General features: G+C 42.1%; 1 protein-coding gene across 2 annotated transcripts; it reads right to left on the bottom strand.

Annotated features, from left to right (window-relative positions):
* Window positions 1–70,121: 70,121 nt before the first annotated feature.
* LOC140317691 (protocadherin-1-like) lies at window positions 70,122–279,004 on the bottom strand. 2 transcript variants are annotated; one of them, XM_072395171.1, is made up of 5 exons: window positions 278,333–279,004; window positions 264,352–265,183; window positions 257,408–259,588; window positions 172,711–172,930; window positions 70,122–73,472 (listed from the first exon to the last, which is right to left on the bottom strand). In XM_072395171.1, exons 2-5 carry the CDS (start codon window positions 265,159–265,161, stop codon window positions 73,042–73,044), a joined length of 3,642 nt encoding a protein of 1,213 aa, XP_072251272.1. In that variant the 5' UTR covers window positions 265,162–265,183; window positions 278,333–279,004; the 3' UTR covers window positions 70,122–73,041. The 2 variants fall into 2 exon arrangements, with proteins under 2 accessions (XP_072251272.1, XP_072251273.1); XM_072395172.1 differs by lacking the exon at window positions 70,122–73,472 and adding an exon at window positions 123,106–125,327.
* Window positions 279,005–288,358: the final 9,354 nt, after the last annotated feature.

Genomic DNA, 288,358 nt, shown 5'->3' with positions numbered 1-288,358 from the left:
GATGTGATCGGGATTCCAGAAAAAGAGTTTTGAACACTAATCTCCTCTGGGTGTGAAATGAATTGGAACATTGTGTCACAATCACCTGAAATCCTGAAAAATAAAGCTCTGACGAATTACCTTTCTGATTAAAGGAAGACATCATCAATCACCTGAAATTCTCTGATACCGAGCCTGAGAGTCTGAAACTAATAACAGTCGACTGGGAGGATTTCTCCCCAACACAGAATCACTTTATTACTAATGCTCACGCTCCTTCCACGGAGGCTTTTTCTGCACTTGAGAGACTTGAAGACGAGTTTCTGAGTTAGCACAGGGCTCAGGCTTCTCCTTCATATCAGGATTTATTCAAAGATATTGGCTGGTGTCTTGTGTAGCTCCTTATTACATAGTATTTTATTATTTCCAACCTGTATCAAAAGGCATCTATTCCCAAAAGTAAATGTATATCCTGCAGCAGAAAATCAGACTGTCTGGGCTTGTTGGCTGAGTACAGGCTCCATTTTCTTTTTTTCTTTAGATGTCTCGTCCAACATTTCTGTCACGACTCGGCAGGACACAGAAGCAGGGTCTTTATTATCAAGACTTAAGTCTCCAAGACAGATAAATAAATATGGCTATCAACATTATCTCTAACACACTTCCTCCAATAAATATAGAGGAAAAAAGTGTGGCTATAAAAATGATCAAAATAATAATCTCTCCACTCTAGGAGGAAAACAAAAAGAAAACTTTACCAATTATCGGATAAGCGCTGTCTCTACAGAGGCAACATTAAACAACAAAAAACACTGGAGGCACGATGAAATGTAACCCAAAAAAAACCTAAAACAGGTGGAGACAATCGGGAATCAGGGAAGACAATCAAACTGGTGACACATGAGGAAGAGCAAGTGACCTGAAACGAGAGGAGAGTTACTATTTCAAAATAAAACAGGAAATGACAAGACAAAATAAAACAAACCCAGATGACCTCACCGTGGTGTGACAATTTCTACATGTTCCTCACCAAAAATTATTAAAGAAATCATCACATACTTAAATCTGTTATAATAACAAGTACCTTTTTCATATTTTTGAATTGGTTGTGTGCTGTCCCAGGGATGTCCAGAGTCGGTCCACAAGGGCCACTGTCCTGCAGGTTTTAGATGTTTCCCTGCTTCAGTACAACTGATTCAGATCAATGCATCATCAGCAGGCTTGTGCAGAACTTAACAATCTTTTTAAGAGATCTGTTTCATCTGAATCAGGTGTGTTGAAGCAGGGAAACATCTAAAGCCTGCAGGACAGCGGCCCTCGAGGACCGACCAATGTTATGGTGCCACTCGACACCATAACATTGGAACCTCTTCACCCAAAGTCCAGAAACCAGAAAACATGATATATGTGCGGTTGTCCACATGTCGAAGAAGCTGAAGTCTCATATTCCAGGGTAAATAATAGTGAGATGACAGATTTTTAATTCGGCAGGTGTTTTTTTGTCACATGACAGAAACTGCAGAAAGTGATTATTAAACTGTAACAGTGCTTGGTTTTCTAACCCCTAACTATATTTTTTGTGACATATAAACCTAATCGTGTACACTAATTCTAACCCCAATCATGAACTTTTAACTTCTAGCCCATATGAGCGGGAGGATCACAGAACAGTGAGAAATGGTGTTCAAAAACATGAAAATAATCAAGAGTTTTACGAATCTATTATTTATGCACAGAGGAAAACTGTGAACAGGAATCTTCTACAGATTCAGTGGCTCAGACCGAATATGCGGAATTATCTGGCAGCGTAGTCGAGTCCCCAGCTGCTTTTATGGTGAAGTCCGATTGTCTGCAGATGTGCCAGCGTGGAGCCACCCCTGGACGGGTCACCGGTCCTTCACAGGGCCACACAGAGACAAACGAGATGAACAACGATCGCTCGCTCACTCTTAGGGACAATTTAGAGTCACTTATTAACCTGACATGCATGTGTTTGGACAGTGGGAGGAAGACGGAAAGACCTAAGAGCCATGAACCCTCTTTCTGTGCAGCAATAGCCACCTTTCTTCCACTTTTCTTCACCTTTCCGTCTTCCACACGTCCCTCCATCCTGAATAAAGCCAAAACCTTTCTATCTTTACATCCTTTACATATTTTACCCATGACCCTGACATCAATGCTGACCCTAATCCCTCTAGCCTAACTCCTGACCCCTCCTAACACCTTTTGGTTTGACAAAAACTCATCTTTTTGTTTTATTGGAGATGTTAAAATTCACATTCTTTTCATTTGAAACACACACGTCCATTTACCTGATGGTTTATCTTGGCTTAAAACTACCTTTGTTTTACATTTTTCAGCTTCGGGGTCATCAGTATTTTCATTGGAAGTCCACTCCCTCCCTCCTGGGCTCCTGCCACAGTAATATCCAGTATAATGAGTCTTTGCCAAGCAAACACACCTGCAACAATATTGAGAGCTTCACATTATTTCCCAGAGGAAATCGAAAATTACAAAGAGAAGAGAACTTCATTCATTTCAATCATCACCACTGACCCACATCAGCAACAAAAACAACAGCCACTGCTACCTCCAAGTCTCATAACTCCACATTAAGTTGTTGCAATCAGGCTTGAAGCCACGGCACACTGCATCCAGAGTCTGAGAAAGTCAGAGAGAATCTTCCACGAACGCAAAGACATCCCGTTTCTGGGTGGAGATGAACCATCAAGACCCCGGGCTACACATCGTGCGGCTTCTTGTCGTTTTCATTTTGTGCCGACGCTGCCGGGAGCCTCTTCAAAAATCTTGTTAATTAAGCGGCAACGTGACCTTTGGCTGCGAGGCAGCGACCTAAAACAGAGACTCAGAGAGATGCTTCTTCTTTGACATACACGAGAATATTTCCCCTAGTTTGAATCATTAATTCTAGAATGTGTCCTGCTCACAACCTGAAAGGGGAATTCTGTTAACATTCACAGGAAAAATAGATTAATGATGTCGTTACCTCAGGTTAATATTCTCCTTCCCGAGTGATGGGTGTAGTTTGGAAATTTTAAATATCTACATTTAAGAAATCAGTTGTGAGGAACTAGTTGTTTTATTAACTTCAGCCTCAAAAAGGTGTCGTTTTCTGCTTTTTTTATTCTCCATATTTGTCTCAAACCATTGATGGTTGAGATCCGTTCACTCAATGAAACATCAGTGGCAGCTGGACAGGATCCAGCCCCCCCCCCACCCTGAGGCAGATGTAGAGGATGGATGGATGGATTATTCATTAAATGGAATAAATAATATGGTACACAAACACAGATGTCAGGCACATACTGCTGGGATCAATATGCTCAGTTCTTTCAAGTGATAACAGTTTGTTCAGTGCTGACTAAGAAACTAATTTCCCAAACTTCTGCTTAGAATAAATCCATGCTGCTCAAACTGAAGCCTAACATCTTTTCTGACTGTCATCAGTTTTGATTTGGATCAAATGTAATTCAGGTGGTTGTTGTCTGACACCATAGCAGCATGTTATGAGGCTGAACTCTGCTCTGTTCTCTGTTAACATGTGAAATGTCCCATTATTACTGCTGTAAATCTCACTGACAGAGAGAAGCCCAGTGAACGACCACAGCAGTTTGTGTCATCTGACAACATGCTGCAATGTGACTCTGTGTTCCCGGCGTACGCCTCCGTACTTTGCACATACAGCTGTCACAAAGAATAAAGACACACCAGTACTTTGAGCCATGAGAAACACACTTTCACACCTGATGTTTGAGCGGAACGAAGCGCAGCATCCGAGGAGACTGACAGGCTGGGAGATGAAGGGCATCAACACGTCTCAGAGCGCTCCAGTCCAGTTTTCTGAGGCCGATCACCCATCGCATGGTGTATTCAAAGCCTTTGATTTATAATGTAACATTATCTAATGATGTGCTATTTCTAAAAACAATCTATGACAAGTATTGAAGTAACTGAAGAGAAGGTTTTATGATTTGACAGCTGCTGATTTATCTTGATTTCCATCTTTTCATTCTCTCACCGCAGCAGCCTTTTTCTTGGCTGATGAGAACAACTTGGAGCTTAAGAAAATACATTTTCTTATGATAGAAAATAAGTCTAATTTAATTAAATATAAATGAGAACAGAAGCTAACTGAGAACAACACATCAAGTTAATAATAAACTATACCGAGGCCAAGAAATTAAAGCATTTCCCTGCGGCCTACTCAGTTCTTTTATTTGTTTAAATTTAGTTGTTGTGTAGGCTGGGAGTCCCAAACCACCGGGTAGTTAGGTCTTAGTTATGGTAACCAAGATGTCCAACAGAAGGGAATAAAACAAACAAAGATGAGCGTTGAAATAAGCATGATAAAAGGTAATTGTTCTGTAATGACACTGAAGGCAGCATCCTTTTGGACCAGTGTTGTTTTCAATTGAACATTCAAATCATTCAAATAAAAACAGAATAAACGAACATCCATTTTTTATCACTTCCGGAGACGCTTGTATTTAGTCTCACTGCTTTAGGGTTTCAAAGGTAAAGGGGAACCAAAAGCCATCCCATATAAGCATGATAAATTCAAGGCTTATGTCATTTATCATCATGCAGCAAAAGGCTTTTTTACGGTTCAACACCTGAACAAACTGTGTCTGTGAAGATGTGAGGAGCAAGAAGCTGAAGTTGAGTTCCATCAACTTCCTTCTCCTGCAGCTGGACATCAGCCGCAGGAGACATCACAGAGTGAAGCAGTTTAACTCTTATTCCATATTGTCCTTCTGGGTCGATCGCTTTTCTATTGATGATGTCTGGTCTACCTGATCAGTCCAGTCTTATCAGAAAACCTGTGATGGGAAGGATTGAAGATTCTTTATTTGTCTCATGCGCTGTTTTTGCAACCTGCTGTGAAATGTAAATGATGTTTGACCACATCTCCAAACGATGGGAACATATCTGGGAACGTCTCCACAATGATTCAGCTGCACTTAAAAATGCAGCTGCGCCTAAAAGCTGCTCATCGGTCGACTTTAACGCCGTTAAGAATTTCCACCAGGTGCATGATGGGAAATATTCTCAGAAAAATCTACAAATTGTGACCCTGAGCGATCTCAAGTCTTTGTAAAATCTTTATCTGCGATTTAAAAGTCAGTGACGTGTTGAGGGTGTCAGTGTTTTAAACATCTTAGCTGTCCAGTGTACGGGAGGCGGTCGCCTGTTGTTTCATGACTCCAACTGTAACCCATGAACTGTAAAATGTGTAACGTGACGGGTCGGGTCTCTAACTCGGCTCCACATACTGGGAGAATACAGACTAACACCTCTGACTACCCCTCCTGACAAGAGTGTGTAACCAAAGCAGCAATGTTGAGTGCGTACATCGATATGTTTGAAAGTGTTGTGACATAAGTAGCAAGAAACCGAGCACCAACATCTCAAGGTGAGATGTGAGTTGTGTCAGGAGATTCGTCTGGAAAATGTGCTGCGAACTAAAGTAGCTGTTACACTGGCTGGGTGAAGAAACAGCATCCTTTTTTAACAGCTTCATGTGTGACATCATGATGATCCGTAACTATTCACAGGGATTGTGTGAAGATGAAGGGGTTTCATGAGAGGATGAGAGGTTTCACTTCCAGCACGTCGAACAGTTATCCTCCCTCCTTTCTTTTCCTGACTTATTCTTCCCTTCTTCCTCACTCTGTCTGCTCTTTTTCCTACACTCCCACTTCTTGCTTTTTCTGTCCACAGTCTATTGTTCTTCATCATTTATTGACCGTGTTGTCTTTCCATCATGATGGAGGTATGAAATACGTTGTGGTTGTCGCACTAACAGGGACATTTTCTGGCAGCCTGAGATGAACATCCTCAGGTTTCTCTCCGATGAGAAGACAAATGTCCTGAAAGCCTCCCGTTCAATCAAACTCTGCAGAACTTGGCCAGCTTTCAAACGGAGATCGATCAAAGCAGTCTGTCACTGTAATTGAACGCTCCCACAGGTCGAACCGGAAACTGTGGGCACATGAACACGTGACCCGGGATGATTCGGCCACAGAGGAGCTACAGCAGAGGGAGCACAACTGTTCAGTCCTGCAGGAACGGCAGCGCGTTCCTCCGTTAATCCCCACTTTAACTATTCAGCCTGTCAGCTTGCATGTTCCAGAGGAGATCCCCCACCTCTCACGTCTGAAAGTCTGTTCAGAGGATCCCAGCAAAGTCACTGTGCCTCCAGGAAAGCAGAGTGTCTGATAAACACTTTGTTGGCTCTGAAGCAGCTCATTTCTGCTGCTCTTCATGCAGCTGCTGAGCCTATGAATTCATTTCAAAACGCTGTCGCTTACTTCCAGGTGTTACACGGTGAAGACCTTGAATATGTTCCTGAATTTCTGCCCCCTTATGGTAATGTGAGACACAAAAAGTCCCCTCAATAAATAATGATGGTGAGAGTGAAGCCAAAAGCATGTTTTTAGGTGAGATATGTTCATGTTCTACTGGAACCTTTTATGTATCTGAGGCTGTTTGATGCCACGTGGGTTGCAGAATTGTAGAAATGGCTCTGAGATATGAGGTTAAACTCAACAGAATAACGTGATTCAAACTTGTGTAACACTGCAGTGATGCCGCATCTTTTCATCTGTAAAGTTTAAAAAGATTTTTCTTTCTGTAAAAACTTTTTCCAGCAGACTAACGATGTTTGTCTTTTATTGTACTCGAGTGTTGGAGTTGACATCTGTTCTGCTTTTGTACAGAAAACAGCTTCTTCGCTAAGAAAAGTGTCTGATTAATCAAATTAAAGGGGCTAAGTTCAGCTTAGATAACACCTTGTTGGCTGTTACAGGTTTTTTTGGAGAAGCAAATGTGTGGAGATGAATTCACACATTTGTAACATGATTTTATTAAAGATAGCTCTCTCAGAGACAGATCAACTTATTCATCCCTAAAGTAGGTCTTGCAGCCAACATTTGGCCCCGGTTTAGCCCCGGTTCAATGTCCCCCAAATTCTCAAAAGCTAATAATTCCTCTTTATTCTTCAATGCATCAGTGAGCTAAATGAGAGAACGAACCAGTAAATATGACCTGAAGAGCAGATCCTGGTTCTGTTAGGCTTTTGAACGCAGCTCTTCATCCAGCATCACTTAAGACTGAGGATCAGTTTAAACTATTCTAAGCTTTGTAATGCAGAGATTATCTGAACTCTTATTCTAATTTCAAGGTTTCATGATGACATGTGCTGTTTTTATAGTAACTGTTTCCTTTAGTTTTAAAACTTGAACCACAACCTTTTTTACTGTGTGCTAGTGCTGTTCTAAAGTCTTGAATCATCCCTAATTTCTCTCTATTTCTCTCCAAGACAGACTTTCTTCTAATCTTTTGAAGTGGTCTTGAGCAACAGCTTTCCAGACTTTCTGACTTTCAAAGTTCTTTCAGTTCAGTCCTTGTACCTGATTTTCAGCGGAATGTGTTTTTTCTTTAAGCCACTTAACTCTGACCTATGAATCATTCAAGCAGAAAAAAGGCTCCTAACTCAAGGGATGAACCAGTGTCGTGTCGACACATAACAGACAACTTAGCAAAGAAGCCATTTTAAATTGGATCTTTAGGCACTTTGTTACTAGCAGCCTGTCACAAAGACACATCATTTGTTCCCGTTTCTTTAGCTGCATCTATGAAAAACAACAAAGAAAACACAGTTTGACAGACAGAAAATAGGATTTCTGCAGCAACAAGGTGATTCCCAAAGAGCTATTAGCTGAAAACGTGGCATATCTCAGCATGGTGTGCAGTGTGTCCTTAAAACGTTTGAGGAAACTGGACAAGTGGAGGACAAAAGAAGAAGTGTCAGGCCTAAAAAACTATCTACAGCAGATGAACAGGATCTGAAAGTGATGTCCTTAAGAAAGAGGAAAAAATCCAGCAAAGACTTGACACAGGACCTGAGAGATGCATCTGGACCTTCAGCTGATCCATCTACTGTTGGCCCAAGCCTCATCAGAAATGGTCTCCATGGAAGGGTGGCTGTCAAGAAGCCGTTCTTAAGGAAGGGAAACAGGGAGAAAAGGCTGAGCTGTGCCAAATGACACAAGAAGTGGACTGAAAATCAGTGGCAACAGGTCTTATGGAGGGATGAATCCTCCCCAGAGCCCGGACCTCAACATTATTGAAGCAGTGTGGGATCATCTGACAGAGAACGGAACAAAAGGCAGCCCACATCCAAAGAAGAGCTTTGGGATGTCCTTCAAGAAGCCTGGAGAACTATTCCTGAAGACTCCTTAAAGAAATGACAGAAAGCTCATCTCAGAGGGTTCAGGCTGTGTTGGAGAATAAAGGAGCTCAGACCAGATATTCATTTTAAAGCTTGTTAGAACTGTACAAACTCTGATTCCACCTTATTTACTGCATTTGTATTTGCATGATTTAATGAATGACTGCACCTATTTCCTGTTCTCCTGAAAATGTTCTCCTGAAAAAGAAGAAATGAGGGGTGTCTGTAGATTTTTGTATGCTACGTACAGATATTTTTACTTCTGTCCTCAGGCTTCTCTTCCAAAAAGAAACAATTGTCACCTGTAACTTGAACAGGCTTTTTGAATCCAGCTGCTTTCTCATGAATGAGAAGAGCTGTACTTCCAGGAAAAATACAAAGAAAGCACTGAGTCAGCCTCCTACAAACTCAAAAAATGCAACAACTCAGATTTTTAAAGCAGAGTAATTTTCATATTGCTCTCTGTGCTGAGCTGATACGCTCATTCAGCTGGAGCCTCGCTGCTGATAAAGCCTCGTTCTGGGCTGATAGGGGGTGGCAGAGATACTGCTTCCAAATACAGTTCACGCTTTCTGCTCTGTGAGAATTAGGCGTGTTTTTAGTGTTTGCATGCATTCTGTAAACTTGCAGGGTAACAGTTTGGATTAATTAATCTTTCCATTGACCCCGCAGTTATTCATTTTCATTTAGAGGAGCACAAAGAGGCACTTCAGTGTGAAATCACAACCTATTTATCAGCGTAACCCAGAAGGAGAGATAAGCGTTCAGACCCAAACAAGGTGTGTGAAAACATATTAAAGGACCTTGCTGATAATTAATTAAAACCCCTTTGTGCAGCCTGTGGTTTCTTTAACCACAAACATCATGAGTGCTGTGCTAAAGAGCCAAATACTGATGTCCAGGAGAAGTAATCTCATCCAGCCTGTTTTTTAGGTTAATAAATATGAGAGCACACAGATGTTTGCATGTTTGACTGACGCCTGTGGTCAGAGAGCTGAATGTTTGGCATCACTGCAATGATAATTAACATAATGCTAAAAATTCATTGAGATGTACAACAGTGAACCAGAATAAGTTGGAACGCTATGATAAAAAAAAAAAATTGGGTCACTGGGCTTTTGTTTTTCTTCCAAATTCTCCAACAGTCATAACCGACCTGTGTCGTAACAGGCATAATTACACGATTTCCTGTTTTGTTGCTTTGTCAGAATGCTTTTGTTTTTCCAGAAGAGCCAAAGATCCAAACAACCTGCTCACCAAAAGCCTGCTCCACAGAGTCAGTGCTGGTTAAATCTTCCTGTAACCGTCTTCCCATCACAGAGAGGCAGAAAGCAGAACAGCATGCACACACAAGGAAAAGCTGCAGCCCTCGGTACAATCTGACTGCTGTTGTTCTGCAGATCACAGAAAGCCTCCAAGTTTGAAACTTCTTCAGGTCGTAGCTTTCTCCTTTCCTTTTAATTTTCAGAACTAAAGATCAAACATATCAGAGATATTAAATCAGGTCAATGCACATCATACAGGTTGTGAACTTCAAAGGCTTTCTTCTCTCGTTTTGGCACAGAGGACAAACTCTGTCTGCCAATACTTTGTTCAGGGATGGGAGGGAGTGATGTCAGCTGTCGCTGTCTGCAGCCAAATCTGCTCAGACCGACGCCAAGACCGGACTTTTAAATAACCCCCCCTCTCCATCACATCCCAACATGGTGCAGTTTAAGCGGCGCTTTGCGCTCTGGCTGTCGATGAGGGGAACCGCAGCCGCAGGGTCTTTTGTTTACATCATTACAGATACCAGATGCGCTCCAACATGCACAATGAAAACATCTGGAGGAAAATATTCCAGCCCTAAACACAACCTCTCCTCCCAGCAGCTTGTCATTTGGCCCTTACACTGTTCTCATGGCAGATAAGATTAGGATTAGTAAGAGCTGTGTTTAGATTGTTATATCTAATTGTGTGAGGAGCTCTACTGAGGTCATCTTGAATCCAATCAAATGAATTCAATCCCTTTGGAGGTTCTTTCCACATATTTGACCAACACAACCCTAATACCCGTTTAATCTTTGCATTCCTCTAAACATTTTAATACCAAATAACAATTCTTTGTTGTTTTTTCCAGATAAAAACATGCAGATTAAATTACAAAATGCTCCTACCACTTCGAGCAGAAAGGAACAAGGGATCAGCATTTTATACTCTTTTTCCATTTCATGGCACACGACGTGATTTAAAGCTGCAACTGTTTGGTAAAATAGTTCAAGTTGCTTTAAATATCAATGCAAAATTGATATTTCCTGCCTTGATGCAAGATGAAGAGCCATCTCTCCACTGATGGAGCATATTTCCTCAAAAGTTAAGTCACAACCGAGCGCTTCTGTGTTTGAAGAGACGCGTTTGTTCCCACAAAAGCCAAATTCATATGTTTCATACATGTGGTGAGAAAGTTATTATCTCATATTTCCCTCAGTAACGTGGAGGAAAAGAAGGAAGTCTGGACATATTTTACCATTAAAAGTGATGAACACTTGACCTGATTCAGTACTCGTGCTTATTTCTGTCTTCTCCTGCATCCAGTTCCTTTCCTTCATTCCTGTCCTCGTCGTGTCCATCGCCTCCGACTGCCTGTTTCTTCACACTCTGTGATGTGCTCATATTTGGCCGGTTGGCAGCACAGCGCCAAGCCTCACCTCTCCTTACGCTTGATTAAATAATAGCGTTAGTGGCGAGACAGGTCCCGCAGAGTCAGAGAAGAATTATTAACCTTTGCTGCCAAAGGACGCTTCTTTCTCTGCAGGCCTGCGGCGAGACGGCCGGCCAAGATGGACGCTGATGGTTCACAGCGCAGGGCCGTTGTGTGTCTGATGAAGAGGTCTGAGCTCAGATCAGAGATGAGATGTGAGACATTTAAAAACTCAACCAAAGTTTGCACCTCCGGTCAAAGCAGCTGCTCCTGAGTTTGAAGTGTTTCCACTTAAAGCCTCCGACAGCAGTGTCATTCCACATAATTCTGTCATTTTCTCAATTTAAACAGACAGCTGTTGCAGGATGAAAGCTGAGGCTATAAGAAAGATTAACAAATTCGGATGAACAACAACAACACACGGCATGATACTGTCATTATTTATTCAAGCAAATCCACCGCATGATCCAACAGCTTGTTGAACCACCTTCAGCTGCAATAACTTGAGGGAATCATTGTGGTAAAGTTTTAAATCCATTTAAATGACAAAGTACAAGTCAGGCAGATAGAGAAGTGTAATGTTTGTGCAGGTTAGGCATGTTCGGGTGGAACTGGATTCATTCGCTTCACCAGATACTGTCGATTAGATCTAACCAAACAGCACCTGAAACCAAAAGAAGCTTCTTAACATAAGGTGCTGCAGGGGTCTCCTCAATGACTGGCTTTAAAATCTCATGAACATACCTGCACAGATTTTAAGAGTGTTTTTATTTAAAATTCTCCTGAACAACCCTGAGAACAGCGAGTCTTCAGTCTGTTGTCTGACCATATTACACTTAAAGTTACATAAACAGACACTTTTTACCAGCTTATTCTGAGCTGATAGAGTAAAATCACTTTCATTCATGATTCACAGGCCATCATTAGCTTTATTGCTGCCGTTTTTGTTTCCTTGGCCTTCCTGTTGTGAGGACACATTCTGAATGGGAGGAGAATTTGTTCTGAAAGCAGCCATTGATCAACAGACAGCTATATTTACCGTCATAATAAGCTGTGGCAGTTTTCTGACTTATTTTTCTCTCTGCAAGTAAAACTAGCTGCTTCGCCTCTAATATGGATCAGACCCGACTGTTTGCACAGTTGTAATTAGCCTATTAATGGTTAACAAGCAGGTTTTTCCAGTAAAGGCCACGAAGTGAAAACATTTATACTACAACTGCTGGAACAGACTGAAATAATCCGCCCTGGTTTACCCTGATAATTGCCTGTTACGCAATAAGAGGGACAGAGTGAAGCTATTGTTTGTGACACTTTGACACACGGAGCCACAGATGAACCGACAGCCCACGCTGAAGGACGCGGTGCCAGAGATCATGTCCCTTCTTCAGGGATCCAGGTTCCCAGCAACCAATTAGATAATGAAGGAAGCCTCGGAGTCCGAATTTAACGAGACCTCGAGCACGCTCCGACAGCCTGATGACAGGCTGCTGCATAATGTGGCGGGCCTGGTGATAACAATGTGGTGCTGTGATTATCACAATCCGATTTGTGGTGCAGCCTCCTTTACTCGTATTCTTTTTCCTCAAATCTCTTTCTTCACAGAAATGATGTTGCCTGCATTAACTTTATGAAAACGTTTATGATACATGCACACATTCTCCATTTCTATACCGACTCTTTTCCCCTCAAACTTTATCCCAACATTCAGTATTTTATAGTGTTGGAGACCTTCTGCTCGCCACTACAGTTTAAAATAAAGTATTGTGAGAATGAACAATTCTTCATCTTTCAGCACAAGGTTTCAAAGCTTCTGTCTGCCTTGAATGCTGCGGAGTTCAGAGATTCAGATTTATCAACCTTTGACTGGACCACTGCAACACTTTGATTCTTTTCTTTTTCCCACATTCTGCTGTAGATCTGCTGCTGTGTTTGGGATCTTTGTCCTGTTGATGAGCCAGTTTCAGCCCAGCTTTAGCTGTGGGACAGATGGCCTCACATTTGACTCTAGAATACTTTGGTATCCAGAGGAGTTCATGGTGGACTCAATGACTGCAAGGTGCCCAGGTCCTGTGGCTGCAGAACCAGCCCAGATCATCTGCCCTCCACCACCGTGCTTGACAGCTGGTATGAGGTGTTTGTGCTGATATGCTGTGTTTGGTTTCCTCCAAACGTACTGCTGTGCATTATGAGCAAACATCTCCACTTTGGTCTGGTCTGTCCAAAGGACATTGTTCCAGAAGTCTTGTGCTTTGTTCAGATGCAGCTTTGCAAACCTAAGCTGTGCTGCCATGTTCTTTTTAGAGAGAAGAGGCTTTCTCCTGCAGCCCTTCCAAACAAGCCATCCTTGTTCAGTCTTTTTCTAACTGTGCTGTCATGAACTTTAACCTTTAACATGCTAACTGAGGCCTGTAGAGTCTGAGATTTAGCTCTGGGCTTTTTCCCCTTGGGGTGAACTTGCTGGGACGTCCACTCCTGGGAAGATTGACAGCTGTCCTGAATGTTTTCCACTTGTGAATAATCTTTCTCTCTGTAGAATGATGGACTCCAGATAGTTTGGAAATGGCCTTATAACCCTTCTGCTGTAACTGACTCTTTTACATCCGTCACAGCTAGAAAGTTGAAAGCAATGCAACAGTAGGTCAGTCCTGTGGGCTTTTTATAGTAAACAGTTAGTTACTGTTGCCAAGCAGCTTCTCCATCATTTCCATCAAGCACGTTTGAAAACCAATCCAGTCTCTGCAGATGTCCGTGAACGAATTTAATCTAGGATCATGTTATTGTTGTGAATGTGAAAGGATGTGTGTGTGTGTGTGTGTGTGTGTGTGTGTTTCACTGGAATGGAAGTGCGAGGAAGACAACTGACGATGCTGTCGAGTAAGTGTGTGAGGGTGGACTCAGGTGGCGGGCTGATGCATGATGGGAGTGACGGCAGCTCAGGTGGGACTTAATTCAGTGTCAAATGAAACAGAGAGGTAGGTGGAGAGCTGTGGGGGGGTGATGGAGTCCTGCATCAGTGCAACAGCTGAGTCCCTCTGATACTGCTGCACATAGATCACTCTGACAGATCAGACCATCTCTGTGCTGCCATAAAAAGCAAGAAAATCACAGAAATGTTGCAGGAAAACACCAAAAATTCTAAGGAATACCTAAATTATCCAAAATGTAAAGAATATGTCATGCTTTATTTGGTGCTTTATTAATCTAAGAGTTAGTTGTTACTCCACCCAACTGACAGCAGCAGCTGCTTCCAATTCTGCAAACATGGCAGCCAGGAGAAGTTCGTGTCACTCTGCTGCCTCTATAGTGAATGTTTTATCCTCTGACAAAGCACTCCTGTTCCCATAGAAAGCCTTGCCAACATTTCCCACCGCATACGGTGATCTCAGAAGACCCTTTACATCCAAAAATGAAGCTTTAGGGATGTCCTGATCATTGAAAACCAATGCAGTGAGCTCCTGACCATGTTTCAAAAGCCAAGAACTGGATATTGTGATTACCTTTTGTTTTAGCTAAGACATCTGCTTAAAAGGAAAGGAGAAAAATGGACTGCAGGGCCAAGGAAAAATGCACAAGACATAGATTTGTCTGTGACATATAACCCCTGAAGCTCTCTTTGGTGTTGGCCCAAGAGAATTAGAGCCCAACTGCCTAAAAATAGATTATTTTCCTAAATTTACAGATAGAAAAATAGATTATTCATAGACTGATGAACAATCATCTGCAGAATCTGGTTTTTAGTTAGTTAAACTAACTCAAGTATGAAACTTTTTTAAAGTAATTTATAGTTTTCAGACTTCATTATAGACCTCATCTGAAATAAAAACTTTTTATTTATGCACAAATATATTGGACTGATTGAGGCAGAATTTTAGAGGTTAGCAACTTTGTGCATCCCATCCGCTACAGAAGCAAACAGAACAAGGACCTCCTGATATCCTAAACTGAACACAGCACATGTTGTCTGCTCCTGAGCCTGTTTTACAAAACCAGCTGCAAATTAAGCAAAAGGACATTTCAGATAATCTTTAATCCATTACTGTTGTTTTTCTTTGTGAGTCCTCGCCTCTCTGAGCATCATTTAATGTCAGTCTGTACAGATCAATTCAAAATGTACTTTAAATAGTTTAAATAAGAAGCTACAGCCCTCGTAATAACAAGAGTGTTCGTATATAACAATACGTACAAATTCAATTTAATGCTTGGTTTTATCCAAGATCTATTTTCTGATTGAGGGATTATCAGAGTAATATAGTTTTTATTTCATCATAATTATACGTTTCTCCTGTCTTTTGATTTAAAAATGTATCTAATCCTCATATTACCATCAAAATAACTATAAGGATGATCAAAAACAATTTATAGTAAGGCTGTGCTTGCTTGTAAATCCTTGTTTATTGGGTCAGGTTTTAGCCCTCTTAAATGTAAAGAGGATATAAATAAGTCCCATAAAGCTCACATGTTTGAGGGCTTTCAAAGTTTCACAAACGTTCTTGAAGGCATTTTCCTACGGTGTATGGATGTTCTAAAGGTTCCTACAGGGTTGAGAAGTTTCCTTTGGAACTCCAAAATGTTCCTGAAGGTTTACAACCTAAAATATATTAAAGGTCTCTCAAATCTAGGGAATAAACATCTCCAGGCAGTTGTTTTGTGTAGTGCAGCATCCACCAGACGGAACGGAAACCTTGAACAATGAACAGCACATTCTGTAAGCCTATATTCTCCCAAACATAACCATGTATATCAACTATAACCGTTCATGAGTGAGAACGAAGGGTCTCGAACTGGGCTCTTCAGCCAGGGATCCACAGACTAACACCAGCGAGGTCAAATACGTCAAACATCTCACGAAATGAGACGTAAAGAGTTTATGGCCTGATAGGAAGCTGCGGGACATTTCGCATCAGACCTATAATCAGTCCCTCCAGTTTTTTTGCGATTCCATGAACGCGGCAATTTACGCAAATTCAACAGATCCCAGCACTTTTTCACGTGAATGCATAATTGTGCGTTTATTGCAAATTTTCCGCAAAAATAATAAAAATAATTGGCGTTACTTGACTGCTAACTCCCACCTGCAGGTGGCAGTATTTCTTAGCCTTACTTGATGTCAAGTTATAACCCGTGATCGATATGGCGGGTAACACAAAGTCACATTTACCGTCATAAATAAGCGCAAAGGACGGAGCAAAGCAGTATCCCTCTGTTCTCCATGAGAGAGGGGAAATTATTTTGGACACCTTGCAATAAGGTACTTGACCACCGAAGGAAGTCTACAATTGACGACCATTTACAGGGAATCAAACATCAGCATGCCGAACACTTTCAGAAGAAAGGAGGACAGAGGCAAACAGCAGTAACTGAATCACAAGATGAAACATTTAAAGCTGTTCAGGACATGATATCAAGCTATTTAAGTTCTTTAAGAATAAAATGTCTGCTCTGCTTTTTTCTTCTATATGTAGATTTTGGAAGTGGTTTAATGATGAAAAATATCGCAAAAATTCCTAAAGTAGTGTCACAAAATCAGTGATTTTGATTGCAAAAAATCACAAAAGTAATCGTGAAATCCTGAAGGGACTGCTATAATGAATCGTAACGATACATTGAACGCATGTCACATAGTGAGATGTAAGCTGCATGTCTGAAATTAGAAGGGGAAATCAATATTTGAATAGTGTTTGTGCCCTACCAATAACATAAAAAACAGACACTACGAAGTAGTTGTTGAGCATCTGATGGGTTTGCATTCTCCAGCATGCGTCCAAGTGCCGATATTCTGGACATGTCCGGTTCAAAGAAGGCATAGAAGAGGAATTCATATACGATTAAGATCACTTTATTGTCATGTAGTCACTGTCACACGAAATTGTTCCTCCGCATCAGGTTGGCACCTGTTGAACACACATATGCACACGCACAGGGTCACACACTCATGGAGACAGATGCCATACACTGCAGCGGTGGGCAGCCAATCACAGCCCCCGGGGAGCATGGGGGTACGGCGCCTTGCTCAAGGGAACCTCAAGAAGGTGGACTGCCACCCCTCCAGCTGTCAGTTCACCGATCTTTGTGAGCAGTGAAAGTGGGAATCGAACCGCCAACCTTCAGGTTAATGGACGACCACCGCTGAGCCACGGATGTGTCTTATTTCTACCACATAAGGAGTTAAAAATAGTTGGCAACTCTTAAATGTTAATATGTAAATTATACATTTCCAGGTACTCTACCTCCTTCTGTTTTCTCACTTTTCTTCACAGTTGGATAAAAACAATTTGAACTAACTGTTAGTTCTATTCACTGGAGAAAAAAGAAGTCTGTGCCAGCCTGCCTTATCGCCATCCAACTCGCCCACCCAGCGCCCTCTCTACACCCACTTATCATTGAAAATAAATGGAACACTACCAAGTGTGAAAGGCATGTCATATGGCTCATCAAATGTTGAAGCTCTCCCTCTCAAACAGAACAAAAGATGAATAACTGTGACAGAAATCGTTTTGTTGTGGGGTATAAGACTTCAAACGTGAGCCACTGAAGAAGCGAAGGCATCTGCGCTTCCCCAGCTGGGGTTCAGTTTCAGAGACATCTCACCACATCGGTTTACGCTGACCTCAGAGACTGTTCCTCTGTTCAGTAACACTGAGGACTTAGTTGAAAGAAAACTTTCAGATTCACAGAGCTAAAAACAAAATATCCTGGAACCTGCATCTCCCCTGACGTTGCAGCCATGGATTGCTCAGGTGTTCGTGATCCTTTTACTGTGTGATTAATCGTATGTTTGCTTTTCCCATCTGCACTTTCCCTGTTAACTCTCAGAGGGCTGCCTTAGAGAGGCCTGTAAAGCAAGTTGAAAGTGAACTATAGAGATGTATAGAGAGAAGAGAATGCGTGTGGCAGACAAACTGATGGTGCAGTCATGCAGTAAATGATGTTGGTTTAAGGCATCATGCCGCTGCAGATTGCCACCTCCTCCAGCCTTTACACACTCAGACTTAACACACAGCCGCCTCTTAATGATAATGCTCTTTAAATGACTTTATTGATTTTAATGTAGCCTACCACACATATATTCTATGAAAGTCAATACGGTAAGAGGGACACCTCCCTAATGTAAATAGCTGGTTGGAAGTCTATTGGAATGGTTATCGATGGAGAAGAGGTAATTACCTGCTGCTTCTCTCTGCTCACACACTCCTTATCCAGCCGTGTCTCAGCCTGACACTTTAAAGCCACAATGGAGCTGGATATCTGGGGGGAGCTGGCGAATATGAAATGCAAATCACTGCCCACAGAGTCCGTGTTCTTTTGATCAATACAGTGAGGCAGAGTGAAAGTTTGATCTACATGTAGTTAGTGCACAGCATCGAGCAGCGTGAGGCATCTCTTCGTACCAGGAGGTAAGAAAAGTATCTTCTATGCCCACTCTTCACCATTAATACTGCTGCCACTTCCAGAACTCATGCCCCAATTGGTGTTGCTATTGTGCGTTTAACTATTCCCACTTATCTTTTTTATGCTGACACGGTGCCTGCCACTACTGCTGCAGATACTACACTGAGCTCCTGCTGTTTCTGCAACTACAACCACAGCTGGAGTAACTCACAAGAGGCCCCTGGAGCATAACGAGCTGTGTGGTCATTCTGACTTCCTGTTTCTTAGTATTTGCCTAAACATATTTATTTAGAAATAATCTGCCTATTCCGACAGAGGCGGTGGATGTAATTTTAATTTGTGAAACTGTTGCCTGTCAAAATCCGAATGACTCATTTCACGCTGATACAGCATATACACAATGACAATTCAGTCTTTCAATCGGTGAATACTCACTGTTTTTCCAGTGGTAATGCTTTAAACCCAAAGCTCACGTAGATATGTCGAAATATAGCTCATCTTGTTCCTCCTGCTTCTGCAAAGTCGTGTTCTTTCCAAAAAGGTTGAGAGGAAGTAAAATGACAACCGCTGCTCAAGAGTTTTCAGATGTTTAACTCCAGTCTCACACAGGGCAGCAGTGCTGACATTTTCTTGCCATTTCTGGGTGAGGGGGAACATGTGAAGGTTGGGGGCCAGAGGTGCACCTTTCAATGAGATCCATTTTTTTTACCTGTGCTTGTGAGCAGGTTCTTATTTCGATCCTTACATCGGTCATTGACACATGCACACATTAAGCGCATTCCCACTGTAGGAACCTTTTGCAGTTCCTCGAACCATTTCAGGAATAGGGCCGTTTTTTCGCACACCCTCAGTTCCTGGAACCATTTTAGCTCCTTCTCCGAGGCAGGGTCTTTTCTGGGCTCCACAGGAACATGACGTAGGTGTTTGGTGGCTGGTAGCTCCGCCCCTTGTCTGAAATGTTTCCTCATACGACACGGACCCAACCGGCGCCTGTTTAATAAGTTAAACTCAGACGTCGTCTCCTTTGTCTGTGGCGCTCTGCTCTCCTTCTTTCCTCCATGAAACGAAGAAGTATCGCCCGCTGCTGGATTCTCCGTCTCCTGACTCTCGCTGTGAGCTCTTCAAGCCTCCATCTTAGACGCCTGATGTGATCGTCCATGATTAATATCCCCGTCATGCAGACCATGAACACGGTGGCCTCCTCGCTCTCCATGTTAGCTTCTTGGTGCTGTTGTTTTCTTCTCTCCTTACTTTTCCCGGGTTTTGTTTTGTTGTTGAGTGGCGCTAAAGTAACACGTCTGTCGCAGACGGCTGCATCACATCAGTCCCTGTCAAGGTCCCCGACTCATGTGCGAATGCAAAATGAAACGGTTCCCCTGGGGAAGGGCAGTTCCTATGATGAAATTCGAGGTGGACAGTTCTTAGAACTGCGTTCTTAGAACGTTTCTGTCCGAATGCGGCTATTTAGGCCAGCTTTGCATCAACACACCCCGAATCAGTCGAAAATACTTTTAGCTCCTCTTGCAGGTCATGCCGGCACATTTCCACACGACAACCATCGGACCTCCATATGAAGGTCTCATGGCCACAGTGTGTGGCTTTTTTTTAGTTCAGCAGACACAGAGACAGCTTGGGGAGCTCTTTCAGGCACCTTTATGGTTTTAACCACTAAAGTTAGCCGTCTCTCAGTGTGTTCATACAGGCAAACCAAATAGTCTTGTTTCGAAGTGATGGATGTTTGGTTTGGAGATGACGCTTAAGCTTGTTTGGGACTGTTTCATTGTTTGATAGCTTTTCCCCACCCATCAAGCATCATGTAATCGGTGCAGTCGGATTCTGGTCAAAGTAGATCCAAACAAAAGCTTTCACTGTCCTGCCTTGGACTCATACGAGGCTCTTTACCGAGTCAAAATTTTAGGGTCCAGTTTAGAGTTTAGAGTCTTCAGTTTTCACTCGATGCAGCTTATCAGTCGGTCGATCAGCTGAAAACAGTCTCATTGCTGCAGAAGCTACTCTTCAGCACCTTCGGTCTAACCTCCAAGAAAGTATTTTTATATTGTGCATTTCCAGAAACCAGATAAATGTGCGACGTTAGCATCCAGTGCAAGGACATTTCATCTTTTCCAGCATTCACACTGTGTGTCTACAAAATACCACACATAGATAAATATCTTACTTTTCTGTTTTTGAGCTCAGGTGCAAATGTTAACTTTATCCACCAACTAATAAGCGCTTTTAATGGGATCAGCGAGGTGGTGGATGGGTGTTTGATTGGCAGACCTGAGTTTAATTCTGGCAGAAAACTGCTGTTTTCCTCTTTTTTATTTTCAATGTCATTGTTTCTGTAAGTCCTGTTGTTGCTGTTTTTTCCCCTTTTTTTAAATTTGCTTTCACAGATGGTCCAAGGCCACATGGTTCTATTTCGAAAAGAAAAGTGCTGGTTACGTTGGGGGGAAGAATGAATGGTTTTGCCATTAAATAGCAAAGCAGCTGCCAGGAAACAAAGCGTGCACTACTATGCTTTTAATAAACGTTAAATACCCACGTCCAGAAAATATGCCTTGCTCATAAATCTGGTTTCCAGAGATGCAAAATGGCCACATATTTTCCTGGAGACCAAGCACCTGTCAGAACATCAATATCCTCAAAAACAGCATTGGTATTTAAGAAAGGGGAAATAAGAAAATGACTTGTGCATCTTTTTTCATGTCAGTCCTTCAACCTTCTCTTACATTCCTCCTTCTCCGCGCTCCACAACTGGGTGATGCTGCTTTTTGGCGATGACACTGAAACACGTCATGTCTTGCTCTGTCGCCTCCTCTGTATAATTAAAACAAGAGCAACACTTCATCTCCACTGCAGCAGGAGGCAGATGAGCGAGGCCAAGAGACACCAACAGACAGAACAGAGAGGATTGTATGTGTGTGGGGGGGTCCTCCTATCTTTATATACATGCTTTCACAGGATAGCTTTTATCCTATTATTTAAAACAGATATGTTATTATTACCATCTCTGTTTTTATCTTCTGCTGCAGATTTTTTTTGTTTAGCTTTTTTATTTATTTCCACTTTGATGTCTGTGTTTATGTCATTGTTGGAGCACTTTGACAACATGTGCATGAAGTGTGCCACAAACAGAGCTTAACATTTATTTATAATGTTACCATTGAAACAAGCTCAAGACAGGAATGCTGTACAGATACACACCGAGCACCTGAAAGATGAGAGGGACCGGCAGGAAACAGAACGGTTGTCGTGGCAACAGCGCAGCTGGAATGGACAACCTCTCCATCTCAGGGGGTTCTGATCAGAACCAGCAGGACCACACGGAGCTGAGAGAACCAGAGCCCTCACAGAACCTGTCAGAAACAGACAACAAACACTGCGATTGCTGTTTCTAGTGTGGTTGTAAGATAAGTATTAAAGATGAATAAACAACACATTACTCAGCTGTGACACGGAACTTTTCAACATTTCATGCTGCTGGAACAACAACAGCGCCAGCAGAGGACGTGGACACCTCTCAGAGCTGGGACAGAGAGATTTATTTACATCTTCTGGGTCTTTATTTCCTCTTTTCAGACACTTAACACAACAAACAACATTTAGATAACAGTTATCCTGGAATCTATTACCATTTACACACCTAATGTGCGAAACAGTCTCATAACCTCTATCTGCATGCCTTTGATCAGGTATGTTGGTCCACAGCGCAAAACGATGCGCTTTCACAAAAAAGACCGAAAAATTGTCCATTCTCTACACATGGATGCACCTCATGTCTGCAAGGTAATGGCGCCGAACTTTAACATCTCACTGTGTCATGATGCCAAAGCCCAACATACTGCTGCAGCACTTTGTTAAGAAGTCAATGATCACTGTCTTGCAGCGTGGTGATGTCCACACCACACCTTTAAGACCTACCCCCCACAACTTTTTCCACAGTCTTTTCACTTTTGGTTAATATTTTGAGTTATAGCGGAAAGTGGAAAGGATTAGTGTGGCTTCCCTGGTGTCATCTGGAGGAAACCGGTATATCACAACACCCCTGCTTCGAATCAGGAGGTACCCAACATTAAAGAACTCTGCAAGTGTCTGAGGCGATCGCTAACTAAGCATGTTCACATTATATGAGAGAGAACTGAACTTTTACAATCCATCCATCCATTATCTGCTGCTTATCCACGGTCGGGTCACGGAGGCAACAGGTCCAGGAGTTAAACCCAGACATCCTTCTCCTCAGCAACGCTCTCCAGCGCCTCCTGGGGGATCCAAAGGGTCAGTATTAGGTGGGGTGCTCCCTCTGGGACAGTGATGAGTCTCTGCCTCAGGAGGAGGAGTTTGAGATCTCTGGAACTTGTTCACGAGTGATGACAAGTTGGAGCAAGAGATGGGCAGGCGGATTGGGGCTTCGTCAGCACTAATGATCACTGTGCCGGTGGGGTGAAGAGGGAGGTGAGCCAAAAGGCGAAGCTTTCTATTATCTGTTTTCATCTTCATTTCAACTCTCACCTATGGTTACAGATCTGGATAATGACCGAAAGAATAAAATACAAGCAGCTGAAATGAGTTTCCTTCAGAGGGCGGCAGGGCTCAGCCTTAGAGATGGGGGGGGGGCTCCACCATCCGGAGGGAGCTCAGAGTAGAGCTGATGCTCCTCTGCATTGAAAGGAGTCAGCTGAGGTGGTTCGTCTGCTTAGGATGCCTCCTGGTCGCTTCCCTGGAGGTTTTTCAAAATTATAGCAGAGCTTGGGGCAGACCCCGGACTCACTGGAAGAATTATATGTCCCATCTCGACTGGAACCTTTCCAATACATGTAAATATATGAGCCTGGGTTTGAATTCCTGCTGCATATATAAACTCACCAGACCAGCCGTACTTACATGCATCGTGATCTCCCACAGACGGAGTCAGAAGCAGCAGGATGTCTGGAAGGTTTGCTCGTACAGTCCAAGCGTCAGATATATTTAAGTTAGTAACAAAACGAGCTGTGGCCCAGTTAAATAGCCACGTTGAGCTATAACTGTGTACCATGAACACTTCAGATACTCCTGAGTTATTGACACTGCTGGTGTTGCTGATACCATTCCTGATGCTGCCATAGTGCTAACATTGTTAGCACAATTCAGCTAATAAAGCAAATCAGCTGTCGCACTGTGAATACTGGAAGGCTGCATGTTCATTATGTGTTCACTGGTTGGTTTCTGGTGTTGTTCATTTTCTATTCTGACCTATTTGTTTACCAATAATGGGCATGATTAGAACGTTAAACGTGGATCTGTCTTGTCTGCGTGTGTGTATTTTCATAGCTGCTAACATCAGGTCATTAGAGACCAATCACTCATTTTGCCCAAGGGGCCCCTTGCAGGTTAATCCAGCCATGAATAGAATTTACAGTACAGAAGAGCTGTTGTTAAACATGTTAATGTCGCTCAGCCAGAGGTGGGAAATCCATTTAGGCACAATAGTGGGAATAAACAAGTAAACAAAGAAGAGCCTCAGCTGAGTAAATGAGTGACTAATGTGGGGCAGGGACAGTGAATTGTTCACCACCTGAGCTCCTCGTGCACAGCACACACACACACACACACACGCACACACCGTTGCACCAAACCTCACTGCTGTCTGCAGCTGTTTGACCTGCAGCTGTACCACACAAGATTTTATTCCAGCCATCACAACGATGCTTTCAGCTTTGTGTCTCTGCTCTTCATTCTGTTTTTCAGTCAAAAGTTGTGATTAAATCAGCAGGTAAACAAAATTAAAATGTGGGGACAGAATTAGAAATGACGTTTGTTCTTCCTCCTGCTGGATAATTGTTTGTTGGCCCATGATTCCCTCTAATTGCTACCCTCCAATTATGCATTTCCCTATGTTGTTTTAATATAATTGGAAATGAGCCTAATCTATCGTGTTTTTCTTGATTTATTTTCATTTGGCTTCAGTGAATTTTCTATCAACCTCTTGCTACATTTACATTGTAACAGATAACCTGATGTTTCCAACCATGGGTGCTGAAACAGTTGCCAACTCCACCCATATAAGACTGAGATGGTCCGTGTCTTTGTGAGGACGGTCGCCTACTGATCCTCCCTCTCCAACGTCTTCTCTGCAGTTACGTCACATATTGAGCCCATTACAGGTTTTAAAAGCATGACATACTGCTGCCTGGTCATGAGTCTGCAGTAAAGATCCTTTCGTGCTGTTTGACCAGAGATGCACGTTGGTGGATAAACATGAAAAAAATCTGTGTTTAAAGGTAAGATGAAGCTGCCTTCCTTTCAGTTCAGTTACCTTAGTTTGAGTCCTGACTTTAAATGCCTTTTGTTTCCATGTTCAATTCAAGACTTTATTAATCCCAGAGGGGAATTTACATTGTTGTAGTAGAAATTAATATTTAAGATATGCTGTTGTTATAGACAGATATAAACAGAATAAAACAGAAATCAGCCGACAAATGCAGAGAGGAAGCCATGTTGTCACAAACATGCAGATATTGGTCGATTCCTCAGTGTTCCTGATCTTCTTTGCACCAGTTTCCCTGATCTGCCACGTCAAGGTTTCTTAAGTCAATCAAGTCATTTTCTCAGAACTCACTTCCTTTCATTGTTTGAATATTTGACTTCAGCTTCACCTTTAGAGTCAGAAATGTCAGGATCAGGACAGCATGGTATGAGGAGGTCATCCAGAAAGAAAACGAAGGCTGAAACTGAGGAGAAATTCTCCTTCTTGACTTCAAAACCCTCCTTCTGTCTCTGTTCTCCCAGCGAATTTATGATGCCGTGCCCTCATTTCGTTAAGGAGGCGAAGGAGACTTCCTTGAATGCCTTTTTTTCCTCTCCTCTCTCCTCCTTGTGGCCTCAGTGCTGTGTTTAATGCTCTGAGTTGACTTTGATGAAGCGTGTTGAGGAAACAGTCGCCTTTACAACGCTCGATTCATGATGTGCCTATTCAGCAGAAACACGGTGGGCCTGAAGACGAGTAGTGTGGAAGCTGAACCTCTGCCATATTAAACGACTTAAAGACCTGCTCCTGGAGGAGATGATGTGTGTCTGCCAGCACTCTGTTCAGCATAACGGTAAAATTACAGCTGATTCTGTTTCCAAAGGAAAAGGCTATTTGAACATACACTTTTATTTCTGCAGCCCTACATGTTCGCTGCAATAAATACCAATTCGAGGAACAAATGTGAATCAATCTGAAGATGAAAATAGTCTTTTACTGCACTGACAAACCAGTCAGCTGGTCAGTTTTGTGATTAAAACATTGTGTTAAGATTGCATGAATCTGAACAACCTTTAGATTTTAGACCATGACAAACACCTAAAACACTAAAAACAGTTTATTCCAGTGAAATCTATGCTTTAAATTGTGTTTTTTCCTCTCATTTTCATTGCACTAAAAACCCATTTCTGAGCAGGACACGGTGAATGCATGTCCCCAGTTTGGGACCACAGTTCAGGTCAGATTATTTCATTTGTACGCGTTTTGCAGCCAGACAGAAAACATCCCAACCAATGATACAAAGGTAAAAAACAGATGAATATTTTAAAACAGTCAAATGAATGGGTCAGGTCTTTAAGCTCTGCAGAAGGCTGAGGACGACCAATTCATTTGAATCAGGTGTGCAGGAGCAGAGAAACATGGAAAACATGCCTTGAGGACCAGGATTGAGAAACACTGAGCCAGCTTTTAACACTACATGCCACATTCACCCATTCACCCACACACTCGTACTGCACATCTCTATGCATAGCTACGTGCTTCCTTCTCCAGTCACACACATTCATACACCCAAGGATGCTTCGACAAGTGACCCGGGGAACCAGCACCTTCCGACTGCTCTTCCTCCTGAGCTACAGCCGCCTTTATGAGATATAACATGATAAAAATGAAATTAAATACCTTAAAAATGTGCAGATGAGCTACAGCTTGTTCAGTTCAGTGATTGCAGCCGGAACAAAGCTGTTTTTGTAGCGTTTGTTCTGGATTTTGGACTAAAAATCTTTTATTATATTATATAAAAATCATCATTTAAAACGGATTCAGCTGAACGCTGCAGCTGTCTCTGGTAAAAGCTGCGGCTCACCAGTCAGACGACTCGAACATTTACAGTCGAGGGTAAAGACTCTTTTAAAGATGCTTGACCAAACCATGATGAGAAAGACCGAACTAATTTAAAAAAAGCACAACTTGGGCTTTATGGTGTGATCAGTGTGTGAAAGTTAAACTGTTTTTTACCATTTTCATTCATTCATCTTCACTTTGGGTTTCACTACGCATCAACATTACTTGGTTTTCGGTTTGGGCTCATATATAATATATTCACATCACAACACCATCATCATCATCATCTGTCATGGTTTCCAGCTCACTGCCTGTGCCAACCTCCCATGGCAATCAGCACAAATCATTCTCACCTGTCCTCTCCCTTTCCTGTACAGGTCTCCAGCTCTTGCCTGTTGCCAGAATTTTTTGAATTGCCAACCTCTTGCAAGTTCACTCTCCAGCATAAACATCTTATTATCTAGTGTTACCAGACCCTGGACCTTTTTTTGACCCTGATCTCTACCCAAACCCCTGATCTCTGCCCAAACCCCTGATCTCTCTCTAAGTTTTTTGACCTGTCTTGACCTTTTTTCTGCCTCTTGCATTATACCTTTTGGGTTGTATGTTTGGATATTTCTGGAACCTTTGGACCGAACCTGGATTTGATTCTCGCTTGCTCCCTGAACTTGTTAATGAATGGGTTTTTATCTTCCAAAAGTTCCTTTGCATAAAGGAACTTTGGCTCCCCAGTACCGGGACCCCCTCACCTGCCCCATCATGTACGTGCACACAGGACGGCTACATGCTGCAAATGTTTTAAACGTTGGTCATAATTCCTGCTTGAACAAGCGGCCCCTGATGTGTTTCTTGTAGGGGGGCGTCTTTACTTTATTTCTTATACAGTAAATCCTCTGGAAAATGAATAAAGAAATTGTTCTTGGAAGACATAAACAAAGGAAATTCTGGTTTCAGATAGGAGCTGCGGCATCCTTCAACATTTCTTGCTGAGCGTGATCACAAGCAGGAGGATGGAGCAAATTAGTCGTATGAAATGAGCCTGTGGAGATCCTCCCGGGTGTTACGATCACCTGCTCAGTGATGTTTAATGTAGCTCAAGACAAACGTATGAGCTGATGGTGAACAGTCACATTAGTCGTGCACGTGTTGAAGTCTTACAGGGAACTTCCTGCAGAATTTTGGCCAAAAACTGGAAATACTCAGATCTTTGTTCCCTGCTGCCATTTCATTATTCATCAGCTTGATTTCTTTTTATTTTACACTGAGTCTCTTTTGTGAAGGTGGAATGAAATGTGCTGCACAAACAAAGTTACGTCGTCCGGCTGCTGGAATGAGCTCCGGGACTCTCTTATTGCTTCTGCTTGGTATGTTTTTGTCCTTCCCTGTTATTCATTTCATCTTCTTTTGTCCTGGACACGGTGAATTTGTGGTTGCATTGTCTTGCCCCTCATTTACCGCATTTCTAATTATATCCAATTTCAGCCTTTTATTATTTTGCTGCCACAGTGACATTGTCTCCCTGCGGGGATCAATAAAGTTTCATCTAATCTGAACCTGATGAAATTGTGTCAGACTCAGCGAGGAGCTCTCGTTGCTTTATTTAGTTCAGATTTTAAATTGAGTTTGGTTCTGCGTTCCTGCTGCTTTGATATTAAGACTGATGGACTTTTACTTTTCTGTCTCTGATGTGACTTAAACTGTTTTGAAGGGAAGCATTTGTTCCTGCTACACCTTTACACCAGTTATTTTTATTACACCTCCACTTTACTTGGTGCATGCTGAGATATGTGTCACGCATTAAATCACCCGTCTGTCTCGATGCTTCTCTCTTCACAAATAGATTTTCAGCTTCTGTTGAACCAACCAGGTTTAATAAGGGACCGAACGGAATAAATATGAAACCAAAGCTTTAAAGCAGAAGCGCACAGAGGGACAGAAATGCATCAGCCGAGGGAACAAACTGGGAGCAAGAATTACTCATTTGTGGATGCGGGGCATTTTTATGCTCACATTTATGTGCTCCAATTATCAAAAAATGTGCCCACTGATACATGATCTTTGTTGGCTTTTTTTATTGTGCAGATGTTTATCGAGGCAGAAATACCACATATGATATAAAAATTGTAAATAAGGAATCAATAAGTCTCTGTTTTATGCGTTAGAACAAGTTGTAATTAGGCAAATTGCTGGATTAATTTAACATCCTGCTCCACCATCCTGACTATTCCCTGTCTCATCAAACATAAATGGAAGTGAACCTACCGGAACCATCTCTAAAGGTTGGTTTAGGTATGCAAAGCTGAAGGAAAGTGTGTGTTATAATATGTCAAAATGTCCTCCTTTTATCATAAACTATGTGGAAAAAGCATTGGTTCGGATTATTATTGCTCCAAGGAAATTAGAAAATGCAAAGAAACATTTTTCTTTAAGTTAAAGGGTTTTTGGATGAAGTGGTCCCAGTAGAGTGCCTGTGTAGAAATCCCTCCGTTAGCTCTCCAATAGCCACAAGTAGCCACATAACAGCAGCTATGAGCTAACAGAGCTATAGCACACGTTCATTCATTCATTCTTCTTAAAGTATTGGTGAAATAAAGACAGATAATGCCTTATTTAGAGGCTGCATCATCTAAGCCCCGTTCACTCCATTATATGGATGGCGAGTTATCTAAATATCTTCCGAAGGACGCCGACTTTCACCAAACTGTTCTCAGTGAGTAGTTGAACATATTTCATGCCAGAAATAAGGTCTAGGTTTAAAAATACCGGAGTTCCCCTTTATGAAGATGTTTTATAAAGACGTGCACCTAGCCTGACAACCTCTGATGCAGTGAATCCAGCGCACGTCTGAATCTCTTCAGCCTGCAGATTCAGTTTAAACCAGCGTTCAGCTGTGGCGCCAGACTTCATGTCATCACAATCTCTTCAATCTTTTTCCTCAAGCTCCTTAAATTCGAGGGGTCTAAACCTGTCAAATAAACGTGTGAAGGAAACCCTAAATTATGCACTTTGTTTTTTCATGTGACATCGTGCCACTCGGAGCTCTTACAGCATCAGAGTGCAACTTCCAACAAGCAAGGTGGGACTGATGAAGTAGGTGGTGGTGAGTGTATAATGAAGGCAGTGATGCTCATGCAGCCATAAAAAACTACATTAACGACTTCTACAGCCCAAGAACTGAGAAATAAAATCCATAATGAGGTGAAATATGATATGAAAAATAGATTAAAAGCAGCATAAATTAAGACAGAAGTGTGTGTGTGTGTGTTAGAGCACATCCATGGCAGCTCTTCACTGTGTGAAGTCCCAGAATTCCTAGCGGTGCTGGCAGCAGCAGCAGCCGATGATGGTGATATTAAGGAGGAAATGTAGTAGAGGGACTTCATTGCCACATTCCATATTTTGTGTAATAGAATGTAACTAGCATCATTATTTTTTCATCACAGCCCTCCCACAACTGTCTTCCACATCTAGGAACATCACTTTCCTCCCCGCTCCGTCCCTCGCTGCCTCTTCGTCACGCTGCGAGTCAATTAAAGAGCAGCAGATGAAATGGAAGGGAGAAAATAAAAAGAGGGGAGGCTGCCGCAGCTCGGCAGCAGCTTCCGAGAGCCGACATGTTGGATCTGGTTATGATATGAAAAAAAGAAATTAAGAAAAAGAGGACAAGAGGAGGGGAAAGAAGGAAGGCACAATGGGGTTGAAGCTACAGCTCTGGCAGGTGTCTGTGCCACGGTTTGGAGACGAGGCTCATTTCCAGGTGTGGGATAGACAACACGTTCACTTCCTGTGAGTAAAGCTCAGAGTTTCTTATGTGTTGCTCATGGCATCCACATTTTGATGTTTACACCAAATAAAAGGAGGGAAGGCCTCGGTGAACGTGTTAAAACATATTCAGATTCAGATTTTTACTTTAAAGCTAAGTCGTGAAGTCTAACAGGATGAAATGACCATCTGCTGCGTACGCACTGTTTTCAGTCGATAAACTCAAGTCCAGTCACACTTCCGCTGAGCGCAGATGGTCATCTGATCTGTTATAAGTGCTGAGTGCTTTTTAGATATGGCTCCGAACTGATTAACTCTAAGAATAAATACAGCAAAGCGCTGATTCACACCGATATGAACCTTAAAGTGTTCAACCAGCCAACAAACCGCAGTGCAGGGAATCATGTTGTGCTGCAGTAACGTTGTTAACCGCTGTTTTGTGTTGCATTGCTGTGCCTTGAAAGGAGAACAGTCTACGTTTAACACAAGCAGCGGACGCGTGCTGCACCTGCCGTGGTGGGATGCTGCTTCCTGTGAGTACCTCGTTCTTCCTCAGGCCTCGTCCACGTGAAAACAGCTTACAGTCTGCGTTCAAGAGGTTCAGACTGACTCCACATCCAGCAGCTACAAAAGCATGTTACTGAGGCTTCAGGATAATTAATGTAATGATGTCACACTGCAGATTAAATAATATATCGATGTCTTCTTTTACCACTGCTTCAGTTGTTACTCTGTTATTTGGTCCTAATTTTAACCTTTTACGTAGCAGCTGGGTGTTTTTTTTGTTAATTCACATACTCATATCTTGTATTTCCAGAGAATATGTTTCTTTAGCAGCTGGAACAGTCTTGCATCCAGTCAGATTTCTCTGATGCAAGAGCAGACTGTCTGTGAGGCGTTCAGGTGCAGTCCTGCAGGACGCTGCAGCTGACTGATGAATATGGAACGACAGTTAAAGAAAAGAAAAGTACTTAACAAACGTGGAACATAAAGACAATATAAAGTGCTTTAATCTATTTATTTGTTCATTTTTTATTTAGCAAAAACCAAAAAAGAAAACAAAAGGACTGACCAGAAATTAGATATTTAAAAACGGGAAAAGGGGGAAATAAAGTAATAAAAATTCATATAAAAAGAAAAAAAAAGATTTATCTGAAAATAAAACTGCAAAAATACACAAAGGAACAAAGAAATGTAAAAGAAATTCAAATTTATTTCATGTTGTCTTTGTATTTTTACATTTAAACAAGAACATTTGTTCAAAATGTGGTTTGGTCTGAAGTTATAGGCTAACAAAACTGACACAAAGCCTAAATATTCATAAAACCGGTGGGTTGGGACAACATCAGACCCCCCTGACGTTGTTTTTACCTTAAAAATGTGTCTGTTCTGACAGGTGAGGGTAATCCCACCCATATATGAGACCCTCGGACCTATTTTCTGCTCACTGCTCATTGTGATTGCCTTTAAAAGATCAATCAGCTCTTTGCACGGCCCCTCTGCTTTATTCTCATGGTCACATATCACATAAATAAACTCAAATTACTGGATGCGCCACTGTTTTCTGACACGTCCCCTATCCTGCCGTAAAAACTCCATTTGACCGAAGTCACATCATTTTCTCTGATACAAAAGGCCTCAATTGCGCTCCCCCGAACACCGTCATCCATTTCCAAGACAAATACTCATGTTTTCTGTATTTCTGAGGTAATAGAAGCAGAACAAAGCATTATCTGCTGCTCAGGCTGTATACAGACACCTATTAAAGCTCCAACCTTTTCTTTTTACCTCATCCACACGTCCACTTTGTCCCAAACCGCTCAGATATTACACATATCAGAAAGCAATCTCAAACATTTAGCAGGTGTAAACTGCAGTGTTTGTGCCTTAGTTTCGTCGGAGTCTTCAAGAGGAACGCAGTCCAATGCCTCAACCTTTGAAAAATAACTTCTGCAACTACTCTTGTGTAGAATAATTTAGGACATTTTTCCCCCGTTTCAGTTCAAGCTAATCTAATTAAACATGAAGTTATTTGAATATATCAAACGATCTGTTCCCTGTTTCAACTCCTTTTTGGGTGGAAAGCCAGCAGATGAGTCCTCAGATTTATTTGGCATCATCATCGTGCTCTGTGTTGCTAGTTTTCTCTGTTTTCTTAGCAACTATGTCGGTTAACACTCAGACCCACTGATGGATGGATGGGGTAATGATTTTTGAAGTCTTCCCACTTTCAAATGGATGATAGAACGATCAGATGAAGTTTGGGGAGGGAAATTAGATTTTCAGCCTCTGCTCTAAATACAAGAATAATTTCCATGGCGACATCCAGATTAATCATCCCTCTGGTTCTGGTGAACCATTTTCAGTTCTTAATGACACGACTGCAACGAAGAACCGGAAGGAAAAACGAAGAAAACCCTGCAGTGATGTTTTAGCCTAAACCGAAGAGACAAGCGAGGCATTGACCCTTTTATTTTGGGTATAAAAAGGCCTCAGTGCTGTCAGACTGTAATTGTCTAATTAGTTTGATAAAAAGCAGCTTTAAGAAGGTAATTTTCTCTGATAGATCATTAAACGCTTCTTTTTCCTTCATAACAACAACGAGCAGCTTCTGTCAACCAAACCAAACTTGTGGTTTTTCTCAAGTACAAACTGAATTTTCCATCTTTCACCGCTTTCAGAGCACTTTTATCGAGTGTTGCCTCATTACAAACATCTTGAGAATAGTTTTTTTATCTTTCACGCCTCATATCCATCAACTGACTTCAGCTGAAATCAGGTTTTTATGTCAGGATCAAGTCATGTTTTTCCGATCGAGGCCAAAAGGACGCGTGATTATGGAGATGATATTCACAGGAATGCATCCTCATCTTGTGCTGGATTCAGTCCACCGTGAGGCTTTGAGGTTTATCAGCGATTCTAAATCTTTTACCCACGGCTACTCAAACTCAGAATCATCGGTTCGTTCGGATTTACAGTCTATTCTTAGTCTGCGTTCTTTATCGACTTTCACACTCGTTATCTTGGCTCTCAGGATTTATTCCTGCAGCCGGTTTTCTGTTTCCAAAGTCGCTCTGAACTGGGGAAGAGGATGTTTAAACATGCCGCTGCTTTTCTCAGCTTGAAAACAGTCTGAAATTTAAAGAAGCTGATCTCAAAGAATGCATTTAAAAGCCCTTTCATGTGACTTAGAGGCAGATCCCGTGAGGTTTCATACGATTAAAAACCTTAAAAGTTCAATTTGATTCGACTCTGTTCAACTTTTGCCATAATTATCCACTTCGTCTCCTTTAAAAGAGAGCTTTAAGAAGATGTGATTGGGCTCTAATTGAATCATTCTAATATAATTTAAATGTTTTTCCCCTTCTATAAATCACTGTTATTCAACTATTACCACTTATTTTTCTAAAGCTGGGATTCATTTTCCTGCCTCATCCTAAATCTTAATAAACAGCATTAATTTAATTTAATTTAAGTGTAAAACTATTTTCGAGGATAAATAAATGAGTAAGTCTGTGTTTATTGGATTTACAGTAAGTGGTGCATTTGTGGTGTTCTTCTGTAACATTTAGAGTTTAGTTTCTTATCAGTAGCATTTTTAGCTTTTCCTCTTTGTTTGAACAATAAAAAGAAGCATTTTAATAAATGTCAGCTCTTGTGAAGGTGAGCAGGTTTTCTCTCGCAGCTTCAGTGTTGATACGCTGAAATGAGACTTTGAACTAAATGTTGAAATTTTAATTCAGTCCCAGTGAATCCGTGCACTTCACTAATCAACCGTCGGCCTCTTCGTCTTCATCTGCATCAGTTATCTCATCTGCTTTGACTTCTCACTCTCCTCTTTAACCTACATAAGAAAATTAAAATCCTATAATTATCTTCAATTAACAGAAAGAGGGACATGCAGTGATTAAGGAAATCAAGTTCAGGGACTATTTTCATTATCTGAGCACCCCCCACCTTGTCCTCCACATCCCCAGCTCCCCCGTCCTCCTCCCCCCTTTCTTTAACATTCACCTTTAAGCTCTGTGCACTGATTTTAATTAACTTTTTTTCTTCTTTTCGGGTCTGAACTACTTGGAAATTCGCCACCGGTCGACAAAAACAAAGTGTTGAACATAAAGACTTAAACTTTTAAGTCTTTTTAACTTGATTTGTTAAAACAATCAAAATGTTTCCAAGCAATAAGGGGAGGTTGAATCCTGAACCTTGTACAGGGTCCAAAAATGCCTTCTTTATGGCAGAAGCTTTGATTGGTTCTACCTGTAGGACAGGTACACCTGGTACAAAACCTCTGGAGCTAGCTTGGCTAAATGGAAAACAGTTGTTTTAAACTGGAAAAGGGTGGACTGAGCTCCTTCCTAAAGTGGAGGAGTTTAAGTATCTCGAGGTCTTGTTCACCAGTGAGGGACAAATGGAGCGAGAGATTGACGGGCGGATCGGTGCAGCGTCTGCAGTGATGCGGGCTCTGCATCGGCCTGTCGGGGTGAAGAAGGAGCTGAGCCAGAAGGCGAAGCTCTCGATTAACCGGCCTATCTACGTTCCCATCCTCACCTATGGCCACGAGCTGTGGGTAGTGACCGAAAGAACGAGATCGCGGATATAATGGGCCTCCAGGGTGTCTGGGCTCTCCCTTAGAGATAGGGTGAGTCACCTGGCAGTGGCTCGGAGTAGAACCGCTGCTCCTCCGCATCGAGAGGAGTCAGATGAGGTGGCATCTGGTCAGGATGCCTCCTGGACGCCTCCCTGGTGAGGTGTCCCGGGCACGTCCCACTGGGAGGAGACCCCGGGGAAGACCCAGGACACGTTGGAGAGACTTGACCTGGGCTGACCTGGGAACGCCTCGGGGTCCCCCCGGAAGAGCTGGAGGAAGTGGCCGGGGACAGGGACGTCTGGGCTACCCGACTCCCAGAGAAGCGGCAGATAATGGATGGATGGATGGATGTTATAAAGGGAAAACATTTGTTCTCACAAAACCGAAGTCCTCGGACTTTCCAAACTCGTCCCTATCATTCGCTGCCGTTTCCACTCAGTTTCACTGTCTCTGCAGACCTTCAGGTACATGTGCTCATCATCTGCGTCTTAATGATCCACCGAATGCACTAACTTAAAAATTTCTCATTTTTTACCTGCTGCAAAGCAGAAAAACTCGACTTTTAAATTTCCAGTTTCTCAGAAATGATCGTGCGGTATCTGAATTTCACACCACTGAAAATGTTTGGATCTGAGAAGAATAAAGTTGTGAAATAATGGTAAAGTCAGCTTTCAGACCAATTATAAACCGTATATAGATGTCCGTAGCTGTTATAGTTCACACGTACATGATTTTTATATGTTTGTGCCCATCGTCCACATAAAAAGGAACTCTTTGGTCCCTGAAAACTAATTAAAAACTCGAGTTGTTGCGGACTTAATTGGCTGGATCGTGCCTTTGGTCAGAACATGCACCAACCCCCCTTTGTTCACGTGACAACAGAGCTGCCAGTGAGCCAGCGCTGCTGCTAACCTTGAACAGGAATTTCTTCATGTTTGCACATGAATGTACAACTGCTTGCTGACCATATTGAGGAAAGAACGAGTCCTGATGGGAAAACTTTGAGAAGGAATTGGTTGCTGCTGCAGAATGAGGGAAAAAGGTTCTCTCTTTGAGTGACACATCTGCACTTATATCCTCTATATAATTAACTATACTGGTGACATTTACATGCACAGCAATATATATCCGTATTAATCAGCTTAAGCCTTACTTTGAATAAGACACAGCCATGTTAACAGCATTTTCAGATCACTCCAAAACGAAAAGTCAGATTCAGAGTAAGCAATAATCTGATTTTAGTGGCATTATATAAACATGCATACACTTTAAATAATTATTATAAATAATCATGCCGGACAATGACAACATGTGAAAATGTGAAAAAATTCATCTGTTGCTGAAAGCTGCTTATCAGTCAACAACATTGTTAAGAATGATCACCAGGTGCATGATGGGAAATAATTTCAGAAAAAGGACGTGGTGGTCTCGTAAACAGTGATCCTGCAGTCTGAATCCTGAACCTTGACCTTTAAAGTCTGTGACTTTAACCTCAGTGACATGTGAGAGGATGTCGGGGGTTAGTCTTTGGGCCACTTGTTTGTGACTGATCGCATAAATCTGGCTGCTTGTTTCTGTCACATTATCCGGCAACACCAGCTCCGGCAGCAGAGTTGGAGCAGAACAGGAGGGAGAAACCTGAATGATGCTCTGTGTTTTAAAAGAGGTCAACGTAATGAAGGATATGAATGGGCAAAGGTATCGGCATAAAGGGGTATCTTTCTATCTGGATAGAAGGAAAAAAATAGTCAAATATCCTTGTTTGTGTGAGCAAGGCCGTAGTATTTAAAAAAAACATTGAAGTCATGCTTTTTTTAACTGTTAAAGGTAAAAACTGAGATAGAATTCTAAGGATGTTTAAACAGCATCACCTGCCTTCATGCTGCAAATGTCAAACTTAGGACTTGAGGAATAAAATGCCATCATTTTATCAACCTCCACACTCTTTATGAATGATTTAAGAGCGAGAAAAACCATCGGTTAAAGGGTTTTGTTGTTTCTGGAGACGGTTTTAGTCAGATAATAAAAAATAAACTGGTGTTTTTGCTCCTGCTGAAGGTAAACATGGAAAAACATGACTGTGGCTTGTTTTAAATTTGACTTTGAGCTCAGCAGAAACATCTCATGAGTGACGGTACAGTGTGAAGGAGTTATTTATCTTTTTCTGACCCGTTCATGCACGTACAAAAGAGGAAACAGGAAGACACTCTCAACTGAAAACAGTTTTTAAGTCTTTGGAGGCGGTTTGGAGAAATTCCACATGAAATAAATATACTTCATACTTCAGAGCAGTTAACTGAGTATTTAAAACTTTGTATCAAAGCATGACAGTGAGCTTTGCTTTGTGGTTTGAGCTTTGAGGTGTGTTTTTATAAAACAACATGGAAACCGTTTGTAACTGGAGCTTGTGGGCTGTCACATTTACTTCCATTTCCTGTCGACTGAACATCTTATCGTTGGTGAAATGAGAGAATTTGCATCCATATTGTCTGAGCTTCCTGTTCAGAGATACAGTCTGTGTCTTCTCACTCAACACGGTAACGTGCTCAGTTGATTCCAGCGTCGGTCACAGCTCGACATTAGGGCTGGGTATAGTTAAGAATCTCACGATTCGATTCAATCGATACTCTGTACGGACCGAACCTGGCTCCAGTTCCAGTTCGTGTTGCTATTTAGTTATTTATTAGTATTTCAGAACCGCCTGGTAAAGTTTGCACAACACCTTATTTTATCACTTTCTTGTCTTCCACGTTTGACAGGGAACATGTCTGCTTTCAGGTTTGAAGGCACTGGCTTAACGCTGCTGCTACTCACTCCGGTCGCCATATTGTTCTGGTTTGGTCTAGTGTGGCCCCTGTCCACACAGTGCGAATCACAAGAGGGTGTTGCTCTCAGCCAGCGGCCTGAATCTATTCAGAAGATTGCTGAATTGATATTGAATTGCAGGGAAAAGAATCGCGATGCATTGCTGAATCGATATTTTTACCCACCCCAACTCAACATGGCCATTTGACTAACGAGCAGGAGCTGAATCCAGTTATAGTCCGACGCCGTGGACTATGTAACAAACCCCTCCAGACATCCTGCTGCCTCTAACTGCCTCTGTGGGAGATCACGGTACATGTAAGTACGGCTGAACTCACGGCACAGACGTTACTCGATTTTGTCAGATGCGGTTATAAAATCAGGATTTTATTAGAGCAGAACGACCAGCTGACGCCATCTTAACGGCTGGTTTTAACTCCCAGTTTCTGACTAAAGAAACAGGCAAAACTATGTGAATGAGAGCAGCTTTGTTGGGAATTCAGGTGGATTAATAAACACTTTACTGTTTTCACTGGAAGATGCAAAAAGATGGAACTTTGGAGCATGAGCAGAGCACTTTGGTCCTTTTGAGTCGAGCTGAGTGTTTACATGCAGGATTCGATTCCAAACTGTATCATCTGGGTGTGTTTGTCCGGGTTTGAGAGCTTGAGACTAACATGTTTCCGTGTATTGTTTCCAGTTTTGGTCGGACTAACACAATCTAACGTCGTGGAAACATGCTTACTGAGACGTATGCGATTTGATCCAAATTCAGCTCAAGAACTATTTTCAGCCCAATAAAGCTTGAAGAAGACAGAGCCGTGTAAAGTTATGCGAGATGTCTGGGAGAACCTCGGTGAACAGCAGAGCACATTTCTCCTGATTGTGATTTGTTTTACAAGTCTTGGTTACTTTTTTGAGACAGGACTTGACCTTCACAACACAGATGAAAGTATATAAAACTTGCACAGCTCTGTATCTGCTCCTGTGCTATTATGGGCATCTTGGCTCGCTCTCCAGGGGTGGTGTTGTATATTGGTAGGTAGAGCTTCTGTGGAGAAACCTGGAGGACACTGTTGAAAGAAACTGCAGCTGTGATCTAAACCGAACCAAACTCCACTGTGTGTGTGTGGCATGTGTTGGATCGCCCAGGGCAGCGCCTGCAGGCCTGCTGCTGAAGGAAGAGACAGTCTCTGCAGATCACAGATGCACACACACACCACAGCCTCACATTGTCTCATGTTACAGAGTTCAGCTCCAGTCCACTGCTCCATGTTGCAGTTACATTAACTGTTTCCTACATGCAGTTATGTGAGACATTATGAAAAATCATCTGGTTCTTACCAGGTTTCAAAATGAGTAAAATCCATCCTCAGAGTAACAACAACACATGACATATTACACTGTGTCATTATTCATTGAACAAAAACTGAGACAGAACACAGAAGCGGTGTGTGAAAAACTAAGTGAACCCTGACCCAACAGCTCGTAGAAGCAGCTTCAGCAGCAGTGAGCTGCAGTAATGGTTTCCTGTGAGACGTTATCAGTCTCTCTCATGGTTGTGGAGGAATCTCGGCCCTCTTCTCTCCAGCCTTGCTTCAGCTCATTGAGGTTTGCAGCATTGGTTTCTGCACAGCTCTCTTAAGGTCCCACCACAGCATTTCAGTCAGGCTGAGGTCTGGACTCTGACTGGACCATTGCAACACCTCGATTCTTTTCCATTACTGGGAAGATTGACAGCTGTCCTGAATGTTTTCCACTTGTGAATAATCTTTCTCTCTGTAGAATGATGGACTCCAGATAGTTTGGAAATGGCCTTATAACCCTTCCCAGACTGATGGGCAGCAACAGTTGCTTCTCTAAGATCACTGCTGATGTCTTTCCTCCTTGGCATCGTGTTAACACACACCTGGATGCTGCAGAGCAGCAAACTGACAGAACTTCTGCTTTCTTAGAGGTGCTCACACTCACTGATGATCAATTAATCAGTGCATTGATCAGCAGCTACTTACCCTGAATTTCTGTGGAAGCAGTAAGGATTCCCTAATTTTAATACATCTGATCTAAATAAAACATCAGTCAACCTGATGTCATGAGAGAACTCTTTCTAAATGGGAAATTGCAGCTCATGTCATTCAAAGTGTCTCATTGGACGTCTCAGTTTGTGATATCGACATTTGATTTGTTTTATTTGACCACAAACATGTAGAAGAAAGAAAAACAGGATGGACAGAGGATGTTCATCCATTAACTCTCATGCAAGAAACTAAAGTCAAGACCCAAGCGTACCCGTTACACGTTTTCTGACAACACTGAGTTGCTTCAGTACTTTTAGACTTTCAGATAATGTGAAAATAAAATCAAATTTAAATCTGAGGGTGAAATGTCTTAAATATTTAAACAATATAACTGTGTGTGAGCTTTTGCACCAGACAAAGTACAGTTTTTAAATCCTGTTTGTGCTTTGATTGCAAAAACATCTTTTTCCTATTTTTGTCTGTCGATTCTTCCCTTTTTATTTTTTATTTGACTTGCATGAAGTTGTGCTGCAGGTCTGTGTGTGCAGACGCCGCGCAGCCTCGACGGGTTCACTCCAGTGTTTAATCTCTTTAATCCTCTCCTAGCGGTTCCATCTTATCTTCCTGCTTCATGATGTTTGTTTGGAAATCTCCGGTTTTCTGTTCTTCTGATGACAGTGAGCACATGTGAGCTCTGCATGGACTCCACTCCAACAAATCCTCTTTACTGCTGCTATCAGGAAGTTAAATCTGATCCAGTCGTCTTCCATTTGTAATGGGGGACTGTTTGATTTTATTCATGCAGGTTTGTTTTTCCATCTAACTGATGGGAAAAATTAAATATATCTGATAAAATGGCCAAAGCTGATAAATCCAGATAATCTCTTGAGTCTGCAGATCTTGAATATCTGCCTGAATCTGTAGCCAAAAAAAAGAAAGTATTTTAGAAAAATATTTTAACCATTAAAGGTCAGAGTCACACTCTGTTTTCAATCAGCCTTGAATGCGGGTCACATAATTCAGGATTTTAAAGAAACTGATTTTTGTAAAAATGTTAAAAATCCTTCAGAATGGCACAAATAAGGGACATGAAAATGAAAATGTGATGCTTTAAATTAGGTGTAATCAGTTCTGAGCTTTAAACTCTCGAGATGCAATACCAAAAAGAACCAAAAGGAAAATGAACACAGAACACAAAAGCTTCTGGGTGTTCAGTTTCAGTGCAGTTTGATTTCCTTTCGTATTCACATTCAGTCCTTGTGTTGATAACATGAATATTTCATTTATTCTTGCACACTTTTTGTCTGTTTACATCCAGAAAAGTCTCATGGAAGTCCATGAAACTCACAGGAAACATGAGTAGGGGATCATCCAAGGAGATTTGGTGATGCTGAGCTCATTTTTCAGCACGAGGATGATGCCTCTCTCTGCAGAGCAAAGTTTTCCTCAGGAAAGACAGTTCAATGACACGACCAGCAAACACTCCGGATCTCGATCTGAGCTCAAATTTCAGAAGCTGAAAAATGCTTCCTGATAAGGCTCCAGCTGATCTGTCAGCTGCTGCACAAGTTAGAGCCCGGCTGATGGAGAATATTCTGGTGGGGCATATTGTGATGAAATTACACGAGGTGCCACAGTCAGTGACAAACCTCTCCTCAACCGACTGATTTCTCGTGAAGTTTGTCTATCAGACGAGCAAACATGGTTATCACGGTGACGATTCTCTCACCGAGGCTCTTTTAGAGGTGAACCTGTGGGCGTAGCAGAGAAATTTGACAGACTTTTAGATGATAGATAAGTAAACACAACTGAAAAACTACTTCTCTAATGATAACACATTAGGTGGACTCTGATTCTCTGCTGCTTCTTGCATGAGGGAAAGTATGCTCCTGTGGTTCTAATCACACTTAGCATCAGTCTTTTTGTCGTATCTTTTGTTGTAGTGTTGTGCAGAGCTAACATACGACGGGGCATAATTACACATTCCGGTATGTTAATAAAGGAGCGAGTGCCGATTTAGCTAAGAGGCTCAGTGTGTACTGGTTAAAGCCGAGTTTCCCTCGATTGAATATTCATCAGAGTCACACTCAGCTGAAGATGAAACAGCCTCATTGTTCATCAGCATCCGCGGCGTGCCGGCTCGTTCATGTTATGCACATATTAATGATGAGGACAATTCACTTTGAGTGATTCCTAATCTGTTGACAAGAATTCTCTGCAGGCTGTTCAGACGGTTTGATGAAGATGATGAGGGTGTTTTATCTTTGCCCCCCCCCCAAAGAAGACAAATTCGCTATCGTCTTGACAAAACAGCAAAAAGAGCATCAGCCACCAGAATAACATTACAAATCAACACTTATTATGGAGTAAAACTGGAATGATGATCTAAATATCAATTGAAAGATAAGTACAGTAAATAAATCTCAACAAGTGCATTAATATTAAAGTGCCACACCTTCATCATTTGTTACCGATTGTTTGATTATAAGCCCTGATTGTAGGAACTCCCACTGCCTCTATTAAACACTGAGAACCACAGGAAGAAGAAGATTTCAACTGAAATTTGTTCTCAAAACTTGGTGAAATACTTTTGGGATCCTGCTTCGTCTGACAGTCTAATGTGATGTTAAAATGACTTCATGATTTGCTTCATGCTGCATACAGAACAGTATATGGTGACTTCTTGTGGTTTCATGGTGATGCACTGATCCAAAAGCTTCATCCATCCATCCATTATCATCCGCTTATCCAAGGTCGTGTTGCATAGGCCACAGGTCCAGGGGAGAAACCCAGACATCCCTCCCCCCAGAGACACTCTCCAGCTCCTCCTGGGGGATCCGGATGGTGGAGCTCCTCCCCCCGGATGATGGAGCTCCTCCCCCCAGATAGTGGAGCTCCTCCCCCCGGATGGTGGAGCTCCTCCCCCCGGGACGGTGGAGTTCTTCCCCCCGGATGGTGGAGCTCCTCCCCCTATCTCCAAGGTTGAGCCCAGCCCCGCTCATTTCAGACGCTTGTATCCATGACCTCATTCTTTGGGTCAGAACCCAGATCTGTGACCACAGGTGAGGGTTGGAACAAAGATGGAGGGGTAAACTGAAAGCTTCTCCTTCCGGCTAACAGCTCCTTCTTCACCACAACGGACCGGAGCAGCGCCCTCATTACTGCTGACGAAGCCCCAATCCGTCTGTCCATCTCTAACTCCAACTCACCATCACTGAGAACAAGATCCAGAGATACTGAAACTCCTCCAGCTGAGGCAGAGAGTCATCCCCGACCCTGAGGGAGAATTCCACCTTTTTCCAGTGGAAAATAATGGCCAACCGGATCCGATCCAAAGCCAGAAGCTTCGAGAAGGAAGAAATGTGGCAGAAATGCAGAATCAGAGTTATCATTAAAAATGAGGTCCGACTGATGTGAAGATGTGGTCCCATGATCACAGCTCTGTGATGAGCATGCACTCAACCTTTGACATTAACATTTAACATCAACTGATGGGATGTTAATGCTGAAGGGAACAGATGAGCGACAGGTATGAACCTTGTAGACCTCAAACCAGGAAAGGACACGATCAGGAGAGATGTGGTCCATTAGAAATCCATTTGTGGTGTGATAAGAAGCAGGGGAGAAACTGAAACCACAAGTGTTAGCAGCGTTAGCATCCCGAGAAGAACTCAGATAATGTGGAGGTCCAGAGTTCAAATCCCACAGGTGGAGGTCATGCTTAATGTACATTTCCTGCTCAAATTAAACTGCTGCAAAACCTTCACTTCTAAACCAAAGTTAGCCTACATGTCCGCATCCTTCAGATGTCTTTTAGACGTCGTTTCAACCAAAAAAAGACTACTGACATGATTCTCACATTTCTGTGAAGTTTGCCATCACATATCAGAGTCTGACAGACTCGAGGTGTTTGTTTGATTATCGAAACGACACAAAACAGAACAGAAAAGTGCCGGAAACATCAGAGAGGAAATCATGAGAGAAACAGAGGAGTTAGAGTGTGCAGCTACCGTCTCTGCTGGCCTGCATCTCAGTGCCGATGGAACAACTCACCGTTTGATTATCATTATTATTTCTTTATTTTCTCTTCTTTTCCTCATGCCGCCACAGGCAGAACATGGCCACCCTGGAGCAATTTGTGGACCTCTCTTTTTCGCTGGTTAACCAACATCATTCAGTATCTGAAGAGAAAGTAAAATCCACGACTCTTATGTCTGTCAACAACTGAAAATATCCAAACTTGAAAAGAAGGCTGAGAGCTCACGCCGGATGGCTTTAAATAACTTCAGTTTTCTTATCTTAACACTGAGCTTTAATTTGTTTTGACTTCTCTTTAACTGAAGCACAAGCAGAAAGCAGCTCAGGGGTGTCAGAGCAGAGGCAAACTGTGATCCAGATCCAACCGTTTCCACAACTATTTTTATCGCTTGCTAATTAGCAAGGCTTTAATTTCTGCTCCGTCCTCCAGACGGACCACAGGGGGTTTAACACTCCACAACCTAACGCTCCCGACTCTCCTCTGCCTCCACCATCGTGTTGCCGGTGATGATGAGGAGCATCTTTAAGCTGCAGGTAAGCGCACGCAGACGCCATGAACGCACTCTGGTGATAATAAAGCTGTGAAATGTCAGCTTTGTGTTGCATAATTTCACACTTCTGTTTGTGTACAGTCTGCATGTGCATGGATGATGGCTGCCCTGCACATCTGTTCAAATTTCTCTTCCCTGGAGGATGTTTTTTTGCTCTGTTGATAACCAGAACACCTTTTGAGAGGCAAGCAAACATGAAAAAATAGGTCATTTTTTATTTATCTTCTTCTTCAAAAAAAGCTTTATTTCATTCGGTATTTGGGGTAAGCAACGAATGTTCTTGTAGCCAATCATATTTCATCTCTTTTACAACTTGTGCTTTCAATTAGCTCAAATCTAAAATGATAAAATCAGAAATGTATGAACAGCCAGAATCACCAATACTTAGGTTTAAACCCCTGACCTTCATTTTGTATCTATTTACAATAAAATACATGTTACACACAGATAGCTTGGCCATCTGGTCCAAAGTCATCACTTTAAACGTTGTGGATATTCCTAATGAGAGGCTGAATAGAGCTGCAGAGCTCTGAGGAAACACTCCACAGTGAGGAGAGCTGCTGCAGAGTTATTCTCATCATTTCCAGGTTTATTTCAAGATGTCAGTGGTCAGTTTGACACCCTGCTGCTAACACTGGAACCACACGGTAAAAAGAAGCACTGGTGTTAATTAATCCTTTGTTCTTTCCATCATCGCTTCTTTCAGATCTCGTTTTGGATGAAGACGTTTGTTCTTACGGTGTCTGTAGAAGTCTGCAGCTCTTAACACCAACACTCACTTCACCCCTTCGCTGGGTCCCTGCATCTTTAAGCACGGATGTAAAGATTTTATCATTGTGCCTTCAGGTGACTCGGATCTATTGATCATTTCTTCTGAATGTCCTGAGATTGAGGTCGGCACACAGCGGAGACCTGTCCTCATGGGTCCGGTCCAATAGCCACAGTTTCTCGGGTAGCTTCCAAACTGAGTGAAAGTATTTCCTCCAAATAGTAAGCAGATGAGCTCCTGTGCTTCCTTAATTATCTCATTTAGGAAAGGAAACACTGGACCATTCTTCATGAAAGTACGGCGATAATTCTGTCCCATAATTCCACTCAATTATTTTCATCCAGTCTTACTAACTGTGATTCATAAATATGGGAACGGGAGGGTGAGTGTAAGTATCCTGTGACATCACAATATTTCACTTTCTTTCATTTTTCCAGTCTATATTATCTCTAATATGAGATATATAGAAAAATATAAATATCATTTATAAAAATAATTCCTTTTGTGGAGTATTTATTTCAGAGCTGCAGAGCCACATCACAGCTGAGTTTAAGTGTGGCTGAATTCTCCATTTTATGCAGTTGTTTTTTTACTGAGACCTTACTTCAACCCCAGGAAGCCTTTGGCACTTCCTGTTTTTAACTCTTGCTTTAAACACGTTTCTTTCCTTAGCTTTTCTTCCATTTTCATTCTAATTATACAGCATATCGGTCAATGGCAGCTGTTAGAAATGGTCTTATAAATAAAATCAACTCAAACACGGCCTTGGTGTGAAAAAGGCCTCAACCCCAAAAGCTCTAACCAAAAACATTGAAGAGACTCATTTAAATGTTATAATTATGTTTGCATATTTATATAGATTTATATTTGTTTACAATAAAACATTCATCTCATAGTTAAGTGAATGTCTTTTATTTAGAAAAACAATTCTTACTTCGCAGAAAATCTCCCCAAATCCAAATTATCCAACGTTTTTTCACAGATCTCCTAAAAAGTAGTCTCAGGTAACCAAATAATATTTGGTCCTCACGAAAATAGAAGGAAAAAAAGGCCCGTGCACACTCACCCAGGCTGGTGCATTTTCTGCTCAGACGAGTCGGAGGCTTCGACAGAATTCCTCCCAGAGAATTCATCCAATAACTGTTGGAGGGGGAAAGACAAGAAATTAGTTTTCTGCTCTCTGCTGATATGAAACAATATGAGCTGCCCTGTTTTTGTGTGTGTGTGTGTGTGTGTGTGTGTGTCCTTCACCCAGGGCTCTTCATCTCTCGGCTCCCTCATCAAAGATTTCAATGCTCCAGAAATCTGTGAAGTTTCAGAGCATCTTTGAACTTCAGCAGCGAGTAAACACAACGCTCTCGCATGTTGACGCAGGAAGAATTTAAATCTGATTTCCTCGCTGTTGGTCCGTTTAGAAGCAGATCTTAATGACAGCTGTTCTCTGGCTCTGTGGTGGCGGTCAGAGGTCAAACCGGACTTCCATGTGTGGACTTATTGTCTCACTTATATGAGCATGTCCTCTTTTGACACCTTTCTCTTCTTTCTTGGAGTAGAGAAAGAGCAAAAACATGGAGGCAGCTCAATAAATGAGGGAGTTTAAAGTTGATCATGTTGATTATGAAGAATCTTTGTGATTCGACTGTCACATAAGTGTCACTCTCACTTTATGGCAGCATCCATGGCAGAGTAGGACTCCAGCAACTACACTCATTATTGAAGGAATAGTTACTAATTTAAAGAGTTTTGAAATTCTTGTAAAAATGTCATTTTACGGCACTAAAAAAACACATCTAATGGTTACGGTTTGGGTACGATATGGTGGAGGGTCTCCTCCTATCACACTTTGTACCGTCAAAATGACCGTAAATACCATGAAAGGCTTGGGTGAGGTTAAAAGGACAGGGCACCATGTCATTTCCTCAGAGTAAGTTGAGTAAAATGACCGACAAAAAAACCACAATAACAAGCCAAATGAGAGCAGGCTGGCTTGGCTGTGTGCGTAGAGACGGGGGGGGTTATGTCCCACACTGGGTCCAAACTCGGCTGTGCTTCCCCCTGCAGACTGATAAAGTCAGGTTGTTGTGTCTATGTGAGCAGGTTTGAGCCTTAAATGCTCATTTCAGACCAAATGTGTCAGCTGTGTTACGGTTTCTTCTTGTGTTTGCCGTGACATTTACCTTTTGACCCGTTTAATGCGTTCTAATATTCCTTAACCCACAATGCGACTGAGCTCTTTGACCCCGAGGCTGTGTGCGCTTGTTTTCCCTCCATTACTGCTTATTTTTATTAATTTCACAGGGACTTACTTCTCGAATGCTTTCCGGTTCACAAGACATATTCATTCTGCCGCTCATTTTTTGTGTGCGTCTTACCTGAGGGCTGAAACTCTGCAGCTGTTATTATTTATTGCTTTCACACATCGTGCTCATGTGATCTGAGCTGTGGGCCCCTGCTGAAGCTGCTCAACAGACACCTTTGTTAAGATGGTTGCTTTTTTTTAAAGATTCTGCTATAGATAAAGCTATTTTAGGGTCCTCAGATGTTTGGTGCTTTTAAGCTTTTGTTTTTCTCCTTGTGTAATAGCCCCTGATTGACACAGCAGTCAAAACTGTACAATAAGTGATGCTAAGAGACATTTGGATTGGTGAAGGAAACAAATATGGTTCCTATAAAAAATGTTGAAACATCGGTAACCTTTTTGATTCCAGGCAGTCCTTCAGACTATAGTCTGTCTCGATGCCAAAGACTGTTGGAAGTATTTTGTCTTGCGATCCAGCAGTAGGTGCTCCATTTTCAGTGTGACCTAATTCATGCCCTGGTAACCTCTTGGTAAAATAAGCTAATATCATGCTCGTTATGCCTTTGCTCACTAGTTTAAACTATCTATGTGGCAACCTAACAAAGTGAAAAGCATGCTGGGAAGTATTTTACACCATAAGCTGTTTACTAACAATCAGAAAAAAAAGGATTTTACAACTTTGTACAAAGCAGCTGTCATACTCTATGATGGCAACAAATCTGCAGACTCACCTGGAAGCTTGTTACCCAAGTGAGGCAATATGGGAACCACATGAAAGGATGTCAGGTGTTTGACATCTCCTGACTGGCTGGGATTCAGCAGTTAGCTGCAGCAGAAGTCAGTGAAACGCTATCACAGGATTGTGAGATGTATATGCTCAGATTAGCACTTTGTTTGTTCCTTATTGTTTTTTCTCATTATTTGGACATATGTATCGACCGTCTTTTATGAGTGTACAGGGAGCTAAGCAAACATCTAAGCTAAGCTTTACATTGGGTTTCTACCAGGAGAAAGGCAGAGCCCCAACTGTACGACACTTCACTGGAAAACATTAAGATGGTACTAAAGGATAAGACACTTGCAGACCAACAGATTCTACTGGTAAACGTTAACCTGACATCCGTCAGAACTGGCAACCCATTATGCTATTTTACCAGCTTCAGTGCTCACTCTAAACCACTTTCACAGAGGAAGTTGTTCAGTATTCTCTAACACATCATCCTGGAAGCTCCCCTACTTATATATTTTACTGTGAAAGCAGCACATGCGCATGTTCACTGTAACCAAAACTTAATTGGCACTCTTTTCCAGAACAACGCATCGTACTTTTGCCACTGTAGATAAAAACTAAAGGTCACAGTGAGCTCAAATGGCTCAACCAGGTGTGATGTTTTAGAAATTATTCCTTTTTTTAATGGTGCTCAACACTCAGTAACCGGCAACCAAGTGTTTTGCAACAACATGTTCTTTAAAGTTTACTGGAAATATTTCATTGACATTGAATCAGCTTGAAGGTGAAGAGGAAGAGGTCCAGTGCTCTTGATTTCTTTGATTACTATGCAGCATCTGTAAAATGAGACTTGATTTCATCCCAAAGCACGTTCATATGGCAAGTAAATCAGTGTGCCATCACATGCACACACAGTGGCATTGGACTTGGACGTGGACGTGGACGTTACTTTCCAATTCTGCACCTGCATTATTGGTCTCATTGTAGAGAGTGAATGTGTCCAAAAGGCGTGTTGTTTTAATCAGAAATGCATTAGTCAGTGGTTAGTTCTGAGTTGTAGATGCACACATTCATCATCATTAATTATTCTATTTCCTGGTGTTGCTTAAAAAAAAACACAGCCAGCTACCTCAGTGTGTAACAGCTGAGTTTCTCCAGTTTGGGAATCCCTGCTCGAATCCACCACTACAGATATTTCTGTCTGACAATGGCTAAATAATCACAAGTAAATATGAATAATCGAATAACCAGGGGAAATAACACGGGTAACCTGTAATTTGATTAATTTAGTATGAATAGACAGATGAAAAGACAAATTAACAGTTTTGCCTTTGAAAAATCTGCTGGAGAGCAGAACAAAACCTTTTGCACGTGGCCTCTGTTCAGTTCATTAGCCTTCATGGAGGAGCAGCTGAGCATACACACCAGCTCAAATTAACCACACTTATAATATGAATGCAACCAAATACTTAACCTTCTGCCTTCCTCCTTTAAAAAGCTGGGAGATGATTCATTTGTCCATCATTGCTCGACTGCAGACAAGTGGAGTGGTGCACATTTCACAGTTATCATTAATCACAGGGGCTCAGAGCTTTTTTAAAGCTGCTAATTTTCAGACTGATTTCAGTTAAATGAGCAGCAGAAGACAGCTGAATCATGAGCTTTGCATTAAGCTGATGTTACAAGCTACGTGTCTCTTACTATAGCCTATGGCTTCTCATGCCACATATTTGCATCACACTGTTGCTTGCTTCATGTACTTGTGAGTGTGTCTGAAAATCTGAGCCATGAGCTTGTTGTCCTGAGCGGTCAGGAGGACATGAAGTTTCACCGCCGCTCTGAACAGCAGCAGCAGCAGCATATTAGCGTGTCGGCTTTCGCCTGTTATGCAAAAACAGCAGAAAAAAGCCTTTAATAATGTCTGCTGGCAGAAGAGAGCAGAGGCAATAACAGAGAACACATTCAGACAGATTGCAAACATGAGGAGCAAAGTGACTGCATTCTGACGGGAGTAATATTACAGCCATTTGGCTAATAGCGCCACACAGACGAGAACAAACAGCGCGTGTGCGGAGGGATGGCGAGGCCGGATGAGGACACGGGACTTTCAGCCAGGTGAGGGCTGCAGGTGTGAGAGGAAGGCTGCACCAGCCCTGAGCCCTCCTAGGAAATGACCCACACTTTTGTGAGGAAGACTTTGTTCGATTTCCGACGAGTCGTATTTTAAACGAACTGGGGCACGTGTCACATGCACAAAAGGCGGCGGCTGCACATAAACATGCCCTCAATCACGTTGAAACACAAAACAACTGTAGCAGCTCTCTGTAAAGTTCAATCAGCTGGTCATAATCCATTATGCACTAGCACACACAGCTCAGGAGCACTTAATATGGATTTTTCTTTTCAAACTCATGGTATTCTATCCTCTGTCTACCTCCGCAGCAGAAATTAGTTCCTTCACAAGCATAAGGTGAGAGGAAAATCTACAGACTGACTGACAATTTTTGCATTGTGCTGTTCATTTATTTGATTAATTTCTTCATCTTCTGTAGCTCTGCTCAGACTTTGTTGTCTAACATATTGTAACTATACTATCTGATAAAGCAATGGGTCATTCAAAGTCTTGGCTCAGAGATCTGGTACTACTTAGAAATCTGTCTGCTGAACTTCAGCTGCAGACTGACTAAAAGAGTTTGTGTCACAAATGGTGGAGCTAGCAGAAGGTTTTATTTTAAACATCACAACAGGTGGCAGGGACATCGATTTGAAACAATGACCCGACAGAGGATAACAGAAAACTGGGAGACTATATACTGAGGAAGTGACGAGGGGATTGATAGCAGGTGAGTGTCATCAGTAACTAAACTCAGGTGTAGCAGAGAAGAGTGGAAGTGAATCTGACAAAATACACAGCGAAGAAGACTAAAATGAAACAGGAAACAAGTAGACTGAAAAACAATGACCAAAAGAAAAAACAAAAGTATAAAATAATACATGAAAAACGGAAATTAAGAATCCATACTGGAGTACAAGCAGTTAGAATAATCCAGTCTTGAGGTGATTCAGACTAACAACTGTCTTCAAGTCATTACCCGAAACGATGGATTTCACATAATCAGTCTCTAACAAATGAAAGAAAAACCTGAATATTGAATAACAGTAGCTCTAAGAGGCTTGCTAAACAGCTGAGGAAGTTTGGGGGGAACAAAAATAACCACCTCACCTCTCTATTATTTAGTCATCCAGCATTTTACTTCCTGACGACTGTTTTCGATAGACAGTTTGGATCCTGTGAGTCGACAGAATTACAGGGCAGGTAGATTTGTGCATCATCTGCATAGCAAAGGACAGAGATATTGTATTGCTTTGTATTGTATTGAATAGGGTTGTTCCCAAAACAGATCCTTAAGGAGCTTTATAAGGGGTTGTTGAGGAGGTGAATTCCCTATCTTAACATAGAAATCCTGTCTGTTTAAAAGGAGGGAAATCATTGCACAACAGTACCACGAATGCCAACCTGGCCTTTTGGACAGTTAGAAGAATGTGATGGTCAACTGTTTGAAAAGCTGTGCTTAGATCTAATAAAATATAAAATGGCACATTTACCATCGTCTAAAGACATGAGCGGGTCATAGGAGACTTTTTAGAAGAGAAGATTCTGTGCTGTGATAAGATCTGTCCATGGCATGGATGGCTTCATCTGTGTGAAGGTACCACTGATGCAGAGCTGGATGTTGGAGTTCTGGAGAGACAGATGCTGCCATCAAGGTGACGTCTTTTCCCGGGAGGTCCGTGGTTATTTCAGCAGGACGATGCCAGACCTCATTCTGCAGGACTTCCAGCAGCTTCATACACACAGAGTGTGTGAGCTGGACTGGCCTGCCTGCAGTCCACATCTGTCTCCTGCTGCAGATGTTGGAGCATCATGAAGAGGAGAACCAGACAACAACAACCAGGGACTGTTGAGCAGCTGAAATCTGGGATTCAGCAGGAATGGACACAGATTCCTCTGAAAAACTGCAACAATCAGTGTCCTCAGTTCCCAAAACCATTAAAAAGTGTCATTAAAGGAAGCTGAAGGAACACGATGGGAAACAGGACTCACTGGATTGATTTACTTACTTACCCGTTTTAAGTTTTGGATGCATTTCTTTTTTAAAATCCCAGAAATGAGGTTTTTAGAATGTGATTCCTAATCTTACTGGACAGACGCTCCCGCTCTTCAGAGGTCAGTCAGTGTGTAGCAGAGCTGGATGGTTTGTAGATCTGGGAATGGACATGTGTCTCTTTAGGGCTAATGGCAAAGAGCTTATTTAAAACAGATATGTTGCTGGCTCTGGAGTGGGTGTACGATGAGGAGTCCAGCTGCAACCTTTTTCTATCCCCCAGTCAATCATTTCTAGAGGCAGTCGTTTCTTTACCAGTTTCCAAATTGTTATGTTTTTAAGAACACAGAAACTTAAGTTTAAATCAAGAATGTTGGTGTAAAATCGATCAACACTTTGTGGCAGCTGTACAGTGTGTGTTTGTGTGATTGAGTTTTGGAGCTCTAAGGCATAGAATAAGAAGACAAAGCTTTAGATAAACACACAGTGCTAGTTAGAAGAAGAAATTCACTGCTATGAGATTTAATTACGCCGAGAAAAATGTAGAAATGTAGATTATCACCAAATACAAATGACTAACACACTGAAAACGGGCAGCAGACGTGATAAAGTCGGCAGAAACTCAATGAAATCAGTTCAGGCTGCAAATTTCAAAAGCAAGAGAAATAACTTTCAGCCACAGAGAAGGAAACTTTTTCATCACGGCAGCGAGGAAACATCTTGCCCCACAGAGTCAGCCAGTTGGATGGATGTGAGAGAATCATGACTTATTGTGATGGGAATGAATAAGGCCATGCTGCGGCATAACTCAGCTTCCAGTCTGATATTTAGAGGCAGTCGTATTGAAGCCGGTGACGTTTTTGATTGGTAAGCATAATATTTAGAGTAATATTTACTGAGCAGTGCCTCAGCAGCCAGCTTTGCTTATTAGAGCAGATTTCCAGGCTCTGCGGGCAGTGGCGGCGGGCGGCGGATTGGCAGTTGAGGCGCTCAGATGTGGATGCGAAGGTAAATTCTGCCGCCACCCTCGGCTGTCACAGGGAATTCAAATATTTCACTCCAGGAGAAAATGGCACAGATTGCAGATTCTCCTGAGTATACCGACTCAGTGTGTGTGTGTGTGTGTGTGTGTGGTTTCTCATCACACCACATTTGTGAGGTAATGCAAGCACTCACAGAGAAATCAATCCACTCCTCATGCTTTTTCCATTTATCATCCCGGTTCTTTCTTTTTCATTTTTTCATTTCTTGCCCAATATTGTCTCTGCTTTGGTTCATGTGTGTTTTCTGTTTCTCGACTGCACCACATCAGCTTCCTCCTGTAAACCGCGGCGTCTGGCATCACCTTCCAAGGAAAAAAGACATAAAGGTGCACTGGTTTGAAACTGTAAATCTCTTCCCTCCTCTACGTCAGAGATGTCTGTGCATGTTTATCTTTTACCCCACAGTAGTGCAGAGGTTAATGTATGAATCATAAAGAGGAAATATGTTTTCTTCAGGGTACTATTAGGAAAAAAAGTAGCGCTGTCATAAATATTAAATCAAGCTGAATTGTATCAGCCAGCAGTGGATGTTGTGCAGTCAAAGATGTACATGCAAGATGAGTGATGGCTTTCACCACTACGCAGCATTAAATACAGTACCTGATATCCCTGTTTCCTGGAGTAGGGTACCTGGCACTTCTTGGAAGGAAATCCTGAGCCCAGCCGGGGGCCTGAGGGTTTTCACTTTGGTCACCTTTGGTTTTCTGCTTTTAATGACCAGGACATGCTCTTTTGTGAGGTCCTATTGGCTTTATTGACTGGAGACCTCCAGCAGGCACCGAGGCATTTTCCAGTCAAGTGGGAAGCAGCTAGGGTGAGAATTAGCACCTATTGTCTGAGCCCGTCATTCTCATTCGGAAAAGGGTGGATTTCCCACTCCAGACTGGAAATGAGCCGCTGCCTCGAGTGGAGGCCAGATGGGTCTTGTTTATGAGTGGGGTAGAAAGGAGGGAGACTGACGGGCAGATCAGGGCAGCATCTACAGTGATGCAGATTTAGTACCAGTCTAATGTTGCTGTAGATGATGTTGGTTTCATCAAGCAGAGACCTCCAGCAGCCACAGGGACAGTTTCAGTAAATGTGAAGTAGACAGGGTGTGAACTCCAACCCCAAGTCTGAAGCCATCATCCTCAGTCAGAAAAGGGTGAATCAGGTTGAAAGTGAGTTGCTGCCCCAGGTGGAGGAGTTTGCTTCTCTGTGTTTTGACCGAAGTTTACTGACAGGTTGATTTGGGGCAGCATCTGCTGTTATGCACCTGCTGTACTGCTATGACATGGTGAGAAGTGAGCTTAGCTAAAAGGAGAAGCTGTCAGTTTACCAGATGATTGACATTTTTTCCATCACGTATAGTCAAGAGCTGTGGGTAGTGATCAAAAGAACGAGGCCACAGGTACTGTAGAAGCAGCCAAAATTAGATTCCTTTATGGGACAGGGTGGGGTCCATTGGGGAGCTGGGGTTAATAGCAGAGTCACTGCTCTCTGCATCAGAAGGAGCCAGTTGAAGTGGAGGAGATGGTTAGGGAAAGGGACGTTTGAGATCTCTGCTCAGACAGCTGCCTCCATGTACCAGATATGAGGCAGAAAATGAATGGAACCCAATTGGGATATTCTCACAAATTATACCAAACCACATTCTTGCATGATAACATATAATATAGAAACTTAAGGGACTTTGCTGTTTATTATAAGTAACAGATGCCAAATTTAAAAAATGAAGCTGATGATGTAAAGTTAATTATTCAATCTCCATCTGGATTTGATCTGTCAAACTGACTGATGGAGGCACAGAGCTTCAGAAACAACAGTCTTCCTCCTCCTCCTTTTCCAAGGTCAGCTACGTCCAACGCCACGCCGGCAGTTAACGAGCATCCACCCACCTCCCACCGTCCATCTGGAAGGTTAGCAGAAGAGGTCACATCTCACGTCTCTTCACCTGCTGAGGTCCAGCGAAAGATGATGCACGGCCACTGCTTGTTATGGTTTCATTAACAGGATGATGATGATGACAAACGCTCATTATGTGGGTTTCTGTATATCTGAAGTGTGAACACTGGAAAAGAAAAGAAGGAGAGAGGAAATGCAAGGATAGAAGAGGATGAGGAAAGGAAGGAGGGAGTCCCAGTGTAGCCTGAACAGCAGAAAGGAAAATGGAGGGTGGTGGGAAGTCTGTCAATGCAGGAACAGAGAAGGGAAAAAGGGGAGAACAGGCAGAAAGAAGTGGGGATGAAGAAGAGAAGCTCATCCATGTGGGGTCAGAGGGAGAGCAGCAGGGGTGAGAAGTGAGGTGAAGGAGGAGGCGTTGTACTGGGGAATATCATCCGTCAGAATCACCCTCTCCTCCCACCGAGTGATTGATACAAGCACTTCCTCTGGAAGCCCTGAGGGGAACCCCCTCCCACCTCCATTCATCCATCCATCCCTACTTCCAGTTCTTCATCCCTCCTCTGTTTTCTCTCCTCAGCGGGCTCCTCAGTGGCCTGCCCCGGGGCAGACAGTGATGGAGAGAGGCCACGAACAGCAGAGACACGAGGGAGGAGGAGGAGGGGTGATATGGTCCGAAATGCAGAAATATGCACCACCTCCAGGTTTCCATGCGTTCAACCAGAGGTTGTGATGGATGGAGGGACCGTTTCCTGTAATGAATTAAGATAACAGCTAAGTGACTGCTGGGTTAATTTCCAGGTGTTTGTTTTCTCAACATGTAGCTGCTGTAATAATACAGCGATATCATTGTGTTTATTAAATCAAATTTAGATTTTTCTCTTTTCAGATGATCAATCATAAATAAATAATCCTATGAGGCGAAATTTGAAATATCAAATTGATGATCAAATTAGATAAGTATTATATCATATATTTGTCTTTTATCACCTTTATAATCCCATAAACAAGAAGTAAACATGACTACTTCTTCTTCTTCTAGTTTTTGAACTGCAGTTTCGAAGCCTCGAGTTTGATATTCTTGGGCTCCAGAGACCAATTTGGTTGCACATGTGATCAATAATCTGCAGATTTTTCTGAATGAGTGCAGTTGCACAAGTTTGAAACCTGCCGTCTGTTTGGGATGATGGGAACCAGACATGGCTGCACCTCAACCTAAAGACTATAAGGGCAATAAGAATGTGACTGACTGGTAGACACACGCTACCAACTGGTTAGCCAAAAACATGCTAGCCACCGGCAACTTAAGATAAAGAAGTATTGATAGTGTTTTCATAAAGAAAAGTGCTGTGCAGTTTGTAACTCACATCCACACATATAACACATATCATGATACTGTGTTGGAGCATTGTGCCGCGCTGATAGCAGCCCGCTGCAGCAGCTCCAGGTGGATTGTGTGTGTTTGGGTTTAGAAAGCAGACACCATCTCTGCTGTTACAATTCCACTTTTTGATAAAGCTTATTGAAAAGCGTGGCTCAGGTGACCATCCTTCGGTTGTGCTGCTGGGCCTGAGCAGGTGTCTGAGGCCTGTTTTGTTTGGTTTTGTGCCCCGACCAGTCGAGGCAGATGGCCTCACACTCCGTGCACACTCAAGACGGGGCAACGTTTTGTGAATTGGGATTAAAAAGAACACAGTTAAAAAGAGTGATTTGAATTGAACTGGTCTTCTTTGTTAAGTGACTTTAGATGACCACTGCTGTGAATTGGTGCCGTACAAATAAAACTGAATCAGACATAAAAGCCGATCCGCTCCGATGCCTGCGCTGGTAAATGATGTCCAAACAAATAGGGGCTGGAAGATAAATGTGGTATTATGAAGCTAAAGTCCACTGGAATAAATAGTTGCCCTTTTTAGAAATGAATAACATAATTTATTCGACGATATCAACTCATTCTGAACATGCTGCTTTGTTTAATATTGTTTAATATGGTTGCCACTCATACAATCATAACATCTTGCAGATGAACTTCATAGTGTGGAGCAGATTCTATGGCGACACCCAGGAGCATGGGTCTTGTTTCAGCAGCAGCAGCCATTATTGCTTCCGACTGTGAATTTGCACAAACCAGCTGAGGTCAAGTTTGTTAGCTGTGGTTAATTCTGCCGACCAGCGCTCCACTGCCACTTCACCGCTGTGAAAAAAGGGGCTATTGTTCGCCATTTCGATGGAAAGGAGGAAAGGAAAAAAGGCACATAACTGCAGGCCCTGTGTGAAATGTTAAAATGGAGATTAGCCCGGCCACCGCAGATCTCGCTTATTATGATTAAACATCACGCCTTGAATTTCAATGGGAACACTTGTGGCTGCAAGCGCTCTGATAAGGTCCTGGTTTAATTCACACATGTGCAACAGTGAAAGAAGCAGAAAGGACATGCAGTTAGAGGCTGAAGCTGTTAGTTCAGATATTTGACCGCACAGCTGAGCGTCCTCTGACAGCCAGTGAAACCCTTCCAGGGCCTTTTAGGATGCTTATTTTAAAACAATCTCTCTCTTTATGTGGCCATGATTTACAAGCAAAGTAACTTATTTACCATCATGTGTTTGGAAAAACATCTTTTCTTTGATTATTGGTTTTTAGATAAAAAAAAAAAACAGATAAAAACTGCTCTGCAGTAATATGTAATTAATCAAACCCAGGATGCTCATTTAGGAAAAACTCTGGATGCAGTATCCATTACATGCACAGCATTAAAATGAACCTTTTGTCCAAAACTAATCTTCTTTACTCTGGAGCTGGGCAGCCTGTATTTACTACCTCTCACAAATATAATAAACACCTGCCTTCATCAGAGTGCTCATAATAAGATAAAAAGCATTAGCATTGCAGACAATGCAGATTTAAAAACTGGGAACATCTGTAAATCTCCGCCACAACGAGCTCTCATGTTTCAGCCGGTGCTCCAACTCAAACCCAAACATCTTGCTTTATGATTCAATTTAAATTATCATGATTAAATCAGACCAATTGGAGCGTTCCATAGGTTAGTGCCTCCAACAACGGGGGGGCGATGTATCACATAATTATCTAAATTCCATCTGAATAAGCCTTTTGTACCAGGAAAACCCCTCTCACACAACCTCAGGTCAGATCACAGACTGATTCTTTGTGCTGAAACCCGCTTTGTGGGTTAAGATTGTGGAGGGGTCCCCAAAGTGTTGTTTGTGGATGTGCAGGGTTCTCTGCTCAATATTAGGATGTGTCGCTACTCAAAACTCAAGTTTCTTGCAATCCAGCGATTGTTAAAGTTTATGTGTAACCAAGATGTTTTCCTAACCTTAACTGAGTACTTTTGAGGTGGAAGAAAGTGGTGAAGAAGTCGGGTCAAGGATGTTGAAATTAAGACTAAAGTTGAATACAGTCTGGTGTGTATCCTCCTCCAACCTCATTATGAGGTCTGTGTTACTTCTTCATTAACCAGTCCCTCAGGATGGCATCTTCCTGTCACTGTTCACTGTTACCAGTGCTTCACTTACCACAGCAAAGGGATTTCTGTTCAGCTGTAACACAGTTTCCTGCAGAGTCTGCACACAAGGCTCTTGACCAATGCAGTAGGTGATGAGCTAGGAATGCTGCGTCTTGATAAGTATCTTCTATCCATAAATGGGGTCAGATACGATTCAGGGACGACACATTTATGAACAGAATGACTCGGTTGGATCTAACTGCTCTAATTTATGTATAATCTGTCAACCACACTGTTGAATCATTAATCCTAAATTGAGCATATTAGATCTGCACCAAAACTCCCTTTTAAATGTAAAATCGGACCACTGACAAGTTTATTTGATCCCGGGAATCTTGCGCATTTAGTTGGACTGACTCGTACTGGTTTCATCGTTAAACCCTGACTTGATACGGTACCCACTGCTGAGAATGCTGTGCAGGGTCTGCCCCTCTGGCCTGAGGCAGCTCACTCTTCCAGGTCCAATCACATTCTGAAAACACCTTTTAAGTCTTCTTGGAAAATGCATTTGAAAATGAGGTGCTTTTAGAAAAGATAGCGGAGGTTTTATATGCTTCATGCCACTTTCAAGACAAGGTTGTAAAGTCTGAAACTAGCAACCGCCACCATTTTCAGCTGAAGGTCGCCACGATCGACCCGATTACTCAATCGCTTTGTTTACACAGAAGCTCCTCTTTCACCCATAGAAGGATGCTTCGATGTTTTCCACATTATATATTATGATGCATTGCTTTAATTTTTTTGTGCCTCAGATTGCATCATCGCATCCTAACAAGAATGATTCCAGAGGATGGTGTTGGAAGAAGCAGCAGAGCTCAGCCATCTCAGCTTTTCCTCAGTTTCTGCTCATTTCTTTAACTTCTTCCTCATTCATTCATCACCTCCCACCAGCAGCCTTCCAGACAGTCTGCCTAATACCAATTACACAAAAGTATCTGTGTCTCTCCAGCTCGCTAACCCTTTCCCTTCCAGCCAAGAAATGTATTTCCTAACCACACAACACCAGCCTTCTCTCCTTTCCATCCTCCTCTTCATCTTCCTGCTCAAATGCAACACAAGCTGGAGTCTGAAAGACTCTAAAAAGGCTGTGGGTACACACAATCTCAGTTTTATCACGTTTTTACAAATTTAAAAATGTGTGTCTGAATTTTAGAGACCTCAGCATCCTTAAAGTTACCAAATGTGTGCCAAACTTTTAAAAATCAGGTCCGTTTTTTGTCCTGTTCATAAATTCGTCTCATTGTCTCCGTATCACCTTGAAATTGCAGCTTTGGCATATTTGATTTCTCCCATTTGCTCCTTTCTTGGACTCTAATTTCTCTTCTACTCTCTGCTGCTGCTGCTGTGACCTGATTTGACCACCAGGAATCAATAAGGTTTTATCTTACGTTATTATATTATCATCAATTTCCTCTTTTAGGTTCACTTTACATCTCTACTTCCTCAGAAACCACAAACAAAGAGGAGGAGGAGTCCAGGAAGAAAAAGACAAAGCGTTGGGACAAGGATGGCAAGTGAACAAGTTCAGGTAAAGGAAGGCAGAGACTAAAGAAAGAGCTGATAGGAAGCAAAGAGGAAGGGAAACAGAGGAGGAAAAAAGGGGGATGAATGTGTAAAATGAAAGAAACTGAGAATCAAAGGAAGAAACAGCTGAGATGAAAGGGAAGGAGGGGGGAAGGGAAGAGAAAAATGAGAAGAAATAAGATCATTGAAGGAGAGGAAATGGTAAAAAGGAAGTGGCCATGGGAACAAAGGGTTAAGATTAAAGGAGAGAGGTTGTTGGGGAAGTCAAGGAAGAAGGAAAGAGGGAATATAAATGAGAGTTTAAGAAGAAAGTAACAAGATGGAGAAAACAAGGGAAGACAGAGCCTCAAAGAAGGAGTCAAAGGGAAGAGAGGAAAGGAGAGGAAAAGTAAAATGGAGGGATAGAAGGAAAGAGGCAAGAAGTGAGGATGGAACTGAGTAATGAAGAGAAAAGAAATATTTTGAAAATGAGAGGAGAAAGCAGCAATGTAAACCATCTAAAACAAAATGAGGGACTGAATGCAGGCTTCAGGGGAGGAGAGGAAGAAATAAAGAAAAGGAAGACCAAATCCAGTGAGAAAGGAGGTGGAAGGGAAGAGGTTTTGAAAGGAGATGCAAGCAGCAGAGAAAGAGAGAAGAAAGGGAATGTAAAGGCAGGAAGAGTACAAGTAAGAAATCGAGGAAATCATGCATAAGGCAGGAAGAAAGGAATAAGGAAGGATCAAACCCAGGAAATATGAAGTAAAAAGCAAAAAATCCAATCAAATTAGACGGAAAACATAAAATGCAAAGTGAAAGTGTAAACGGAGAAAGAGAAAAGAGTAGACAAACAGCCTGAATAAACCAGAAAAGATGAGAAAATGGGGTAAAGTGATGAAACCTTTGGGGAAAAGAAAGCAGAGAAAAACCGCCTGCTGCAACTGTGTCACCCTCTTCAAACAAGCTTGGATAATATTTTCATTTGTTGTTGCCTGAAATATTGTGTGGCAATGAATTTAATCACTTTACCCTGAATTTCAATTTACTGCTGTAATGCGATGCAACAGCGCTATAAGCAGAGTGTCATAAACGCCTTCCTCTGAGCACGTTTGACATTCCTCGTACACAGCCGCCGCACACAGGGTTTGTTTTCATTGAGACGTGATTGGGTGGCGTCTCACTTTAGGGGCGCGACACACTGCAACTTGAGGATTCACGAATCAATTTCCTGAAGTGGAATCCAATAAAAGTGAAGAAGCTGAGACGATTTCTGAGAAACGTCAGGACAGCAGCGCAGAGCAGACTGTAAGTCACTCCGGGGCTGCAGCCGGAAACGCTGACAGTGAAAATGCTTCAGTCTGACACACTCTGAAAACCTTGAATTGAAAATAAGATTTCACCTCGTCTGAGGACGCAGATGTCATATCATTGGGGATTTTCCAAGAAACTCTGGGGACCTTATAGATGAAAATCAACCTTTATAAGACTAAACACAAAACATGGCTTCAGCAGAGTTTATTGCCTTCAATGTTTTTAAATAGTCCAATTTGACTTTAAATTTGAAGGGTATTGGATTCAGAAATTATTGATGTCCATGGCAGACAAATTAAACAGGAAGGGGTTCACAATTTTTAGTTTGAGGGTTAACAGGAACACCTTTTCTATGTTTAACATGTTTTCACAGGGCTTTGACACCTTATGTCTGGTTTTAACTCCTGTCTTCTCAAGACTTCCCTCCCCACCTTAAAACCTCATTTTTGCTTAGGCCGATATGAAGGAGAACTTCAAATTAGCATTGTTGCCTCATATTACTGCTGAATGTCCTCAGACTTTTTATCATGTATATTCAATATGTTTTGAACACAAAAACAATTTCAAATGTTTTTTTCAATGTTTTCATAATGTTCAAACAGCCTGCTGCAGCAATAGATGCATGTCGTGTATTTCTTTGCATCTTCTTTAGATTTTTTCTGTGAAAACACTGAATCTTTAAACATTTCTCCACACTGGTTTGGATGCTGTGTTGCTTTACACCCATAGATGCATAAACAATGTACGTTTGAGCAACCGATTTAGCTTTCCAAAGCCAGAGTAATGCCTGGAAAACGAGGAGATGTCTCGGATGCAGAACAAAATGGAGAAAAACAGAGCTAACAGAGCTAACACCTCTCCACTCAGCTTTAAGTCTATACGTACAGACAGAGACTGCAGACAGAGAGGTAACAATAAAGGAGGAGCTTGTTAACAACAGCAGATGAGATGTTGCCAAGCTACACAAACAACACCCATTCATGCAAATCTCTGAAGACTTCCAGCACAACGTTCTCTGCTACACTTCAACTTTCTAAATATTTGTCAGCTGGTTTCTATTTTAGTTTGTTATCTGTGTAAAACAAAAACATACTACCTATAAAAATGAAATAGTCACCTAAACCTAATCTGTTGATTTGTTTATTGATTTATTGACACAATTTTCATTGTTTTTTCATGCTAATGAGCACAAAAGTACTCCAAAGACAAACACAGTGTCACTGTATTTCATCAAATAGTCGCTTCTTGATTGTTGCATTGCATTTACTATGCGAAAAAGTCTACATTTAGAAGTGGAACTGATTGGAAGAATGAGGAGCAAGTCCAGTACTAGTGCCTCAAAGAAACTTTACTTTGCAAACCTAAACTTGCATTCAGTCGCTGTTTCGTTGATGTTTTACACATTTTAAACTACTTGGTTAAGGTCAGGTATGAAAACAAGATGGTTAAGGTTAGGAAAACATCATAGCTTGCATCAAAACACTCTATAATAATGTATCGCGTCAAAATCCCTGGATTTCTGGATGCCAAGTCCCACCATCGCAGCAGCGATGGAGCCTATCCCAGCTTCTGTTGGGGTAGAGGTGGGAAGTCCCACCCCTTCTGCCGAATACACAAAGATTTCTGTTATGCAAGTATTTTACCTGGAACTTTTATTAGATCCTGGTGGATTAGCAGAAAGTAAACTGTGGATTCATCCACAAAGGTAACCTGTAGCTGGTCCTCTTTTTGGGAAATGTTTTTGCCTATTTTATTTCCTTTTTGACATTTACTGAGCCTTATGAGGGCATAGCTGCATTGTCAATGAACACAGGCCAAGAGTGTGATGATGTCAGCTGAAAACCAGCGAGCAACAAACATTGTCATGACTTTTTTCCCCCAACCATCACCTGTAAGACAAAGAGAGAGTGTGGGCAATCTCATTTCATTGACTGAATGTATTTTATTGTAAAGCTATAAGGAAGGAGTAATTACAAGATACCGTTTCTTTGATTTGCTCAGCAAAAATAAAAAGACCACATTTTCCAAAATTCAAACATGCGAATGCTGATAAAAGATGAGGCTCAAACAAACACATCACCCAACTTCCTCCAAGAAAATCCAAAGACCAAAAAACAGCAAAACAACTCAACAAAACACAATGTGGGCCTGGACGAACATGAGAAAACAAAAAGCGGTAAAGCCGGTGTATGATCGGAGGAAGCACGCCGCCATCCTCCTCTCTGAGCCTGACTCATCACTCCTACGTTTAATAGAGCCTACGGTACTTTCCACAATATAATCCTACAGGTTCAGGGTCAGATTTCCTTCACATCGTTTGAATATATATAGTTTTTCATCTGCATCTTTTAAAAACCTACACTTGCATGTACATAAAACTGTACAAAAAACAAGGCATCACTAGCATTTGTCCTATATAAATATAACCAACCAACATTTAGAATACAAACGTGGACTTCCTGTAAAGACAAAAAGTGATTCGGCAGCTCTGTCCTGCTGTTTTCTTTTTCTGATCTGAATAGGAAAAGAATATCCACCACTGACAAACTCATCATCGGAGATTTCTTTTTGTCTGTTATCACCGAGATCACAGCGACTTTGTCTCAAATATTTCTGAAAACCGCACGATAGTTCAGTAGCTTAAAGTGTCTTCACCAACTCCTGTGCACATTTAACTTTTACAGGCTCATAAATGATCAAATTTCACAGCTGAATTCATCGATTCATTTTACGGCGCACGCAGTAGCCCATTTAGAGCTCCATGAAATTAATCCAAAGTGACAAATATCTTCATGAAATACCTAATCATATGCTAATATATTCAGTAATATTATGATACAGAGATAATGACTTTTTTTTCCTTATCTCAAATTTTCAGGCCTCATCCTATGTTTTTGACATAATTATCACATTTTTACTTTTATATCTTTTGTTTAATAATTAAGGAGATAATACCTGTGAGATCTCTGTCAGCAAAGGCTCGAATTTATTTATCCAAAGTAGGTAAAAAGCTACTGTACAAACTGAATTATAGCAGACCGGTCTGGGTCAGATCTGGCATCAAGCCGGCACTTCTGCCCTACTGCTGGCATGGCAAGTGGTAAATGAATCGGATGTGGGCCAGATCTGTCAGTGGTGGCCCACAGCTGGCCCATTGCTGGCCCATGTGTGGACCAGCTCTGGCAAACCGGATCTGGGCCAGTAAAGGGCCATCATTATTTGCGATATGTGGTCTAAATGCAATGCATCATGTGGGCCAGAACTGGGCCAGACCAATTTTGCTATGTGGGTAGCTGTGATCTTCAGTCCATCTCATTCGGTGTGAATAGGTTCTAGTGTATGTGTTGCTCGTGACTTTTTTTAAGGCTAACTGTCTCATGCTCCCAGAATGCCAAACAGTCAATAGTTAAATCTTCAAACGAGACAAACTCTTAGCTTTTTAAACTCAGTCTGACAGTCTTGACGTTCCTATTTGGGGGTTTATCGTGTTGGGTTTGTGTTATATTTTGAGTTGTTCAGCCACGATCGAGTAATGAAAGAGAAAACACAGAGTCCAGTCCGCCTGCTCAGAAAAATGTCATAATTTACATCGCCGCGTCTGGTAAAAAACAGCAACAACCACTTATATTCATACAGTATGTCTATAGCAGTGTTGATTCCATAACATTGATAAAAACAACTGCGACAACAACAAAAATGTATAATATTTATAAAGTTGGCTTGTTTCATGCTCAGCTGGAGCCTTGTCTTCAGAGACTCCAGCCTCAGTATAATACACAACCAAAAACAGCAAACCACTCTGAATTTAACCACATGACTTCATGTAGAGCGAGTCCGCTGCCCTCATGTCATCACTTTGGTTTTAATTTAGACATTTGCACCGATGAAATTTCAGTCACATAATTAATGATGATAAATCAAGTGTTTTATAATTTGTTTTTCCTGGAAAACACACAAAAATGACTCTTTATAACTCACATGCGTTTGGGGAAGTGAAGTAACTTTCAAATCCAAAGGAAGCATTTCATTGGCTGCCGAGCTGATGCAGAAAGGTAGGCGGAGTCTGATCAGGCCACTGGAGCTGACCAATCAGAGCACACTGACCCATTCGAGGAGGAGTGGGCAGCCCCCCCAGTTTTCCTTTTCAGTAATTAAATGTTTGATCTTAAAAATGCTGTTTTGAACCTTTCTAGGAAAGAAAGAAGAAATTTAGCAGCTTAAATATATGAAACAGTTTGGAGATAATAAGAAGGCGACACCCCACCGTTAACAGAGCTCATGCAGCTGCGTTTTTCTTTAAAGTGTTCTCGTTAAATCGAAATTTTCTGTCAAAAGACAGAAAAGACTGTGAAAAGAGGAGCTTGCTGACTTGATGTTGCGCCACAGTGGCTGAGGTGGGAGAGGCGCCAAGCTGTGAGACCATTGTCCTTTTTCTGAGGTACTTTGGTGTATTATTGGAATTAGTGAACCAAATTAAAACATTAATTTAGTTGTTTGTCCACGTTCCTGGTACATAAAGTTGTCATGATATAAAAGACTTGTGACATTGGGTTAAGGGTCTGTTCACGTGACCAAGATGGTGACAGAATCCCTCTGAAACCAAGTTCTGATGTAACGAACATCAGATCTTTGAGTTGAAGCCATCTTAGCTCCGTATTAGCACTGAAACAAACTCTTTCAGACAAATGTAAGCTGTCTGGGTCGCACACCCATTCCTTATTTTAGCTTTTCATACAGCTAAAGTTGCCCTTCTTTTTCCCAGTTTAACTAGGATTGCCACTCTGCCAATTCCTTTGAGGGTTACCCCAACTTTTGAATCAAGCGTCCTCTGGCTCCTTGAAACTGAATCAATGGGGTGGAGACTGAAATATCTCCCTGTGGAGTGGGAAACCCATTCAGGTTGTCCATATGTCATCAGTTGTCTCCTTTTTCTTGTGTAAACAACCGCTGTTGTGAACTCTAATAAACAGTTTTTATTCCAAAATTTGCATTTAAGTGAGTGTTGAACTGACCCCTTTTTACAAGATGATTAAATCCTTTTCTATTTCCAGTCAAAAGGCTTCAGAGAGGCTTTAAGTTTTAAGTTATCTATTTGCTAACAGGATGGTTAAATGAAAAAAATCTGTGTAAAGCTCCTTCGAAACTGCTTCAAACTACATGTGAAACAAAGTTTTTCAGGATTTAGCTGACAGATAAAAGGTAGTTCAGAGACCTGACAGAATCGTCATTATTTCCCTTCATTTAACAGCTGCTGTGTTTTACTTCTGTGACTCAAACATCGTCATCAATGCAAATGTCTCAAATATACATAACAGTGATTACACAAGAGGCCTAAACTGGTTCCACACTAAATATCATTTGACAGAAGAGAGAGAAAAGATGAGTTCACTGAGTCGTAATGTTTCTGACAGACGTATAACATCTCTGACAGACTGCGGAGGGACAAGTGTGAACATTGTTGCACCAAAAACATTCATGTAGAAGCAGATCCACCACACGGCTGAACTCACAGATACAACTGCATGATTCATAAAGAAAGCAGAAAGCTGGATCTGAGTTGTTACAAAATGCAGCCTGCGTCTCAAATTGTACACACACTTTAGTCAGTTAAATGATCTGCAGCTGCTCAGAAGAAGATAGAAACAAAGCTGCATTCATTTCATGTCTAACGTGACCGTCTCATGTTGCATTTATCATTTACTTTCAATCTTATCTACAGAAACCTAAACTAAGATCGAGAGGCTGAGGCTGAAACTGTTATCTGACAGCTTTAAGATGCCAACAAAGTTGAGACTCTGTCTGTATTTTAGGAAACATGACTTTCCTGTTAAGTTCAGCAGTGGATGCCATACATAAATAATGCCTGTCAGTAGTAAACCAGTGTTTTCCTAAAAATAAACCAGAGCATTTCCAGGAGAGATTTCTGCATTTAAGTCATGAATCAGTAAGTCTCTAAAGTGTTTCAGGAGTGAACTACAGTCGTGCACTTTGGGTGTTAGTCATAAACCAAGGATAAACCGATGTGTGTTGGTGTGTTTTACAGTTATGAAAAGCATTTTTTAAACAGAATTTTACTGGTAAAACAGTTTTTTTGGACGTACATCAAGCTGCTCTCCTTCTCAGCTCTGACCTGTACTCATATTTCATCTGAAATATATGATTATAAATCAGGAATAAAAGCGTTTGTCGACTGCTTTGCTGCTCGTTTCACTTTGTCCATCTCACAGGTTAAACGTGTGATCTTTAAAACTGTGGTGATGTCGGAAATATATTACTCTGTCACTAGAAAGCAGCGAATGTTCATGCAGAGCGACCGGCTCAAGTCCTGACTGCAGACACACACATAGGGGCTGTCAGAGGGTGTGACAGCAGGTCTCCCAGGGGCTGATGGGTAGCTGAAGGGGGTAGGATTTCCACCAGGAAGCAGGAAGTCTTTTTCTGACTTTTTAGACCATTTTAATGTTTACAGACCTACAAAAGTCTGGACATACCTACCCGTTCAAATGAGATTTGTCCAGTTCAGATATTATGTCTATGACAGATATTCTCAGTCTGAAATATGTTGAAAAATGTTTTCAAACTAAAAACATTTATCTGCCCATTTCTTTCTCAAATGTTGATAGTTTTATTGCATGTTTACACGCTAAGCTGCTGTCAAACATGCACCTCGGGATGCTTTTCTATGACAAACTGTGACACACAAAGCAGTGCTGGTTCCTAATTTTACAGATATTCCCAGACGACCTTGTTATTACATTGATAAAGAGCAGCACTGCTCAGTCTTTAACCTTATTTGCTGCAGCACCTGAACTCTTCTGAATGCCCACTACGGTGGTCTGGGTGAGGACAGCGTTCACAGGAGAAATGAAAGATGTTTTTCTCCAGCTGATCTATGTTCGTTACTTTAAGAGCAAAAATCCCTTCAGTGGAAGTATCATCACACCACTGTGTTTAAGACACATAAAGCACACTCACATGCTGAATCCAATGCTGTAAGAAGTCTTTGACCTTATTAAATACCTTATTTTACGTACTGTCCACTCTAATGTGAAAGACATTGTCGCTCTAACAGATCTGATGATGTAGAAACTGATTTTTGTCTCTCCCGGTTTCGATTGGACGAACGTCACTCTGGATTTTAAGGGCACAATCGAGTCCGTGTTTGGCGATCACATCTGGGGGTAACCTGCAGTTACCTTTGGCAATGCATTGTACTTAAATGCCTTTAAAAAGAAAAGAATAAGCTTTGCCATGCATTTTAATGTCTGTGACAAACAAATCTTGGAGTGAATGTTTGCACAAACGCACAGACCTGCTGTGTGTGTGTTCGTGGTCTCAGGTTCTCCTTTGAGGTAAAGCTAACAGCAACGGGTCCACCAAAGGTTACCAGGGGTTAGCAGAGGTTGTTTCTCTTCTTCTGAGGTTAATTGGTGCCAAAGAGTTTAGGTTAAACTGACACCATGTGACCTCCGGCCCTCTCCTCTATCTTCGCCTTACACAGCACAACACACAGGCCACCTGGGAGTCCACCACCTGGCCAGGCAGCGGCCAGAGGAGAATAAAATGAGTCTGAAGGGTGGTGAGGGGAAAGGGAAGGAGGAGAGTGGATGAGGACCTCCATGTTGTGCCTGTAAATAATCAATCAGAGCTCTGAGCAGGGGCGTTAAATCACCAGAGGATGACGGGGAGCGCGAAGGACTGCAGCGGCGCCCATGAACTCTAAATCTCCGTCAGATGGAGGCTGAATGACGGCTGAATGATGGTTGATATATGTGCCTTACTCTTTCTGAACAGGCAGGTATGTCGACCATAAATCAAACCACCTTCACAGATGGGGGGGATTGTGTATTGAAACAAGCCAACGACCACATACAGCCACCACGTCAAGTTCCACACAAGCAAAAACTAATGCATAAACAATACGAAAAAAATAAGTCTGATGTGAAACGAGTGACTGCCGCGGGAAAATCAACAGAGGAAAGTAGAGGAGTGAAACAAACCAACAGGCTCGCCGAAGCAGATTGTTTGCTTAATAAAACGAGACGCGACCCCTCCCTGACCCGGCTCGTGGCCCCGATTTGCGGTCTGTTTACTTCTGAGGCGTTTCTGCGTGCTTTGATGTTCTCCCTGCGATTATAGAGGCTGGATGCTCACATCAGAGAACACAAATGACAAGTCAGTTACGCTCACACTCAGCCGTCAAGACTTTTCTGCCAGCATGAATGAGACAGTCCTACTTTCCAGTGTCAGGATGAGGCAGATATGGATTCCTGCTTTTATTCCATTTCACATGCACTAAATCTTATGATAGTAAACATTAACCCTGTGATTCCTATAGTGAGCCAACCTTGGAGATTCCCATCTTAATTCCACTGAATGTGTTACACTGCTTTACAACTTCCCCAGATGTTGTCTGTGTCTTGTCTCAGTCCTCCAGGTCTTCCTAATCCTACATGCTTAAAAAGAAAGGCCCAACCGCAAGGCCTCATGTCACCATCATCTGGTTCTCCAATCAGAGCTTTGGGGGCATTTCATATTCCTCCATGAGCCCTACTTCTTGATCCATAAAAGAAAAGAGGTGATAGGGCTGAAGGGAGACGTTCAGATCCACTTCTTAGTGATTGTTGAAGAGCCTCATGTCTCATCCATGAGGTCTCTACGGTTGTAACTGATTTGCGCAAAGTTTCAGAGTCATCTAGGTTGCAAAAACTCAACAAAATTGTTGCCGTTAATGTAGCACACACATAAGGAAAGCTCTTAAAACTGTTGAGCTTTCATCAAGAAACCTGGAAAAAACATAATTTTGTTTTAAGTAGATCACTTCAGACCCAGCAGCACTCAGACAAAAAAAGCTTCACCAAAAGGGGGGAAAAAGCACCCAAACACAAGCTGAGTAATGCCTGGTGCAGCAAGGAGTGCACAGACCTCTGAATAAGAGATACTCAGCAATATCCACACAAGTGCACGAGTCCAAATGCATGTCAAAGATAAGGGATACCCTACCAAGTAAAGACAGATTCTGGACAGAGATGATAGATAGTCTGAAAACAGAGTAAAGGAACCCAGCTCCTTTAAACTCAAAGATACATCTCCTCACAGAGGTGGTGGGATGGCCATCAAATATTCAACGAGGCTCGACTTCCTTTCTGGGCGGATTCACCTGAACAACTCACATGATGGGCAGAAAGTGCTGGGTCAATGACCAATGACATGTGATCTAAAGAACCCCAGAAGTTTAAATACCTGCAAACTACAGAACCCTCTTCAGTCAAGTTAAATGTTTAATAGAACCACAGAGATTTAAGATTAAAACCTACTGTAAATACTTCATCCATCCCATCCTGCATGTGTGCATCTCGGTTTTTCTCTCGATTGTAACATTGATTTCATAAACTGTAATAACTCAGCCAGTCCAGACTGAGGTGTTTAAGATGCCAGTCAGCTGGGGAAATGCTCTCTTAAGCACCTTAACAGACTCTTCAACCCAAACAGTTCAAAATGTATTTACCCACTCAACACAACTTCACTCCAGAGAACAGGGATGATCTGAGTGGAAGTGAACTCATCTCCCCTCTCTGGATGATTTCTTGCTTGAAGAGTTAAAGACCAACTGACTTGGTCAGGAGTTTATTTTTTACTCTCTTACTGAGATTTTCCTTTCATCCAACCAGCCTCAGCCAGTTTAAGTGAAATATCCCATTATCCTCAGCAGCCATTAACATGCAGCCCAGAACGAATGAACTTCCAAACCAGCATGCTTTTACGGGCGCATATTATTGCAAGTAATGTTTCGAGCCTGGGGTTGTAATTAGTTTCTGCGCTGTGTTGTGTGGAGGGGGTGTTAGTGGACCGAAGCCCGTACAGGTGTCATTAATCCTGCCGTCCTGTGCGGCTGCAGCACCGCAGGAAGTGCCGGTCGCCTCCCCCGCTGCACACAGCTAACGGCTTTAATAAATACATCTGCTAAACACAAACGACTTGGCCTCAAGCTGGCGAGGTAAAGAGGTGGGAATTAACGAGCGGCGACACTAAACAGAGAGCTCTTCTTCAAGCTCAAAAACACCGCAGGGAAGCATTCACCAAAGTCACCACAGAAGCACGAACAGTTGCAGTGAACAGAGCAGTTAGGATGTTCTGGAAACTGCCGCAGACTTTTAAAGCTGCCTGTCCATTCTGTGGCCCACTCAGGCCTTTCTCCTCCTCTGAAACCGATGTTCCTAATTTAACTCATGACTCAGTCCTTAACAATGTTTGGGATAGAAAAGCTTTAACTTCTTCCATCATCGTTGCAACAGATTTCCATGATTTTTATTGGTCAGATTCCTGCTCCCCAGCGGATGAATCGCTCAGATTTCAACGAGAACTCAAAATATTCTCTGATGTCACAGCTTTACTGAACCGGGAATAAAAATAAAGGTCATTTTCATTCATTGTTGTCTGGTTGTCTGCAGTCAAACGATGAACAAGGTTTGGTTTCAAAGTCCTCAAACTGAAACTGGAAAATGACTGAATTGATCAATCAGTTGTTGGAATTATCATTAATTAATTTATTCATCTAATTAATTGTGTGGATGGACTAGTTTCTGCTTGGAAACAAACAGTTCAGGGTGATGTTAGCAGGACTTTAAACCTTCCTTTAAACCATTTCTAACATATTTAAGTGTGGTGGTTTACTACTGACAACAGCATGGATGATCTGTCTGCTGATTCTGGTTTTGGGAATACATTTTTCGGTTCTGAGTGAAATGGTTTTGGTGCACCATCGATGTTTTCACCCCCTCGTAAACTCAAATTCCAGCGTGTTGTGAAGTCGTAGAGAAAAAAAATAAACTAAAAGTCTTTGTAACTCGGCACCGTTGGTGATGCTCAAGAGTCCAGATTCCTGCAGAGTGACGGTGAACGCTGTGATGTTGCTTCTCCGTGCACGCTTAGATTTCCAGTCCATCAAAGCGATGTCACGTGAACAGATCCCGGCTCAGAGCCACAGCAGTCTCCTCTGTTTCTGTCTGTAGTATTTACAGCTCTGTACATTGAAAAAAGACCTTTTCACAGCAAACATAAACAGAACTGAGAAGGTTAAGCTCCAGAGGTTAGAAAACAGCTGTGTTTCTGCAAACATCTCCTATTAATGATGAGCTGTTCTAGAAAAACAAGCCTGGTTGATTTGATGCAACTTGGCTTAAAAAATGTGATTCCAACTGTCTCCGGAGTCAACAGAGAAAAATTAAAACTAAGTTCAACAAAAATTGAGGATAGATAACATTACACAGTATACTTAAGTAGGATTTACAAGAAGTTCTTTCCCTTCTCCCCCTGAAGGTGTTTTTTCTTTTTGTGTTCATCACAGCAACAAAGCCTAAAGCAACGCACAAAAATTCAACTCAAATACGTGAGTAGCTAAATAGTTTCCCATGAAATCATCACAACGATGAGGTGTAGTTTACATTCCTTCCGCAGCAGCACAAACTGCGTGTTTTCTTCAATTTAATTTATTCTTTTTTACACTGGATTGGTTTCTAAAGGGTGTGGTGGCGGTGGCAGTGGGCAAGGTGGGGGTCTAAAGCCTTGTTTGGTGATGCAGTTATAAAAAGGAAGAAGGGTAGAAGAAGTCGGTGCTACGGCACAGCGAGTTATAGGCACAGGGGGCAGCTGTGAGGGGTTGGACGTGTGGCGATGAACGGTGTCAAGGATGATTGGTGGGAAATGGTTGGAGGTTTTAAGGTGGAGAACCGCACCCTCACAGGTAGATCTCCCTCTTAGCGGTCTGGCCGGTCGGGGTGGTAGCTGAGTGGTACTCCGCCGCCTGGCTCAGCGGGATCTCCTCCAGCCCACAGTCTTTACCGGATGAGTCCCCGCTCCCGGGGTAGGCACTGCTGTAGGGTGTCATGAACCTCATGTTGGCCACTTTGGAGCTGCTGCCACCAGCACCACCCCCGCCCGTTCCACGCTCCTCCGTCATCATGGGCTTTGGGCTGCCGTTTGCCATCAGCTGCTCCTGACCATCCATCTCCTGGTAAGGCACGAAGGTGGAGAGCGTCGGGGCGTTCTTGGAAACTTTGCGGTTGGGGGAAGGCTGGCCGGGCATCCAGCAGGAGTCGGAGTGGCCAAACTCGGTGCACTCGCGGGTGCAGTTACCGGTCATCGCCACGTCGGGAAGAGACCTGAGGTCTGCAGAGAAACAAACAGATAAAGAAGAGATGAGTTACCTGGACACAACGGAAGCTGTGAGACAGAGGTGGAGATGAGCTTTGTGGCCACCATGAAAGAGGCCCTTTATAACATAATCCGACCTGTCGGAGTGCAGTTTACATCCACCCAACGAATGCTCGTCCAAAAATAATCAATCTCCCTTCCTCTGGATTCGTAGAGTTCATTGACTTGTTCAACAGGATCTCAGTAACTCTGTTGTGCGATTGACTTATGTAGAGCTTTGAAGAATGAGCCTTTAATTACATTTGCAAACCTGCTGAATTAGATTTGGAGGAGCATGCTGCTGTGCAACGTGCACTTATGAAGCACGTTTTTTTATCAAAGGGGCTGAGAAAGGACTGAGAATGGGAATACTCTGTGAGTCATTTGTGATGTTCTGGACGACTTTTTACTGTATTTTACTGCACATTGAGATTCATGTCAGTTTCTGGTTCGCGTCTTTATTTCATTACACTGTTTTTCTGCTCGTTTTGTCCATGGATGTCTGCTTGGGCTGTGATTTTTATCAAATGCAGCAGAACATTTCCCTCGATATTCAACCAATAAAAGTCAAAGTTGACTGTAAATGGCACTTGACAGAAGACAGACAAAGGTTTCCCTCTCACTAAAGTTGCTGTTTGTGTGTGCAAAGATCTAATAAATGTCCTTTTGTTCCCATCAAAAACTCTAAAGTGTGTGCAGAGTCACGGCTCAAGGCTGGAGACGCTAATTAAAACTGTCATTATCCTTTCATTTACACATAGGGCTGTGTCCATTTGAAGGGAATCAATCAACGCTCACTGTTTTCAAAGTCATTAATAGTTCACAAAGTGCCAGGATCATCGCTCAATTTGTTGCTAAAAGATGAAAACCAAATCAAACACAGGGTGCTGAGCATGAAACAGGATCAGCTGCATTAAAGGAGGAAAAACAAACATGCTCAGGTTCGTTAAAACATTATCAGTGACGCACGAGCATCTAATGAAGGCAAAAATAACACAAATCCAATTGCTTTTCTCTTTACCTGCGTGAAATGGCACAATTAGAGATGACGGATAAGTAGAAATACTAGATTTCCGTATCTTATATGCAATTTTTTTGCTGTTGTAATCCATAGTTTCGGAGCGAGAGAACGGGCAGGAAAAAAAATCGCAGCTCAGAATGGAAAAAAGGTCAGAGATGAAAGCAGAAATATCAATGCATATGCAGAGAGTAACCTTTCTTCTGTGCGTGACATTAGATCGTTCTTTGGTAGTGGAGGCTGGAGCCTTGCGGGGGAGGGGGGTGGTCCTCTTGGGGAGTGGCACTTATTTCTCAAAATGCCCTCCGCTTCATGCATAATTGAAATTCATTGCCTCCTTTTTGCAAAAGGAGCTACAGTCGGCTTTTCTGTCTGTTTGCAGGTTGATGTGTACGTTCTAATCCCGGGGAGTGCTGAGTAGCTGCCGACTACTTCTCCCCCTCCTCCTTCTCCTCACTTTATTCTCACAGCTGCCGTGGATTTTGGGTTTTAAGCACTTCCCATGCAAAACCAAGGTGCTTGCAAAAATGTTAAGTCATGTGCGAGTGTCTGAGTTCAGAGCAGCTGCTTAATAAGTGCTTTGCTTGTGAAGGTGGTGTCAGCAGACGCTTACAGAGCACGTGCTCCCTCAAAGCTGCAAACTTTACTCTGCTCAGCAGTCGAGTTCAGCTGGGCCACGGCCTGCAGGACGACTAACGTGACTTTTGGAGGCTCTTCCATAATCCCATTTCTACTTCTGTCTCCAGCAGCAGTGCATCCTGCTTCGGTTTGTCAGCAGTTTGTCTACATTTACAACTACAGAACAAACAAATATTGACCTGTTTGACCCATAAGTTCTGCTCTCCATCTCTAATGTCTGGAGTTTTTGTGAGTTTAGTCTGAAATAAACTTTCAAACTGACACATGGTCTCACTCTTCAGTCTCGTTTTGTTCTCTTTACTTGGCTCATTATCTATCTTAGTTCTGTTTCTTTTTAAATCATCTTGGCTTAACATTTACAGGAAATGTGTTGCTGCACAGCTCTTAAACAGGCAATTACTTTACAGTTCCACAATCGAACTGACTGTCTTTTACAGAGTTTCTGCTGAAACTGTATTAGAACAGAGTGCGAGAGCCTCACAAATACTTGATTTTCCATTAAATTAATTCTGAATCTTCAGCGTCCCATCATAAAACCAGACAGTGCAGTCTCCTTCAGCCTGTCCTTTGGCCTAAAAAGCTGAACCTGTCTGGTCATTAAGGTAAGAACGAATCTATTGGCGATACTTTTAAGATACATCGAGTTTTGTTCTTCCAAGGACTGATGTCTGAATTTGGCACTGTACACAATGGGTTGAATAGCAGGCAGTAAATACAGAAGAGACTCGGGGCCTTTCACTATTACGGTCTTAATCTAAAAGTCCATGAACCACCTCAGTCTGAGTAAAGCGATTCCAAAGCTTTGTGTCATACCCTCTGACTTTGTATTATCTGCGTGACTTTGTGCTGACCCATCGGAGTCCAGTTACAGATGTTCCTCCTGATGCACTCACCACTTTCTCTCTTCGGGTTCGTCACTTGTGAACTTTGTGACACAGATCGCAGTCTGTCTCTGACTTCTTGGTAAGTGAGGACGTTTGGAGCAGGGAGACAGAAAAGAAAGACTTCAAGCCAAGAAACCGGTTTAACCTCTGACTGGAGAAACGATTTTGTGCTTTTGAAGACACTGTTGCAGGATTTAGTTGCATTTAGATTAAGTTAAGACTAAAAACTACTTGCTAAGGTTCAGCAACCGAAATACTCAGCCCAATAGGACACCAAGATTTAGTATTACGTATTAACAGGCTTGTAATAGCTTTAAGAACGTAATCTATCCAACTCCTTCGATAGTAAGTGTTGTCCAAAGTAAACATAACCTGGTTTTATGTGTGAATGTAAGTGGCAGCACTCTGAAAATGTAAACCTGTCTGTAGATCTAAGCACAGAGTTTACCACCAGGCTGATGGGGGCCATGTTCCTCCTAATCAAGCACACAGAATAATTGGCTTTGTGTTTGAGCTGGGGCTAATTGGTGAGTTCAGCGGGGGAAGAGTTTGGGCAGTACCGGTGGGCGGTAGCCAAGATGTGGGATCAATGATGGCTCTGGTCAGTGCGGCCTTCCTGCAGACTCCTGCAGGTGCCACCATGACTCCTTTGGCCGAGATCTTCATCAGAGATGTTAGGAGGGCTAATATGTTGCTGCTGACTCGGCTATTTTTAATGCTGCTGACCCTCATTAGTGAAAAAAGTGAAGCATGAATTTTATTATCTGAGAACATTGGCACCTCTGAAATGAAATTCTTTTGAACTGAAGTAGTCAGAAATTCTAAGAGTTTGGGACGACTTTAGCTTCAGGCTGTCTTTCTGTGTATTTGTACAGAAAGAGCAGCTGTGGTTTGTTGCACTTTGGAGCCTTCTGGAGACTAAAGCAGCTTCCCCACAAGAGAGTACTGGACATAAAACCCTTTAACAGGGTAAAAGAAAAAATATGACAAAAATAAATGTGAATCTAATTTCACATGTGAGTTGTCTTTGGGGATTTTGAGGATTATATTTTACTATGAAACGAATTAGCTCTAAATGACTGGCTCAGTGTTCATGATATTTACTTAACTCATTGTTGCTCCCCAGAGGATGAGCCACTTTTATATTTGTGGCCTCATTTCTCTCTTTAAATATTTCCATCCACAAACTCTAAATGGAGCTACATCATGAGAAGGGTTCAGCCTGCAACGGATGAGGGATGAGGGTTGTAATCAGCTCTCCGGTCTGTCACCTATCTGTGAGTAAACAGTGTGATTATATCCACATCACTGTTTGCTGCAGGGCTACTGGAAGTCAGCAGCACCATTTTGATCCCAGTTGGGTTTTTGTCTCCTAAAAATTCTTATCATGTCATTGAGAAGTAACTCCTTATTTTAAGTTAAGGTGCATTTCGACCAAAAAACACCCAGAACTTGAACGCACTGGGGCTTTGCTCAAGAAGACAAAAGATGGTTCCAGCCCTGGATCTTTCCATTTCCATTTAGGCCAAAAGTACAAAGAAGATTCCCTTAAGTGTTTCTCACGTTTTTATGATGAATTTCTTATTTTTTTCAAACACAAACAAATATTCCTCTGGTACAACGTAAAGTCAATGGATTTTCCTAGCTGTGGTGGATACTAAACGCGAGATGACATAGACAGAGAAGCGAAGTATGACACTAGGAGTACTCAACCAATCAGAAATTTTCAGTTCCTAAAGTACTAGCTTCCCACTTGTCCCGTTTCTGGAGTAAAACATCTCCTGCAGAGCTCTGTTTAGTGGACGGATCAGTGGAAAGGACCCACAAAAACTCAGGAAAAGGTTCCTGCCTGTGAAATTCCTCTTCGAGAGGAATAAATAAACGACACTTGCCCCATGCTACCGGCCTTATAACGGCCAAACCATGAATAGTGCTGAATATGTATTGGAAATTGAAATCTTTTGATCCATGTCATTACTTACTCAAATATTAGCTTTAATATTTCAAGGCGAATGTCTGAAAACCTGATGACCAAGATGGTCTGTTACGTGGAATTACCTGGGAAGTTTTCCAAAGAAACCATTTGGAAAAGTGCATGCACTTTAAATTAATACTTGTAATTAGATGAAGCATGAGGCTAATGTGAACAAACAAGTGGAGCCAGTCAGTCACTGTTGTTGAGCCTTTACTAACAGCTGCATGTAGGGGCTCTTTCTCAGTTTTAATCCATCTTGATCCTAATAAGTTGTTACTTTTGATTCCAATAAAAAGAGGTCTAATGTTTAGAAAACTTGAAAAGATATGTAGTTTTTGGTGTTAACCTCACATGAATAATCAATGATTCACATTCATCAACAGCATAATCATACCGGCAGGTAATCAAGAACACATGGCCGTGCAGAAAACAGCCTTTATCTGAAAATGGCAGCCATAAGGAGGTCCTTTCGTGATTTTTCCAGGACCTGTCTGAGGGTGTTTCCATTCCCAACCTGAGCTGCAGTACAGAATGCAGATCGGTCAAAACATTATGGTCACAAAGGGACAGTTTGGAGCCTGGCAAGATTGATTTTTTTCCCCTTCAGAAGTCTTTACAAAGTCCAAGCCTTGATGTGTTGGAGCTGTTTTAGCGGCGGGGGGGTGTAGGATCATGATGATTTTGCTGCTCACTGTATACACACAGGCTTGTGGGCGCCACGATGACAGCAGTGATTAACAATCCAACCTCCCCAGGGAGACAAACATCACAAAACTCTTTAGTTTAAAAAGTTCCCTGAAGCACAAACAGTAAAACTGCTGCAGCGACGGCTTCAGCTTTCCTGTCAAGACTTATGAGAAGTCTGAAAAGTTCTGGGGTAGCCCCTGGAGGAGAACGTGCTATCTGTCCTCCTCTCTACAGTATCCTTGGTGAGGCGAAGCTGCGGTGCTGTCACGGGGCCGTAGCGTTGAATTGGAGGTTGCCACTATTAGTCAGGGCTTTTTAAAATGGAGTAGCCCTCCTGAGTTTTTCCCCCAGTTGCCCTTATCTACACTCCTGAGTTCCAGTTAACCCCAGGGACCCTCACTCACCCCGTTGGCCCCTCTCTTTGCATAATACACTCCGCTACCTTGGTCACCATTTTCCGGTCAAACTAATTAGATTTCAAAGTCCCTGCTTGGGAAGATGTCAGTTGTATGAAATGGAAATAATTTCCAGATGAGTATCTGACATTTTACGCTGTCGACTAGAGTAAAGAGCCCAGGCGGATTGCCTCTCTCTTCCCACTTATCCCCTTCCTCCTCTTCTTCCTCCTCTTTTCCGCTCCATCACTTTAGTCGCAGAGATATGCTAAATCCTTTTTCTTCCCCTCTCGCCGCTCAGTCTGGGGTGATAAATTGAAGCAAATGTACACAAAAGAGAGGCTCTATTTTTTTCCTGCTTATGCTTGAAGTGTTAATGTGTTTAATTACTTTGAAGCTGGCTTTTTTTATGTGTGTGTGTGTGTGTGTGTGCGGGTGATTTGTGTTGTAGTGAAAGCTGCAAGAAAACCTTCAATTTTCTCTGCCTATGACAATAGCTCCAATTTATCTTACGGGAACAATAGTGGAGTGAGAGGAGGTGCAGCTCCTCTGAACACTCAAAGACGTTCAGGAGAAAGAGAAAGACGTGACACAGCTTCCCCCGCCGCAATCAGTGGCGACGCCAGCCCACACACCTTAGTTTTACCGACAGTTTACAGACTTCGACTCATTCCCCGGAGGCTCTAACCAGGATGTTGACATGAGAACAGGCTGCATTCATATTCTCTGAGGAGCTGCTTGTTGTTGTGCCAAATCAGGTGAACACAGTGGTATAACGTGACCAATTTTCAAACACGCGTGATGTGCAAAGGTGACCAACAACCGTGTTGCTCAAAGGGTCATGGGACAGTCAGGCTGTCATTTTTACAGCCTGTCACGAAACCAAAACCTAACGTTCAAACTTCCTCACAAATCTTTGCAGGTTTAAAGACCACCAGAGATGACCAGGTGAAGCTTCTCAAAGCTTTGCAGCTGTTTATCTTGAAAAAGGGGTTTAATTTCTACAGATTTATCAGAACTCAGCTGTGAGACTTTTATTGCACACATTTTAGCCTAATTGCACTGTTTTAGAATTGATCTAAATCTACGTCAAATAAAATAATCTTGTGGCATGAATAGATTATCATTGCAGCAGAGATTAGTATTAAAAGGTTTGATCAATGCCTGGAGACACGCTGGAAAACCTGCTTTTCTTATAATATCCATTTCTTAATCATCGCTATGCCTTGACTACTTATTCTGTTTTTATTCTCAGTGTTACAGGCTTTCAGTGACACTCCACCGTCTCCCTGAATAAAACCCTGAACCACGAGGGTGGAACTACCTTCCCAGCAGAACATCATTAGAATAGACTGATGTTCCTCCTATAAGACATTATTCATTGTAAGCAGATATTTTTTCCATGAATAACAATAGTAAAAGTCTTTATTTGTGTAACTTATGGAAAGACACAAAACCCAGCAGACACACACACTGCTGTAAACCTGAATCTGTATTCAGCATCACACACACTGCCTCAGTTCACTGATGCTGGTATAACACACACACACACACACTCCTGTCTTTGGTGTTCTTCCCCTTTAGAGTTTCAGCGGGATCCTGCTGTATCAGTGTGTGCTGTACTCTGTGTTCCCATAAAGATTTTACAATCATCAGCTTTTCTAGAACTCTCCTAACCTTCCCTCTCATTGCACTGATGTTAGCACTCTCTATTCATGTGGAACTCTCTTGGATAATGTGTTTCCATCTCCTACAAATGGACGCATTAGCGGACACTTTTACAATAGCTGGAATGTTTTGCTTTGTGGCCTTTTCATGAAGTTTGGGGCAGAAATCCATAATCTTCTAAGTTATTTTTGTAGCATTAGTGGCAGGTCACATCCAGCTGAAAGCAGACCAAACTGTGTTTATCAGACTGAATTTTATACTAAAATCTGTAGTTTCTTGTCATTTCTGATGCTACTTTAGTCACTTGTGTGTGTTAGGTCTGTGCAGATGTATTCAAATCAATGTAATCATGGCTGTCAGAATCTTGCTGTGCAACAAGAAGACACATATTCATCTCATGTCACTGCATGAGTTTAGCCAGATGTTCTGGTTACAGGTTAAAGGTTAACTTCACCTTAACCTATACAGACACATAACATATGAAGACGTGAAAGCAAAAATCCATCCACATCATCCCTCTGCTCTGTCTCCAGTCATCGGTCCATAACACTATACCTTGCAGTTTCAGTGTTCTTACTCAGCTTGAGTTTTGATTTGTCAATGTGTCGACTTTCCCGTCTTTTATAAGCGTTCCTGCAGCTTAATGTCCACTTTTCAAGTCTTAGTAGTGTTCACTGTGCCAGAAATGCAAACAAAGAGGAAGGAAGGGCTGGTGGAAGGTGCTAATTCATGGACCTCCGTGCAAGAGATCGCTGTTTTAAGACTTGTCCTGCTCAGAATTTTCTGTTATTACACTTTTCTACTTCCCTCTGACTCGTGATTTCTTTTATCCTTCTCTGCTCTCACCTGTAGATTGTTCAGGGTTAGCGCTCAGATGTTACAAAATACATCAGACAGTTCCTAAAATCTACACTTACAGCTTTCACAATTGACGATTTATAGCTCGTGAAATCTGGGATTTCAGTAGGAGGTTTTTTTTGTGTTGTTTTGTATATTTAGCAGACAAAGCAGGACTCGACATAGATTACCAACACCAGGTTACTTTAAGACATGCTATGATGTTTTCCGAACCCTAACTGAGTCATTTTTAACATCCAAAGTAAACCAAACAAAGGTGAAAGGCTAAGAGAAAACATTCATCATCGTTGCTTCAAGGGTGGAAACACTTCCAACTTGGCAAAACACTTAAGGGCCAAGCACCAGAGCTGCATAAAGAGTTCAGAGAACGACAGGTAATAACTTATATGCCCATTAAAAAAAGTCACATTCAGTGCTAAAAGCAACGTCAGCTCTCCACAAAAGTAGCTCTGGAAAAAAATTAAAGCTGCACTGCAATTAGAAAAGCTTGTCTTTGTGGTATTTTATTCTATTTACTGATGCATAGTTTTTATAGTTATAGTTAGATTTTCTATTAAAAGTTAGAGATTCTTTTAAAATAAAGTCAAGAATGACATTTTTTGTTTTCTCTTCTTATTTGGAAAAGTATAGAAAAGTATCGAAATACATTTTGGTACCGATATCGATACCAACATTTTGGTATCGTGACAACACTGGTGGAAATTTCCCTTCTGACGACTGTGCTTCAGAGGAAGCCATCGGGGGTCACATTTAAGGTTTATTCTTATTAAAGATTCGTTGTTTTGATTGGAGGAAATGTTGGTTTTACAACTGGACCATGTTGATGGAGCTCATAGGTGGATTTGGTCCTTTAAAGAAGAACAGACTGAATGTTATTGAAGGCGTTTTTGATTCAGTTTCCGTGTTTGGAGGATGAAGCCAGCGTGAGACGTGATGAAGTTGTGGGAACCCTGAGAGGTCGCTTCATCAAACTCTCCATATAGGCCAGATCCATTCCTGACGGCCCGGTCCACCCTCCCTCCCTGAGGCTCGGTATCTCTTCCACACTTTCACTGACCCCCCAGTCTGGCTCTGTGCGGAAACCTTGCCGGCTCTAATTAAACTTTGGGCAGATTAGAACTTTGCCTTGTCAGTCTTTATTCATGCTTAAACAAGTTATTACTTTTTGAGAAATTAAATTAGCCGGCTATTAATTAATCAACCCAGAGCTGGGAAAGAGGACGAAGAGGAGGAGGAGGGATGGAGGCAGGGAGGTGAGGGGAGATGAAAGTGGAGGGAAAGAAGACAGAAAAAAGTGGGGGTTGTGAGGTCTGGCAGAAAATGAAGGAAAAGGAGATACAGATTTATCTCTGAGATGGAGGGAAAGAAAAAAGAAGGATATTAGATATTTAAATGTCATCCGTTCTTTCACTAATTAGCAGAAGGGAGCAATGAAGATGAAAATCTTTTTTTTTCTTTCAAACATTAACATTTGATGCTTTGAAAAGCTCCCCACTCCCCCTCCCACCTTGAGTAGAAAGGTTATTAGACAGACAACCACTCCACCCCCCTCCAAAATGAATTTAGTCCTCGACTCCCTCTGAAGGCAGAACAGAAAACAAACAGGCTTAAAAAGTGGAATAAAAGATTCTGGACTTCCTCTCAGCTCTCCGGTCATCCCTTTGTTTGTTCCTGCTGTGCAGGGTTTAGTCATTTTGCCCGATGTAGCGCTGGCGCCTCATGCTCTGTGACATCGACCTATTGGTGGACGTGTTTAAAATGACTCCCCCTCCCAAACATCCCATCTGCTTCCTGTGAGCTATAAATCCAATTTTTTACTTTAAGCACGCAGCGTTTAACACGCCAACTGACCAAAATCAAATGATGATGGGGATCTGTGACGAAATAGTCTTCCTTTGCTCTCTCGTGACTTTATTTCCTTCATTGGATTTATTCAGTTTGAATTTAAATTCAGTGTGAAATTAAATAGTAACTTAAAACACCTTGACGACCTTTACATCAAAAATTAAGATATTATCTGAAAGTCTGAAGTCCTGAAACTCCATACCTGCCTCTCCTCAGAATTTCTCTTTTCCACTTTCCTTTGCATCATCTAGATTTAAACTATCATCTTATAAGAGAGTAACATCTTTCAAGCCAACATATTCAGTGCTAAATCTATTCAAATGACACAGTAAAAGTAGAAGACCCAGAAGTCTCTATCGGCAGCATTCATGGCTTTAATTTTATTCAGGCAGCCAAGGATAACCAGCAGGGTTCAATTAGTAATCAAGGGAAATGTCACTTATTAAAATATAATTAACTTTGTGTCTTCTGTACACGTTTATTCCTTTTCCACTGTCTTTGTTCCAAATCATGCAGCTTTATTTTCTTTCTTAATCAGACCTATTCTGCTTTCCTTCCTTCCTACATACTCTAAAAATATAAATCTTAAACAGTGACAGCATCATCACATGGAAACACAGATGGCTAACAAAGAAATCTCCTGAACCTTTGAGACCTGAACTGAGGGACTCTGTTGGAATGATTTCTGCTTGTTTCCTTGAAACATTTTTAGTACAATGCTTCAGCAAGGATTTTAGGTGGAGGTAAACCTTGTTGAAAAGCTCACTCCTTTCCCAATACCAGGACAAGGGGAGCTTGACAAAAACGGTCATGAAGGCCGTTTGTTCATACTCATCAATCTGACTTATAAAGCTTCCTGTAAATTACTGTCCCTACAATCCAAAGAAGGGAATTACAACTCATATGAGTGTCTGAGTGTCTCCACATCAGAGCTGACGTCCTGAGCCACAAAGTCCACATAAGGATGATAGAGTGGGGGTGGCGCTTTTGACCAGACGCCTTGGTGTTGCGAGATTATTAGCAACACGCATTCTTAGACGAACGCTTTACTAAAACACTTTTGTCACTTCCTGGTTGAATTTGGACGAAAACATTACTTTGGTCGGATTCGAGAACAATCATAGTTTGAGCTAAAATACATTCTTTTTACATTGTGGTTGCAATCGTCATGGTAATTTCACCCTTCATATGTGGATTTCACAACCCCTAAAGGTTCCAACTTCTTTGAACACAGTTATTGGTGTTATTAGAGCAAATGCTGATCATCCTACACACTGCTCTTTTCCCATGAAAGGGTCTTTGCAAATCAATCTGCTTTTGTGATCTGATGTGGATGAAACTATGATGCAAATCATTTGTTTTGGCTACCAAGCTTAAGTTTTAACAGCATGTTTAGGGTTGATTGGTTATTGCGCCAGAAAATTGTGACGTCTGTGCAAAATCTTTCAGACCGAAACCTGGGGTGCAGTTTTCCTCGTAAACAGTAGGTGTCACTACTAAGTACATCATTCATACTCAAACACAGCTGGAGTTACAGTTTTTCCATCTTTTTTTAAGTTTCAGGTGTGTCACATGTGCAGGAATGTAAGTTCTAAAAATCTTGAGTTACATGATTGATTGAAATTGTAGTTTTAGATATTGTGATGTCACAGATGGTGACCATAAACTGAACTTCCTATCTTCTCTCTTTCTATGCCTCTCCATTTCTGTTTCCTTCTGCCTCCCTCTTTTAGCCATTTTACTTTTTTCCTTCCACACACCCTCACTCACCTGAGCAGCATCGTAGCGGTTAATCAATTCAACAATAATTCCTGTTTAACTTCCCGTCTCAGCTGATCGATAAGCCGCTGCAGCATCTGCGTCATTATTGCCGCTGTGACGCCATCACTAGTGGAGGGTACAACCATAAAGGTTTTATAAGCAGTTCTGTCACATCACATAGAGAAGTTTAAGGCTTTGAAAGCTTTAAAGAACAATTCTCATTAGACTTTGGCTTTTTTGTTCAATGAAGAAAAAAGTTCTGTTAAAACATCCTTTGACAAATTATATTTTACTTTAATTTCCACTCAGCATAGGAGGAGATCATCATATACTGTATGTGTCCTTAATGCTGTACTTGTTCAAATATGGCTGCATCATCATTACATGGAAATATTTTCTCTGGCATGAATTTTTACACATTCTAAATTCAGCCTTAAATATTGCATATCTTTAGGAATTTGGGGAATTTAAAATCTGTTGAAAACTGTTGGTGTTTCAGTGGAAGCTCGTGTGATGTAATGCTGCCAACACCTCTGGAGGAAAAGTGCTCTTTGATTAATTACCATAAGACATTTCGAGGATGGAACATCCGATGGAAAGAGTTATACAGAATGATTTGGTGAGTTTCGCTGTGTATTTTAAACCAATGCCTCAAAACGAACCAAAACAACTGCGATAAAAAAGCGCCCGGAGCTAAATCGAGTACAATAACACAACAGCTTCTGCTTTCCATAAATATTTGACCACTGCACCCTGCTGAGTGTGTGCGTGAGAGGCAAACAGAGGTCATTAAAGATGCAGAGAAACATGGTTTGTGTTTGCTTTGAATGCACAAACTGACCTGAATACACAAACTGTGTCCGGGCTCTGAGCTGGCAGCTACAGCACATCTGCATCTGTTTAGAGGGAAACCCACTCGCTCTGTTTTTACAAACTGCATCTCACTTTGGTGGTTTTATGCAGGAGGTGTTCTGTTGGAAACCAGGCCTACCAACCTTCAAGCTCAGCTCGGATGGTTGGGTGAGGTTGCGATAGCCCGGAAATCCCTTAATGCCTACTTTGTACTCGCCATTCTTGACAAGGTGTGCTTGGAAAGAGGAAAAGCTGCAGGGAAAAGTGTCTTAGCAAAGGTGCAACTATTCTAAATGTTACAAAAAGATTTTTAAATGTGGGGATGTTTCATTCTCCTCAGTAGTGACACCTACTGTTGGGGAAGAAGACTGCAGCAAGTCCATCGCACCTCAAGCATCAGTATAAACACTTAAGGACTCTCAACCCTCCAAAGTATAAAAGTAAATGCTTCAATGTTATAATAAAAACATTAAGTAGCCCGAAGTGCTTAGATAATCAGATTTGGTCAAATCTAACCTCACCAGGGGCGTTGAAAAAACAGAAGCTTCGTTAAGTATCTGAACTTTCATCATTTTGTACCGTAGTATTACCGTAACTACGGTAACAAGTAACTTAAAAAAAGGACTTCAAATCAAATAACCAAACTCTGTTTCGGCCTTATTCGCTATATTTACATATTTGTTTGACCATGTTTCAGTAAAGCACTGCAACTACTCCTGTTTTCCTGGAATTATATAAAGAATTGAAAGATGGCTCACTATATTTCCACTGCATTCTCCATTATTGTCCACAGATGGACACTCAGTTAAGCCCATTCTGACACTCTATGAGCATTTGAGTCCTTTTTTTTTATCTCAGTATGAACTTGGGAGTACATTTTTGCCTTTATGATGATATATGATTCTGTTAGCTTTTGTGTGGACATTAGAGTCAGTTCTTGTCTCATTATGAACAGCTATTAGTCTATTATTGTCCCCACAAAGACACCTGGAAGATCCTAATCTTCTTTATGTTTCTTTTAACACCACGTCCCTGTACCAAGAGAATTAATCGCCCACTCTCTCCGAAAAGATGCTTGTTGTCACAAATAAGTTATCTTCTTATGGAGCCAGACGCATCAGTCTAGTTGCTATAGTTATCTGCAGTTAAATAGATTTAGAGCATAAGAACTTAAATCAGTTGTTCAGGGTCTCAGAAGTCTTGGAAGTACAAATGCTCAACAACAGTGCTGGAAAATATCTGCTTTATAACAAAGTCAGTTGATACAGAACAAGCCTATGGACACAGAAAAATCAACTCGGACTCCTGAGGTATGTTTTTTGCTGGAAACAAAAATCCATTCACAGAATTTAAAATTCACTTTCAGCAAAGATTACAGAGACCTGATAAAATATTGAGCTGTTTGGATCAATGCCAGGTCTGTTTCTGGATCAGTTTTAGAATAAGTATCTAGCCCCTGTTTTAACAAAACTTTCAGGGATTTGTTGCAGTCCTGACTCACCTCCGCCTGGCTTCCTCTGCACTGCAGTCAAGTATTTGGAAAATGTTATAACATAAAACCCTGCATTAGGTTTACTATTTCCAGGATGCCTATGTTCTTATAGAGGGAAGGTAAAGTAAATAAAAAATGTCCTTTCTTTACAGCCCTTTATCTGTAAGAACTGAACTCCTTTCATTTGATTAGTTTTCAACATGAGTACATAGCTTTCAAAAGGTTATAATAATGTAGTAATGCACAAAGCTTTTATCTGGCCCTCATTTCTTTCTGTTTCCCTCCAAGCAGCCAGACTTTCTTATAATCTTTTAAAGTGTTCCTGATCAATAGTTCTCCAGCTTTCTGAAGGTCTTAAAGTTTTTCATTTGGACAATTTCTGCTTTTTCTCTCATTTTCAGTCCTTGTACCTGACTATTTTCAGAGGAATGTGTTTTTTTCTTTGTTAAGCCACTTAACTCTGACCTATGAATCATTCAAGCAGAAAAAAGGCTCCGAACTCAAGGGATGAACCAGTGTTGTGTCGACACATAACAGACAACTTAGCAAAGAAGCCATTTTAAATTGGATCTTTAGGCTCTTTTTTACTAGCAGCCTGTCACAAAGACACATCATTTGTTCCCATTTCTTTAGCTGCATCTATGAAAAACAGCAAAGATAACACAGTTTGACAGACAGAAAATAGGATTTCTGCAACAACAAGGTGATTCCCAAAGAGCTATTAGCTGAAAACTTGGCATATCTCAGCATGGTGTGCAGTGTGTCCTTAAAACATTTGAGGAAACTGGACAAGTGGAGGACAAAAGAAGAAGTGTCAGGCCTAAAAAACTATCTACAGCAGATGAACAGGATCTGAAAGTGATGTCCTTAAGAAAGAGGAAAAAATCCAGCTGTGACCTGACAGGACCTGAGAGATGCATCTGGACCTTCAGCTGATCCATCTACTGTTGGCCCAAGCCTCATCAGAAATGGTCTCCATGGAAGGGTGGCTGTCAAGAAGCCGTTCTTAAGGAAGGGAAACAGGGAGAAAAGGCTGAGCTATGCCAAATGACACAAGAAGTGGACTGAAAATCAGTGGCAACAGGTCTTATGGAGGGATGAATCCTCCCCAGAGCCCGGACCTCAACATTATTGAAGCAGTGTGGGATCATCTGACAGAGAACGGAACAAAAGGCAGCCCACATCCAAAGAAGAGCTTTGGGATGTCCTTCAAGAAGCCTGGAGAACTATTCCTGAAGACTCCTTAAAGAAATGAGAGAAAGCTTGTCTCAGAGGGTTCAGGCTGTGTTGGAGAATAAAGGAGCTCAGACTAGATATTCACTTTAAAGAATAGTACAAACCTTATTTACTGTATCCATATTTATATTTGACCATGTTTCAGTAAATCACTGCAACTGTTTCCTGTTATAAAAAGAAAATAGGGATGCATCAGGATTTTTTGCATCCAATAATTACATAAGATTATGCTGTAGCACATGCAGTAACACCAGAGTGTATATTACATGCTATGCATTAGTTATTTATGATACATATTGTATTATGAGCTAATTTGCACATCTGATACTTAAGATGTTGTGGACTTTAGACTGTAAATCACTGATTAAAATAACATTTCCTGTAATATTTAACAGCTTGTGTTTTGCTCTTTTGGGGTTTTTCGTGTTTTCGTGAAACAACACAAACAGTTCTGTGGAGCATCGGCAGCTCTCGTGTCAAAGCGCCACACATACTCACACTGAAAGGCAGCGTTCTCACTGTGACAGAACTAAAGGATTCTGAGGTCCCATTAATAAGCCTCACCCCCACCACCCCCACTGTGCATCCTGGGAAAAGGCAGCAGCGGCTACAGCCGGGGGGCTGCGATGCTGCAAATTTATTCACTTTTGTAGGATAATTGAATTTTTCCTTCATAGTAGGCTGATTCCACAGGGGTGGGTGTGTGTGCTCCTTTTTCCTCTGGACTATTAATAATTGACTGGTTGGCGTTTGTTTCTGCGTGTGGATTCATTTCACCTCACCGCTAATTCGGTCCTCTCTCAGATGTGATCCTCAGATTTTTATTTATTTATTTCCCGGTCGGTTGATGTTATTTACAGGGCCGGGTCACTCGGATTGGTTTACTGTCTCAGCTCTGCTGTGTGATGAGCGAGCGTGTGAGTTAACTTCAAGAGACAGCCATAAACAGGAACACTTTAAACCTACAACATTAGTAATTGTTTGATGCATTGAAAACAGCGCTGACAGCTCTGTAAGTCCGCTCTGACAGCCAATTCACACAAGAGTCATGTCTCTCCGTCTCAGTGGGAACATAAAAGGAAAGAAATCAGTTTTCTTTTTACAATCGGGTTCTTAATACACTTGTTTTGTGCATCATTCCCATCAGGTATGATCACATTTTACAGCTTCTCCACAGGAGCTTTCAGCGCAGATGGATGTTTGATGAATTTTGAGCTTGTTTCTGAAAATATCAATGTCCGAGGAGATGTACAGCACTGGGGAAAGATACTGAGTTTCTTTATTTGTTCCAAAGAAAGAAGCAAATAGGTTCTCAACAAGGTTGAATTCCTCAGAAAAGCAGTGTTAGGCATGGGTGGGTGTTTTTAAAGATGAAGTCGTGGTATAAAACTCCAAGAAAGAACCACAGCTAACGTGAGCGTGACGTTACAGCGAGCTGTGGAAACTTTGCAGAGTCCAGCCTCAACCCCTCCTGTCCGTCAGCTCTCTGAGCGTTTTTCCTGTTTGTCAGCAGCAGGTTTTCATGTTTCTGAGCTGATTGCGTGTTGGGCGTAACGACCGCTCCGGGGCACTTCCTGTTTGATCCGACAGTCACGGCAGCAGTACCTGCAGCAGATTGATGTGTTCTCATATTCCAGCTAACATGGCTCGATGATGCCGCAGACAGATTGATGCTGACACGTATGACCGACCACACAAAACAACATGTGACAGGCGGGTTGAGGAGCCGGTGACAAGACGTACAGGCGGCGCCAAGTTGTGTTGCTCTGATCTCAGGGGACAGTTCTGCTCATTTATGCCACAAAAAGGCTGAGCGGACAGGATTACTCATTAGTTCTCTCACATTCATGGCACCGTTCTTTTCATTTTAAAAACATTTAAAAACTAAACTGAGGAGGCTCATCCTTCATTGCTACACTCGAGTGGAATGAGGAGCATAATGATTTGTAACTCCCCTCCGTTTTTATGTTTACTCATAAATTCAGCTGCTGCCAGAGATTTACATCAGAACTCATCCTTATTTCAACAGACTCTGCTTCTCACGCTGAAAGAAAGCAGCTCCAACGACTCGAGTCAAACTGAAAACACACCGAAACTGTGCGGAGACAATTCGACTGTTGAAAAGGAAACAGGAAGTGAGTGGCAGTTTTTTTTCTGTCCTCCTTCTCTGCGTGAAACCTGAAAGTGAACGTCCTCAAAGGGAAGCGAAGTCCGTCAGTGTGAATCGAGGCTGCAGCTCGAAGGTGCTGCTCTCTGGAGGAAAACTGCTTCACCAACTAAACTTTATGAGCAAAAAACTGGTTCAGCGCTGCAGCTGCTGAGAGAACAAGCAACTCTGCAGCTGCACAATGCAAAAACGAGGTAACCGAGTCACGTTAATTTACCATGTGCAGCACCTCTCTGCAGCTGACATGACAAAGTGCCTCACAATAAAAGACAAAGGCAAGTGAGAAAAAAGAGCCATTGAAAATAAATAAAACAGATTTATAGACATGTGTAAAGTAGGTCTTGAGCTACTTTTGAAAGTGTTGAGAGCTCCAAAGTTTACTCACAATGAAGATCTGACTTAGACTTGGTTCTTTCTTTAAACACACACTGGGATGAAAACATGAGCCAGTAAAGCCTCGTGATGAATTATATGTAAAGAGAAGCATATTTCACTGTGCAGTCAAGAGTGAATTGAGTTAATATGATTAATATGGTTTTAGTTTATGTCAGATGACTCCGCAGGTCAGGATGGTAATTTATCTTATTTAGTGACGCACACATTTGTGTTTTAGGATGTAATAAAAATAAATAATCTGGTCTGTGCCGGCTCTTTAAATGAGGTAAAACAACACGTGACATTGACATGAGTTATTATTAATTGAACAAAAACTGAGAAAAACACCACAGCATTTCAGTCAGACTGAGGTCTGGACTCTGACTGGACCATTGCAACACCTTGATTCTTTTCTTTTTCCCACATTCTGCTGTAGATCTGCTGCTGTGTTTGGGATCTTTGTCCTGTTGATGAGCCAGTTTCAGCCCAGCTTTAGCTGTGGGACAGATGGCCTCACATTTGACTCTAGAATACTTTGGTATCCAGAGGAGTTCATGGTGGACTCAATGACTGCAAGGTGCCCAGGTCCTGTGGCTGCAGAACCAGCCCAGATCATCAGCCCTCCACCACCGTGCTTGACAGCTGGTATGAGGTGTTTGTGCTGATATGCTGTGTTTGGTTTCCTCCAAACGTGCTGCTGTGCATTATGACCAAACATCTCCACTTTGGTCTGGTCTGTCCAAAGGACATTGTTCCAAAAGTCTTGAGCTTTGTTCAGATGCAGCTTTGCAAACCTAAGCTGTGCTGCCATGTTCTTTTTAGAGAGAAGAGGCTTTCTCCTGCAGTCCTTCCAAACAAGCCATCCTTGTTCAGTCTTTTTCTAACTGTGCTGTCATGACCTTTAACCTTTAACATGCTAACTGAGGCCTGTAGAGTCTGAGATGTAGCTCTTGGCTTTTTCACCTTGGGGTGAACTTGCTGGGACGTCCACTCCTGGGAAGATTGACAGCTGTCCTGAATGTTTTCCACTTGTGAATAATCTTTCTCTCTGTAGAATGATGGACTCCAGATAGTTTGGAAATGGCCTTATAACCCTTCCCAGATTGATGGGCAGCAACAGTTGCTTCTCTAAGATCATTGCTGATGTCTTTCCTCCTTGGCATCGTGTTAACACACACCTGAATGCTGCAGAGCAGCAAACTGACAAAACTTCTGCTTTAATAGAGCTGCTCACACTGACTGATGATTGATTAATCAGTGCATTGATCAGCTGCTACTTATTCTCTTAATTCCTGTGGAAGCAGTAAGGGTTCACTTAGTTTTTCACACACTGCTGCTGTTTTGTCTCAGTTTTGTTCAATAAATAGTGACACAGTGTGATATGTCATGTGTTGTTGGTCATCTCAGGCTGGATTCATTCAATTTAAGGACCTGGTAAAAACCAGATTTTTTTTTTTTTGTCCTGATTCGTGAAACTTTAGAATTAACAGAAGGTGTTTTTTCTTTTTTCACATGACTACATTTACCAAGTGACCAATTACTGCCAACAACACCTGTTTTTAGCAGGACTGACTCCTCTTCTGCACCAACACCAAATACAGTAAAGTGAAATCACATTTTGGAAGGAATTAGACTAAAATCCAAATTATTTTAGCTGTATTCATTTCAGTGTTTTCAGGGTCTTGGGATCAGCTGGTCCAGCCTTCACATCTTCCAAATTCATTCATTTTCAAAACCCACAATCTGCCAGTTGCCGCACTCCGACTCTTCATGTTAATGTAATAATTCACGAAATGACAGGAAAAAATATCACAAGCATTTGAATTTAACCTCCAAACAACATGAAACACATCTCTTTATCCTGCCGCTCTTTCACCAGCTCGTTTCTACATTCCTTCCTCCTCTCGTCCATCCCTCTTTCATCTGTTGTCCTTCCTGCTTTTTGCTCACGTCTTCCTTCTACCTGCATCTCTGTGTCTGCACGTCACTCTTTGTTCTTCCTCTCTGCAGCTTTCACACCCAGCGGGGAGGAAGAGGGACCAAACCTGCTCACATCAAAGTTCGCTTTTCCTCTATGCTTTCAAAAACACTGGCAGAGATGGGCTGAGAACGGTGGATATCGCTGGTAACATCCAGCCATGATGTGGAGGATGCAGATGGAATTAAAATAAAATGCAGGCTGCGACACGTTCCATGACAATGAAGCGGCTCAAAAGTCCTGAGATGGAAAATGAAAATTGAAAATCTGCAGCTGTGCAAAACAAACCTCAATGAAACATGTTTGGACAGAAAGAAGAACATATGCAACGGAGCCACATCTCGATCAATAACAGCCTTATCTTTTCAGACACAGAGCTCTATAAACTGTTCATGCCAGAGGAAAATAAAGAAGACATCACTGAGAGCCCACGACCACCAAATCTGAGCCTCGGTTTCTGGGCTCCTCGTTTCATTTGTTCAAATTGATCGGTTGAAGTGTGCAAAAGAAGTCATTTAAACATTTGGAGTTGTCATCGATTGCTCAGATTATAACCTGAGGGAACTCTAAACATGTGGCGAAAAAGTATATTGAACTGTTGAAAATCTTTATGTTGCGAGAACAAAAGCCGCCACATGGAAACAGCAGCAGGAAACACGATGCGTTGATGACAGTGAAGTTAATGATCCCGAGAAATCCACTTCTTACAGGTCTCCACAAGAATGCAAGAACCGAGTCTCAGATTTAGATCCATTAAATCAGATCAATTTATCCCTTTAACAACATTCAAGGTGTTAAACGTCGGCCATCAGGAGCTTTCAGAATCCCAACGTCTCTGATCTGCTGCTTTTTTCTGTCCCGAATCACAAAGAGACACAAAAACTGACAAACACATCAATTTTAGAGAGATTTTTGATGCACACCGAGAGGAAGTTTGTTCCACGCTGACTTCAGAGCAGCGAGGAGCCATGAAACAAGGAGTAAAGACGGAGGAGAGGAGCGACAATGAATGAGACTGCACAGAGGTGAGTGTGATTCTCTGCTTCGGGCTTCAGCTGACCTCCACACACACACAAATACACACCTTTCTCTTAGCATGCCTCTGATAAGTTTCCACGCTGGGGGTAAAGGTCAGCAGAACGCCCAGGGCCACACATGAACTGAATCTGACAGGTGCCTGTGTGTGTTTTAGTTTGTAAAATAAAGCTAAATCTCACCGCAGAGCACCGAGGCGTGCCTCTGCTGAAGTGTCTGTATGTGTGAGTGTTTACTTGTGTTGAAGTTGTCTGTTCTGTGTCGACACAACACTGGTTCATCCCTTGAGTTAGGAGCCTTCTTTCTGCTTGAATGATTCATAGGTCAGAGTTAAGAGGCTAATGACTTATTATAAAAGAAAAACGCTCATATACATGACAGAGGCTGACAGCTCGTCTCCTTAACACCAGCTCTAAGGTGTCCGGTACTAAAGGAAATAACAGTTTAGCTTTAGCGTCCATTTAAGAACATCACAAACCTGCAGGCTGATGGTTTTAGAAGAGAAGGAAGAGGAAGCGAGGATAGTGTTGGAGCTACTTTCTTTCTCCATCTGTACAAACAGTTTTGTGTGAGGGGTTGGCAGGAGACGAGTGTGTGTGTGTGTGTTTGTGTGTCAGGGAGGGTTGCCAGATCAATAGGCAGCAGAAGCCCCAGTGACTTATGGGATAGATCAGCACTAAGGAGCTGCTGCATGTCCTGATAACACACAAACACCACAATGACACACACACTTGTACGTGCGCTCTGTTTATGCTGCTGTAGAAGGGTCAGAGGACACACGTGAAGACATACATTACCCGTGTGTGTGTTGTAGCTCATTTGGATGCAAAGTGCTGACCTGGTCAGCGTCTTGTTGTGACCATATGTTCACTACACACACACACACACACACACACACACACACACACTCAACACTATCTCTGGTCAAAGTTTAAAGCTTCTTTCGATTCTTCCTTCTAAAACTCAGCCTGTGCGAGAGCTCCGACTTTTAGAGAAATATTCCTCCTTTAAATTTAAAATGTCTAAACACAGTTTTACTAAATAATGTAAACTCAAGATTAACGCATCATGACCTCATCCCTCTTCAGCACACACCAGCAGTGTGTGGCTCAAATAGTTGCATTAAAACGTCAGAGATCATCGACATTCTGTGTCGCTGCGTCACAAAATCTGCTCCAAACGGTTCATTTGGCTTCCAAAACATCTTGAAACCACAGCAACAAACATGTTAACTATACTGTGTATTAGATCTTTTCTACGAATTATTTAGCTGCTAAAAGTAAGAATGCATGAAAATAAGCGCATGTATTTGATAAATTATCATCGTTGAACATTAACTGCAGCTGAAAGTTCATATAGATTATGAAGGCAGCAGAAAACACTTACGTTCAGCGCACAGTTACTGGTTAGAAAGCATGAAATGGCAACGTATGTGTAACTCATGTTTAACATGTTTAAGGTTCTAACTTCAACCATAAGTGAGAGACAACAACGTAGAAAAGAGACCGAAGACAACATCACACAGCGAAATGCGAGCTGCATATTAGCTTTAAAAACTCAAAATTGCTCAATAACTGTGTTAACTTTGCTCTTTATAAATGCTAAACTGCCACATCTGCATCATCTATCAACACAGTTAGCTAAATATGTCATAAGACGCCACGACACTTCAGTCAAAATAGTGGCCTTACAGTTTAGTTTTCATGGGTTATGATGCGATTCAGGGAGGATTCGGTGCAGTTTTGGTGCAGTTTCACGGGTAATGATGCAATTCAGGGAGGATTTGGTGCAGTTTCATGGGTTGTGATGCGATTCGGGGAGGATTTGGTGCAGTTTTGGTGCAGTTTCATGGGTAATGATGCGATTCGGGGAGGACTTGGTGCAGTTTCATGGGTTGTGATGCGATTCGGGGAGGATTTGGTGCAATTTCATGGGTTATGATGCGATTCAGGGAGGATTTGGTGCAGTTTTGGTGCAGTTTCATGGGTTATGATGCAATTTGGGGAGGATTTGGTGCAGTTTTGGTGCAGTTTCATGGGTTATGATGCGATTCAGGGAGGATTCGGTGCAGTTTCTTGGGTAATGATGCAATTCAGGGAGGATTCGGTGCAGTTTCATGGGTTGTGATGCAATTCAGGGAGGATTCGGTGCAGTTTCATGGGTTGTGATGCAATTCAGGGAGGATTTGGTGCAGTTTTGGTGCAGTTTCATGGGTTATGATGCAATTCAGGGAGGATTCGGTGCAGTTTTGGTGCAGTTTCATGGGTTATGATGCGATTCAGGGAGGATTCGGTGCAGTTTCATGGGTTATGATGTGATTCAGGGAGGATTCGGTGCAGTTTCATACCCTTCTTCCATCATTTCTGTGAATGTGGAATTAATTAGCTGCCTTCAAACAGATATATTCAGTAAAGATCAGTGAGTCAAAGGGCTTTTGGTTCATCGTAGCTAAGAAAAAAATATACATTAGATGAAGATGACTATCAATAAATCAGACAGTAGAAAAGCTCTGTCGCTCGGTTGGAGAGCTCTTGTGTGTTGTTGTAGTTGTCCTAGCTGGGTTAGCCTCCAGGTGAGTGTTCAAAGCTGTCTTATCGATAACCTGCAGACTTTAGCTCAGTGTAATTCATTAATTAATTAATCTAAATAATTTCCAGGCGTTAGGTTTGGTGGTTTGTAGTGAACAATGTCATAGTTGGTTGTTGAGCTTAGAAGTAAATATACAAATCTGATGTGGACCGTCTCTGTGTCGGATCAACAGCAAAACCTCATTCAACTGGATATAATGCTAGAATGAGGCCACTGAACAGTTTATGAGTGATTATATTTCATCCAAGTTTCTAGGAACTGATGCATCTTTAATGTTGAAGCCAGGATTCATATCGGTTCATCTTTACACCCCTCATATCACATCATCCTCTTCGCTAAAGGTGGTTTTAGGAGTCAGTGAAGGATTTCAAACCTCCCGAACATCCTCCAACGGTAAGGCAGAGAGATTTTACACATAATCTGAGACAAAGCACAACACAGCACCTGCCTCTTATGTGCACTGTGGTGAGCGGACAGATGGGCAATAATCAGAGACACTTTGGCAGAAAAACTATCAAAGATCATCTAACGTAATATGAGTTATCAGTCATACCAGCATAGATAAACATCACAACATCTTGTTGGCCTGAAATCATGATAATGTTTGATTAATTGCCTGACAAAGCTGAACAAAGATATTTGTGTCACCAAGCATGTTAAAATAAATGCAAATATTTAAATGAACGTCCTAAAGGGATGTGTCTAATCCCTGGAAGCCGGGTTGGAAGATTAGAATCACTACTCTGGTGTGTGTCAACACTTTCTCCTCGCTTGATGAAGCTGAACTTCATCCCTGACTTTACTGTCACTTCTGAGGCAGGCTGGTGAGTCTCTACATGCTGCAGTGAAAATGACTTCACACTCCAGTTCATGCAATTTACATGTATTAATGTTTTTAATGATTTTAATAAATGGACTGTGAAGTGAAAGATCTTCATCAGCCCGGATTCGACTGAGAGCACCTTCAGCAGCTGTGGAAATGGTTGGCATTTATAAAAACATATGTGTGATTTATCAGGAGCAGCAGAGTGAAGAAAGGGAGCAGGAAATGTTTTATGTGTGGCGTCGTATTTACCAGAAGACACAAACGAGACCAAAAAAGACGAAATGGAACACTTTCATGGAGCATTCTGTCACATCTGCGACGACAGAGAGAAGAAGAAGAAAGAGGAGACAGAAGGAGGCGGGCGGTGGGAGTCTTCACTGACCGTCAATAAAAACAAACCCGTCCGTCGCTCAGAAAAGAAACTGACAGCAGGCACCAGGTATCTGTGCAAATATTACAGCTCAGAAAACAGGAAGTCTGTCTTCTTCCCCTGACAACATCGCATCAACATCTGGAGTAAACTGAAGGGGAAGCTTTGCTCACAAACAGCGTCGCGTCAAGGTGAGGACATGAAAAAGAGTGAAAACCTTTTTGTTCTGCAAAAGGAGCAAAAAGCGATGCAGTCACATGGCTAAACCTGAACCAGCCTCATTCACTGATGCAGACTGATAAAACTCCACTGTCCACATCATCATAGATTAATATGACCTCATCTTCATTATAACACTATGAGTCATTAAAAACTGATTCTTATTTGCAAGGACAGCTGGAAAGAACTCTTTTCCTTGTAATAAACTACAGCCACAGACAAACCAAAGACTCATAAATTAACATTTCTAACTAAATGTTACAGTAAACGAAGTGGAATGGCGTATTTCCACGTCATTATGCAATGTGCCTGATTAACGTTGCAAACAGCGAGTGAGGTTGAAAGGAATAAATTGTGGTTATTAATTGTTTCAAACTAAAGTCTCTCTATTCAAAAACCCGATCTCATTATATGAAATGCTGCAAAAGCGCCGGAATCCTCATGTAAATATTACTTGTTTTGTCTTGAGAAGCAGCTGTGCCTCTATTGGAGTCATTTTAACCAGATATATGAGATGAAAATATTCTTTTACAGGATTCTTCTGCATCATCTACGACCAACAGGCAGCTACAGAGTCCTGAATCAAACCCAATGCAGCACTAAGATGTTATTTATTTGACAGGGATGGATACATTCTACAAAGAGAAGCCTCATGCTGGTACTTCTCAGTACTTCTCAGTACCAGTGTTTGTTTTCTTGTACGATTTTTCCCTCTTGTAGACAACAGCCAAGGCTGAAGAGCATCCCCTACCCTGGCTTGTTCCTCCTAACATGCATACTTTTGGACGGCGGGATGAAGCTGGAGTACCCGGGGAGACCCACATTTACACGAGGAGAACGTGCTAACTCCACACAGAAAGGCCCCAGCTGGGAATTGGAGCTGGAACCCTCTTGCTGTGAGGTGACGGTGCTAATCACCACACCACCGTGCAGCTCAGTTTTTGCTAAATTAAATTTTACAGTCACCAGATGAATCAATTCATGCATTTATGAAGGAGCTGGGGTCCATTTCAACATTTAAAAACTAACTTCATGCAATTAAAATCAAACTTAAAATCTTATTTTTGCTCATTGCTGACTGAACCATAAGATGTTGATGGAGTCCTCTGCACACACATCTTTACTCAGCATGTAATAATGCTTTGTTAGTGAAATAAGTCTAATTTCACCAATGCTGACGTCTTCTTATTGAAGGTATCAGGTGTGTTGGACCTCAACATTTCCAGTCCTGGAGACGTGGAACACCTCAGCTCCAACGATGAGCTCATTCAGCTTCAAGCTGATTCAGTGTCAGAGAAATGTTTCCAGTTAATCCAGATAGAAGTTAGGGGTCATTAGAGGACACCCATTTCAGGTTATTCCCCCCTTCAGCTGTTAGACTTCAGCACTTTGAAACTATAAAACAAAAGGATGAAGCTCAAGGTGGCCATTACTTTTTTATGGAAGGACAAGTTGGACTTGTTCTTGAAAGGTGTGCTGATAAAGTTTTTGGTGGTAATTCCTTTGCAGCAGGGTTTGGGGCACAGCTTTTTTTGAGGTGGGGGAACTTCCAGGGAAAAACGACCGGGCTGAATGTGACTCAGCTGCTTAAATACCTGAAGATCTTAATCACAGTCAAACAGCCTGACTCCTCCTGAATAAATCACTCACTGCACTTGCTGCCAGATTTGATTATTTTGAGCTCAAGGAGACTTCCATCTCGATAATTCGGTATTAATTTTGACATTTTGCTCTGTATAAACCACACAGTAGAAAGTTGCCTCAAAGCCAAATATCATGTGGATTATTATGGTGCTTTATAATGTAACCGAAAAAAGCTCAGCCACCTTCAGAAGCATCAAACTTTGCATTTTGCTTGGATTTCTCATCTCAAAGCTGCATCACTGATTGTGCTCGTTGAAGTCTGGTTTTTTTTGGGGGGGGTGAGGCCTCAGCTTCTAAATCTCCCTTCTCTGAAGACGCTTTTCTTTTAATGAAGACATTTAGCGAAGCCTCCCTCGGATGGTTGACAGATGGCAGAGTCTAATCAGAGAATCAGCATGAAGAAGAAGACCATGATGACGTGTTGTGTTTATGCTCTTTAATATTTAACTGGAACCACTGCTTTGGTTTCTCATTCACTCAGGATTCAACCAGAGGCTCGTTTGACATCCCAACCTCGTCTCCAGGTGAGCTTTTGCTGTCCTGAAACATCTGCAGTCAGATCAGCAGCAGGAAGAAAATATTCGACTGTTGGAGGTCAGACGATGATTTGACCGTCAGGTGATGCATCGCGGCCTTCTGCTCTCACTCTCCTGGTCGAACATTCGGCCTTTTGAACGTCACATCACACCTTTCATCCCCCCCACACACACACTCCTCTGTGAACAGGTGAAACGATGCAGAAAATGGGATTCAGGTTTGTCCCTGAACCCTCCTTTCGCTCATTTGGATGCCTCAACTTCTTCTGACTTTTTTCCACTCAAATGATGCTGCTGCATTACTCCATCACACACACAGCAACACACAACATTTCCCTTCAAACCAAGATGCAAGCATTTCACGCTCTATATAGGGCGTCATTACTGGAAATGAAGAAACACCTCTACATTTAAAGATGCGGTTTGTCGCCACATCTCATTTCCACTCGGCCTCTGAGTGTGTTTTATCTTCTGCAAGATAAGCAGGATAAAGAAAGCTCTTATCTGCCAGAGCGCTAAGTGGATGAGAAGCTGCACTGTACGCCATGTGTAGTTGACTGGGTAAAGCGAACAAATAAGGCTGATAGTGGCTAAATCTAATACTGCCCCGGGGTGCATTACACTTAGAATGCAATGTGGCAGACGAGCCCTTCAGACGGAGATGCAACGCACTCTGTGTTCAAATGAAGCAGAAAGTTTGGACCAACAGAGAGACTGCGGGAGCGTGCACATTTCCTTGAACATTTTGTTGAGTGTTGTGTGTGTGAGGTGGTGGTGCTCCTGATGAAAGCCCAAACAGTAAATCACAGTGACATGCTGTCGACGCAGCAGCGGCCTCATTACAGCTCTGTTTATATGAAGAACTCAGAGAGAGTCAGGCGTCGTGATGAAAGTCTAAAGGTTCAGAGAACCTTTTTTCCAATCTTATCTAGTTTACTGAGGATCAGCTGTGTCCAATATGTTTTCACAGTTACAGTCAACACAAAGACTCAGAGACTACAGAAGCAGCTCATCAAAAAGCACCAAACAGCTAAAGTGCTGTTAGTGACACAAGAAGAAGAGCCAGGTGTTACCTTCTGGGGATCGTGACTACCTGCAGAAAAAAGACCACGTGCCATCAAGATAAAACCACGATAAAACCACTGAGAGCATGCATGAGAAACCGTCAGGCCACCATGATCAATACAGCCACATGGGCTCAGGAGGAGCTCAGAAAAGCATTTTCACTCAACACAGTCCACGGCTGCATCCAGAAATGTGAGCTGAAGCTGTATCACACAAGCAGGAAGCCATATATCAGCTCTGTGCAGAATCACGGCCCAGTTCTCTGGAACCAGCTCATCTCAGAGGGACAGAAAGACAGTGGACACGTGTTCTGTGGGCAGATGAGTCCAAGTTTCAGCTGCTTCTGGGAAAAACTGATGAGAAAGAGCATCCAGGCTGTTATCAGAGAAAGGTTTAAAGCCAGCGTCTGTGATGGTCTGGGGCTGCAGAAAGAGTCCATGGCATGGATGGCTTCATCTGTGTGAAGGCACCACTGATGCAGCCATATATCAACTGCAGTTGAAAATGTTGGAGCATCATGAAGAGGAGAACCAGACAACAACAACCAGGGACTGCTGAGCAGCTGGAATCTTGGATTCAGCTGGAATGGACACAGATTCCTCTGAAAAACTGCAACAATCAGTGTCCTCAGTTCCCAAAACCATTAAAAAGTGTCATTAAAAGGAAGCTGATGAAACATGATGGGAAACACGACTCCGGAACAACTTTTACTGAGTGCTTCAGATTCTACATTTGTTTCTATTTTATAAATACACTGAAGTTGGTCAGTGAAGATCATAAAAACAAAAAAAGCAGTGATTCATGATCAGAGCGAGGAAGGTAAATTAGCCAAACATGGACCAAACTGGTTGGAAGCAGGATTGTGTTAAATCGTAAACTTTGGTGCCGTTGAAGGAACCAAACTGAAAAACACATTTTATGTTGTAGCACATCGATGGCTTCATCACACATTTCCTCCAGTCAGACAAACGGACGCCTCCTCCATTATCGGAGTTAAGAATGGAGAAGGTGCAGGCTAAATAAAGGAAATAGAACATACTTATTAAGAATCTGTTCCAGCTGATATGAGCACAGATAAAGCTGAGGACACACTGCACAAAAAATAAAACACACTTTAAGGTGAGGAGTGAGCAAAAACTTACAACAAGCTGACTTCAACTGGGTTCTAAAATTAGATTTAGACCCATGGATGAATCCTGAGGTAATGACTGAGACACAATCCAACAGCGAGACCAGAGCCGAAGATGTACACTAATAAAACAAGATGCACATAACAGAGGCGTGTTTTTGATCTCCTCAGCAGCAGCAGCAGCTGATCGAGACTCTGATCACGAATCTGCTGGCGCTCCCGGTTAGTTCAGGCTCCGTTTGATCGGTTTGGACGGGTGCTCCGGGAGCGCCTGTGTACCTGCTGCTGCCGTGTCATTTCCTGTATCAGCTCAAACACACACAGCCTCTAATAGACCCATCAGCACGGTCAACAGTGCAGCAGATTCAAACCAGATGTTGGGACACGCAGAGTTCGCTCGGTTTCCACTTCAACTGGCTGGCGCTGACCGGAGACAGGTTGTATGAGTCACCTCCATGCTCATTAGATATGGAGATTCAGAAGAGGCGGGCAAGGAGGGAGGGAGGGGGAGACGTTTTATTTCATTTCATTCTTTTATTTTAGGGTCTCTGGGGATGAAAGTCTCTGTGGAGAGAATCCCGACCGCGAGCACAATTAAAGATGACCTGAATAAATACAAGGAAATAAAAAGAGTAAACAGCTCATTTTGAAACGTGCTTTATGCCTCACTTATTTTCCCTGCTCGTGTACTTTTATTCTCTCGTACATTATGGAGTCTTTAACCTAAAAGCATATGAAGAAGAAAGTACACCCTCGTTCAGTTCTGAGGTTTCACCTTCCAGGACCTGATTTCACCTTTAAATGAGGGGAATCCAGCCTCAGATGACATATGTGTCGTACACCGTGTCATTATTTACTGAACACTGAAGTGTGTGAAAAACTAAGTGAACCCTTACTGCGTCCACAGGAATTAAGAGGGAAAGTAGCAGGCAGGTCTCAGACGCTACAGGCCTCAGTTAGCATGTTTTTACTCTTAATATTCTCTTAATTGATTGATTATCAGTGAGTGTGAATATCTCTATAAAAGCAGACTCAGCCTCTCCCGGATGCTGCTGCATTTGGACCATGTCATGACCACATTTACAGCCCTAATTTGCCCTGGTCCCAACTTTTTCTAGAATGTGTTCCAGCCTTAAACTGAAAGAAAATGGATTCAAAGATGATAGTAATGAGGGCGCCGTGAGATCGAGCTGAAACGAAAGGCAGAGTTTTCTATTTACTGCTCCATCTTTGTTCCAACCCTCACCTGTGGTCACAGATCTGACCCAAACAAAGAGGTCATGGATACAAGCGGCTGAAATTAGTTTCCTTCAGAGGGGAGCGGGGCTCAGCCTTAGAGATAGGGGGAGGAGCTTGGAGGATGGATGGATGGATGGATGGATGGATGGATCCATACTGGGTTCATACTGAAATAAAAGTCAAAGAAAATCTAGGATTGTTGGATTTTCCAACCATCTGAACTTTTTTAAAATAAAATGACACACAAACACAGACCGTGATGTTCATCAGATGGGATGACATGACTGCACCAGCAGAGCAGCTGCTTCTCACTTAATTTAAACCCACAACAGCCTGTCAAAACTCACAGATTTTGTGACATTTCTGGCATCTAAAACCATCTGAATCATCAAAGAAATCATAAGTTTGTGTCTGATCATATGTTAGTTGAGTGATCAAATCTTAGAATCCCACCACTGTCAGCCAAAATGTTGATTATAATATACAACAGATGGTTCAGGAGAAGTTTAGCCAACATCTCTCAGATTCAGCAGTGCAGCTCAAAGCTTCCTTTCTTTCTCTTTCTTTCGACGGCAGTGTGTGCGTATGTGTGTGTGCACGTGCAGATTTGTCACTTTCCGCTGAGTCCAGTGAAGCAGCCAGAAAAGTCAGATTTCACTTTGACTGAATCTGGAACCCACTAGCTGATGATTTGGATCCTCGCCTTAAGAGAGGCGGTAAGTTCATGTTTATAGTCGCTCAAACGGAGTACTTTCTGAAATCAAAGAGCTCTGTGAAGAACTGGCAGGCGCTCACCCAGTGCATGCTGGGATTGGAGGCATCCTGAGCAGCATAAAGAGGATATAGAAAGTGAATAGATGGGTCTTTGAAATGCAAATTGACTTATGCACTTTATAAAATGTTTCTAAATGCATCAATTAAGTAATTGATTATAATGAAGAGCTGAAATGTTTCTAATTATCTCCATCCTCTGTCCTCTTGCCTTCAGAACGCTGCTTTATGGAGCTTCATGCAATTTGACGGGAGTGAAAGTGAAGAAAGACACAACGGAGGCCGTTAAAGTGAAACCTTCGCTGTCATGTGAGGGAAATGATGGGGCGGGATAATGAAGGGACTTTTATGCAAAGCGGAGGGTGTCACGGCGAAGTCCTGCGCTCGCTCATCTCTGCAAAGCTATAATGATGCATGAAGGACCCCTTCATGTTTATGACATGATTGTGAGTGATTTATTGGCACCCTGTGGTAATTAACATGAGATTATCTTCTGTGGGAAGCTGTGAGGTCTCACGTCGCTGCTGCTGCCATGGCTGGAGGTTCACTGCTGGCAGTTAACAATGCAGACAGGAGCGTCTGGAGGGCTCCATTAGCACCTAGCCATATGTTAAACAGTGGAGGCTTCAGCCTGTATCTCCTTTAACTGTTATCAACCATTATCTAACCAAGCAGCCCCATATAACTCTCAGTTTTTCACTAATATCCATCTGTCTGAAAGAGCCTTTTCGGCTCAAACTCAACCAGCAGGATTTATTTCATTAACTTTAAACTCATAAACAGCTCAAACTCCGTCTGTACTCAGCACTTGAATTGCAATCATTTAGCTGTTGCACATCATGTTGCTTCATCATCACTTAACACTCACTTAACATCACTGCAGGTACTTCTTTTGGAAACAAGAAGACAGAAAAGTTCCATCATTCACACTGCGATGACTTGAACATTAAGTTTTAAAGTATTTAATAAACATTACTGTTCAAAAATGTGGAGCTACCCCTTAATTCTTAATAAGTTTCTATGGAAACAGGAACTAGGTGCAGTGACCTGCAGTGACTTCTTGACAGCCACCCTTCCATGGAGACCATTTCTGATGAGGCTTGGGCCAACAGTAGATGGATCAGCTGAAGGTCCAGATGCATCTCTCAGGTCCTGTCAGGTCACAGCTGGATTTTTTCCTCTTTCTTAAGGACATCACTTTCAGATCCTGTTCATCTGCTGTAGATAGTTTTTTAGGCCTGACACTTCTTCTTTTGTCCTCCACTTGTCCAGTTTCCTCAAATGTTTTAAGGACACACTGCACACCATGCTGAGATATGCCAAGTTTTCAGCTAATAGCTCTTTGGGAATCACCTTGTTGCTGCAGAAATCCTATTTTCTGTCTGTCAAACTCTGTTTTCTTTGCTGTTTTTCATAGATGCAACTAAAGAAATGGGAACAAATGATGTGTCTTTGTGACAGACTGCTAGTAACAAAGTGCCTAAAGATCCAATTTAAAATGGCTTCTTTGCTAAGTTGTCTGTTCTGTGTCGACACAACACTGGTTCATCCCTTGAGTTAGGAGCCTTTTTTCTGCTTGAATGATTCATAGGTCAGAGTTAAGTTGCTTAACAAAGAAAAAAACAACAGTTTTAGAAGCTTCGACCTGGAAGAGTCTTCAACGATGTTCACAATAACTGTGACAAAACAACACTGAGTTATGGAGAAGAGATACTGAAATATATCTTTGAGGCAAAAACTGACTTTTTACTTCGAGAGCAAAGAGCAAATAACAGCTTCCAGTCAGTGACACTGACATCCCTGAAACTGCTCTGCACGATGTGTGTGTGGTACCACATCCACTTTAGTCATCACAGAACTAGGTGCCATGCCTGAAAACCTTTGAAAAATGGTGTGGACTGCATTTTATGGATGTTAAATTCATGATAGGAGGGTTTAGGGGGCAAGAGGATATAAGGGTGTGATTCTTTTTCTTCTCAGGCTTCCTGAGTCCAATTTGTTCTGTTTATGGTTCAGCACTCGTGCATGGCCATACATAGTAAGTTTAAGTTCCCATCTGGGCATAAAAATGATGCAAAACAGCTCTTCAGCAACAGAAACAGATGTTTGTAGTTCAAATGTTTTATTTTTGGAGGCAGGAGGACACCATCAGCTTGTTTCCAGTCTGAGCCAGAAGTGTCGACACCGACTGTAGTATCAAACCTCCCTGTTGTTCTGGGGCAGGTTGAGCATTAAAAATGACCTGGTTGGGAATATGGCAGCTAATTTATTCTGGATTATCACATGATGAATCTCCCTGGCTGCAAAAAGATGCTTTGAAAGTCACGTTGAATCCGTGTCCAAGAGGATAAAGACTTTCTTTTGTGTGCGACTGGGTTGGCTGGGAACCCTCCTGATCTAAAATCTAAAATCCCGGCCACAGCTCTGCTGGGAATTTTACAGCTAAGTCCTTCAAACTTGACTGATTTCACATTTTCTTCAGGAAAACAATTCTCTGGTGTCATGTTGTAAAAAGCTGATGTGTAAATACTCTCTACAGGTGAGTTTTGACTCAACTGAAGCAGTTTTTCCAGTGTTAGTTTGAATTTTAGCTAAATGGTCATGAAATGGTACTTCTGTGATTCTAGCCCATTTGCTTTTAACTGATTGCCTTGAACAACTGAATGATTGTGACTGAACTTGTCAGACATGACGAAGGAGGTGAAACAACCTCATCTAATAATAATAATAATATATTTTATTTAGAGGCGCCTTTCATGGCACTCAAGGTCAGATAAGAACAAAGAGAGTTAGAGAGAGTCGGCCTGTTTAAAAAGGTGGGTTTTCAGAAGGGATTTGAAAGTGGAGAATGAGTCAATGTTCCTGATGTTGGGGGGGTTCCAGAGACGGGGGGCAGAGCGGCTGAAGGCTCTGAATTTTAAAGACCGAGTGAAATTTGACCAGAAGCCAGCGAAGCTGTTGGAGAACAGGTGTAATGCGATTGATGGATGGAATCCCGGTGATGATGCGGGATGACTGTCTTCAGAGTTCTGGACCAATTGGATGGACTTGTGGGGGAGACCAAAGAGCAGGGAGGTGCAATAATCCAGGCAGGATGTGACCAGAGTGTGTACCAGGAGTGGAGTTGGGAGTAAGGGATGGACGGAGACGGTTGATGTTGTGTTAGATGGTAATAGACTGACCGGGTAATGTTATTGATGAGGGTATGAAATGAGAGAGTTCATTTATCTCACCAACAGGAGATCTGGACCCTGTATGCACTCAAGTGGGCCCCATTTCCCTCCACACCTACACACTTTCATCTCACTTCATCCACAGACTGTCTTCACTGGCACAGCTGTGGCACTTTGAGAGAAACTATGGTATATTTTAGGGTAAAAATGTCTAAAAGGTGGCACATTGGGGCACTCATGAGATTTCTAAAAATCCATGTTCCAAACCTTTTGGGGACCACAAATCTAACTGCAAGATGCTCGATTAGATTCATAGTATTTAAAAGAAAAACTCCTCTCTGCACCCTGAGCTGGGAGCCGCCTCCCCGCTGGTCCATCAGCTGGCGTCCCCCGCTGAGACTTCCCAGCATTCACGAGCTGTCCAGCTGCTTAGACCAGCCTCAGTCGACAGGGAAGTCTCAGGAAAAGGCTGGAGAGATCTTTGTCCTTCTTTTTCTTCTAAAGTTTCTGTTAGCCTGAAAGGAGCAGCTGGCTGAGAAGTCGGCCTCTTGACATTTAAGGTAAAGTATCGGAAATGTAAAAAGCTTTGGAGTGTGTTTGATTCATTATTCAGCTTTGCCTATTCTCACCCTCTCTGCCTTGTTCTGTGTGTAAGAGATAACAGCTCGGCTCTACGCTTTAATTCTTTTGCATCGCAGATTAGAAAAGGCAGAAAAAACACAATCCTTGAGAATATAAAATGCCTTTATTTCTCTTTCTCTCCTTTTCGTCTTTTGCTTCTTCGTCATGTTTGATTAAAAAAAAAACGTATTTTTAAATTAAAAGGTCCCGACGCGAAGCCACTCTGCTCTCTGTGATTTTGGGCCAGTTTTCATTCTTGAGTCTCTTGACATTTACAGTGGAAGCAGGAAAGCGAGGACGATGGTTAGTTATGGCCCTGAAGCTCGTCTTTCAGAAACGGGCCTTGGGCCAAGCACAAGAAAAGCAGATGAAAGGCCGCTGCTCCGACTGTAACAAAGACGAGACATGAAGAGGAATCCTCCTAACCTCGACTCGCTTCGACTGCATTTTAGCTGATATTTCTCCCCTTTTTTAGGGTGGGTGTAAACAATGGCAGAGTAAGCTGAAAAGACAAAATAAATGAAAAGAAACATGTCTCAACCACTTGCAATCCAACGCATAATTGGCTTCGTGGACTGACTTCAATCGTTGGGGGAGATCTCTGACAAAACTGTACAGAAATAAATCTATCTGCCTGTGTTTTCTGGGTCTCTGGCTGCCTGCAGAAAAAAACTCGTTATAAATGGAAATGAGATTCTCCTCCTCCTCTCCCAGTCGTCCCCCACCTCCTTACCAAACGCCTTATTGGCTCCCGCCCATGCAAATGCAGGCCGGGGCTGAGGATCCATCTACAAAGGAGATACTATGAGAGAGACAGAGAGGCATCCAGGAAAGAGACCGAAGCAAAGAATCAGAGTCAAATCGCTGTGAGGAACGATAAGAACGAGCGTGTTGGAAGTGATGGAAGAGGGCAAAGGAGGCCGAGTCAGAGAGGTGATCTGTGCACCCCTGAATAAACTCTACATGTTGTAAAAACACATCAAATCTATCAGAGCGGTGGTTGCAGAAAGAGGCGAACAGCAGACAGACTGATGCCTACCAATGCAGATTTCTTGGTTTATCAGTCAGATATTATTTCTTGGCTCTTTCACAAATATTACAAAGCAAGAAAAAGAGATACTCATCTTTAAAGTTGCTGTTGCAAACTAATGTTTAAAATTAAACGTTCAATGGTCTCTGAGCTGAATACAAAGAATTCTGCAGACTATCTGGTGACTATCTGGTAATCTATCATCTAATAATGATTTAATAATTTCCTTTAATTTACCCCCAGAATTAAAGACATTTGATTAATCTGCCAACAACACATAGTGCAGCTTCTCTGACTCTTCACAAATATCTTTAATATATAAATTAAAACAATTTTGGGTCCCAGTACTGACCCCTGTGGGACACCACAGTTGTTACGCGAGCATATTGTCTGTCATAAAAGTAGCTTTTTTATCAGTTCAAAACTCTTCCTCTCACTCAATATGGAAGTCATTTGGAAATTAATGGATTATCAAAAGGTTTTATAGAAGAAGAAGACAGAAAAAAAGTTGCCAGGTGTTTATTTTTTTATTTCCTGAGGAGTTGAAGTTTAAAGGAGCAGGTTTTTCTCATGACTTTTGAAGGATATTGGCTCAGGCGCCTTTGAGCAAGGCACTGAAGCAGCTACAGTCACAAAGATGTTTCACAAGGTAGGTCGACAGACACGGAGCAGCAGAAGGACCGCCCTCACAGGTTCCCAATGAAGGAAATGTCCCTATGGGACGGCGGCGACCAGACTGAGAACAGGACGTCGTGGGGGGGAGGCCCTCAGAGACCCCCGCCACCCAGCGCAGGAACGAGCGGACACGCAGTCCTCGTTAAGGTTACTGACTCTGCTGGAGACACACGAATGACAAGGACAATTTACCGCATGGCTGCGTCTCCTCGTCTCTGAGCAGACTGAACTCGCACTCACACACACTGTGTGCAAATTACGTTTAATAAGAGAAGATGAAACTTTCTGCTCCCTGTGGGTAAATTAGGAGGTCGCAGAGGCGGAAAAGAGCGGATACACAAAAGAAGAGGAAAATGAACCGACAGCAGCTGGGAATATTAATGCCCGGCTGGGACGATGTGCGTTCCTTAAAAGGCAAAGAAGTCTGAGAAAAGTGCAAAGTCAGAAGAATCACTACCCGGCTTTCACATATTTTCGCCTGACACCTTCAGGTCCATCCTCACCTTTTGCTCATTAAGTCATTTTGCAAACTTGGAGCAGCTGCAGCAATTCTAATACATCTGCTGCTTATTTTCTATATTCATCCATGTTTTGACTGTAACACAAAAGGAAACCGTCCATCAGAGCTTCACGCAGTGCAAAATGACACTTTCTAAACCCCAAAAGATTCCACTGATGGACGAATAAAACCATAAAAGGCACCAATTTACAAAGCTGGAAGTTGCAAATGTTTGAAAATATGACATCAAGAAAGATGTGATGATTTATAATTTATCTTTTCATCCACTTCATGCCACAGATGAGCTGTCCACTGCGGTTAAATTATATAAAAAGAACCATTACAAAAAGATTGAGTATTTCACAGTTTACGTCACTGATTGACAAGGATACATTATTTATCATGATGTTCAGACAGTTTTTAATGTTCTTTGGTACATTTTTTCTTAAACTGAAAGACATTTAAACATAATTTTAAATTGTTTTGAAAGAAAAAATCCACAGAGATACTCATCTCTAAAACTTTTAAAGCTTTATAATGAAACATTTATTGGTCTCTGAGCTACAAGACGAGGATTTTCTCTGATTATCTGGTTACACTTTACTTTTTACTCCGTACATAACTGTCAAAGTCTGTAACTCAAACAAACCTTTAATTTTAAAGTATTTCTAATGTAATAAAGAGACTGTTGGTGTCTTTCAGCTCTTTTCTGTGAAGAAAGTGATTGTTTTTTTGCTTGTTAATCAGTAAAATGTGGAAAATAGTTGACATGCGTTTGGCTTTGTTCAGAACAAACGTATTCTGAGATAACTTTGTGTGGTTTAGAGGTCAAGTTATCATCTATCATGACATCTAAATCATCTCCTTCTGGAAATAAAGGAACATTATCCTCCATTTTCGACAAGCAGCTACCAAAAATGGTCTGTTTGTTTCATCTGCCAACAGCACAAATATCTTTAAGATAGAAATTAAAGCAGTTGTGGCCCCAGCATCGACCCCTGTGGGACACCACAGGCAGTACACAAACACGTTGATTTAACTTCAGCAAAGTGGACATATTTGTTATAATCTAAGTGGCTTTTTGACCAGTGTAAAACTATTCTTATCATATCATATGAGCGTAATAATAATGGTATTTGTTTTCCTAAAATGTTCACACTAAAGGATTCACAATCGTGCTCAGTTCAGTTCATTAGAGAACACCAGAAATCCAACTAAATCACACAGATGCGAGTGTATTGAACCATAAACTGACATCATGAGCAAAATGAGAGGATGGACTGACAACAACAAGGTCTAGAAACTATGGAAACAACTGATCATCTTTGCGAAAGCTTTTGAAGCTTAAGATGCACCCTCATATAAACATGAAACGATGGACATGTGCAGCACAGTATAAACTTCACCAACTCCTCCATATGATTGACTCCATGACCTCTGAGAGAATCTCCTGAAGCTTCACTTGTACAGTGACGCTTTAAGAGGAGATAGATGGGAATCTCTCCAGAAAGTTGCTTTCGGCTGCAGTTTTATGTGCTGATTCTCTCTTTCCTGACATGTTCATCTATATGGACTTTAATGAACTCACAATGCACCCTCTTTCACCCAACTCATCAACTCTCACTATAACTCATAAATTTATGCTCTCATCATGAGGAAATGTCACACGAATGTTTATTAAATGAGATAGATATGGAAGTCTTTCTCTGGGTGTTGGCTGAATTCTGTTTTCCAGCTGATGCAAATGTAGATTTAACTCTTCACTGAGTATTTTGAGATCAGTGACGATGCAAATTAGTCCCACCTCTTCCCTGCTGATGACCTGCAGCTTGCCCGACATGATGCCAGTCAATGCACAGGAAGTTAGAATTTTGATGATTCTGAGCTTTATTTGATCATATAAATCTATTTTTACATCTCACACCTGCAGCACATTCCAGAAAAAGTTAGGATAGGGCCATTTAAGGCTAGAAATTAAGTGAAAAACAATTACTTAATTTTTAAATCGGTTCAGGAGCAAAGATGTTCAGAGGATCTCTAGTTTGTCCACAAATGTGTGAGAAAATCATTGATGTTTAAAAACAATGTTCCTCAAAGAAAGATTGGAGGGATTTGCATATTTCTCCCTCAACAGAGCAGAATATCATTAAAGCATTCAAAGAATCTGGAGGAGTTTCAGTGTGTAAAGGACAAGGGAGCAAGCCTAAGCTGGACATCCGTGAAGAAGCCTGATGTTAACCTCGTCCAGAGGCGGCGTCCACTTCTCTGGGCTCGGAGGCGTCTGGGATGGACCGTCACACGGTGGAAACGTGTTCTGTGGTCAGACCGATCAGTATTCCAGATCTTTGTTGGAAGAAATGGAGCAAAGAGCAAAAGCAGCATCCAGCCTGCTGTCAGCAACCAGTCCCTGCTGCCAGGCTCTGTGATGGTATGGGGTTGGATCAGGGCCCTCGGCAAAGCTCATTTCCACTTCTGTGATGGCAGCATTAATGCAGAAAACTGAGATTTTACAGCAACATGTGCTGCCTTCAGGAACACATCTTTTCCAGGGACGTCCGTGCATTTTCCAACAAGACAATGTGGTTCAAGTTCGTATTGATCTCACAAATGTATAGTTTCACTTGTAAAAGGCTCAGTAATTACAGGAGATAACCAGGCGCATACTTTTAATTAAATGTTCCTCCAGCAGGAGGAGATGGTGCCTTTGTTGGGTACTATTTTCAGCTGCTGATTAACACACAGCTGCTGACACTGTATGTGCAATTGTGTCAGAATAAAACAGTTTGTTCGTGTTGATGAAGGAGCATGTCCACCAGGGTGGCACTGAAGCTCAGGAGTGTGTGTTTTTTGTGACTTTATTAATGGTTTTTTTACAGCAACTGAGCTCTGTGGCACCAAGGATGAGATATCACGCTTTGGACAAATCATGATGTCATAATTATAAATATTCTTTAACAGGAAGTAGGGAAAGTAATTCACTTGTTTGTTTATTTCTTCTTTATACACAAGCGCACACTCACAAACAGACAAAACAACCCTCAGGACCTCAAGTCAGCCAGCAGGGGTCAGAGGTCAACAGGAAATGGACAGGAAGTGGACCGTGGAGGACTGTGCTGGTGTCTGACCGCTCTAACTGGAGCAGAAGAAGATGTCCCCTCTGGTCAGCACTTCCCTTCATCCAACACACACACACATATGTCCCCAAACCCTTTCCTTTGTCTTTGCTGCACATCACACAGATGCACACAAACACATTTAAATGCACTTGTGATTGTTGCCCCGTGCACAGATACAGTCATGCACATGTCCCCTAACCATCCCAAACACACTCACATACTCACACACACGCTGGAGTGATTTGATGTGATGTGAAAGCTGGCCCGTTTCCGTGCCGTTCGCAGTCCATCGCACACTTTCTCTCTCTCGGTTTTGCCTCGCAGGCTCAGCCACATCAGCGTCCACCAATCAAACACCTCAGGTTTTAGAAACTTAGCCCAAATTCCCACCAGGAGCAACCCACTCCACACAATCTGTCATGTGTGGCAGGCGTAAATCACACAAACGCAACAGCAAGTTCACACAAACTTCTGCTGTTTGGTCCAACTTGGCTTCTGCCCATCAAGCTGGATGGGATGCCATGTGTGTGTGTGTGTGTTCAGTATGAAGCCTCATAGGCATCATCAAGTGATGCTTTGTCCTCAAACTAGAGCTGCACAATTAATCTAATTTCAATCTCGATCTAGATTTTGACATCATACAATTAAACAGACGCAACCATCCGTTATCTAAAGTGCCGCCAATGCAACACAAAGCAAAACCAAACCGAGACTGATGAACAGCTTCCGTCGTGTCCTAAACTTTGTATATTTGGACTTTCCCCAGGAAACTGGACACAGTTTAAGAAGATGGTGGCCATATACAGCCAAACATAAAATAACGTCAAAGACCAAGAAAGTGAAGTTAGTTTGAGGATTACTTTCCTTTTTCATTAGGCTCACACTAAAGGAATGAGCATCATATATTTAAAGCGGTACAATTCACAGCCAGTTGTTTTTCTTTTTTCTTTACCTGCCATGAAGAGCAACTGTCACCCAAACCAAACCATGGGTCTATGTGTGACAAAATCCAGTTATTTGCCTGAAACTAGATGAATAAAGCGTTTGGACCAGTAGCGGCTGGCACAGCGGAGGGAGAAGAGCTCGTCCCTCGATCTAAAAGACTTTGGATTTAGGGCGAGGGACGTTAACGAAGAGCGGCTCATATGCTGAGAGAGCCGTAGAGTTATTGAAGCATCTGCAAACACACCACAAACAGCAGGATGACGAACCAGCACCACATCTGTTTTCTTTATTTAAACACAATGTGAAAATAAAAGGAGGGCCCCGTTGATTTATTCCGCTACGATATCGTTTATTTCTATTTTTCTTTCAAAAAGATGCTCTGAATTCTGCTGAATGAGCGTCACTGGTTTTATTTCTTTAACATGGACATGAAGAACAGTCGGTGAATACTTGTGATCTTAATAGTCACTTTGGCCACAATCCCTCCCTCACACTGAGTGTGTGTGTTGTGTATGTGTGTGTGTGTGTGTGTGTGTGTGTGTTGTGTGTGTGTGTGTGTGTGATCTGCATTCGAAGCCCTGGTAGTACTGCTGACCCATGTTCGCCTCAGTGTGTTTTTATCTCTGCTGGTGTGACCCGAATTGTAAATACAGCATCCTCTGCTAAGCTGTGTGTTTTGCCCTGTGTGTGTGTGTGTGTGTGTTTTATAGATTATGAGCCGCAGCCTCAGCCTGACCTGATGTGTGTACAGCTTGTATCTTGCATATCAATGTGAAAGTTATCTCTTCAGTACGTGCATGTGTGTTTTTGTGTGCATGTGAGCCACGCCAAGAGGTTAATTGGGGGGAGGGCCTCTAAACCGTTGCCCTGGGTAACACGCTCCCCTGCATCACCTCATTGGTTATTCAGCGCCGCGCTCCGAGCAAACAAACCGTCCGTGTATCCTTGTCTCTGAACTCCAGGACAGAGGTGGGGATGAGGGGTACCCACGGCGGGCATATGTGCCCGTCGTCAGAGCCTCCTCGCTGGGCCGCCGGGGCGGGTGCAGCCCCCTGCTCCCCGACCTGCTGGAGCTCAGACAACAAGCTAATCCTTACAGCACACAGAGGAGCCGCTAATAGGAGAGGATTAAACTGACAAATACACCCACTCCCTCTGCTGCTCCTCCTCTGGTCCTGTTTATCTTCATCGGTGTCGTTACTCCTCCTCGGCATGTTCTCCTGCTTCCTTTTGCTCCTCAACCTTCACTCCTTAATATTCTCCATCCTTCCTTCTTTTCACCCATTCTGCTCACTGTCCTCAAATCAGGACACTCCAAATCTCCCGTCCACACCTCCCTTCCTCTTGTTCCTCCTTATCACCCACCTCTCCCTGCTCTTCTTCCTCTTTATCCTCCTTCCCCTCCTTTTATCCCCTCTCCCTCCATCCTTTATGTTTAGAAATATTTTCCCTCCAGGTGACCGCTGAGTTGATTCGAGGTCTGTAAGTCAGCAGGCTGGAAAGAGCTTTAGTGTGTGTGTATTTGTGTGTGTTGTGGAGTGGATTATCCAGGTTCCAGGACTCGGCGTTCGCTTGCAGCCGTGCGGAAAGCTTTAATGAGAAGTCGCTATTTACTGTGGACAGAGTGGGACCCACACACACAGACTCATATGTACCCTCAATAATCACACAGCTCAACACACACACGATGATACACACCCTACTCGTAAACACACACTAACCAGTGCGGTAATGGGATTTGGAAGTTTTTCTCTCTAAACCAGTCTGTCCTCTGCCTCCTCATTAAATACACACAAACATGAACACACTGCTGGCTCTGCGGTGCTGCAGACTTCTGGGCTCGGTAATTATTTGGAGGCTCGGTATCTTTGTCTTTTAGTTTGTGTGCGCTTCCACGTAGGTGTGTGTGTGTGTGTGTGTGTTGCGCGCTGGCTCAGTGCTAACACTAACAGTCTGGTGGAGGTTTGGATACTTCACAGCCCAAATGGCTGCTGATCCAGAAAATGTCTCGTGGAATCTTTTTTGCTGATGGTCAGAAATATACAAACATTTGGACCCAGCCGGTTCCGAGTTGGCTTTAACGTGCAGAAACATCACTGCCAGTATCACATGATTTATTGCTGTGAAACAGCAAACACACACATCAAAAATGAGCATTAAAGCACGACGCCTGCGGGAAACCGGCGGCTCAGATCCGTGACGGAGAAACAAGCAACAACAAAGAGCTGCAGCTCTTCTTCCAGCCTCTAACGACATGTTCAAGGCTTTATTTTCTCTACATTTAGGAGGATTCGACTGTGTGATATGAAATGCTGATGGGATAGTGGTTTCCAATCTCCTGGAGGTCAGAATGTTTCATTTTAAAGGCGTCACATCGCTTTGATATTGTAAACACAGAAAATGTCCATCATAAACACCAGGGGACCCTTTATCTGTATAATGACACAGAAGCTGAACTTCATGCAGCACCCCGGTGTTTCTTTCTATTAGACTGCATGGCTTCACAGCAGAGCCTCTCTACGACATGCTAACAGTTTATGAGGCTGGAAGGCGACTAAAGTGCTCCGATTTTTCTCTTTTAGCCGTAAAAACAAAGCCAAACAAAAAGATTTGGTGATGCTGCTTTTAGTTTTCAGGCTTTAATCTGCTGCAACAACCTTCCAGAAGACACGAGAGGAGACGAAAATATTGATGTCTTCATTTATTCAGAGTAGCTTTTATCTCGAGTCTTTTAAATTTCTTACAACTTGGCTGTTTTCTGCTTGAGTTTAGGCGATACTATCACTGTTTAGGGTTTGAAGGACATTTTCTTTTAATAATACCTCTGTCATGTTTTGTTGGTTGATGCATCGACACGTTGTCACTTCCTGGTTGTGTTTGTTTACCTGTTTGGGGTTAAATAAAGGTTTTCTACTGTGCTTATGGACATCTTTTAGACATTTATACAAACAGCTGCTCTCACAACCACTACACATTGTCTTGAAAACTAATTAAACGTAATAATTCTCCACCCATCGAGTTATTTTGTGAAAGGAGGACCTTCTCCAGTGAAAAAAGAGCTTTAAAAAGAAACCACATAACTCCATTAGAGAGAAATAATCATCAATAATTAAACATTCCCGTGTTTAAAGGACATAGAGCACTTTAAAATGAAACACTGGAGCACTTGTTACACAAGTGTGTGCACAACTAAAAGCATAACTTGCTTTTCCTGACGTCTAGAAGAGAACAATCTTTCTTAAAATCACAACAGAGAGCTCAGCCGAAACAAATCCATCCAAATTTTAAGTGTTTTCAGGCAAATTGTACTTGAATGATTTCGTGTTGACTGGACAAACGTCATCTATTCAGAGTAATTTGATGAAAAGATCCAGATTATTCATTTCTACTCGACTCTTGTTCCACCGTTTAGGTTTTACATCCACATACGATTTTCCAAATGGAAAAATGAATTTGTAGTGTCAGTTTGGGTGATTAAGTTCTTCATCACTGAAATGTGGGTTAAACTACTTCCTGTCAGGAGAAATGTTCTCTCAAAGGAGAACGAAGTATATCCTGTCTTCCCCAGCCTCCCCCAGCCTCCCCCTCTTTTCTCCCAGTGCTCTCTGGGCGGCCATGTCTCTTTACACGGTCCATTTTCTGCAGCCAGAGCTCAGCTAGCCCGAGTGTGCTTAATAAACTCTTTGATTCAGAGCTGGAGCAGCAGAGCAGAGCCTCTCATTCGGGCAAGTGCTCATTTCTGTTCACAACTATCACTTAGATGATTATTATTTCATACAGAACACATTCCAGTCCGTGCACTTCAACCTCTAAAGACCAGAAACTAATCAGTCAACATGTCTTTATCCTTTTATTGATGTAGTTTTCAGTTTATCCTGCTCTTGTGCTGCCCTTTAATGGAAAAATATAGAGAGAAATGAAACACTAAAGGATACAAGAAAAGGGTTTTAGCAGAAAAGCAAAACAAGGAAGCAAACCCGACCTTTCTTGAAGCCCAATAGGTTAAACATACTTTACAGTAGAAGCATTCTTCAAGGTTTAAATAGGTCATAAGAAGTTGCTCTCTTACTAATATAATAAAATATAACATCTACATATCTTTTCATGCTTTTAACACAGCTGCAGTTTAAACTGAGGGATTTCAGGGGTAGATTTCGGTGATCAATGCTCACAATTTCTCATCAACACGTAACCGGGAGGGACATAATACATAAGAGTGAAAAAGCAGCAGAGTGTGTAACTGTGGAGAGACCCACATATCATCTGCTAACATGACTTCCCGGGGTTCCTGTTCCTTTAAGAGCAGCTAAAAGGTGGAGCGCGAGCCTGGTGGCAGACAGCACCATGCACGGACTGCACAGTAAATATGCTGAACAAGCACGACACAATGTAAATGTTGTCTCCTGGTGTTGGCCAAAGAGTTTCCTTCACCCTGCAAACTAAGTTTAATGTTTGATGAATCTACAGACATGACGATTTTTGCAGATTTTACAAACGTGTGAAGAATGTATGAAGAGCAGGTTTATAAATGCATGTTTTATGGTGAATTAACACACTTTAATGAGGGATAACTGCAAGCTGTGAAATGTGAGCAGATGCATTTACTTAAAAATCTGAATTGTCAATTCTGATTTAAATGATATATATGTATTTATATGTATATATTTTTAACACGGCTGATTAGTAGAAGATTAATTTGTGCATTCAGTGCAGCTGTTTCTGTTTAAGGGAACTTGACTTTCCCTGGTCCCTGTGATAAACAAAATTATGGATGACTGCACCTCCTTGTTCTCGCTTTTTATCACCTCTTCATGTTCTGACACGAAGGCGCTCGTCTGTCACGGTCTCTAAAAACTCCCTCCATCCCTCATCCCTCCATCCCCTCCTGTCCAGAGAGTTGGATGGTGATTAGTGTTGGGATTCTGGGACTCTGGCCTCGGTTTTCATTAACAGCCATAAACACAGTTCTGCCGCACCACCGAGACCAACCGCCGGCCGTGCATGTGTGCGTGCATATTTTCAGAAGTGTGTGTGCGTCTACGACTGGCTGAGAGTTGCTTGTGCTTTGATGACAAGAGAGAGAAGCGGGATGTTGTTTATCATGGCAGTAATTAAGCCCACAGTCGGGCTTTAATCAGAATAGAACAGCAGCACTAAGTATCGCCTGGTGTTCTCTCACACACACACAGGACATCTTTAGCTCTGTTTTTACCACAAAAGATAAGGTACAAAGCCTCAAATCTGAAACTCTTCCAGATTTAACTCTCACACACACACACACGAGGCCATTAACAGCCAAACACTTCTCACCCGATCCAAAAAGAACTCGTGACAACCCACTTGATCCACTCTGTCGAACCAGACACCCCCTGAGCTCGAGTGTTTGTCCACGCTCGCTTTGATTGGTCCATTCCAGACTCTCACTGGCTGATTTGTGTCATCATTACCGCAGTGCATTATTTCTCTGTGTGATCAGCAGCACGGGCCGATTGTGGACAAGACAAAACTCTCTCTGACGCTGCCGTGGAACACTTTGAGCATCACAAAAACCAGAGCTGGTCACCATATGGAATACAAACATACATAAAATGTTAAAGAAATTAGTTTAAATGGTGACGAATGCTACCAAATAATAATAAATAATTGAATAGAATGTGAAATGCATTTTTTCTTTGCTTTAAATTCAACCTGTAAACCTTCATTTACATAATGAAGCAGAAATACGTAGAGATATGGGGAAATAAACGTGAAGAAAACGTTAAATGGAAATAAATAAATCCATAAATAAAATTAATTACGAAAATATCAACAAAATGTGTGGCAAAATCAAAATAGAATAAAGAAATAAAGCATTTAGAGGGAATAAATGGGTCAATATGATGTAAAGAAAAGTAATACACGAGAAGTAAATGAATGCAGTTGTGATTTATTTCACATTCTGCACAATTATTTTTGCAGAAATTCATTTTTCATTTATTTTTGTGGCATTTATCATCATTTAAAGTTTTTCATGTTTTTTTTTTTAGTTATTTATATATTTTTGTGTTTGTTTTCAGGTTATGGCAGTTTCAGTCCTCCATAGAACCGTACTGCTCCAGTCAATGACTTCAAACCATGTGAAAAAAATAACACCCTCATTCAGCTCTGAGGTTTTACACATCAGAACATGAAGTGTTAATCATCAGGTCTTAAAACTCAGTAAATCCAGCCTCAGAGCAACAACAACACATGACATATCACACTGTGTTGTGATCTATCGAACAAAGACTGAGACAAAAGAGAAGCAGTGAGTGAAAAACTAAGTGAACCCCCTGATCCAGCAGCTTGTAGAAGCAGCTTCAGCAGCAGTAAGGTGCAGTAATGGTTTTTATCACATGGTAGTGGAGGAATTTTGGCCCACTCTGAGGTTTGAGGACATTTGTTTGCATTATTGTTAATATGACACTTATAAAGGAAGCCCTGTTTTAAACGGTCTGACTGCATTTACTCTGTCCTGGGGTGACACACAGAGACACGACAGTCTACAAAGAAAAGCTGGAGGAGCTTTTCTTTCTCTGTTGCACAGAGCGTGCACGTCTCAAACAAACCAGAACTGGTCTGGACCAAAGAAAGAGTCAAAGCCCTCATTGAGGCTCGGATATTTGGATCCACTGGTAGAGGACAGGCTGTATGTCTGGATTTACCTGCTGATAGAAGTATGGTCCACACTGACCGCAGCTCAGAGGTGTGTGCATGTGTGCGTTCGTGTGTGACCAGGTGTGGAGTTGTCAGTGAAGGAGAAAATTAGTCAGAAAATGACAGCAGCGTCCCTCAGTGAGCATTTGCAAACTTGAGAAAGTTTGGAGAAACACACATTTCACAGAAACTTTGCACAAACACACACACAAAGCTATTTTCACTGCAGTGCCACCCCTGTGACACTGTGATATTTAATTACGCAGATGAAAACATCATGAACACGCTTCCTTTCTGTCCTTTTCTCCATGTCGACATCATTAGCTCACTGAGCGCTCATGATTGTCGGCGACCTGTAACCTTCGACCTCCCGACACTGTGATGAATGAATGAACCGTCACAACAAAAGGGGAAAAGACCAGACCGTGCAACCGGTGAACTCTGTGTCCATATCTGGTGAGGAGGGCCCCCACAGATGGGCTGATTAGGACACAATGAGCAGTCACATAACCTCGACCACAGATCCGTCACTCAAAGTCATTCTACAGGTGAAACAGAACTTCAAAGAGCTGCTCGGGTTTGACAAGCACACCTGTTCAAATAGAGTTCGACGCCACATCAGAACACTTACAAACCAACAGTGCTGCTTTTCTGCTCTTACAGCTCTGTTTTCATTTGAATACAGGCCGACTGTCGCCATACAGGTTAATTGTGCTCCTATATCATCTGAGCAAAAGTCACTACAATAAGCTTAAAAATAAACGAGTTCATGTCTGTGATGGTATGAGGAGATCCTGACTAAACAAGTGTCAGTCGGAGGCTCTGAAAAAGGAAAGTATAGCTCTAAAAGTACAGTCCTAAACTTCAGAGACATCAGGGTGAAACGGGCTTTAAATGTTATGAAGAACGTTGTGAAGAAAAAGGAAAGTGTAGCTCTAAAAGTACAGTTCTAAACTTTAGAGACATCAGGGTGAAACGGGCTTTAAATGTTATGAAGAACGTTGTGAAGAAAAAGGAAAGTGTAGCTCTAAAAGTACAGTTCTAAACTTCAGAGACATCAGGGTGAAACGGGCTTTAAATGTTATGAAGAACGTTGTGAAGAAAAAGGAAAGTGTAGCTCTAAAAGTACAGTTCTAAACTTCAGAGGCATCAGGGTGAAACGGGCTTTAAATGTTATGAAGAACGTTGTGAAGAAAAAGGAAAGTGTAGCTCTAAAAGTACAGTTCTAAACTTCAGCGGCATCAGGGTGAAACGGGCTTTAAATGTTATGAAGAACGTTGTGAAGAAAAAGGAAAGTGTAGCTCTAAAAGTACAGTTCTAAACTTCAGAGGCATCAGGGTGAAACGGGCTTTAAATGTTATGAAGAACGTTGTGAAGAAAAAGGAAAGTGTAGCTCTAAAAGTACAGTTCTAAACTTCAGAGGCATCAGGGTGAAACGGGCTTTAAATGTTATGAAGAACGTTGTGAAGAAAAAGGAAAGTATAGCTCTAAAAGTACAGTTCTAAACTTCAGAGACATCAGGGTGAAACGGGCTTTAAATGTTATGAAGAACGTTGTGAAGAATCCGACTGCGCGCGTCTCCTCTGAGATGAGAAAAAATGCTCAAACTGCAGCACAAGGGGTGAGATATCAGCACTTGTTTATTGTAATAAAAACCTCTGGATACAAATTACATTCACAGGTACAGCAGCAGGACACTGAGCTGCTCTGTTTGATTCCTACAGCAAACCAGTGATTACTACAAATATTCAAACTCATACACCATTTTACAACTTTATATCCCATAAACATATGGTTATATTCAGAATAAACACACTGTTGTACTTACAAATAACCCAGGCTTTGCTCACTGGTGAATCTTCTCTTACTAAGCTCTGGTCCAAACCAACTAGCTGAGTCCTACACAGATTATTTTACTGGAAGATATGAGAAAGTAAAGAGCCGACTGACAGGTCAGCGAGAGCTTCGGTCCTTAGAGATTTCATTAACAGGTCAATAAGGATTTTAACTGCCCGTGTGGCTCGATTCACTGGCAGTTAAACCTTAAACGGCACCAAAAACAACCCATTTCTCTTAAAAAGCTTATTTGAGAGTAGGAGAGGAAAAAGAGGAGAGATAAAGACGGGCAGCTAATTTTGGTTCAGATATGGTGTCGCAGCAGAGTTTAGAGCCTGTATCATACCATACGTACTTCCACCATAATCAATCTGAATCCTCTTCTTAAATTCACATCTTTATCATGTCATTAATTACCTGTAGACTTTGTAGTTGTATCAATGCTGTTAGGACAGGAAGATAAGTTCAGCTTAGCACAAAAACTGGAAGCAGGAAGTTAAGAAAAACAGCTTTTGTGTTGATAAAAAAATTTTGGGGGGTTCTGTCTGAATGCCAGATAATGATATATAACAATAACTTTTTACATGCATGTAAAGATTCTGTGTGAACCCAGCAAAGGAACAGCTACCTTCCTATTATTGGGGATTTTTCCAAGGGCTTCATTTACCTGGTTTGATTTGTTGGTGACTTGACAACAATCTTTTTGCAGCTAAAACAGTGTCGATACGCTTCGGTGGTCAGGATACAGTCAGAGGCACCTTCTTAGTTTTATCTGTCAGGTGCTTGTTGAGGTTGTTTGTGCAACACTTAGCTTTTCTTTTACGAATTCCATCGGCTTAAGGTCAAGTGAAGGGGAAAACCTTCAATACTTTTCTAGTAATTCTTTAGAACAAGACTTAAGGGTGTTTTGTCCAACTGATTTTACATTAACAAATCCTCAACTCAGACTATAAGTAAAATCTTAAGGTGCTTTGTGCAAGTGGCCCCTGGTCGTATACACTTTTCAGACTTTTAAACAGCTAACTTTTAAACTTCTTTAATGATTTCCATACCAGCAGTGTCCATCAGTTTTCCACAGCTTCCAGTGTTTTAGCTAAGCTTGGTTCAACGCACACTGCATCAACTTCTATACAGAAAGGATTTTCATTTTCTCTTCAAACTCTGGTTTACAAGACGATTCCCAAAAATGTTGCCGTGCTCCTTTAACTGCAGAAGTAAAAGTTCCAATTAAAAATGGGAGAATTATTGTGGCAGGAGTGGCAATGGGGCCCAAAAAGGTTTCTACGGTCCCTGCCAGAGTTCTTATAGGCCCATGAGAGAAGGCATGTTGACTGATTATCTGCCAGTCACCCTGTCCTCCGAACCCTGACTGTCAGTTATCAACTACAGGCACCTGGGCTACCAAAAAAGAGGGGAAAAGTCTCTAAAAACAATGTGGAACTACAGTTTTCACGCAGGTAAAAAGCTGCAAAAACTGCTGCAAAAAAAAGAAGCAAGAGGAAAAACCCATAAAAGGTGGAGAGCTGATAATCCACTGCGTTCAGGACAATCCACTTAGGCTTCGTAACATCCACAAAGAGAACAGTGCGGCGAAGACAAAAAAGTAGAAATCCATCCCCAAAATGTGACCTAGCAAGGGCATGATGGGGGAAAAAAAGACCCCAGAGAACCAAAGATGATTAATTTCTTGTTACTCAGGAAAAAATGTGTTTTCTTTCATCTGTTTTTCGGGATGTGATTCTCCTCCACGGGAATTAGTACCAAGAATGTGAAACATGAAGCAAAAAAAGCAGCTCACAACCACAGGCAAGGAGGGAAGGGAGGAGAAAAAAATCTTCAGAACTGCAGCAGCGAGGAAAAAAAAGCTTGAGGACTTAATCTGTTTTCTTTTTGTAATTTGGAGGAAAAAGAAGGAAGCTTAAGATGCTCTTTGTGTCTTTAGTTTTGTCTTAAGGCAGTCTTTTTTGTCCGGCCCCCCTCTCCGGCTGGGTGCTTGACGACGCTCCACCTACAGGAGGATAGACACGAACGTCTTACACCTCATGTAACGCAACGCAGAACACATTCCATGCAAAATGTCTCATCAATGAGAAAAAAAAGTCAAAAAGGAGGATTAATTAAAAACTGGTTGAGTAAAGAAAAGAATGTTCAAAAAAAGAACAAGCTAATTTAAAGATGTTGCAGCCGCTTGCAGAGCCACTATAACGCAAAATGATCCCTTAGCTCAGTTTAAAGAAGTGTAACAATCATTAAACTGTGTGTGAACTCACATTGACACAGTTAAATGAAGCATTTGTAATATTAGAAGTATAGAAGATGACCAGATAAATAGACACATCCTGGCAAGACCTTTTTCCATCACACAAGTGGAAGAAAAACTGAAAAAATGACCAAAATGGTGCAAAGCAATTCTGAAATGATCACAAACTGAAATACAGATTAGTTTGGAATATTTTATAAAATGCATATATCCTCAACTTCATCCCCTAAAAATATCAACAAAAAAATGATATTATAAAAAATAAAATAGATCAAGCAATTAATTGAACATAAAGTTAAAGCTGCTACTTAATCAGGTAGCTAACTGTTCAGTTATGCAGTTGTGAAAGTTTGGGTTGCATAATAAGTTACCATGAGTTCAAAAACTGGAAAACATGCTGGAAGTTAATATTAGTGGCTTAAATAGTGTGTCAGGTGGTCAGCTAAAATAGCTTAGTTTGGGTCGACAAAGAGTCTACATTGGAAATCAGTGTTGATGAGCTAGCTTAGTGTGGTTAGCAGCTTAAGTTTGGTTCAGAGGACTTAATGGCTTAGTTCAGCATCGACTTGTTTGGGTCAAGTTTAACCTAGCATCTGAAATATTTAGGTTTAAGTTAGTTAATGGATCCCTTTGGTTTTGGGTGGCCAACATTTCACTAAAGGGACAGTTTTAGTTGCTGTTGCTAATGGTTGAATATACTCTGTTGGTTCAAGTTAGCTCGTGGCATTTTAGTGGCTAACATCAGTTAGCTCATGGCAATTAGGAGCTAGAAAGAAAAACTATTTTGGGCAGTCATCTTCAAAAATGCAGATTTTCAAATGGTTTAGTCAAGCAGCTGTGGGTCAAGTTAGCCAACAATTTAGAGTGGCAGTGTAAAAAAGTTTATAATGGTAACCATAGAGTTTAACATCTGAATGAGTGCTCTAGCTTTAAAGTAAGGTTAGCAGCTGCAATAGTTAATCAACTAATAAACTGAAACAGTTTAACTAAAAGTGGTGTAGTTTATTGGTGTAATTAGCTAATATAGCAGCTCAAAGTTAGCTTCAAAGGGGCTAACAGTTTTTAACTCAACATAAATTTGTTTAGTTCCAATCTCATTTAGCATTTGATGGCTAATTTTTGCACCATTTGTTTGGATTTGCTAATCCTTTAGGAAAGCAATTTAACAATTTCATCAGTCGGTTTTCGTAGGGTTAGTCAACTGCTAACATTAAACTGATCAGCTTCTACTACTGAAAATGAGCAGCTGAATCACTTTGATTAAATAACTGTGGAGACGCACAATATGCTATACTTTGAAATCCCTTCACAGAAACAATAAAATCCACAGTATGCAACCAAATAGGAAGCTCTGAAAAGAACTAATAGGTCAAGTTATTGGTTAGAAATTTTAATTTAAGCCATATATGTAGTTTGCTGGGACACCTGCAAACATAAAGTAACTGCACAGCTCCCTTAAGTCTTTATAATGTGAAAAGGATTCAACTCAACCCTGAAACTAACAAATTGACAGTCAAGGAATTAAAAAGACTCCTTCACACTGCAAATGCCTACACTTTGGCTTATTTTGAAACTCACACCAAAATCTCTTGGTGTTCTTAATTTGACATGCCTTATACAAGACTGAGGATCAGTTTTACTAATTAAGTTGAAGCAGGAACTTCGTCCCCTCTGAATGGTTAAATTTTTGGGTACATTGGGGTGAATAAACCCATATTTTACAAAAAGTCATATTTGTGTGAGAAATGTAAAGCAAATCGTCTTAATCCATCATAATACTCGGCTGTTGTTCCAGTGTTACAATATGTGTGACAAGGAGGATTACAACTCATGGGTGACCTTCAAATTATGAATCAAGCTGCACAGTGGGCCTGAAGGTACGCTCAAACACACTCACAGACAAACGCTGCTAGAGTTGTAGCTGTTGGCTGCTCTGCGTCATGATACTGCATCGCTGCACGCATGTGTGCGAGGTCGCTTTTTGACCGTGGGAAAGTGAATGTGCAAACACAAAACTGACAAACACACATTGCCGGAGGTACCACTTCAGTTTTCAGGGATTACAGTCCTCCTGTAATCCTGTTCTTATGTGTCTCGTTTATACTCTTTTTCCTAATATTTCCCTTTTCCCTCTTGTTCTTCCTCTCTGTTTTACATCTGAATACCTTGCCTTCTTCTCTTCCCTTCACCTTCTTCTGAATTGTATCGTCACTCTCTCTTCTCTCCCATTGAGCCAGCAGCTGCTCATAATGAAACACACAGCTGGACGTCGTCTCCGTTTAGCGCCTCCTCCACACTACCTGCTCCAGAGGTTACCTCCCACTGAGCACGTTTGTTAGACATCATCAGTACCTCCCAGCAACCTTCCCTACCTCCCCTTTTCCTTCCTCTCCCCCTTCCACCTCCTCCTCCTCCTCCAGATGTCATTGATCTAGGAAGTGGGTCACCACAGCGTTGAATCAAAGCCAGGTTAGACGACACTCAGAGGCAGATGCTGTGTGTAATTTTAGTTTGGGTTCAAATTTACTGGAGGAGGATATGAAATGCTATGACTGGTGTTTGGAGGTTCTGGTCATAAACTGGACAACCTTCAGATCCGGGAGATGCTGAAGATGCAGAGGGTGAGGGTCTTGGCCTTGAAGTTGAATGGATCTGTCATTAGGACTAATAATTTGGAAGAAACAGAATTGTATTAGATTTTGCTGATGTTTAAAGCCAGTAATATCTTTTAATTTGTAAATGCTTTGAAATCTTAATCAAAGCTATCAATGAATCAACTGATTTGCTTCACTAAATTACCTTCCACTTCCTCAAAACCAGCTATTTCCCAATTGCGACCTCATTTTTGTTCAGACACACAAAAACATGAGTATTTAAAGGGACTGAATCCAAACACGAAGCACATGCTGCAGAGGACCCAGAAAAAGGTGAAGTCTTGGGTTTCAACACTTAACATCCAGTATGTTTTTAATGAATAGATGAACTGAGCTGATGAACACTGTCAGAATAAGTAACAATAAAGCTTCTTAAGCAATGTTGCCTTAAAATTGGATGTTCTTTGCTTTTGGAGGACAGATTTGTATTGAAATATTCTAAACTCAAGGTTCCTCTTCAATCCCACAATCGTTTGACTATGAAGCCCGTAAAAGGCAGTTAAAGTCTGAAGGAAACTGCTGTTATCTGAACCTTGAGTTAAAAATTAAGACTTTTTTCTTTCCTCAACCCTAAGACCAGACAGCCATCATGCCAAGCGCTTCTAAAAGACACCACATTTGGCTCAGTAACACTTTTTTAACAAGTATTTATCTCAAAATCTTAAAAGATGGCGAAAGCTAAGGATGGATTCTGGTTGCAGCTGGTGCCGATGATGCTAACGAAGGCAGGTTTGTGGTCTACAGAAGAAATCTGAGTGAAAAAAGTCAAAGAATGTAATTTGATAACAGCACTCAGTCTACATCACTGTCAGTTTTTGAAAGACATTTTCATTCAGTACAAATTAAAATCTAAATCACCTTTAAGTTTAGATTAGTGTTAACTTTGCAGAGGTGCTTCTGATCCCCTGCAGAATCTAACCCCCACATTTCAGTTTAGTCTCGTTCCCTCAGGTCAGCTGATCAGGTGCTGCTCGTGATTCCCAAATCACAAAGGAAAATGAGAGGTGATCGAGCTGTGGAACGAGCTTCATTTGCACATAAAACGAGCTCCTTCAGTTGATGTTTTTAAATCTGGTTTGAAAACACCCTTTCATTCTTTGGCCTTTAAACCAGTGTGAGACTGACATTAATTTGACTGTTTATTCAGTTTTTAATCGCACTATGCTGTCTGTTTTTAGATGATTTTAATTTCTCTCTGTTTTTAGTGTTTTTATGGTTTTTATCTGTGGGCTCTTATGATGTGCAGCACCTTGGTCAACCAGGTGTGTTTGTTTTTAAAGTGCTATATAGATAAGTATATGTGATGTATATATATACAAATATATGGTACGATAAACTTACTGGGCCCCCTAGGGGACACGGGGAGGAAAAATGATGGCTGACAAAAAAAAAGTTTTGCGAGATCTCGCAAAGCTCTCTCGAGATCTTTCTCGCGATGTTTAGGTCATATTTGGTCATAGGTCATAAGGTCAGGGGAACAAAAACAAACACAGATTCAAAACATGGAGTGGGAGAAATTGATTGAATTTTATTTTGAAATGGGCCTAAAATACAGCGAGATAAAAACTGTGCTTGTGTCGTTCCCATGGGCCCAACCGACCCGGGGGTCATTGTCCTAAATATGACCTTATGACCTAACATGACCTAAACTTAGCGAGATCTCGCAAAAGTCTGTCCTTTTTTATATATATATGTTGCTAATGAGAGAGAAATCATGGAATTAGAAAAGTCAGTTTGTTTTCTTACCTCAATGAAAGGTTGTGTGAACCTACACCCGTGACAAGATCAGAGTGTAGCTAACGTAATTACTAAAATGGATTTTAATCCTGCTGCACTCTGTAAAATTAAGAGAATGGACTCTGCTCTTCTGCAGATACACTGAATCAAAGTGGTAAAACGAATGCCGAGGTTTGGATCCGAGTGAAAAGCCTGCAGCTGAGCCTTCTGCTCAAAACCCGCCTTCCTCTAAGAACAGAGCTTCAGACAGTCGCACAATCATACCTCGACTAAAGCCTGTTCAACGCTTTACCCAAAGAAAAGCTTTGGATTCTCTACTTGAAAAGAGGAATCAACCACTGAATTAACTTCCTGTAATTAGAAACATTCCCCACATTATTCTCAGAAACCCAACAACAGACAGTGCAAAGTAAAAGGTCAGATGTTTTTGCTTTGAACATAATAAAAATGCAAGTCTCGCCTTCCCGCAGCTGATGAGAAATTCATTTCACCTCCACAGTTCCTCATTTCTCTTTATTCTGCAAAAGACACCGAACAATGTCTAAATGCAAACCTACACTGTTCTAATAAAAGCTCCACCTACCTCAAGGACAGTTATGTTTTATGCTCTGAGCTGCTTTGTATGCTGTCAGAGCCAGTCTGTGTTTTTCCTCTTTCACAGATTAAGAGTTTAAGCAGAGGAGCTCGTGGGTCAGTTGCCCAGAGGAGGCGGCGGTCCGGCAATCACAGAAAATGCAAACATGAAGATGCAAATTACCTTGGGTAGAGCAGTCCAAGTGTTATTTCCACTTTGTTTCATCCATGTAAGAAAAAAATAAGTAAAACCAACAACAACTTGGCTGGGATGATTTCTACATTCCAAGAAATAGCCTGGTCCCCAGTTGTTTATACACCTGATTCCTTCCATGCACTTGAAAAACATTTTGAAAGACGAACACCTGTCACGGTCTCCCTAAAGACAAAGTAACCGAGTTTTCATAAGCTTTTATAAAGACTCTATTTGGAAAACCACAAATCTGAGATTTACTTCCCATCATGCACCTGGTGGAAAATCTTAACAACAATGAAGTTGCTGGAATTTCTTTGCACTTTCTCTCCTTCTCCCTATCTGTAGTGGTATAAAGGAGATGAAACGTCACAGTTTGCCTAAAACAAGACGAAAGACTTACAATGATATTAAACATGTTTGATTTTGCCGTGACCCCAAAATATGAGAGACTGAATTGAGTTTTATGACCACCAACTACTTTGAAACCGGCTGAAAAATCGTGTAGTTTATGGTCAATTTAAGTATTTGTAAGCACTAAACAAACAGGATATAAAGTCCTCAGTGCTTTAGAATAGTTTGCAGATGTTTTTTGTTGCTCTCGGACATGTCTGTGTGTGTTTTCCTGTTGGATTTAGTTTAATATGTGACACTGCGGGTTAAGATTGGCACGTTCCGATCCATGGCTGTAACTATGACATACCCTTCATCTTGAATGAGCGCAAACCATCATCGCTCAAGTGTGAAGAGATGAGGAATGTTGCATCTTTTGAGAGCATCTGGTGCAATGAACCCGTAAAGACTCTGTATGTGGTGACAGACACGTGAAAACTCGTTTGTTTCAACCTTGGGTTGGAGTGGCCCTCCAATCAAAGAGCTCACATGAGATTGTGGTGAAATAGCTGTACTGTAGATTGAAGTGCTAAACTCAAAGACTAAGAACACTAAGAACAAACATGTCAGCTGGCTATAGGACTTCCAAACTTCCAAGACAAGAGTCACGAGTGTCTGTTGTAGCTGCTGACCATGATCAGCCTGCCAGAAACCGTTTGTTTCAAAGTGCCATGAGGATGGCATTCAACCATGCCACAGATTTCTGATGAGCACAACTTTCTGATATAGTTCACTACTTTTGACTGTGACGAAGTGGTTAAAAGTCAAACGCTGGGCTGTGTGACTCTTTTTGTTTGAGTTTTGCTGCTATCCCATCAGTGTCAGAGTCTTTGTGTCAAATCATCTGGCTGGTAAACATGTGAGCTGTCGCCAAGTCAGATTAGTCATTCATAAAAAATTCCCCCTGAACTTGAGAGTCCGCACTTTGTTTTAGGGTGGAAACAACAAGCATTCGGGTGCCAAATTAGATGCAAAATGATTATGGAGATGAAATGAAAAGTGATGCATTGACCAGTCTGTGCACGTCACCGAGCTGTGCGTTATATCATCAAATTGAAAGCCTGTTTTTAAATATCCATGGTAGAGAATGGACAAAACACAGGAGGTGTCACTGATTTATAATTCAACATACAGCACAAATTGCTTTTATCACCTTCAACAGAAATAATTTGGAATGTGTCCCTGCTATTTGAGCAGTAGGGACATAAATCTTAATCGATACAAGTTAAAAGCAGGTTTTAACTTTAAAGATGAAAATACATTGGCATACAGATCTCTGGATCACATAAAATGTACCATAAACTAGTCATTAGCCTGATTGTACCATTAAAGTCTGTTAACTAAGAGTTTGCTGCACATCCGACCAAATCAAAAGAAGATTTTTGGCAAGTTTTCGCCTCTCTTAGATTTAGCTGTAAAAGCGTATTAACTCCGATTGTTGCCAGACAAGGTAAGACCATGTCTGACAACCAGCGCTAATGCAGTTTACAATGCACCATCAAACCTAACATCTGGAAATCATTTGCATTTTATAAGAAGGAAGGAACAGTGGACAAAGGTCTGCAGAGCATCAATTCAGCAGATCTGAGATGTCAAAAAGAGGCTTATCAAGTACATTATTCTTGTGGTATGAAGTAACAAAAATATGTGATCTTTGTTGGTCTTTAATCAAATATATCTGTCCAAAGGTAGCTTATCAATGCTAAATTTATATAAATTGCTTCTTCTCATTTTCAACGAAAAATAAACATCTGTGTTATATTATGTCATGTTATATTATGCTATGCTATGCTATATTATGCTATGCTATGTTATGTTATATTATGTTATGCTATGCTATGCTATGCTATGCTATATTATGCTATGCTATGTTATGTTATGTTATATTATGTTATGTTATGCTATGCTGTGTTATGCTGTTATGGTTATGTTTAAAATTTGAAATATTCATATTCCTCCTGGATAATATCATACCCCATGTAATTAGATACGTATAATATTGTCTTGTGAAGAACAGATACACATCCTTAATGAGTAGGGTAAAAACAGAAGTAACATTAAAGATGAGTAGGCTGTATCTAAAAATGTTAAATGTAACATACTGGCCGTTTTCCAGTGACGTTCAGGACTCAACAGTGGGATAAAAGAGATATAAACACCCCTTTCAACAGATATACACAGGCTCAGAGGCTCTGTGTGGAACCGCAGTCTGCAGTCAGCAAGCCTCAAGCATCAGCAACACAATAAGGAATATAATAGGGCAGAGGGGCTGCTGTGACCATGTACCTGCATGAAATGTGCTGTGTCGCGGCATAAAAGAAATATTCCAGTCGTGAGTAAAGTGGCAGTGAGGCTCAACACTCGTTCTATTTGTCAAGATTCCGATAATGCGGCCATCTCTTTTCCTGTAGTGTGCTCCATTCACAGCTCCATCCTTCCTTTTCAACCCATCCACAATAGAGTAAACTCACAGACACATGAAGTCTGACAACTGTTCCAGGGATCTGTCCTCTTTAAACTGTCGCTTGTCCTGCACCACATGAACTCAGCTCTGGTAGTTTGGATAAACTGCAGATGCATAAATAACCAAAGATACATCATTCCGTACTGTTGAGCTACACCTCATATCTCTATGTTTTCTATCAGAGCAGCCAGACTTTCTTGTAATCTTTTAAAGCGGTCTTGAGCAAAAGTTCTCCAGACATTTTCAGTACCTGACCTTTAAGAATAATGCATTTTTTCTTTGATAAGCCACTTAACTCTGACCTACCAAGCAGAAAAAAGGCTCCTAACTTAAGGGATGAACCAGTGTTGTGTCGACACAGAACAGACAACTTAGCCAACTTGGCATATCTCAGCATGGTGTGCAGTGTGTCCTTAAAACATTTGAGGAAACTGGACAAGTGGAGGACAGAAGAAGAAGTGTCAGGCCTAAAAAACTATCTACAGCAGATGAACAGGATCTGAAAGTGATGTCCTTAAGAAAGAGGAAAAAATCCAGCTGTGACCTGACAGGACCTGAGAGATGCATCTGGACCTTCAGCTGATCCATCTACTGTTGGCCCAAGCCTCATCAGAAATGGTCTCCATGGAAGGGTGGCTGTCAAGAAGCCATTCTTAAGGAAGGGAAACAGGGAGAAAAGGCTGAGCTATGCCAAAGGACACAAGAAGTGGACTGAAAATCAGTGGCAACAGGTCTTATGGAGGGATGAATCCTCCCCAGAGCCCGGACCTCAACATTATTGAAGCAGTGTGGGATCATCTGACAGAGAACGGAACAAAAGGCAGCCGACATACAAAGAAGAGCTTTGGGATGTCCTTCAAGAAGCCTGGAGAACTATTCCTGAAGACTTCTTAAAGAAATGACAGAAAGCTCGTCTCAGAGGGTTCAGGCTGAGTTGGAGAATAAAGGAGCTCAGACCAGATATTCACTTTAAAGCTGCTGAGAACTGAACAAACTCTGATTCTTCCTTATTTACTGTATTTATGTTTGACCACGTTTCAATCAATCATTACAACTATGTTACTGTTCTTACTGAAAATATAGAAAGAAGTTCGGGGTGGATCAAGACCGTTGCACATTATTATAAATGACAGAAATTGTATCAACATTTGAGGTGAAAAGAAAATGTTGAGTTCACTATAGGAAGGAGGTGGGTTTTAAACTGTAGCCACGAATGTTAAGAGTTTCTCAGTATCATCGATAGTGTCCGTCTGTCTGTGGCACGCTATCAGTTAGCTTATTGCTTTGTGTTTGATAACACTGTCAGCTGTACTTCAGTCTTTATTATGTCTCAGCGTGCTTGTTGGGCTGTTTTTCGTAGCTCATCCTTTGAATTCATGTCATTTTTATGTGCTGCTGTTAAACAGATTTACTGTGGAAGAGGCTGAGGAGAGCGCCTCAAATGTGACAGCTGGAAAAAAAAACCAGCTCAGACTGACAGAGAGACTCCATTTTGGAGAATTAAATCAGTTAAATGGCTGTGGGAGAGCAGAGAGAGAAGCTGGATGTGTCCACCGGGCTGAAAAGCTCTCAGGAAAGCGGCTCAGTTTCTCATGCCAAGGCTGAATCTTTTATCTTTCTCTTCACTTTATTGGTGGAGCTCTGACCTGGCGCTCCCTCTTTCTCATTTTTCAAAGTCGATTTTCTCTCTTAAGTGTTCTGCTCTCTCTCAGTTCTCCACTTTTTCTTCTCTTTTCTTTATTTTGGCCCAATCGCTTTCAGTTCCTCTGCTCCCACTTTGACTCATTTCTCCTTTTCCCAATCACTCAGTGGCAGGCCGACAGACAGACGGGCTGAGAGCAGATGAAACTGGATCATGATTTGAGGTTCATTTTATTATCCCTCCAGTGTAAAGACAGAAGAAATGAAGTCATTAACGGTGCCTGTTTGAAGAGTTTTAACATCCAGAATGAATCTTTTTCTGAATCCCACTGGAAGTAGAGTTCATTATAACAGATCCCTGCAGAGTGGGTGGCTCCTTGAAAGCAGGTGGAACAATGAAAGTGTGACTTAAAAAGGAAAAACTCTCTTTTTGTGGCTCTTTGGTTGAAAGTCTGGGTTTTCTATTGTGCTGCAGAACAAATTAGGGACCAGTCTGCGGCTTTCTTGATGGTATTGTATCCTGACTGAGAATCAGTGCTGTTGATTTCATACAGAAAATAAAGGAGGATGAAAGGGTAGAAAGGTACAAGATGTCCACCGGCTGCCATGATGTTTCCCTAAACCTAACCAGGTATCTTTTAAAGCCTAAACCTAACCAAATGTTTTTTAACGTATTTATTTGCTGTAGGAGAATAAAGAATAAAACTGAAGCGTAAAGAAATTATTGAAAATAATCATATTCAGTCATATTATGTTGTTTCTCCATTTCATTATAAATGGCTAAATGTGCTATAAGACGTCCTATTTTTTAACTAGAACAGAGTAAATGCAGTTATAATCTTGGAATATATCTCCCACTTCAACATAGAAGCATTTATTAATGTTTGACTTTAACATCTTGCATGCCTCATATTTCTGGTTCCTTGAAATGACAGTAGGCTGCACGGTGGTGTGGTGGTTAGCACCATCGCCTCACAGCAGAGGGTTCCAGGTTCAACTCCCAGCTGGTTCTTTCTGTGTGGAATCTGCATGTTCTCCCTGTGTATGCGTGGGTTCTCTCTGAGTACTCCAGCTTCCTCCCACCGTCCAAAACATGCATGTTAGCTTAACTGGTTTCTCTACCAAATTGTCGTTAGGAATGAGTCTGAACATGTGTGGTTGTTTGTCTCGTTTGTCTCTGTGTGGCCCCGTGATGGACTGGCAATCTGTCCCGATGACCACTGGGATAGGCTCCAGCCCCCCCACGGCCCGACCGACGGATTAAGCGGGTGTAGAAAATGGATGGATGGATGAAATAACAGTGTATGTCACTTACTGCCATCTAGTGGTCAAGGTGTAGATTGCAACCATCTCAAAATCCAGCAGCATCTAGCAGCAAACTGCATCGAGGCTAAATTGTCTGTGATATTTACTCTTATTTTCTGCCTTCTCATAGCATGAATTTTCTTCTTTGACAAGGCCGATTCATACACGAGCCACCATTTCTCAGACTTCTCACAAAGCAGCATCCACAAACACAGCTTCTTTCACTTTCTTCTTCTTTACCACCGTCTGAACGACACTCTTCTTCAACATGTCTTTTAATGAGGTAATATTACATATATTACTCACATTTCCAGCTATCTGTTATATCACATCAACATTTAAGCTCTAGATCTATTAGTAACTACTACCTCCTTCGTTGATACTCCTTATGTATGAAATTACCTCATAGAAATACTCCTCTCTCTGTCTAGCTTTATTGGCTTCTTAAGAATTAAGAATGATTATGAGTGTAATATAAGCAGTGTGTTCACCTGTAGTCTTAAAGCATCTGTACTTGGTGTCATAAACACATCTGCCTGGCTTCTCTCATTCACATCCAGGCTCCGTGTCAAATCAGCAGGAACAAAAACAGGAAGTTCATTGAGCAGCTTCCTCTCATGTGTGACCACGATGACAATACACCTGCCCTCCCCCATAGTACTCCAACAAACACGCTCACACACTTCATTGTCTGCTTTGTATGTGCGTTAAAGCCGAGCTCCAGAGCAGAGTGTCGTGAATTCACCAACGCCATTCAGAGAGTCTGGGAGGCTAACCGAGGCTGACCCTACGGTGCTGCCCGGCTCATATCTTGCATTGTTAGTCTTCCTATACACTTTGATTTCCCCACAATGCGTGGCTGTATATGCTGCCCCTTTTTACATCTGATCTCTCCGAGCTTTTTTAACCATTTTAAAAGGAAAGAAGAAACTGAAGAAGCCTTTTCATGACTTATAAAGAAGAAGAGACAAAATACCTCCTCTTCAGCCTCTGTTGTCCAAAGTGTGCAGGCCAGAAGAGGCCAGTTTCTATGCAATCCAAAGAAACTGTGACAGACTCGGAGCTAAAGGCTCCACAGTTATTGATGAACAGCGAGTTCATAAAAGTGAAGGAGCTTCGGACATATTAGGTTATAATGTCAGATGACAGGTTTATGGTGGTAGTTTTGTTGATTTCATCTCAAACAACAGCTACGCAAAGAGAGTGGGGTGAGAAGACATAATCAGAACTGAAAATGGATCCACCTGAAAATACAGATGCTTTGAAGGGGTTAAATGATGGAGAAATCCCTTCTTTTTGTTCCTGGGAGCATATATCAGGGTGTCTGATGTCACCAGCAGGTGTAAAACTATCCCAAAAGACAACACGTGTTCCCCTTTGTTTGAAAGTTCCTCATTTAACATACCGATCTGATATCTATTTAAAAAATAAGTCACTCCTTAATTTGACTCCACCTCCTCTGCTAAGCCCCGCCCACTCACATCCACCCTGCTGGATGGATGAAGCCAGCTTCTGGTGGAAATGTTCTGCTGTCAGCTGTACTGAGGAGCATGCATCTTCCATCTAGCAGCAGCCTCAGAGGATATAAGAGCCCAGTGGATAAACTATATCTGAGGCTAATGTTCCAGCAGAGTTAGCCACTTTTCATCCCAATGTTTTAACAACTTGGTCCAGTTCAACGCTGGACTGAAGGAACTGAGCCACAAAGAGGATCAGTTCCAACTCTCAGAGCCTGAACTTCAGAGCAGGGAAATGGAAGCATCTGAGAAATAACTCCTCATGGTTTATTTATTGATTTATCTTTTCCTTTAGCAGCAGCTAACGCTAACAGCTTAGCTAATGAAGATGACGTACACCAACTTCTAAGGAGTTATTTCTGTTACTTTCTGAAAGATGAACATTATTGTTCCCACATTACTTTGTTAGCTGAAGCTTTCTAGTTGAACGGTTCCGTTCTGTAACTCAGACAACCTGCAGCTGTGTGGATAAAGTGTGTTTCCAACACAACACCAGCCCTCTCATCACTCTCGTTGCTACGCTGAACACCGTGTACCGCTCTCAGTGTGTTAATATGACATTATCAGCATGTTTCTGATAAAGATCCCTAACAAATGGGGCATAAATTGCATAATATGTACCCCTCAATGCCAGTAAGCGGGAAGCCATTGAGAGGTGGGGCCTTTCTTTGTGTCCTCTTCAGTAAGTTTACTCAATTAATATTTTCGGTGTCTAAACCTAACCAAACAGCTTTAAAGAGCTAAATAAAGGATAATTGGAAGAATGGATCTACTAAGGCTGGACGATGTCAGTAGAAAACAATTTTTCTGTATTTTTAGACAGAATGATGGTCTGTTATTACCCTTCTGTGCATTTTTTCCACTTTCCTTGATGTTAATGGGAACTTTTTGGAGGACACGCTAATAATCCAGCACTGGAACATTGGGAACTCTTCAATAATGCTTCACAAGTGAAGGATTGCTGGATTTATATCCAATCAAAAGAAAAATAAGATAAAATGTGGATATTACATTGTCTTAAAGCCTCTTTTTCCCGGCTGTGTCCACTGAGCTGTCTTCTAAGGGAAAAATGCAGCAAAACAATCTAGAGAATGATTTAAAGAATCAGGCAGATGTCCTCTTATATGTCTCCCATTAAAGAGAAGTCGCTGATCTTTATGAGTGTGTGTTTGTGTGTGTTGTGTGGTAGGCTTGCTTTGTGCTTTAATGAGCTCTGCACTGGCTTGAGAATGCAAGAAGAAGCGACCAAACAAACTCAGCAGTCGGTTGAGTGAGCCCACAATTAGGTCAAACTCCGAGCCGCATCTCTGCTGGATTCAATTCAATGCCACGACACACACAAACATACACAGAAGAAGCAGCGAACAATAATACGATGCCTTTAGATGCTCTGATGACAGTGATGAATAGCAAAGGTTGCAGCTACTGCCGACAAAGAAAAGGTTATTTTTTTCTTCTCAGAATAGATTTCCATTGAAAGAGGACACGAGTTATCTCACAAACACAGAAAAGTAGACAATGAAGTAAACAACAATAAAGATTTAAAGATAAAAAAGCAGGAAAAAAATCAGTGATCTCCAATCAGTGATCGAGCGCTAACGAGGCATCAGATGGCCAGTCGATGCGACAGTAATGACAACCTGTGTGATGGTCTGATTGATTCTGATGAAGACAAATCAAGTCAGACTGGACCAATCGCTGCCAGAACAAACTGCAAATAGGAAATTGACTTCCTGTCAGAACGGTGAGATATCTGAGGAAACAACTACACACAAACACACAACAGTGCACGTGAAAGCAGAGGCACGCGCAGGTAAACACAAGCGCAAATCCTTACATGTCTGTGCCAACACACACTGGAAGATCTATATCTGTACACACAAAAACAAGTGAACACAAACACATACACACTGCGGTATTTCCTTCTGATCCTCTCAGGTGAGTCATGACTTCCTTTCCTGGTGGCACGTCACTGCACACGCACACACACACACACACACACACACACACACAGGGCTGTCGACTTTAAATTACAGCTGTTGTTCCCGAACATGGAGCAGCATTTCCTCCATTTCTTTTATATTCACGTCGGGTTCAAAAGAAAAAGAGAGAAAAATCACACCCCGCCACCACAACTCACATCTGTCTGAAGTCAAACCTGCAAACCGCATGTTCACTTTTGTTTCGTTAGCTTCCACGCTGGGCGTCTTACTCCATCTCTACTCTGTTGTCTGAATTTGAACAAAGACGAAAACCAACAGCATTCAAAATGAACTCGTGCCCTCGACTCTTAACAATAAAAGTCTGAAAACAGAGTCTCATAAAGGGATCAAGTAAAAGTTTTTTTGTTTGTTTTTGAACTGAAGGTGAAATATGGTTTTACCCTTCAGTTAAAACCCTTTCTGAAGGCAAATTTAGACTCACAGAGCTAGAAAGGTTGCTTTATGAGCAAAACACATGAGAATTTAAGCATAATAAAATGCCTTTAAGACAATATTCTGACGTTATCGTGATGGGTGATGCAGCGAAGGAATTCAGAGCTCAATAATGTCAGCTGTTTTCAGCCTGACCCAACATCTGCAACATCAGGACACGCATGCAGCAATTAGCTAGAATTAGCTAAGAATTGATGAGGTTCTGTCAAAGTTGTCGATTTAGATCTTCAAGAGGAAAGAACATTCCCGGATCTGTGGTCACTTTCACGAGGCTCTGCAGAGTTATTCAGCTGAAGACAACCTTTGGTTTTATTCGCTGTTTAAGCTTTAAACTCCCATCAAATTCACCCCTTTAGAGAAATGGTTAAACCTGCACTCTGCAGCCAAACTGAACCCCAGAAAAGGACCTGGTGCGTAAAGGTTGTCAAGTAGCCGCTGGATGTAGTTTGCAGACTTAAGAGGTGACTGACTGACATGTGATATACAGTATATACGGCACTGAGGTGCTACTAAAAACGCCAACATACAGTCAAAAATCAGTAAAAAACTGTGAAGAACAGAACAAAAATCCTTTCTGAGCCACGTCAGCTGGAGGACTGACATCACAGAATGACCAGGTCTGAATGAGGAGACAACCTTGATCCCACTGGTCACTGGGAAATAAAACTTTCTCCTGCACATATGAAAGATTTCCCCACACCAGCTTCATGAACTGCTCAGTTCAGGGTCCTTCTGGATGGCGCCACACAGTTCAAACTGCAGTGAGTTCAAGGTGTTGCCACACATCGTTTTTCTTTTGGCTCTGTGCTGGAGGCCATCTTGTCTCTTTCCCCACAGAGATCTTCTCAGGACTCTATAAGTGGTTCGTCCTTCATGACATCCCACTGATACTGACGCTGAAACTGTGTGACAGTAAATACACTTCACACCTGCGGTGTTCCTCCACAACAGAGAACAAACAGCGTCCTGACACAAACACCAGAGCAGCTGAGTGCAGTGGGAGACAGTGGACGCACATCTGGCAGGACAGCTGTGGTGAACGGCCAAGTCCCCCTCCAATCCCCCAGAGACACCAGCAGAGTGAGACAGAGGCGCCCGCTGCAGCTAACGAGCTTAACGGGCTTCAGCTCTGAGGAAACTATTAACAAGAAGGACAGGGACACAAGGAAGGAGAGAAGGAAAGGAAATGACAGAGGAGGCAAATGAAGGAAGGTTGTCGAGTTGTGACTTTGTCGTCCTCTGGGGGAGGAAACGTTGTTCTGCTGCAGGGGAGGTGACCGTGACATCGGGGAGAGTGGGTGTGAGAGTGTGTGTGTGAGTGTGTGCACGTGGCCCCGAGCTCTGTCCTTGCTCCCACAGTGACCTCTGACCTCCAACCTCAGGTCCTCGGTGATGCTGCAGCTGCCAGCAGGATGACGGATGCTCCTGCAGCTAACCAGCTCTGACATACACTGTGTGTGTGTGTGTGTGTGTGTTAAATTCATATAAACAGATGCACAACTCCCCTTTGAAAGTAAAAATACACATCCGAGCAGAAAACAGTGAAGCTGGGAGCAGCCTTATTGTTTTATATTCCAGTAAGACAACATCAGCGGTTTCAGGAGACGCCAAAAAACTTCCTGTTTGCACTAATGACCGCGCCATCTTATGGTCATCGGAGCGAAAGAGGAAGTGACCATTAAGGAAGGTCGCTGTGGTTGGATATGTTGACAAAACATTGGGTTTCACTGTTATTTCTTATGACCATCATCGTTCTATCACACGAACAGCTTGTTTGAACCAAAACCCTCTTCTTCTGTAAAGTGAGCCTCATAACATTTGTGTATAATAACTAAATTCCCCGAACACATTGTTCTTATTACAGTAATATCAGTTTATCAACTTTTTCAGCTCAGCTTTAACCTTTTATGACCTTTCAAATCCAATCTAAAAAACCTCATATCAACAACTTTTTAAATCTGAGAAATATCTCATGAGACATACAGAGAGATAAAGAGCCATGGTCGAGCGCCTCTGATGAGGATTTCCCTCCTCTGCACGAGAGTTTGAGTCCAATTAAACTCCAGCAACATGTGGAAATTAGACAAAATCACCAGACGTATTATTAAAACTTTAGCTGTGTGTTAGTAGGGAGCAGGCAGGGAAACATCCTGTCAGTTCGCACCAGTGGTTGAGGCTGGAGCAGCTGGACTACAGAACAAGAAGAGTGGAAAGGAAATGATCCCACTCACATCGAGTGTTGACCACACAGCTCACAACAATAGCTGCCACTTGTATGGTGATAAAAGTGACTCTTTAACTTGTATTTACCCACACACGGAGGTTACACAACAGGGAGACTGAACAGAGGGAGACGGCACTGCGTGTCCTGATGGAGGAAACGACCAGCAGATGAATCCCATCAGCCCAATCAGCATAGCAGCCTGAGAAAGACCTCCACACCCGAGGTGGAGGAGCGGTTCAGAGACGGACAGACAGACAGACAGGTGTCACCAAGCTCCACAAATGAACAGCTGAAGAGGTCCAGCTTGGGTGTTATGGTGTGTGTGTCGGAGGGGTTTTATTTTCAGGGTCAGCAGCCAAATCTCTAACAGATGGTGTGATCCAGGATGAGTCCAGCACCCCCTGCTGGCAGGCGAGCTGTGAGGAAGAGACCCAAACTCTGGATTTCCTCTCCTCCCAAGTCTCCGTCCTCATCCTCCCAGTTCTGCTCATCCTTCTTTTTGTGTCATGTTTCTACTTTGTTCTCACCTCCACCTGCTTCATCATCATCACCTTTCCATCATCCTTTCACATGACTATCACCCTCTCCTCTTTTCTTTCTGCTTCTCCCTCAGTTTTTTTCTTCCTGTTTCTTATCCATCATCATCTTCCTCTTCCTGCCTTTTCTTCTCCTCAGCTCCATCGCATTCCTCCCCCTGCCTTTCATCATTCTCCTCCATTTCTCCTTCCCTCTGGTCTTCCTCCACCACCCCCTCTCCACCGGTGGGACCTGCTACCTGAAGCTCTCTGCTGGTTCTGGGATTTTCTGGGACCGAGGCCATGAAAGCTGTGGCCTTCAGCTGAAGGCTCGCTGAGCGTGCTCAGACTCACCAAACACGGCTCTATTACTGAGGTGCTGGAAACGCTAACATGGAGCGCTGCAGTCTCTCTGCTGTCGGTCAGGAGTTCATCGGTCCTGAACGCACACATAGCCACACTCAGCTTGTGTTGAAGCAGTAAATGACCTCTGGGTTTAATGTTACTTTGTCCGCATACTTTTGGCTCCTCTGCAGAGTAACAAAGGCCTCAGCTCTGCAGCAGCTGCTCAGAGTCTCATTGTTTAGAGTCTGAAATGATGTGAGCATGCTCAGATCAGCAGGAGGAGCCACAAACAAGTTGTGCCCCAATTACCACCGAGCAAGTCTGTGCACTAATGTGTACGGTGCAGTATTGAGGCCACTTCTCCACCTCTGAGGACACTGTTCATCAACACCAGGCTTGACTGATGCCTTACGATGTTTATTCTCTATCAAACCGCTGCTTACGTCCACATCCAGCTGACACAGAGCACGGCCATCCCCCACATTCCCTCTGCTTCTAACGGCCTGCCAGCGGGCCATCAGCTGGTTTCTTCACAACTTCTCTGTGTGAACAAATGCTGTGTGTCAGATGCAACATGTTGCTGGAAAGATAAGATTCTTGTGACAGCAACAGAAACAAAAATTACAGCATCAAACAGCTCAATGAATCCTCCTGGTAAACCACTGATTTTTAACAAAGGGCCCCAACAATCCGGTTCAGGGAAACTTTTAACCATTAAAGGTATTTCTCAGCCAGCGGCTCGCCTCATCGGTCACAGCCTCACTTCTATGTCCAGTTTGTGTGTAAACTTTCCTGATGCGGTGATTTAGAGTCAGAACCAACCTTCTTAGCTTTGAATTCACATGTAAAAAAGTGCATGTATACACTCAGCCTGTGTTGATGAGCACGTAAGTGAGATTCTGACCGGGAAGAACCGTAGAGTTAGCTTACAAAACAAACCCAAAACGAGCATCTACTGCAGGTGGTTCTCTGAGTTTAGTTTGGTCCACCATGGACAGATATTTGAGGAAAATGTTACCTTATTGTGAAGGGCTACGTTGACTAAAGCTCAGAAAACGTCTGAAAAAGCTGCTGGTCGCCACCTCAAGGCTTAGACATTTCTCCCACAGGCTCCCTGGCAATCTACTCAGAACCAACGTTACAGGCAGCGAGGACCAGTTAGTGTTTTCTGTGCTCGTGGCTGGCAGTTGAACAGCCTGCTTATGAATCGACATCCCGCTGAACCATGTCACATGGCAGCAGAAAACGTGGCCTAAGTGTAAAGAGTTCAAAGACATACCTGAAATTGTCTGATAGCAATATGTTGTGATTGTTAAAGCATGATAATCATCAGATATCGTCATAAATACTTGGACACTAGGAATTATAAAACAGTTTGGTGCCAAATGAAACACTGATGCAGAACCTGACACGAAATGAAGCAGAAGTGTGTTTATTCACTGCAAACCATCAGCTGTTTCATATAAAACTGTTGAAAATGGTTCCAATAAACTAACATTTTCATTTCTAGTTGCATTTATTGGACAAGTTTATTTCTATTTAATGATTTAACTGAATGAATCTGCAGAAATGATCAAATATTCAAAGTGTCAGTAGGGTCAGACTCCAGCTCCCCCCACGACCCCCTCAGGATAAGCCGGTTTAGCCGGTGGACGGATGAGATGAAGAAGCAACAATCCTCACATTTGAAACTCTCAGACTAATGATCTGTTGGCATTTTCTTCAACAAAAGACACAAGAGCAGGGACGAAACAGTGGAGCTCTTTGATGCGCATCACAGCGGTGATCCTGTCTGCCCTGATTACCTGACCCCCCCTCCACACACACACACACACCTCACCCACGTTAATGAAAGACATGTGGTGGAGGCATAATACTATTGTCTGTCAAATCTACTTATAGAGGTGGGGGAGTGGCAGCGATCCGGCTGTTGTGTGGGTGGACAGGCAGATCATCTGCCGCGGATGATGGCTTAATCCAATCATAGCGAGCGGATCACAGGAAGCTGATCACCGTATCACTGCCGGCCGGCCGCAGAGCGGGCCGCAGAGCTGCCTGCTGCTGCAAGATCAACAGGACGCCGCATCAGTGGGGGCCATTGTGCTTATTTATGGACGACTGGGATGATGACAGGCCGATTCAAAGCATTTCACACTTCAGCTAACGTCCATTAAAGGACGTTTACAGCATTCCACTTCCTGTTTAAGCATTTCCACTCGCTTTAATGTTATTTCTGACAGTCCCCACATACCCACGGCATGATTAAAGATATTTTTACATCTATTAAGCCAAACCTCTCAGGCTCATTCGGTCCAATTCAGCTGCAAACAGCAAAGAAGAAGTCTGAAAATGTCAGTAAAGAAAACTCCATCAGTGCGAGACTGATTTCTACTTTCTCCTGTCATGGAAAACTGATCCAAATAGCTACACATTAAACTGACATTAAGAGAGCAATGCCGGTGTTTTAGCCTGCTGCAGTCTTCACAGTTTATGAGCATTTTCCGGTTCATCCAGTCAGTTCTGGCACAGATTGTTTCATTTCTGTGGAGCCAACGACTCATTTCAGCGTATGTGCAACATGAGATCATTTCCTCTCGCTCATTTTGACATTTAAAATGCAAACAAACAACATCGTTTGCAACCCATGCATGACCGCAAGAGCACTCTGCACAACTCAAATTGATCAGTCCAAGAGGGTAGTTGGCTGGTTTTTACAGGTTTTAAGACAACAATCACACAAAAGAACAAGATGGATCAGCTTTGGAGACATCAGATATATCTGTTTCTCCTGCTCATGATAATATGAAAGCAGGTTTCATGTAAGGGGATACGTTTCAGGTGACCTCCAAGCTTCTATTAGCTTGTTTAACACCAGACCTCACAGCGTAAATCAGTACAAGAAAAGACAGAAGAAGCTGAGCTGTTTGTGTTCTGGAGTCAAGGCCGCCTGAGCCGCTCGCTCTGAAGCGAAAGCAGAAATCAATATAACACAGAAACATTTCAGAGTCCAATATCCAATGGCCTAAAGGAAGAGGAGGAGGAGGAGGAAGAGGAAGAGAAGGGTTAAACAAGAGAAATAACCGATACTAATGAATAAACAGCAGTGTGGGACGTGTCATCATGCTCTCACAGACTGAAACTAATCACACACACAATCACACTTCAGTTTTACTGTATAGTTGATGCGAGCTGCTGTTTGTGGACATATCTATATCACACCGTAACAAAGGGATTCAACAACCGATCCAGACTAAATTCCAGCTGATGGTGGAGATACACCACAGTGCTGTTTGTGAATAATCTGGAAGAAATTGTCGACATCCTGCAAACACTATCAGGTGTTCCAGCAGAACTCTGCAGTATTTTCAGAAACTGCAGCTCCTGACCGGAGCGAGGTGTCTTCTCTGACATAGCTGATAACTTTATAGGGAATCTTAGCCTGTACAGTCGCTTCATGTCCAACCATTTCTGTCAGCTGCAGCTTCTTATCTGCAGAATCTCACAACTGAACGACCTCTTACACAAAAACCCACCTGATAACATCCGGTTTTTGAATGCAATGGCTAAGTGTTCCATTTCCATCCAGTCCAGTGTCAAATGGCTCCATCACAGGTTTTTATCGGCTCCGATCAGCATTTATCGGAACACGACAACATGATGCCCGCACTGGTTTTCGCGCTGCGCTCGGGGCTGCCAGAGTGAACCCAGCCCACTTCTTCTTTACGCAAAAACATGCTAACCAAACGTAACGTCTCACAAGAAGACTGAAACTGACAGCAACAACTCACGGACAAAAAGAGACGAATAAGATTAAGGGATTTTGCCAGTTTACACCCGTTGCTGCAGTTCGAGTGGACTACAAAAAGTCCAATAAAAACCAGAATCTTACCAGAATACCTCAGGATTATCAGAACTGTGGTCCGACAGGATGCAGTGTAATGTTGCCATGGTTACAGGCGTGTCCTCTGGGAGCCAGTGGTAGTTTCTGGACCTCAGAGCACTGAGCGGTTAACACACTACTACTGGAGAGGGTTTAGTAGGCTTATTTCAGCAGGTGTAACAGTGCTTTAAAAACCCATTTAAACACGGTATGTTTGACATAAAAACACCACCTCCACAAAGGAAAAAAACTACCAGTAAAGCTGCTCCCTCCTGGTCCATCTCTTTATGAACGTATCTGCTCTTTGTCATTTATAGCTCTATAATAAACAAATAATTTATAAAGCAGCTGTCATTCCAAAAGATCTGATGTTGTGTTGATATATGTGGCCTGAAAATGAATATATCAACCTCATAATGGCGCTTCAGGAGAAGATATTGATCTTTTGCACTGAATGAATGAGGATTTTGTCCCTCTGTTGGCAGTTATAGAAAGTTAACGAAGAGAACTAACATTTCATCCATCAGTTGTCTGGAAATTCCAGTTTTTGGTCCAATCAAAGCAGAGTAAAACTGCCTGCATGGCCTCAAAACTTCTCCAAGACGAACGAGTGTCTGAGACCAAAATGCCTAAAAACATTTCAATTTTTTTTTCCTTTTCTCGGTTCATTTAGTCTTCGATTCTCATCCGTCCATCCATTCAGAGGTCTGGAAACAGACTCATTTAAAGGACAGTATTGTGTCAAAAATGACATTTTCTATCTCAGAGGGCCTCTGTTCTTTTCTTCTCTGCTCCTTCTTCTTGTGCAGCAGGCCGTAAGCTGCTTGTAGCACAAATCACATTTTAATTAGCTCGATCCCGCTAACGACCTCCTCCTCCCGGATTACCTGCCAGCGTCCGTCTAATCCCTCCGTCTTCCGTCTCTTCTCCCCTCTTTCTAACCTCTTTCTTCCTCCTCCTCTCTGACCGCCTCCCTCCGCTTCTCCTTTCATTCTTCATCTTCTTCCCCGTCTGAGTCAAGCCGAGGGTTTTTCCATCAGGGTAAAGCTCTGATATTTCACATTCTGCATACATCCAGACATTTTCACCATTTTCACACTCCACAGATTTCATATCTTTTGTGCGTTTTCATATCGCACGCAGTTTTACTTCCATTTGTTCGGCTGCTGGGTTTGTCACATAAATAAAGCAGCTGTGCATTTTTCCATTTCATTCTTTCCTACTTTTTTCATCCATATATTTCTATATAACGCATCAAGCTGAAATTGTCAGCTTGCTATTTGCTTCCTCCTCTCATCTGTTTTATTCTTATTCATGTTCTGCACTCGTTTTCTTTCAGTATCTCATCTCTTTATGCTGCAGGGTTGTGTTGATGATAGAGTATTTCCGTGGCTAACAGCTCGAGAAAAGAAGCGGCTTTACATCTGTTTGGAACGTGAAAATAATTCATTTGATTTGGAGTTTCTAAACTAAATATTGACTGAGAGGAAACAGCCCAGAAACCTGCACAAAGCAAAGCTGCTTGTTGAGGAAAAGTCACGAAACATCAGCCACAACTGAAGGCCCGTCTGTCCACAGCGGCTCGGACTGACCCGATTAGAAAACAATATCTGATCACAAGATTGAATCGGAGAGACTGCAGGCCATAAACAACCCTAATTGAATAATTCAATTCTGTTGACTTTCTGAAAGAACGTCTGATGTTGTCTGCATGTTATTATCTGCTGCTCAAGTGTAAGAAAAACAGTTTCCGGGAACGACCACCACCACCGTGGTGGTTAATAATCTAATTAGACTAGTCCAACATAACATTTAAGACAGAAGACAGCTTTCTTGATGCCCACGGCGGAAACACACGACATTACCCAACAGGAGAAAAAACAGCACTGCAGCAGATATGTGACATAACTGCAAGAAGTGAGACAGAAGCTGAATGTCAACGTCTTCTTTCCTAACTGACGGCTGTTAAAAAAGTCGTAGTTTCTGAACACTGAGTACAACTTTATCCGTCTCTGTTGCACAGCTTATCTTGGACTTGGTCCTCTGAAGGTCACCGGGCCCGATGGCCTGCCTGCAGTTCTGTTTAAACGTCGTTCTAATGAACGAGCAGGTGTCCCATTTTTCAAAAGTCACTGGACACACACACGGTTTCGGAGCTCTGGCTGTTAGAATTCCTGTTCCCAGAGTGTCTCGTCCTCTGGAAAGCAAAGACTTGCTGTTGGTAATAATGGTAAACACGCTCAAACCCCAGATGGCTTCTCGCCTTTACCCCGTCCAGTTTGCAGTAAGGGAGGGGCGCAGAACACAGGATACATTTTCCTATTGACCCGTTAATAATCAGATGGTTTTATTCTCTCTTAACTAACAGGTCACAGCAGGTCAGAGTAAAGGTTTCATTGGTTAAATACTGTAACTGAACACACAAGCTGTCCTTAAGTAGGTCTGTTTTTTGTCCTTTTATGCCTTCTGTTGTTCTAATGTATTGATCTGTATGTGTTGTGGTCATGTTTAATTTATCACGTCTCTGGGAGCAGGGTGTAGTATTTTCAGTGTGTGCTTTATAGTCGTATCTCATCTCATCTCTTGCAGCGGGAGGCTGAGGCGTTCCCAGGCCAGCTCCAGGGTCTGCTTCGAGACCTCCTCAAGGTGGGACACGTCCAGAAGAAATCCAGACCAGGCGTCTGAACCACCTCTGCTCGGATGACCCAGCTCCTCAACCGGTCCCAGGCTCACAGGTGAGCCAGACACCTTTGAGAGGAAGCTCATTTTGGCTGCTTGTATTTAAGATTTATTTCTACCCACCGCTCATGACCACGATGAACTGCACATCCACAGTATCGCCTGTCACCTGCACTCTTCTTCGCAACCAGAGATCAGTACAAAGTTCCCTCCCTTCAAGCCCGGTTTGTGAATATTTGAAAAGACATTCAGTCCCTCACCACAGTGAGCAATCCACATTTTCCTGCTGACTGACCACGATTAGATTGTTTTCCAAACCTTAATTAGTCTTCATCTGATCTCACAGAACACTACATTACATTTTAAAGGACTTTGAATTACTGTCTCATAAAGCTTTCCTTTAATGACTGCAGAAGTTTCTTAATTTAAAATCCGTCTGATATCACCCTTCTATGTGAGAGTCTTATTAAGCAGAGAGCTGAAAGTGAGTTCTGAAATGGAAGTTTCTTGTTGATTACTCAATAAGAGCATCCTTTGCTGCTCCGTCTTTGTTCCAACTCTCACCGAGCAAGGTCGTGAATACGAGAGGCTGAAATGAGTTTCCTTCAGAGGGGGTCTGGGCTCAGCCTTAGAGATGGGGAGGAGCTCGGGGTAGAGCCGCTGCTCCTCTGCATAGAAAGGAGCCGGCTGAGGTGGTCCATCTGGTTAGGATGCCTCCTGGTCGCCCCCCTTTGGAGGTTTTCCGGGCACCTCCCCCCAGGAGGAGCTGGAGAGTGTCGCTGGGGAGATGAATGTCTGGGTTTCCCACCTGGACCGGTGGCCTCTGCGATCCAGCCTCGGATAAGAGGAAGATGATGGATGGGTGGACAGTTTCCTTCTTCTGCACAAAGTGTATTTTTTGGGTCTTCACACTTCCCCTGATCTGCGAAGCGACTCGCTGTTGGCGCCGTTTTCACGTCACCATCATGATACGTCATTAAAGAGGTCAGACTTAGCTGTTACAACACCAGTGGTTCTTTTCCAAAACAATTACCAACGTTGTTAATGGAGATCATTTGTGGATCTGTCGGCTCGTTTGGTGTGAATTTTGTCGAAAGAAGGACGTGTGGAACTGAACGGCTGCCAGTGGATATTACACCACAGCAGGTACACCAGAGGGAAAAACTGACTGATGATTCTAATATGAACTAAAACTCCCCCGACTGCAAATGAAATGTACTCACATAACGGTCGACTTTTCAATAAAATCCACAACAAACATCAAATAAGAACAAAATAAAAAAGAAGGCACCTTCAACATGAATCAGACAGGTTTACTACATGTTCACACTTCCAGACATCAAGCTGCATATTCTCACAGATTTATTGTTGTTGTTTTCCACGTCAGGTTGGATATCTCAGCATCCATCCAGTGAAATAAAGAAAGTTTGAAGTTCTGTAGGTGCAGGTGGTGGTGAAGAGGTTTCATAGCAAAACAAAGCAAATAAATGTTTTTTTTCTGGCTCCCCTCCATCCTCCTGCTCCTGCCCCGCTGTGACTGAGGCAGGATGGAGGAAAACCTTATTAACTTAGGAAGGATCGCTATGTTAATACCTGCCAAATAAGTGGATTAGCAGAGGGTCACCGTGGATTAGCCATCAGTTTGTCTTCAATCCTGAAGTCTTGCCTGCCTTGAAACCCGGTAATCTTAGAACAATCCTGTAAAGTAAAGGCCCGGGACCACATGGGGCCCAGACGTCATCCTGCTGTTGACCTCCTGGGCCCTGACCTCCCACGTTTGCCTTTGTTTACTCTCAACCATGCACCTTCATCACTCCTCTTCATCGTGACCCTCCTGCTCTCTTTGTCTGCAAAAAGCAGAAACATCAAAGCTATTGTTGCTGTGACAACCTCCATCCAGACCTCCTTCCATTCAGACTGAACTCCCTAATTGGCCGGATCAGCCGGGGAGGCGATAATGAATTCAGGCCCCTCGTAAATCCGCTTCTTCCTCTTCAGCTCGTGATAAGAGGTGGAGAGGACATATTGTCCAGCTCAGAAACTGATGTGGACCTCAGTACGAAGCAGACGGCAGCCCAGAGAGACGAGGTGGATGGTGGTTGGACATCAGTGGGAAGGCATCAGGAGCATAAAAATCAAACTTTAAGGGGTTAAATTAGGCTTTAACCCTGTAAGAAAACCAAGAAGCTGCTTGAAAAACAAGCAGAGAGTTGCTTGTTTAGTTTCACACATTGCTCATACTTTTTAAAACAAGACTGCTGTCCCTAAAACTAACACGATGAATTATTTAATACAGAAACAACAAATCCCAGTTTTTTCAAGACTGAATGGAAGAAAATAATGATATATAACCCTTTGAATCAAATTATTACATTAGATTATTTAAAATTTTTAAAGATTTAAATCAAATTTTCTATAAACAACAGAAGCGACAGAATGTCTCAGTTTTGAAGCAAAGAGGGGCATCTTATAGAAAATAACAAGATAAATGTTTAATTCTCCATTGATCGAATTTTATCTGCGTGTGTGTAAGAGGGGAGAAGGTTGAGGGCTGAATCGGAGTATATTTCACTATTTCAGCTCATGAAAAAACAAATAAGTGAGCTGTTTACTGAATATATTTGGGCTTCAACTGTTTGTTGACTATCTGCAGAAAAAAAGAAGGTATTTGACTGTTTTCAGAGTGAACAGAGGTGGAAAAGAGGCTCCAGTTCTGCCTCACTGGAATTTTGACCCAAAAAAAGCCGCAGATATTTCATTTCGACCTCTGGAAAACGTGTCAGCATGTGAGAGAAGTGTAGGTTATGTTTCCTTTAAAGGAAATCCTTCAGAACGACGAGCCCTCCCGCTGCCTGTAGGGCCGACTCCCCAGGAGCTCATGTTTAGGGACGCAAACAAAAAGCCTATTTGGTCGTTTTGACTTGTTGAAAACTTGAGTTTTTTCCTCAGCACATCCTCATCTGTGTCATTAATGCTTGCTGCCAGGGGAGTTTCCTTTGAAGGGGCAATTAAATGCTAGTGAAGTGAAATAATTAACTGTTTCTTAATCCCTCTTTAGCTTCAGTTACTACGCCTGTCAGCCTCTCGGCTCATGTATGGCACACACATAAATAGATTCACAGTGACATCACATTAAAAAGCCCGAGGCTGAACATTCACGGAGAAAAGAGCCCCCCCCACCACCAGCTGATAATCTATATTTACATGTATTTCCAGGATAGCGAAGTCACCCCTGCATAACAGAGCAGCACGATGAATAACAATGTAAGTAGCAGAGAAGTCGAGGAGTTGCTCGTCTGTGATTCATTTGACATTGGCCGTTCAGGGGCAGCAGGTAGAAAACAGTCTATTAATAATGGGATGATGTCCAGCGAGCAGTTTTATGAACCTCTTTACCCTTTCAGACTCCCCTGAGTCACCTTCGGCATTAATGCACGATGCGTGGACGAGCATTATTCAAACCCACAAAACTTTATTTCAAATTCTGCTCGGGACTGCAGGGTTTCCAACTGTAAGAAATATGTCAGCTTGAACAGGAGAGAACATTTCCTGCATTAAGTCTGATCCTGCTTTTTAAAAACTTCATGTATGAACACCTCAGCCAAATTTAATTCCTCAGTGGTCGAGAAGGAAAGAAATCCAGACAACGGCTCAGAGAGGCTCAGACGCCTGGATCCCTGAAGTCAGGCGTCGGGCTGAGTAGGCAGAAAAACTAACTCCTGTCGTCTTTTCCTGAAATCTTTTTTTTTCTTTCAGATATTTTTGTTGGTTTTATGGGATAGTGATAAGAAAACAATCAACATAACATATCAAAATACATCCGGTACAATCTGTAGTCTTTGGCCCTTTTCAGGAATATTGTCCTTAACAGAACAGAAAAACTTCTACGGACGTTTTCCACCTTGAACTGAGGCATACACAACACTTAAAAAACACTCGTAACAGCAAGATCTTCTTTTTTAACCTCGACGGAAAACACCGTGGGCTTTCAGGAAAGGTGGTTGGAGACTGAGTCTCAGCTGTGATGTGGGTCTGCAACACCAAAACTTCAATGTTTAATAGATATTCTTCAAAAAGTGCCTCATACACCTCATCTATTACAATCTTATCATCCTCCTGTCCTCATATCTATCCACATGAATCATAATTAGTACGACTGGGAGAAAGTGTTGCCATAGAGCCCTGCAGCCACCTGGAACCGTGGGGCAGAATTATCTCCTTTGTCTCACAAAGATAGTCCGGTGTATCCTCCTCGGCTGAAGGAAATCTTAAAGAAACCAACAGGGATCTTTTTTATCTCTTAAAACATAAAAACCCTTTTCTTTAGGAAGGTTCCGACACAAAACAGAACACTGGACCGGAGCCCAGGTTGAGACAGATTCGTGTTGTTGTTCATTTCCTCACCTTAAGGCATGCATCCTGTGTTCTTTCTGTCCTTTAATGATGGCTGCGTGTATTATGTTGTGTTCAGTGTGCTAATCTTGGCCAGGACAGTGTGAAAATTGTTCTCACATCCCAAGAGTGTGTTTATCTTAGTTAAATAAGATTAGTTTCTTAGTTCCAGTCCTCTGAATCACTTCTACTGCAGAGTCTCCCTCTAACAAGGAGATATAATCCATCCAGGTCCTGGATCAACCTCAACTGGCTCCACTCATGGTGGGGGTGGAGCAGGTTTACTCCAGGTGAACAACACTCATTTCAGCCACTCTTTCTTTCTGTCATTACCCAAAGTTCATGGCCACAGGGGAGGGTAAAGACGACAGATAATTAGGCAGCTTTACCTTTAAGAATCAGCTTCTTCATCACCACTGAGGTGGAACAGAAGCTGCTCCCATACAGATGTTTCCCCACAAGAAAAGGCCTGACGTAACCTTTCAAAAATCAGTCAGTCCAGACAAAGCTTTCATTCACCAGCTGAACCCTCACCTATGACTTTGAGCTGAGATAATGATGAAAATCATAAGATTAACAGTACAAGCAATCAAATCAGGTTCATCTGCGTGATGTCAAGAGTCATCTTCAGAGACAGGAGGAGGTCAACATCATCCGTTGCTCATTCATGATGAAATAAAGGGCCAGTTGAGATAGTCTAGAGTATCCAAACAGACAGAACTATCTCATCTGTCCCTGGAAGAGTTGGAACAGTGGTGGTCAGCCGTGTTATCCCTCTCAGGCTAAAGGAGAAGACATCCAACGCCTCTCCAGCACCTTAAATCTAACCGAACTCTGTCTGAAAGTAAACACATTAAGGAGCCGACACAGCTGACAAAAGGTCCTGGCACCTCCACCCAAATCCTGCATACAGGAGTCAAAGTCCCCGCCCCTGACTCTGACCTTCCCTGCGGCGCCACCCCGGCAGTTGGCATCAGTTGTGTTAATTCATGGTGAGTGGCGGCACTCATCAATCAGGAAACGCTCGACTATGTTCTTGGTTTCATCGTTAATGGGAAACAATATCGGTTTAGAGGAGCGGGTCCACTCTGATTTGCCTCTAAGCTGCTCATTAATTACTGAAAGAATTAATCTGTGGAGCTTAATAGACGATCAGGAGGCTGTAACGTGGAGCAGCAGCATGTGACCGGCACACACCTTAAGCCTCTTAATCTGTGAGCCGAGCGCCCGCCCCCACCTGTTTTCAGTTAGACGGCTAATCGACTGCATGAGATCACTGAGGTGGACTGTAACGGAGCACGTTTGCGCTTTTCATTAAATTTGTATTTAAACAGCCGTCTGCTTTTTTTATTAAGCAGACACGTTTCCTGTGACACGTCAGGACAGAGCGCCAGGTGTTTAACCTGCTCTCCTTTTGCTTTTTCTGCCTCTTTGTGGCATGAGCAGCATTTTGTAAAGCGGAGCCACCTTCTGGGGAGCTTAAACATTTATTAATCTAATTAAATTTTGAGGTCAACGATAAGAATGGGAAAGGTTAAAAGAGTCTTTTTCCTCCAATAAAATCATGCCAGACAGATTAGACTCAGTGCACATGTGTGTCATGCCTTTGTCTGTTTCTTTTCTTATGACGAGCAAAACGTGCAACTATATTTCAAGATTACAAGATAAGACATCTTTAAGATCGCCTTTCTAATACAGCTGCAGATTTGAGAGAATAAACTTCCTTCCATCGGTCATCTTCTTCTTATCGGAGGTCGGGTCGCAGAGGCAACATAACCTGCAGGGAAACCCAGACATCCCTCTCCCCAGCGACACTCTCCAGCTCCTCCTGGGGGATCCCCAGGCCTTCCCAGGCCAGATGGGATATATAATCCCTCCAGTGAGTTCTGGGTCTGCCCCGGGCCTCCTCCTGAAAAACCTTCAAAGGGAGGCGACCAGGAGGCATCCTAAGAAGATGAAGCCCCTCCGCTGACTCCTTTCTATGTGGAGGAGCAGCAGCTCCACTTTGAGCTCCCTCAGGATGGTGGAGCTCCTCCCCCTTTCCCTAAGGTTGAGCCCAGCCCCGCTCATTTCAGACGCTTGTATCCACGACCTCATTCTTTGGGTCAGAACCCAGATCTGTGACCACAGGTGAGGGTTGGAACAAAGATGGAGCAGGAACCTGAAAGCTTCTCCTTCCGGCTCAGGACCGGAGCAGCGCCCTCATTACTGCTGACGAAGCCCCGATCCGTCTGTCCATCTCTAACTCCAACAAGACACTTAAACTCCTCCACCTGAGGCAGAGACTCACCCCCGACCCGGAGGGAGCGCTCCACCTCTTTCCAGTCGAGTTAATTCAAACACTTGTTCCAGAACACCCAGAAGGAAGACAAATACCTGGTGTCACTTGGACATAAAGTCCCTCAAAACAGCATGAAAAGTTGGAACAATGTGGTTTGCACTTGTGCATCTTGGAAGCCTGCATGAGATTCTAAATAGATCATTTAATCTAAAGCATTTCATCTCTTATATATCTCTTTTTACTGCTGTTACTAAACCAAGTGTGTGAATCAAATTGTAAAGAAATATTTATGACACAATGTGCTTAATGTTTAGTTTAGTTCTTTTTTTAACTTGTGAAAGATAAATAAAGCCTTGCTTTGCCCTAACAGGCTTTTCTTTGTATGTTACAGTTAACTAACACGATGTCCTCATTAAATCCCAGCGCTTACATCACTGAAAGCTGATGTGGGAACTTGATTATTGTTGCCTCTAAATGATGCAACAACAATGGTGTGTGTGTGTGTGTGTGTGTGTGTGTGTGTGTGTGTGTGTGTGTGTGTGTGAATGCTCAGCAGGTAACGTGGTACTGATGGCCAGCCCTGAACACCCCTGACTGGCGCCCTGTTTCCATGGTGATCCAGCCCTGCTGAGGGTCTCGGCAGGACATCAGGAAAACACAGTTCAACACACCGGGGAGCCTGAAAAGTGTGTGCACCTGTTTCCCTGACGTACTCCCCTCCATTAACACTGTGACATTACCTCGCCACACACGTGCAACTCCAGCCAGCTTTTCCTCATTAGTTCCCATGATGCAACACTAACCTGGCAACCGGACCTGTGGCTACCTCCCCTGCTGCTTCCACGCTCTCATTGGATAAGTTCCCGTGGGTCATGGCCCTGCACTGCCCAACCTCCCCCCCGCCGGCCTGCCATCTGTCCTGGAGACGCCGCCTCGAAGCAGGCACAGCTCACCGGGAACAGCTGCCGGCGCCGACGGAGGCGGCTAACCGGAGCCAGGACACGGCGGGAGGTGGCTTTAGCTGAGCCTCTTTTAGCTCGCTTGGCGCTGAAGCAGGAGGAGCATCCTGTTCAGACTGGACGGGAGAGCCGCGACTTTGATTTCTGAGATAATCTCGCAGGAGTCAGCCTGATTTAACTGAATTCATGTGACTATTGTGTGGATTAAACTGGCTGATCTGAATGCCAGAGAGTCAAAGAACACTTCAGAATATGTGAAGCTGAAAAGCAGACACAAATTACACATCTCAGACACTGGGAGGTCAGGGGTCAAGCCGCTGTGCTGGAAAAACCTTCATGTGAGACGATTCTGGAAAGTTTTCACCATAAGAAATGGCTGCACATGCCCTTGGGAATATGCTGCCGTATGTGCATCTTCACAAGTGCTCCTTTCACTGATAAGAACTTCCTGTACGAACAAAACAAAAACCTAATTGTCTCATGTGGGCTGAAGCATAAACGACATCTCCAGTTAGTCTGAAACATTTTCAGCAGACTGATAACGTATCAGTTCGGTTTTATCAAGCCGAGAAACGGAATCTGTCCATCCGTTGGTCTTTGTCCTCCTTCACTTTGTGGGAAGGGCTCTTACATTTCAAGTGCTTTTATATTTCATGCCAATAAAGAAAACTCGGGCTGACAGAAAGGACAGTTTGACAGTTTATTCAAGCTGCAGATTAAGAGCCAAGAAACCCAAACTTTAAAGAGATTACAGAGTTCACTGTGCTGAATATTCATGATTGTAGTAGCGCACGTGACTTCTGATGTAACGGTCTGTTAAAGGTTACATGTCAGCAAAATAAATAACTAACTGGGGTAGAAGCTTGTGAGGAAAATGTGAACAGTTCACATTGAGAAGACAGAAACATATTGTGTGTTCACTGTTATCTGAGAGATAAGAACAAAGTTATGGTGCGCTGAATAAACCTGACAGAAGCAGCAAAATCACAAAGACAAATGTAAAGCTGCGAGTCTATTCAAACTGTCTTACTCACAAATACAATGTCAGATAAACTTTTATTTTCTAAATAAATAGTTTACCAAAGACCCAAGAACAAATACACTCACTGCAGCTACTTCGTCTACTTAGAAACGATCTGTCATCAGTTGGCAATTAGCTCGCTCCTTGACTCTCCTCGTTAATAATGACCATCCAGAGAGCTTTCTCTGTGAATCGGTACTGTGAGCATTCTCAAAATCCTTTTAACCCTTTCTGCCATCTCTGACCTTCTGTTTGAATTCTGTAATGTCATGAAAGACTCTTTCTGAAATGATTTAGGATCCTCCCCAATGACACTGGAGGTCTTAAAATACTCCCCGTGGCACAATGAACGTCTTGATAAACCTGTGGAAGGCAGGCGACATATGCTCGGGTAGATCAGTGACTGCAAATCAATGTTTTTAGGGCCTTTATGAACTGTTTGGTACAACATGTTGAAACCTTCATACCCTTAGAATTCTTAAAGCATTTAAAAGGTACAAAGAGATTTGTGAAAAACCCTTGAAATCTTTGAAGAGGTCTCCAAACATTGGTCCAGGGGCAGCCATAATGTTCATGATTATTACAGTTGATACTGAAGAGGTGCTACTGACCCAGGATCCTTATCGGTAACCCTTCAAATATCCTTAACTGTACCTGGAGTCCTTTTAAGTAACCCTGATACTTTTTTAAAATGGCCCTTTGACCCCTTCAGGGACATCTAGTTCTCCCTTGAAGGCCTAAATAGGTCCTGGAAACTGGCTGTTCTGTTCCCTGTAATGGCTGAAGTGGAAGCCCCTAAAATAATATTAAAGACCCACTAAAATTAATCAATTCATGACCATTTGAGCCTTTTTTAAACAGGCTGAAAGCTTTTAGAAGCTTCGAGAAATTCTTAAATTTCCTGTAAACTTCCTGGAATTTCCTGTAAACTTGCTAGAATTTCCTGGGACTTTTCCTTGCATCTCAAATGTAGTCACAGAACACACCTGAAACTTAAAGAGTCCACCTGGAGGGTAATTCAGGACCACCGGTAGGCTCTTGGAGACCCCTGAAACCTTTCAAATGACCTCTGAAACATTGTAAACTAGACCGCGATCCTCTTGGAGAAAACTTGGACTTTCTCAAGAAACTTCTCAAGAAACTTTAGAAGCTTTGAATTTGACAGAAAAAGAAAAACACTAGTTTGGCCCACAGAGTGGGAGCACACACACACAGATGCTCTATCTATATCTCAGTACAACACAATCCAATCACGGACCCACAACAGTGTCTGTGTGCTGCAGCGCTCTGCATCCTTGCTGCTGTACATCAGTCGAACCCCGATTTACAGCTGCTGCCAAATGTGAAAAACACACAAACACACACCTCCTTCTGTAGTGTGCAGCGGCCACCGCAGATAAGCTCAAATAAACAACAGACCTAGAAAAATAAATCCACCTCCCTCTGTCTCTCTGCCTCCCCCGGGGACAAGAGAGGGCATTCAAAGAACGCCGCCTGTTACTGTAAAGCTTCTTGACATCACACACACCACACACCATGCGATACAAATAAGAAACAGAGAGGGAGGTGTGGTTCCATGGGGAGGAATCACCTCTTCTATCTCTCCACACACTCCTTTTATCTACTGGCTAATGAGGAGCAGATTCACAAACACACACACACTCAAGAAACTACATGCATACACACACCTCCTTAGGACTGCAGTTTCGTCAGACCGTCTCTCAGCGAGTGTCCCACTTCTAAAAGGACCGCCGCTTACATCATTATGTAACGCTCTGAGTGAACGTGTGTGTATGTGTTGTTCGGCCCAGAAAGACTTTGAACACTCAGCCTCTTTCCTCAGCATGAAGTGCTGTAACACTACAGGCTCTAATGAGTGTGTTCATGTAGAGAAATTCTGTGTCTGTGTGACAAACAGCACTTCTATTATTAGTCAGAAAAGTGGGTTTTTGCTCAGTAAGCAGTATTCAGGGCAGTAAGTGATGCTGCAGATACGAGGTGGTCACTCACACAGATCTATGAACCTCTACTTGTAACACTTGTGTTTAGAAAGTAGGAACCAGAATATTTCCAATTAAACAGACAGCTTACTATGACATCACTGGGTATTGCAAGAACTCTTTGCAACAACCTGAAATCCTATTAGTGATCTCCAAAATCTTCTCCGAAACACTCTTGGCTTCATCTAAGACCTCTTGAACCTCTTTTCTTGCCCCGATTACTGAATACTCAATCATAGATCTAGGATAATGGACCCGTGGACCCTCAAGAACATTTTGTACAATTAAATTAATCATGAAATCCTCCCAGCTTCCAACTGACCTCTCAAACTGGGGCGGTGCACTGTGGTAACCAACTTACAGTGATCCCCGGGACCATCGGTTAGCCATGGTTAGCCAGTTAGTTACTTTGGTAATCCCAGAAAAAATTCTGACTGACTCTTAACTCAATCAAATCATGGAAGCTACTCAAAAGAAGTCCCACAGCTTCCTCAGAGATGTCTGAAACCTCGAAGGGCTTTTTATAACTGTCCCAAGTAAACTCCCTCAAAGAATACGCTGTCCAGAAGACCACCAGGAGGCTCTTTGGTCAGACCTGACATCTTCCTAAGAGCCTTCTCAGTGTGAATCAAAACTTCACCATTGAGCCAACATAACGGATCCTCTCGGTGATCCTTTAGACCCCTACCCTTACAAAGACCCTTTCAAAAACCTCTGAAACCCGTTTTATAACTCTAAAAACATCATGTTTCTATATATTTAAGACTTAGAAGAACCTGAGATGATGAATGATTGCGTTGATCTCTTCAAGCTGCTTAGGGACAATTAGGCCACCTTAGGGTATAGCCCGGGACTTCCTTAAGAACCCCTGAAGCTTAAAGCAGATCTTTACAGCATTTCAATGACCTGCAGCTTCATTTAAAACAACTTGCACTTCCTGAAATTTTCTGTAACCTCTTCAATGAGCCGTGGAAACCCCTGACTGAATCCTTAATGACTTGTATCCCATCTGTAAACTCTTGAACCCTCTCAACCTCTCACTTCACCGTAAAGCTTTTAAGGGTTACTTCAAGAGATTCCTGTGACAACTCTGTGTCTGTGACAACTTGCAGTTCACCTGAAACTTCTTTGAAAGCCTGAAAATGTCTGTTATGAAACTCCCTTTTTCGAACTCAACCTCTATGTTCTCTCATTGAGACTCGACACAATTCTTGAAACCTCTCCTGAGCGCTGTGACGTCCTCGCCCAACTATAAAGCCTCCTCAGAGATTTCCAAAACTTTAACTTAATTCTTTATGCTCCTACAACCCCCTCAGCCTCTGGGAACTCTTCAAGACACCTTGACACCTCCTAAAGAAAACATCTGGAACACCTTTAAGGAACCTGCTCAGCAGTCCGTGGAACTTCCTTCCCAAAGGGACATCTTTCATTGTCATCATACTATTTCTAATTATAATTTTGTCTTTTAGTGTAATTTCAGGTGCTCTGGGATCTATTAGTATCATCACAGTAATCTCAGTGCTTCATTAATATTGAACGTGATGACTTTATTTCTGCCAGAGAGCTGCTGCACACACAGTGCTGCTGGATATATTTGAACCCTTCGACATAAAGACTTCACAAATGTGGGAAAAACTAAAAATAATGTGCTATTTTCCAGAGGATACAGTTCTGTCCTGGGAGTTTCTGACAGGCTGGAGGAGAACTGTTGGCCTCCCATCATTACCCACTGGAGGGCTGATGGAGGAGGAAAAAGGAGGCGGCAGACAGGAAAGAAGGGATTGAGGACTCCTGAGGAGGAGTGAGGCCTCTCATAGGAGAGCAGGAGGAAGGAGGAGATGGAGACAGATGGAGGTGATCTGCTTCAGTGAGAAGAATATATGACCCTCTTCAACTCTCCTCCTCTTAAAAAGTAAACTATCCTCACAAATTCCCATTAAAAGGCTCGGTGCCTTCTCTGCTGCATCTCATCTGTTTTGTTATGTCACATTTCTCTAAAGCTTTATCAAAGGATGTTTCAGTGAGCAGTTAATTTAATGTAGGAACAGAGGAAAGTGAACTCATTTTATCAGTTCACGTGTCAAATATAGAAGCAATTTAAAGGGGAGCGCCGGTATTTTTAAACCTAGACCTTATTTCTGGCATGAAATACATTTATCTACTCACCAAGAACAGTTTGGCGAAAGTCGGCATCCTTCGGGAGCTATTTAGAAAACTCGCGATATGCGTATATACATATAACGGAGTGAACAGGGCAGGGACGATGCAGCCTCTAAATAAGGCATTATCTGTCTTTATTTCACCAATACTTTAAGGAGAATGAATGAATGAACGTGTACGCATGGCTGCAGCACAGCTCATTAATTCCGGTAAGAACGTCCATCTTACTCAAAATTGTCGTTCACATTGTCCATTTTGATAAATATTGATAAATATTTGATAAATATCCTGCCATGTTGCACAAAACTATCAGCAGCAAACTCTGTGTGAAGTTAGCCGACTGTCACAGAGCACGGAGTGAATAAACTGTGCTGCAGGGGGGCGTGTGGATGAAGTGGTCCCAGTAGAGTGCCTGTGTAGAAATCCCTCCGTTAGCTCTCCTATAGCTGCAAGTAGCCACATAACAGCAGCTATGAGCTAACAGAGCTATAGCACACGTTCATTCATTCATTCTTCTTAAAGTATTGGTGAAATAAAGACAGATAATGCCTTATTTAGAGGCTGCATCCTCTAAGCCCCGTTCACTCCGTTATATGGATCTCCAGTTATCTAAATATCTTCCGAAGGATGCCGACTTTCACCAAACTGTTCTCAGTGAGTAGATGAACGTATTTCATGCCAGAAATGAGGTCTAGGTTTAAAAATACCGGAGTTCCCCTTTAAGTTGCAGAAATGTGAAATTAAGAGTCCACATCTGGTGGAAAATACAGAAAGCAAGAAAAGAACCTTCTATCAGAAGAAGTCAGCCCTCATTTCCCAGCCTTCCTCCCTGAGTGGGAGTCTGCAACACCTTCATTGCTTCTCACTCTTCTGTTGTAAGAAATTGAGGTGGAAGGGGGGTTCAAAGTTGAAGCGTCTATGCGCCAGCAGCCGAGTGAGTCACTAAACTGAATCAAGCCGAATGTCACTCTGAACTCCAACATTTAGATTACAGGATTACTGCCATTACAAAGTAATTAGTTCCATCGCTGCTTTACTGCTACCCGCTGATGGACTGGCAGCCTGGCTGGGGTGTACTCCACCTCAGCTGATATTTCGTGTGCACTTTGGTTATAAAGTCAGACAACATTTATCTTTAAATGTATTGGCTCCTGCACCAGCCTACTCAGTTTATCTACCAGCTAATAATCGCTTTATTAATGATTATATTTACACAAAAACAGAGGACAAAGCTTATCGTGCTCGGTGCCTATAACTTAACAAGTTATAGGGATTTTATCAACGATCTTAAGGAAAGATAGCGACTCTGCATTTGCTGGGAGCATCTCCGTCACCACATAACCATCAACGTGTTCTTTCATTTCCCTCGGAGCAGCTGCTTTATTCCAGTTGAAAGCCAGCCGTTGTTGTTGTAGAGCCTGCAGGTGTTTCTTCAAATCTGAAATAGAGTTCTTCGCTGCTGACAGACACTCGTTATTACCCAAGCTCAAGATATGATTGCTCTCGGCCTTTTCACCTACTAATCTAAAGCAATGTAGACGCTGTCGTCTCTGTCGTCCTGAGCTGCACATCTGCACTGATGAGTTAAGGATTGACCGGCACAGAGGAATGTCCTTCAAGAAGCCTGGAGAACTATTCCTGAAGACTCCTTAAAGAAATGACAGAAAGCTCGTCTCAGAGGGTTCAGGCTGTGTTGGAGAATAGAGGAGCTCAGACCAGATATTCGCTTTAAAGCTCCTCAGAATTGTACAACCCCTGTTTTTTTCCTTATTTACTGTATTTGCATTCATGTTTGCACATTTTAATGAACTGCTGCTCCTGTGTAAAGAAATGAAGGGTCACTGAACTATGTTTGCCGATGAATGCTCATCATTGACTGGAATTAATGCCAGTTTTACAGGTTTTTCCCTCTGATCATGTGATGTTAAAGCAGGTGTGTCTTGTTTGAACATTCGTAAAGTCTGTGTCTCTTTGATTCAGTGTTACTGAACCTCTTTTATTGTCATTCCTTTCATTGAGAAACTGACATTATGCCACACAAACTGCTGACTGTGAACTGGTCTTTGGATGTTTACAAGCCTTCATTGCTTTTCTTGGCTTAATCAGCTTCTGGATCTTTTTCACCCTTTCATGGCACTTGGGTGGAGCCCAAAAATGACTGCACTGAGACCCCCGAAGGAAGTGGTCTTAGTCCTGCTACAAACTGATGCTGATCTGACCTCGATCTAATTCAACTGTAAGATGTCCTCTGCAAGGTAAACAGCCCAGATGAACAGGTGTGCAGTGAATTAAGCTCTGACCTGGACTCATGTTTGCTGCTTTCTGTGGACATATAGTTTCAGGATCTTGTTCCTCTGTGTACTTTCTCCCTCACGTCTTTGACACATCTAACCAGCGAGCAGAAAGAAAACAAAACCCTACACTCTGTTCGGGTCAAACAAAGCTTGAAAATCTGGCAAAAACAAGCAAATGGTTGTCTTCATATCCAGGTTTTATTCATCTGACGTGTCCACATGACTCCTTTGCATGCTGTTATGAGGAGATTAAACGTATTTGCGTTTAAATTATCCCCCAGCTGTGACATCAGACTCTTCTAACTCAGAACACGTGTCAGCAGGAGTGTAGCTGCAGCGTTTGAGCCGCTGATGTCACAATGAACGTTTTCTGAGCTCTTACAGTTTTATCTGGAAATCAAACCTGTGGCTGATTAAAAGCCGAGATAGAAAAGCTCACTGATGTTCGGTATCTCTTATCTGAGTGTGTGAGAGTGTCGTGCAGAAGTTTCTGCAGCTCTCAGACTGATGCAATTAGCAGATAAAGAGGCTGCATGAGTGTTTGCATGTGTATGCGTACACAGACACACTTCATAAGTCAACTTGTTATGCAGCAGCAGATCCTTCTTTCCTTCATCCGTTCACAATTCTTCTTCTATGGCCACAAACACTCGTGTTCAATCAATTCCCACATATTACACCTCCTCCATTTCTTCCTCTCAGTTTGTTTTTTTCTCCTCTTTCCATCTGTCCATCACAGACAGGAAGTGGGTGCATTAGCAGAGCGAAGACGGGTTGATGGAATTAGCGTCCATTATCTGACCATTTACAGGGAGCAGGATGAAAGCGTGAGGAGCAGGACTGAGGCGATAGAGATCGCTCGGCTCTGCAGAACCACCACGGCGGGTTTGTGCCGTCTGTGTGGCCGGTCTTAGTGCTTCAGTCTCTGTACTTCACTGTTCTGCCAGCCCCCTGCTTCCCACTGAAGAGGTAAATATTTGAAAGAAAGAAAAGCTCTTTGATTCTGTGAAACAACTGAGCACTTTGGTTTTTAATCAGACACGAGAGCAAGAAGTGCCGCTCGGGGATGATTTGATCCGGCAGTGAAAACCACAGAATTGGTTAAAATAATTTGATGCAGTTTATAACACAAAAGATTACAGTTTGTCTGGTTTATGATGCAGATAAACAAAATATTTGTTAGTAGAATATATTCACTCTCTGTGTGGCTCTTTCCATACGACAGAATTATAATATCATTAGACTTTTGCTGCACTTTTGTAGCTTGAATGACAGAAATTCACATTAAACAAATTAAATGAACCGGTTTTTGTTTGGAGTTCTTGTGTGTGACATTTGGGGCAATTTACAGGCAGAATAATACCCATAAATGAGTGTGCATCAATGTAGATTGCCTCAGAACAAACAGTTTCTATTTAAAGACAACCTGTTGTAACGTTAGAGAAAGGCATAAAAACAGCATAAAAAACAACTTCTTCCACTTGGAGCTCAACTAATAAAATAGGAGCAGTGGAAATAAAGAAGATCTGCTTAAATCGTCTTTAATTAAACGCTCATCAGCATCACTGATAAACAAACAGACAATCTAGGTCAAAACGACCAAACTTCAGTTTAATTTTAAGCAAAAATGTCACAGAGCAAAGTTGCAGCTCATTTAAAAGAGGGAGCCCCGTCCTTAGAAATGAAACAGCGGTTTGGTATTTCTGTCTTTTCAGTTATCCATAATGATGTGAAGATGGAATAAATATTAATGTGCGCAGCTGCATGCTGACTGAAGTTATTAAATCAACACATCAGAGTCACTTCCAGTCAGCTGCACACACACTAAGTCAGATTCATTTTACTCGGTTAATCGAATGATTAGAACAAAAATAAGTGAACTCTGTTATTTCTCTTTCTCTTGATCATTTCATGCTGAAAGGAGACTGAATACATCCTATTGTGATCGTTAACTAAGGACTCGCGTGTCAGAGGAAGCTCTGAATCCTTGTTTCTTTAAAAAAAAAAACACTAATAGCTCAAAACGTGGAGCGTGGGCTTCAAGCTCCTGACCGGACAGACAGGTAGACGAGGAGCCGAGCAGTTTTAATTGTTCCCCCCTGAGTTGTTATGGCTGAAACGGCCTTAACTCTGCAGTCTCCATCCTGGTGTTTCCAAATAAATGAGAACGAAGACTGACTCCAAAAATGATCACAAAACATTTGAAGTCTTTCGAACCATAAGAACAGTTAGTTTTATGCTGTCGACAGCAGCAGCAGCTGTTTCCTTTGTGTCTGACTGAAGGTGTCGTAGAAGAAGAAGAAGTCTCTCAGCAGAGAGACCAACGCACCTCCGATTAGTTGCTACATTTCAGTACTGACAAACGTAGTCTACAGTAGCCCAGGAAGGTCAAACCAAACACCACCTTTGGAGTCGGACTTTGTCATTTTTGTGCCTGCTGTAGTTACTTCTGAAAGGGCAGGGAGTGTTCAACATGTTTCAAGATCCTTCTAAATGCTTCCATTAGCTCATAATGCCATCCTCCAACACTAGAAGGCAGTATTTTCCACACAAAGTATACATTTATGTCGGCCTCCAAACCGTATTTGGCACCTCATTCACGTATTTTTCTTATTTTTTACTGTCGCTGGGTCTCACCGTCACCACTTCCGTCGTCTTTCACATCCTTCCAGAAACTTTTTTTCAGAAAGCACCCAGTGGAAAAAAATCTACAACGAAGCAAAGAGCTTGTGCTGCTTCATTATTGTGATGAGGAGCATTCAGGCACGTCTCAAAGTTCAGGACAGCTAATTGAAGAAGCAGATGTTGCAACGGACGTGTTCGTGGAGAGAAAATTGAGGAGAACGGCAGCTGATAAAGATGAGAATATGAATGAGAGGAAGCAATAATTTGTTCTGTTACTTCTTAGGTAATGATGCATAATGAAGGTATAACTATAAATCTACAAAACAATATAGCCAGAAATGAACCCCTTGACCTCTGGATGTTCATAATCCAGCTTTACCAGAAACTCTTCTGTTAAACTCAGTGTTACCAGCCCATGCTTTTGCCTCATCTAAGAAGTACTTGATGGCACAAGAATCTTCTGAAGTTGCATCAAATCAGTCATATAGCACCGTTAATTTGAAGCTGTAAGGTAAAAACTACAGACTGAAAGTGCTGTTGTGCTGTTAATACAATGTTGTGGTGCTCACGTTGCTAAAACAGTTGTTCTATAGTGAACATAAATCTGTGCAAGCAGCGTCACATGGCATGAGCATCCAGTTTATGCTTGGATTATGCCTGGGTTATCGTTTATGTGGATAATCCTCCAAAACAAGCAGGCAGAAAAGCAACCAGGATGCATTAAGAGGAGTCACAATCACGCAAACTACTCCAGCAAATGCAATCTAGAAACATGTGACCGAAACGCATCCATCTCCACATACAACAACCGCTGGCGTCACAAGTACAGACTTATGTGGCTGTGGCCTGCTATAGATGCAACGTAATTCTGCAGGGTGGATCCTAAAGACAGAAGGATGTTTATTCAGAAGGTCCCTCACTTTTTAACAGTAATGCATTTCTACTGCTGAGGGTTAATAAAATCCAATAAGATGGTTTACAGGAAATGCAGAAAAAGTGTTTCAATGCCAGTCGGTTTGCTCCTGCAGCTCTTCATCCCTCTGTCTGATGCACTCAGGATCTGAACAATCTGCAATCAGTCACACAACTGAATGATCAATACCGTCTGCAGCTGAAGGAAACAACAGGAAACAACTAAACTGCCTGCTAAAGAGGCAGAACAAAGTGAGCTAACCCTCCGAGTTGATCCCAGCCGAGCCACTGAAACTTAACTGTGCTGCTGTTTGGTGCGATTATAGGCCCCATCCTCAGCCCTTTCCCTACACTTTGCAAAGGTAAAGTAGCCCTTTACTTATGGGGATCAGGGAGTAGTGGTCACCTAGGTCTTCAACAGGGGTGCGTAGGGGCTTTTGGTGAATGGATGGATGACCACAACTGGACCGAGCAACAGGATGATAACCAACCAAAACTAATCCAAACCAAAAACTAGAATTGTTAGACATCTGCTCGACTGTCCACAATCAAAAGGACCCCCCCACCATACGTGACACCTAATTTCTGAGCCAAAAGAGCTTAATCTCCCTTTCAACTTTTCAGGGTTGCATTTTCAGCCTAAACAAGTGGTACGAACAGCCTCACACTGGACTAACAGTTCCTAACTGTGGTGTCCCAAGATGTAACCAAGTCTTGGTCTAAGACCATCAACCCTTCAGCCTTTTAATCTGGACTTGTTGGCTGATTGAAAAAGAACTCACTTTGCTTGTCTCCTGAGGGTTTGTTATCTGTAATCTACATTCAAACAGCAAGTAGATCCCAACATCTAAACCAAATGACCACTTTAGTGTTTCTAGAGCTTTTAGAGCAGCAGTTCTTCGTACTTTTAAGCTCTGAGACTTTTTGAAGGAACATATAACCACTTCAGGTCGCAGTTATTTGGTCTGAAATGCAGTGTAGATGTCTGGTTTGTCATAGACGGTGGCGCACGCTGCAGCGAAAAGGAGGACGTGCTTTACAGCTGCAGTCAGACAAATCAGCAATGTGGCACCTTCTTACAGGGATGTGCTGAAAGGCGGCTGGTTTTAATTGTGCTTTCAGCTGGAGATTCATTCCACCACCATTCATAATACAGCTGAATGCCATAAAACTACAGAAATCCTCCCTTATATAGTCATTTATTCAGCGAGAAACTACATCTGTAATGCTTCCACTTCTATCATTAATATGACTCTTATTACCTTTGTATTACTTGACCACTGTAACAAAGCTACTTCTTTCCAGGGATTAATAAAGTATACTTGAATTATTAGTCATTCTTTCACCCTCTGTCTTTCCCATGTGTTGGAGCAGGCATGAATGACTCAGCATTCATTTAGGGTCTGTAATAAGTAACAACTATTCCTGTGCTAAAACCAAAAGTTGGCAGGTTTTACGAACTATATGACGGAGATAACAAGGTGGAAATAAGATGTTGGAAGTACTTCTCCAGTGAGAAATGCTCAGCACCAGTCTTCTCAAAAGGATTGCCTTCCAACTTGGGTGGTTTTAGGTAAAAATATCTCTTTGGTACTCCGTTTAGCTAAAGATCCCTGTGGCGGAAAGAGAGGGAGGCATAGAAAAGAGTCTTCAAAAGTCCCCAATCCCTGGGGAAAGTTTCTGCGGTCAGCTTGAAAGGTTCAGAAATGCTGAGATTAGACATATTAGTTGGTTTGCAGAGAGATCAAATGGCAACATTTTACTCTGGAGAATAAGTCATTATTCTTTGGTTTGACAAAGCAGAGAGGAATGATCTAAGGAGGGATCTCTTTATTAGAATCAATCAGGAAACAGTGCTTGACTTGTTTTATCAAAGAGATAAAGGTTTAAGTTTCGAATCACGCTGAAAGGAAGAGCGTCGGAGTAAAGTGTATCTGTGGCGGTGTGTTAATCCTCAGAATACCAGCTGTAATCTGTCGACCTCACTGCTCACACAACACACACACAGACACACACTTCCCTGGGAAAATACCTGCAGCTCAAACATGTTTCGCCATCAGAGGAGAAGATTGAACAACATCATCCTCTCTCACGCGCAACATAACACGCTGACCTCGTTCCACCGTGTGTGGGGATGCGGCCGCTAAGTCCTGCTCTCTGTCGCTATCACACACACTCTCAGGGTGGCAGAAGCAGTGGGCATTCGAGCAGCTGTGAATAATTGTGTTTACAGATGATATGTGTGCGACCTGTGGGTTCAGAGACTGAGACGGTCGGTCTTCTCGTCCTCACAAAAGAAGACAGGCATGACATTTAAACTGAACCCCTCTCTCCTTTCATTCCTCCGCCTGTTTCAACTTGTTCACCTCAGTCAGCTTAATTGGCGTAAGTGTTAACGAGGCGTTAAGACCCATCGCAGAACAATGAACAGTGACAGAAGTAAAAAAAAGATTGGTGAGTTGCTTTCCTGTCTGTTTAATTCGCCTCCATAATGCAGGTAAATTAGGTGTTTTATTTAAACTTCAGGGATTCAGAGCTCAGGCACTTAAAGCCACTTACTATCGTGCATCGTGATCTAAATATAAAGTCATGTTTGTTTGGTACAAAATATATTTCAAAACGCAAAATCCTTTTTTACCTAATCTTTGTGCATTTTGCTGACATAATGATGTCTCACTGCTCGTAATTTGGATAAATGACGTTTTTTAGGCACAGAATGTTTTGTGCTTTAAAGATTTAAATGAGACTTTTCAAATATGCAGCAGAGATGGAAAACTGCGATGTTAAATGCATTAATCATTGTAACCGACTGGTTTTATGCGCATACAGTGGAAACTATGGTACCAACAGCCTGCAGAACATTAGTTAAGTGATAAAATCTGGTCTAAATAAATGAGAACAATCATCTTTCAATTTGAAATGAGTTCAACATTAACTTGACTGCACACAAAAACCAGATGATTCAGACTTTCTACCCCCAATGAGACCAGAACTTTGGGTCTTGGCATGTGTAAAACGTCAATTTAACTTCTCTTTGTGGCACTTTAACAGGTGCAATAGGAATGATTCACAATTATATGAGTTTCTAATGATGCTGTGAGAAATACTGCTGGCTTCAAACTCAAATTTGAAGTGAAACAAGTAAAATCTTATTCAGCGACTCTGATTGGCAACACAATTTCTCATCTGCTAACATGCAACAAACAAATAGCTACAGCAAAAGGTAAATGGTAAAGGTAAAAGGCCCGTCAAGACAGAATAAAAAAAGAGTGATAGCATTTGGAAACAAAAAGTGAAGTGTCTTCAAAAGTAAACTCTAGTTCGTTGTGTTGCACATCTGTAGCGATATTAGCATCATTAGCATCACTCACTCACTGTTTCTCAAATCTACAAACAGGCTTAAGCTAAGTGCCAAAAATATCCTATAAAGTATGATACAATACTGGATGTCTTACAGAAAAGCATAAATAAGCAAAGGCAGAAATATTAGCATGCTAGCATGATGATAAGCTCCTAAAATGCTAACTGGTGAACTCAGAGAGCAGTGTATTGTGTTAGCATGTTCGCTGCCGTCAGTGGGTGTGTAAGTGGAGCTGATGGAGGGTCGGACTCCGTATGATTTACATAATTGGGATGTTAATTTGTTAAGCCGTGGGACTCGATTATGTTGCATATTGATTGTGTTGTGCTGCTGTGAGGTCACACAACTCTTTAACGAAGGTATACGCAGCACAGGGAATTGTGGGAATTTGATTAAATGTACAATGTTTGCGGTCCTGCTGACAAGGTGTGTGTGTAATGAAAACAGTGTTAATGTGTGTGAAAGCCAGCAGTGTTGGTGTGGTTTGTTTGTGTCTGCTCCCCTCACAGTCAATGGATTGATGGAGGAGGTGATAAGGAGTACAGGGAGGGGAAACTCCACCTGGTCTTACCGTTCTCCGGGTGTTCCATCTCGCCAATGCTGCCGTCGGGGGTGGTCCTCTCATAGTGGTCCTCTGGCAGAGCCAGGGGCCCAATCCGCGGCCCCGATGATGACTTGGAGCTGGGGGTCTCCGACTCCTCCAGGCCGCTGTCGTAGTAGCTGTGCTGGGACGCATCCTGCAGATCCTGCGCCTGATTGGACGTGGAGAAGGTCACCCGGCGGTGGGGCAGCTGGGATTAGCAGACAGAGAGAAAGGGTTGGAATTAGTTTTAGCTCAAATATTCAAGGCGAATGTCAAGTTAAATTTACCACGTGAAGTGCTTTTATTAGAAATTCAACTTCAGTTTGATCTGACGCAGATTAATGAAGACATCAAGAAGAAACCAGACAGCAAAAACACCCATAGAGAAGTCATTGTGTGCTCTTTTATTAGAGGTTTTACTTTGATTCTGAAGCTCAGACCAGTCAACATTCATCTCTCTCCATTCCTAAAAGGATACAATGGGTGAAGCTAATGGACGGATGATTGATCATCTTATCTCTTGTTGGTGTTTTCATGTGCAAACCAGTCAGCCAAAGACATTGACCTCAACATCAGATGCTTTACAGCCAGTAAAATTGATCACTTTAAGGGAACAATCGATGAGCTTTCAAATGTTGCCAGTTTACTGCTATGCTTTGCTTGGTAAAGTCACATTCATTCAATATTTGCCATGAGGTTTAACACTTTTAGCAGATGTCCATTTTATTTTCAATGCTGTGCTGTTTTATCAGGTGCTCAAAGCAAATATTGCTCTGGAAAAGAAAGGGCAGTAAAACACAATATTAGGATTACTGAGAAGCCGATGGACGCTATATTCATACCAAAGCCAGCTCTAAACAACAATAAGCTGCCAATGGTAACACGACAACTCGTGCGTCTAAACTTAGCAACGCAGTGGAAGAGCAGCTGGCTAAGCTGGTCATTAGCACACAGAAAGACAAGACACTAGATGGGACTGAGAAGTCAGCTGATGTTTGCATCCTCAGTGTGCTCGTGACCAGCGAAGTAGCAGCTGATGCAGCAGCCATCTAATTTCCGACCACCAGCCGATTAGCTGTCACTGGTTAGATTAGTTGGTGGCTTTGTCAAGAACATGTCAGTTCTATTTATAAAGCAAACAGAAGTTGCACCAAAAAGCTGCATAACAAGAATAAACAAACCCAGAGTAATAAAGGAAAATATCTATAAAAACACAATAAAACAAAAGGGGTAGAATCAATAAAAGACTAAAAAGTGGTAAATGCATCCCATAAAAAGCCCAATAAAATCAAGGTGTCGAGCTCTGCTTGGATCAAAGCTTCAAATGATTTTTTTTTAAAACAACACACAGTCCAGACACGTTGTGTCAAATATTTATAAGTAAGTGTTTCTCCACTCAGGAACCTTCCCAACCATAAACCCAAACATGTCAGCATCTGTTCTGCCATCGTTTAGATGACGGCAGCGTTTCTGAGGTGAGAACAACACAGACCAGCCGCTCTAAAGAAAGTACAACTGAAATGAAGCACAGCGTGCACTTTCAAGATCAAGACAAAAACTTACAAATTATAGTATGAATGATGCAAGAAGATGTGCTCAGTAAAGAGCATAATATAGTAAAATATATGCAGAGGTACTCTAGGCACAAGCACAACCATCAGATATTTAAAAAAAGTGGCACCCTGCTGGGTTTAAAGCATCATTTAAACCCCAAAAGGAGACATTACGAACTCACATTCATGAAAAGTAATGTATCTATGAATACATTTTAATGTAAACCGGACTTTTTTAGGGTTTTCTTCTACGTAAACACACGCTTTACTGCTTCATTTGTTGTGTTTTCTGTGGGTGGAAAGTAACTGTTTGACATGTGCTTTTGATGGCTTTGTAATTAAAATACAATTAGCCTCCCTATAGCGCTGCAGGGACGCCAACACCGCTCACACAAGGGCACAAACACAAGCACACATTGTGCAAATACAGCGAGTGCTGCCAAGCGAACTGTCCTAATTCAAAGGCACACAATGCACGGTCAAACGTTTCAATTACACACACACACACCAGACCGGCCCGGGCTCATAAAGAGCAACATCCATGGCTCGGTAGATACTCCATCACCATGGCAACTGTGCACCGTCAGGGCCCTGCACCAGTAAAACCAGCAGATCTGCGCTCAGAACAGAAACACAGAGGCTGAGAGCTCCGTTTTTAAACCTTTATCTCTACGTTTTAAAGCAGCTGAAAGATTCACACCAACCAACGGGTAATCAGGCTTCATCCCAGTCACATTTCACCGTCAATAATACTTTATTTTCTTTTTCACTTCACAAACTATAAGCTGCTGCAAGATGGCGGGTCACCTAACGCTCTATCTGCTGCATTCCAAGCAGCCTGAGAGGTTCAGCTGGAAGGATTTAAAAATATCTGATTCTGTTCAGTATGCGGGGAAAAACCTGCAATATTAATGTCAGAGTGATGGAAAATGTGCAAAACTCAAAACCGCAGTGGAGCTGCCCTTTAAACTGTGTGGACACAATGTGCTGTCAAGGCATGAAAAGCCCAGATCCCTGGTGCTGCGGGCGACAGCCGCCTCTCCAGGTGAGCACTCTCAAAGACTCAGAAATAACTGGACTCGCTGCAGGAACTCTTCCCTCCCTGAAGAATCACTAAAACTGGAGGCGCTCACAGAGGTCACTGTTTGTGTTTTCATACTGGTACGAACCCAGGAGTATTATGTAACAAAGGCGTTTCATTTGAGTTTCCCTTCTCTGTTTGCTTTCCGTGTCTCTAACAAGAAGAGAATGTTCACATGAAGCTTATTAGCGAACGTTACTTCGTTTATCTAAAGAACTAAAACATGAGAAATAAAGTTTTTTTTAAAATGCAGTAGGATTTGGCCCAAAAGCAACCGTGTAAAATGAGTTTAAAGCTGCCTCGTATAGATTGAAACCGCCTGAGAGCACACGTACAAGCGTTAGCTCAGACAGAAAAACATCGGAGATGTTAGCCGAGTGTCAAACTTATAGGGGAGAAATATTTGGCTTGATCCAAATATTTACGAGGCTTTTACGAGGAATTGAGTGAATAAAAGCCTGCACAATGCACCCGTAAAATCAGTCTTTTTCCTTAAGAGCCTGGTTTTATTCCTTTTTCCTGAATAAACTCTACTGTCTTGGATTTTTTATTCAACCAATATTGCAGTAACGAGGCATTTTTGATAAATGTTGCTGAAGTCTCATGTCAAAACTGACCCTGGCTTGGATATTTTTTACACAATTGTTTAAAAAGTGCAACCGTTTATGGTCATGAGAGCAGCTACATGTGAATTATCAAAATAGCATAGATTAAAGTGACGGTAATATAGTAGAAAGGATGTATTTTCATCCAAACCATTGTGTTTTTTTAACACGTACAAAGTATTTTTGAACTCAAACTAGTGGGTGTGAATGCCCTAAATCAACCAGGAATAAAAGGATTCCAGTAAAGTGTTGTGTTGTTACTTATTACTCATGTCTCAAAGGGTTTCAAGCCATCCGCGTTCCTTCTTCCACCTAAAATAACATTTACTCCAACGAGGAAACATTCACATTCGTCGAATTTCCCTCCAGCCGCCTTGAGAGGCCCTGTGGGTCATTTGATTGGAGGATTTGTTGCTGTTAAACACCAGAATAGGTCAGCACTTACATTTCCACCGAAGCTACACAACCAAGTATATTAAAGAGCTCCAGAGCACGCTTTTTAAACTGTTATTGCTTTGCATTCATGTTTCTTTTGGTGCAGCATCTTTGGGTTTCTTGTGGCTGAGATGAGCGGTGATCTCCAACAGCAGGGAAACATCAGAAACCGAATGTAACTGGATTTTTAATCTTTTTCTGTCAGTAGAAGGCTGGCACGGCTGACAAAGAAAAACATTTAACCTCAACTAATCGCCTACATGTATCAGAACTCTGACTTACTCACAAAAGAGCCAACGACTCATCATTATTCACTGTAATTAGTTGCTCCTGTTGTGTGCTCCTGTCTCACTTCAGCTCTCGGTTATTTGTGTGCATTGAAATAATTGCTGGAAATAATTACTGGATGTCGTGCATAAGCAGTAATGCAATACTCATGTTGCAGTAAAAGCAACTTGTAGTTTATTTCCAACTAATGAATCAGTTTGCTGAGAGAGAAAACGTGTCTTTGCACGTGTTTTAGTCACGAAACCTGTCACGTCAAACTTCCGTGCTGTTCGCTTTGGAAACTGTTGAGGTGTGTTTGAAAGGTGAAAACAGGTCGGTCTGTTTACTGTGGAGAAGGTAGAAGTAAGTTTGAGCTACACAAATGTTTCCTTCTCCGAATATTCGGCTCACATCTGTACTTATAACCCAAACTATCTGATGCCTCTCCCACCTGTCCTGGCTGCTACCTCCAGGACACCCGAACACAACACAACACTTGCTCTTGTTTGGCGTCCTTTTTGTACTCGTGTTTTTTTTTCTGCTGGATATAGAAGTGCCATCTCAGCAGGTTGCTTTATGGAAAAGTGGGGCAGATCAGAGGGGAGGAAAATAAAAAACAACCAACATTCAGAACAACCTCAACTTGCTGCCATCTCGTGCCCTTACACAAAGTTCTGGTGTTATAGATTTTTGCCACATGGGCAACAAAATGACTGCTTTAATGTTCTTTGCTGCTATGTTTTCTGACCAACAACAACCCTGAAGCCCAGAGAGGCCTCCACAAACCTCCTGTGCTGCTGGAGGTGTGTTTGAGGTGCTCACCTGCAGAGAGACGGCCTTCATGAAAGGAGATTCATTGATTTTTTATTTATTACTTTTTGAAAGATGTTCAAATTCAGACAGTTTTTGTGGGATTTTAAATTTGAAAATAGAAAGGGAGGTCGACCGATACATGCAAAAACTAACTTCCAAAGATCTATCTTTTTTCCTTGTTGTCAGCAAACTGATGCATATTGTGAACTGGTCGGGGAAGCCGACAGCTCGCTTAAACTAGAGCCTCTGTGTCCCAGATAGGTGCAGAGGATGACCAGCTCCATCTTAAACAATGATTCCCTCCACTTATGTGGTGAATTTCAGCTTCTTCCCTCAGGACGGAGGTTTGCGGTCCCTAATTGCAGGACGTAGCGTGACAGAAACAGCTTTGTCCCGGCTGCAGCTGTTTATCTGGATAGGCTTTAGCAAAATGATCACACATCTCTTCCATCTATTTACTTATTTTTAATGAGAATCTTTTTTTTTTAGCGTCTTCAGCCTGAGGGTTTGAAGTCTTAGTTTTAGCGAAGCCTGGAGCTCTTTTCTTCCCATGTCTACGTGAATATTTTCAAGTGTCTGTTTTTGATGCCTGGTCTATTAACTGCGATACAAATCTACCTCAGGGTATCAATAAAGAATCTTGACTTGACTTTAAGGGTTTCAATAACGAATTACTCAAACACCATTAAGAACTCCCCAAAAAATTTCTTTATTTCATCATCAGACCAAATACGGCAGGTAAACATTTAGACAGCGAACCGGAAACTTGTCCAATACCAAAAGGAAAGTCCTTTGAGTGTAAATGAGAAACACAGACTCAAGGAACTATGCGTCCTGAGAGCTAGCGGAGAGCTGGAAAAACCTCGAGCCCTGCCATTCATCGATGTTGATGTTACTTTGGATGTGTTTCCCTTCAAGGAAACCAGTAATGTGTCCTGTCATGTTGCAAAAATGGGTTGAAATGTGCTTGGACTGGACAACATGTGTTGATTTGACCTAGAATTTTTTAGATCTCAACCTTATCGCGTGTCAATGGGATAAACGGGTCCAAACAATGGACAGCAAACCTTACGGGACTTCACGGATCTGCTGCTGACAGCTTTGTGACGGTTAACACAGAACGCCCTCTCGTGGCGTCCACATCAGGGCTGATAAAAACCTGATGGATCCTATGAATATCATCAGGTAGGTTTAATGTTACAGGGATGAAGTGGCAAATTGTTGTTTCCGGGGTTTCAGCCAACTATTTTCTATTTTCCATGTTTAAAAAGGACAAGAAGTCGATAATTCTACATTAATTAACACACTACACTAACAGGTAGAAGTGTAAATAAAATAATAAGCGCTGCGTCTCCACTGTACTGTTTCTTGTCTTTATTTATTCTCTTTTGCATCTTGGCCTCCAATTTCACGCTGTTATTATTCACCCTCTGAACATATGTAACGGACCTTAGTGAGTTCATTGTGATGAAGGTCAATAATTAAGAATTCAAGGAAAACGCTTCATTGTGGCCTTCACTTACACTAAACTGTTAATGGTGCACTTTGACCAAAGTTTCTAATAATTTCTCTTATGACGAACATTCAACGCCTGCAGGCGAAACGCACACGTGCACTTTTTATGTAAAACAAGGGGAATGGTGAACCATTTTTCCTTGAATCTGTAATAACTGACCTTCATTAGCATCGTGGGGTGAGGCAACGCCGAGGTCATAAATATGCTGTCGAATCCTTCATGCAGGGAGGCAGAATTAAAGAAGATAAGGGCGATAAGAAGGGAGGAAGAGGAGCAGAGGGAGAATAAGTAAATGGAAGCAAGAGGAGCAGGATGAAGAGGAAAAGGAGTGAACGGAGGCGAGCCGTGGGTTCAGGCTGATAAGAAGGCCAGGTCTCCTCCTCTTCCTCCCGCTGCTCAGGCTCCTGCAGGAGGTGATAGGGGAAGAGGAGGAGGCGCGTTCACTGGGCCACATTGTTCAGAGATGATTAAAAACCAGTGAGAGGAGGAACGCAGGACGCCTCGCTGGGTGTTTGTCAGCCGAGACACGGAGAGGAAGATAACCGAGTGTGTGTGTGTGTGTGTGTGTGTTTGAGAGATCCTCATTACCTCCCTCTGTGGGAGATAAGAGTGTGTGAGGCTGCATTGTGCATGCTTATAAAAGTCGGTCCTTATCAAGTATGCATGTGCACACGCTCTCAAACCAACACACACTTATCAACGCATGCTCACACACACACTCAGCCCACAAGAAGGGCGACTGCCAGCGATGATTCGACACAACCGACTTGAATCTGAGTGGAGGATGAATGAGGAGAGGAAGAACAGGTGGAGAGGGAGAGATGACCGAGGAGAGCCACAACAAAGGAGGAGGAGTGTCAACGTGTTGTAAATGTATCTGCAGGTTAAACCCGACTTTCCAGGCGTCGTGGTCATTTTCTTAAAGAATGCCCGGCCATAAAGACGAATTCACATGGTGCCTCTCAAACAGTGTAATGAATAATTCAGCACTTCATCCAAATCCATCTCAAGTGTCGGATTAACCCCCCAGGACACAAAGTTGTTGTTGAGCCCCGACTCGCCCTCACAGTACATGTCATTTTCATTATTTCCCCAAGGCACTAACAGACCAGCCACTCCTCAGCTGCGACTCGCGAAGCAGACTCTCTGTGGTACGAGCCTCTTAAATGTGAATATCCGCTGATATTTTCTCTCTGTGATGGTAAATCAAACACTGGGGGTGTTAAAATGTTGGTAAGATGACTAAAATACATTTGAATGTGTTCATTTAGGCCTCAGGAAATAAGAATCAGAGTGCAGCTGCCTGATTCTTCGAGACTTTTCTCATCTCACAACCTAAAGGCATGAATGGTAGTTCAACTCGTAATTCTAAATGACTGTAGGTACGAATGTGAGTCCTTTTTTTCTGTTTTATCCCGCTAAACAATCCACGTTAGTCCATATGTCAGAAACAGAGAACTGTCACAATACAGATCCAGAAATCATGAGATGGTAAGGAAAGCATTCAGACAAAACGATGCAAACCGTGTATTTGTTCTCATTTAACCCTATTCTTGAGATTTATTTATTCATTGCTAAGCATTTTATGCTGAATCTCCAAAACTAACCATGTGTTTTTATGCCAAACCCAAACCAGTCAAGACTGGAAGCTGTAAAACTGTTGCTCGGTGTCATAAGGGACATGAACGTTTCCCCCTCCTGATAATTTAACATAAATAACAGGAAGAAAGTCAAAAACACAATATTAAATGTGAAGGAAATGTTTTGGAGCCCAGAAAGTGTAATAATTTTACATTTTTTGAGCTTTTGTGGACCAACAAAGACTACGTTGGAAATCAACATGTATCTGATTATCTGGGATCAAATTTACACACATGAGCTTCAAGTAAGAGCCACACACACAGTAATGTGTCATCAGCACGTAAGTTAGGCACTAAGTTATCATATAAAGAAAGTCAGCTAGTAAAGACGAGTAATGATCTCTGATCTTTGGGCATGATGCATCATCAACAAAGTGCAACAGCCGAATGAGCCTCTGTGGACATTATTTTACAGAAATCTTTAAAAAAGACCAAGAGTAGTGAATAACTGTAGCAGAACAACTGAACAGCTACAGAAAGAGCAGCATGTGTGCAACGAAAAAGCACCTCCCTGCAACCAAAACAGTCATTGGTGCCTATGGAACTGGAAACCTGCACATCTGGAAAGGCTCCATCAATGCTGAAATGATTATTCAGGTCTTAGAGCAACATCTGCTCCCATCCAGACGACGTCTTCTTCAGGGAAGGCCTTGCATATTTCAGCAAGACAAAGTTAAGACCCATCCTGCATCTGTTCCAACAGAACGGCTTCGTAATAGAAGAGTCCAGCTGCTGGACTGACCTGCTGCAGTCCAGATGTTTCACCACCTGAAGACATTTAAAATCCAACTAAGAAGACCCAGGACTGCTGAGCAACTAGAATCCTCTGTCAGACAGGAATGGGACAACATTCCTCTACCAAAGGTTCAGCAGCTGGTCTCCTCAGTTCCAGATGTTGACAGATGTTGTTAAAAGAAGAGGGGATGCTACACAGTGGGAAACATGGACCTGTCCCAACTCTTTAGAGACATGTTGCTGCCATCAGATTCGTCACTTTCAGCATTTTATATGTTTTCTATGTTCCAGTGAGAATAAAATAACATAAACTACATGAAGCGTGTGAACAGTCTGTCCCAGTTTGATTGGAAATGCTTTCACACGGACCTCCGGCTGTGATCTCATCACCCAGCATCAGTGCTGGACCCCGCCTCCACCTTACAGCCATTTATGATACTCAGGAAAAGTTTGTGGATATTTATTCCACTCAAACAAAGACCTTCTTTCACCCTGCGTGGCTCTGATAAACTGGTAAAAGCTCCGGCTGATAGAGTCCGATCAGTGATAATGGACACTGATCAGAGGTAGCTACAGAGGAGGCGAAGCAGCACACAAACAGCAGCTTATGTTTCTATGTAAAGTTCCCACGTGAATCCAAATGAAGGTGCTGCAAAAGGGAAATGAGTTTCTATCACATCACAGAGAGAAGGAAGCTATGCAAAACACAGGAAATAAACCTTAAAGTTTAACTGAGGCAAAATATTTGCTTCTACAGAAGTATTTTGGGTTTTCTTTGGACTCAAAAACTCAACAGTTGCACAAACACAGCAGATTTTATTTGGCTTAAGCCTTCGGGCACCATCCTGCTGCTCCAAATACTCACAGGAGCACCAAATCTGGATTAATCCACCGGTAAAAATAGTCCCCAGAAAGAGCTCTACATCCTCCTTTTTGCTTTCTTAAATGCTCCATTGATAAAACGTCTTTGGAGACTTATCTATTAGAATAAATAAATAAAATACAGAAAGAAAGTCAGAAAGAGCCTCAAGTCTGAGAACAAATAACACCCAGCCGGTTTCAGTCTTTTCTCTGCATTTCTCTGACACTTTATTTCAATGTTATCTATAAAACATGAAACTGGAACCTCATCTTATTAAAAAAAGACTTCAAAGCTGTCTGGAACCAGCAGATGGAAGATGAGAAAACGAGATAAACAATCTGATATTTGATGCTCGTTCTGATAGTTTGTGTTACGGGCTTTTTAATTCAGCTACAAGTAGTGAAAATCAATAAGGAGCATGACAGCGGCAGATGTGGGACCGCTCTGATTATACAACCCCGAATCAGAAAAAGTTGGGACAACACGATTCCTTTGACTTTTACCTCAGTGCAGACAATGTGAACCCAAGATGTCTCGAGATGGAGATGATTCATGCCCTGGAGGAACAACTTATCTTTTGTCCATGAACACGAAAACAACCTCATAAATAAAGATAGTTTCAAAGAGTTTCACCAAACTGTCTCAAAAGGTGAAGCAGACCCTAAAAATAGATCCTGCGACAACGTTTAAATGTTAGAAATCAACGTTTTTCTGACTTAAAGGGCGACAAATCCCATCTGGAGGACTCAACAAAGCAACTTATAAGTGAGAAACACAACGAGAGGCCTTTAAAACAGTCCTTCACACCCGTATCTGAGTTACAGTCTGTCATCAGCCCTCTCTTCTTTCTCCAACTGTCATGTCTCTCTTCATATCCACATGATATCCTCATCGGTAGGTTTACACGGTCCTGAGTGCTTAGTTCATGCTCCAAAGTTGAATCTTTTTGCATATTCTTGTAAAGACGGTGTAAGTGTATATTAATCCAGCTGAATTCCCAACAAAGCTGCTCTCATTCACACATTTTTCGGTTCCTTTCGTCAGAAACTGGGACGGAGTTCTGTGCAGGCTTGAAAATGTTGTAAAACAGACGCACATGTGTGTTTGTGTAGCAGAAACAAGCTGTATCCCTGCATCTGTCAGGCAGCATCACTCCGCTTCCTATCAACACACACACACACACACACACAGAGATGAAGCAGGTCAGCCGAGTCTCTCCTCCTCATCTGGTTCCGATAGTTAACCCGCACGCCTGCATTCCTCCGCCCTGCAGGCGTGTGTCCGTTTGTGTGTGTGTGGAATCACCGAGCCGGTAAATCTACTGTTGCACATGAAGCCATAACTCTGCCACACACTCACTTCCAGCTTCACATCCTCAGGTAAACAGCCATGTTGTGACACCGGGGACGCACAGATTCAACAGACAAATAGCCCCGAAAGCTCTGCACATATGTGTGTGTGTGTGTGTGTGTGTGTGTGTGTGTGTGTGTGTGTGTGTGCTGGAGCTGCTGCATCAGTGTCTCTGTCAGCTTTGCATAAACATTTTCTTCCAGCTCATTTTTCCCCGTTTGCTGCCTCGCTGATTCAAACTCACCCACAACAGTGACGGAAACATCCACATCCAACCCTCCCCCTGACCACTTGGCATGTTTGCAGGGTTTTTGTGTGAGTGCACGTTTATGACGTGCTGACGTCTCCGATCTGTCACTCACACGAAAGCAGAAACTGTCTGCTTGTGTTTTCAGAGTCAGACGATGCTCAGAAAATGGAGAAGAAGTTTCATTTGAAGATTCGCAGACAGGCCGCCGTCACACCGAAAGCTGCTTTACTCAACAAATTTGGGTTAACTTGAACAATGACATCGTAATGGGGGGGTGGAAGCTTTCAGAAACACCGCACCATGCATTAGTTACTTCAGGATTGGACCAATGTAATTCTTTATTATTGGGCCGTCCCACAAACTCTCTGAAAAGCCTCCAGCTGATCCAAAATACTGCAGCCAGAGTTCTGATGAGAACTAACAGCAGAGATCATGTTTCTCCAGTTTTAGCTTCTCTTCATTGGCTCCCTGTTAGATTCAGAATAGAATTTAAACTTCTTCTCCTCACATATAAAGCTCTTAATGACCGAGCTCCATTATATCCCAAAGATCTAATAGCTGGATATTTTCCCAACAGAGCACTTCTCTCTCAGGCTGCAGGTTTCCTTGTGGTTCCCAGAGTTTCTAAAAGCAGAATGGGAGGCAGAGCCTTCAGTTATCAGGCCCCTAAAAGCAGAATGGGAGGCAGAGCCTTCAGTTATCAGGCCCCTAAAAGCAGAATGGGAGGCAGAGCCTTCAGTTATCAGGCCCCTAAAAGCAGAATGGGAGGCAGAGCCTTCAGTTATCAGGCCCCTAAAAGCAGAATGGGAGGCAGAGCCTTCAGTTATCAGGCCCCTCTCTGTGGAACCAGCTGCCAGTTTGGCTTCAGGAAGCAGACCCCCTCTCTACCTTTAAGATCAGGCTGAAACTTTCCTTTTTGATAAAGCTTATAGTCAGGGATGGCTCAGGTGACCCTGAAACATCCCATAAAATTAAAATGACTACATTTGAAGTGTCTTGAGATCATATTTGTTGTGATTGAAATAAAACTGAACTGAGTTGAACTGAATTGAACCTGAGGTCCAAAGCTTTTCCACAGTATAAATGTCCAACGTATCTGTAGCAACATGCATGGAGACTGCATCCCTAATGTCTTTCCCCCGGGTCCTCTTCTTGTCATACGAACACATTGCCTGCTTTGTAACGAGTGGCGGTCTTTAGCATCTGGTCGTGAGCCACATTTACCCCCTGGGCTGGAAGCCTCCGTCTGAGATGTTGAAATAAATCAGTGGTGCTGCTGCCGTTAGCTGCAATAACCTTTGAACAAACTCTGCAGTGAGCTGTGGTTTGTTCCAGGTCTGACTCTGGAAAACCAAACTAGTTCCAAACAGCAGCAGAGACTTTGCCTTTTTTGGGGTTTCCCAACATGTTTGTGTCCCTGTGGGAAGGAAATGTAAAGAAGAGGCTAACACCTGAAATCAGGAAACCCAGAGGGAGCACCAATGCTTAAAGTTAACGAGGAAGCCGAATTTTCCTTTAAAAGAAACCGTCTTAAACCAAAAAGTCAAATTAATGTATAAAAATCACATTTTTTCTGAGCCCTACATTCATCTGATCTGGCATCAGTAGCAAACCGCAGCTATATTCCAGATGTTTCCAGGTGTATTTCAGGATGTTAGTGGTCCAATTTGCTGGTACTAATGTACCATAATCTAAAAATAACACCAATTTCAAAGATCAGATGAACCCTTCATTATTTTTATTGAGATGTTTCCATGTACGGTGTCTCGGAGCGGTCAAACAGCACTAAAATAAACATTTAAGTGAAAATCAATCTAGCTTGAAAATCTTTAATGATGAATAATACTTGGAGTCTGGGCACTGATTAAACCCTGAAAACTCACCTCTGTTGATGAATATTACATATTGTGAATCTATTTTTCAGACCTTAGACCCTCTACTCTCGACACATTTAGACATTTTTTATTTTTGACAGTAAACGTTGATCCAGAAAATAAATTTCGGACACGAGAGCTCTGAAAGGTTAGTACAGAATGCAAGTTGGTGGTATTGGTTCCTGCTATTTATAATGTCTGAAACTGACACTTTTAAAATACTCAGTTGTGATGTTTCACAGCTTGTTTCATTCGTTTGTTCTGGCACATAAAAACTAAATCACCTTCCCTGCTAACGGAAGCGTTTCTCTTTAACATCTGAAAGCAGATGCACTCTTTAGATAAAGTCGGTGTGTTAGTTGTAAAAGCGTCTTTAAATAACCAAAAGAAACAAGCGTGAATATGTGAGAAAATCCACTTCTGGTAAAGGCTGTACAGACTTTTGACATCACTGTCCAACTGACAGATGGATGGAGCGCTGAAATGCACTGGCCCAGAGGTGGAGTGCAGTTTTAAACATTTGTTTTATTTACACGGACATGTGCGCTCACCTCCGCTGGAGTGAGCTCGAGGCTGATGTCTTAAACAAAACTGTGAGCGAATCTGTTCCTAAGCTTAGGCAGAAGAGAAAAAAGTGTTTCTGGGGGTATTTGTGTGTTTACGTTGGGAATGTGTGAACATACATTTCCAATTTATGCAGAGACATCTGTGCATTTATCTTTCTGTCTGCAAAGTATTCACATAATCTCCACATGTCGTTATTGTGTATTTCTGCTCGTTTCTCACTGTGTGTGCATTCCCAGCGTGCATCTATGTTTGCTCTTCTTGTGAATTACAGTCAAGATAAGTTTGAAAAGGAGCAGGGAAACTTTGGAGGGAGGGAAATGGAGCAAAAAGAGGGATGAAGTGGTTTCCAGCTGACAGCTCTGGTATGTTAATCCCTAAAAACACCTCCCACCCTCCTCCTCCTGCAGCCAGGAAAGCTGCAGCAGGTTATAATTGGCTCCAGGATGAAAGAGTGAGAGAAAGGTGGAGCGATGAAAAAAGATGGAGAGAGATGTGGTTTTGATTTACTCAGTTGTCCTCCAGCTTCGGCTCAAAGACTGCAGAAACTACGAACTCCGGTTCTTTGTTCAAACTTCCGAAATCTGCTTTTTCTTTTGAACTCTGCTTTAGACTTTAAACTGCAGCTGCAGCTTCAGAGAAGGAAAAGAAAGGCATCACCTGAAATCAGCTCAGTTCAGATATTCTAATCACAACATGAGGGAAATTGTGATTCACAATACAGATCATTTCTGAATGTTTGAGGAAATCTGAGCGAACAGCAGAGAAAACGTTGAAAGGATCTTTAATGGATTTCACATAAAAAAAAAGAAAAAAGGTTGTGTTGGTGCAGTCGTCCATACTTTCAACTACAATTCTTTACGATTTTCTTATCTTTATCAGCAGGAACACGTCTATGATGCAGGAGAGCACTTTATAATACAGGTCCCATCATTTGTTGTTAAATATCCACTCCAAGAAACTAAGAAAAACAACAAAAAGACCTTCAAATGATTACAAAAAGACGCTAAGACAGCTAAACTGAGGCTTAAAGCTATTCCGACATCCCACCATTCTGACATCCTGCTATTCCAAAATCCCGCTCTTCTGACAATGCTTTCCACATAAGGAAATGTGGGTTACTCAGCAGGTGAGTCCCTCCTTCCTGTTCATGCATTTTACATGTTTTAAGACGTGTGTACAGATGTGATACAGTCTTTAAAGCTTCTCCCCCTCTTTCTCTGCCAGTTATTCTTCAAAGCTTTTGATGTTTGAATGATATCAAATTGATACTGAGTGATAATTTAAGGGTCAAATCTACAATCAGAGGGGAGGATCGAGTGGATGTGGGCTTATTTTGGATTTTAAGAATAAAAGTAAAAGATGATGGCACTCAGGATCCATCCATAAGGGCTGTGTTGTTACTATTCACTATAAATCTGGTGTGTGCTGTAACAGCTGTCATGTAGGCGTGTCGATACCATCCGATCCTGACAATGTCATGAGTCCATGCTCCAAAAGCAAATTAATGATATTCAAATAGTTTCTTACACAAAAAGGAGCGACAAACACAGACAAACACTGTTGACTGTTGATAAAAATAATAATAATACGTTTTGGGCAGCCTAACATATGAAACTGGTTGTATTTGCAGCACAGGGACGTCCGACACAGATGAGCTGTCATTCATGTCTGTAATTGCAATTATTAATGTTGCATATGATGCCAGCGTGCAAAAGACGCATGGCAGCTGGCTGCTGTGACAGGTCACTGACACTGTATTTCTGCTTAATCTAACATGCTTCAGACTCGCCCGATTTACATTAATACCTGTGTTTCAATGTAGGAAATTTCAGGGGATTATTAAAGTTGGTTTTTGAGGTTGTGGAGTTGCTTTAAAAAAAAAAAAGGCTTTCACAAGGGCCACTTATTTCACAAAGGGATGACAGTTTTCATCAGTCTTTTGTGAGTTTCCTTTACACACTGTGAGGTTTAAAAAGGGAAAGAGCGGCGAACAGAAGGACGATTCTGTTCGTGGAAACTTCCTCCTCTCACACAGCACATCCAGGTGTGAGTGAGTGTTTCCAGCTTAAAGTTAAACGCTGCAGTTTAACATCGAAACTCTCCACTTCTGGGAGAAGTTTAAAAATTTTACGTTGGATTTCTTCTCTGTGATCATGTGATCCACGCCGGCTGCGTTCACAGTGATTTCTCTGTGTTTTTATGTTTTCTAACTACACCTCCTGTGAATGAAAGCATCCTCAGAATCAAACTGAGTGCACACTGATCATTTAAGCTGGAGTTTCTCCTTCAGATGTTCCCTCCATCCTCCACCATAATTCCTCTCTGTATCTCCATACATGGAGGTCATAAATCACGCTGACTCTGAGGTCGGCTGCCTGCAGCTCCACTATTGAAGAGGGATCTCTTACCTACTCCACATGTGCAGGTACGCCTGAGGAGGTGAAGGCCCATATGCACACATGTGTTACTATATATACGCATGTGTGCAAGAGCAGTAAAAATAGCAGAGCAGGGGGAGATGAGGCTCAGGTCGGGTCGATTGTCTGGAAACAATAGAGGGAAGCTGATGGAGCGAAGCGGCATATCGAGCATTTTGTGAGTGAGGGGTGCTTCTGCTGTGGGAACAAATGACATCTAAACAAAGACGAAGGGAGTTGAGGAGAAACAGGAAGGAGAACCTGCCGCAAAACGTTCAGCAGAGAAGAGGCATGTTTGCTGCTCCCTCAGACAGGAAACACTTGCAAAAGTTTGACACGATTCAGCCACTCGCACACAGATGATGAGAGCAGCTTTATAGTGACACAAGACAGATCTGAGCTTAAGTAGAATAAACAATACTTATATAACTCTTTAGTGAGGCGATTTAATAGATAACCAGAGGCTTCACATGAAGTCGATATAAAAAAAAAAAAAAAAGGGGGTTCTGAGTCTATACAAGGAGAAGCAACATTTAAAAAGACAGGCGTAAATGGATAAAAAGGCTTCACTCTGAGTTCTCCGAGCGAATAAAGACACTCCTGTGCTCACAGCTGTACACAACATGTCCGTATAAGGATATTTGGAAAGCATCATCAAAGAAAATACTTTGGAAAATCCAGCTGGCAAAGAAAAACATTGAATATGAAATAAATTTGCTTCTGGATTCAGTGCTCAGGGTTTTCTAAAAACAACTGGGCAACATTAGAGTGGACCAGGTAGAAAATCTACAGTATGGCATCTGCTTCATATCAGTATGCCTCCGCAACACAACAAACACTCAAACACAGGTTCCTCACCTTGAATGCAAGTCAGACCCAAAGCTTCATTTGAATAAAAGACTCTTAAATAACCAAAAATCTCTCAACTGAAACATTTTCTTTTTCTCAGGTTCTGAGGAAAATACAAACAAAAAAAACACAAGCAAAACATGTTTCTTCTACTGTAGAATATTGATTCTGCAGTTACAGTACTGGACAAAGGAGTTGATCCAGCCCTCATTTCTTTGTATTTTCCCTCCAAACAGCCAGACTTTCTTCTAATCTTTTAAAGTGGTCTTGAGCAATAGTTCTCCAGCTTTCTGAAGGTCTGTCAAAGTTTTTCTTTGTTAAGCCACTTAACTCTGACCTATGAATCATTCAAGCAGAAAAAAGGTTCCTAACTCAAGGGATGAACCAGTGTTGTGTCGACACAGAACAGACAACTTAGCAAAGAAGCCATTTTAAATTGGATCTTTAGGCTCTTTGTTACCAGCAGCCTGTCACAAAGACACATCATTTGTTCCCATTTCTTTAGTCGCATCTATGAAAAACAGCAAAAATAACACAGTTTGACAGACAGAAAATAGGATTTCTGCAGCAACAAGGTGATTCCCAAAGAGCTATTAGCTGAAAACTTGGCATATCTCAGCATGGTGTGCAGTGTGTCCTTAAAACATTTGAGGAAACTGGACAAATGGAGGACAAAAGAAGAAGTGTCAGGCCTAAAAAACTATCTACAGCAGATGAACAGGATCTGAAAGTGATGTCCTTAAGAAAGAGGAAAAAATCCAGCTGTGACCTGACAGGACCTGAGAGATGCATCTGGACCTTCAGCTGATCCATCTACTGTTGGCCCAAGCCTCATCAGAAATGGTCTCCATGGAAGGGTGGCTGTCAAGAAGCCATTCTTAAGGAAGGGAAACAGGGAGAAAAGGCTGAGCTATGCCAAATGACACAAGAAGTGGAGCTTTGGGGCTTTATATTTACCATCACTGCATCTATTTCCTGTTTTATGACAACCTATATAGAACAAGGGGTGAAAGAGGACTTGTGTGTAGGACTATATATTAGTTAAATGTATAAAGAATTTAGGGTTTGCGTGAGACTTATGAATGTATAAAACATGTTCAACTTTCAGTAAATAGTAATTATAAATGTTTTAATTATTGACTGGGGGGAACATTTACTTTCAAATACAGTCAAAGTCTGTTTAAATAAATGTAGGTGGTGTGTGCTTTTACGTAACTATCTCTGTTTACCATATTCTAGAATTTAAGAGTGATTTTTCAGTGAAAAATATAGGGCCAGTTAGCTTCCTCTAACTCTTTTTGATCTGTCTGTATGTGCCTGTTAGCCAGTTAGCCGCTGGGCTTTATAGCAGCAGACGTCTCTACAGGAATGAGGTGGACACCAGCCAGAGTTCATTAGCATCCAGTCTGGATTAGCTGCTAGCTTGCCAACACTGCTACAACTAGCCAAAAGAGACAACAGGCCCATAGGGAATGAGTGGACAGGCTAATGCTAACGGTAAAAGCCAAGTCTAATCAGCTGCAGGCAGAAGGAGACAGAAGAGGAAGGCAGCAGTTCCTCCTGAATCACAATGAAGCAGGAGAAACTCATCTTCATAAAGCCAATAAAGCTGTCAGAGTGAAACAGACCCTGAATGAACTAAACAATATGTTGTGTCCCAAAGTAAAGACATCTCCAGTAAAATGGACACCAAAATGAAATGAAAATGGGCTTCAACTCAGCAGATTTGTGCTGCAGGAAATCTGAACACAAAGAATAAACACAATCTGTGAAAGCCATCATTTACTCCACTTCACAGCTACAGTATGAGCAGCAGAAAAACACTCAAAGGCTGATTCTCCAGCAACAACTGCAGCTTTTTGTGTGGCAACCTTTCAGTAGCACAAACTAGATGCAGTGCAGTCACATTTAAAGGCAGTTTTGTTTTGTCTTGAAGCTCCTCTGTGTTCTGAAACCTGCACCTTGTCCCCCTGATGCTCCAAATTACACTCAAGTTTCCATTAGTGGCACAAGTAAGGCTCCTTATTGAATACTGAAAATTTACCCTTGAAGACTAATGAGTATATCAGACTGTGACCCATTGAAGAGTTATTTATTAAACCATATTCTTAAACCTGAGCAGGGTTTGACAAGAGCTTGGTTGGATAGTTTCATCAGAAACTTCTCAGTGTTCACTTCTCTCTGCCTTTTGGCTTTTTTAAAAAAAGGATTTTTCTTAATATTCAACAACATTTAAAAAAATAAAATAAAAAACCTTTTTAAACCATTCAGCCACCAAGCCAAACAATAAATAGATGATAAAAATTGGGGAAAATCATCAGAATATTTTACCGGGATTCACAAAGCTCATCTCAAATGAACCACACCAACAGATCAAACAGGTTTTTTAAATCAAAGCAAACAAACCTAAACTGCAGTTATTGAATATTTCATTCACTTTCCAACTGTGGAATAAGTTAGATAGTTCAATTGTGGAACTTATGTCCAGCTGAGGATTGGGTAAATTGTTTCAAGTGTACCACTTTGGGAAATCTTAAGGAAAGAAGGTAAAAAATGAGGCAGGTGTTGGTAGTGATCCTCAACTCTCAAATCATTGACTCTGGTCACTCCTAAAACTCAAATCTCTGCACCTCTGTTGGTTCTAAACAAAGTTTATCCAGATCCAGCACATACATGTAACAGACACAGTAGGATATCTGTAAGTATGTCATTCAATTCACCAAACATAGATCTGATTCTCCCTTCCGCTGTGTTGCCAGATCTGAAGTTGTGCCACATTTCAGCTTCACTCTTCACAGATGCAGTTATTGTCTTCATCTCAATGTTCATCTTTATTTAAATAGCCTGCACAAGTTCTGCAAATTCTGGCCTCCAGGGAGAGCACATCTCTGTGATGAAGGCTAATCAATTAACTAGTTATATGTCTGATGCACAACTAGTTATCATGGTTGGCCAGTTCCAGTTTAGAACATTAATGTTAGGGGTTCGGTCTGGTTTTGTTCGCCTTAAATTCCCACTCTGCTTGAGCTCCACTGTTCATCTGTTTATAAGACCAACTTAACAACTCAGTACAACATAAAGTAGTTCTGTCTTTTAACATGTTTAAGCCCAAATAAACGTTAGCTTTGTGTAATGATCATTAAACGCTGAAGTGAAACTGTCGTTAAACAGTTAAGATCATTTTATTTTCAAATTAAAACACAAGGCTGACTGACGTCTCCCTGTTTCAGCTGATCAAAATAAAACAATGACGAAATAACCGTACTGAGCACAGCGGGTGTCCTGAAAGCACATTATTATGATTTAGATTTGAAGCTGTTGCTCTTCGACTACAAATCTCAGCATCAAACTGCTCAGCTGTGGGAAAACTTTACCCTCTTATATGTTGTTCTAATGCAGAGTTGATATAATGTTGATGCTTCAGTTGGATCAAAGCAATTCATCTTTTTACCCATACATCTATTCATGTTTCATTCAGTTCTTTCAGATAAACCAGGTTTTGTGTTGTCGTGTGCATGAAGGAGACGATGTACATGGACTTCAAGGCAAGGGAACGTCTGTCTTTAGAGGCACTTTAAATCATTTCAAGGTACAAATACTCAGACTGAAGGTGTGGAGTCACTCAGATCAGGACCAGGACCTGAACCTGTATCTTAGATGCCTCCTCTTTAACCCCCAGAAATACAAAGACCTCAACAGTTTCTATGATCTCCGACACACTGAGAAGCAATCAGGCCTCGCACACACACACAAAGCTCCTTCCTGGTGCCTCATTGTTTTAAACATCGTGGGAGACTCCCAGCGCGGCCAGCGAGGAAGTTACATGTAAAAAAGGTTTTACACTGATCTAATCTGAGCGAGTGGGAGGATACAACTCTTAACTCACTGATACCAAATCGTGCTTCTTGAATTTATGAAATGTAAATCTGAGAGAAGGGAAGATAACACACCTGCATCAGTTGGTTGGACCTTAAACAAACACAACTCCTAAGAAATCATTCTCAGTGTAATTATTGGTCATCTTCTTGTATTCAGATCTTAAATCTGAAGCAACACAGTGAAAGTTGTTCGAGAGTCATGTTTGTGTTCCATCAGCTTCCTTTTAATGACACTCTGTGTGTATGAAGCTGCTGGAAGTCCTGCAGAATGAGGTCTGGCATCGTCCTGCTGAAATAACCACGGACCTCCGGGAAAAGACGTCACCTTGATGGCAGCATCTGTCTCTCCAGAACTCCAACATCCAGCTTTGCATCAGTGGTACCTTCACCCAGATGAAGCCATCCATGCCATGGACTCTGCTGCAGCCCCAGACCATCACAGACGCTGGCTTTAAACCTTTCTCTGAGAACAGCCTGGATGCTCTTTCTCATCAGTTTTTCCCAGAAGCAGCTGAAACGTGGACTCATCTGCCCACAGAACACGTGTCCACTGTCTTTCTGTCCATCTGAGATGAGCTGGTGTCCAGAGAACTGGGCCGTGGTTCTGCACAGAGCTGATATGTGGCTTCCTCCTGGTGTGATACAGCTTCAGGTCACATTTCTGGATGCAGCCGTGGACTGTGTTGAGTGAAAATGCTTTTCCCAGCTCCTCCTGAGCCCATGTGGCTGAATCTTTTCACAATATTCTGCTCTGTAGATGCTGAAAGACCAAAGTTCTTTACGATCTTACTCTGAGAAATATTTTCTGAACTTATTGATGATTCTCTGATGGAGTTTGGCACAAAGTGGTGAGCCACGACCCATCCTTGTTGGAGGGACTGAACCTTTGGTGGATGCTGCTTTTATACCCAATCCTGACACCCTCACCTGTCACCAGCTGCAGAATCCTTCACAACATTATCAGCATATTTATTCTCCCTTCTGATACAACAAAGTTGGTCAGTGGATATGTGTGTGATTAGCAGATTGAGTCAGTTTCACATGACCTGCTTCAAACAATGTTTGAGTAACAGAGAAAAACACATAATGTCGTGTTTCTCTACAATGGACTAACTGAGGGTGGTGGGTTTAACAAAGAGCCAGTTATGAGGCATAAACTGAGCTGCAAATCATTTAGACAGGAAGCAAATGAGTCATTATCATTTCTTCAATTCTTCCTAAATAGTAGATAATCTTTTAAAAACTAAATCTAATGAGCGCCGTCTACCAGCTGCACCGAGTGAGGGATTTGTTTAGTCTGTAATAACACAGATTTCTCAGAAAACAACCAAAAACTGAGAGCTGCAAACCAGAAAATTGTTCCGAAATTAGTCATAAATGAAAGGAATGGTATAATAAAGTGCCATCAAACAGAAACACAGCGATCGAGAGCAGGTTCTGCGCCTCAGATCTCATTTCTGAGCTGCTTCTTCGCTCTTCTGTGGGCTTAATTAAAGTCGGAGGTGCAGCAGCACAGCTCCACCTCCTTCATTAATTTGCTTAGGTCTGAGGTAGGAACATGTTTACCACTCCAAAACAGGAAGCTGGTTTTTTTTGTCTGCCTGTGGATGATTTAATAAGGAGTTTTTACAGACCGGAGACAACAAAAAAAAGAGAAAAAAAAAAAGAGAGAAGAATAAAGCCTACGACTCTGTGTGTTTGTTTGTCACTGCTGCGAGTCGAAGGAAATAGTTTCACAGAGGAAGAGATGACTCACGCACTTTAAAGTAGTAGAAACGGAGAGATGGATGACAGCAACAGGCTGCGATACCTGTCAATCAAACGAACACGCCAGATACGACCAAACGCGCTGAGACATGCCCGAAGCAGGAAGGCGACAGCTCGGAATATCCAGATGACTTCAGTGTGTGGGTAAACAAAGCTTCAGGAGCTCCGGAGATGAATCTCAGCTACTGTAAACAGCAACATTTCACATCCTGACAAACAGAAAGAGAAACTCAACACAAAGCCAACCTTAAGAGCTGATAAACTGATGCTACCACAGTATCCGCCTCCAGGTGGGGATTTAACGTGTTGATGAGTGTTTGTGAGACAAACTGTCAGTTTTGTGTTGCAAAACCAGCACGTTAAGAGGCTGCGAATTCATCTCTGTTTCCAGGCAAAATGGCAAAATTTAGCAGAAAGGCAACAAATGTTTTCAGCTACGCTTGACCTCAAAGGCCTAAAGGGGTCGTCTTCACTGTGATTCACCTGTTCACAAACAGTCAGCAACAAAATGTCATTATTCTGACTGTTTGGATGAGGTTTTTGTACTTTTTTTATGATTAGAGGCCTGTTTGCACTCCTAGCAATGCACGAGCAATGACTGCATTAAAGAAGCATCTTTGTTCCACTATACCTACATCTAAAACCTTCTTTTGTCCTCCACTTGTCCAGTTTCCTCAAATGTTTTAAGGACACACTGCACACCATGCTGAGATATGCCAAGTTTTCAGCTAATAGCTCTTTGGGAATCACCTTGTTGCTGCAGAAATCCTATTTTCTGTCTGTCAAACTGTGTTTTCTTTGCTGTTTTTCATAGATGCAACTAAAGAAATGGGAACAAATGATGTGTCTTTGTGATAGGCTGCTGGTAAGTAGATAGTGCCTAAAGATCCAATTTAAAATGGCTTCTTTGCTAAATTGTCTGTTCTGTGTCGACACAACACTGGTTCATCCCTTGAGTTAGGAGCCTTTTTTCTGCCTGAAGGGTTCATAGGTCAGAGTTAAGTGTCCAAATAAAAACTTTGAGAGACATTCAGAACTATTTTTCAAGACAGCTTTAAAAGATAAGAAAGTCTGGCTGCTTGTGGGGAACAGAAAGAAATGAGTGCTGGATCAGGACTGTTCTGGGTAATAACAATCAAATAAATAATCATTTAATTGATTTTTGATTGCATTCAAGGCATCACGTCTTAAAACAACATTTTGACGAACAACTCTTCTGTGTCACAATAATCATGCAGAAACCACCTCATTTTTTGTGGTATTTTAATCATGCAGCTCGCACTTAGCGGAGTCATAAAAAGCATTCGAGGCAGTAAACAGGGGGTTATCGGGGACACTGGGGTTTGAGGTTGCTCGTAAATTCTCCAGTATCATGAAACTGGATAAAAATAAATTAACAAACTCAAAACTGCATAAAACTAATAAAAACATGAACACTGTGAGCTAATCTGAAGCTGAAACCATCACAGATGTATCCAAACTCATGTAAACTTAGCAGCTGAAGTTAGCTTCCATGTTGGGACCATTTCTTTTAATGGAAACCAAATGTTGGTGAGGCCAGACGTTACTGGTCAACCACAGAGATTAAGAGTTTCTAAACCTTGTAAACAAGAGGAATATTTGAAAAGCGAGAACTCTGAAAGTCTCGTTAACGACCACAGTTAACAGCCCCTGCTGTTAGCCAGCGGAGAACAATAGCACCATCATCAGCAGAAGAAATGGATTCTGCTGCAGTTCTGTAATAATGCTGCATCGAGAGTTCAGCGTCTCCTTACAGGAAACCACTGAAGCTTATGTGCTCAGTTCTGACACGCGGAAACCAGAGAGATTTAGCCCTGTTAGAAGTGCTGATGATGTTATAGATACAGGCTGTTATGTATTATCATTATTGTTTCATGTAACTGTGTGTTTAGTGATTACTGCGAGTGAATAATGAGGCGCGTCAGAGACAGAAGAAAAACACTTGGTGATAAACAGAGAAATAAATTAAACCGATTGAGAAAGAGGCGCAGCGTCTTCTAACTTATTATCCAATTATCTTCCATCTGAGTGTGTTTGTGTGTGAGAGTGTGGTGAAACTGGTCCGTTAAAGGAGGAGCAGCTGGAGACGAGGATGTCTCTGAATCCTGAAACCGATTCCCCTCCACTGAAAAGACGAGGCTCAAAAAGGAACAGATTGCTGTCACCTATGGTCACAGATCTGGGTCAAGACCCAAAGAATGAGGGGAGGAGCTCCACCATCCGGATGGAGCTCGGAGAAGAGCCGCCTCTCCTCCACATAGAAAGGAGTCGGCTGAGGTGGTTCGTCTGGTTGGGATGCCTCCTGGTCGAGGCCCCGGGGCAGACCCAGAACTCACTGCAGGGATTCTATGATGTTTGAATCAGTTGCTTATAGATCTTAGAAAGAAAATCTGATTCCAGTTTTATCCAACAACTGTTCTGTCAAACCTTTAAAACAATCAGAATCTGCCAAAGAAAATGTCTGCCTGAGCCTCGCCTGCATATTCCAAATGTTTTCCTGCTCCAACACACCAGATTTCAGTGAAGTTACCCATCAGGCCCCTCTGCTTGTACGCCCCGACTCCTCCTCTCACATGTGAGCCAGTTGTGATGCAGAAGGAAGGGTTGAGGTAAAAGGGATTTAACTAAATGAGACACTGTTGCTTCGGAGTGTCATTTTAATCAGCTGCATCATGTATTTGTTGTAGATTACAGCTGTCCTTTGTGATCTCTGTCAGATGAGCATCAAAGGCGTTCGTAGCACACACGTTCACTTTTAATTTACCGTGTGGGATTAAAGCGTCACGTCACAGATGTTGAAGAGGCTTCTCTCCTTCACTGAGGCGTATTCTCCCCCTTATTTGATCACTCAAAGCTAACAGTTTCCCTCCGCTCCCAGTGTTTGTGCTAAGCTAAGCTAACCATGAAGAGATAAAAGGATTTCTGTTGATAAAAGTTTAAGTGTTTCTATAAAAAGTCGAGGAGTCAAACTGGAGACGTCGGCCAAAACACACACACACACACACTTTCACTGAACCGATGCTGCAGCCAAAAACATCTTGTAAGGACACTCGAATCATAAGTCACTCCACACACACACACACACACACTCTCAGTGTATGAGTGTATTAATATTCAGTGTGTACAGTAACCGTGTTTACACAGAATGAGACAGTGATGGAGGACAGCTCGCTCAGCCGCTCCTCACTCGGCCTCTCAATTACCTCCAACTGTGATTAATGCATCATGCCGCATTAGCCTCTCCATCTTTGTCCTTCCTCACTCCTCCTCCTCCTCACTTCACTCCCTCCACACTCAGTCTAACTTAAGGAGGAATGTGTTGATTGTTGTTGGCAGAACTGGAAGCAGTGGTTTAAAGGAGGTGGGGCGGAGAGGGCGGAGCCATGGGAAAGCTGTGGTTAACCAAGCGGCGGCATTTCGGAGACGCTGTAATGACAGCGAGCTGCTGGGATCCAAAACACCAAAACACACGAACTGGTGAGAGCCGTTCTTGTTTACTTCTTCCAGATTTTTCATGTTTCACTCTGACTGGAAAGTTGGAAGCTCAACACTTTATCCGATTTATTCTGATAAAACCATCAGAGGCAGTTAAAAGCAGCGAGAGGATGATAAAAAGCCCAGTCAGTGAGGTTTGTTCACACCGAATATTACAAAAAGCTTCCACCAAACAATGAAAACACAGACCGTGGTGTGGTGGCTAACATCAGGAGGCTAAAGCAGGAACAGAAAACTGCTGATTGTTGCCAACCATACCTGCAAGTCAAAAGCTGCTGTAAACATCTGTTTGGTGAATCTCCAGGTGAATAAACCGTGTCGGTGTCACGATGCCAGAGCATTTTTATTTGGGAAACTAATGCAGCACTCACAGCATGGCTCATGCTTGCTGCTCACAGGGTAATAACATATCTGTCACAGTTTCCATTTTATAAAGAGAACGTAACAGCCACATCACCTCATGTAATGACTGTGTCAAGTTAATAACCTTCAAGCCAAGCTTCCGATTGGGCTCAAGCCAATTTATTTCCGTTATATTTTCACTTTGGTGGTTAAAAACCTCATTCTTACGGTGGTTAAAAGCATTTGATGCAGAACACTCCCTTCACAAATTTCATTCTGAGCCAGAATAGCTGCTTTAGTTATGATAAACAATGTGATTAACTAAAAAGGATTTCCCGTTTACATGTGCCCCCCTTTCCCCATTAGTCTGTGCCCCAGCTTTCTGGACATGGCCCTGGATTGCTTGGTGAAATAAGTAGTGCCCCCATCACTAAAAGGGATGGATGAACTGCTGAAATGCTACGCTAAAAGTTAGGGATCAACGGTCTGAAAGAGCTGAAAGTCATGGCTCAGTACAGTAGCTCTCATGTGCACATATTTACCTTCTGATTCAGCAGGTAAAGAGAAAGAAAGACCATTTTACTCACACAGCATCCATCCATTATCTTTACCTGCTTAGGATAACCAGGGATCGCGGGGTGGCTGTCATTGGAGGAGAGGCGGGGTACACCCTGGACACACTCACTCCTCAGGACAATTTAGAGTCACCAATTAACCTGACAACCTACCAGTTCCTGGTAAAAACCCACAAGACTTGGACTAGTCGCATCCTACATGTAGTATAAACTCTTTTAACCCTTTTCCTGTAGGTGAAAGTGAAAAATCTCCCACTTTGACCAGTCTAAATGTTGTTTTTTAACTGAACCCAGTCTTAAATTGGCTAATCTGAGCATCTCAAACAGCAGAATAAAGCTTTCACTGATCACAAATGATGCATAGGTTTATACTACCTGTGGCTTTGTAGCTGGACCTGGTCTTAAAGTGCTCTTTATTCCAATACAAGCAGTTAATCGGCCCTTTTTTGCATCTTATGAAACAGAATCAAGGTTTCACTCATTACAGAGTCTATACTATCCGTTGGATAACCTTGACCAGGCTAAGTAGTATGATAAATCTCTGCCTGGTTTAAGTATTCTATGTAGCTGAAGAAAGTGATCATATTGACAATCACGTATGAGAATCAACAAGCACCATCTCAAAAACTCTTTTATACCTCATATTGAAAAGCAAACCATTTTATTTTTCTTCGGAATCAAGTCTCGACTTTCCTTTCAGTTCAAAATGAGACTCATCACTTCCATTTTTATCACTATTCTGAGTTATAGAGCGTGCTTTAGATACAGTCTGCCATGGAGCACTGTGGTTTAGTCATCAATCAATGGTTTAATGCTCAGATTTAGAGATTTTCTTCATCTGCTTCCGCCTCATCTCCTGACTGACATCAGTCAGAAACATCGGTGAGTTGCTGTCTTTGCTCCCAACCCTTTTCCTTCTAACTATCCCTAAAAAACGGACTGAAATGGGGACAAGGATGATTGAATTTGCTGCCCACGTTGTTTGGAATCAGCTGATTCTGAGTTTACTTCATCTAACAACTGGAGTTGTAACGAGCCGACCGTGTTACAGCTTACTGTTACTACTTTATATGATGTCTTTACATCAATCGTTTACCATTGACTGATATTTATCCATAAAATCAACACACTGTTGAGTGTAATCGTGTAATCGTGTAATTACTGGTGTGTAACGAGTGTGGATTGAGCTGCTGCCTGTCTTGGCAAAGACTCCCTCATATGTGGGACTTTAAATCTCAAGAGTTCAACTATTTCTGATTAAATGACGGTTAAATATAAACAAGTCATTTTCAACAAACCAGAGCAAACTGATGCCCAGCAAAACACAAGCTTGGACGATCTCACTTCTTATAACAGCATGTTCTCATGGCAGTAGGCATAAATAACACATACTGACATACAACCAAAAGGTACAGGGCATGAGGTCATTTCCTCAAAATAAGTAGCATGTAATGAGACATAAAAGTACAAAAAAAGTGTTGCAATAACAGGCCAAATGATTTGGTGTCTTTTATTGTGACCAGGATGCTTAACACTTCCAAACCAAACACAAAAAGCTTTGGTTTCAGTACTCAGACCAGCATAGTTTTCTATTTGAATGCTCAAATTCATCTGAATTCAAACATGAGCAGAGTGTCTGTGATCTGTTGGACGCACAAGAAAAAACCCAAAAACATTCGCCAACGCCTGCAGACGGCAACTCATCCAGAAACAACTGATGGTTCCCCAAACTGGAGCGACTGCAAACAGCAGAAAAGGAACTTTTAGTCTTTAGATAATCAAAGCAACCAGAGTCTGACTGCAGACCTCTGGAGGAAGTTCGTCTCAAAGGAACATCTAAAGGGGAGCTGTGTGTTTCCTCATTCTGCCTTCTCTGGGAGAGGAAACAAACCGGCACAGAGAAAGTTTAATTATCGATCAGACAGCGCTCGTGACAGCAGGCGGGTCATTCCCAGAAAGGCTCGGGGGGGACGGGATGGGGAGATCCAGTGGGAAAGTGTCATGGATGGAGCACGTTCCTCGGCTCGTCTTTCTCACAGCTTCCCGCCTGACTCTGGATGGAGTTTATCACTTATGAATGATGACAGGACTGGAACAAATAAAACAAGACCGAGGCAGCGGGAGAAAGCTCTGTGAGCTCTGTGGTGTCATACAGCATTACATCGAACTAAATCTGCGTCCATCGGCATAAATCTGCAGACACACGAGCAAAATAAAGCACCTGAGGGGGAAAAGGATGGAAGGAAGTAAGGGAAGGAGCCTTCCCTCCGTCCTCCTCTCTGAATGAACAGCAGCTCTTTGACAGGAAAGAGACGAGCGAGAGGCAGAATTAGGATTCAACGGCGGCGGTCGGCAGAGCGAGCGCTGACTTAGATAAATCACCTGCATACACAATGCACACACACACGTTTTTACTGAAGCAGTGCTGACACAAACACACACACACACACACGCAGCACACAAGCAGGATGCAGCGCTGAAAAGTGAGAAGCAGCTGAAAGCCAAAACGTGCCCGTTCGCATGTGGAAAGTCATTAAAACCTGCAGGAACACAAGCGTGTGCTGAGATTCAAAGATTCAAACCAGATTCAGAAAAGACTCATTCTCACTCTCCAAAGTACCTGTAACACCACATAAAAAGGTTTCTAACACAACTGTGAGGCGTTCAGTGTCACTTCTCCTGTTTCACAGGTTAATAAAAGCAGATTTTAATCCTTTAGGGCCGCAAACAAACCCATTTTAGCCCCATCCGGGGACTTTTTTGGCACTTATGGCTCAGGTACAACACTAGCAAGTCTTATAGTATCTCAGGAAGATTTGGACATTTTTCTTCCAAATCTCTTTTTCACTTTGCCATCTATACGGAAATCTAATTCGCCTCCATTTTCACAGCATTCACTGCTTTTATGCTGACAAAAACACATGAAAACTCTGTTAATACAAACAAATCTTTCCTCAAGGGTTACACAAGCCAACAAGTTCAAAGTTTCTGAATCTAATCAATACAAAGTAAAGCCAGTAAAGGAACGACCTAAAGAGTAATCTGGTATCCAGACTCAGGGGCAGTCGAGTGCATTTAGATCCACATGAGAAAGAAGCTAAACAAACTAAAGAATCTGAGACCAATTAAAAACGGGCACACACCCTCCCACTGCAACAAATCCCAGGTGAAGGATGAGGTGCGAATTACTACGCTGCAGAAAATAGTCCCAGACAAATGCTCCGTGAGGGCGTACCTGAAGGAATATGGTTGTCTAAATCAAATCGTTTTATCAGTGTCTGAGCGTCGCCTCCTGGTCGGCCCAGTTCTTCAAAGTCGGCATGAACACCATCTCAGAACCTTCATGTCTTTAAGCAGGCTTCCTGTTGGGATTATAGTTAACATATCGAGAATATTCACATAAAAGCTGGACTTTAGAGAGAATACATGAGCAACGAGGCTCAGCTTTGGGCTCATCGGGAAGGACAGAGGTGTGGTCTCGTGTTTCTTCCCTCGAACCTTCCTTTATGATTACAAAATGGATGCATGAACACTTTGGAAAGTTGAAGTTAAATGAAGTAAAGGACGTTTGAGGCATCAGGATGGTTTCCGTTGCAGAGACATCAAACACAAATGTGTTTCAGTCCTGGCTGAGGTGGCGTTTGATTAAAATGAAAGTTTTGACCACATTTAAGAATTTCCTTTCTTCTAGGAGTCAACAGAAAGAAGCATCCACATCCTGGAAAGAGTCTCGTCCCTCTTCAAGACACAGGAAGTGATGTCAGTATTTCCTGTGCAGTGATGCAGGCTTACAGGAAGTGTGTGGGTCGTGGTTCGGCTGTGAAAGGCATCCCTTTGGGAAAAGGCCCCCTTCCCCAACAAACATATATCCATACATATATACAGGAAGGAACTAGACAACAATGGATGAGCCACAGCAGAGAGCCGGAGGAGGAAAAAACAGTCTGAGCCTGAGCTGCTTCTGCAGGGAAATCCCTTCAACTGTGTGAGGCTGCAGCTCAGAGATCTGAGAGATCCTGTTCGGGTCATGTGACGTTTCAAGAGCATGACGGTCAGCAGATAAACGACACTGCTGGTTCACATTAAACTGATGAAATCTGCATCTTTTTCTCCGTTTCAGCCCTAATTTCAGTCTAAAACAGCATTTTGGTCAAATCTTAAAAATGCCTGCTTGGTGTTAATTGAGCTTTCACAAAACGATGACCTCGTTCGGCCCGGCGAGGGTCAGCAGCTGTGTAACCGTTAGAAACATCCTCCATTCCCCTCAAACTGTTTCTCTGACTCTGATCGTGATATTTAAATGAGAGTTTGGCCAAATAAAGAGCCGATTCGTGCAGGTTTTAACAAAGGAAATGGAGGAAGGATTCAGCACAGCCCAGCAGCTCCTGAGTGACAACACAGCAGACGTTAAATCACCGTTCAAACCCCTTCAGCAGCCAATTTCAGGAGCTAAACTCTGAAAACTATGCTAACACTAACAAAAAGTCAACAAAAAGTCATTTCTTATGACCGTAATAAGAATTAGTTTCTGTTTTGAGTTGCCAACGAGTTTCTGGAACCGATCAAAAGAAAGTAGACCAAAAGAGTAACTAAGCATCCGTTCTCAGTGACAATCGAGTGCATTTAAATTCACGAGAAACAACTGCAGCTGTGGCTAAAAGCTGCTTAAAGCTACTTCGTCGTTGTTAAGAATTCCCACCAGGTGCATGATGGGAAATAATCTCAGAAACTCTAGTTGTGGTCTCAGAAATCGTGACCCTGAAAGAGTCTTTGTAAAATCTTTAGTCTGAGACTTAAAACTAAGACTTAATCTATTGGGAGGCTACATTCTGGTGTACCTCACTGGAGTGGCACGAGGGAGGTGCAGTTTTTAAGCATTTTAGTGAAAATGTAGGTAAATCGTGGCACTTCAGCATGAAGCAGCAGGAGGCGACTCCAATAAGGTGCAAAAGAAGTTAAATTGACATTGAAGTCCCACCCAGGCTCATGTTGTAGTGTTTCTGATTGTTCTTATTGTGGGAAAAACTGCAGACAATAAAGCTAAATTCATGTAATTTGCATATTTTGTGGCGGTATGCCGATGATAAAGGAGGATATCAGTCAAACTGATTTAAACTTGTCTTAATGTTCATAAAAAGAAGTTTAAATGATGCAGTTTTCTTGATTCTGTTCCACACAGAAGCAGCTAAAGTTTGAGACTGAGCTGGAACACACTTGTTGTTTATATGTCAGCATCATGTGACCATGACATCACAGCCTAAACAGGCACAAACATGGCCGTGCTCTGTTGTTTTGTCATTTTTTCCAACCTTTTCCACCTCTCTGCGGCCATCAGGAGTTTGAATCTGACGTCACATCCCTGCTGCTCATTGCTTCCATCAAACCAGCTGCACAAACACACCAAACAGCTGGATTCTGCTGTGACTTAGAGCCGCAGCATGTTGAGATGAACCTGACCTCCGGCTTTGTTTACCGCCAAACACTCACACAAACGCACCTAACAACTGAGACAAATGGCGCTCAATAACTCCCTCCATCTTTATGGAGCTCGTTAACTTCTCTCTCCCTAATGGCTTCACCTTTTGTTGCACACACTCACACACAAAGTCTCAGATGGATTTTCCAGCTTTCAGAAATCTGAATCCGAGGACTTTTGGCTCGGAGGAAACCTCAAAAAGCTGCTCTCCTTTGTTTAACTTACGCTTTCCTTACTTTGTCTTTCCACTTTAACATTTCACTGAAGTCAGGGAGGATGCTGAACATCAGCTTTTATTGTCCGATCAGCTTCCAAAGAGGACGTGTAAAGAGAAATAATCCTCTTTGCTCCTCGTGCAGCTGCTGGAATAAACCTGTGCCGCTGCTGTCATTTAGCTTGTTTGTTGAGTTAGATGAGAGGGTTTGCACCTTCCTCATGTTTGTGTTGTAAATATTAAGCCTAAGTCAGCAGTATGGTTGCTTCATCGAGCGTGAAAACTGAAAACAGAGGAGAGCAGTTAAAAATCTGCCCACCAGCACGTCGATTCCATTTGTTTAATCAACAGAAAGCGAAGCTGACGAATGACACGTTGCTGAGCGGCTTGTTCCAACAAAGACAAAGAATATAACTTCATGTTTTTAGGATTTTTTCTCCTGTAAAACACCTGCAGTGGAAACTTGGTTTCAAAGGGCTCCAAAGCTTCATTAACTGCATTTATATTCTCATGATTATCTTCAGCATCGTCGCGAGACTTAACTTTAAGTTTAAGATACGTTTAAATCTCTTTATATGTCACAAAAATGATCAGAATATTTTCCAATAACTCCCAAATGCTCCGATATATCGAGTCGGAATATAAAACGCATGTTTGGGAGTTTATACCATACACCACTCTGTCCTGTAGGGGGCGCCAAACTTTATATCTCGAAAGCTTTTATTACGATAAAATTGGGTTGATTTATAAATGATAAAACTGAAGAAGCCACATGTAACAGACAGATTTAATGTTTACAGCACATGAACTGCAGCTTGGCAGCCATCTTAGAGAAAAGTTTTCTGACCTGAACAGGTACGAGCTCAGAAGTTTGTCATGATGCTACTTTACCCGCTCAGCTCATAGCAAACCTCTGGAGATGGAAACAAGGCCTTATGGGGGAGCATTTTTGTACCATCTAACCTCGTGGCGAACGTGGGAAGGCACAGACGACAATGATGCAAAGAAAAGTGAGAAACTGTACAAAACATGACAGCTTTATTCTGGAAGTATCTTCAGAGGCCCGTTTCTTTCAGACTGAAACACTCGTGGACTTTAAAACAGCACAATACAATTGGCTGGATGGTGTTAAAGTTTTCATTCTCAACACCAGAGGAGCAAAATCATAAGCTTGCTCCACTGATCTGGCGCCTCAAGGCCATAAACGCCACTGCACCTTCTGCTGATTAGCCTAGCTTAGCACAAACACTGGAAGCAGAGGGAAACTGCTAGCCTGAAGCTGCCACATCTCCCTGAGTTGTGTTTCCACTTGCGTGCAGCAAAATCCCAGAGCTCGCCGCGGTTGTGTGCATCTCCACAGGAGGATCATCTGTCAGACGGACAGCTTCTTCTATGTTAGTCGGCGACATCTATCTCCAATCTGTCAGTCTTATTGATGAGCCCACAGACGTGCTGCCAGCTGGCAGCTGCGGGAACGGACAGACACTGAGACGGATGGAGTGATGAAGACAGCGATAAAAAAAGGAAGGTCTTCTTGGAGCGGCGAGCCCCACCCACCAAGTAGAAGACATTAAAAGTCTCTTCTGATGCAGGTTTTATGGGTTTGATCAGGGTAATGTTCTCCCTGATGTGCTCGTCCTAAACGTTATTTATTTACCTTCCTCACACAGACGCCGTTTCAACATTTATTCCAAAACTGCTGCTGTGTGCTCACTGAATTTCTGACCTCCGCTCGAGGATGCAGTCAGAGTTTCTGTGTGAATCACCTCCATCTCTGGGGAAAATGCAGGTTACACCAAATATTCTGAGGGCACAAAGTCTGTGAGAACCCTTTTTCTGAGCCACAGGTTTAAAGATGAATGCATCCAATCAGCCACGATGTTATTTAAGTCTAATCTTTTAACTTGTTCCACTTTAATTGAATGAATTGAAGCGCTCAGCAGCATCCGAGCAACACGAGAACTTCAGCCTCCGAGGGACAGAAGGTCAGAACTGATAGCGGGTCAATACCACCTACACATTCCCCAGAGGAAAGAGTTTGATTATTAATTTGGTTTTTCAGGTCCTACTCCTCCTCTCCTGCTGATTGGTGGGCCCTTCCAGCCAATCACTGCTCAGGAGAGACCTCCGCAACTTGTCTGCTAAAACATATCTGCAGCCAAACAACAGCAGACTATGCCTGGTCTGTTTCTGCTCTTCATTCTTTACTTACTGGCTCCTCAAAACAGAAGGAAGGCTCATGACTCCTAAGAAAAAACCCTCAAAAGCTGCATTTTGTGTACCTCACTGGAGTGGCATAAGGGAGGTGTTTTTTAAGCATTTTTATGGTGTAAAAAGCTGCATTTTAGTGGTAATTTTGTGAAAATGTAGTTAAATTGTGGCACTTCAGGATGAAGCAGCAGGAGGCGACTCAAATAAGGTGCAAAGGAAGAAATTTGCATTAAAGTCCCACTTTGTTTTAGTGTTTCGGTTTGTCCTTATTGTGAGAAAGACTGCAGACTGTAAAACTAAAAGTATTTGATTTGCATATTTTGTGGCGGTATGAAAATGATAAAGGATGGAAGCCAAATTAGTTTCTTGCAACCCATTTTCTGCAGTGCGATTGTAGGTTTGTGTATTTTTGGATTAGAAGTGCTTTTTTATACATATTTAAAGGTGTTTTGTTTGCTGCTGCAGCTTTGAATCTCCCTACAGTGATAGTGTCTTCATTATTAATCACTTTTATGAACTGGCCCTGGAGCCTGATGCTGGTTTTTAGTGCACATTCTTGCCTAAACCACAGCTTATTGGAGGCTAACCATCAACACACGTCCAAATCAGCGTGAAATTATTCAGATTTTCTGTCGAAAAGCAGCATTTTACATCTAATCAATAAAGCATACGTGGCTTTAAGAGATAAGAATTAAAGCTTTATTTCTTCTAAAAGTTAGCCAGTGCCGGTTAGCATTCACTGCAGTTGTCTCATGACAACACCGCCCACATATCCCACCTGCTCAGGTGTCGGCCGATGACGATTATTAAAGCGGGGCCCGATTAATCGGTCTGCCTCTAGTTTTTGTGTTTAAAAGAATTCCCGTTAGCTGCCGTCAGGGCAGCAGCTCGTCCTCCTGGAGTCAATCTAGAAATGCTTTTACACCCACTCTGCATCCCTCCTGCTAGACCCTGCAACACATCAAAGATGCCAACAAGCAAAGAGGATTCAAATCAAAGGAAAAGTTTTCTCAGTGAGTTCATCTCGTGTAAATATAACTTTTAAGCTCATCTTGTTGGTAGACTTCGAGTCATTTCTAGAACTATGACCATGAGTCTGAGCATTTTGGCAGTGGTGTGTATGCAGTAAAATAAAAACATGCCCTCTACTTTTAACCATATGAACACTGCAAAGAGGGACGTGCTGCTTTATTCTGCACCAACCAGAGCTCATACGGGTCTCATTTTTAACCCTTTAACTTCCGCACAGTGACAAACGTGAAGGAAAAATGTCTCTTTTTAATTACCTTGGAGCGATAATAACCAGAATGTGGTAAATTACACGTGCTTTGTTTTAGCTTTACGTACCTAAAACATGTCTGAGAGATGGTTTAGGTAGGTTCACTTCCACTAATCTTTGATGAGGCAGAGTATAGTAAGTGAAAAATGGTAGAGCAGGATGTTAAAGGGTTAAACTGCTGATTATAGAACCTGAGAATTCAGGAATGAAATAAGCTCGTCTTCTGATCTGCTGACTGGACTCTGATCAGCCCCATTCTGCCAAAAGAAACCGAAGGATAGAGACAGAAACTCGTCCCTCGCCGCCTCGATCCGGACGTCCTGCATGGAGTCGGAGGACAGACGAGCAGAATTCCAAACAGCACCCACAGCCCTTCATCTCACTCACTTCAACATTCAAACAGCCCTTCTCTGCATCTGTGAACAGATGTGCAAATACAGTGCAGCTGTTTCGATATCCCTGTTTTCTCTCCATTTGTTTCCCCGCAGGTGAGTCAGTCGGGGTCAGAGGTCGCAAAGGCACTAATATTGACACGAGGCGGGAGTGTGAGGACACAAAAGCTGCAAGCTGAAACCTCTCTGTGTCTCAGAGGAGAAGGCAGCGATCCCCTTCCCACCACTCAGATTAATTGCCGGCAGGTCAGGGTTGGTTAACGAGCGCTCACCGGTCAGACGCTAACGGAGCGGCGAGAGGAGGACGGTTACAGCTCGTCTTACAGGAGGCGCAGGAAGAGAGACTTCCTCCTCAGCTCCTCTTACCTCAAATGCCAAAGACCCAGATAAGAAGAGGAGGAGGAGCAGAGTTCCTGCCAGCAGCCACACTTGACAGAAATAGATTAACACAGACGTTTCCAACAGCGGCTAAAAGTCCTTAAATGCAGAACAAACGACCAAAACATTTAACCAGAAATATCTTGAAAATATCTTCAAGCAATCTGAGAATCTTTGAGATCTTAATATTTTGCTTCATTTTTCCACCTGATGCTGTGGAGATTCACGGTGGAATAAGGACAAATGGACTTCCTCTTCTTGCTTCTTGAAGCCATTTCACCTTTAAAACCAAATTAGATGATTTTTATACATCTCATGATCTTCTAAAGTATGAGAAATAAATTCAACATCTGTGTGTTTCAATTTATTAAGAGCTCCATTTTCAGTCTTCTCCAGATGTTTGTGATTAAAAACATTTAAATGTGTGTGAAACACGCCCAAAGCTGAGGGCCGGGTGTTATCAGTTCAAATATAAACAGTGTTGAGCGCTCACATGAGCAGGAAATCAACACTCCTGCTGCCCGACTTCAACTGAACAGAGAAGCTGATGCAAAGCAAGGTGCAAACCCTCGTCTACATCAACTTATCTTTATCAAATAGTCTAAAAAAGGCAAAAGAGTTGAAGAAAAAAACGACATTTTGCAGTTTTTCCTACTTCACAGCTTCAAAGTGTGCATAAAAAAGCTTGACTGGTGTCAACAAACAGCAGTCAAGCCACTCAAAAGCTCAGAAGTGAAACAGATAACGAGAAGCAGCAGAAAGCGTCCAAACTGGGAACAACACAAACCAGTTTGGGATGTGCAGCGGCTGCAAACCGACCAGAACATCATCAGCACGAATCTACCGATCAGAGATACCACAGCGGTGAGCCGTCTGCACGGAGCCCGAACAAGTGGAGCTTAAAGCTGCTGAAACACATCCCGAGTAATATAATCTGATTGTATCATGATGATTACATTTAATGTTGAGCCTTAAACACAGATTAAATCAAGCTGGAGCTCAGTTTCTTGTATTACCTGCTTTGGTTTGGGATTTTAATCCAGTCGGGGGTGTATGTGGGTAACTTTCTTCCTGTTTTCACCAAACTGGCTGCTTGTGTCATTTAAATCCAGTGCAGATCCACACTGTTTTACTTTAAAAGTGAAGGAATGTTTTCAACTGATGGAAACACAAACTGACAACATAAAGAAGCTACAGGCGTCATGCTGGGAGCCATAAGTGGACTGTAAGTGCTGCTGTTTTCTTTGGGGGCCACTGTTGGCTTATATCTGTTTACATTTTGGAAATTTGTCCCAATTACAAGAGTTCCTGTTTGTAATGTAGCCACAGACCTCTGACACTGGATTCCTGCTTCATCAAAGCAAAAACCAAAGCGGTTCTCAGGGAGATCGACTTTATTTCTGTCATTTTTAAGCAGATTTCCCTCCGTCTCTCAGAGACTATTTCCAAGTCATTTGCTGCAATTCTAAAAATGTAAAACCTTCATCCAGGACACTTATTTAAATGACCAGAGACCAAGGGGAATATCCGCCCTCTGGCCTCCACTAATGAAAGCTTAATCCCATCCAGATCTGAACTAATATTACCATACAGGATTTTACAAGCCTCACATCTGCATGACTTTATCTCTCATCATGACATTTCTGAGCTTACGTTCTCCATTCACTGCGCTCAGACGACATTTTGCTTCGACAGTTGATCGATGCTGAAAAGGAGATGAGACAAACACAACTAGCCAATCACAGTTGCTTTCAGCTTTAATATCCAAACTCACCCCTTAACTGCTCTAAAACAGACAAGGTCTGTGATTACATGATTATTGCTGGTATCCAAGCACTCAATCCTGCAATCACGGGTCAACTAGAGGAGGAAGCTGGCCTTGGGCCTCAGGGGTCAGACCTGCTCAAAGCAAAGAAACTGCTGATTGTTAAAGATGTTGATAAAAAGCCACACCATCTGAGGCTCCGATGCCTCTTTTAAGATATTCTGGGGTTTTTTGTGTTACTTTCTAAACTATTTGTTGACAAAGGTGTCCATCAGGGAACACCATCAGGCCCATTTATCAGCACTTTAATGCCCACTCTTGTGTTCTACTTTGATCTGCACCACTGCAAACAGTGGATCATTCAGACTGCAGGCTAGTTTACTTTAAAACTCAATAAAAACTACAAATTCAGACACATTTCATTAACAGCACTGAGCTAAAGTCCAGAGCCACCCCTCCGATATTTATATTTCTATAAAAACAGGAAATAGTTGCAGTGATATACTGAAACATGTGCTAACATAACTGTAAATACAGTATATAAAGGCAGAAACAGAGCTGTTTAGGCCTGACATTTCTTCTTTTGTCCTCCACTTGTCCAGTTTCTTCAAATGTTTTAAGGACACACTGCACACCATGCTGAGATATGCCAAGTTTTCAGCTAATAGCTCTTTGGGAATCACCTTGTTGCTGCAGAAATCCTATTTTCTGTTAGGAGCCTTTTTTCTGCTTGAATGATTCATAGGTCAGAGTTAAGTGGCAGAACAAAGAAAAACACATTCCTCTGAAAATGGTCAGAAAGGACTGAAAATTTGTGAAAAAGCAGAAAATGTCCAAAGAAAAACTTTGAAAGACCTTCAGAAAGTCTGGATCCAGAGTCCTGATCCAGAGCTGTAATTCATACAGTCACCAGATTGTTTTACAAAACTCATATTTAACCTCAAATCAGATGTGATTCTTATTCATCTTGTCGGAGTTACACCAAAAGTTCAGATAATATCAGATGGATCTTTACCTGTCATCACCTCCTTAGAGGGTACCAACTGCTCTCATTGGTCAGATGTGATGATGTCACCGTATCCATCTGCAGTTTTACCTCCGCAGCATATCTTTACTCTTATTAAAAATGTCACAGAGACGGGCTTTTTTGTTCTTTTAGACAGTGGCCATGTTTAACACACAGTGAGGACTTGCTGTCTCCTGATCTGCTGACTTGCAGTTTGCCGTCCTGTCAGGCTAACGTTTCAGCTGTCAGAGGGAAACTGCTAAAATAGCATTTTTGGGACAGATCTAGTTTCTTTAAAGTCTCACTGTTTCTTCACATCTTTCTGTCCATCAGTCGGTCAGTCTCTCTGTCCTGAAACATCGTCCCGTTTGACCTTTTCGTATGCCGACTGCATGATACTCGAGAAATGGAGGATGGAGGGAAAAGCACAGAAAGCAGATCAAAAAAGGCAGCAGGAGATGAGCGGAAATTAAAGAAGAGAAGGACAGAAAGGGGGCAGGAGACCCAACCTGAGATCCAAAAAAAGATGTGCTTCTTAGTTCATCTTTGTGCCATCAGCTGATTCTCCCAGCATGCCGAGGGAGGCATCCAACAGCTTTTAGCTTCAATCCTTCACTTCACAACAGACGATGAAGAGTGAGGAGACGGAAACAGAAAGGTTTCCCGTTCACACTCTGAGGGGGTTACCTTTGGTTTTAAGGTCTCAGCTGATGCGATCACAACATCTGATCACACTCTCTGCTCCAAATGTGACCAAACGTGCACAGTCAGCTGTAAGCGACCATCGGGACATCATTTCAACAGCTTCTGACGTGACGGACTGAACGGATGCAGAAAATCTGACATGGAACGTCCAGAAGTGTCGACAGGAGGGAACCAGAGGCTCCTCTCATGAATATTAACATCTGCTTCTGTGTACATGGAGTCAATCAAAGACTCACACATGTTCTTTCCCATTATTCTGAGCACATCAGTTTAAAGACAACTTGAAGCTACAGATGTGACCATTTCAAATCAGTCGTTTTCCTCACAGTGACCGAAACTGTTGAACCTTAAAAGAATTAAACCGTAAACTCCAAACATGATAAATGTCCACTGAGACGTCCCTGATTTAAATCTGATAAACTTTTACTCTACAGAGTCCCCGTCTCCATCGCTGTTGGAGTTCTTTGTTTTACACCTCTTCCTCCGCCTGTTTGATCAGTCGAACATCATCATCCTAACGTGAAAGGTTAGAGTCCAGGTTATATTTCACTGTGATGAATAAACACATTATTCAGACCTAATCCCATCATAGCTGATATATTCCTAGTCTGACAGTCAGTCCTGGTGTGACGCTACATTAACTGAACTTTGAGATGTTTTTATTTGCCTATCAAACGATGGAAGCTGCAGCTCTCTGACAGCAGCTGTCAGATTGCAGTTTAACTCTCCAACATTGCATCTCCGTCTGTGCTCAAAATGCTCAAACACTGAACCACGTTTATTTCACGTTACACTCATTTCTAAGTCGAGGTCCGGGCTCTGGGGAGGATTCATCCCTCCATAAGACCTGTTGCCACTGATTTTCAGTCCACTTCTTGTGTCATTTGGCATAGCTCAGCCTTTTCTCCTTTTTTCCCTTCCTTAAGAATGGCTTCTTGACAGCCACCCTTCCATGGAGACCATTTCTGATGAGGCTTGGGCCAACAGTAGATGGATCAGCTGAAGGTCCAGATGCATCTCTCAGGTCCTGTCAGGTCACAGCTGGATTTTTTCCTCTTTCTTAAGGACATCACTTTCAGATCCTGTTCATCTGCTGTAGATAGTTTTTTAGGCCTGACACTTCTTCTTTTGTCCTCCACTTGTCCAGTTTCCTCAAATGTTTTAAGGACACACTGCACACCATGCTGAGATATGCCAAGTTTTCAGCTAATAGCTCTTTGGGAATCACTTTGTTGCTGCAGAAATCCTATTTTCTGTCTGTCAAACTGTGTTATTTTTTATGTTTTTCATAGATGCAACTAAAGAAATGGGAACAAATGATGTGTCTTTGTGACAGGCTGCTGGTAACAAAGTGCCTAAAGATCCAGTTTAAAATGGCTTCTTTGCCAAGTTGTTGTCTGTTATGTGTCGACACAACACTGGTTCATCCCTTGAGCTTGGAGCCTTTTTTCTGCTTTTAAGCAGAGTTAAGTATCCAAACAAAAACTTTGGCAGACCTTCAGAAAACCTGGAGAACTATTGCTCAAGACCACTTTCAGATATCACAAGAAAGTCTGGCTGCTTGCAGGGAAAATATAAAGAAATTAGGGCTGGATCAGGACTTTTGTCAGTTGCCTGCTTCACCTCATCTGTAATCCAACCACTGACATCAACGCAGTGTGAAGAAAGCTGTGATGTGGTTCCATCCAGAAGATTAAAAAAAAGAAGGTAAGATGATGACAGAATGTGATGAAGTATCAAACCGGTCTTCTGGAGCCTGAAATCTGAACCGGGCTCAGTTGCCTGCAACAGTCGTTTTTTGAGCTCCACTTCCCCCTCTGCACAGGAAGCAGAGCGGCTGGAAACACGTCGCTGGAAAGCTGATCTATCACCCAATACACCTGAAGGTGATCACAATACGCACACGTCTCCAGAGTACAGATCAACTGAAACAGCAAATTGTCTTTTTTCATACCCCAACGATTTTCTTTTGATCGCTGTTGTCATGGAGCTTTCATCTGGACACAAACACGCACACACGCAGCCTCTTAGTTGTCAGATTTCATTCTTATTTGGTATCAACTCACTTATTTTTATTATCTATTTATCACACACACATATTTAAACTCTTAACCCTGCAGTGACTCACAGTGGAAGTATGAAAATACAAAGATGCAGATAGAGAGTATTCCAGTCAGTCAACCCTCCTCACTTTCATTTCTTCATGGGAACTGGCTCCAGCTCCAGATCTGTGCACAAATATCTTTAGACCAACAAAAAAGTGCAGCCGCTCGCTCACAGATATTCCTGCAGCTCCAGTGGAATCAGAAGCTGCTGAGGAAGAAACACTGGGGATGGAGGCGAGTGAAATCACAGGATTAATCAGGTGCGAGATAAATGTCCAGGCTCATCACAAATATCGGTGTTAAATGATCTCACTGATAATCTTCACTGCACTGACAAGGTAGAAAAGAACTGATATATGAAACGACTCAACAGAGAAGATTTTTAACAACACACATGCATCAAATTTGATGGAAATTAGTCTGGATTTGATTCATTTTACTAAATATAAAAGCAGAAATTCCAGTGAAAAAGCATGGTTTCATGGTTGTGTTCACACTTGTTAGCAGAAGCTAAAAGGTCATGTGGGTGAAGCCACACTGATTGGACATAAATTCTGCCGACAGAACTTACGAGCCTCCAGAGTAACGCTGCGCGTGTCGGGCTACGTGCAAAAAAGAAACATTTTGTTCAACAGGTCCTTCAAATATTTCCCTGCGACATCAGCAGGAATGCTCTGCTTCGTGCACATATGTGCGTAACTCACCAGGCGTGTTCACATGACACCAGGAAAAGGGTCGAGATGTGCGTGCTGTACCTTTAACACACAGCATTTCAAAAGGCCCCAACAGCAGTCATTCACAGCTTCTGACTAAAGAAGCAGAAACACGGAACTTCGGAGCATGTTCAGAGCACCTTGGCGTATGTGAGTCAATTCACTCACGAGTAAAAATAAAGAAATTGTGAGTCCGACCAACACCAGACTATTATAATGCATATAAACCTGTTTATCCAACCTGAGCTGGATTCATTTATCAAACACAAACCAGCTGAACAGGATCGTGAAAACAGCACCAAAGGCTTTCGAAGGAATTTGCAGCTCAGAAGTTCGGAGGAAATTTGAGTTACTGCCTTCAGGGCGGTGCTACGGAGCACAACTTATAAAGAAGAAGATATCCAAGGCTTCAGATCTATGCTGTGTTTTGCACAATGTAGACTCTATAGTTTCTATTTTTACTGGTGAGACCAAAGACAAGTTTCCTGGACAATGAAGTTCTTTTGTCCTATTATAGAGGATTCAATTGTTGAATCCCTCCTGCATGCAAATGTTCAGCTAAACTCAGATGCTCCTTGGTGCTCTGCTCATGCTCCAAAGTTCCATCTTTTAGTGGAAACAGTAAAGTGTAATTAAGTGTATATTAATCCACTCTCATTCACTTATTATTCTGTTTCTTATGTCAGAAACTGTGACTGAAAGTCAGCCCATCAAGACTATGTGTCAACTGGTGGTCATTTATAGCATTTCCAGGCTGTCGCTCTGCTCTAATAAAAACATCTGTGCAGTAAATTCAGCTGAACTTACATGACTGAACGGTGGCCCAGTTACACCGTTCAGTTATTATAACTGTTAAAGTAGCCAAAATACCACATTTTAATCATCACAACTTATCAGAACGATGTTTTCTTTGTTTAGATCAATTGAAGCTGCGACCTGCACCCTTCAAACCAACCCTGTCTTGCTGCTGCCGTTTTCCAGTGTTTTTGCTTTAAAACATCTTTCAAATCTTAGCTGAATTTATTTTTCTCAGAAGCATTCAAACGACTTGAATGCAGAGCAGATGAGGTTCAGTTTGTAGAAAAAGTGCCACCTAAGGCAATTTTTTTTTCTTTTAGGAGATATAAACAAGACTGACAGTGCACCTTGTTTCCATAACAACAGACGGGGACTTCAGCTCACCTATTGCCTTCCTTTGTGGGCTCCTTTGTTTGTTTAAAAAGGCACACAAGCAACTGCACATTTCTGAGAGAAAATGTGCTCATTTGACCTCTTAAACTCTTGATTTTAACCTTCAGATTCACCTCAGGCTGCCTTAAAGCTGCAGAAATAGTTTCTTCCCGATGTCTTACGAAACTTCCCACGCAGCTTGAATATATTTCTGCACTAAGTAAAATATTCAAGCTTGAATTCCCTGATGTCATGCCAAAGCAGTTTAAGCAAATGAGAATCTCTTACTGAGTTTATATCCACCTCATTTTCAGACCTGGTGAGGACACATGAAACCTTAGAGCTAAAGGATAAACTGATTCTACAAAGTGACCAACACCAGCAATCAAATGATGCACTGAAGTTAAAACGCAACACTTTACAGCAACAAAAATCTTACTGTCAAATCTTAATCATCACGCAAACATCAAGCAGGGCAGCAGTTTGGTGAAAACAATGCAAGACCGGAGCTGTTGTGTCATTAACTGGTAGAAACGGTCTCAGAGCACCTCTACAATCAAAGATACATGAGGATAAATCTGGCAGGACGCTACGGTGCTGGGAAAGTAGGAGCGGGAGGGCGATCTTGAGTTGTGTCACGCCTTATGTGAAACCTTTCAAATAGCACAATGACAGCATTTCTCATCCAAGCGCTCCGACAGGACGTAAATACAGAGACAAAAACAAAGTGATCTCCAGTCAAACAAGCTCGGCTGGTTTGCTGGAAACCAGACGTGGCAGTGTTTGTGTATGTTTGTGTGTGAAGGGTGCACGTTCTCCAAATTAAGGATGTGTCCTTCTCCTTTTATTGCTCCAGTCAGTGTTTCACTGTTTTAAATATTCATTCTTTCCCAGTGAAGCCGGTGTTGCATTAAAATTCCCGTTGCAGCACGAAAGGCTATCAGCCCGCAAGGCATGAGGATGGATGAGCGAGGGGCGCACGAGGCAGGGAAATAAAGACAGAGGGGGGAGAGAGAGGAAAACTGGACAAGACAACCAGGAATTAAATACATTTGTTTTCTCACGCACCAAATTAGTATTGACGGCAGCTACCTTCCCTACTGCACACACAGCCATGAGGAGACTCAGTTCCTCAAGTACATGTGTGGTGATGCTGCACACACACTAACAGACATGAGATGGTTCTGCCCATCTGGTACATCTGCTATACATACACATCTGAAGGATGGATGTGTATGAGTAATCACAGTATATCATATGTACACAGTATGAGTGTGGAGCAGTTTGTCTTTGCATAGAAACAGAAGCAGGAGAGAAAGCAGACAAAGTGGCTCTGAGGCCTAAACACACAGGAACCCATCTATCTATCAGTACAACAAAGTAGAACAGAGCAGAATTCATCCCGGCTTATCAACAGAACCCACAACAAAATTCTTACAAGCTCCCAGACTGAAAAACAAAGTCCTCAAGGAGTCGAAAATGTTTACAGATATGCAGCATTAGCAGGAAGAATGGAGAAAAACTGTCAGTAGGTCCTAAAGTATTAGTCAAGGACCAAGCTAAAGAAGGCAGAAGGTCAAAAATAAAATTCAGACTTTAATCACAAACAAATAAATTACATCAACTTTAAATCAAGCCAGCTATGAGGTAATAATCTGGAGAAAGCAGCTACAAAATTAGATTCAGCGCAACAAGGTCAACTTCACAATATCACAACCAAGGCTCATAAAAAACAAAACCTAACACAACAAATGACTCAAAGCATGAATACAAGGTTTCCTTAAGACAATATTTAAACTTCTATCTTTAATTTAGTGTTGTTTAACTGGACCATTATCCAAACTCACCAAGAACAACAACAGAATGTCAACATCTGCCCTTAAATCAACCATCATGGCTTGAATAAATTACATCTGTATATCAAGAGGTTTGTGTTATTGACACAGAATTAGATACTATAAATTAAAATAGAAGTAAAATTATTTTCATACAACTTGTTGAATCTTAATACAAAGCTCAGGTCACACGTTTAAGCTAATAGTTAAAAAAGAAGCTAACAGCTTGCTAACATGCTAATAGCGTGCTAACACATTTTTAATAGACTTGAATTGTTAAAATAGTCCTTTGTCACAATGAAATCTAATGTTTCTAGCTCATTATAGAGTAAACATCCTCTGGCCACAGAAACAATGCTGTAAGAGAATTCAGGACAATATAGTTTCACATTTGTTGTGACTTAAGGTTACTTGTTAGCTACTGGATGGCAAGTCAGGGAAGACGTGCTAACTGCTGCTACTTGTTGCAGATTTTGTAGGTCGAAAGAAGACTCATGACAAGTTTTCTCCATGTAAATGGATTTTTTATCTGCTCATAGTTTACCATATAGTTATCCACATTTGTATGTTATAGTTTTAGTGCCTGATTGCCAGATAGCAGCTCAAATCCAACTAACAAACTTACAGACTTAGCCAAGCTGAGCTAACAAGAAGAGGAGGACAAAAAGAGGGGGGAGGGGGCTTTACTGACCCTTTTGGTGGCTTTTGCAGATTTAAAACATGTGGTCACTCTGTGGGAATTACTCCAGACTGAGACCTGATGACCATAGAAGCCAGACTGAGTACATTACTGTCAGAATGCATCCTCCTCATTCGCCTGCCAAATGTATTTTCTTAACTCCATTACATCCAGATACTGATCAATCGACAACACTGGATGTAAATGGACTTCAAGTGACACTTGTATAAACCTTTAGGATCTGAAAAGCAAGTAATTTATTCAAAACCCAGAATTGTTTATCCAAGAAAAGGAGCAAAGCTTGCTAAGAATAACATGCGTTTGTATGCTTCTGTCAATCATAAGAGCAGAAAGCCTGGCGTGTTTGAATACAGTCAGAGCACACAACAATAAATCCATTTGGACCCTGACTTGATGAAATATGACATAGGCGCTGACATAACCCATAACAGAACTTCAACCTCACCAAAAGGCGACATGAAAGAAAGTAAATTGTGTGGATGTGGTGGTGGAACAAAAGATTCAAGTCTTTAAAGAAGGGTGTAACTTCAGCTTTAATCCTGAAAACAACACAGGGCAGTCTATTAGTCTTCATCCTGTGTATTGTATGAGGCCAGTCCACTGTGTAAAAGCTTTTGTCTCTGAAAAGCAGCTGCAGGAAAGTTTAACGTCTAGTTTGGTTTGTTTTTTGTGTGCTCAGTCATTTTCCATGTATGCTGGATCACATCTCTAACCATCCAGATCCACACATTAGTATCTGCAGAAACTACTAAATGCACATTTCATTAGTTCATCATCTAAATTCTCTTCATGAATCTCACTCAACTCACAGTGGATATTTTCAGACTGAAACTGGTGGTGAGTTGCACAGATTCTGTGTTACACTTTTTTTTTTTTTTTTCCAACACATAATTCAAACTTCACTGTCATTATCACCTGAGCCACCTTCTTGGGTTTGACACCTGATAAGTCCTGCAGTCGAAATGAGCATAAAGATAGTTTGTTCATACCCTCACAGGATGCTGTTATGAATCATATTTAGAGTGCCGCCTCCTAAAGCACGAGTGTTGACTCATGAGTGTGTCCACAGGGAAGAAAACGTCATTCTCAGGTAATTTGTTTAGGAAGGGGAGCCGGGAAGGATGTGTTTGGACATATGACGATTGTTTATTCACTTCTGGGTTACGTCAGCCATCAGTTCAGTCATTAACTGGTTGGGTTTAGGCAATAAAACAACTTGGTTAGTGTTTGAAAACAATAATGTTCGGCCTAAAATACATTCTTTTTACAACAGCATTTTGCTGGTTGCAACATAATCGTAAACTTTGTTATATCTTACTTGGCTTTAGGCAACAACATAACTTGGTCAGCGTCAGAAATCAAAATTATGTTGGTAGGGTTAGAAAACAATTATAGTTATAGCTGAAATGCACTGTTTACAATCCATCTCATGGACGCCATTTTACCCCTCACATGCAGTTGTTCTCATGACCACAAGAAGTAACATATTCTAAGCTAAATATCGGCCACACCTTTCTGCATGAACACACAACCCATGGTCACGCTTTAAGGAGGAGGATAGTCTTGTGTTATGAAAGTGTCACAACCAATTAGTTTTTAAGGCCTACACATAACCGATCTGCAGATTAACAATAAATACGAAACAAAATAAAGCTAAAAAGCATTGGGTCCTATTAGAGTAAGTCCTCCACCACACAGATTCATGCCATCCTTTTATACTGTTCTTAATCTCATTCAACTCATTATTCTTATTATGTGGATGTACACTGGTAAAAAAAGGAAAATAAAGTAATTAGCAGCTGATTATTCTGCAGTATTTTGAATAGAATTTCATTCATTTTTATTTATGTAGGGCCAGGTTGCAATAAAAAGCCATATTTGGGTCATTTGCAGAGAGAGAAACCCATCATTAGTGATTTATTCTGAATAGGAGCTGTTTTGGAAACACATACTGGATTTACTTTACATGAAACTACTGTTCTGACTTAATATGAAAGACACGAACATCCATTGATTCCTTGTAAATTATGTTTATCATTCCTTCTAACTGAAAATGTGTCTTTAATTTGATATATTAGAGAAAAGTAGATATTTTCACTGTGTTCTGTTGTTAAAATGGTGAAATAAAACTACAGCGAGCAAATAAAAACGAATAGTTTGAATTCAAAAGGGAGTACAAACATGTTAAGTTGAGCTTTGGGAGATTTTCCTGCTCACCTTCTGTCATCGATCAGCGCTCTGAGATAAGTACCGTGACCTCTGACCTCTCCGCCTGCCGGTTGTGGTCACGCACGTGAAGGTGACTCTGCTGAGATTAAACCTGAGCGGACTGAAAACTCAGTCATTTTTCATACAGGCAGACGGGTGGAGGAGGAGGAAGTGCTCGCCACCGTTTCCTGCTAGATGACAGGTGGAGGTGGAGGTGGAGGCGTGGTGGGGGATCAGGTTCAGACATGATGTCCGACTGCGAGCGGCTGATTTTATCGACTGCTCGACACACTGAGGGCATCGAACGGCTACTAAATATAGATGCAGGAGGAAAGAACAGGACGGACTGAGTGTGTGTGTTCAGGAACATGAGGCGGCATCTCCGGCCCTCAGAAACATTCACATCAATGCAGTCGGTCACCAGCTCGGTGCTAAAGCTTCAGCTTTTATTGGCTCTCGAGATATTAATGCTGTTTTAAGGTCATGTGACATGAAGGTAGCTTAATTTATTAATTGCTGCTGAATAGCAGAAGACTTAAACTGACTGAAATGTATTTGAAGTACTGGGGCCACAATTACACCTTTGCTGTTTATGTGCTCAGTTACGAGTTGATAAAACGCTGTTTTAGCCTAAAAGCCTCCCAAGTCAGTAGAATGCAGCTGGAATGAGACCAAATGAAAGCTTTGAAACACAGCCACAGTCATTTTGATTTGATTACAACAATTTTTGGCCCATTTCAGACCAGAAAACATTAGATTAATTGGCCTTCTTTCTTTGTTAAAGTGAGAGCATTCAGTTCAGTTCATGCTGCAGTCAGACATTCTTTACATTCAGCAGAGGCATGGTACAGATTATACTTGAACAGCACATAAACTATGTGTAAGATGCCAAAGTTTAGAAGCAGAGTTTACTTGTGGCAAAGCGTCGTGTTGCTATAACAATTCAGAAAATTTAAGTGTTGGAGAAATGAGCGTGATTGTAAACTGATGCTTTTCTTGCTCATTTGATAAATAAAACACTGAGGAAAACAAAGGAGTCAGAATTTAAGAGAGAAATCTGTTGGATTTGGGTTACAGAGGCAGGTAAATGTAACTCAGTCCGACTTAATGAGACCACCATCACAAAAGTTAAAGCAGAAGCAGCAGGGTACTCACTCTGACATGACCATCTCTGACGCAGATTCTTCTAATCCATCATTAAGGCAGGAAAACACAACACTGAGCTTCTAACACGTCTGACTCGACAGCTAATTTTCTACTCATCTCTAACTCCCCAATGGTTCATGTTGAATGTGCATGGATAGGTTTACATGTTCAGAAATAGATGCTTGAGGATATAAAACTGTCACAGACTACACCATTTAATACTCATTGATCACACGGAGACACAAGAACAGTCAGGGAATAAGTTCAATTAAATCAATTAAGTCTGAGTTCATGTTGTTTAAGCAGAAAGGAGAAGGTATTACGGCCCCATTTTGGCCTGTCAGACGAAGACATCGTGAACAAATCTGTCACAAATCAAAGATCCCAAACAGAGAGATCTGTACGCGACCTCTGACCTCCTCAGTTCCCTTCACCCCCCCCCCTGAACATTGTTGCCTTCAGCATTTTAAACATGCATTCCTGTGTTGACAGGAATCTTCTGTTTGGGTTGATTCAGTTCAGAGGAGTGCATCTACAGGCAGGCTGAGGATACTTCAGCGTCTGATTAAAGAAGAGCTTCATCCCTCCCAACAGCCTCTTTAGTTTGTCACGTGACCCTGTTTGAGTGTCTCCTGCTGAGGAAGAGGGCGGTAAGAGGCTGAACGCTCCTCCACCTGTTGTTTCCTTTATTTCCTCTCTTCCAAAAGCAACGTTTTCTTTTTAATCAGAGCTTCTATTCATTTGCAGCCACTCCAGTTTCTGTCAGTAACTCTGCTCGCTTTGCAGCTTCAGCTCATTTCCGAGCAGACTTTTGTGACTTCACGGCGAGATTTCAGCCTCTAATCTATAGAAGAAAAATAGATTTGAAAGTTTTACCATTCAGTGGTTTTTATTGTTTAAATACAGCTGGAACTGAAAAGATGAAGAGGAGGAAGAGGCTGACCAGGCGTCCCCCTGAGCAGCCCGTTGAGAAACAAATGGTTTGAAGCACAAAAGGAAACCATTTGTGGGGGAGTAGCTGAGAACATAATGGTGTAGCGAAGGAGGGTTGGAGGAGGGTAATAATGTGGCTGAAGGTGGTTGCTCAGGTGGGGGTGGGATGTTTGTGGAGCTCCGACCAGCATGTGGTCCAGACTGGACTTCATTTGGATGTGGGTTCATGTTTGCATGATTCAGGAGGAGCTTCAACCAAAGAATTTCCACTTGCTTGAGGTGGTTTTCTTTTATTTGCACATTCGGTGTGAGACAAACAGCTTTAGTCATAGCGCTCGCATGCCTCAGCTCATCTTGTTCCCAGAGAATAAACATGGCTGACACGAAGAATCACAACAGTTTAAAATTATTCGTGCAGCAAGCCTGTTTTCCTGGTTGACGTCTACATTTGTTTGTCACAACCACGTGGAACTGTGCCTTCACGCCAAACCAGCCGATAGAAATGAGTCCGATGAGCATTTATATGAAGCAACATTTCAAATGTTTGCTTCACGTGTGCTTTTGATAGAAACACAATTATTGTGTTCCCACAGTGACAAGGGGTTAAAACTATGAAAAATGTGGACTAAATATTATCCTTTCACCCCCAACAAAGTAGTTTTAGTGCCAAAAGACGAACCAAGTCCTTACTGCGAACGAGACACGACTATGTAAACAGTATTTTTTGATCACCTGAACCTGAATAAGGTCATATTCAGAGTAGAAACCTCATTAAATTGAGGCAGACATTATGCCGTCATGCATATACTTTAAAGTCAATATTACATCTTAGTAGTGGGGCTTATTGCTGCTTTATGAGGCATTTCTTTGGCTACTGAGTTCCCAAGTTAATTTATTATAAGCGACTTTGGGTTCCTTTAATTTAGACTTTTCTGAAGCAGATTATGCCACATCTCAGCGTTGCACAACAAGATTAAAACGCTGTCTGTCGAGTCAACTCCCACAGACCATAATTAGAAAATAGTATAATTTGGAATAAGGTGAATAGCTGTGCCTGTAACACAATAATTGAGTGAAAAATTTCCAACTGAGTTGAAAAACAATGCTCTGTATAAGTCCATAAGTGGTAATGCTGCTGGCTTTGAGAAAATTCTGATCCTTGTTTCTCTTCATATCTGCGGCGTTACATAAAAGTTTTTTGTTTTAAGCTAACAGCTCAACGGAGCATTTTAAAGCTGTAAAATGTGAATTTCACTCCATGTTTGCTTCAAAAATGTGAATTCTATTATCTTAAGTTCCTTTTGTGTTGTTGCTGTTCAGATTGCTCTTTTATCACCATGTTCTCAGCTCAGCTGCCATGTTCAGATATTCAGATCAGCCTGACAGAACGCTCTGAACTACATCTAATCTGTCGTGTGAATTTAACGGTTGTGACCAAAGAGGGAGGGTTGTGTTTGGTTTGTACTTCTACAGTGAGAACTGGCAGCAGAAAGTACAACCGCATGGCCGTATTCTGAGTCACGTCTGCCCTCGCTGTGATTCACAGGCTCCGCCCTCCAGCATGGACACAGAGTGGGATTCATTCAGCCCTGTCTGCAGAGAAAAGTGCCAGGTGCAATGTTAGGGAAGGACAGCTGCAGAACATAGTGAGTAGCTGATGTGCTGAGTCAGAAAAGAGAAAGCAGCAGACATCCTCTGACTGACAGCCTGATATACCTCAGTGCATGTGCGTTGTCCTTGTAAATCCCACATATCCACTGCCACAGAGAGCGCAGGAGGCTCAACGCGAAATCATCCTGCTAACGCTGCATCAAGGACAGATCAAGACTTCCGTGGGATCTGATCCAAATCCCCCACAAAAATCTGCTTCCCTTCTAAAATCTAAATGATGCTGCAGTTTGCTATTTGAGGTTATTGGGTACACATGATTTAGCAGTCCAATAAAGAGACACTATAGAAATCTCCCAACAAGATAGTCAGCACCTTTGAGATTTGGCTTCCCCTGCCTGGTCCTGACCTTAAACTCTCCAACATCTTTGGTACGTTAGCTGAGACTGAGCCATCATCTCTGATCAGGCTGAGAGCAACAAACACCCATATCAGCAGCAGCGTTTGGTGAGAAGTCTGAAGACGGAGGAGTAAACATGTAGCTTAATTAAGGGAGTTTATCAAAGTCTATCAAAAGAGAAGACACAATCGATCTGAAGGAAACATCAGGACACCAGATGCTACCATTTATGTTCAGTAATATCTATCCATCTTCCACTATCTAAGGTCAAATCGTGGAGGCAACAAGTCCAGGAGGGAAACCCAGATTATCCTCTCTCCAGCTCCTCTGGGGGGATCCAGAGGCATTTCCAGGACACAAATTATATACAATCCCTACAGTAAGTTCTGATATGCCCCTCAGAAGACCTCATGAGTTTGAAAGCTGCTGATTTTGGAAACAACTTGAATGCGAGGGTGCTTTATATTCAAGTACCAGTTATTAACACTTAGGCATCACATAAACATACACTGGTCAGAAAGGTGCATGGTAAATCTGAGATGATAAACAGCACAAGGGGCTGTTTTTGGCTGAATACATAACCACCATCTCTCTCCACAGTATTGACATAAAACTTTATGACAAATATATACACAAAAAATACTGCAACTGTATAATCAAGCTTCAAAATTCCAATTAGCAATACTAAACACAGAAAAAAAAGGAATTAAATATCTGATGAAGACAGTAGTGTCGAACTTTAGTCTGTTTACAACATTAAACTGCATGAGAATCAATGAGCTCGAGCTTTCTTGTATGATTTTTCAGTTGATTTGCTGAGAAGCACCTGATCCAATATTACTGGAAGATACAGAGATTTTTTGTTGTTCATAGGCCTATGAATTAAATATTTCTGATCGAGACAGCTGTTGGTAAACTAAAGTTTTTAGAGCCACAGTTTATCCATTGCCCTAGCTCACAAACAAGCTTTCTTCAGTGTGTTTAGCCCACTGTTTGAAAAATAGTTCAAGTGAATATTTAATTAAAAAAATTCTCATTCAGTGTTTTCCGATTAAAAATAGACAAGCCACTTTATATACCCGGGGAGTATTATTTGCCCACCAGGCATTTTCAACGTGAAGAAAATCACAGCAATTAGCTGCGAACATTAGCACCAGCTAGCGTTAGCGCCAGCTAGCGTTAGCATGCTCTGTTAGCTCCTGGCTACACGTAAATGTAATGAATGAAAAGTTTCCTTTAAAATTTCAAAGAGCAGTACAAAATGGCTGATTGTCCATGTAGTGGCTTTAGTCTGAGAAATTCAAACACTGTTGAAGCCTACTTGACCAAAACCTACTCAGTTTCTTTAGCTTCCTGTTTTTGTGCTAAATCTGTTTAGATGATTACTGTTTACCGTTCAGTCATTGCTTATATATTTCATTCAACACTCATTTGCTTGATGGTCTTATTTGCCATGAAGTCAAGTTTTTGTTCTGCTCAGATACTGCTGTTTGAGTGGCTTTTTGGATCATTTTGAATTTGTTCTGTGACCCTTGCTGTCACCCATCTTCCTCTACCTGGTAATAAACTTATTTAGGATTTTGTCTGTTAAGTGTCCTGCATTTGGGTGCACCACCCATTACAGTATTTTTTTATATTCATATTCCTTCACAACAACGAAGCACGAGACAATTCTTGCATTTTCAGTTTATGCTTAAAAACACATTCAGTCAATGGGTAAATGAGGTGGATCAAATCTCCGGTGGAATTGATGGAATATCTCTCAAAACAAAATGAAAAGGGACTGACTTTAAGCTTCCAACATTGGAGAAATAAAAATCAGATCAGTGTGTGGTGAAGAGGGTGTTCCCAAATCAAACTAATCTGCAACTAGTAACTTAACTAACAGCCTAAAAACAGTAGGAAAAAAAGTCACATTGGAACAGTTTTGCAAAGGTATTGAGTCAGGGTCTCTTCCTTAAAAAGTCTAGTTCTTATTCCCCTACATGCTTCATTCACACTTCCTCAAATGAGCCATGGGATCCATGTAGCCACTAGATTGAGAGTTTTTAGAATAAAAAGGAAGTTTTTAATAAAATTAAGAAAACCAAACAGAGGGCTCTGCACAGGCAATCCAGATGGCATGAAATGGCAGACAAGAAAGGTGACCAAGAGGGATAAATACTGAGAGCTGTAACGAATAAATAACCAACACCTGATGGCAATCAACAGAAGACCAGGTGTGAAATAAGACTGAGAGCAAAGGTAACAGGTATGAGCTTCAATGAATGACTAAAGACAGAAAGAACACTCTAAAGCTTAAAATAACCAAAAATAGAAATCAACAAACCCAGAAACAAAGTCCAGTTGGATGAAAGAAAAAAACTGTCCAACCACTCATCCTTATAAGCCACAACTGTCCATGTTTTATATCAAAATGTTAAATGTTTAGATGGTCTTATTTTGCTTTTCTGTAGACACAATCTTGAATTTATTTTACATTTATAAGGACACAAAGCTCAAGTGAAAAGGGAGGGAATATGGCATTAAAACAACAGCAACTTTAAGAGATTCTTTTGATTTAAAAGATAAAGCTGAGAATTATTTAGCCTAAATGAGCATAAATGAGCCTTAAATCTGTAAAAAGCCAAAGTCTAGATGATAAATACGACTGGAAGCTTTCACAAACCTCCACAAACTGTAAAACTCCACCTCTGACCCCGTCTGTCTGCCATCTGACATCCGACTCAGACAAGAATCCGTCACCGGCCGCCGACCACCGAGCCAGAGCACGACCTTTAACTCTGTCACCTTCCTCCACCTCATTAGAGCATGTGTCACTGGGATGTGAAGGGGAGGCCTCTGTTTGTGTGTGTGTGTGTGTTATAGCCTCTTAGATCACAGGACACTACAAATGTACATCAGAGGTCAGAGGTCAGAGGTCGCAGCCCACTCACAAACTAAGACACCTTTTGTTAATGAGTCTGTGTGGTTTTATCAGCATGAAATGAGACACTAGAGCAGAATTAAAGCTAAGATGTAGTTTTCTGTCATATTTTACCTCATTAATCGGCCATAATGTACACTTTACATCACAGCTGACCAGTTTCCTTCCATATTACTTTAATTTGACGTTTCATGTCTTTTATCTTTTTCTGTTATAAGAACCAACTGGCAGAGTTGTAGAAAGTTTAGTTTGTTCTCGCTTTGCTTCTGCTTTACTAGATTTAAGTCTTTGTGCAGCAAAATTGAACCAGTGTGTGTGATTAGCTCAGCTGATCAACACAGAATTAATTAGGAGACACAAACAGAAAGTCACCACCAATTAGGCTAATTAATTAGTTCGATGGGTTCACTTTTCAACTGCATCATTTCAATTTAGATAATTAACAAGAATCTCTTTCATTTCTACATATTCTACAGACACAAACACCTCCAGCACACCTCAGCTTTGTCCCGTTTACCTGACGGGGTTAATTATCTCTGCTCATTTGAGGAAGAGGCTAATGATCGTGGAGATCCCACCCACATCCTCCTCGTCCTCTTCCTCACAGCTACTCTTCAGCTTCTGGACGACGGTGAGCTTGACAGCTTGTTTGTTGAGTCTCACCAGCAACAGGAAGTCAAACTGGGTCTGACAGGGTTGCAGGTTACATGCTCGTCTCAGGACTCTGTCCAACACAGGTCATAAACCCATGTAGTCACATAACAGAGACGGAGAAGATCCACAAATCTGAAGCTTCATATCTATCCAGAAAACAAACTATAACCATAACTGATTTGAGAAATTGAAATATATAAAGAAAAAGCTGAAAGCAACATTTAATGCAGCCAAACCAGAAAGGTAAGCCAGAAAAATCTCCCTAAATACACAAATGAATAAATCTCTATAAATACGACTGCGTATTCTGGGAATTAATGTGTTGCAGATGTATTCTTATAGCATCCAAGCTTCATCTTTTGAGCTTCAACAACAAATCTGAAAACTAATAAAAACCAGAAGGTGGATGTTTGGTGGAGACATCATTAATATTATCTTTCCAAGACGTTTTCCTGATCCCATTTTCTAATTTGATTCTTCCACTTGACTCGTCTTCTCACGTCTGAGAGCCTCCAGAGATGTGAGGAGACGAGGAGTGACATGTGGAGAAAAGACGAGGTGACGTCCTTTCCTCAGAGCCGTCGGTTAAATATGACACAACAAAACTGCATCATCCACCTCTTTTACTTAATTATGTCCGGCAGATGAGCAATAAATGTGTTTGTGATGTGGTGTACGTTTTACTTTTAATTCATTTTACAGCGAATGATTAACTTTCCAGGTCACAGGAGAGACGAGGCGGATGAAAATAGCAAATGAGATGAGTCTTTACTGAACAATGAAAAGGACTTACATGGTCTTTTAGTGATGTTACAGTACCTGGACTTTATTTTTAAAATGGCAGACGATGCGTCATCCACACCAAGAAAAACAACAGCGTCTCAGCAAAGTATGATAAGTTTAACTCTCTCTGAAGACAGTTTTTAGTGCACAGAAGGACTTGATACATACTATTTTAACCAGTTTCCTGCTTACAGCTGTTAAACTTTGTGTGTATGAGACTGAAGGAGGGCCAAGTGGGCTGTGCACGATGTAAATATCATCATCAGAAGGTGTGTGGAAAGATTTCTGCAGACGACTGCGTACCACTTTTATGTTGACATAAAACCTGCTGCTGGTTGTGTTGTTTACATCTGCGACTGATCAGAAACAGGCTCGGAGTCGTGAAGAGAGGAAACCGTCCAAAAGGCACCAAACACCAGCTTTTTTTCTTTTTACAATAGTTGAACTGATCATGCTGATCTCGAAAATAACCAGCAAGTTGTGCACTAAGCTTATTCTGGAAGCCACATATCAATAACATTAAAAATTAAATATAAAAATCAGTTTAAAAATATTTAAAGTGAAAAATCTCACAAAGTAGAATTCATTACACACTGTACTGTTCCTTTAAACCTGCACATATGACTTAGTGTGTGGCAGCGTGAGGAAACACCTGCAGAACAAACACACGTCCAACATAAATACAGAAAAAACGCTTGAACAGAACAATTTAACTTACTTCTTATAAAGTCAAAAACACTCTAATTTGAGGACTCGGTCAACCTAAAAAACAGTAAAGTATGTTCAGATCAAGGCACCAGTCAATGTTCAGAATATGTTCCAGATAAGACAAGAACTCATGCATTGAGAGGAAACTACATGTTCAACATACTGGCTGTAAGGACCAATAACAGCATCAATGTCTGGGGGAGTTTAAAAATGTCGGAAAATGTACACATAGCCTTCTATTTCTGATATAAGAGGAGTCTAAACTCCTCCCCACTCTCTCTCATTAAAATTATTTGGATTTTATTTGTTTGAATAGATGAAAAACAAAGAAATACATGAATAAAAAAGCTTTGTCGTGCTGATGGTAGTGAACACTGCTCCCCTATGACCTCTCACTCTGTCAACCCCAAAAAACCTCCAGAACCCCAACAATGGTCCTGAAACAGGCGAAAGCTGCAGGATGAAAAAGAGGAAGATGAAAGAGCTGCTGGCTGCAGCGCCTCATTACCGAGCATGTGTGCGTTAGCCAGCATGCTGCGGGGGTCACTGAGGCCAGGGGTTGTGGGTGGCCACTTCCTGTCCATTAGCTGAAGACGGATAAAATAAGACCCTCATCAATCACCCGACACCTGGTCGCCGTGGGCAAAGGTAACTAGGAGGTAACCAGTACCACCTGCAGCAATGTAACAGCAGCAGCTCTGCAGGGTGACCTCTGACCCCAGGGGGCAAGAGTGGCTTTCCAGAACCTTTGTAATATTCCCAAAATCAGGAACATCCTGTCTCAGGGTGACGCAGAAAAACTGTTCCATGCATTTGTTACTTCAAGACTGGACTACTGTAATTCTTTATTATTGGGCCGTCCCACAAACTCTCTGAAAAGCCTCCAGCTGATCCAAAATGCTGCAGCCAGAGTTCTGATGAGAACTAACAGCAGAGATCACATTTCTCCAGTTTTAGCTTCTCTTCATGGGCTGTTTCTGGAGTTAGATTTGTGATATTTGAGTTTCTCTCAGTCCAGGAAAAATAACCTCCAAAACTAATCAATACAGAGCGTAAAGCAGATGAGATCAAGGACGGATACGGCAACCAAAACCAGAAATTTGACTGGCAGCTCCTCTCATTTATTTGTTGAATTTCATTTGAAAATGCTCAGTATCAAACATAAATGTTGCCTTCTGATCATTGTAAATTAGCTTTAAGGTAAGCTACACCCATGTTATTCCTAAGAGCTCGAATAGAGCACCTGGACTTCATCTTGGTTCTTTAAGATGTCAACTGGAAAAGTCATTTTGTCACAACTGGAAAAGCAGAGGAGGTGGCTTCATGTGTCACCTTCTCAGCACCTGCAATGCACCATCCACACCTTGGATGGTCTGACCAAAAGATGCTCTTTTAGGCTAACAGCCGCTGATACTCTCCGACTACTTTAAAACAGAAGAAGCCTTTAGAATAAGAGGTGAAACGTCTTCCAGAACCAAGCCCTTATTCAAGCTCTTTGGATTACCCTGACCTGGATGACTGAGAATCTCCACCGACAGCCATGTTGTTCAAATTAAAACAGACATAAAATCAATAGATATTTAGTGGTTACAGTTCTGAGTGTCTTTCAGCATAAGTGCTATTACTGCGTCCTCCTTTTGTCCTTTGCTGTGAGCTCATAAAAGAAAAGCCAGAGCGTTTCTTCTCCTGCTTCTCAGCCATTGGAGGAAAATGGAGACGTCTCTCATCCAATAAAATCAGCTTAATTGATCATCTGGTATGGGTGAGCCTGATGTATGTGAGAGTGAAAAAATGTTATCTTAAAACTGGAAAACAAAGTTTCATCATCATTCATCTGTGACAGCATCCCACAGTCGTTCTGAGCATGCTCAGTGGGGCTCCAGCTTGGCAGCATCAAAGGTCCAATCAGATCTCAGTTTCGATACCCACACACACCAGCTCTGACCTGCTGCTCAGTGTGTGTGTGTGAGAAACAAGATAATCGACCAACAACAACAACAACGCACACATTCCCTCCCTTCCATTAGTCTGTTGATGATTATCTCCACATCAAATCACACACACACACACACACACACTCACACACACACACACACAGAGCTATCGTTCATCATGGATGGATAGCTCTATCTGAGCGATCAATACTCAGATTCCCTCGAGGCTTCCAAGCATGTGTCACTCATCCAGTGTGTTGTTCCTGTGTGTGCGTGTGTCACATGTGTGAGTGATGTGTGTTTGTGAGTTGGGGATGTGTGCCCAGTGACCCAGAAACCGGGTCCAGAGTGTTTGTCCTGGTTTAAGTGTTAACCCAGTTGTTCCTCCTGGATCAATACCAGCAGCGGGTCATGAGTTTGACTCAAAGCTGAAACCAGAATCAAAGCTTCACACCGGAAATGACCGAATAAAAACGTGTGTTACTAACTGTTCCTGCTGCAGCTGGGAGTTTTGTACCCAAGTGCATTATGGGAAACGTACGAAGACACACACATTATGTGTATCTCAAAAACTCAGGATCATCCATCCTGTCCAGACACAAACCCTGACACAGACCCTGGACAATGCTCCAGGACAAGGCTGACGTCATTCGTACCCGTCTGTGTGTCTGTGGGCGGGTGTAAATAAAGACGTGATGACACACTGATCAGGTAGACGACAGGAACAGCAGCACCAACAAACTGGTGGAAAACAACAATTTGTCACAGCCATCCACTCTGTAATGCAACAATGAAGTCATGTATTAAATTTCCATTGATTTTTCATTCTGGCAGAGTATTTCAGTCAGGTAAGGTGGCCCACCTCCCCCATAAAACACTACAGGACATACTTCTCAGTAGCTAGTGGTGGAAATCAATACAGTCAATGAACCAATGCATGAAAAACAATGTTGATTTCATGGCATTACTTTTCGATTAGAAACAACCTGGTAAAGACAGTCCTCATAGCTTCTCTAAGTCAAACACCAACAACCACATACGTGGATTGTCTCTGCTCTCTGACATAAAATACAGATGCAAACCTGCCTTCTGTGATCTGGAGTTTCTAAAAGCAGAATGGGAGGCAGAGCCTTCAGTTATCAGGCCCCTCTCTGTGGAACCAGTTTGGCTTCAGGAAGCAGACGCCCTCTCTACCTTTAAGATCAGGCTATAAACTTTCCTTTCTGATAAAGCTTATAGTTAGGGATGGCTCAGGTGACCCTGAAACATCCCATAGTTCTGCTGCTATAGGCCCAGCCTGCTGGGGAACCTCCCATGATGCACTTATCCTCCCTCTGCTCTCTTTACTCTCCATGTACATGTGACATCATTGTTGTCATTAACTTGTTTCTCTCTCTCAGGAGGTATCTCTGGCCTGGTGTTACGGTGCTTGTTGTCCCCTCTTTTCTGTCCTCTCAGCCCCCAGCTGGCCACTCTTCCTGGTAATCAATTAGCCCCTCAAATGGTCCCAAACCCTCTGGCTTAAGGGTTTGATGACCAATACTTCTTGATCCCTAAAAGATGAGGGGTAGGGTCAGTCGATGGTGCTCAAGGAAAGGAATTGGGATTGGTCCCGGCTGTTATAGCTACAATAATAAACATGTCATTGATATGTTCATTGGATAAAACAACTAAGAACCATAGATTTTGTTGTTTTTTAGTCACGTACAGATCACCATAAATGTTACCAATGGTAACTTTAAACCCAACCATGATTCCAACCTAAACCTGAAGAAGTAGTTTCAGAGCCTAAACCTAACCAGGAAATTGTGTTGCTTAAATTTGAAGGTCTGTTTTGACCTGTTGCTCACACGGCTCGTTAATTTAATCTTTGAGCTGGAGTATTTTTCCAGATTTGAACATGCACGTTTTTTTAACTGTGATTTCTTTTACGTTGTAAATTTGGCGAAATAAAGCGATTTCTGATTTTTCAAGAATAATGTATTAATTTATTTGAAAGTAATAGTTTCCAGACAGGACATTTTGGGTTGAATAATTACCCGAGTAGGGTAAACCAAATTCTTGGTGTCCGCAGGAAACCCTTTGATACGGGTTTTCTGTGGATTTCTGAGTAACTTTGTGACATAAAATGAGTTCTTTGCCAAGTTTTAACTTAATGTATTCCATTTTTTTCTGTTAAATGGTAACACTAACAACATTCTCCTCACACATCCTGAGGAAATACTGAATATTTATAAACTGTTGGGCTAAAAGTTTTTATATTTAAATAAATCAAGTCTAAAAATACAGTAATGAGCGTATGAAATATGTATCCTCTGTTTATTTAGAATTCAACGACAGGCGAAACTCCAGGATTTCAATAAAACCGCACGGTCAGAACTCAACTTCTTTGTCCGACAGCCCTGCATAAAAAAAACCCTAATTTTCATAGCCGACCCCACAAATAAAAACTGCTGAACTGTACTGCTGCAGTGCATTTGTACAGCTCCAGGAAACATGCTCCCAGTCAGCACACAAGCTCTGTCCTCCCTGCAGGCAAACATTAGCATTGTAAATGTGAGTGGTCATCCAGTGGAGCGGTGAGTTCCTCAGATGAACACAAAGTGCAGCTGATGTAAAAAACCAAGAGGAAGTACAAGAACAGCAGAAAGATAATGGAAAACAGGAAGTTCACAGCAGGACGACGTCACGCCGGTGGACAGAGGAAAACAATGCACCCATGTGACCCCCGTCAGACTTCTCATGTGGACAAATCGATGCTGGCGTTTGCTCAAAGGACTGCAGAGTTTACTCAGTCTCTGACTGATCAATCCTGCAGTTTACTGAGGAGATCGCATGTTCTGCCGTCACACAGACAAACAGAGTAATTATTAGATGGAATGACTAATGAAGAGGGATCGGAGAGAAAGAAGAAGAACATCTCATATTTCCTCCTGCTTTCAGGAGCATCAACAGCAACTAAACACTGCAGCACCATCACTCACTCAATGAATTTTACCAACAGCTGATTGACTTTTACTGTTGTCCACAGTTTAAAAATGTCTCCCCACAATTCAACCATCACCAGCAGCTCCGACCAGAAACTGAGCAACAAAGTATCTAACTGAGGTCTCTCTGCCTCTTAATTCCAAAAAGTCCTGCCGTCATTTCCCTCCGTTTCCTTCCAAGCAGCCAGACTTTCTTTTGATATTTTAAAATGCTCTTGAGCAATTGTTCTCCAGGCTTTCTGAAGGTCTTTCAAAGTTTTTCTTTGGCATATCTCAGCATGGTGTGCAGTGTGTCCTTAAAACATTTGAGAAACTGGACAAGTGGAGGACAAAAGAAGAAGTGTCAGGCCTAAAAAACTATCTACAGCAGATGAACAGGATCTGAAAGTGATGTCCTTAAGAAAGAGGAAAAAATCCAGCAAAGACCTGACAGGACCTGAGAGATGCATCTGGACCTTCAGCTGATCCATCTACTGTTGGCCCAAGCCTCATCAGAAATGGTCTCCATGGAAGGGTGGCTGTCAAGAAGCCGTTCTTAAGGAAGGGAAACAGGGAGAAAAGGCTGAGCTGTGCCAAATGACACAAGAAGTGGACTGAAAATCAGTGGCAACAGGTCTTATGGAGGGATGAATCCTCCCCAGAGCCCGGACCTCAACATTATTGAAGCAGTGTGGGATCATCTGACAGAGAACGGAACAAAAGGCAGCTCACATCCAAAGAAGAGCTTTGGGATGTCCTTCAAGAAGCCTGGAGAACTATTCCTGAAGACTCCTTAAAGAAATGACAGAAAGCTTGTCTCAGAGGGTTCAGGCTGTGTTGGAGAATAAAGGAGCTCAGACCAAATATTCACTTTAAAGCTGCTTAGAATTGTAGAATTGAACTCTGTATTTGTGCTACATATTTGCAGTTTTCCTGCAAGTATACAAGGAAATTAGGCTCTTGTATAGTATTGTACATATAAAACAAAGTGTCTTATCCTAAACAAACAGCAGTGAGTGACATATTTCAGTTTAAAATGCAGTTTAAACACTGAGTTTCTTTGATTGGTTCCCTTTCTCCTTTGAAAGTGTGAAGTTACTGAAGTTTCAGCTCCTTGTGCAGACATTAAAGGCTTCATACTACTTTTTTCAAATAATATCCACCACACTTTGATGAGTATAATTGGTGTAGTTCCCCTTTAATCTCGCCATCAAAGCTCTGATTGGCTTTGTCTTTTTTGCCAACATGTGTTGAAGATGCCATTCTTTATCAAACACGTGCAGGAGGAAGACCGAGGAGTCCGATTGCATTTCGTCACATCCCTTTGATGACATTTTTATGCATTTTGAAATGCACATTTTCATAAAAGTTTTATAGCTGCTAGCGGTAGATCAAACAAGGAGAAGAAAAAAAATGGAGACTTTTTACATTCCAGACATTTCTGTGACTCTTTCATCTGGATGAAAACTCCACTTCGCTCCAGCTCAGCGACAGTCTGGAGGTCAAGGGTCACATTAACAACACAGACGGGGAACAAACACTCCAGAGACCCAGTGAGCCGTGTGATGACGATGATGGTGCTGATGGAGCAGAAGAGTGTGAGCTGCCCTGAAACCAGAGCTCATTTAAACTTAATCAGATCTGCTGGTTCTAACTTATTTAAATCTGAGGACGTTCCTCTCCTCACCGGGAGCAGATGATGTGATACCCAGCGACAGACTAACCCGAACACCAAAAACCTGATACTACAGGTTAACTTCTTCCAAATCAACAGGATTAACAAGTGAAACGGAGACTACTCGTTACCCATCAAAGTTCAATAAGATTGATGAGCCAAACCCTTGATGAGGAACCCCTGAGTCAAACCTCACAGTCAGGGCACTTTACTTTCCTTCCTACGACACTGAGCACAGAGAACGACTCATAGCCTTAGAATTTAATAGCATTAGCATTTAATAGCATTAGCTTATAAACCTTAATTATTATGTATAAAACACAATAATTATGCAAACACACTGTAGTTCAGGTGGTTAGAGTCGGGTCACTCTCTAAACCTCTTGTCCGAAAAACATCTGTTCAAAGGGAAGCTGAGATGTTTTCCTCAACTTAACTAAGTTTTTTAATGCCTAAACTTAACCAAAGTGAGAGTGAAAATAAAAATAAGTGGCATCATAAGACAAAAGGGAGGTTTAACTGTAATTCTGGAGAAAACTATGTGGGATGGGACTAAAACTCAGAGCTTTGTAGCTGATTTAAATCTATTAACGAACATTTTTTATGCTCGTTAAAGTTGTTAAATACGTCTTCCACTTCCACTTTATTACTTTAAATATTTATTTTCACACCTGCATAAATCATAAAATAGGAAAAGTCACGATTCGGTAGTGGAGGTGAGGAAGGAGGACCCAGGTGCAGCCACAGAGCAGGAGCCAAGAGGGAAAAATTATTTGAAAACTATTTTTTATAAAACAAAAACACAATGCAAAAAAACCCCTCAACCTGCCACGACTCAAGGAAAGGTACAAGGAGTTAGAAACAGTGAGGATCTGACAAATGCTGAGGAAAAACCGGGAGACTAAATACTGTGGGGAGAGTGATTGGTGAATGAGTGCAGCTGAGGAAAAATGAGCACAGGTGAAGGGAGTGGAGCTGATGACTGAGGAAGTGAGTGAAGAAATGACCTGAACAAGAAGCAGAATGAACACAAGCATCAAAAAAGTCATCAAAACAACACAGAACATGACAACGAATCATTAGATTTATGTTTGTTACGGCTGGTGTAAGCTTGGAAAACAGATTTTTGTTTGTTTTAATGCAGATTCATACCCAACTATTAAGTTCTCTTGATGTAATAAATCTCTTATTTTACATTTCTAGAAACTGGGGGATTGTGTCAGACTATATAAAGCTATGCTTTTCCCTAACCTAAGTAGAAACAAGATGTTTTCAGACTAGAAATCGAGTGTCAAGGTGAAACTATAATTCTTCTCCTGCTTGAACACCAGAGATGTTCGGGAGAAAACGCAGACACTTTGGTCTGTGCTTTGTCAAATATACGACCATTAAAAGCTTTTTTTGTGCCATGGAGGACATCTGGTTCAGGTGTCCAACACTTTATGCTTATTTATTGGAGTGGAAGGGTCAGGAAAAGGTTGTTTTGATGTGATACATTCATACAGTGTCTGTTTCAACACGTGTTGTGATGTTTTCAGAGCCTTAAACAGGGATTTGACCGTGTTTAAAACAGAAAAGGAACAGTGACTGGATCCTAACAGGACATTTCAAACTAAAGCAATTTTAACATGGCAGTGGCTGGACTGTACTGAACTGAACTGGATTTTAATTAAATTCATTGGATAAAAAGTGGATATAATTGGATTATAAGGGCTGTATTTAACAGGGCTTGAATTGAATTTGTATAATTTTGCTGCAGTGTCCTGAGATTCATTTTTTGGGTGATTTGTTGCTTTTTAAACAGAAATCAGTTGTTCTGCTCGACAGTTGTTTGTCGAGCTCCACCTTACAGACCCTCCAAATAAATATTTTATCACTTTTTAAACATTATGTGACAGTTTCATTAAAGGGCTGATGGTGTGTTTCTCTATGGAGTCGCTTTCATTAAGCTAGAAAAACAGCAAAAATTGTGTCTGTGAACATGAATCGATTAAGTTTTCTTGATTTTTTCTCGTTTGGCTGTGAGATTATATTGGAGTTACATAACAAACAGCATGTGGTTGACTCTGCAGTAAGTATAATGAAAAATAACCTTCACAATATCAATCATACAGCTTATGAATGTGTTGTTAATGCGCCGTCCATCTGTTAGTGGTCTACATTCATTTACACGTTACTGGGTCATTAAAAGGATGAATAAAATTAACCTACAACTTATAAACTCTAATCATATCATTGCCTGACTGATGTTTATTCCAACACATTCATGTGATTTGCTACCTTCCCTTTTCTGATTTAGTCAAGTTTAAAAACCAGTGGATCAGAAGTCAAATGTGAGGTGTCTCTCTGACCTCCCATCACCCTCAGATAGTTCAAAGGTCAAGCAGCAGCTCAGGTGTAACCCAGGTGTTGGAGGGCATTAACAGAGCCTTTAGCACGACAGGCTGCAGATGATTACCGAACATAATGAGACGATTACACTCCCTACAACTCACCTCTAAAGTAAGCAAACACACACACTCCCTCCTTGACACGCACACAAACAATCGTCTGAGATGCTGCAGTCGAGGCAGTTAAGTGTTTCTCTGAGGCGTTTAGGGACTTTCTGCCTCTTCCAGCTGTCAGAACCTAAACTGAATGATAGACGGTGATTGGCTATGGCTGCCAAATCGTGCACGCATGCACGCACCTACACACACAGCGTCAAAAACACACTCTCACATACACACACATATGCTTTTCTGAAGCTGCTGGTGAAATATTCAGAGCTGCGCTCAGTAAAGGCAGCTCATCTGCCTCAAGACATTTACACCTCATTTTGCCAATTTAGTGTGGCATCCCTCCTCTGGCCTGACACGCACATTACACACAGACACACACACACACACTAAAGTAAAGCTAGTTAATTCTAGCCTCAGTGTACTTCTTCTGTGTTAAATCCACTCAATAGGTCTCTACAGCAGCACTCTTTCCAAAGATAATTGCTAAGCTAAAATATTGCATATAGTCGACACACACAATGACATTATAAGTAAAACAGTAGTGTTTGAAGAAGCCCAAAAGTTAGGTATTTAATCAGGTTAAACTAAGTAGTGCTGAAACACCCTGTTCACACCAAACCTTACCACTGAAAGGCCACTTTGCAAAACAATTGATCTATCTACTAAATCTGCTTACTATGAACTAAACTGCTAACTAGCTTAGCAACCGTCTAACAATTTAGGTAATGGTCTGATATGTTCACTAACCTGCTAACAAGCCAACCCCCAAGACAATAAAACTAATGTACAAGCCCAATCATCCTCAGCACAACCAGAAAAACGGCTAACTTAAGGCTACAATCAAACCAATTACATGTTATGAAACCAGGTAATCTAAAACACAGATACCCGGCCGGGTGAGCAGCTAAAAATCAAATTTTCCTCAGCAGAACTAACAAAACAGCTAGCTAAATTCATCTATTCAACAATATAACAACAAAACTACTAGCTAACCAAACCAAGGCTACCCTGCTAAGTGAGGAGCTTACAAGTGCAATAACCATATGACACAATAAACTAACACCTCTAACTAACCAAACAATCTCCAACACAACCAGCAAAACTGCTTACGAAAATGACAACAATCAAATTACATGCAAAGCAATAAACTAGCTTACGAGCTAATCCTATTTTTATACAAATAGATGCCCTACTAACATTAACACTAGAGCATAAATACTGATCTGAACACTGCTGTCCACAAGTTCAAATAGGCCATCTTCTTCTTTGTAAGCTTCTAACACTAATTTATGACTAATTCAGTCATTGTTTAGCCTTTTAAAATGGTAAAATGTTGATCAGTTACCTTTCAAAGGGCTAATTGTGCCTGAACAACAGTCCGAACCCTAAAGACGGTCAGTTAGGTTGATGTGAAATGAAAGAAAAGCAGCTAAACATCACAGTATACATGGAAGCTGGAAAACAAGTGGGGCTTTGTGATTTCAGGCAGACAAATAAACATGCTATGAAGATCAGTGGCTGATTCACACACCAGATCAGTCAGACCGAACTACCCAGCAGCCTCTGCAGCAGCACGCTGACTTTCCATATGTTTATCTGTCAGTTTTCAGGGATCGCGCCATTGGCTACTCGGCCACCCGCGACATCACATAAGGAGCCGACGGGGTTACCAAACAAGTAGACACCACGATAGAGGACACGAGAAGGAATCTTCCCATGTTAGATCGGGATTTTACCTGATACACATACCAAGTTGTCAGAGAAGCACACAGTTTCACCGCATGACCTCAGGCTGTATGCAAAGCGTTATGCAAACACTGGTAAAATAGGTTTGTGTGTCGTGTTCATGCATTCATTTCCCTACATGCCCAAACATGTCTCTACTCCCAAAGAAAGGATTCAGCCCCCGTCATTGTCGCCAAGGCGGCAGTGACAGTCAGCAATGACAGCCAGTTCAAGTGTTGTTTAAGTTTCCAGCGTGGCTTCCAGGTGTGCTATCAGTCCATTTATCTCACTGTTGTCACCTATTCACTCACTTCCTCTATGGTATTTACCTCCGTCACTTTTTTCAGGGAATGTCAGGAGTGGAGGGGTCAAAAGGGAACAACAAACACACACAGAGAGTTCAGTGGAACTCCCAGATCCCATGAACAAATTTCCAAATTGCCAGTTTTAGCCTAAAAAAGATCCACATTCAGTAATTACTCGACCTCTTCTTCTCTGTTACTTTTGGATTTCATTCAGATTTATTTAGTTGAATCAAAAATTTAAGAGAAATATACTTAAAGTCGATGCAAAAAATATGTGCTGCAGGTTATATTTTCATTTCTTAACTCATTACAAACTTTTATTTCACGGTTGTTAAAACTGTTTTACAGCACGAAGCAAAAACTTTGATCCAGTCCTCATTTCATGTAATCTTTGAAAGTGTCCTGATCAATAGTTCTTCAGCTTTCTGAAGGTCTTTCAAAGTTTTTCTTTGGACATTTTCTGCCTTTTCAGTCCTTGTACCTGACTATTTTCAGAGGAATGTTTTTTCTTTGTTCAGCCACTTAACTCTGAGCTATGAACCATTCAGGCAGAAAAAAAGGCTCCTAACTCAAGGGGTGAACCAGTGTTGTGTCGACACAGAACAGACAACTTAGCAAAGAAGCCATTTTAAACTGGATCTTTAGGCACTTTGTTACTAGCAGCCTGTCACAAAGACACATCATTTGTTCCCATTTCTTTAGTTTCATCTATGAAAAACAGAAAAGACTTCTTAAAGAAATGACAGAAAGCTTGTCTCAGAGGGTTCAGGCTGAGTTGGAGAATAAAGGAGCTCAGACCAGATATTAAACTCTGTTTAACTATGTTTCAATAAATCACTGCAACCATTTCCTGTTTTACTGGTGATTTATTAGGAAATGAGACCTTTTGACATGACTGTCAGAATTTCTGATGGGTGTAGTACAAGAAGTCTGTGGAAATCCACAGTTAACCACCTTAACCTTTCATCGTAAACATACATTTTAAAACAATACTGTATGTGCATCGACAATAGCAGTCTTTAAATGAGTTAGTCTGGGACAGCTAAACACATTTTTCTTGACTTCTTCCTCTAATTACAATAAAACACATCATTTTAAGCATCTGACTGCCTGCATGTCTCCCAGACAAGTCATCAAAACTACTTATGATACAGAACAATAACCATCATGATTCAACAAATTTTGTCCTTTTCTAAAATCTAGTGTGGAGGCTTCTGGCATCTGTGACATTCTTTGTCCGTGTTTTTTTATGTTATTTCCAGTATTTTCCAAGCTAAAAAGTGATATAACGGCGCTGTTCGCAGAGGGAAAAGACCGCCTGTCTCTGGTGAGCTAACATAAAAGACATTGTTCCACTACAAATCATTATTGATCATTTCACATATTGATGATGTGGTTTGTTGGTGTTTTCTGCTGTCATTGTGCTTCAGATCGAAGAAACCGGCTGCTGGATTTCTTTTGGAAATGAACTCCTTCAGAAGATGAGCGCCTCTGTCCAACAAACACGGGGCAGATTTGTTATTTTCTTTTTTCTGAGCTTCTGCAGCAGCTTTAACGGGATTCACACAGACCCTCAGGGAAATCTTCTGTTTCCTCCCCCAAAAGAAAAGCTAAAGATAGAGAGAAAAGTCGCACATGTGGAGCTCTATGTTAACATCCGACCTCAATCCTCTAATTTAAACTCCAGAGATTAAGACTACTAATCCAGAAAGAAGCAGAGACCGACAGAGAGAAAGACACGGTGAGGATTTATGATGCATTAGTTATGTATTTTTCTCTCTATTATTAAAATATACAGTTTGAAATCTCTCATTCCTACCAGTAAAACAGATTGAGGTGAAATTAAAATAAAGAGGAGATGAAATGGAGGATGAAGAGCTGAGGTCAGCCAGAGGATTAGTTAGAGAGAAACAGCTGTTCAATGAGCTGAAACAACCACACAAACTCTGGGAGGAGGCAACTGAAGCCTCCTGAACTACCAGCTGAACTCTCTGATCCACCACATGTAGTATTTATGAAAAATAAAACATCTTGAATGTTTTAAACCGTTGCAGAGGAGTGCATCAGTGTCGTACATGCACAGCACAAACACTCACCGTGCACACAGTGAACTCTGTGGATTTACGTCGTTTTGCACAGAAATGTTCCCTTTTATCATCCTGAAACTCCAACACAGTTTCAACATCCGTTCAATGTATCTTTTATTTCCAAAATGCTCCCCGAAAGTATGTCGCCGTGAAATAACTGTTTGAAGCCAGTAGCTACAAAAACACAAGAGGATGACATTATACAGTATCCTCCAGGCTGTGTTGGACCACAGATTCCAAGATAATTAGGACAGTTTTAACAGATGACTGGACTCTGGATTAAAATAAGAACCATCCCATTAAATTTGTTTTGGCTTTTATTGCCTGAGAAGAGCACAGCCACACTGCTCACTGCTGCTGTGGAGTTTAGAGTCATCCACAACAACAAATAAAGCTGAATAATTCAAAGTGATGATCACAAGTGATGCCCTGAGATCTCTTTACTTTCTCTGACTGCATACAAAATGCAACGAGGACGAGGTGGAAGAGGAGGAATGGAGCACGGAGCGAGAGAGAATGAGGAATGTGGGTGAGATAAAGGGAGAGAGGTGATGAACGAGTAAGATAAAGAGGGGGGAAGGAGAGAGGAGACGAGTGTTTCCCATCCAAACAGACATTTCAGACGATACGGAGAGAAAATGCAGAGTAAAAGGACGACAACATCTCCCTCCTTCCTTCTTATCTCCTCTCCACAGTCTGAGCAGAGGAAGGAGAGCCGATTCAAGGTGAAGTACGAGGAGGACGTGTTAAATAAAAACTGAGAGGGGGAGAAACGGGGGAGCGAGAGGAAGGAAGGGAGGAAAGGAAAGGAAGGAAGGAAGACGGAAGCAAAGGAAGTGATCGTGGTGAAAGGACAAGACGGAGGAGGAATACAGGAAGGAAAATGATATGATGGCAGAAAGAAGGGAAAGAGTGAAAAGACAAAGAAGGAGGGATTAGGAAAATGTAAGGATGAGAGATTAAGGAAGAGGGGAATGGTTGAAGGATAGTAAAAAGGGAAAACAGATGAGATATAAAAGCATCCCTTCTTCCAAAAGGGATGGAAGAAGATAAACAGAAAAATAAAGGAAATAAAAACAGAAGATGAAAGGAAAGAAGAGAAAAAAGTGAAAGGAGTTAACAGAATAAATCCTATAAGAATGAGAAAGGATGAGGAAAAGAAAACAAGATGGAAAATGAGGAGGAAAGGACAGGAATGCAAAAAGCAAGTATGGATGGAGCAGGAGGTAAATAAGAAGAACGGAAAGGGAGGGAAATTAGGAAAAATGGACACGGAGGTGGGAAAAAAACAAGTTTGGTGGTAAAAAGAAGAGAAGAAGGTAAATGGATGTAAAAAGAAAGGAGGAGGGACGAGGGAAAAGAAGGAAAAAAGAGAAGAAATGAAACCAATAAAGAAGGGAGGGACATAGAAGAAGGTGAAATAAAGGGGGAAGAAGAAAAGAAAGAAGTAAACAGAATAAAACGGAAGGAGAAAAGGAAGTCGAAAACGAGAGGAGAAAAGCAAGAAAGACGGGCGAGAGGAAAGAATGAAGAAGAAAAGGAGAAGAAGAAGACAGGATGACGGAGAGAGGACGAACAAGAAAGCTGCCAAAGAAGAGGGAGAAAACCTCTCTGAGCTCAGCCGACCGCTGTATCATTTTCTGCCTCAGCGCCGTGGCAGTTAGCACACACACATGCACGTGCACACGCCCGTGCACACGCACGTGCACGCTCCCGAAGCAGGATGCCCTCTGCCCTCGTCACGCTCGGCCCTGCAGGGTCTGGGGAGTTTATGACTGGCAGAGATGTGCGTTTCCTCTCTGTGTGTGTGCACGTGTGTGTGCACGTGTGTGTGTTGGCAGGCAGGTAAAAACCGTCTTTATGGCTGAAATCAGCAGAGTGTAAAGAATCCTGTCAGGCACCGAGCAGAGGAGGAAGAGGACGATGAACACGAAGAGGAGGATTTTACAACATGGCCGAGGAAGAGGAAGACCAAATGTGACGAAGAGCAGAAAATAAGAAGTCCAGCCTCGAAAAGAGACGCCACACGCTATTTTCCTCCATGAAAATGTTCATTTGTTCAGATAAAATCTGGGGGAACAGGTTTTCTGATTCATTAAACTGTAAAATAATAGTAAAATAAAGAAGGTTTCAGTTATTTTGCCCAGAAGTGAAACATTTACAGCAGGGATACCCACATCGGGTCCTCGAGGGCCGCTGTCCTGCAGGTTTTAGACGTTTCCCTGCTTCAATACACCTGATTCAGATGAAATGGATCTCTTCAAAAGATCGGTAAGTTCTGCATAAGTCTGCTGATGATGCATTGATCTGACTCAGGTGTGTTGAAGCAGGGAAGCATCTAAAACCTGCAGGACGGCGGCCCCCAAGGACCTGATGTTGGTTTCCCTGGTTTGCATTTGTCCCCCTTGTTCTGTCTGAGGCGTCTGTCTTTACTTTCTTTAACTTTGTCCGTTACATAACATCAGAGGAATTGGCCCTCCCCATTGACTCGGTGGCTTTTAGAACACATACAGAACATCTTTTAAAGGTCTTATTGATCATGGTGACGTTATCTACACGAAGGCCCCGTCAGCTCTCTAAAGATGTTGGACAGCGTTTATAACGCTGTAACGGCTGTAAACTCCGTTAATTCACCGTTGGAACGCTGTACTCTGGTTAACTGGTCATTGTTATTCTCTGAATCCCTGAACTCCCATCTTCCCCAAAGAATCCCTCAGGGAGAAAAGGTCATAAACCTTTGCCATCTAAACCACCTCCCTCTTGTTTTCAGAGTTTGTTTGTTTATGTTTCAGCATAGAAAACTACGTGGTTAGGTTCAGGAAAACCCCGTTTAGACTCTTGAACCGTCTACAGTGGACATGTAAACTATTTCACATGTTTTCAAATCTATTTCAGAGCCCTTATTGCTATGGATGGATAACCCTCACCCATTCATTTTCAATGGAGTTCTGATGCAATCTGCTGGTTTTCTTTGCAAGGCAACTTTTTTACAATTAGCTTTGTATGAATTGGGCTAATTTGTGATTTAATGAATTTGATTAGATTGCATTGTGATTGTATTACAATGAATTGGACTGTATCTTTGAAGTGATTTGATCAATTTTGAATCAAGAAATTTATTTTTATGCAATGAAAATATTCCAAAACCTAAAGAAGAAGAAACTTTTCTCCTTCATGCATGAGATTACTTTAGTTTTTCATCATATCAAAGTATTTTTTTAGTCAATTTGTCTAAACTTTCCAACCTTTCTTTCTTCTGCCATGACAGCGGATGACTGACAGCGAGAAGGAACTGTTTCTGCTTCTCGAGATCAAACACGTCCGATAACACTTCCTGAATTTACTGACAGCCATCAGTAAGTAGCTCCCACCGCCACCTTCACATGACACCAACAGACGCTCCTCAAAGAAAATGCTTGAAACCTGCTTCCCGTCGGACAGAAGCAGCAGGAAGACACACCTATCAGAAGCTGCAGCTTCGAAGCTTCTTCTTCTTCTTCTGTTTGTCAGGTCAGGTGCTCAGACTTCAGTCTGACAGCGACCTGCAGAAAGCTGCCAGAGGTAAACACCAAACAGGAAGTTCTGCACAAATGAAGAAGAGTCTCAAACCACAGCTTCCAATAAACCATCAATTACCGTGCAAAGAAAACAAGAAAGGGAAGCAAAGAGCTGCGGGTGATTATGTTCTGCTTCCTGATTGATTGAGTCATGTTTGTTCCTTTCTCCCCGGTAGCTGTCACTTCACTCGCCGTCACCTGTCAGTCAGGAAGTAGACGGAGGCGGTTGCCACAGTGACTGTACACTTGGCAGAAGGTCCTCAAACACACTCTGTCTCCCCGACTCTCCAGAGACTCGCCGCTGACAGTCCTGACTGTCACTTAGCATCTGCTGCAAATTACTGCACTCTGTTCTGGAAAAATCTGTTCTGAATACCACTAATACCAATACTGTCATTACTCTGTGAGTTACACGAGTAAATACGGAAGTAATCTGCCCTCGTCTGCACTTTGATGCAGATTTTCTAAGTCCAAACGTGTAAAAATCTAAGTTTTACTGGGTTTAAGCGCAGCGAGGGAGCGCAGCTTCATTACTTCTGAGCTGTCCAGAGAATGCTGCAGAAAACACTGAATATTTGAATGATCATCTGTTTGGACTCTAACAAACCGCTCCAGCCTTCTTTTATTCTTTGATCGCTGATTGTTTTTCCAAACCTGGACCAGTTTGAATCTTTTCTTGATCTGGGTGTAAATCTTAATTACGTTTGATCAAATTTGTTTGTTTTTGAGCCAAAAATACGCGACTGGTTGGAATCTGAGCCGACGCTGCTGCTAACAGCGAGCAGTCATGTCGTCCGTGTACAGAACCGCTGTACGACATCTGACCTCTGACCCCACCTTGCATGTGTGGCGCAGGGCGATTTACACCATCTGCTACCGTCCCTGTTGCACACACACACACACACACATTCGGATAATTTGAGTCTGTGTGAGCTGTATTCACACTCCTACTCTTCATCTTTTCCTCCTCTTCATTTCTTCCTCTTTATCAAACTCACACCCCCTTCCTCGCTTCATGTATTTAGTGTCGGCTGTTTTGTTCTTCTCTGTGTGTGTGTGTGTGTGAAGCCTCGGGCAGGTTTCCGTTCCACTTCACTTGTGTTGTTGGAGCAGGTGGCAACACACACACACACACACACACACACACACACACACACACACACACACACACACACACACACAGGCAGACATGAATATCCACTGAACGCTTGCTGACAAAATTATGTTTGTTGTGTTTTTGGATTTCTGGCCGAACATGAAAGTAAAACGCACAAACACACGAACACGCGATCTTCGCATTGAGTCGTCTCGGTGCCTGGAACACAATCGCAGCCCTGAGGGAGCGACTGACGGACGGATGAAGACGCTCTGCGCAGCGGCTAAAATAAACCCTCCTTCCTGCCCTCCTTTTTCTGCATGCTCTTCATCTTTGAGAACACGTATGTTCTGGTTCTGCTCAGAAATGTTGATTGTTGCGTCAGGGGCTGCATCTGTTTGCCTGATTCTGAGCTAAGAGGGTTTTTAAGCCACTAAAAAGGAATGACATCTATTCTTAGAGTCAGTTGTTGGATTAGGAAATAAGCCTTTGACTAAAAACTAGAATAGCAGAGCAGTTACACAATTATTTAGCATTATCCCCATCGTTTATTTAATTCATGTCAGGCTTTAATTTCAGATCACTGGAAATTACTTCTACAAGGAGGTTCTGAGACTGTTTGTTTGTTTGCAGGATGACACAAAACCTACAACGCTTGAATTTCATGCAGTTTGGTGGCGCGTTGGAGCACGTGCAACGGAAGATCCTGTTCAGTTCTCCTGCTGATTTTGGGTCATAGTTGTTAAATCTCTTGGGTTCAGAGCTGGTTCAGAGTCTTAGTGTAAAGGCTTGTTGATGCGCACCCTGCAGCCAATCAGAGTGCAGCTTTTTTCCCGGCTCATTGGTTCACAGCATTCAAGTGAGAGCAGGTTTCTGTTGCTTCATGCAGCCATCACACCATCTTAAGTCATAAATATCTGCCTTTTGTTGAGGAGGTGCCATTCGAGCTGATGGTACGTTAACAAAAACAACAAGAAGCTTCAACGTCTTCATCAGTCAAACTGACATTTCAGTGGTTTGTTGGGGATCTCTGCAGCTGTTATGATTCCTGTCTCCACGGAGCTCAGACCGGTTTACGGCTCAACTTTAAACGACCCAAACAGCTTTGTTACTCCTGCTCTGAACCGGAGGAGGCAGACCTCCCGCAGCACCTGTCCTCCTTCAGAGTCTCCCGGAGTGACATTGTGCTGAGTGATGACGGCGGTCAGGAATGTAGGGAAAATAATGTGGCTCGTGTGTGTTACAAAGGCCTCATTGTAGCCAGGTACCTCCTCCTCCTGCTCCACCTTCACAACTGCAGATACAGAGACAGATCTCCATCTTACCATCATACCTGTTCTGACCTGTGGGTACACGCATTCCTGCGTTCTGCTGCTGATTTTAACAACACCTCCATCAAACTACCTGCAACTCTGATCATCAATTACATCTCCACTGAACTTTTAAGAGCCTTTTAACATCACTTGGGAGGTCATTTAACACACTTTTGTGTCAAATGGCCAAAGTATCATTTAGATCACATTTCTTCAACATTTCACATTGATAAGTTGTAAAAATGTTTAAAAACCAACTTGATGCATAATAATAATCGATCACCTGCACATTTTATAAACATAGCCAACACTAACTGACATGAAAGAATTAATCAAAACAGTTGAAAAGAACTCCTAAAATCCTCTCGTACCACTTTTGTATCATGTCTAAATAATAATAAATCGTATATATATTGTAAATATTTAATTATTTTACATTAAAGTGGGACATGTAAGTTCATCTCAACTAGCATACCCACTGGTTTCCATCAAAATGCGAACGTGATACGTTAAAAATGCTTTTCATTTGTTTGAAATGGTCCCAAACTTTTGATATTTTCCATCTTTTTCGCCAATTTTGATCCTTGTTGTTTTCTTCGTGCCATCAAATCAAGCTGCTGCTCACGAAAGGATCTGTGTCCTCTTAAGCTCATATAAACTGCATTTAATCGAGCAGGATTCCTCGTTTTTTACGCTCAGATCTCGTTTGTCTGGTTCAGATAGAACTAAAGAAATCATCGGGAATCTTCCGGTTGTGTCATAAATACTGAATAACGTATACATGAGCTGATCTTTATCTGCGTTTAAGTGTGAATACAATAGAAAACATGCAGTTTTGTGTCTGTTTTGATGTACCAGATAAGACATCTACTGTTTGTATTTTTATTAGTTTTTTTCCGAGTGTGGCCTCTTCGACTCTCTGCTTATTTAATGCAAGGCTCCCTATTGGCTAAGATTTTGTGAGAGTAAATCCAAAGCTCGTACGTTCTCCACAAGAGAATTGGTTCTGGCCTGGACATTTCATCCTCATCTCATAGTCTGCTGCCTTTTTTAAATGTGCCTTGTAAATAAACTGGATTTCCTTACAAGATATATAGATTTTCATGCTTCCTCAGCTTCACTGTCCCTCAGAAGCGGGAAGTTGGAACTCTTTCGCCTTTTCGTTTGGTTTTTAACAGCGAGCTCTCACCAGCAGTTTCATTGTTCATTTCAGAAAGAAAAGGGCCAATAAAGATCATCCAGTTTTACGTATTATTGGGTCGAGGATACCTAAAAGATTTATTTGCACCCCCTACGACCAGCTGCTATGAACAGAGCTGTGAAGACAACTACGAGGAGCTAGCGCTCTGTCTTTCTCAGACATTTCATTAAGACCTCAGGGCAGAAGGTCACATAATACCCTTAAACGTGCAGCAGTCGTATCTGTACTTCACCCTTTCCTTTCAGTCTGACTGACGCTCTGTTCGCAGCAGCTGCTGTGAAATTACTGTAATTTTCAGGGAGGAAAAGGCTGCTCGCTGCCCACCTGATGGCTGCCATTGCAGTTTCTTTTTCTGACAGTGAGCCGAACCGCAGAGAGAAACAGGAAGCCCTCTGTCAGTCAAACGGCAGCGACACGTGTTAGTGATTAAAATCACCTGTTTTAAATCAGTTATCGCTTAATGGACTGTAACTATAGCTGAGCAAACTGATTATGAGTGTTTAGTGTTACATTAACACGTCTAGTGAGATGGAAAACACATTTCCACTGGTGTGACTTTCTGGGTGTGTCGTTTTCTTAGATATTCATAATTGCAGCTGACAGGCTGAATCTGGAGGTTTAAAGAAGGAGCTGACGTGGTTGCAAGAGGGTAATTTCTGTCTTTCCGCATCACATATCAAAAAGGGGAAATTATTTTTAAGCAGCGGGCCGGCGGTTTCCAGCCATTTTGGTTTTAACAACTAAACTTCAGACACGGGATTTCATAACTGAAATATTTGCTTTGTGACCCCTCAGATCAGATCTTGGACCCAAAGCTGAGAAGTACGTCGGTCGAGTGCTCTGATATGAGAAAGATTTCAGTGTCCGGACTGAAAGCAGCATCGTTCAGTTTGACTAAACGATCAGAAATATTATGACTAAACCATCATCCAGCAGCAAGAACTCACAAAGAAATGCACGTTTCTTTATGAGTGTGGTGCAGCCTGGTTTCTCTTTTTCCTAAACTACAGTCACATTTCTTGGCATTAACACTTTAAAGCAACTCTAGAGAAGTTTGTGAACCCTGAAACTCTCTGTTGCTGTCTCGTTTTGAAGTACAATGACTTTTGTCAGGCCTGAAACTGCGTCGGAGCACCCGGGGGGCTGAGATACCGCGGCTCACAACGCTTTTGTGGGCTTCTGATGGCGCCTTTGTGGCCTCTTAACATGGCAGCACATTCATGTGCACGGCTGTGCACGTGCAGGGCTCACATGGAGATGTGTTTTATGACAGTGGGGGTACATTCCTGAACTGTAGGGGGAGCTAAAGAGCAATAAATAAGCCCGATTCTCAAGTTGTGGTTATCAAAGTACATGAAAATTTTACACTATGTACAAACAAATGCAAATGCCATCCAGGACATATTCTACAAATAAGTTCTCCGAACTTTTTTAAACTGTTTCTTGCTTCTTTTTCTAACAGTCAAGTTTGATTTTTTTGCAGATGGACACGACTTTCTTTCACATCTTTGCATATTTTGCAGATAACTTGGAACTTTGTCGGCTATTTTAAGGCAAGAAGTTACGTTTTCCTTTAATAAGTTGGGTCTCCAAACCCCTCTGACCTGCTGTCATGGACGAGTTTGCTTTATTAGAATTATAAAAACTCTCTTTGTAACAGTTTCCCAAAATACTACGACTGTATTCCCTATCTGTAAATGTTTCCGTGTACACGTTCTAACTTAGAGGGTCTGTTTTAGGACATGTTTTCCAGGCCTTGACCAAGTTGTTTTTAGAGCCTAAAACTAACCAAAAAGTGAAAGCAAAATGATGTTTACAACTAAAGAAAGTGTAGACGTGCTGATCAAATGGAGATGAATTCTGGCCACTTATAGGACAGTTGTGTGGAACTACCCTCCATTAACCTCCAACCTAACTTGCAAACAGTCCAAGGAACAAGGAAAAGATAAAGTTTTGTCCCTGGACATGAAACAATAGACTTCATTTTACGGCAGTTTCCTTTCCTCCTCACAACCTAATGCGACCCGTCCATGCTGTGGAATAAATCTGACACCTCCTCCCCTGCTTTTGAGTGCGGTTGTTGGATCGTGTTTTTTGCAAAACAAAAAAACCTGTGTGTCAGATACTGAAACACAATCCTTTGATCCAATCATACCTGAAACCCGTGTATCTCAAACAAACTGGGATTATCATCGGAGCCGTTTGCCAGCCTGGCTGCAGACGTGAACGCTTGTGTACAACAGATCATTCATCAAAGTGAGTAAAACAAGGGGGGGGGGGCAGATCTGGAAGAAGTGGTGGAAAACAGGCGGCAGCTTTCTGCTCCTCCAAACAGCTGATCGACACCACGATACCAGACAGTATGCAGAGAGATACGCTGGCTCACAACACAATACACTAAAAAGGCCCAAAGCAGGTTTGGACTGTTTTGATGACGGTGTTTATGGTTCCTTATCAGACATTTCAAATGTGTTGTGGCTTGAGATGTTTCAGTCACCGGCGGGTCATTCTGCAGATCTGACGTCCGCAGTGCCCGGCTCCAGTTTTTCACTTGGAAACGTGTAACTCAGACTGTGGCAGTGCATGAAATCTGTCAGTATGTGGGAGCGTGGAACAAATGCTCAGCTCAGAGCTTATATAAACTGAATGACAAGCAGAACACACACTTCCACACACACACTCCTCATCCAAAGGGCAGAGCTTTCCATAGAAGGAGGGATTGTGTTGGATTGGATGGAAGGAGTCAGTACTGTGAGTCAGCACACACACAGGCCAGTGTGTTACCATAGAAACGGCCGAGTCAGTCAGTGGAAAAAAGCAGGAAGGACGATTCTGGACTGTTAATGTGGAGTCCAGACAGAGGGAGGAGCTGGGGGGCGTGTTATTAACCTCTGACCTCCTCAATCGTGGTTGCTAAATATTTGTTCTTGAGTGATATTTGACCTCTGACCCCTCCCGGGCAGGTTCGGCACCTGCTCTGGGACGTTTTGATCTCGCTCTTTCAGCGTGATTCACTGCGAGTTCAAAGTCTAAAGGGTGTGTGTGCTTGTGGTTTGTGTGCACACAGTCGGCGTGCCAGCAGGTAGGCAGGTGTAGATCTAAAGTGACAGACTCAGACAGGATGGCTCAGGTGTTTATGGAGAGAAAACATATTTGGCTGAAGCTCTGAACATAAAGTAACCAGCATTACTGGTTTCACGCTAAGCTTTAGTCTCTTATTATTATAATTCTATAACTGTTTTATTGCCAGTTTGGCTTTAATCCATATACAAATAAACTTTTATTGGATAATCACTGACAGCTTCACAGAGGTGCTTTCACCTTAATGTGAAAACATGCTAACAGCCTATCGATTGCAGATTAGCATACTAGCATGCTAACGGCTGCTAAAAAGCACAGAAAGCAGAGCTGAGGTTGATGGAAAGCCTTTAATTCTCATTAAAATGTCAAGGAATCACAGAACTCTGCAGGTTCGTGTGCAATGCTAAATACTTTAACCTCTTCAGATATTGAATAAATCGCTAAACATTAAGCTAAAACCTTAAAATGCGTTTATGTTGTGTGCAAAAAGCTAAAAGCAGCTGTTAAATTTGTCCCATTGTTACTCCACTTGCTGACTAGACGTCCTATTAACGACTGAATAAGACTTTCCAGGTGATAATCTGCACAAAAGTTAATTAATTCAATATTTGGTAAGATGTTAAATAAGCTTATTATGTGGCTAAAAGTCAGTATGTTTGGGTTGCACAGTCAGACGAAGTAGTTAAGCTATTTTAAATATTTTAAGTCTTTCTGAAGCAAGCCCAAGAACATGTCCTTAAATTTGAGAATCTGCTGCTTCTCCTTGGCTTAGATCAGCAAATATTCAAAAGTTTTTGACTGTTGATTGGACTCAATGGGAATTTTAATGTCATTACTTTGTACTTTTGCCCTCAGAATTGTGAATGTGAGGCTTAAAAACTGAGAAAACACAAGAAATGTGAAAATAGAAGTTAGCTTCGACCCAAATATGTGGCACTAGTTATATTTAACAGAAAACATCACAATATTTCTTCTAACCACGTAGAAACTTGATTTTTAACCAAATCAAACCCTTTGTGCCAAACGTATTTTCTCTCCACGTGTGAATGATGGAGATGAAAATGGGATACTGTACCTCTACCTCCAGCGTTCCCATTATTCTCAGCTGCTGTTCCCTCCCTGCCCACCACAATGACCCAGTGAATGCACAGAGAGCGCCACTTTAACGTTTTAGCAACATTTTTATTGAAATAAAATCTGCTTTAACTGTAAAAAACATCAGAAAAAAACACTGTACAAATATTTCCCGCAAAGAAGAAGGGTACATGACTGAGAAGGTGTGTGATGGAGCAGAGTTGATATGAGGCCATGTGGCTTTAAATCTGACTGGAGAGAAGTGTGACGCCTGCGGGCTCAAGTGTTAACAGGCTAAATGTGAAGCCAGCAGGAGCACTAACAAGCTGCCAACTCTGGCAGGAACTCTGCTAGACCGACCAAACACGGAAGCAGATCCTCATCTTCATATCGATACGGTATACTGTCAGATGGTAATGACAATGAAAGCACAGGTGTGTGCACGTGAGTCTTTGGTACAGGTACTCAAATGGTGAACACAAGTCTTTGAAAAGCAGGGGAACAGTGACATGCCCTTAAGCTCACACACGACACACACAATAATGTAGCAACATAAGGTGAGAAAGCACAAACAAAACTAAATCATTTGACACGTCATTCAACATATATGTACAGTCTGAACATCACTACAACACCTTAATGTGATTGTCTCCATGGTTTCACAGTGCACGTGACATTTTCATTTTCACAGCCGCCACACAGCAGCCCATGTGGCACGAAAAGTGGTCACAATCACGCACCACTACTCCCCATCCCACCCCACCCCCCCATTTTGTACATTAAATAGAACAGAGCAAGGCACTCTGGGTAATAGAAGGCGAAAGCGGGCGCCTGGAAAATAACCTGCCATTAATCTGTGCAAACAATTGACTTTTTTAGCCCCGGTGATTGGGAACACAGCTAAATTAAAAGTCGTATTTCAGCTGACCTGACAGGAAGTGCGGAGGTTAAGAAATGGTTGTATTTACTCCTGGTGTACCTTTCCTTCATAGTGTAGTGGCTTTTTACAACCCCACTCCCCCATCCTTCTTATTCCCTTTCTTTTCTTTTTTCATGCTTGGCTCCCTGACTGAGCTGAAATGACCTGAAATTGGTCTGAACTGGATGGAAACACTCTAAAGTGCTGCTCAGCCTGTCCAGTTCCTGGCCAAAGAAAACCAAGAACAATAAAAATCAAAAAAACGGGGACTACAAAAAAAGTCAGGAATTCAGAGTCACTCTTTGTCACACTTTAACAAGCTGATCCGGCCATAAAGAGCCGCTTTAAATGAGTCAGCTCTCCAGAACAAAAGAAAAAAGAAAAACACAATCAGACTTAATGAGGATGTCAGCGTGAACCTTTCAATGACCACAAAAAGAACTCCAGATTCAAAACACTTCTAATAAAATGCCTGCCTTCATTTAAACCTCCATGAAAAGGTGAAACTAAACACAAATAAATGAAAAACACAAAGAGGCAAAGGATGGACCCACATGGGATTTCCAATATCAGCAGTGAACTACATCTACCAAATTTAGAACTATCATACTGCTTGAAAATACGACATCTCGTTCAGTAATTTAGCTGGAATTGCTCATTAAATACTGCAGATATTAAACATTTGGACAACATAAACAGTAGAAACTCAATAATCCACTTTCAGTCCATTTTTGGGAGTTTCTGTCACCACAAATAAACTTAGACATATTGGTAAACCCATATTTGGTCAATCCTTTAGATAACGCTTCATATTGTGCATTTGGTGGAGTCCATATTGAAGTAAAAAACAAAAAAACAACAAAAAAAAAGAGATGGTGAACAGAAACAAACCAAAAACAAAAAGGAACGGCCGTTTGGAAGTGGGTGCTGTGCAAGTAATCAGTGCAGCTTTGGTGAAAGAATATAAGTCCCAGCGTGACTACCACACCTGTTTGGTCCAATAGATGTCCGGGCAGTACATTGACGTGTTTGCGTACTCTCCTACCTGTTTGTTGCTGTATTTGGGTGGATTGGCCTTGTAGCTGTAATCCGAATATTGGTCGGAGCCCGTGGAGTTGTTGTCGCCCGTTCCTACAAAGGTGTTGGTGGCTGGGAGATCCTGAACGGCCTGGTGCTTCTTGGAGGCAGAGGGCGACTGTGGCTGCAGCTGGATGGACGGCAGGGGGGAGTTGGACCGATAGTGGCGGCCCAGATCAGGGCTTCCCGGTGGGTAGTTAAGGGGGAGATGGATTCTGGGACTGTCGTTTACGTCATTGATGAGGTTGAACTTGAGGCCTTTCTGTAGGCTGGCCTCCTCATCTTCCTCCAGCGGCTTGGCTGGTTTTGGAGCTTTGCCCTTCTTGCTCTTTTTCCCTTTGCCATTTTTAGGGCCCTGCTTGGGAGCATACAGGTCCTTACTTTCCTTCTTGCCAGCTTGGTAACCACTCTTGTTATCCTTCTTCAACCGGTGTCTGATGACCACCACAGCTACAATGACCAGAATCACACCAGCACCACCGGCAACAACGGCATAAATGATTTTACTGGATGGGTCAAGTGCGTAGCTGGGGTCTCCTGCAATGTCTCTGTCAAGAGGTGTGTAGAGACTGTGTCCAACGAGGGCCTCGATGAGGGAGACATTGGATTTGGTTTCGTTTACAAAAACGTGGACGAGGGCAGTGGTGTGGCGGGGAGGTTTGCCTTTATCACTGACCTTCACCACAAGCCGGTGTAGCCCGTTGTGCTTTCCGGTGAACGCTTGGGCCAGCGTGATCTCCCCACTGCTGGGTGAGATCTGGAAGAGGCCATGGGGGTTGCCACCTGTAATGGAGTAGCACAGCTCAGCATTGGGTCCGGCGTCAATGTCCTCGGCCTCGACCACCTCCACAAGTGTATCTGGAGAGTTGACCGATGTCAGATACTTGTAGGAAGAGTTGGCAGGTTTGGTGACATAGGGGGCGTTATCATTTTCGTCCAGGACATTGATGGTCACTCCAACATAAGAGGATCGAGGTGGGTCACCTGCATCCACAGCCTTCAGACGGAAGGTGTATGTGCTTTCCTTCTCACGGTCAAAGGAAATGCTAGACAGGATGGTTCCTGTGCCATTCTGGATGACAAACTTGCCATTGTCCGGTTCCACAAACAGTCTCACTTGGGAATTTTCCCCCTTATCGGCATCAGTGACAGTCACTACACCAACAGGATTGAGTGGCGGCATGTTCTCAATGACAGAGAAGCTGTAGCCATTCAGCATGAACTTGGGGTCGTTGTCATTGCGGTCTAAGACATTTACGATCACTGTAGCAGTGCCAGTTTTACTTGGGAGGCCCTTGTCTGCTGCTGCCACGTGGAACTCATAACGCTCTGTCTCCTCGCGATCCAGCTGGTTCTTCACACGAACTTCTCCGGTGTTGGCACCAATTTCAAAGAGCCTGGTGGCCGAGGGCTCGATAATGCTATAGGCCAGCTCTGCATTAGTGCCACTGTCTGCATCTGCTGCCACAACATAAAGCACTTGGTCACCTGGTTGGTTGCCCTCTGCAAAGTCCACCTCAAGCATCATGGGAGAAAAGATTGGTGTGTTGTCGTTTATGTCTGTGACCTGGACTTTGAGAGAGTTAGAGCTGGACAGGGCAGGGTTGCCAGAATCCACAGCAACTATTTCAATTCTGTAATCCTTGACACGTTCATAATCCAGCAGGGTTGTTGTCTGCAGGAAGTATTTTCTCTTCCGATCATTGGCGGACTCTCTTGCAGGTCGGAGCTGAAATGGGACATCTCCTGCAACCACACAAGTCACAACAGCGTTTTCACCCTCGTCACGGTCCGACACCTGGACCAGGGCGACAGGTGTGCCAATGGGCATGTCTTCGGAGATGTTGGCCACACCGTCCTGGTGCGTTACCAAACCAATACCACGAATCTCGATAGCTGGAGCATTGTCATTTTGGTCCTTGACATTGATTGTCACGAGGACCTTGGAACTCTTGGAATTGGGCCCACGATCTCTGGCAACCACAAAGAACTTGAGGAAGTTCTCTTCTTCTCTGTCCACCAGACCTTTGACGTAGATGATGCCTGTCGAGCGGTCAATGCGCAGAAGTCTCTGGACAGTCTCGGATGCCTGATGGAGGCTGTAGTCTATCTCTCCATTGTTGCCGGTGTCAGCGTCACTGGCTCTAACCTACGAGGGGCAGAAAAAGAGGGTTATATTTCCTGCCCAACACTGGAAAACAAAAACAGCACAACAGCAGAAAATACAATAAATACATACATAAGATTTGCAGTTCAGACACTGGATTAGTCTGATGACAGGAAACTGTTTTAACACCGTTAATTTAGCAAGAAAAATCAGGTGTGCTGTGTCATTATCATCCAAACATTCTGCCGAACTTTAAATGTGATTTTAATTCAGTCAGATGTCACAGTGAGACTTAAGATCCCCATTCACATTACAATTTCTGTCACATCTTATTCTTCATGTAGCTTCTTTGAGTTTGTTTGAAAGAGTCGACACCATTACGAATACAACACTATAAAGCGTTGCATGTTTTCTAAAGAGGGGGGGGGGGGGGTGCCTGTTGTATGTGGATGATCAAAGCTGAGCACACACAAACACACACTCACAAAAACATCCAACGGCCATGAAGCGGGTCATTGGCATCTAATGGGCAGATGAGTGAATGTTAATGTTCCTCTTATTATCTGAAAAGCTCCAGCTCTATTGGGCCCATTAGGAGCCCGCAGAGGACAGACCAATATCAGCCGTAATCCAGTTTCATATGTGCAAACCCAAAGTAAAGCAAGGTAATTAGTCACTTAGGCAGTAGGAGCAGTCAGCAAAATATCATTGTGGTTGCCCTCATTAGAATGCTTTTATATCTCCACATCTAATGCTTTTCAACTGGATTATTTCAGTGCTACTGCTGCAGGTAATAAATGTAGGTCGTCAACTGAACTTTAAGTTGAACAGATGATATAAATGTCTCAGGTGCTGCTGGTTCAGCAGTTGTGCAGCATTCACCTGGGACTTACAGTAATGTAATTAGAGTCTTTAAATTTTAAGACCATTATTCCTTCAAAGCATGGTGAACCTGAGCCAAGTTTGCACTCCGCAAAATAATCTCCTAAAAAGGAATTCTGCAAATGTGACAGGACAGTCTTTTAAAACAAAAGATAAAATGAATATTTGGACCAAGAAATCAGTTTTACCTCCCAACAAAAGTCATCTCAACTTCAGAGATACAGTTCAGTGGGGAAAATGTTTTCATATTCAGTCTAAGTTCTGATTTACTTCTTTCACCACCATCTTTTCTGCAGGATAATTATCCAGTCAGAAGTTAGCTCAGCTTAGCTAGCTGGGTTTTGACCAAAAATCCCTAAAACCAGCACTTAAAATACTTTTATTCATATTCTTGTTTTTATAAAACAAAGATTAGATCTGTGTTAGTCATGTTAGTTAAGCTAGTTAAGCTAGTCTTTGAGCTAAACTGTGCTAATTCATTTTTTTGAGGATTATTCAGATAACATTAAATTCAGATGAGATTTTGTTTGCTTAGTGCTGAATACAGCTAGGCTAGTTTAGTCTTCATGCTAAACTAAGCTATAAATATTTTTGTGAAGATTAATTAGATCTGATTAAACAGTCTAAGCACTGGATGGAGCCAAGCTATCTTAGCTTAATCTTTTTGCTACGCTAAAGATAATCAAATGACAATCAGCTCAGGTGAAATTTTGAATTGTTGTACCTCATCCAGCTAGCTTAGCTTAGTCAACTACAGAACTACAGAACTACAGAATGGATTATATAGCATTTATCAAGCTAATGGGACAACTTAAACTCAGAATATATATGTTACTATCTGGGAAATATCTCAAACTTTCAGGTAAGCTTCTATCAATAAGGGTTTAAAAAGGTAGCGCCAGCATATTCTCCAAATGGTTTTCTATGCAACACAGACTAGTTCATACTGCCACATAATAATTATCTGGTTTCCTGTCGTCTCCAGATCACTGACTGTGACAGACCATCACCAGCACCGTGGTGACCGCGGTGGCCGCTGATCCATGTCAGAGAGGTTAAGGTTAAGGAAGGCATGAAAGTGAAATTATAATTTCTCCTGCTCATTGATTTCCTTTCCTTCGCTGTGGCTTTAAGCAGCAGATATCACCAAACAGTGGTGAATTATTGACAGCCTCTGAGAATTGTGTATTGAACAGTGGAGCTGGTGGAGCGTAGGGCCGCTGAGACGAGGCCAGAGCTGCACTGGCTGCTCTCCAAGGCCACTCTGTGCAAGCATACAGCAAGTATAAACACTCTTTATCTCCAGGTTAACAATTACCCACGAGGCCAACTGGGTTCCTAAATGAACAGACCAGAATCTGCAGGTTTTAGATGATTAATAATTCATCTATAATAATAACCCTTATGAAGTTAAACCCTTTTCAGACTAACGCTTCCAGAGAACCATTGAAAATAGTTTATTCGAAAGAAAATGTAGCTGCAGACACGTGTGTGGAGATAATCCATCACAGTTTACATCAGGTTTAGTTTACTGTTGAGTAAATTATATTATAATTACATGGAAGATCAGAGTGGACTTCAAATCATTTGGGCTGCCTCGAAATGATTAATCAGCCTGTTGTCAAGGCAATATTCCTTTTTAGCAATTTAGCGATTAGTCATTAGGGAGGGATCCCTGTCAATAATCTCTAATATGCTTTGGTATTTAATAAGATCAGAATCTGCAGACATAAGGACATAAGTGAATGCAGCCTTGCCTCTAAGTATGAGTGGCTGGATCCTGCTTTTTCTTGTCCTTATTTTTGCATTTCCTAGTTTAAAGTGAACGTGACTCAAATTGAAACTAGTGTCCCATGATTAACGGCACGGGTCAGGTGATTTCATCAAACATTAACAGAACGGTCCAAATGACGCATTTCAGTCTGTAGTATACAAAAGGATCATTCCAAGTCTTAAAGTCCCGGTTAGAAAAGCTTGTATTTATCTTTATTGTTTAGCGTTTGCCAGCTCCTGGTAAAAGATTAAAACTATAGTTCAAGGAAATGGAGGCGTATGTCAGTAAAAACCAGCTTCTCACTCTGAATTTCAACATAACTGGCATGAAATAGTGGGCGGAGCCTGAATAGATCACTGCTGCCTATAAGCCATCTTTTGTTTCACTGGGCGCCATTTCAACTTTAACCAATATAACCTTTATTTATCCACTGTGCCAGACTCAAAAATCCCCTTTTCATCAGTATCCTGGCCGGGACAGGTAGCAGCGTTTTTGCAGTAATAAAGGAGCCTTAAGAATATCGTTAAAGACAAGCGGATCCAATGATGTTCATTGGGAGTTTTGCAGGAATAAAACGCCGTGGCCGCTGGGAAAGGAAATGTGTGAAATTGGGTGGCTCAAATCTGAAACTGCCCTAGAAGAAAATAGGTTAAAAATTATGCACAGCGCAGCAGTATGCCCTTTTAAAGAGAGAGTCAAAAGCCAGGGATATACAAGTCTGAACAGCCATTGGACAATTTAAGCAGGTCAGGGTCGTCAGTCAGCGTTGTCCCGCTGCCTCTAAAGCATCACTACTCAAACGCACACTAAGTGAAATGAATTCTGTGGCCCTCTGAAATGCAATGAGCCACATCCAGAGCAATAATACCAATAAGCCCCGTGGATAATCTCATGACTGACTCAGATTAAGTCATGCACAGCGAGCTGGAAGGTCTGGCGCTTCCACTGCAGTCGCAGGGAGGGAAGGAACAGGAAAAGTGGAGGATGACACGGTGAGCTGGGTTTGTCAGGATGTTGGAGCCACTGAGCCAAACCGAGTCTTTCTGCTCTGCCGGCTGACGCCGACATCGTGTTCTGGCACCCCGGCCGAGGGCTCAAAGGTGAGGTTGAATCAGTGGTTAATAAGTGACTACTCGCAGCGATCCCACGCCCTGCTTCACCTCCACCGCGCCATCTGTCTGAACGGATAATTGAGCAGTTTCCAGACTTATCAGCAGCGAGGCCAAAGGTTCCTTTCCAATGTTTGGTAACAACAAAAACTCTGGACTGACGAGCACCACTTGAATATTTCTCCTCTTAAATTTACGAGGAAAACCACAATTGTTGGACGCTCATGAGCGCTTGGGAGCAGCCTTTTTCATGTACTTTTTCCCCTTTAAGTTCCTAAAAGCGCTGAAAGGTTTGTGAAAAGGTGTGTTAAACATCCTGTTCCAGGGAACATCTGGTTTGTCAGACGCCTCAGGTTGGATTTTAATTGTCCTGCCCATCAGTTCTAGGACTGTTTTAACAATGAAGTCTCACAAGACAGAACCCATTTAACCTAATTTTCTGAACCAGTGATCTGGACGAGGAAACCAGGCTGAACTGTAAGCTTCAATATTCATATCAATGGACAACAGGGATGAGCTTTAATATTAACCACACACCAAAAAGATGCCATATTGAGGGAGTCTGTCACAATGTGCTGCCCTGAATATTTCAGGACTGTTAGAGTATCTTTTGAAAAATATTCATATTTTCCAATTAAACTCTCAACATGAATAAATTATGGAAATATAAGAACCACGGCCCGCATGCCAACTGATAATTGCAGCTGCCAACAATGTTTCAAATGTTTTGGCCATATGAAAGCTGCACACGTTAACCCTGTTTGAGGGATAATTTAAACTGTTGGTTATCAATCTAAATCTAATGTTGTTAATGAATTAAACTGTGATAATATCCTCAAAATGATTGTTTGCTTTGACTTGCAGTTACAAATAAATATCTAAATTACAAATAACAAGGTACAAAACCTGGCTTGTGGGAGTCTTGTGTGAAGATGTGTGAAGTCTAGAATAACCTGAAGAATTGGTTCGTATCCACAGATTTTTGAGTATCCTGCTCACAAAGCGGCCGAACAGCACCTGTGGTTAAACCAGTGACTGACCTGCAGCACAGAGTGTCCCAGCGGGCTGTTCTCCTGCAGCTCAGCCTCGTAGTGACTTCGCTCAAACTTTGGCGCGTTGTCGTTCTGGTCCGTCACGGTGACCCTCAGCAGGGCGCTGCTGGCCCTCGGCGGATTCCCACCGTCCACAACCCGAATGTTCATGTCGTACGAGTCCTTCTTCTCACGGTCCAAGTTGCCCATCACGACCAGTTGTGGCAACTTCTCGTCCGAGTCCACGGCAACCTGCAAGTTGAAGAGCATATCAGCATCCGGCCCGGTGGTCAGCGTGTACTCGGCCACGCCGTTGGAGCCAGAGTCCCTGTCATTCGCCATGGAAATGGAGAAGAGGGCGCCGATGTGCGTGTTCTCAGGGATGGCCAGGCTGAGGATGGGCGAGGAAAACTGCGGCGTGTTGTCGTTGATGTCCAGCACTTCGATGAGACCTTCAATCAGCCGTGGCCCCATGCCCATCCCCTTCACCATGTCTGTGATCGACACCTCGAACTCCAGGAGGCATTTTTCACCATCAAAAAGGTTACGGCAGTCTCTCAGTGACTCGCGGTCGATGGGGATATCGGTGGTGTAGATGTCACCGGTCTTGCCATCCACCCTCAGGTATGGCGAGCCCACCTCCAGTTTATAGAGATGTCCAGTGTCTGGAAGGCCCTGATCCGCCGCCAGGCTGCCGATCAGCGTGCCGGGGGGCTGCTCCTCAGGAACCCGATACAGGATGTCCGTGGGTGCAGCGCTGCAGGAAACCATCAAGACGACGGCCAGGAGCAGCACAACTTCCCACCTCGGCAACGCCATGTTTCTGCCAAACGACGCCGGTCTGAAAGAGACAGAAAGCAGGTCGGTGAGCCTGAACATTTTCAGGTACCAAATACCAGAACCTCTGAAGACTGAAATGTAGGGAAAAGTATGACGGAGGCCAAATTTACCCGATTTCATACGCAGGCCGGAATGTTTTGTTGGCTTGGAAGTCAATGTGTCACACACTGAATGTGAAATAGTGTCATTATATGCTTTGAGCCATTTTTAGGAGCAATGAATTGAAAAGTTCCTTGAGCATACTGCTGGTCAGTCTCTACGAATAGAAATACCTCTTTAAATTAAGGCGTTATTGTTGCTGTTGTAAACGCAGGATTCAAAAGGTCAGAATTTGTATGAAAGCTGCTGAAATTCACCGATCAGTTAAGTAAGTTGCTTCATCTTCTTGGGACTTTTAGATTTTTGTAAAAAAGGAAGAAAACTGCAGTTTGATGGAACCTTTAACCCTTTAATGGATGGTAATAGAACTACATTTTGATAAGATTTCAAAAGCCCGCAGCTTAAAAATGGTCAGAAATAAAGATATGCTGTAAATGGGAAAAATCTTGAGTGTGAGCCAAAGTTTTTGATGGTATTAGTTGGATTCCACAACTTTTATTCAACACTGGATTTTAAACCCATTTCCACATGGTTTTCTTTCCTTTTTTGATCCTTTTCTGAATTCATGTACACAACTATGAACAAAGCTGTTCCAACAAGTCAGCGCTCATCGATGGTCAACAGGCTAATCAAAGTGTCTGATCCCCCCCGGTCCTCATTACTACTGACACACTTGTTTACCCCCCCGCCCCATCTACAGCCACCTTCGCCCGCGTCATTACGATCTCGTTGACCCACTGCCCTCGCCATCCTTCCAACTGTCACTCTGAATCAAAGATCTAAAGTTAACCATTTCTATTAATTTTCTCTAAACTCCAGCCAGACGTCTTCCACATAAACACTTCCTCTTAGCTGCATTAGCTCATGATTAGCTCCCGAAAACAAAAAGACAGCCTTGATTCTGTAAACTGGAGGGTTAAGGGGGGATAAAGATTGGATCTTCAAGGAACGGGTACTTTTATGCTGTGTTTGGTCCTTTTTCATCGACTATTCATCAACGATTTCTGCTACTACAGACAAACATTATATAAGCTATGACAACATTATATAATATGTTGTAAGGAGGACTAAACAAGACTCAACAATACTCTGTGAGTTCAGGCCTTGAAATAAGAGCCTTATTGGTTTTACTTCCAGCCTACAGACTCTCCCTGACCTCAGACTCCCTGCAAAAAGCCGTCTCTGCTTTTAAATGTTTTTACTCGCCAGCTGACCTGTTGTTCACAACGCCACCCGACTCCTCCTGAAACGAGCTCTTTCTTCCGCAACCCGTCTCCACACAAATTATTTTCTTGGCAGTAAATCACCTCAGACACACGCTCTGTGTTTGGTGCTGTAGGAATTTCTCGGCTGCAGGTCGCTGATGTTAATCTTTTCTTTTTCCATCCACCTAATGTCCTTGATTTGGAAACATAAAGGAGCAGGAAGCGTTGATGCCTTCCTTCTCTTTACCCACGAAACACAACAGGTTGTGTGTTTGTGGGAGTAAAGGCTTATATTTCCTGAGCTGATTAGGTCTCCTACAGAGTGATTGAGACGGAGTGAAGACAGGCCTAGTTTGAAGTCATTCTGTGACATTAAAGGAACCAAAACTCCTGCAGCAGCTTGTTTTGCTCACATGAAATCACAATGATAAACCAAAGCACATTCCCTGCTAACGTTCTGAACGTTATAAACCAGGCTGAAGCTTTTAAAAATGAAAGGAAACCAAACTTCTTTTTCTTTCTTTAATAGTAAAACTATAAATCTGGTGTAGATGACATATATCTTTAATTTAATTGATTTAATGTTTATGGTCCAATAATACAACCTTTATAAGATCTGTTTCCTCAGTTCTTGTCCATTTTATTGTTTTTTATCTTTTGTTTTCTTGTTTTAATCCTTCTTTTTCTTTTACATTCTGTATAGAAACTGTGCTACATTCAGTTTCTATGAAAAGTGATTTAAAACTAATGTTTGACTGATGAAGTTTGTGTTTCTCGATGTTCGGGAAGCCCTCTGAAGGACTTATCGGGTGGGCCACCCCTTGGCCACCCCTTTGCTCCGCCCCTGAGCCTTAACATATCACAAAGGTTCTCTACTTTTGATGGTAATCAGATTTGTCAACACTACGATAAACAAATTAAGCACGACTGGTGTTGTGGCAACAGTCAGAAAGCGCTGGCAGCGGAGGGGACCTGTTTCTGGTTAGCATCATCTTTCTGTTTTCATGTAACTGCCGTTGTGTTTGTTACTCATTACGCTTTGTGCTATGACTTGACTCCACTTGGATCAGAGACAGGGTCAGATTACAAACAAGCTTGAGCCTAATTAAGTTTTTGAGCTTGTAATGTGCTTTTATCCTGAGGCGGTCTCTCCGTTTGGGAAGGTAACCGAGCCATTAGAGCGACACCAAACTGTTAACAATGTGTAGCTTCACATGTGTGATGTTTTACATCCACGTAAAACTGAAATCTGATGCATTCATGGACAAAAGTCCTGTTTCTGTGACGTTTACTTCTGCAGCTGCTGCACGTAAACGGTCATAAAGCCGAGAATAACAGCAACTGTGAAGCTGAAAGCAGCAAATGTTTGACGCTGTTGTTGCTGTCGTCCACTTCGCTGGATGCTCGGCTCCCCGCTGTGACACACAAACATCGAACCACCCCAGAAGACTGTAAACGTGTGTGTTTGTCTACATGAGGAGGGGCTGACTGTGCATGGGAACCTTTTGTCCCACAACCTCACATTTTTCTTCTCCAGAGATGCAAAATACCCAGAACCACTGACCTCCGACCCCGTGGCATTTCACACGTCACTGTGGAAACGGAGCTTAACTGTTCACTGCCTAACGTCCGCTCTGTTAATGTAACACCAAACAAAGCAGCCCGACAGCTCAAAACAGCAGACTCATACGTGCACTCTCACGTGTACACAGAAGCGCAGCGATGACGTTTACACGGATTTAGGGAAAAAAACATGCGATAAAAGCTCAAACTGTGGCACATTTCCTGCAGCTGCTACATTAAAACTTTTTCTGATGGAAGCAGAGTTCAGCAGTGACCTCGTGTTTCGCCAGCAGGTGAATTTAAACCAGCAGCTCATGAGGGGAGAAAGGAGGCGGCTGGGATGGAGCGCCGAGGCAGGCTGAGGCTTCATTAAATCAAACTGCATGCAGAGAACCAGGAGCAGACACAATGTTTTACTCTCCTACATGCAGATTGTTCTCATTTCCTTCTCTGACTAAATGCTGCATGTCATGTTTAAGTCAAATTTACTCCGAAGTGTGTCGTCTTCGGGGTAAAGTTTGTTTTAAACACATCTGGAACGAGCTCTGCTCCAGAAACTACTCTGTGATATTTTATTCTTGTTGCTGCATCTATTAAACACAAAACTAGAGTCAATACAATTCAGTTTTGTGGAAATTTACCGACAATAAGCATGAAGAAATCAATGTCTGCTGATTAAATATGGATAGAAAGGCGCCTTTTTAAAACAACAAACCAAAGCAGGCAAACTGCAAAGTTTCTGCTTTAGGAACAACACGAGGTGTAAATGAATAAAAGTCTAAAATAAACTGTAAAATCCTCGTTGAGCAACATGTGACCCAAATACACGGAATCTGTGCTGACATCTTAACCCCGAGTTGCTGTTTTCGTATTCCGACACTGACTAAAATCAGGTTGTGAGACGAGCGGCTCGTAATGTTCTCCAGCAGCTCGTGGAGTCTGAATGCGTGCTGCTTAAAAAGTCTCCTGATATAAATAGAAATGGGATCTGTATCCCCAAACTTTACTCCTCTTCAACACAAACAAACTGTTAGGTGAGTTTGGATTGTGCGGCTCGATGCCTCAGGTAACACCAGCTGACTTTATTCTTCCAGCTGAAGGGTCTAAAAAAAGCAAGAAGAAGACGTCGGGTCGTGAGAAAAGTTGGATGTAAAAAAAAAACAGGGTCAAAATGTGGAGAGCGGGGAAAAAAAATCAAAGAGCAGCGAGTTCCTGTTTGCTGATGTGCTCCAACTCTCATGTTAGCATGTTTGTTCACATGTGGTGTGTGTTGAGCGTGTTTCCTCCTCCAGGGACGGGACGAGTGAACCAGGGAGTCCAGCTCGGGCTTTTTCCCACAGACTTTAAGTTTCTCACCAGTTTACTGTGTGTGTCTGTGTGTGTGTGTGTGTGTGTGTGTGTCTGTCTGTGTGTCTGTGTGTGTGTGTGTGTGTGTGTGTGTGTGTCTGTGTCTGTCTGTGTGTCTGTGTGTGTCTGTGTGTGTCTGTGTGTGTGTGTCTGTGTGTCTGTTTGTGTCTGTGTGTGACTGTGTGTGTGTGTGTGTGTGAGTCTGTGTGTGTGTGTCTGTGTGTGTGTGTGTGTGTGTGTGCGCTCGTGCACAAAGAGGAGGCTCGGGCCTCATAGCTGCTGGAGGCACAGCAACATTTCCATGTGTAAGGAAGCAGCCGGCCGCAGTTTGCTGCTGCACCGGCCGAGAGACAAAAGACTCAGAGAGGAAGAGGTGGGGGGCGTGTCCAGGCATCTGTACATCACAAAGCAGCCAAACGACCCTGGTACCACCTGAGGAGCGTGGATCTCCATGTCAATGTCCCGACTGTAACTCCGGCTCATTTCATGACATCAGGAGGAGACACGGGTGTTTGAGTTAGCAGCTCCCTAAACGCCACATGCTGTTGTTGCTCCCTGGGACTTCTTTTCATTCTTTTCAAGAGTGAGCAACAATTAGAGGTGAATCCTTACGTTGCCACCTGGAAACATTTAAAACAACGCTACACCGCTCTTTGTCGACTTGATCAACTGCCTGATTTAAAGACTTATTCCTGGATAATTTAATCAGTATGACCTATTTTAGACCAATTTTCAAGTAATTCCTCCCTTTATAGCAGCTTATTTTACAAAATTAGGATCAATATCACCAACAACACACAATTAAGAATCTAATAATAGTTAATAATTAAATTAATAGTCTAAAATGCAAATTCTTACTTTACAATGCCAACGTTCACTGCCCTAAATATTAAATATGCAACAAATTGTATGTAATTGCAGTAAAATTATTGTGAAACTACCAATAAATCTATCATGTAATTTTCATTATATATTTTATATATATATATAATCACTAAGAGGAGGTTTCTAGATAAAGAAATGAACTCTGTAAAAGTTATACAATATGTAGAAAACAGGCTTTCTCAATGTTAAATGTGGGTATATAAATATAGATATAGATATATCTCTATCAATGTATATCTATCTATATATAGATATATACACACGTATTCTAGAAATCCTATAAATTCGGCATGACTGTCACACAAAACTGCTTTTTAGTTTGCAAAATACACGGTAAAAGAGTTTTTTCTCAATATAAAACAGTTTAAATGTGGTCATGTGTCATTGGATATGCGACACGCACAAGTTAAAAACCTATAAGTCTCAAATGTCCATGAAACAAAACGAGCAGAGAGGTTGCTCCCTTGATACAGAAAAGAAAAAAAATCACTAATAATGAGCAAAAAGCAAAACTAGAAGTTAAATATCAAAACGCAAGACTGTGAATGTGAAATGAAACAGGACTCGTCAAAGAAGCTTTAAAACCCTGCAACCAAAGCAAAATCTCTCCAGAACATCCCGCGGTACTGTAAGAAACTGGACTACTGACCTCCCTGTTGAGCTAGAGCCACTTAAACATCAAGGATCTTCTGACATGAGCCGAGTTAACTTGTTTAAACTCGCTGGTGCATCTGCAGCGATCACCTCCTGCTGCAGGACTGAGCGCAACTAAAGAATCCAACCAGAAACAGTCCCGCCTGCCGGCCCGTCCCATCGAATCCAACTGCCCTCATCTACATAAGAAGCAGCTCAGTGACGGCTTCAGATAAGTCCCACAGACTGCAGATAAATCAGTGAGGGAATGAAAAAATGTAAACTTACAAGCAAACAGGCTCATATTCTATCAGCTGTTCTAAGGGTTTGTTTTCAACCCATTTTAGGGACTAAACGTTCCTCTTAAACCCAAAATATTAATGTTACAACGTCATAAGTGATGAGAAAGTGACAGTAAAGAAAAAAAAGGCAGCTGGAAGTAATTTCCTGTACGTGGTTCGAAGTTTGTTTCAGCTAATGAACCGTGTTTTCTCCACGAAGTCGCTTTAAAGTGAACCGCGTGTGTGTGTGTGTGACAGGAACAGAGTCATCCGTGTTCCATGAAAACCTTGAATAATCCCCGGTGTCGTTTTTAATTGCAGTAATGAGCTCAGCAACGCCGTGAGACCAATTACAAACCATGAAAATATGACAACTACTCCGCAAAAATCTGGCAATGCTCACCAGGTGGCCGGCTGCCAAACTGGAAACCAGTCCGTAAAGTGTGTGTGTGTGTGCAGGTGTGTGTTCCTCACAATAACTCGAGCTGTCCAGCATCTCACGCTGCAGACCTGTCTTGAATTAAACATCACACACACACACAGAATCAAAAGGTGCTTTGATGTTTTCAGATCTCAGATGGACAGGATGTGCACGGTTCACGTGGCCATAGTGCATGTGTGTGTGCATGTGTGTGGTCCCTCACTTCCACTGTTTGATGCAGATTGGCGCGCAGCGCCGTCAGAGCCTCCGAACTCCACCCGTGAGCTCAGAGTGAATCGCTTTCCTCAGCAAAGAAACTTTCTTTAAATTGGACTAATTTAGAATTTAATGGATTTGATTGGATTGTAATTGGCTTGAAATGGACTGCATCTTTGAAGTGTCTTGTGATTTGGCGCTATAGAAATAAAACTTAATAAAACCTCACAGTTTGATTCTTGACACCACTGACATGCATCTGGAGTTCATTTTCATCTCAGACTCGACATTTCCTATGAAAACATTACATAAAAGTGTCGTTAACTCAACATGATGGAAGCTTTGAAGAGTTGTCGCAGTAGAAAACTACAAATGAACTTTTCCCGGGTGTTTTGCAAAATAATGCAGTTTGTCACGAACTTTAGTAAATCCCAGAATTCCTTCTTTAAATAATTGTTTCAGCCTAAACACTGCAAAGGTTCAACGTTAAAACTGCAGATGATACAATGCAGGGAATGAAAATTAACTCAAACACGTCACGTCGTTCTTTATCATTAAATTAAATGATGTTAGTTTTGGAGTTTGTTGGCGAAGGACAAACAGGCAAAGAGCGAACAGCTAAAACAACCCTTTTGTAAAGAAACTAAAAGTTTTGGAAGCCTTTCAAATGGAGCTGCAACATGAAGCTATTTGTTTGATTATTTAAATCAGCATCACAAAGGTTTGTGCATTGAAGTTAAATCCGATCCGAAGCAAAAAGACGGAGATAACAATGACTTCTCAGATAACTGGCTTCAGTCGGAAGTGATTAAAGACTAAAATATGTATTGAAAATGAGTCATGACTCCCCATGATTTAGTTTGGGCTGAGAAATGACTGCGTGGCATTGGATGGTGCACTCTGATAAGGTCTTCAGAATCAAAGGTCATTTTCATTTTCCCTCTGACTCACTTCTTCAGGGAGATCTATTGACGTGACTTCTCTGGAAATGAAATGTTAGGAATGTCTGTCGACACGAAATGAACAACAAACTAAACTAAAACAAACGCTGCTTTAGGATGGAAATGTTCAGCGTCCGTAAAACAGGTTTAAACACCATCGAAATTTGAATCAGCGACCTATATTCTGCTCTGTCCCAATAAGAGAAATAAAGTTTGTGGGTTTACAGTGTGCAAACATTTCATGCCTGAGTCATATTAAAGAGCTTTCAGGTCTATGAAGCCAGGGCAGTGGTGCACACAGGCAGCAGGTGTTGTGTCATGGTCTGTCAGGTGTCCACGCCTTCTGCAAACAGCCTCCTGCTGCACTGAAAGCTATCAGCTGGTGACAAGGAAAAAATGCTGCTTTGCTATGAGCCCTGAGTGCACCGACTGGCCAAGCCTCACATGACGTCCATTATACTGTCAACAGGAAGTGGACACACACCGACTCACTGGTTTGACTGGTTTCGGTGTTTTATTGTCTTCTTGTCCAGCTGTGGTAATCCTTAAAGTCTTGCTCCAGGGCGCCCGGGCAGGACTAACTGGTATCAATCAGACGTCATCCTAACACCTCTCTTCATTCCAGAGAAACATATTTACTCCTTGTGTTGGACTCCGTCAGAACAAACAGCAACTTTCACGTAAAACCCAGGAGCTGCCGTTAAATCTGTCCTCAATCTATAGATTTACATTAAAGTTTCTGCTCTTTTCAGCTCAAACCAGCTGAGAGCCAATAAGTTCTGCTCTGAATAAAGAGTGACCCAAAGGCGGTAAACTTGAATAAATAAACTTATAAAACACAAAAATGTATTTAATTTTATGTCTTGGCCATCAATCAATTAAATTACCTCAATAATCACCTTTTCAAGGTGAAATGCCAGTTTTAGCCTCTCGAATTTGTGCATTTTGTTCCAGTTTTATGTCTCAAATGAGTAAATTTTAATATTTAACTCTGATTAAAGAGTTCTAATAAACACTGACATCATTTTCAAATGAGTAATGCCAAAAAAATCTGCCGATTTACTGATAGTTTGAGCTCACATTCAAGTTTCCAGCAGTCAGATTTGAGTTTCGAATGCTTTCGGCAAACGTTTTAAAAGAAAATAAAGGAGAATTCAGTGAAGAAATACGTCCAAAAAGTACCGATGCCTCCAAATTAAAGCAGCAGACTGCGACCATATTTGGATCACGCATCCCTGAACCAGCAGTGTGATTTGAGCCCCCAATAGGTTTGTTTTTGTTCATTTAATTTGCATTTATCAGCCTACATCTTACAACAATATCTCTGTCCTACAGAAATAACACGAACGGCTCTTCGTATTGACAAACTGGTTCCAACACGAAACACTTGATCAGCTCTACCAAGCAGGAAATGTGGATGAAGGGATTCAGGGGGGGGGGCTGCAGTGCGATCAGGATGCAGGATTTTAAAGGCTAAAATCACCAAAGTGGTTTGTGACGATTTTCAGCTTATTTCTGTAAATTATGTCTCAGTTAGGAGGACATTTGATAGGAACGCTGAAGTGATGCTCTGATCCTTTTCAGGGAGGAACATCGGTGGGCAAAGTTAGTCTGTTGCTCTCCGACAAAGATACAGAAACACAGGATTCAAAGGACAAAACGACAGCAGTCTGAAAGTGTCAAAGATAAAAGTTTAACAGGTAAATGTGAGAGTGTCTGCTCACTCCAGCTGGTCTCATGCAGGATTTGAGGTTTTTACAGACAAGACACTGGAAGATGTCGTCATGCCCTTCAGGAACATTTTCACTACTTTTTTATCATCTAAATGATTCATCTTTCAGCTGCATCATCTTGCATAAATGTGCAGGGATGTGCGACGGCGTGAAATGACACCTGGTGTTGATGATGTGAGCAGGAGGCGAGCTTTAACTCCCTTTAACCGTCGTTTCCATCAAACAGGAGAGGGAAATAATCAATTAAGCCTCAGCGACGGCGTTCTTAGCTCCATTTATGGCAGGAAACAATGATCTGTCCATCTGTCTGGCTGGAAAGCATCTCCACGTCTACAGCAGCGATTTGCATGAAATTAGCGGCGTGTTTACGATCCCCTCCGGAGAACTGCTGCGGCCGCAAAGACAGCAAGAGATTTAACTGCTGTCACATCTTTCAGTCGTGCACGCTTGGGCTTCATTTGCATTAAAGAGGGGAAAACTTGGAGAGAAGAAAGTGGATGTGAACTTCTCTCCACCATCAGGTTGAAATCTTGGCTTGTACACGACACAGACGTGGTGCGACAGCGTGGAGTTCCCCCGCGACCCCCGACCCCGTGACAGAGGAGCAGAGGTGTCAGGCTGATTTAAACCTCTGTGACGTGAACCCACAGTGCTCGCCACGGCTCCTGCTATCACACTGATGTGAGCTGGAAAGGTTTCACAAGGAGTCGCTTTCAGGTTGGAAAAACCACAAAAAGAAAAAATCAGGGAAGCAAAAAGGCGGCGGCGCCTCGAAACTCTTCATCGTAACGGACCTAAAACGCAGCCGAACGTGTGAGAGGCGTATCTGCGGTCTGAAGTGAGGCCGTGATTTCAAGCTGTTTTTAAAGAAAGTAAAACTATTCATCACAAAAAGAAAAAAGTTTTAATTTCCCATCTAACCTTGAACGAGTCGTGCGACACGTGACTCTTTAGAGGAATAATACCCACGTCTAAGCTTCACAATTCTGAAATTTAACTGCACCCGCACTGAAGCGAAGGCGTTACGGCTGATTAGACTGAGACCAAAAGCTACGAGTTTGGAGAAGGAAAGCAGGAGAATAGATGCTTAAAAACTGTTCAGGAACAGCTCATAGAAACATTCATTCTGCTGTCTTTGGAAGGAAAAATAATCCTTCTGGAGCAGATGGAGACTTGCTCTACAATCAGAGGCCAACATTTTTCCAATAATACCCAGAGAAATGTACACGTTGGACCCAGGTTTAAACAACAAAAGTCAACTTAATGACATTCATTGCACTATAAGACCGGTTTAACCCCGAATTTGCTGTTTTTAATTGATGTGCACGACTTTATTATCTAACCTTCAAGGTGTGACGGGGAACAAAAAGCCCAGAAACTGCTTTTAATTTGGAGATTAAAGAGTCAAAGGAAGCCTTTGATTAATCAGACAGAAAGAATTTGTGTCTGAATCTTTATTCAAGAATCTTCACCAACTGGATTCTGTGGAAAGACCAGCATGCAAATGAAATGCCATCAATGGACGACGCACTCTTCTACCTAAAGATCAGTCGACTAACCAGTTAAGCCACTTGGGAGGAACTCCACGAAGCATCGATTCATTCTTTTCACTCACATAATAACTTCTGTTGTTCGGTGACTTTGCTTTTCTTACTCGTGTCACACCTGAACTGTAAAAAATGAAGCGAAGCCGAAGTGAAAACTCTTAAATGGGAAGCGTGGACGTCTCTTTTTCCCTGCCTCGCAGGGATGCGTGTGAGATTCATTTCACACACCAAACCCATTTCCACCCCACCAGCTCCTATTTAACGACGGCCATTAACGGCACAGCTCGCTCAGATCTCCAATTTTTACGCAGAAATGTGCAGAACGGACTCTGTGCGACCTCCCCCTCCTCCTCATTTCCCTCCCCGCTGACTAATCCCTCACCTCCCACTCCTCGCCGCCCTGCCGGGCTGTGGAAGTGCACGTTGTTGTTTAAATGGTCAAAATTAGACGGATTGGCCTCCAAATTACAGGAGGCAGAGAGGAATCCCAAAGCTGGCGATCCAACCTCAGACGTCGCCTCTCGACGCGGCGGCGGTGGAAGGAGAAGGCGGTGAACAACATCCAGACTGGCCACAAACCACAGTGAGGGGATCTCCAGCTCAGCCCCTTCCACTGCTGAATAAACAGTGGCAGAAACTGGAGGGTTAATGTGCACATTGTGGCTTGTGACCACAGGCGGAATCTCAGAGGCTTCGAAGGAGCTTCGGTTTTCTGAGACGCTTGGAAGCTGCTTCAAAATGTGCTTTTTAACCCAAAAATACCACCAAGTCATCAGGGAGATTCTCCAATTACAACGCTCAGTTTCCTGAGTGCATCTATAAAAGTGCACGTCACCCATCTCACCTTTTAGATCCCAAAATCCTCCCTTCCCGAGCCCCCCCTTTTCTTTCCTCTTTTCATCACAGCTGAAGCCCCCACCTTCAAATCCTCTCAGTCCTTCGACTTCTACCCTATTTCTGCGTCTCAGATCTACGAATCCTTATCAAACACACGTACTATCACCAGGAAATACACAGATCCCGCTCTGCTGCACCACCTGCCTTGCAGCCCGTTGTGGTTTTGGGTTTCGGTGTAAGAATCAGTCATCTGGATGTTTACACATGCGAGGACAATAAAAGGGAGATGATGAAGGGGGGTAGGAAACAGGGTCAAAGGTCAAGCACTGGAAGACATAACATTCCTACAAAGGGAGGATTTAAAGCCACGACGGCGGCTACGTTCGCTGCTCCAGCTCTGTGTGTCAGGCAGATGCAGTTTGCATGTAAATACCCAACTCCCCCTCCCTCCTTCCTCTCTATCAGCAGGACGGACGCCCACCCTCTTTCTCTCCCTCCACCCCAGCAGAAGGAGACGGAGGAGGAGGAGGAGGACCGGGAGCCTGTAGACCAGAGGGACCGGACGGACTGGATTCCTCTGCGTTGACACACCACCTGTCCTCCTCGTCCACCTTTACTGTTTCCACCCATAAGCTTAACTTGACTTTCGGCTCACACACAACAACATTAGAGAGGGGGGGGTGTTACATGAAGGGAGAGGGTGTCAAATTTGATGCTACAGGTGCTCAAGGGGCCCCAGGTGCAGAGATACACTCCGCCTGGCCTGTATGACTAGTTTAGCAGCCCCAGATGAATGGACTGTTTGGTTGTGTTAAGCAGCCCCATGAGAGCCCCTGAAGGCAGATTAGCTCCCACATTACAACATGCAGACAAACCTTTGGATGGAACCACGCGTTCTTCTTCAAATGGAGCTGCAGAACTCCTAAAGATGAAGCCATAAAATCCTGCATCCTACTGTACTCCTGCTCATTCGACCGGATCACTGTAGTGATTTTCTCAGTGGCACAAAGGTTAGGAAACCCACAGGAAGTTATATTTTATTACTGACAGACATGGAGGTAATGTTGGGGATGGAGGGGATCGATACGGATCAATAGGGCTGTAGTGTAACACGTAAAACACCCATCAGAGGAGATTAGACGCAGAGTACGGACGTTCAGCGGCTTTTATTCCACACAAGTGTTTAAAAAAATGTTCCGTCGCTACAAACGACGGAGTCCCTTCAGATTCATCCTCCACAGAGTGTGTGTGTGTGTGTGTGTGTTTTAATTAAGATGCAAGTGCGCATTCATACGAAATTGAATCTAAAGTGAGTGCAGTCGGACTGTTCTTGTGCGTAAAGCGTCTTCAGACTAACGGGAGGTTTGGATGTTTGACATTTTTCACCGGAATTTTTAATCACGTAAGACTGAGATTCTGTGTCTGTGGAAATAAGTTCTTACCTCCACCGGGTGAGAGCCGCGCGGTTTCCCAGCTCTGAGCGCTCCAGCCCGGCTACAGGCTCCGCTCTTGCTCGGTGCCCAACCGGTGCCGCTCCGGAAAGAAAAAAAATGCAAAAAAAAATTCCACAAGGCTGGAAAAAAAGAGATTCAAAAAGAAATCAAACAATCCAGTCACAAGGGTAATTATTCCTCCAATTTATCTCACAATCTGTCCACTTTTACTGTCGTGACCGGCGCTGCGCGTCAGCCCGGCGGTTCTTCCTCTCTGGAGGCGCGGCTGGAGCTGGAGTCCAGCCTGGGGGAGACCCGTCCGGACAGAGGGCGGGGATGCAGGGGGGGTCACTCACTGCTACTCCCTGAAATGTCACCTCCGGGCGGCTTGCAGCGGCACCATCCTCCGCTGATGGCACGCTTGGGTAGGCAGTTGGGTGGAGGTGCTGATGGTGCTGATGGATGTGGACGCAGCACCAGGACGAGATGAAGGGGGAGAATGAGAAAAAAAAATCACCCACGTGAATAAACGCACGGTCCGGTAAGTCCGGGAGTTTCAAGCAACGGTCCAAGTAAGTTTCCACCCCGACGCGCGGGCACCTCTCTGCCGCCTCAAACTCTGTCCGCCTCCCGGTCAGGCACGGAGCAGGTCGCGCGGCCGCACTGTGTGTGATGAGAAAGTGGAGTGAGTCCAAATGACTGCGCTCGCGCCTCCCCGTCTCTCTCCCCCCTATCTCTCTCTCTCTCTCTCTCTCCCTCCCTCTCGCTCGGTCCTCCACCCCTCTCCTTCCCTTCCTCACCCATCCACTCCCCTCACACTCCGCAGGGGGACGCGGAGGCGGGGCGTGTATCCTCCCCTGTAACTTCGTGGATTTTCCAACATTTTCTCTCATCTTTTTCACCAAAAAAAATTAAAAAACACTTTTCATTCGCTGGCTTATGACCACACAGAGCGCGTGCACAAGTTTATGAACAATATTTTATTCAATGCGTAAAAGTGGAACTTTGTGTGGCGGTTTTGGGGCCAAAGGTTCGAGCCTCCATCCCGCTCCTGGACTGTTCAGGAGCGGGATGATCGTCCGCTCCTTCTGCAGCATCCAGCCGGGTTCCTCCTCCCTCTGCTCCGTCTCTCCTCCACCCGGCCGCAGACAGGCAGGGAAGCGGCCGTCTCTCGCGCTCTGAGCACCACCTACAGGCGACAAGCGGCACGTGAGTGAACCACTTCTCCTCCTCTTCATCCGCCGTGGAGCAGCGACAATGTGGAGGCGACAGAGTAAAACATATAATGCGGATATAAGCGGCCGTGACACGAACCCCGCGCGCAGCATGTGGTTGGAGGAGGCTGCTGCGGTCCAAAGCTGCTTACTGAGCCCGATATTACAAACAACACATATGGATTATGCTTCTGCACACTGAGGCCTCAGTTTCAGTGCATCTGCTTACAGTTTTAATCCAAATGCAGCTCTTTAAAAGAGAATAAATTCTCTGCCTTTTAATTCATGTTGACTGTTACATGGCAAAAAATGCACACTTTGATGATAAATTTCATATATATGATTGTCTGCCTCATTAAAAGTGTAGTTTAAATGTATATGAATGGGTCGAAATTATAATTATACCTTCAGTGTTAAAAATATAAAATGAAGACAAGATAATTTGAAAAATTGATAGTAAATTGAAATTCTTTTCCTCTAATATGTTGGTATTTTTACTGACAATCAGTTTATTTGCTAACTTTTTTTTTTTTGGTAAATTTAATTGAGATAGTTGTAAAACAGGCCTTCCAGTATTAAACTGATGGGTCCACAGAACCAAAAGCCTCTTTTGGTGTGAAGGGACTGAACATTTCTTGTTAAAAAGTCCATGAAATGCTTCAAAGAGATGCAGAAAACTGAGGCAAATCAACTTTTAAAAAGACACAAAACACTTTAGAGATGCAAAAAGAACATAAAAGCACCTCAGAGAAATACATTAACTGCTAACAAACACTGAACGATGAAAAATTTACAGAGATGCTTTAAAAGAAATCCACAGAAACTAAAGAGAGGTACAGAAGAGACAAAACACAGCAGAAGAAACACTAAAACACACAGAAAACACAAAATATGAGGGAAAACTAACCACGAAGAGACACAAAATAGTTCGGAGAGTAAAAGCAACTAGAGTGATGTAAAAAGAGCACATAAAGTTTCTAAATAACCAGGAAAAAACAAACTGAAAACTGAAACTATAAGGAGATAAAATCATCCTAAACAGACACAAAAGTAAAAATGTAACTACAGAGTCTGAGAAAGAGAGTCACGGAGGCAAATCTTTACGTGGGCAGTTGGTTTTGATGAGTTTTCTGCTTAACTCCTTTAAAATGTTGGTTTGTTTCGGTGTCACCTCCTCTGCAGTGTCTGTTTTAATGTGTATGGATTTGATTTTGTTCTTTTCTGTTAGTTTTAGTTAAACTCTACGACATGTTTTAGGTCTTTCTGGAACATGCTGCTACTTGTCTTGTCTTTTTTTGGTGAAATGTTATTTTTGTTGTTCTTCTGAAGCCGTACGTGATTGTTCCAGCAACAAGTTGTGCACCACCGAAACTAAACCCAACAACAGCCCGGATTATTCGTGATTAAGAGAACCAAGCGGTCCATTTCACTTCTGCTCCCTTGTTGACTTGATTCGTGTCAATATTTCCGAGAAGCTGGAGAGTCATGCTGCTTATCTGTCGTTCTACGGCATCCTAACTGTGTTCTGCTGGATTTAGATCAGGAGGGAAGCACATACTCCTGCATTCAGAGCATGATTGAATTTAGCGGCAGGAAATGTTAAAGTAAACCTTCTAACCATCAAACAAACAGCAGCAGCCTGGATGGTTTACAAACCGCAAAGAGACACTAAGAAACACATCAGGAGCACAATGAGATGCAAAACATCAACGAAACTACCACAAAGATTCAAACCAACATCTGACACCATCGGGGAGTTCAAACAAAGCAGCCAGTCCTGTTGTCTGTTTTTCCTCCCGAAGTTTTCCGTCTCCAGAACAGTTTAAACCTCAGTGGTCAACTTCGCTTCCCAGCATCCCTCGCAGAAATTAACCGCCAGGCCTGTGTGGACCCCAGCTGATCAGCTCTAATACGATATCAATATTCTCAGTGTGTTCTCCGCTGCTCACTGCTGCACTCGCACTAATCACATTTACAGAGTTTGTTCGCACAGCAGAAAGAAAGTTTCCTTTGTTTGCCTCAGGAGTTCTGAGCTGCTGTTCAGTTTGTTGTGCTGCCAGACAGCCACAAGTATGAAGGATGAATACGTCCACGCACAGATTTCTTCATTAGCTGAACTCAGGTTTCACCACAGAAATATTTTGAAAAAACATCCAATATCCACACAAAAGAATGAGGGGAAACCTGAGCTTTGCAATATGATTAAAACCGGACAAATAGTGAAGAGTAACCTAATGTGGGCCCAAGTAAATGACTGGAGGCAGGGAAAATGATAGAATATATATGCAATTAATTTCTTATTTAGAATAATGTCAGTAGTCTGAATATCACTGTCCATCACAAAAAAAAGTGACATTTAAAACAATAACTATTGATGAAAAATTCCACCCACAAACTGTGGATTATTTTTTACATTTAAATATGATTAGCAGTATTTTTGTTTCCATGTACATGAAAAATAAAAGGCAGTCGTGTCCCACCACATGAATCACGAGCCTCAATTTCCTGGCTGATTTACACATTTATGATTTTTCAGGCAAAACTAAAATGTAAAATTGGCTTAATTTGAGGATGAAAATATTCATTAGTTGCAGTTTGTGGTTAATATAACTGAGTTCTCATGCAGGTTATTTATTAATTGGCCCAGGAAGCACGGCTAGTTGTTACTATGAAACAGTTACTCTGTTACTCTGATTTAATCAAGAACTAAACATCTTGGTTTCCATTTGGACAACAAATTAACTTTAAAGAGTCTGAGTAAAGATTTTCCTTTTTGATGAAACTTAGTTCTTTTAGTATTAATCAGATGGAATATCCTGGAAAGTGTCCTTTGTCCAGGATTAATAAGTTGATCAAGAAGGCCGGCTCTCTGAGTGACCTTATTCTTGCCTCAACACTCCTCAGAGCAACTTGGGTCTTTTGTTTGAGCTACAGTGAGATTTTATAATGAATATTTCTTGCTACTGGGCCGTTTCTTTTGGATTCTAATCATGACTCGTTACTGCACTTATTTGCTGAAATTCTTTTTTCTTTACGTTGATACGTCTGTGTTATGATAATTTGCTCTGAACTGCTGCAGTTTCCTGTGACAGTTGTTGGAGAATTAAACTGAAAATATGTCATGTTACTCTTTATTATTTGTACACTCCCTGTACACTGAATGTAAATTAGACGATGTTTGTCAGATTGTACAGACTTCATGTTACTGGTAGATGACAATGTGACTAAAAATGGATACTGTCCTCTAGTTTAGGGAAGAATGGGATGTATTTGTAATTTATAACTTGCTGCTTCATAGTGAAACAACAATGTTTAGCACTCAGTTTAATGAAGTTTAAAAAACCTTTGCAATTGGTCATCATCACTCTTAAACAGTTACGAAATATAATTTCTATTTTGACAAAATTCCAGGTTTCTTTTCAATATTGAGCCTGAAAAATACAAATATTTCCAAACCTAAGAGTAACTCCAAAATGTCGGACTTCTGGTCGAGTTTAATGTCAACTTGTTCATTCATTCATTCACTAACTGAAGAGTTCGCGGCACCCCAAACGTAGCCATTGCTAGCATAACGCAGCATTACGCAACCAGTGCTAGCTTAGCACACTGTTGGCTCCATAACTAATAGTCTTTGTCGATCAATTTAGCATATAACTTTTGTAAAAAATTTTTACTGCACCAAGTGACACGTTTTTAGTAAAATATACATTAGATTAAAATTTCTGTCTGAAATTGTGACGATCAAAATGGCAAATAATTCTAACAGAGCCTTGGTGTAAATTTAACTTCCCCCCATTTTCCAACTGTAGCTCTAAATTCCTTGAGTTTTTCAGGCATGTTTTTGGCAATAATAACAAAGTCTGCAGTTTATGATGTAACACACTCTTCATAACTATGTAAAACTCCTAAAACATTCGAAAGTTTGTGTGTATTTAGACGGAGCATAACTACAAGAGCAGTGTAAGTACCTTAAGTAAATAAAATTATTTAACCGCTTTTGATATTTTACAGATATTTTTATACATATTTATAATAAAAACACATTAACGTCTCATAGAGCGTGATTCTTTCAATAATCAATCCAAAACAATACATAATTTGAACATTTAAAGAGAATTAATTAGCTTTACTAGAAGTTGGGAAAAGTCCATGCATTTTACATGTATTTTAATTAGTTTTGTTAGTTGGATGCTTCAAATCTAAACAAATCTTTTATGAATTTTTTTTATGAAATGCAGTTAATTACATATATGAGAAACAAGATTCTTTACCTACAGTCTGTGTTGTTTTTAAGTGTGAAGAGTGTTAGAAAGACAAATAAAGCTAATTTATATTCCTTTATCAGCAAAATTATTTAATAAAGAAAAAAGGTGCAACTGTCACAAAAGCATCGCTAGAAAAAAAAGGAGGTTTACCTTTTAATGATAATTTCATTCTGCGGTAGTTTTAAATGTACGGGACAGTTTTTCCTCTTAAGAGAAGCAATAATATCAGACCTTCGGAAGCAACATGTGAGCAGGAAACACAGGCAGACCAAGTTAGAAAATTAACTTAATTATGCTGGCAGACGAACAACAAGATTCATTATAACCCCACAGTCCTCTGCAGATACTCATCATTAATCATCAAACAAAGAGAAATTGTGCTGTAAAAAAATTTCTGCTTCATTGATTTAAAGCGTAAAAAAAGAAAAAGGCTCAGAGTTTGCTTCATGAAAAAAGTGAACTACGAGTCCCAGAGAGCGGAGCTGTAAAGAAATATCCAATCAGAGTTTCAACAAAGTTAAACTACATTAATCCAAGTGGTTCAAAGTCAAGGTGTCTGGGGTGCAGGGACAAATGGAAAGGACCTGATAAGGATATTAATTATTGAAATAAATGGTTGAATTATTAACGTGAGGGAATGAATGAAGCAATTCAATAGTGCTATATACTTAAGTAATGCAAAAAATAACAGTTCTAAATGAGAAATTTCTATAATGATTTGTAATTTCAGCACACAAATGACTCATTTGGTGAAACTATTAAAATTTACCTTCAGACACCGGCAGGTCCAACACGTGGAGTTCCTGCTTGACCCATTTTAGTATCCTCTGCTGGGTGGATATTTCTGTATTCAGATGTTTGACACCGGCCACTTTATTAGCTACACCTTGCTAGTAAAAGGCTGGACCCCCCTTTTGCCTCCAGAACTGCCTTAATTCTTCATGGCATACTTTCAACAAAGTGTTGGAAACATTCCTCAGAGATTTGGCTCCATATTGACATGACAGCATCACACAGCTGCTGCAGATGTGTCGGCTGCACATCTATGATGCCAATCTCCCGTTCCACCACATCCCAAAGGCACCCTATTGGAGTACAGTACATTGTCTTGTTCAAGAAACCAGTTTTGAGATGATATGAGCTTTGTGACACGGTGCATCATCCTGCTGGAAGCAGCCATCAGAGGATGGGACACTGTGGTCATAAAGGGATGAACATGGGCAGCAATGATACTCAGGGAGGCTGCAGCATTCAAACGATTGGTACTAAGGGGTCCAAAGTGTGCCAAGCAAATATCCCCCACACCACTGCATCACCCTCAACCTTTGGTACAAGGCAGGACGGATCCATGCTTTCATGAGGTTTACACCAAATACTGACCCGACCGTCTGAATGTTGCAGCTGAAATCGAGGCTTGTGATCAGGCAGCGTTTTTCCAACCACCTCCACGTGCCTACATGTTGCAGCCATGCGATTGGCTGATTAGCTATTTATGTTAACTAGCAATTGAACAGGTGTACGGTGAGAAGTAGAGGCTGTGGAGTGGGTGAAAGAAAGAAAGCTGGAGTACACTAAGTTTAATTGATCCTTTTCTCACTGTTAACTCCAGCAGAATATCCAGGCCTATAAATGGACAGCCCATTTTGCAGTTTTTCCTTGCTTCTTCTTTATTTATCTAGCATCAGCTCATAACAAATGTCACCGCAGAGCACTGAAGAAGGAAAGAAATCCAAAAATACCCCTTGAGCTGCATTTGACAGCACTGGAGAGGCAGCTATCGGCTGAGTGAACAGGTATGGCAGGCTAAACACTTCAAAAGAAGATGATAGCACGTTTTAACCCTTTATTCATTCTGTAAGAGTTATGATTATTATTATTATTCATTAATATTCAAAAGGCTTTACTGTAAGTCCAAATTATTAGCTAAAACAAAAATAATAACAAGAAGTTATTACAAAAACATGTTAAAACAAATTATGCTTCCACAACACGTCTTTCATGTTTACATACATTCATCGTATTCCTTTGATTTGCAGGTAAAACACAAGTTTTTATACAAATACGCACTAATAAACTTATATTAGTGTAAAAATAATATCTAATTTTCATTGATCACATTTTAATGTCATAGAGATGCAAATAATTAGAATCAACCTTTTTTTAAATCTTATTTTAGGTACCTAAAGAAACTTAAGACGAAAGAATTATCTCTTATATATCACAAACCTGTGAAAAAAGAATAAAGTTTAATTTTACCTGAAGATAAACTGCCTATGTCCATCTTGAGCATTTACTTCCTGACATCCTCTCACATCTAAAAACAACGTCAAAACTTTTTAAAGACATTTTGATGTCAAAACGTAAAAACAAAGTCACTGAGTTTTTAATATTACACTTAAGATGTGAAAAAAGACTCCAGATGTTGTAAGACCACAGCTAGATTTTTTCCCATGATGCACCTGGTGGCAGTGTTTAAACAACAATGAAGTCAACCGATAACCGTCGTAAAGACGTTCTTGCTGTTGCCATAAAGCAGTTAGTTGCTCCTCCTTTTCTACGGTCCAACTGAACCGTACGTTTTTTAGTCTCATCACTATGGTTACTCTCTGTTGAAAATGCGGAATGCACCATTAAACACTCACATTTGACTTAAATGACCACCACACACTGAACGATCGAGCTCACGGGAGCGCGCCACAACTCGGAAGAATTTTCCCATTTTCATTCTGACTCTGGAAAAATCTACAACTTTGAAACTGCTTGGAATTGGATATGTTATATGATTAAGAATATTAATTGTATGGCTAAATGCCCACAAATATGTAGATTGATTTTAAACTATATTCGGACTTTCACAGGGAGTCAATGAAGAGAACATAAATCACGAGGTTGATGACTCAAATTCTGGACTTCCAGAGGAAGAAGGCCAAGTCAGGCGGAGACAGTAAATGTTGCGTTATTTAAAAAGAAAACTAAGAGCATTGGCAAGGCAGGAATAGATTATAACCAAACTCAAGTCGAACAAAGAAAGGACGAACTGAAAAACCGTACTAACAAGGAAACTACAAGGAGAACTCCGACAGGGTCAGCAACATTAATGATCTGGCAAATGGCGAGGTTGACCGGAGAGCTATAAATACTGGGAGGGTTGATAAATTGAGTGACAACAGGTGGGTGATTAACAGGAAACGGGTGTGAATGAGACCAGGGGACAAAAGCAAGATGACTGATAGCATCTGGCAATGACAAGGAAGAGAAATACAACAGAATCCAACACATGATTTAAAAGTAAAGCAGAATAAAACTCCAACAAAATACCAAAGACAAGGCATTAAGAAAGAACTAACCCTCAGGAAAGCCACCCATGAATCATGACATTCTCATCCTCACGTTGGACCAGCTGGAGACTTTTCAGAGAGCTACTTGAAGCAATTCAGCCTCGAGCTAACAGATAGATGGACTTTCTGTATCACCCCAACACAGAATGGTTTACATTTTTAAAACATGACGCATGGGAAAGAAGACGGACTGTGAAAAGTGTTTAATGTTAGAATTAAAAACCACGTCCCGGTCCTGGAGTTTCCACAATAAATACAAGCTTACATAGAGTGTTTCTGGGGGTCCTGTTTCTAGTGCTGTGGACATACAGAGACCTCTGTGTCAAAATAAAATAAATCCAGCTTGCTCCTGGGGTCTGGAAGGCAGATCCTAGAGTTCAGAGATCGTTTAGGAATGAGGAAGACAAGCCGAGCTCCTTCTGTTCTTCACGAGGAAACTCTTTACATTCAACAAGCTTTTTTGGTATTGCTTTGAACAATCAACTTTAATCTGCTACGGCTACCTGCTGCTAACAAGCTAAATTAATTAGACACTGACAGTAAACATCTATCGATAAGATCAAATGAAACTTATTGATCCCTGTGGGAAAATCTGCATGTTGTAGCAACAAACAGTAACAGGAAGCCACAAAAGAGCTGAGCAGAAGGCAAAATCACACACACACACACACAAATCTTTCAGTGGGAAAACAAATATATAAAAAACATGTGAAGTAAATGAATATGAATCAGTGCTTTTAGCTCAAGGTAACAAAGGACAACTAACATGAAAAAAAACACCACAGCTGTGACAATTACAGACATATTTGCATCATGAAAGAGTGACAAATTGCTTGAACACACTCACCAACACATGCTCAGCTGATAAATCAGATTAACCTGCGGAGGTTTCCTTTGAGTGTAAAATGTAGAGCATAAATAATGAGCTCTGCTGGAGGCTGATAATACTGAAGGCACTGAGTTCCAGTGGGACGTCTATTGGCAAATAATGCTGCCACTCTTTGAAAATAACATAAAATCGGTTTGTAGTTAGCTGGTGGAGGCACACAAAGTCTTGCAGTTACATGCTGATGCCACAAAGAGGAACGACCTACGAATCAATCGAATATACAGCCTGGTGTCATTGTCAGTCATAATAAGCACAAAACTAAATATTTAGGCCACGCCCACAAATCATATGTCAACTTTAAAGTTGAAAAAAGGAACCCTGGCTACCAA

Source organism: Leuresthes tenuis, unplaced genomic scaffold (assembly GCF_036924035.1).
Source record: "Leuresthes tenuis unplaced genomic scaffold, fLeuTen1.0.hap1 SCAF_11, whole genome shotgun sequence".
Classification (NCBI taxonomy): domain Eukaryota; kingdom Metazoa; phylum Chordata; class Actinopteri; order Atheriniformes; family Atherinopsidae; genus Leuresthes; species Leuresthes tenuis.
This window is presented reverse-complemented; position numbering and strand designations above follow the sequence as displayed.

Coding starts and splice junctions, on each gene's coding strand:
- LOC140317691 (XM_072395171.1), bottom strand. CDS start 265,161: ATGGCGTTGCCGAGGTGGGAAGTTGTGCTGCTCCTGGCCGTCGTCTTG. Junction 172,931..257,407: donor CCAAATACAGCAACAAACAG/GTAGGAGAGTAC, acceptor TGCTAATCCCAG/CTGCCCCACCGCCGGGTGAC. Junction 73,473..172,710: donor GATGGAACACCCGGAGAACG/GTAAGACCAGGT, acceptor GTTTCTCTGCAG/ACCTCAGGTCTCTTCCCGAC.